Source organism: Ochotona princeps, chromosome 29, assembly GCF_030435755.1.
Source record: "Ochotona princeps isolate mOchPri1 chromosome 29, mOchPri1.hap1, whole genome shotgun sequence".
NCBI lineage: Eukaryota > Metazoa > Chordata > Mammalia > Lagomorpha > Ochotonidae > Ochotona > Ochotona princeps.
This window is the reverse complement of record NC_080860.1, coordinates 16,880,610-17,139,857: the sequence shown is the minus strand read 5'-3', so window position 1 is coordinate 17,139,857 and position 259,248 is coordinate 16,880,610. Positions and strand designations below refer to the sequence as shown.

The 259,248-nt window shown below is 50.9% G+C and overlaps 6 protein-coding genes and 3 long non-coding RNA genes across 20 annotated transcripts; 5 read left to right on the top strand and 4 right to left on the bottom strand.

Moving 5' to 3' along the window:
- The first annotated feature begins 16,939 nt into the window (after positions 1-16,939).
- On the top strand, positions 16,940-27,944 carry PIK3IP1 (phosphoinositide-3-kinase interacting protein 1). The gene is made up of 6 exons (XM_004591998.2): positions 16,940-17,188; positions 18,175-18,294; positions 18,404-18,526; positions 19,416-19,610; positions 19,725-19,803; positions 26,322-27,944. Exons 1-6 carry the CDS (start codon positions 17,101-17,103, stop codon positions 26,524-26,526), a joined length of 810 nt encoding a protein of 269 aa, XP_004592055.2. The 5' UTR covers positions 16,940-17,100; the 3' UTR covers positions 26,527-27,944.
- Positions 27,945-29,171: 1,227 nt separating this feature from the next.
- Positions 29,172-136,510, bottom strand: LOC101532959 (E3 ubiquitin-protein ligase RNF185). 5 transcript variants are annotated; one of them, XM_058656886.1, is made up of 21 exons: positions 136,393-136,510; positions 117,323-117,533; positions 114,181-114,199; positions 112,431-112,543; positions 111,212-111,266; positions 108,166-108,283; positions 84,363-84,462; positions 48,400-48,535; positions 47,441-47,550; positions 46,679-46,867; positions 45,078-45,183; positions 44,552-44,748; positions 41,126-41,312; positions 40,215-40,301; positions 39,546-39,677; positions 39,251-39,307; positions 38,237-38,302; positions 37,196-37,370; positions 36,516-36,571; positions 34,062-34,219; positions 29,172-30,857 (listed from the first exon to the last, which is right to left on the bottom strand). In XM_058656886.1, the coding sequence occupies exons 2-21, from the start codon at positions 117,496-117,498 to the stop codon at positions 30,713-30,715; spliced, it is 2,382 nt and encodes a 793-aa protein (XP_058512869.1). In that variant the 5' UTR covers positions 117,499-117,533; positions 136,393-136,510; the 3' UTR covers positions 29,172-30,712. The 5 variants fall into 5 exon arrangements, with proteins under 5 accessions (XP_058512869.1, XP_058512870.1, XP_058512871.1 ...); XM_058656887.1 differs by lacking the exon at positions 136,393-136,510 and adding an exon at positions 121,782-122,182; XM_058656888.1 differs by lacking the exons at positions 108,166-108,283; positions 111,212-111,266; positions 112,431-112,543; ... (1 more) ...; positions 117,323-117,533; positions 136,393-136,510 and adding an exon at positions 97,964-98,123.
- On the bottom strand, positions 61,849-78,934 carry LOC131478293 (uncharacterized). The gene is made up of 2 exons (XR_009244401.1): positions 78,136-78,934; positions 61,849-62,199 (listed from the first exon to the last, which is right to left on the bottom strand). It is a non-coding gene; the product is annotated as an uncharacterized LOC131478293 (long non-coding RNA).
- A 16,859-nt stretch (positions 136,511-153,369) lies between the features above and the next one.
- Positions 153,370-159,308, top strand: PLA2G3 (phospholipase A2 group III). The gene is made up of 7 exons (XM_004592118.4): positions 153,370-154,032; positions 154,855-154,987; positions 155,245-155,379; positions 155,664-155,980; positions 157,030-157,159; positions 157,246-157,362; positions 158,049-159,308. Exons 1-7 carry the CDS (start codon positions 153,522-153,524, stop codon positions 158,212-158,214), a joined length of 1,509 nt encoding a protein of 502 aa, XP_004592175.4. The 5' UTR covers positions 153,370-153,521; the 3' UTR covers positions 158,215-159,308.
- A 30-nt stretch (positions 159,309-159,338) lies between these two features.
- On the bottom strand, positions 159,339-167,759 carry INPP5J (inositol polyphosphate-5-phosphatase J). Its single transcript, XM_036496387.2, has 13 exons — positions 167,212-167,759; positions 164,628-165,748; positions 164,228-164,341; positions 163,978-164,086; positions 163,645-163,761; positions 163,105-163,280; positions 162,679-162,790; positions 162,380-162,489; positions 162,113-162,296; positions 160,657-160,794; positions 160,382-160,459; positions 160,136-160,240; positions 159,339-159,932 (listed from the first exon to the last, which is right to left on the bottom strand). The coding sequence occupies exons 1-13, from the start codon at positions 167,560-167,562 to the stop codon at positions 159,402-159,404; spliced, it is 3,246 nt and encodes a 1,081-aa protein (XP_036352280.2). The 5' UTR covers positions 167,563-167,759; the 3' UTR covers positions 159,339-159,401.
- A 7,915-nt stretch (positions 167,760-175,674) lies between these two features.
- Positions 175,675-178,721, top strand: SELENOM (selenoprotein M). Its single transcript, XM_004592116.2, has 5 exons — positions 175,675-176,590; positions 177,711-177,746; positions 177,933-177,967; positions 178,233-178,311; positions 178,395-178,721. Exons 1-5 carry the CDS (start codon positions 176,453-176,455, stop codon positions 178,563-178,565), a joined length of 459 nt encoding a protein of 152 aa, XP_004592173.3. The 5' UTR covers positions 175,675-176,452; the 3' UTR covers positions 178,566-178,721.
- A 119-nt stretch (positions 178,722-178,840) lies between these two features.
- On the bottom strand, positions 178,841-199,755 carry SMTN (smoothelin). Of its 6 annotated transcripts, none has more exons than XM_058656981.1 (21): positions 199,509-199,752; positions 197,768-197,897; positions 193,853-194,001; positions 192,953-193,046; positions 192,766-192,844; positions 192,570-192,667; positions 191,573-191,896; positions 191,402-191,474; positions 190,750-190,821; positions 190,144-190,650; positions 189,775-189,950; positions 187,801-187,893; positions 186,714-186,866; positions 186,531-186,606; positions 185,392-185,556; positions 185,219-185,281; positions 184,955-185,027; positions 183,845-184,018; positions 183,562-183,679; positions 183,064-183,215; positions 178,841-179,171 (listed from the first exon to the last, which is right to left on the bottom strand). In XM_058656981.1, exons 2-21 carry the CDS (start codon positions 197,816-197,818, stop codon positions 179,021-179,023), a joined length of 2,841 nt encoding a protein of 946 aa, XP_058512964.1. In that variant the 5' UTR covers positions 197,819-197,897; positions 199,509-199,752; the 3' UTR covers positions 178,841-179,020. The 6 variants fall into 6 exon arrangements, with proteins under 6 accessions (XP_058512964.1, XP_058512960.1, XP_058512959.1 ...); XM_058656978.1 differs by lacking the exon at positions 187,801-187,893 and adding an exon at positions 181,798-181,962 and having other exon boundaries at positions 179,033-179,171; positions 199,509-199,750; XM_058656977.1 differs by lacking the exon at positions 187,801-187,893 and having other exon boundaries at positions 183,562-183,676; positions 199,509-199,750.
- On the top strand, positions 190,511-192,719 carry LOC131478304 (uncharacterized). The gene is made up of 3 exons (XR_009244409.1): positions 190,511-190,634; positions 192,299-192,366; positions 192,585-192,719. It is a non-coding gene; the product is annotated as an uncharacterized LOC131478304 (long non-coding RNA).
- On the top strand, positions 199,528-250,267 carry LOC131478303 (uncharacterized). Of its 3 annotated transcripts, none has more exons than XR_009244407.1 (5): positions 199,528-199,553; positions 236,627-236,721; positions 239,469-239,703; positions 246,061-246,163; positions 250,089-250,267. It is a non-coding gene; the product is annotated as an uncharacterized LOC131478303 (long non-coding RNA). The 3 variants fall into 3 exon arrangements; XR_009244406.1 differs by lacking the exon at positions 250,089-250,267 and adding an exon at positions 246,382-246,419; XR_009244408.1 differs by lacking the exons at positions 246,061-246,163; positions 250,089-250,267 and adding an exon at positions 243,824-244,610.
- Positions 250,268-259,248: the final 8,981 nt, after the last annotated feature.

The window sequence follows — 259,248 nt, the reverse complement described above, 5'->3', positions numbered from 1 at the left end:
CTCGCTCCCCAAGTGGCCGCAACGGCCAGAGTTGAGCCAATCCAAAGCCAGGAGATTCTTGCAGGTCTCCCACACGGGTGCAGGGTCCCAAGACTTTGGGCTGTCCTCGATTGCTTTCCCAGGTCACAAGTAGGGAGTTGGATGGGAAGTGGGGCTGACAGTGTTAGAACCAGTGCCCATATGTGATCCTGGCGTGTTCAAGGAAAGGACTTTAACCGCTAGGCTATCATGCCAGGCCCACTAAATAAATCCTAAAAAAAAAAAAAAAAAAAGTAGAAACCAAGTAAAAACTTGATCACTGTACTGATTCTGCTTCAAAATAATCCATTAGGGGGACAGGTAGTGATTAGATTACAACTGGCTATACATTGATGGTTCCACAGGCTGGGTGATGGTGCTTGGAAGGGCATGACATTATTCTACTTTTGCATTTGTCCTAAATTCCCACAGGAAAAGCTAATACTTGTAACAACAACTTGGTAAATAAACACTACAGGCAAGTTTCACAGAGGATACATTTACTAGCCATGGGAGAGAACTAAAACATCTTCGCTCATCCAAAATTCCCAAAGAGTTCAGAACACATTCCAGTTGTGAGAATTTTCTCTCCTGTCCTCTTCTCGCTCACAACTCTTGCTAAGCCTGTGGTCCTGTGACATCAGCAGCAGTGAGGAAACCTTGCTATCTGCCAAGAGCCAAGAGCCATCTGGATACTTATAACATCATTAGGCAGTCCATCCACAGTTATTAACGATTAGACTGTTACGGATTTATTGAATTGTGAGTCCTGTTCTGTGGTTACTTTGGCAGAGTCAGACCAAATGATTTCATGGGCTTTTACGACCCATGGGTTAGATGTTCCCTGCCCTGCTAAAGTGTGGCACTATGTACAGCAGGTGATTTCACTGGGGGCTCCGTTGCTGTGTTGTTCTTGAGGGCATGGACTAACTCTTTCACCTTTGTGCAGGGACTGGGACACAGGCAGGATTCAATATGAGCTTGCTGAATGTGTAACAGATATGTTGAAATGTTTAAAAAGATGTGCATGTACAAAGCAAGACTTGTGGTGGGTTGTGATGTGTAATTGTTTAAAGACATACATTGCGGTAGTACATGCCCACTAGAGTGACTACCTCTGAGAGAAAGAAAATAGTAAATACTGGTGGGAACCCTGGCACTCTGCTGCTGCCAGTTTAAACTGGGGAAGGTGCTGCAGAAAATGATACAGCAGTGCCTCAAAAAAATATTAAACATAATTACTGGGCCCAGGGTGGTAGCCTAGTGACTAAATCCTCACCTTGTACACACTGGGACCCCATATGAGCACCAGTTCATATCCCGGGGGCCCCGCTTGCCATCCAGCTCCCTGCTTGTGGCCTAGGAAAGCAGTCATGGACGGCCCAAAGCCTTGGGACCCTGCACCCATGTGGAAAACCTGGAAGAAGCTCCTGGCTCCTGGCTTCAAAACAGCTGAGCTCCAGTTGTTGTGGCTAGTTGGGCAGTGAGCCAGCGGAATCAAGATCTTCCTCTCTGTCTCTCCTTCTCTCTGTATATCTGACTTTCCAATAAAAATAAATATTTTTTAAAAACATATATCTATATGGTCTAGTCATTCCACCTTGTTATTTATGCTCCCCAAAATGGAAAGCAGGGTCTGAAAGAGATTCACCCATGAACGCAGGATTGTTATTCACAAGGGTGAAAAGCTGGAAGCAATCTGAGCGTCCACTGACGGGTGACGAATGAGATTCCGGTGCAGGCGGGGCCACTGCCTGTGACATTGGCATCCCACATCCAAGGGCTGCTTCAAGTCCTATCTGCTCTGCTTCTGCTGTGGCTCTCTGCTAATACACCTGAGAAGCAGCAGATGACGGTCCATTTTAAGATGTTTTACAAAATTTTTAGTTTTTAGAAATTCTTTAGAACATAAATTTTATCATTTAAAAATAAGATGAAGAGGAAGACACTTTGACATAGCTACAACGTGAAAAAAAAATGAGGACATATGTGAATCAGGACAGACACTGTGATTTCCCGTACAGGAAGCACGTGGAGCAGTCATATTCAGAATTAGCAACTAGAATAGTCGTTGCATGGTAGGGGCAAATAGGAGTGGGAAATAACTGTTCAGTGGAAATTCAGTTTTGCAAAAGGAAAGAGTTCTGGAAAGAGGCTGAGGCTGTATAACACTACTAAACCACACAGCTACACGTGGCTAAGGGGCAGCAGGTTCAGCTACCGCCACACCAGCATCCCATGCGGGTGCCAGTTGGAGTCCTGGCTGCTCTGCTTCCAATCCACTTCCCTGATGATGTGCCTGGGAAAGCCAGAAGATGGGCCAAGTGCTTGGGCCCTTGCCATCCATACAGGAGTCCCAGATGCAGCTCTGGGCTCCTTGTTTTGGCCTTGCCCAGCTCTAGATTTAAATAAATCCTTTTTTTTAAAAAGATTTATTTATTTTTTTTATTACAAAGTCAGATATACAGAGAGGAAGATCTTCCATCCGATGTTTCACTCCCCAAGTGAGCTGCAACGGGCCGGTGCGCGCCGATCCAAAGCCGGGAACCAGGAAGCTCTTCCGGGTCTTCCATGGGGGTGCAGTGTCCCAGTCCATTGGGCCGTCCTCAACTGCTTTCCCAGGCCACAAGCAGGGAGCTGGATGGGAAGTGGAAGCCAGAACACAAACTGGAGCCCACATGGGATTTTGGCATACAAGGCTGAGGATTAGCATGCTGAGCCATTTTTAAAAGATTTACTTTATTTTTATTGGAAAATCACATATACAGAGAGAAACAGAGACTGAGAAGATCTTCTGTCCCTTGATTCACTCCCCAAATGGCAACAATGGTCAGAGCTGCACTGATTCTAAGCCAGGAGTCAGGAGCCTCTTCTGGGTCTCCCTTGTGGGTGCAGAGTCCCAAGTCTTTGGTCTGTCCTCGAATGCTTTCCCAGGCCACAGGCAGGGAGCTGGATGGGAAGTAGAGCAGTCAGGACATGAACCAGTGCCCATATGGGATCCTAGCATGTGCAAAGTGAGTACTTTAGCCACTAGGCTTTTGTCTCGGGTCCCCATCTTTTTTTTTTTTTTTTTTCTAAATAGTTAGTTTTTTGGGCCTGGCATGATGACTCTGGCTAAATCCTCACCTTGCAAATACCAGGCTCAGCTCTGACTGTGGTGACCACGTGGTGAGTGAACCAATTGATGGAATATCTTTCTCCTTCTCTCTGTAAATCTGCCTTTCCAGATTTAAAATAAATAAAAAATTTATTCCAAAGTAAAATACTTACAAAAAAATTTTTTTTAACTTGAAAGACAGAGTGACAGAGCAAGAGAGAAAGGGACAAGACAGAGAGGATATCTCTCTTCTATTGGTTCATTTCCCCAAACCTGCGACATGTAGTGATGGGCCAAGCTCAGACCAGGGAGGCAGGAACATCTGGGTCTCCCACAAAGTTAGCAGGAAGCCAATACCTGGGCCACTATCACATATCTGCCAGCCATACAGGCAGGAAGGTGGATGGACTGAACATGCAGAGTTACAGGAACTCAAACTAGCGTTCTGATAGGGGATGCCAGCATTGTGTGCGTCAGCTTAATTCTCTGTGCAGTGATACCTACCCCTGCCTCCCCCTTTTCTCAAAGCAACAGGTGAACTTTACTTAGTTGCCTATGACATGCTCATGACAAACCATGAACACTGGGATCCTCGGTGCAGGTTGATGGCATGGATCTGAAACCGTGCACTTTCAAGCCTTCATTCGTCATTTCATCAGTAGGATTTACTTTCCTTGTTGCAGTGTAAATCCTTACAGTAGGTAACTCTTTTCAATAGGCACAAAGACTAGAGAGCTTTGATGCAAGACAACATCAAGGACATTAGTGAAATGGGTACAAGAAGAAAATTAAGCTGATTTCCCAAAAGTGAAGGAGAAACTAAAAAAAATCAAAATAAAATAAAATAGAATAAAAAACCTCTCCTGGGAAAAATACAGAGAAGCCCATCTTCTTTCTGTGACCCAACAGGGAAGGAGTGATTGGTGATGATGATGAGAAAGGAATCCATGGAAGGGGTGCTCTCGGCAGCTCTGTGACCTCACTAGGCAACTCTGAACGAGGCCCGTGATCACGGGGACCACGGGGAGTCCCTCCTTTCTGAAGAGACAGGACCACAGGCTGGAAACAGCACTGATACTGCATGTGCTGATGGCATGAGAGACGTTCAAAAGACAGGTCCTTTCTCATGTGTCCCCTTATCAGCAGGACATCCAGGGGCCAGGGACTGACCAAAGTGTAGGCTAAGATCTTTAGACTGCAGCCACACCTGCCTGACCTCTGGAGAGCTCTGTTGCAAGGAAGAGATTTTCTTGGTAGGCCATCTGTTCCAGCAGTTTAATCCACAACTGGCAGAAAACACAGGCTGGGAGCTGAGGCAGACGGGAGTAGTCTGAGCTTGTCTGAGGACGAACTAAAAACGGCAGCCAGCACTTCCTGACACCCAGGGCTTGGCACCTGATCAGTAACAGGTCCGAGTCCAGAGAAAATAGCACAAACAAGGCTTTTTACACCAGTCGGGGGAAGAAAAACCAGCTCAGAAGAGAAGATGCAACAGAAGCCTGGCAAAACCAATCACAGCACAGCAAAGCAGATAAAACAAACACTTCTGAATGATTTTAAATGACAAGCATACTGATTAGGCAAATGATCCATAAAATAAAATTTCAAAAACAAAAAGAATATAAAATGCTGTTCATAACGCACACATATATACTCAAAATCAGAAGCACATTTGGAATAATAAAATGAAGACATTTACAAAGCTAATAAATCAGAATGTTCATAAAGCTAATGTAATAAAAACAGGATAATACTGGCATGGGATACACACATACACATACATACAAGTACTTATGTAAAATTTAAATGGAATGGAATTGAGAGTTCAGAAGCGAATTCACACATTTATTCTCAATTGATTTTCCAAAGGGGTATTATGATCACTCACTGGAGAAGGAACAGAATATCTAGTTGGGACAACTAGATATTCAAATACCAAACATGGCAATAAAAGCACAATCAAATTGAAAAGAAAAAATAAATAAATAAAACCGTAGGGTCCAGCATTGGTGGCATAATTGACTAATCCTCCCTCTGCAGCACCAGCATCCTGTGTGGATCTGGTTCGAGACCTGGCTGTTCCACTTCCTAACCAGCTCCATGCTAGTGGCTCAAGAAGGCAGCAGAGGTTGTCCCAAGGCTTTAGGCGCTGAACCCACATGGGAGACCAGGAGGAAGCTCCTGGATCCTGGCTGAGGGTCTGCCCAGCTCTAGTCATTGTGATGATTTGGGAAACGAACCAGCAAATAGAAAATATCTATGTCTGTCTCTCCCTTTCTGTCAATTCTTTCAAATAAAATAATCTTAAAAAAAAAAGTAAACTGGGGACCAGACTTGATGGCTCAGTTGGCTAATGCTCCCCTTGCAAATGCCGGGATCCCATATGGGCATTGTTCATGTCCCTGCTGTCCCACTTCCCATCCAGCTCTCTGCTTGTGGCGTAGGAAAGCAATCAATGATGGCCTAAATCCTTGGGACCCTGTATCCATGTGGTCCAGAAGAAGCTTCTGGCCCCTGGCTTCAGATCAGTTCAGCTCTGGCCATTGCAACCATTTAGGGAGTGGATCAGCAGATGAAAGATCTTTTTCTCTCTCCTCTGTAAATTTGTCTTCCCAATAAAAAATAAATATTTCTTTAAAACCATAAACTGGAATTAAACAAGATCTACAACTTCTGTGCACTATCAAGAAAGTGAGAGTTGGTGTTGTGGTAGAGTGAGTTAAGCTGCCACTTACATCCCATACGAACACTGGTTTGAGTTCTGGCTACTCCACTTCTAATACAGTTTGCTAATGTATCGCAGAAAGCAAAAGACGGCCCAAGTACTTGGACCCCTGTCATCCACCTGAGAGACCTGGATGGGGTTCTAGCCCCCTGGCTTTGGCCTGGCCCAGCTCCGACCACTGCAGCCAAATGGGGAGTGAATCAACAGATGAAGAATGCTTTGCCTCCTCCTATTTTTTTTTTTTACTTAAAAAGTTATAGAGGTATTTAACTTTTTTTAAAGATTTATTTATTCTTATCACAATGTCAGATATACAGAGAGGAGGAGAGACAGAGAGGAAGATCTTCCATCCGATGATTCACTCCCCAAGTGAGCGCAACGGCCGGTGCTGCGCTGATCTGAAGCCAGGAGCCCAGAGCCTCTTCCGGGTCTCCCACACGGGTGCAGGGTCCCAAAGCTTTGGGCCACTCAACTGCTTTCACAGGCCACAGGCAGGGAGCTGGATGGGAAGTGGGGCTGCTGGGATTAGAACCAGTGCTCATATGGGATCCTGGTATGTGCAAGGTGAGGACTTTAGCCGTTAGGCCACCACGCCGGGCTGAGGTATTTAACTTTTAAAAAATGATTTATTTTTATTTTTATATGACAGAGAGAGGAGAAACAGCGTGGTCTTCTGTTTGCTTGTTCACTCTCCAAATGGATGCAATGGCTGAAACTGAGCTGATCTGAAGCTGGGAGCCAGTAGCTTTTTCTTAGTCTCCTATGTGGGTGCAGGGTCCCAAGACTTTGGGCCATTCTCTGTTTTCCTAGGTCACAAGCAGGGAGCTGGATGGGAAGTGGAGCAGCAGGGACACGATCCGGCGCCCATATGGGATGCCAATGCTGCAGGCAAAGCTTCGCCTGCATGCCAGTCCTCCCCGCCTTGTGTAATTATGCCTTTCAAATAAATGAATATAGGGGAAAAGAAAGTGAAATGAGAACAGCTTAGGAGAAAATGTTTGCCAATCACCTGGATGATAAGGGGCCTAGTATCCAGAATATATAAAGAATTCTTCCAAGTCAACGACAAAAAGACAACCTGATTAAACAAACATTTCTCACTGAAAAGCACAGGAAAAAAAAGGCAGCATTTTTTTCATTAGCTATTATAAGACGCAAATCAAAGTCATAATGAGATACCACTTCAAAGTGGTATCAAGATGGCATTAAGAAAAGTGAAAAGGGAAAATAACAACTTTTGGCAAGGGTGTGGAAAACTTGACATTCTCACACACTGCCAGTTGGAATGCAAAAACCACCACACGGCGATACAGTTTGGGGGCTCCGCAAAAAGCTAAACACACCCTCAAGACCTCATCAAGGAATCTCCCGTGGACATCCAGCTGACTTTATTTCTTCTCAGAAAACCTCAGGATGAGGTACCACTCTTCCCAGGATTTTCTGGGATCAAGCCTTGAATTTCTTCCACAAGTGATGTGTGTATTGGCCTATAAGAGATGTCTGCCCTCCTGAACATTTTATTTTAAAGAATTTTGATAGTGCTTTTCCACGAGAGAGACTGACCAACGTTATCGGGAAGGAAGGGACAATTCATCTGCCAACTAGCACCAAACCAAGGCCGATCCAGCTGCTTTCAGACACTGATGCCTTTGACCCTAGGCAGGCTCCAGCTTACAGGAACACGTGTTGTGTACGGGGAATGACCATGTCCATCCGTGAGCAATCAGGTTGATCCCTAGTTGGCCAGTTCAGACACAAGAGGTGAGGGTTACAGCTGGCCTGGAGATGGAAATGACTACTTCAAGATGCAGGACACATTTTCACCTTCAACTCCCTACTTCCCATTCACCAAATGAATCGGGGAATAAAGAACATGTGAGAATTTAGGAAATAACTGCGCATTGACATGTTTCACAATGGGCATTCCAGAGTCGTGAGACATTTGAACAATTTAAATGGTTGCTTTGGCTCAATCTTGCCTTCATGCGACACCGTACATTCTCACAATTGTACGAGTTTGCCTTCTGTGTTTCAGTGACTAAAAATGCTATTGCAAATTTGTGAGCATTCCATATTGGAGTGCTGGTTTAAGTCCCCAACTACTCTTTCCCTGATCCAGCCCCCTGCTAGTGTACCTGAACAGTAGTAGATGTGGCAGCGGCTCAATCGTTGGAGTCTCTGCCATCTACCTGGGAGACCTGAAAAGAGTTCCTGGTTCCTGGCTTTATTAAGCCTGGACCAGCGCTGGTCTTGTGGCTCAATAGGCTAATATTTCACTTTCAAACACCAGCATTCCATATGGACCCCCGGTTCATGTCCTGGTTGCTCCACTTCCTATCCAGCTCCCTGCTTGTGACCTGGGAAAGCAGTGGAGGATGGCCCAAAGCCTGGGGACCCAGAAGAGGCTACTACTGGCTCTTGGCTTCTAACTAGCTCAGCTCCAGCTGATGCGGCAATTTGGGGGGTGAAGCCGAAGATGGCAGATCTTTCTTTTGGTCTTTTCTTCTTTCTATAAATCTGTCTTTCTAGTATAAAATAAATATATACATTTTTAAAGTTACCTATAATTCCATGTCTAAATATGTACCTGAAAGAACTGAGAACAGATGTCACGCAAAAACCTGTAATGAATGTTTATACCAGCATTATTTGTAATAGCCCAAAGATGAAAATAACATGACTACCAAATGATGGATGGATAAACAAAATGTGTCACACATACATATGGATTCTTCATCATAAAAAGGAATATATAATGACACAGAGTAAAAAAATAGTTGAATCCTTTTTTTCTAAGATTTATTTTTTATTTTTTATTGGAAAGACATATTTAGAAAGAGAAGGAAATACAGAAAGATCTGTCTGCTGGTTCACTCCCCAAGCGGCTGCAATGGCCCCAACTGAGCTGGTTGGAAGCTAGGAGCCCAGAGCCTCCCCCAGGTCTCCCTTGTGGTGAACAGTCCCAAGGCTTTGGACCATCCTTGACTGCTTTCCCAGGCCACTGACTGGCGCACATATGGGATCCCGTTGCGTGCAAGGTGAGGATTTTAGTCACTAGGCTACCATGCTGGGCCTGAGGCTGAATCTTGAAAACACGTCTAGCCAAAGAAGCCAAACATGAAAGGTTCTATACAGTATGAGACCACATGCAGAATGGGCAAATTCAGAGAGTTGGATTGTATGTCAGTGGCTCTCAGAGGATGGGGAAAAGAATTTGGGAATAACTGCTACGATACTAAGAAACCAGATGAAGATGTTCTGGAATTAGTGATGATGATTATGTCACTTGTGAATAAACTAAAAACTGCTTAATTACGCACTTTAAAATCATGGGTTTTGGGCCCGGCACAATAGCCTAGCAGCTAAAGTCCTCACCTTGCACGCATCGGGATCCCATGTGGGCGCTAGTTCGTGTCCCGGCTATTCCACTTCCCTTCTATCTCTCTGTTTGTGGCCTGGGAAAGCAGTCAAGGAAGGCACAAGGCCTTTGGACCCTGCACCCACATGGGAGACCCGGAAGAAGCTCCTGGCTTCGGATCAGCTCAGCTCCAGCTGTTGCAGCCGCTTTGGGGGTGGCCTAGTGGATAGAGGATCTTTCTGCCTCTCCTCTCTGTAAATCTGAGTTTCCAAAAAAAAAAAATCGTTTTAAAAATCATGGGTTTTATGGTATGAGAATTTTATCTTAAGGGAAAAAATACTTTTTTAGGCTTTAAAAATTTTACTTATATTTGGGCCCGGCGGCGTGGCCTAGCAGCTAAAGTCCTCGCCTTGAATGCACCAGGATCCCATATGGGCGCCGGTTCTAATCCCAGCAGCCCTGCTTCCCATCCAGCTCCCTGCTTGTGGTCTGGGAAAGCAGTTGAGGACGGCCCAAAGATTTGGGACCCTGCACCCGTGTGGGAGACCTGGAGGAAGTTCCTGGTTCCTGGCTTCGGACTGGTGCAGCACCGGCTGCTGCGCTCACTTGGGGAATGAATCATCGGATGGAAGATCTTCTCTGTCTATCCTCCTCTCTGTATATCTGACTTTGTAATAAAAATAAATAAATCTTTAAAAAAATTTTACTTAAATTTGCTGAATTCTAAGAAAGTCTGTGTCTTATTGATATACAGTCATACTGTCATTTACAGGTTTCCGTGGCCCTTGCTTCACAGACCCATTTGTGACTGCCTGGTTACCGTGTCATGCTCGGGCCTCCAGCTGTGTACCAAACCTCAGATCATCACCACCACACATCCTGCTGAGCTCCTCCAGGCTTCCGCAGCTCTATGGAAACTGTGCCTTTATCAAGGAAATTCTCTGTGTCCTCCACCTCATATAATTCTATACCTAATGTCTTTCAGTGCTTAACACAAACGTCACTGGTATGCTGAAGCTTCTTCAAACCCGTATCAGTAGCTGAGGTAATTAACTAGCACTGGCCCAGAGATCAGACTGTCTGGGCACACCTCCTGGTTTATCCGCTTATCTTTGTAGCTTTAGGCAAATTACTTTATGAGAGCTTCTTCATTTGTAGAAGGATGATACTGATGGTTCCTACACATGAGGTTTTTATGAAAAATAGATGAGATCATATATAGGAGTGTATTTCAAAATGTCATGAAAAATGGAATTAAAAGATAACATTTGGGTACAAAAATATTAAAAATGCATGCCTCAGAGGGTTTTCAAAAAGCTTATGAAAATGTGTAGGATCAAAAAACTAACTTCAAAAAGCTTTTACACTAAAACTTCCTTACATTTTAACTTCATTTTTTCCACTTTTTAAAACGTTCACTTATTTTTATTTGAAAGCCAGTTTTACAGAAAGAGAAGGAGAGAGAAAGAGATCAAGAGAGATATGGAGATCTTTCCCAGCAGGTTCACTCCCCAAATGGCCACAGTGGCTGGAGCTGGGCCAGTTGGAAACCAGGAGCTTAAAGCTTTTTCTGGGTCTCCCATGTGGGTGTGGGGAACCCAGGACCTTGACCATCCTCTGCTGCCTTCCCAGACACATTAACAGAGAGCTGATCAGAAGAGAAGCAGCTCTTCTCAGCACCTCAACCCAGCGCCCAAATGGGATGTTGGCATTGCAGGCGGAGGCATAACCTACTACGTTATGCCCCCCACTTTCATGCTATTTAAAGTACCCTCATATGGTATTTTAAACACATACTAAGCACTCAACAAATGTTAACTTGGACATTTATTATTGTCCTACATTGGACTACTTTTTGACTTGGCAAACACTGGCTGGCTGGATAACATGTACATTATTCTACAGAGAGATTGTTGGACCATGCATCGCATTGTTAGCACTGAGATGTTTAGGAATTCAGAGAGGTGTTACTATCATAACTGGTTAAAAAATTAAAAACAAACAAAAAACACTGAGATAATCACCTTAATCTGACAACTGTCACCAAATTGAGTGGGAACTAAATTTTTACAACACTATTTCCTGATTCTTAAGGCACTCAGTATAAACAAGGGCAAAACTGGAGGCGCTGTTAACTATTGGGTTTTGTTTCTAGCTATGGCAACAGCAGCAACAACAGTAATATTGATAATGACAGCAGAAGCACTCAGTAAATGTGAGGCTGTCTTGCAAAGGCTTTACTTGAATCAACAATGGATCCCTCCCTCTGCATCCAAGAAAATAGAACCTCACAGCAAACACCAATCAGTACAGGCTGACGGCACAGCTCTTCCAGGATTGGGGACTGAGGAGAGGCAGGGTTGGTGGTGGTGTGGGGGAAGCCTTCTCCGAAACACTATGACTGCTGAAGTTGACGAGAGGTTAGGCTGCTCAGTGTGGGACAGGATGAGATCCTAGACAGTGGAAGTGCTCAACTACTGCTGGCTTCATGGCAGCAGCCTGGCTACAGTGGGGGGCACAATCTCTATTTCTGATGTCAGGATAATAGGGAAGCCGCTGCCAGTACTGCAGAAAACTCAAGAACACTTAGCAGTGATGGCTGACTTCCAACTGAGCCATTAATGTAAGTGTAGAAGAAAACTCCAGGTGGAAATATCCTTGGGAACTGAAGAGAACACCCTGAGTGTTGGAAGCTGGTACTTACACTCCTATCATTGAACTCTGCCATTCAGAGGCCTGAGTCCACTTAGGATACTCAGCCCCGCCCCACAAGACACTCATTTCCTTTATTTGGGCCTTCACAGCAGGTTAAGCGGGCAACAGTCTGACCTCCGGATGGACTTTAGGAAGATGTTGAGTTTCCCCATCCTCCCATTTCTTTCCAGCCACAATCACTCTATAATTCCACTGGAGATTTTCTTTGTCTCCCTCTCTCTCCATTTTCCTCCTAGTACTGAAATAATGGCAGAAGCTCTTAATATGTGTAAGGCATACCTATGAAAATCCTGTATTGTTTATCTGCATTTCCTGACATACAAATTCTTTATGGGATTTCTCTTGAGAAGAACCAACTGCTAAGTAAAAAAAAATAAGTAATGGAACTTCAAAGAAGACAGTCCACAGGACTGTACAGAATGTTGAGATGGCCAGAAGGGACTTGACATGACACAAGGAAAAGCAGTTTCTGACACAGGAGGTGCTCAGCAGTGATTTGCTGAATGAAAGAATAAACACGGGGCCGGGCGTGGTAACCTATTCGCTAAAGTCCTCGCCTTGTATGCACTGGGATTCCGTATTGGCGCTGGTTCATGTCCTGGCTGCTCCACTTCCCATCCAGCTCCCTGCTTGTGCCCTGGAAAAGCATTCGAGGACAGACAAAAGCCTTGGGACTCTTCACCCATGTGGGAGATCCAGAGGAGGCTCCTGGCTCCTGGCTTTGGATTGCCTCAGCTCTCTGTCTTTCCTCTCTGTAAACTTGCCTTTTCAACGAAAGTGAATAAATCTAACAAAAAGAAGAAGAAGAAGAAGAAGAAGAAGAAGAAGAAGAAATGTGAAGGAGGATGAACAGTATCTTTCCAGCTACTTTTTGTACCCCACCAGCATGTACAAAGTGAGGACTTTAACCACTAGGCAACTGCGTGGGGCCCTAATTCTTCATTTCCAAGCACCAGGATCCCATATGGGTGCCACTTTGTGTCCTGGCTGCTCCCACTTCCCATCCAGCTCCCTGCCTGTGGCCTGGGAAAGCAGTAGATGACAGCCCAAAGCCTTGGGACCCTGTACCCGCATGGGAGACCTGGAAGCAGCTCTGGGCTTCTGGCTTCAGATAGGCTCAGCTCCAGATGTTACAGTCACTTGGGGAGTGAATCATAGGATGGAAGAGCTTCCTCTCTGTCTCTCCTCTCTGTGTATATGTCTGACTTTGCAATAAAATTAAATAAATCTTTAGGAAAAAAATAAAATAAGCAGTATTTCCAAGTTGGAAATCACTCAGATCCACAGTAAAAGCAGCTAATACTTATTTAGGGCTCAATGAGTCTCAAATTCAACGAATTGATATTTTTATCTCTCTCTACCTCCAAATGAGGAAATTGAGTTAGAGAGTTTAGTAGATTGCCTAAAATTACCTAAAATGGTAAATAAGTGTCTCTTCTTTTCTCGGTAAGACTGTCTTGCAAGTAAATAAATAAATAAATCAAATTGAAAGTGAAAAATTGTTTTTAAAAGTTACTTATTTGAAAGCCAGCAGTTAACTGGTGGTTAAAAGAAAACAAATCAGATGGATTAGAGTTGCCCATAGTTGGCAATTAGAACCGGCACCCATATGGGATCCCAGCAGTTGCATAGTGAGGATTTAGCCACTAGGCCATTGCACTGGCCCAAAGGTTTTTTGTTTTGTTTTGTTTATAACAATGCTTTGAACCCCCTTTAGCTGACAAAAAAGATCCTTTTAACAGTTTTATGACTTCCTTAGTAGAATTCTCCCACTAACATTTTCTAATATCAAAATGATCTGCCTATCTTTCTTGGAGAACTCTGGGCTATTTCCTGATTTAACAGCAAGGTTTTGTCTCTAGACTCACACTCATTTCATAGGAAACCAAGAGTCAAAACACTTATGCGGATTACATTTCACAATGTTGTCTTTAGGGATTTACACAATTTAAAGCACTTGAGTAGTACTGTACTATATTGCTACTGCAGTAATATTTTGGGGAGAAAATCTAAAGTTTGGAGTTCTGGCATATAAACCGTGACCATACTGTGCAAATATCTGAAGCAAAGTTCAAATCCGAATCACCAGAGAAAAGATCAAAACATCATGAATGAGGATGACAGGCACATCTCTGAACTAAATTTGATTTCTTTGATGAAGGAAGGTACTGAATCTATTATAATAGAATATGTCTTTGAAGGATCGAAAACCAAGTCCTTTATTCTTGATCAAAAAAAAAATCATGTTGATAAATGTCTTCGCTATACAGAAGAAAACAACAGAGATGACTAAGCTCAAAGAAATCTCATCCTGGCCTGTCATATCTTTTGTAGATAGTGCCATTCCTGATAAAATAAGGTCATAAAATAACATTTTCCTACACATCATGGTGTAAAAGTTAGAAAAAAGTTTTTTTTTTTTTTTTTTTAATAGAAAATATAACAGCAACAGGTAAGGAATCCTTGGGTTTCTTCAGTAAAATACTGGCATGTGCCAGGCCTGATTGCTCAACTGGCTAATCTTCCATTTCCAAGCACTGGCATCCCATATGGGTGCCAGTTCATGTCCCAGCTGCTCCACCTCCCTTCCAGCTCCCTTCCAGCTCCCTGCCTGTGGCCTGGGAAAGCCTTGGGACCCTGCACCTGTGTGGGAGACTTAGGAGAAGCTCCTGGCTTTGTTCGGGATCAGTGCCACTAGTTGGGGAGTGAATCAGCAGACGGAAGATCTGTTTCTCCTTTTCTCTGTGTATCTGTCTTCCCAATACATCTTTTTTTTTTTTTGAAGATTTATTTTTTATTACAAAGTCAGATGTACACAGAGGAGGAGAGACAGAGAGGAAGATCTTCCGTCCGATGATTCACTCCCCAAGTGAGCCGCAACGGCTGGTGCTGCGCGGATGGATCCAGGTCTCCCACATGGCTGCAGGGTCCCAAAGCTTTGAGCCCAAAGCTTTGAGCCATCCTCAACTGCTTTCCCAGGCCACAAGCAGGGAGCTGGATGGGAAGTGGAGCTGCCGGGATTAGAACTGGCACCCATATCCATATGGGATCCCGGCGCGTTCAAGGCGAGGACTTTAGCTGCTAGGCCATCACGCCGGGCCCCCAATAAATCTTTAAAAGAAAAAACACAAAACAAACAAACAAACAAAAAAAGCAAACTGTCATTCCTATGTGGGCACAGGCGATAACTTTAACATGTCACAACTGCTGGCCTGGTCTATCGTTACCACAATCGAGAGAGCAGGGTACTATAATCCTTTAGGGTAGGAAGATTACTCCACCGGATGTCATTCATGAACACACTGAACACAGGAAGGGGGAGACTAGGTGCAGCGGGATGAACCCCCAACGACCCCCTCCCTGCTGCTCTGAAAATTCAAACTTGTGGGCTCATTTTCCTTAAGCCTATTTATTGCATGTGATGAGCCACAATCACATGAAATAAGAGCAAGCATGGGCCTCCCAAGGTGAACTGTGCAAAGCGCTTCCCCCCTCAAAGGCCTTTCGCCTTGTATCGAGATGCCTTAATGAACCCTGGGAAAAAAAAAAGTAGTAACTTTCTTTCTTTAGCAAGTGAAATACCATCCTGTTGCTTTTGCCCTTATCCTGTTTCATGTTTTTTTTTTCTTTCTGAACACTTAAGGCTACTTGACATTTTTACCTATTTGTCATCTGTCCCTTCACGATGAGAGTTTTCAAATAGTTGCTTCACAGATGTATCCTCAGCATCTAAAACTGCACCTAGCAAGGTAGTAGGTTATCCAAAGAATGTTTATAAAGTTAATGCAAATGCTGACAGACACTAGAGTTGTCACAGTCTTAACATTTTTGTCAGCTCAGTATCTATGTTGTGTATATGTGGAATAAATTTGGATGATGCTGCAGGGATGGAGGTAAGAGGCTGTGTGAGAAGCTGGCAAAGGGGCTGTAACAAGGCAGTACACTTTTGTATGTGGACTGAAGGAATCAGTGTTCATTAACTGCTTTTGAGGCCACACCAAACACGCCTCCCTACCCCTTCTTGTCCCGGACTCTGCAGTGAACTACAACTCACTTTGGCTTGCTGGATTTGCATAAGCTTTCTTTCATGCTGACAATTTTAAAGCTTATTTAGTTATTTTCTTTTCCCCTCCCTAAATTTCCTCCTGCACGATTAAAAAAGACAGTCTCCCATTACTATTTTGAGATTTGTCCCGAGTCACAAGGTAGTCTTGGCCAACCACTCTGCTCTATCTCTCAGTTTACTGAGGCTGCCTTTGAACTTGAACTGTCAGCCAAACAACAACAGGGCTCTTCAGCTATCTCCAAAGGGCCAAAGTCATATGGTTGTGGATTTTATAGATCACTGCAAATGGATTTCCCATGGGGTGGGGGTTGGAGGAAAGCAAATATTTTACTTGACTTCCTCTCTAACAAGTCGGGGCCAGATGCATGTTACAACACAGCTGAGCAAATTTCCCAACATTTGTATAACATGTATTTTCAACTAAAATCCCCCACTTCTATATTCCTGCTATGTGTGGGCACCCAAAATCTCAAATGTAAACAGAAGAAAGTGTCTGATCTGACACCGGCAAAGATTTTTTAAAACTGTCACATAAACATGTGACCCACAAAGGCCCTTTTTCTTTATCCAGGATGGCTATGAAGAGTTCCTTCTACCCAGATATTCTTTGTGCCCTCTATGTGCTTTTCAATTCCTCCTGTTGTGGTGTCTGCAACTAGCATGTTGTCCCTAAACTGCTTTGGGTACTTCGGTGCTTATTAACTCCCCCCAAGGGTGCCTCTGGACCGAGTGATCTTTTCTTTACTCACATAAATGCAAACAGAAGAGATGAAAAGCCCCAGGGAAGCTGCCGTGCGTGTGCAGGTCTCCCGACTGTGGCTCAGCACAGCCGGAGTCTCTCTGCTTTCTCTCTTCCCTTGGCTGAGTTTCCCTCTCTTGGCTCAGGGTTAGTGATCTTGCATGGCATAGGAGGCTTAGGACCCAGGGGGCGCCTTCCAGCTCAAAAAAACACCTCGCGCTGCAGCAAGCTAGCTGGGGAAGCTCCCAGTTCTAAAGAGAGGCTGTTTACCAGAAGAGCATAACAAGGGCAGGTCTGACTGCAAGGGCTGAGTCCCGGAAGGCAGAGCCGCTGCCAAGGGGGGGACCCTGGTTGGACACTTAGGTGTTCAGGCACCTGCAGGATGGAGGAGGGGAGGAGGATGCAGTTGGCCTGGGTACAAACCTTGGTCCTCAGCAACATGCTCCTTGCAGAAGCTTACGGATCTGGAGGTGAGATGACACTCTTTCCTTTTTCTCCAACAACTCCGTGAAGCTCTCAGCTTCCTAAACGTGGCTGGGATGACCAGAAGTGAAGCTTTTAGTTTACCTTTTGTTGTGCTAGAAAGGCTTTTTTTTTTTTTCCTTTTCTCTTTTCTTTCCTTTCCTGGGCTTGTAGCTCCATCTTTGCCATTAAGAACAAAGGCAAGTAGCCACTTTCCCTTTTCCTTGCACAAGAGCCTATGGAGCTTGGTGTGTGTGTATTTGTGGGGTGGGGGCACATCTCCCCTACTCCCCAACTCCTGTTCTGTTCAAGTTCAAGCTCTTTGCATGGCTGTGGCTCCCCAGGGGGCACAGGCCCACCGCCCCAACCTCCTCCTGTGGCTCTCTCCTTGCAGCCCCAAGGGGAGTGGGAGTTTGGAGTCACATCCAGATGAGACAGGTTTCCTGGGAAGACGTCTACAAAAACCTTCTTAAACTGGCAGGAGGTGGCCGTAGCCGCCGAGCAGGGAACACCAGAGTTTATGTAACAGGGGCGTTACAACACAGGTTTTCAAGTCTGGCAGTCCACCAAAGTGCCCCACTGTCTCCGCTAAGGGACCCAAAATCGAATCTTCCTCCTTTTCTCCTCACCAAAGTGATCCCAAGTTCAAGAGTAGCAACAGCCCCCCTGTGCACTCCAGTGCTTCCTGACTTGGAAGGGGGAAAAAAAATCATTCTCATTTTTGGAGCGCTGCTGTCACAGTTCCCGGCTTGGGAGCTTTCACAGGCTGTTTCTCGGCCATCACTCGGGGCCTCACAGTCACCCCTGGAGGCAGGTGAAGTTTCCCCGCAGAGCTCAGTGTGACCACTCCCCAGCAGCAGCAGCAGCAGCCCCAGCAGAGGGCCATGGCTGGCCGCCGTGAGGGTCCCCTGCCCGCCAAGCTCGGCGTCTTCCACGAGCTGCTCCTTGTCACTCAGGGAATGGCGGTGTGTGTGGGGGGGTCTCTTCTTGACAGGCTGCTTCTGGGACCACGGTCACCTGTACCGAGAGGACCAGCCCTCCCCAGCGCCGGGTCTCCGCTGCCTCAACTGGCTGGACGTGCAGAGCAACCGCTTGGCGCCGGGCCCCGAGTCGGGTGAGTGTCCGCTGGGGCAACGGGCGGAGCTGGCCGTCAGGCGGGCCACCGTCCTGCCCCAGGGCCCCAGTTCCCCAGTCCATGGCGCCTTCTCTTCCATTCTCCTCAGGCACCGCGGACAACCACAACTACTGCCGGAACCCAGACCAGGACCCTCGCGGACCCTGGTGCTACGTTAGCGGCCAGACGGGTGCCCCTGAGAAGAGGTCTTGTGAGGACTTGCGCTGCCCAGGTATCCGCTCGTGGACACCGTCCCCTCAGGACCCCCTGAGGGAGGCGCTGCCTGGGGGAGCGGCCGGTTACTCCCGCCGCGCACGTGCGGCCGCGCGACGCCAGCCGGCTTCGCCCCGCCCCTGCGCCGCGCCGATTGGCCAGGGCTGTCTCCAGGCCGCGAGGCTCAAAGCCGATTGGCCTCCGCCGCGGCTCCGAGTGAGCTCATTCTGGGAGAGCGCTTGTAAACAACCGTGGGAGGCGAGCCTGGAGGGAGCGTCCGGCGCGCCGCGATCTGCGAGGGGTGTTCGGCGGTGGCGATTCTCGAAGAGAGCCATTCTGTTGTGTGCTAGGCATTTTTCCCCCGGAGGAGGAAGCCTAAGTCCAGATATTATTCAGCGTCCAGATATTATTCAGCGTCCAGATATTAATCCGCTTTTCTTTTGTATTAGATCTGTTGCTCCCGCTCGGGAGCGAGAATTTCCGGGATTAAATGAGATTAAAAAAAAAAAAAAAAAAACTCAAACTCAAGCATTTAACTCTGTGACTGACCCCAAAGCGTGAGCTCAGTAACCAATGTGAGCTGCTCAGAGGACTCAAGATGTCTCTTGATGGAGAGAGGTGGGGGGTGGGGGAGATCGCAAGGGTTTGAAGAGAAGCGTGGGAGGCAGAAAGGAGACCCTTGCTCAGGGCTTGGTTTTTGTCCCAGCGATAGTGCAGCTTTTAGGGGAAAGTTGTGTGTGTGTGTTTGTGTGTGTGTGTGCCCCCGGGTTGTGTGTGGTGGGGGTTGGGAGGAACCATTCTAAGGTGGACTCTCCTCATCTCCCTCAGCACTTCTGGGTCTAGGTTCAGCTGTTTGGAAATCCTTCAGGGCAGTCTTTGATGAGAGGTCTGTCTCACTTCACCACCAGAAACCACCTCCCAGGACCCTGGAGCCTCCAGCACAGAGACGGAGGAGGAAGCGCCCGGGGCAGAGCCGGCGCAGGTGTTCCCTCCTGCCAATGCCCTGCCTGCTCGGAGTGAGGCTGCAGCTGTGCAGCCCGCGGTTGGCATCAGCCAGCGGGTGCGGATGAACTCCAAGGAGAAAAAGGACTTAGGGACTCTAGGTATGAGGGTCCCAGTCCCCTCCTTTCCCTGCTTGCCATTCATCAAGAGATGTGGTTTGCTGACTGGCAGGGGAGGTGGTTTGTGGTTCATGGGTCTCCATGTGTCTCCCGCAGGCTATGTACTGGGCATTACCATGATGGTGATCATTATTGCTATAGGAGCTGGCATCATCTTGGGCTACACCTACAAAAGGTCAGTAACTTCTCTTCTGGACCCCTTTTGAGAGGAGTAAGGGAGCCAAATCTGTTTTTCTTTGTGACTTTCTTACTGAAAGGAGGTGAGGTGTTGAAAGAATGCAAAACCAGCTCCAAGATGTAGATACTTGGTTCCAGTCTTGACCCAGTGATCCTAAACAAATACTTTCTGCTGTGCTTTTGCTTCTCATTAGAAAAAGCCTTGTGAGGTCTGGATTCTTCTTGTCCTTCATGCTCACAAAAGTCAGGGTTGAGCTGGACCGGACAAAGATGGGAGCTAGTCCTGGTTTCCCACAGTGGGTGACAGGGCTCCAACTACTTGAACGGTCATCTGCTGCCTTGTAGGGTTGCTATCAGTGGAAGCTGGCATGTGGAAGCTGGAACTTGAACCCAGCAACTTGGCTATGAGAGTCAAGCATCACAAGCAGGCCACATGTTCAGCCCCTGATCTAACTCTTTGGATACCAGATTTGTTGCTGTCTCATGCTGTGTGTGTGGCATGGGGAAAAATCTGGCTGCAATCTCACTGCATTTCTGTACTTTATAAAATTCTGCTACTGGAAAAGTTTCCCAGACAGCTTTTTTTTTTTTTTTTGAATCATTGGAATTTTACATTTCCTAGTCCATAAGCAGTGAAATCTCCTCCAAAGGTAGGAAGCAAAAAAGTGAGCTGGAGATAATCTAATTGCCATTACTTCACACACACGAAACCCAGAGGGCAGTCCCTGGGGGATGATGCAGCACAGTAAGCGGCTGTCTGCAATTTTGACATCCCGGAGTGCCTGATTGAGTCCTGGCTACTGTGCTTCTAATCCAGCTCCTTGCTAATGTGCTTGGGAAAGTGGAAGATGATCTGAAGTAGCTGGGCTTCTGCCATCCCTGTGGGAGACCTGGATCGAGTTCCTTGTTCCTGACTTTCAACTTTTTCCTGGCTGTTGTGGCTCTTTGGGTAGCAAGCCAGCAGATGGGAAGGAGTGTGTGTGTGTGTGTGTGTCTTCTCCTCACTCCCTTTCTCTGTCACTCTGCCTTTCAAATAAGTAGCTCTTAAAAAATAAAAACAGAAGCAAACTTATGGCCATGCTTTGCGGCTGGGACAGCAGGAGGAGGAAGAATGCTTATTTTGGAAGGTCCCCTGAGATGCCATGCGGAAAAGATTCTCAAAGTCAGTGATGGGATTCACTCCTGCAGGAGCGGCTTGCCCTGGAAAGTTACTTGCTGCCTTCTGGCAACGTCTAGGGATTTGTCTTTCAGCCGAGGGCCTGTGGAATTTCTTCTCTATGGGCTATGTGTTCCTGTAGAGGAAGTGACAATAATCTGTGTGTTCTAGGGATGGGAGTCTGGACCCCAGCCTCCATATTATATAAACCTTGGGTTCCTGCAGCTGACCTTACAGATCAAGAGGGTAATTAGGTAGCAGCAGTACCAGCAATAGCAGACATTTACCATATATCCGCTTCAATCACTTTGTGTGCATGCATGCACTTCTTGCAATTAACCATGATGAGGTACATGCTATTATCATTTCCAATTGAGAAAACTCGAAGCCGGAGGGGATGGGTACCCTGTGTGAGGTTATTTACCTAGAAGTTGGTAGAGGAAAGTCCCAGAAGTCCCAGGCCTGCCACTAACTGGCTATTTGCTTGAGTCTGAGCAAATTGTCCCTATATTGTCCCTGTCCCCTGGAGTATTGCTGTGGGCGAAGGCATGCGGTTGCCTGGTTCAGTACAGATCACATAGTAAGTGACAGTAAACAAAAGGTTTTTTTTTTTCTGTAGTGTGCTGATGCTATGCATACTCCATTCCATCTCTGCTTTTCTTTCTCTCTTTTTTTTTTAAAGACTGGTTTATTACTTTGAAAGGCACAGTTACAGAGACAGTGAGGGAAAGAGATCGTCCATCTGCTGGTTCATTCCCCAAATGGTTTCAAGGGCTGGGATCCAGGCTGAAGCCAGGAACCAGGAGTTTTAACAGGGGTGCCAGGGATGCTGGCACTTAGGCCATCCTCTGCTGCCTTCCCCAATGTATTAGCAGGGAGCTGGATGGGAAGTGGAGCAGCCAGGACTCCCAGCTGGTGCCCTTAAAGGATGTTGGCATTGAAAGTGACGGCTTAACTTGCTGCACTATAATGCCAGCCTCTTTATTCTGTTTTTTTTTTTCCTTTTTTCTTCTGTGATTCAGGATGCAGAGGTTCACAGAGAAGTAGTATCCTAAGAGGTTGTTGTCCTAAGAGGTTGTGGGATGACATGACATTTCCAGGGACAACTGTGTGAAGAGTTAGAGGAAGTGATGTAGTCCCGAGCCCCAGAATACATTGGTTTGCTTTAGCCTTGAACAATTTTCTCCCTCCATATTCTCTAGACAGCATTTGGCTCTCCTCTCATCTGGTGACAGTTTCCAGGCCTTCCTGGTGCTTGAACTGACTTAAAAAAAAAAAAAAAAGAGTTCTTGATTCTGAGCCGGGGGCTGGTGCCCGGGGAGGAAGTCCAGTTGTCTTTTTCTTCTGGATTAGCTGTTCAGGAGCCTCCCTTTGCTTTTCCCATAAACTCAGGGCAAGGCCCCAAGTCACCTGACTCCCTGTCAGTGATTACCCGTCCACTCCTTTCCTCAGCACAACTGCTCTGAGAACAGACTGTACAACAGGAAACCACATGTGGGCTGGAGACCAGCTCTCAGCTGCCGCCTGCCCACACCCTCCCCTGCCCCACAAGTCAGAGAGAGCAGAGCCCTGGAAGGCACTGTAGGCTGTGTTGTCCCCTCAACCTCAGTACCTTATCTGTCCAGCAGGGACACGTAGTAGGACACCCCATGATAGTAACCACAGTGGTAGCCCACATTTGTGTGCACGTGCCTTTTGAATAACAAAGGCCTAAGCCTAACTGACACACTGGACACACTTTGACTTCATTTGCAGCCAATGTCCAAGCACCACAGCTAGCTCTCTGGATGTGTCTTTACCTCTACCAGCGCTCAGCAGCTTCAGGTCAAGTTGCTTAGAATTGCCAAGGAGAGCAGAGGGAAAAAGAACCAGGTTCTGTTTCTGGAACTGCCGTCCATTCAGGATGTGACACTGGCCTCTGTTTCATCATCTGAAAAACAGCATAGAGACAGGGCTACAAAGGATAACTCTCTGAGCTCAGGTAGAACCTAAAAAAGACAACACTGCCTGGCTGCAATACAGGGAGCGCTGGGTTCGAATCCCAGTTTCACTGCGTGCTCGCGCAGGCAGTTTCAACTGCTGCTGGTTGTCTCGGCCTCAGAGACCGCAGAGGTGTTACCACAGAGGTGGTGTTGTTAGAGTGAGGTCAGCTGATGTAGTGGGAGCGGTGAGAGGAGCTAAATGGGAACAGCAGTCATTGAGAAGCGTTGCGTCGCCTAAGCAAGTGGGCGGCGTTTCCATTAACCTGGAGGGGGACGCAGGAGGCAGGCAGCTGCTCCGGGTGCACCTGTCTCTGACCAGCCCCATTCTGGGTCCAGGCCCTAGAGCTCTCAGGGTCGTCACTGCAAGCCTTGGACTCTGCCAGAGGCCGTGAGCTGGACTAATGGGATGGAGCCTTTCCCTGGCTGGGGAAGAGTGGACAGGCACCAGGTTTCCTCCCAGGGGAGGACGGACAGCCAGTGGAGGGGGGGAGGGGCGGGGCCGGAGCAGGAGCTCAGCGCGGCTGGGTCTTTGTCCTTGGTTGTCTAGGCCGCAGGGTTCAGAGCAACTCCCCTTCCGTGCTCGTAAGTGTGCTGTCTGCACTAGGTCCAGAGGGAGCTGATTTTAAAAAAGCCGAGGGGGGGGGGAGGGAAGAGAAAAAAAAATAAGTCAGCTTCACCCCACCCCTTCTTAGGAGAGGAGCTGAGGCAGAGAATAAGCCTTTTGTTCCTTCTTGGTCACAGCCTGGCTGGGCCCCGCCCCTCCGGGCAGAGATGGGGGCTGGGCTGCCTGAGGCACAGCGGCAGGGGACTGGAAGGCTCTTTCTTGTCCTCCGAGGGAGCTGGGGCAGCCCCTGTATCTCCAGGACTCCGGTAGCAGCAGGCACGCACGTGAGGTTGGGTGTGCTTGGAGGCTGCTAGGCGGGTATAGCCCAGTCGAGAAGAGCCCGGCATCGGCTTCTGCTTTATCCCTGGCTGCTCTTTAGGCCTGCTGTGCCCTAGTAATGTGAATTGATCTCCCCCGCCACCCTCACTAAAGACTTAAGGAAGCCTGACTATTGTCAGTGGCTCAGCTGGCCTCAGCTCGGACATTTGCTAGTGTGAAGGAGGACAGAGGAAAGCTGGGCTTTTGGGGTGACTCCAAAGCCTGAGTTTCTGCATCGGTAAAGTGGGGATATCATCTAGCAAGGTCAGACATGAAAAAGATGAGGCAAATGCAGAATGTGTGTGTGTCGTTTGCAAGGGGCACGACCTAGATGGTGTGAAGGCCACTGCTTGGTATCTTGGCAGTGACCAAAGAAGTTACAAGTTCTCGGCTTTCCTTCTCCCTGCAGCCCTTTTTACAGTTGGGAATTCGGGCCTTGGCAAAAGACACTAACTTACCAGCATACCATTGTTTTCTTTTAATTTTTTTAAAAAGATTGATTTTGTTATTGGAAAGCCAGATATGCAGAGAGAAGGAGAGACAGAAAGATATTCAATCTGCTGATTCACTCCCCAATTGGCTGCAACAGCCCAAGCTTAGCCGACCCGAAGCCAGGAGCCAGGAATGTTTTCAGGGTCTCCCACATGGGTCTAGGGTCTCAAGGCTTTGGCCTATCCTCTGCTGCCTTCCAGGCCACAAGCATGGAGCTGGATGGGAAGTGGAACAGCTGGCTCATGAACCGGTGGCCATTTGGGATCTCAGCAGATGCAAAGTGAGAATTTAGCCACTAGGCTATCACGCTGTCTCTCCCTTTTGAAAAGTTTATTTTATTTTTATTTGAAAGGCAGAGTTACAGAGAGGAGGAGAGAGCTTCTGCCAGCTGGTTCACTCCCTAAAGGGCTACAATGGCCAATGCTGAGCCAATCCAAAGCCAGGAGCTTCCTCCAGGTCTCCCACATTGGCGCAGGGGCCCAAAGACTTGATTCATTATCCACTGCTTTCCCAGGCCATAAGCAGGGAGCTGGATTGAAAGCGGAGCAGTTGGAATACCAACTGGCACTCACGTGGGATGCCAGTGCTGCAGGCAGAGACTTAGCCTACTCTGCCACAGTGCCAGCCCTATACCACTGCCTTTGATCTTCCCCTGGGTGTTTAACCCAGACCTTCCAAGTTTCTCCTTACATTGAAAAATCTGGCTTTCCTGCTTTATGACAGGAGGGTATATTTTCAAAATTCTTTGCAGTGACGGATCAATAGTGCCCAGGGGCAGTGAATCCCAGCATGAGTGGGGGAATGCTTGATCCAGGTGCGTGACCCTAACCCCATGAGCAGGGTTCCGTCATCTGCCCTCTGAGTGTCATGGGAGTTGTGCTGTGTGGGCTGGCACTGTCCAGTAGTTAGGCTCACGAGGAAGATGCGGTCGACCGTCATCTCCCAGTCATGCACGGTGGCTTGGGTAATGAACTCACAACTTTGCCTCCTGGGAATCTCACAAAACTAGCAAATGCGAGCCAGACTTCATGAAGTGAGGGATCTTACAGAACTGCAGGAGCCCTTTAGTTGAAGTCCGACTTCTTGTTTTACAGATGATGGATTAAGACCCAGAGTTGGTGGGGAAAGGTTGCAGAGATCACGTAAACAACTTGCCCTGGCTGGTGGATAGGGGAGTTTGCTTGGGAAACCAAATTAAGATAGCCTTGTTTGGTGAATCATCCTAGTTAGGGCAAATCATGCTGCATCCCAGAAGATTTTTTTTTTTTAATTGCAAAGTCAGATATACAGAGAGGAGAGAGAGAGAGGAAGATCTTCCATCCGATGATTCACTCCCCAAGCAGCTGCAATGGATGGAGCTGAGCCAACCTGAAGCCAGGAGTTCAGAGCCTCTTCTGCATCTCCCACGCGGGTGCAGGGTCCCAAAGCTTTGGGCCATTCTCAACTGCTTTCCCAGGCCACAAGCAAGGAGCTCGATGGGAAGCAGGGCCACCAGGATTAGAACCGGTGCCCACATAGGATCCTAGTGTATGCAAGGTGAGGACTTTTAGCTGCCTTGCTACCGTGCTGGGCCCAAGGCTATCATCCTATTTTGAAATATTCGGAAGGCAGAGTTACAGAGGGAGAGAGATATCCATCTTCCATCCACTGGTTCACTCCACAAATGGCGGCCAACAATCAGGGCAGTGCCAGGCCAAAGGCTGGAGCCAGGAACTTCATCTGGGTTTCTCATGTGGGTCTGGGGGTTCCAGGCACTTGGGCATTCTTTTGCTGCATCACCAATGGTGCAGTTGGGACTCGAACCAGCACCAACACATGGGATGCTGCTGTCACCAGCTTTATCCTGCTACGCCACAGCGCTGGCCCTTAGGCCATCTTAAAGATCTTGGAATTGGGTGCTCCCAGGTCATCCACTGAGTGGCTCTAGTAAGGCCTGAAGCATAGTCTCCTTCTTTTCTCGCCAGGGGGAAGGATCTGAAAGCACAGCACGAGCAGAAAGCCTGTGAGAGGGAGATGCAGCGGATCACCCTGCCCCTGGCTGCCTTCACCAACCCCACCTGCGAGCTGGTGGACGAGAAGACCGTGGTGGTCCACGCCAGCCAGACCCCGGTGGGCCCCCAGGAGGGCAGCATTCCCCTCATGGGCCAAGCTGGCACTCCGGGGGCCTGAGCCCCTGCTGTGCAGGAGACCTTACAGAGACACTGGTGCAGGACGAACCCCACCTCCTACAGCAAGGAGGATCTACACTTTGTGTTGTGGTTCAAATCCTTTTTTTTTTTGAGTGGATCCTAATTGCCAGAAGCACGTGGCACGCTGTGGACTTTGAGGGCAAGGCTGGGTAGGGCCTTCCCATGCTCTTTCTCTAGCCCTTGGGAAAGGTAGTTTTGCCTGTGGAGGGAGGTGGTAGTGGCGTCTGCTGACAAGGGCTTCTGAACATTGCCTGCACCCCTGGAAGTGTTCCCCGGGGACAGAGGAGCTCCCCCAGGCTCCTCAGTGCTTGCCCAAGATGGTCTCCATCTCCGCCTTTCCATCTGTTTTCCACAGATTCAGTGGCGTACACTGTTATTCATAGCTACAAGGTCAAGCAGATCAAGAGGGGGAAAAAAGTATATTTTAGTTTGTAAACTATTCAGGATCAAATTCCCTGCTGACCTCTGAGAGCTGGAAATGAGTCTGTGGAGAAGTCAGAATTTGGGGCTGAGGACGGGATGTAGGCTGGGTGTGTGTGCTCCAGCTTGCTGGCATTGAGTGATGTGCCTTGACACCCGTGGGCCAGGCCCAGGCCCAGGAACCCTTCCTGCTTCATAAGGGAAGGGGGCTGAATTGCACTAAACATTCCACTTAGGAAGAAGGTTGAGAGAAGGCTCTGCTCTTGCTTTGGGCCACAGGGGCTGCAGAGGTGGGCCTGAGGTAGCCCCCACACAGTGTTTCTGCAGGCTAGGCAGTGACCTTATGTTGTTACGGGTAAGAGAGCAGCCAGCTAACCTGTGGAGAATTGCACTAAGAGAGCTGGTGATTTGCTTCTGGAAACGGAGCTCAGAAGAAAGGCAACCCAGCACTTCAGGGCATGTTCTGTGGTGGGGCCTCCAAGGCCAGCAGCGCCTCCTGATGGGACAGCAGAGTTAGGATCACGCCCTCGAACTTGTAACAATCATGGAACCATTGGAAAGGATCTTAGGGTTCTTCAAGCCTTTTAGGCTCAGGGAAGAAAAAGTGATTTTGCTCCTTCCCCTCCCCCAGGTCAGAGGGCAAGACACTGGCATGGCCAAAAAGAGGGCCCAGCTTTCTGACAGTGAGCAAGCGTTAATGTTTCTCCAATGCACTGTGCTGCCCTGTGCTGGGGGCTCAGTGGGGCTTCCAAGTCTTGAGGTCATACTTGGAAGTACTGGCTGGGCTCCCCAACCACAGAGCTTCCGTCCCAGACCCCTTCTACTGCCCCAAAGTGGAGTGGCGGATGGGGTCCCTCGGTGTTAATGACGCTGGACAAGAGAACATTACTGGTTTCTACTTTTCTATAACAGCATTTCTCTGTATACATGTTTTATATACCTCATACCTGCATATATAAAGTACGAGAAATTGCTCTGCATTTGACTTATATTAAAAAAAAAACATTTAAAAATCCAGTGTTTCTGTGAAGTGCCACGGACACATTGCCCGCAACTTAGGAAGCTTTGGAGTTACCTTGTCCAAGGCCTGCGTGGACCAGAAACTGGAAGGCGGCTCTCTCATGGAGGGTGGTAACCGTTGCACGGTTGGCAACTGCAGCTCTTCTATCCTGATCACCATCCCACTCAGCAAATCTTCTGGGTTGAGAACAGGTAGGATGAGAGTGGGCGGGCATCCCGAGGAGGTGAGTGGTCACTGTAATTTCTCTCTGGCAGAACCCTGAGGTGGGGTTAGTTCCCAGGCACATCCAGACAGCCCCTTGTGCTAGCAACTGCCCTGGAGGGGTGGTACTGTAGCAAAGGCAGGCTAGGGCTAAAGTGATTGAACAGCTGACCAGAGAATCATCCCCGTGAGGTGATGATTCCCAAGGGACAACCAGGGCCTCTAGCAGTTGGTTTGCAGGGTGACCATGGCCCATGCCCGGCTGTTGCATCACAGTTCTGACAGTAACTGGCCTCCCACCCCACATGATCAGGGATTTGCAAGAACCAGGTTCAGCTCTGGTGCCAGACTAATGAATTTTGGGGAGCGCTTGAGAGAACCTACCTTTAGGTTTATGGGTTCATAGTGTGCCCAAACTTCTATTAACCAGACAGCATTGTCCCATCCAGTGGTCACTCCATATCCCGCCCGCCCCCCCCAAGTGTGTAGAAGCCGGATGCAGAAGGTGAACTCCACTCCTGTACTTGTTGGGGACATAAGGGGCAGGCTGCCCTACGTTCCTTTCTACCCACTGAGAGGGCAACACTCAGCCCTGTGTGGGGAGAGCGTGAGCCAGGATGCCTGGCCTGGAGATGACCATGAGGTGGGGTGACTCTGTGGCCTGCGAGGAGGCCAGACCTGTGCTGAGCAAGGGGCTTCCTTGGGTGGGTCCTGTATTTTCTGCTGTCCCTGCAGTTGATGGTTGGGCATGAGGTGGATGAATTAAGTAGGGTGCAGAAGCACTGCCTGTGGGCCAACTGTGTGGCCTGGACCACCTCTGAGCCAAACCCAAAGTCACCTTTTCACTCTTGGTACAGTAACTTGACGTTCACCACTTTAATTTATTTAGTCTGCTCAATGGCCCAACTCGGGCCCATCATTTTCATGCTTGAGGAAACAGCTGCAATGGTGAAGAGTCACGGACCCAGGCCACTGCCGGAGTCCGGGGCTCATCCTTGCAGCAGCAAGCTTGCAGGACAGTCCAAGCTGTAAGTCCACACTGCCCAGAGGTGACATCTGACCCCGTAACTCTTCAGACCTATGTACAATATTTCATGTCTCACCCAACAGATGGAACAAGATAATATTTTAACAGCAACCACTCTCCAGGATCACACCCCTGTGCCCTGCCCCCTGCCCAATACAACCACCCCCAAAACCATCCCCGATTTGTTAAATACGGTGCAAGCTCGCAGCCACTTAGGAGGCCAACTTAGTTGTGCTGGAGAATCCCTGGAGCTCTGGGAACCACTGGCGGGGGGTGGGGAATGGGGTAGCATGTGGGGAGGGTGACCTAAGGTTGTCCAGTGCCCCTGGACCTGCTCAGGGGAGCTGTGACCAGGGGCTGAGTTGGGCTAGCCAACAAAGGAGGTAGAAGCCAGTTGGCCCTCAGCACCTCATTGCTGGGCTCTGCCACCCACATCTGCCTAGCTACGTGGATAGGGCATGTTGGAGGGCAAGCTGTGGCTGCTCCCCTATCCCACCTTGCCCAGACCCAAGTAACAAGCCACACAGTCCTCCGGAAACTATCCAGCTCTGGGCCAAGGGTCTTACTTAGGTATCTGTCCTCAGGAACCCACCGAGAACTGAGTGACAGCAACTGGCATGTGGGATTTCTAGCTGGCAGGGCCTCTTTCTTCCCAGCCCCCACTGTCTTCCTGTGCTTGTTGCAGTCTCAGGACATCACCCGGAGGTTCTCAGCTGGCTTCCAGCTGCAGTTTATGAACATGAGGTGGAGGCCACACACTACCCCTCTCCCTGTTGTCCTCCAACACACACACATACGTCTTGCCAACTTTGATGTGATGCACAAACTGGCCAGAGCCACAACCCCTGGCAGGAGAGCAGCAACTAGCCTTCTCCCTGCCTCCTGGCTAGCTTCCAGCATACCCTAACACCTACTCCCTTCCCTGCTGCTCCAGGGTAGGCAGCATCTGGAGGGCACATGGTGGGGAGCACCACTATCATTTCGTGCCCTTTGAGGGCCACCTGGGCCACCAGTTGTCCATCCATGCTCTCCCACTTGAAGTCCTCCTGTACCCAGCTGGTCTAGCAACTTCAGAATGCATAGGCAGGTTCCCCCCCTTCCCTGCCCCCAGGACCTCTAGCCAGCAGGTCCAGGTCATGCTGGTTAGTGTAAAGCAGGAGCCCCCCTGGAATCCCTGCCAGGGTCTTCCCAAGGGGTCCCAAGTAACAGATTTCCTCCTGGCCTGGAGTCCAGGCTCTTATTGGTTTTGTTCTGTTTTCTTCTTCACAGCTTTCAGGCGAGTGTTGGATCTATAGACAGTCACCAGGCTGCATTTCCTGGGTGTTGCACCCACTCGCCTCCTGGGGAGGTAGTAGGGATGGCGTGTTCTGCTTCTCTATGAGCCGCCAATCCACAGGAAGCCAGGACGGCCCTGCTTCCAGGCAGGGCTGGGGTGTGGAGTGGGCAGCGAACGGGGGCTGTGGGACACGCCCCTGCAGCGGGGCTGGGCCGCCAGGGCTAGGGAGGTGAGTCCCTGGTCAGGCCGTACTGCAGGCTCACGGTGTGGTCCAGCTCCTCCAGCTCGGCCGGCAGCGGAATGGCCAGCTCTCCCAGATAGAGCGAGAGGGCCTCGAAGGAGTCCTCCAGTTTGGAGAAGGCCGGTCTAGAAGAAAGGGAACAGGGTTGAGAGCCAGGTGGATATTTGAGCAGGGGCCATGTTGGTGTGGGAGGAGTACAAAGCTTGAGGATCCCTCACTTCCTGATTGTGTGACCTTAGGTATACCTTGTGACTTAGGCCCCGCAAATTAGCTTGGTGGCTTAAAATCCTCCCCCTGTACACGCTAGGATCCCATATGGACACTGGTTCATGTCCCGGCTGCTCCACTTCCCTCCCAGCTCCCTGCTTGTGGTCTGGGAAAGCAGTAGAGGACGGCCCAAAGCCTTGGGATCCGGCACCCATGTGGGAGACCCGGAAGAGGCTCCTAGCTCCTGGTTTTGGATTAGCTCATTTCCAGCTGTTGAGGCCACTTGGGGAGTGAACCAGCAGATGAAACATCTTTTCTCTGTCTCTCCTTCTCTGTAAATCTGCCTTTCCAATAAAAATAAATAAATCTTAAAACAAAAAAAGACCCTCAAAATCCTGTAACTTCCTTGTGCTTCCCTGGGAAATGGGAATGGCAGACTGTTCCTGCTGTCTCCAAAGTTGGCTGTGAACTTAGAGAGAAGGCAGTGAGCAGCCTAGGCTGGCTGGAGGTGAGAATGTAATGAAAAGCCAGGCCCTCCCAAGTCTTAGCAAATACAGTGATCAAAGGTGAGATGGGACCAAGCAATTCTTTCAACACTCCTTCCTGAGCCCGGCACAGTAGCCTAGTGGCTAAAGTCCTTGCCTTGCATGAGCCAGGATTCCATATAGGCACTGGTTCGTGTTTGGCTCCTCCACTTCCCTTTCAGATCCCTGTTTGTGGCCTGGAAAAGCAGTAGAAGATGGCCCAAAGCCTTGGGACCCTGAACCCACATGGGAGACCCAGAAGAAGCTCCTGGCTCCTGGTTTTGGATCTGTTCAGCTCTGGTGATTGTGGTTATTTGGGAAGTAAACCAGCAGATGAGATCTTTGTCTCTCCGTCTCACTGTAAATCTGACTTTACAATGACAATGTATAAATTTAGAAAAAAAAAAAAGGCAAGGCTTCCCTTTCCATTCTCAGACCTGCTGTTCCCACACACCAGTGGATCTGGGCCAGCAGCTCCCTCAAAGAGAAGTGCTGGGCTCCTCAGGCTGGAGCAATGGTGTGGCTGCCCTGGAGTCCCATTCTTCCATGTTGCTGCTTAAATGGCACATCATCTGGCTTGAGGCCCGCTCCGACCGCGGCACTTACGACCTGGACCCTGAACAGCACTCTTGACTTTTCCCCCCACCGTGTTGGTTGCCTTCTAATGCTCCACAGAGCTGGCGTACCTGCGGGGGCCTTCGTTTTGTTTGCCACTGTAACCCCAGCACTTGCAAAACTACCTGACACATGGGAGGCACTGCACATACTTCCAACGCATGAAATAAAGGCAGATGTTTTAGGACGCCTGATAAGGGATGTTAGCAAACAAATACTGTACAGTTTGAAATTTTTTGACTAGCATGTACCCTTGGTGTTAACCACAGGACCACAGTCCACTGACCTACAGACACAAGGTTCTCCTATTAGCAAACTTCAACTTTGGAGATTGTTTTCCAGTAAAATGATGTGCTGACTTAGTTATTCTGGGAGGGTGGAGTGGTAGCTGAGAAAGCTAAAGGGCATACCAGTTAGTGGAGATGATAAGAGACTTAGCTTTCTTAGGCTCTATGTTTTATTAATGCCAGAATTGTACCTGGGCCACCTTCTGCTACTTTCCCAAGCGCTTTAGCCAGGGACCAGTTCAGAAGTGGAGAAGTTGGGACTTGAATTGGCACGCTCGTATGGGATGCCAGTGTTGGAGAACGTGGTGGTTTAACCTACTGTGCCACAACACAGGCCATCAAATTTGCTTTGTAAAAGAACTATTACTTTTGATTGTAGAGAAAAACAAAAACAAATCAACCTCGAATGATTCTGTGGTTGTAATGTGCCAAGTTGAAAATACCAGAGGTAACTTTGATAAGAATGAAAAGTTGTCACCTGTGAAAAATAAAGGTGATTTTAAAAAAATAACTTGAGAAGGAGAATTAGCTAAGTGCTTCCAAGCTGTTTACTGTTGTTCACACAGTGAAACTGGAAAAACTTGAAGCTCCATATTATGGTTCTTATGTGCAGACAGTCTCCACAGACTTTCAGATTGTCAGCAAAAATGCTAACTGTCAAGACCAGGTAGGAAAAGGGAACATGGGGAACAACCACCAAGGTATCAACTGACTGATGTACGTGTGGGGATGGGGTCAGAGGAATATGGAAAGATGAAAAAAGGGCATTGTGAGAACGGCTTGAGTGTTGGATCTGGCTGCCAGCAGCGTCCCATATGGAGGGCGGGGGTTGGTACGCTGGTTTGCGCCCTGCCTCCTTTCCCCTGATTCCAGCTTCCTGCCCCCGCACATGCTGGAAGGCAGTAGGTAATGGCTCAGGTCTTCGGGTCCCTGCCACCCATGTGGGCTTCAGCCTAGCATACCCTGACCACTTGTGGGCATTTGAGGAGTGACTTGATGGATGGGAGTTCTGTCTCTGAAATAAAAAAATAGTTCTTTAAAACCAGCTCCCCCCCCCCCCAAAAAAAAGGTTGGGATGAATGCTCTTCTTTTAAAGCTTCTTCTTCTTTTTAAAATGTGTTTGAGAGGCAGAATGGAAGAGAGGGGGCGGTGGGGAGGGAGAAGGCACAGAGCTCCTCTGTACTGGCTCATTACCTGAAAGACCTGCAGGACTGGGCCAGGCGGAAGCTGAAAACCAGGCACTCAACTCAGGTCTCCCAGGTGGGACTTGAACCATCACTGCTCCCTCCCAGGGTCTGTGCCAGTGAAAAGCTGGAGTCAAGAGCTAGAGGCAGGGGCTGGACCCATTCACTCCGAAGTGGAGGGTGAGGGTGCGGATTTTAACTTCTAGGCCAAATGTAGCCCACCCCCCCTTCTTCTGAATGGCTGTCTCTCTGTGTCTTTTCTATCTACCCACCCAGCTCATCTGCGGCTATAACTCCACATCCCTTCCTTCATAACCTGGCCTGGCAGAGGTGGCTCGAGGGGTGGCATCAACATTCCTGAGCCCAGGGCTCTGTCACATTCCCTCCCACCTCTAACTGCGCCTCCTGCTACCCCGGCTCCCTGCTGTCTGAGAAGGGTCCAGGGAGGGCCTGAGGCTGGGACAAATAAAACAGATATTCCGAGAGGTGAAAGAAAGGGACAGGATACAGACCTGCTCTCGGGCTCCAGTTTGCAGCAGATGGCAGCCAGGGGGAAGAAGGCTGGGGGGCAGTCTGTAGGGACAAACTTCTCCCAGAAAAGCTTCACGTTGAGGCCAAAGTCCAGTGTGCGGGGCAGGCAGTCGGGATCTGCGTACACCTGCCCAATGATCTGCAGGGGGAGGAGACACTTTCAGGAGGGAACTTGGGGGATCCAGCACAGAAAGCCATGGATATAGGGTAGTGGAGCGGATGCTGGAGTGTGCACGGAAAAGGGTGGGCAGCAGAGAGAGTAAGAGCAAGAGTCATAGGCTAAGATGGCAGGTGAGATGCAGTGCCTGGCTTTAATTTCTCTGGCTCCTGAGCTTTCTTGAGCTTGAGCTTTCTGTGAATGCAGAATGTGGGGGATGCAATGGTGGTGATTCCAGTATTTGGGTTCCTGCCACCCACAGGAGAGAATGGGGTTGAGTTTCTGGCTTCTAACTTCAGCAGACATAGCCCTGGCCACTGCAAGCACATGGGAAGGAAAGAACCAGAGGATGGCAGCTCTCCAGATGTCTGTCTGTCTCCCTGCCTCCCCAAATCATTCAATTAATTAATTTAGGGGCCAATGTTGTGGTGCTGCAAGTTAAGCGGCCACCTGCGGTGCCAGCTTCCCGTGCATTCCGGCTGCTCCTCTCCTGATCTAGCTCCCTGCTAATGCACCTGGGAAGGCAGTGGAAGATGACCCAAGTGTTGGAGGGTCCCTGTGACTCATGTGGCTGGAGTTCCAAGTCCCTGTCTTCAGCCTGGCCCAATCCCGGGGCTGTTACAAAGCCATTTTGGGGGTGGGGGAAGGAGTGAAAAAACAGATGGAGGATCTCTTTGTTCCTCCAGTTGTGTCTCATGAAATAAATCTTTTTAAAAATTAATGAGAAAGGGCCCAGCGGCTAAAGTCCTCGCTTTGAACGCCCCAGGATCCCATATGGGCGCTGGTTCTAATCCCGGCAGCTCCACTTCCCATCCAGCTCCCTGCTTGTGGCCTGGGAAAGCAGTTGAGGACGGCCCAAAGCTTTGGGACCCTGCACCCGCGTGGGAGACCCGGAAGAGGTTCCAGGTTCCTGGCTTCAGATCGGTGCGCACCGGCCCGTTGCGGCTCACTTGGGGAGTGAATCATCAGATGGAAGATCTTCCTCTCTGTCTCTCCTCCTCTCTGTATATCTGACTTTGTAATAAAATAAATAAATCTTTAAAAAAAAATTAATGAGAAAAAGAAAGTTTCCAATTAGCACCTGAGGCTGGCACTCCCTGCCCTGCCTGGGTCCCCCTCTGGCTGCGTCCTCCAGAACAGTTAAGCTGACAAGGCAGGCACTAGGTCTGGTTCGTGGACAACACCCTTTGCACCAGTCTAGTGCTTTCTACATAGTAGCTGTTCAGTTAATAACTATTCCACAAACGACAATTTTCCTGGGACCAACACAATGGCTCAACTGGCCAATTCTCCACTTCCCATCCAGCTCCCTGCCTGTGGCCTAGGAAATACGTGGAGGATGGCCCAAAGCCTTGGGACCCTGCACCCAGGCAGGAGAACTGGGTTTGGATCGGTTCCGCGCCGGCCACTGTGGCAGTGAACCAGTGGATGGAAGGTCTGGCTTCCTCTCTGTGCCCCTTTCAAATAAAAAAAAATCTTAAATAAAACAAAACAAAACATGCCCCCTTCTTCTTAGCAGATACAAGAGAAGAAAGAAAGAAACTGAAACATTTGTCCCACCCACCTGCCTCCATACTCGACCTTCCCCACCCTAACCGGAGACCCAAATGGGCTTGCATCCTTCTCAACTGTTGAAACAATATTCAAAATAATATTTAAAAAAATTAAACGTAAAAATCCTTTCTTTCAATATTCTAACCACTCCTTTTCCTCTTCTTTCTCTTAGAGCATGTGTTTGGAGGAATTACTGAAGCCTCAGGGTGTGTGTGTGTGTGTTAGATGAATGCCTGGCTGACCAGTTGCTAATCTATTGATAGGAATCTTTCCACTCTACCCTGTGGTGTCCAACACTTCCTGTAATGGCTACTTCTACTTCCTGGGCTTCAGGTGGGGGGCATCAGCAGGGTCTGGGGAAAAGGGTACAGAGGGGACCAGGGAAGGTCCGCAGCTGGCCTAGGAGCTGGATGGACAGCCACGTGAACAGTCCCTTGCCTGTCTGTTGGCATTCCGAGGTTCATCCGCCTTTTACTCAGAGCAAGCCACCTTCCTTGCAGACTGTTTTCTCGTTGGAAATAAAAAAGATTTGCTCTGCTCTATCTTTCTCATGTGACCAATAAGACCCCACTGTGGTGAAGCCATAAAGACATGGCATGAAATGGCATTCTCTCTGCCCGTGCCACATTCATGGCAGTGGCAAGACGCCTGGTTCTCTGGTTCTGGGGTTGGACAGAGCTGCCAAGCCTGTCATCTGGGGCAGGGTCTTTGTGCTTGAGCTCACCTCGCAGAGAACGATTCCAAAAGAGAAGACGTCCACTGTTTCGTCGTAGCTCTTTCCTTGGGAAACCCAGAGAACAGGCAGTTATATTTATGTCCCTTAGCAATGCCCTGCACTAAAGGCTGCCTGGATCAGGTAGCTCTTCCCAAACCGCCTTTCCCCAACTGGCCTGCCTTGGAGAGACCTTGCAATTTGTAAGCCAAAACTACATGACAAGTGAATCCTTGGCCACAGTGGGGCTCTTCCACGCTTCTCTGTGCTGTGTGCAGTAAACCAATGAACATCTCTGGATTTCAGATCCGTCCTCCCCTCAAAAATGAATGAATGAACAAACAAACCACTAAATAAATTCAGGACACATACCCTGGGTCAGATCAGATCATTTCTGAGGCTTCTGCCCTAACCCTGTTTCCAGAACTCATTGTCATCACTTCTGACTGGCTTGAGCATTGTCCACCAGGGGGCAGCACATGTCAATTCTCAGCATGGAGACTAGCACAGAAGCGAACAGCAACAGCTTAGCCCTGCGGCACAGAAGCCACAGCCGGACTCACCCTAAGCCCTGGATGGGATCCTGACCAGTTCCCGGACTGCCTGAGCTTGGAGGAGTAGCACGTCTGAGGCCTGGTGTGGCAACATGTGACAAGCATCCGGCCCTGAGCTCTGGGCCTGCCAGGACTCACCATTGAGCATCTCGGGGGCCATCCAGTAGGGGTTTCCCACCACTGTGTAGCGCTTCTTGCGGTCATTCTTGCGCAGGGTCCGCTTCTTCGTGGCGGCCTTCTCCACTGTGGGCCTTTTCCTCTCTTCCACTATGAGCCGCGACAGCCCAAAGTCTGCCACCACCACGGTCTTGTCCTGGGTAGCACAGGCAGCTAGAGTCAGGACCTGGTGGGGACATTCTCAAACCTGATCCTGGGGGTGGGGGGTGGGGGAGACCCCGAGAAGGGGAGGACAAGGTCACAGGGAGCCTCGGTTGGGGGAGTGAAGTTGGGCATTTGAGGTTCTAACAGTCAAGTGTCTGCATACAGCAGGTGCCCAGCCCATTGGTGTGGAACTCCGAAGTGGGACTGGAGATCGTGTCAGTGTGTGTGTGTGTGTATTCTCTGTTTTGTCTTGTTCCTTAAAGATTTGAGTCATTGGCTAGAACGAAGATACAGAGGAAAAGTTAAGGTGGCCACACTCAGTCAGAGGGACCTGGGGGACAAAAACTCTTTGAAGAGCCATGGGGGCAGAGGCGAGGAGGTTGCCATGTGGAAAGGGGTTGTGATTTTATCTGGTATGTGTACAGAGGCAAGAGCCTGTGGGAAGCCACCCAGATGGTGAGTCAGCAGGAGAAAGAAAACTGTACAGCCATGTCTGAGAGGCAGTGGGAGAAGGCTGGCCTCCCATGAGTGCCTGAGAATTTACTCCTTCTGTGGCCTTGGGCTGTGTCTTCAGGTGAGGTCAGCAAACAGCTGCTTCTGGTTTGTGATGTGGAGTGTGATGGGGGCAAAACCAGAGGTTGGTACATAGTTAAGGAAACTTCTGAAGTGTTTCTGCCCACCTAGTGACAGGAGGTGTCTGTCTGGCTCTGAGAACTTACAGACTTAACGTGGGTATTGGAAGTAGCAGGAGGGGTAAGGGGAGAACTCCTGGGTTAACATCTCTGGCCTGGACGCTGCAGAGGACAGTCACCCTCCTTACGGGCAGGGTCAGATCAAGACCTGGAATGCTGGACATACCAACTTGATGAGGCAGTTGTGCGAGTTCAGATCCCGGTGGATGATGCACATGGAGTGCAGATAGGCCTGTAAGCAGAAATATGAGTCAAGGGCCCAGTAAGCCCACCAGACCTTGACCTTCCTCTTCCTCCTCTCCCTTGGTCCCCCTCATCACTGGACTTCCCTTCCCACCCTGCTGGAAGATCCTGCCCAATCTTTTGCTTAGCAACCATGGGCCCTGGTGGCTGGTGTGTAAGTTTTCACTGTTCTCTAAAAGTCTCCCGCTCCACTGGGCACTTGACTCAGATCTAGGCCTGCATGGGCAGTGGGTGCCCTCCCCACCAGTTTCCTACCCTGGGTGGGGATAGATGCCAAGAAGTGTTGCCAGCACGTCACTCAGCAAACACTCTACCTGCTCCTTTTCACTGTCACACCATTGGAATGCCTGGTAAGTGACACCACCATTCTCCCAGGCCCCTCCCTTTACTGCCTTTCCCTCCCCGATTGCCAGCTGCCCTGTTCTGACTCCCGCTGGTCATGCCCCGACTCATGTGCGAGCACATGCATGGCTCTGGTCACGCAAACTTTCTTGCTGAGAACTCTTCCACATTTGTCCTGGCTTTCTAAATATAGTCCAGACTCCTCGGCTGGGGACACAGGGACTAACCTTAACCCTGAGGCACTCTGTTCCAGCAGTGTGGCGGTCGGGTTGACCTGCACAGGATTCCAGCTCTATCCCTCTCTAGTCTGGGCTTCCTGCCTGGGAACCAGGGTTGTTGTGAGGAAGAAACTGGCTCAGTACAGAAAGCCCTTGGTCAGCTGTCTGGATGGGATCGGTTTGTTTCCTGGGTGACATAGCTCATCTCTTTCTTTCTCCTCCCAGGTCGCGGTTGCTGTCATCAGCTCAAGCCTGGGGCCTTTCTGCCCAGCATCTTAGATCTAATTGCTGCCCGTCCTCCAGGGCTAGGCTGGGAGTCACGTCCCCCACCCATCTCTGGCTCCCTAGGTGGAGGTGAGGTGATGAGTGGGACTCACCATTCCGGAGGCGATGCCTTTGGCAAATCTGACCTTCTGCTGCCAGGGGAACGGGTCCTGAAGGGAGGGGAATGCCTGTCACAGGCTGCTGGGTTTCGTTTTCCCCCTGCTTCACCATGTAGTCCAGACCGCATGGGAATTCAGTCCTTCCCAGCACAGTCCTTTTGGGACACCGCAGGGTCCCTCTGGCCTTCAAGGCTCTGGGGGCAGAGCAGTGGTACCCCCAGTATCTTCTCCCTCCCACCCCCACCAACAACCTACCAGGTCCTGGGTGACCACATGCTTGTGTACTTACCACACTGCGTAGGAAGTCCTTCAGTGTGCCCCCCTCGATGTACTCAGTCAGCAGGTTCAGCTTCTTGTCTTTGTACAACACACCAATGAACTTGAGCACATTGGGGTGGTCCAGGCTGCGCATCACTTTCACCTGTGGGTGGTGGAAGCCAAGCAGGGTTGGCGGGGGTTAACCCAGCACGTCTCCCTCAGGGAATGTGGCTTCACTGGTGTCAGCTGCCCTCCTGCCATCCTAGCCGTGGGATGTGGCCAGTACTAAGGTCACACAGAGCACAGATCACCCCCTACACACGGATGGCCTCGCAGTCCTCATCCTGGCAACCATGCTTATCTAGGATTAGAGCGGGGCCCAGTGTTCTGGTGGTTGGTGATGATGCTGAGTTGTGCTACCATAGCTACCACCTCCAAACCTGAACACTACATCTTATGATCTGGGGGTTCCTCGTGCCCAGTTTCGGTGATCTTTAGTATTTGTTCACTGAATATATAACTAGGCTGTGATCTAGAAGAAGGGTAGGGATGATGCTCCTCCAGTTCTCTCCTCTGCCTAGCTGCTCAGGGCGCTCAGTCCAAACCCGAGTCTCCTCCTGCCTGCCCACCCGAGACCTTGATTTCTGAGCACTGCCCTCTCTCTTCCCATGACCACCCTGCCCCCTCCTTGTCTCCCTACCTCGGTCAGAAAAGTCTTCTGTGTCTCCTCATCACATCGGATCAACTCCTTCATCACCATCACTTTGCCGGTGGCTTTGTGTGTGACCTACGGGGAGGGCAACCATGAGTGAAGCAGAGCCGGGGACATAGCCCTGGAGAACTGTGTGAGATGGCCTATGCCATCTCCGCCCTTGGAGGCCATGCTGAGCCAGAGGAGGCAGAGGAGGAGGAGGAGGAGGAGGGGGAAGACGGAGCTGGTGAGTATAAGATGCACAGCCCGGGGCAGCAGGGAACTCAGAGAAGCATATCCGTTCTTCCCGGAGAGCTGGGCATGCATGGGGGTGATGGCAGGGGGAGGAGGAAGAGTAGGAGGGCTGGTGAGAACCCATAGGAGGGACGTGGGGAGGGGACACTGCCAAGCCAAGCAGGGCTCTCTGGTCATCTGGTACAGGAGGTGAGTCCCTTGGGTGAACAGAAGTCTGGGGACAGGAGGGTCCATGCCGCAGGCATGCACCAGGGAGCTAGGTGAATTCTCCAGCTGCACAAGCTGAGAAACACTGCTTACCTGACCCCCCCTCCCAGGTCTCAGCACAGGAGGAGGAGAAAGAGGAGGAGGAAGAGGAGGAAGAGAGAAAGAGAGAGGTTAGTCCTGGAGAGGTCCTTCTCCAGGGGGGTGGGAGCCACTCCCCTGTGTGCTCAGGGCACCGAGGCCTGCACCTTACACTGACTGACTGGTGGCAGGAGGGCCATTGGCGTGCCTCACCCCCAACCTGGGTCTCAAAGGGCCACCAGCTTGGTGTAATAGCGGTGGCCTGGAGGTCCTACAGAGTATGGGGTGAGGCCACCCACAGGATGAGAGCGGGGGTGATGTAGGGGGAGGGGCAGAAAAGCAAAGCTACCGCCATCATGGCCGCAGCTGCCCATGCTCACCTTGATGGCCTGCCCAAAGAAGCCCTTGCCCAGGACTTCCCCGTGAATCAGGTCACACGGCCGGAAGATCTGCTGGGAGCAGCTGCTGGAACAGCGCAGGGACTCAGAGCGGCTGATGTCCCGGCTCAGCAGCAGGGGCTCCTTTGGTGAGCTGGGGCCGGGAGACTTGGAGATGCTGTTACTGCGCCTGAGGGTGAGGAGAGAGGGGTGTGAGAATTGGTGGTCTGCAGGCACCTGCCAGGGGTACCTGTCCCTTCTGACTTCTGGGATTTGGATGCTGTTGCTGGGGGATGAGGCAAGTTTGCTTAATGACTGACATGCTGTTTGGGGATGCTAGGCACCAGGGGTTTATTTAAGCCTCACAACATCTTCAAAACGGGAACTTGGCATATTTCCCATGTGGAGAACACGTTAGATGTTACCACCCACTCAGAATGCTTGTGGGTGGATGGTAAAACCATCATCTCCCGCATCTCTCTGAATCAGGTACAAACCGGGTTAAAGATGGGAAAGCAGCAGACATGGTCCAGGGCTTGGACCTCTGCACCCACATGGGAGACCCAAAGAAGCTCCTGGCTCCCGGCTGTGGACTGGCTCAGCTCTGGCCATTGAGGCAATTTGGGGAGTGAACCAGTAGACAGAAGATTTCTTTCTCTCCATCTCTTTCTCTTTCTCTCTGTAAATCTTTCAAATAAAATAAATAAATCTTTAAAAGAAAATTTAAAGATCCCTGACTTTGGCTCTAGCTTCCTGCTAACACAAACCCTGGGAGGCAGCGGTAATGGTGCAAGTTAAGAAGGGTTCCATCTCCCACGTGGAGGACCTGGCTTGAGTTCCTGGTTCCTGGCTTTGGTGCTGGCCCAGCCCTAGCTATTGTAGGCTTTCAGGGAGCGAACTGACACAGAGGAACATTATTTCTCTTTCTCTCAAATAAACAGATTGGAAACAAAATTTTTTCAAGGAGCAAATTGGATTTTGGATGCTAAGTTGCACATCTTGGTGCCTCCTCCTATTTCCTGAATTTTTTTAAAAAAAGATTTATTTTTATTGGAAAATCAGATATACAGAGAGGAAGACCTTCTGTCTGCTGATTCACTCCCCAGGTGGCCTCAATGGCCAGAGCTGAGCTGATCCGAAGTCAGGAGCCAGGAACCTCTTCCAGGTCTCCCACGTGGGTGCAGGGTCCCAAGGCTTTGGGTTGTCCTGGACTGTTTTCCCAGGCCACAGCAGGGAGCTGGATGGGAAGCAGAGCAGTTAGGATACGATGGAATCCGGGTGCATTTAAGGTGACAACTTTAGACACTAAGCTACTACACTGGGCCCTATTTCCTGAATTTTAAGATGTGCATTTATTATTGTTTTTTTTTAATAGCAAGAAGGCCACTATATTTTTCAAAAGTAGCCAGTAATAATAAATTGGCTGATCACTGCTACTTGGGCATGGTGAAGACAAGATAAGAAGGGTGTGAACCTATGACCCTGCTGGCTTCCGTCTGTGCTGGGCTCTTGTTCGACTTGGGCTCCCTGTGGAAGATGTAACTGGCTGGCTCTTGGTCTGTCCGGCCCTGCAGGCTTGCTCAGCCTCGCTCTGACTCCTGCCGCCTGTGCCACCAGAGCACACCCGTCAATCTCTCCCCTCCTCCTGAGAGATGGTCCTCCAGGTATCTGAGCAGTACTCTGGCCACTTCCACGGGGTCTCTTGTTGCAGGACTGACTCCACTGACTGACTCCACTGGCTGAGCGGTGGCCAGGAGTGACAACGGGAGTTTCTTGTGGAGAAGGCTGTTTCCGACCAACACCAGCTGAAGATGCCTGACGGCACATGGGTGCCAGTTCATGTCCCAGCTGCTTCACTCCCTCCTAGCTTCCTGCTTGTGTCCTGGAAAAGCAATCGAGGAAGGCCCAAAGCCTTGGGACATTGCACCTGCGTGGGAGACCCAGAAGTTGTTCCTGGCTCCTGGCTTCAGATCAGTGCAGCTCCAGCTGTTGCAGCCATTTGGGAAGTGAACCAGTGGTTCTGTCTTTCCTTCTCTCTGTAAATCTGATCTGCACTTCCAATTAAAATAAGTGAAGCTTTAAAAATAAATAAATAAATAAATAAATAAAGTGCCCGAACTTAAGTCTTAAAAAAAAGAGAGAGATGGCAGTCCGCAGAAACAGAAGAACAGTAAACTTCCTTCAGGACTAGGGAGGGGAGCTTTCTCTGGTCCTCCCTTGGTTCCAACTTTGGATCCCCACTCTCTCTGGCAATGACCATCAGGATTGCTCAAAACAAACAAACAAACCAACAAACAATCTAGAATAGATAGAGAACAACAAGGAAAGCTTAGAATCAGACAGGAAACGGTCAGCGTGGATTCACTTATACCTTACTAGGTGGGACACAAAGATTAGTTACTCCTCACTGGGGTATTGAAGATTTCTCTGCACACCCCTCCTAAAACTGTTCTGCACCTAAACTGTTGACATATGTCTCGTTAGAGTTATAAGCCAGTCTAAACTACCTGAAAAAAAAGCCAGGTTCAGCAAAATTATGCTTCAACACAATAAACTGTTAAATACTATAATGAAAATAGATACAAGACAGCTGAATAGTAATCTATAGTCATTTTAAGGTGTATAGAACCTGGTTGTATATAAACTAAAATTGAAATGTCAATGAAGAAGTCACAGGATGTGGTTAAGAACTTGCACTTTTTTTTTTTAACATATTGGTTACTCAATACTACGTCAATTAATTCCATAACGTTATAAATTGTTGCTGATGTTATATTGGGGCTTTTAATTGAATGGGATGATACTCTGCCGGCTCTACCATCAGACCAGAGATGGTCTTCCCAACAAGCCGTTGAACTTATCTGGACAATAAGACGCTGGACTCTATGCTTGGTATATGCTTGCAATGAAAGAATCTCAACTGAACTTGAACTGTGGTAATGCAACAAGGTGGAGGAATCCACCATGGGGGGAGGGGTTTGAGGAGGGGTGGGGGGAATCCCAGTACCTATAAAACTGTGTCACATAATGCAATGTAATTAATAATAAAAAAAAGAGAGAGAGAGAGAGAGATGAATGAAGCTGTCCAACTCCTCACACATGCATACTCTATTCTGCCTGGCGCTGACAGGCTCCATGCTGCCTCTACACGTCCTGCTGCCCTGCAGGCTCCGGCATCATTGCCTCCTGGCTAACTCAGGAGCTCGGTGGATGGAGCCGGATCCTCTGGTTTCTAAGGTAGCCTGCCACAGAGCTGGGCCTGCACAGACCCTGGCTACAAACTGGGATTCCCCATAGGGACAGCTGAGGCAGTCCAGCTCCCAACAGCCTGGCCAGCTTCTTCCCTCCCGACTCTGCTGGCCTCCAAAAGGCAGCAGCTTAGCTTCACTGGGGAACACATAGGGGGGCACCCCGGGGCTGAGGTGGTACCTCAGGGAGCGTCTCCTCAGCGTCCCCTCCAGGTTCTCCTTGGTGTCCAGGGTGCTAAGTGTGTGGGAGTGTCTGGCACTCTGCATGTGGGGAGAGAGCCGGGCGTCCAGACGCAGCTGGTCTAGGCGCTGAGAGACCGGGTCATGTTCAACCAGCAGCTGAAGTGTCTGGCTCGTCTGGCTGATCGCATCTTCCACCTTTTGGCCAAGAACACAGCTAAGGCCAGCTCCTCCAGCAGGCTGCCCTGGCCCAAGCCACCCACCGCCAATCTGGATGATCCAAGCACAACGTGGCCCATGGTGGCCTTCAGCGGCCACTGGCATCCTGTCACCTCCCCCATCTGTCAGGTCATTCCCTCCCTGGGAACCTGCTGTGCTGACACAGAGGGTCACCAGTGGTCACGGGCTCAGGGCCAAGATGAAGAGATGTGGGTGGAGTTGGGGTGGGAAGAGATGAAGGCCATAGACTGATCTCACTGTGGGTCTCACGTCCCATTCCCACCAGATAGGCTGGCCACACATCCTACCTCCTTGACGTGGAGAGTGCGGACCGGGGTCCCATTGATCTCCAGGATGCGGTCCCCAGGGTGGATGGCATTGCGGTTATTAGGACTGATGTTCATCCGGTTGACCCTAGAATAGAAAGGGCAAAGGCATTGTTCCCCCAAATCAGCCTGACTGGTTCTGCTTATGGAGTGTAGCTCACAAGGCTCCAAGCCCCTGCTGGCCACACAAGTGGTCACGCCACAGAACGGGGCAGTAACCTTCCCCAGGATGCTCTCAGGCAAAGGCTTCACTGCTTACCCTGTGGCCTAAATCACAAACTTGGGACCTCCACTTCCCCACTTGCAGTTCCCCTCATCCCTCTTCTCTCCCTTTCTCCCCCTGCCCCTACCCATCCCTGAGAATCCTGCTGGTTCTCCATCACCATGCTTACCAAGATCTCTAACTTGGATCACCACAATTGCCTTCTAACCCGCTTCTACATGTCTAGGCGTTCCCTTCTCCCATCCAACCTGCACTCCTGTGCTCCTTCTAAAACAGACTAACCTTCATGCATCCCCTCGCCACCTAAACTCCTCAATGGATTGTTTAAGATCTTCACATCCCAGGCTCTCCATGCCTAAGGGCCTTTTTCGGGTTACTTCTAACCACCCAACCTACACTAGACCCACCAGACTCCCACCACTGGAGGCATGCTTCTCCTTCTGCCCTGAACATAACCACCGCCCCTCTTACCTCCTCCCTGCTGTCCCCAACACTGGTACCTCTCACCTCGACTACAACCGCCAGCCTAGGATTTAGCACACAATGGGTGCACACTCAGTATTCACGGGGTAAGCACCTGCTGACAGGTGCCATCAAGACTGGCATAAGATGGACCCAGGCTTTTTGACGGTGGACTCCGATTTCTCCTCCTTTCTCCATTCATTAACTCAATCAACCAAATAGAAAAGCAACCAACAAAACCTGCTGATGCCAGTTGCTGTTCCAGATTCTTGGGCATGTTATGCCGAACAAGGCAAACTAGTCTACTTAATCAAGCCAGATCACTTTAAAGGGCAAACATGCTTTGAGGCCTGACTCTTAGAAGGTGAGCACCTCTGGCCTTCAGTGTCAGGTAGGAAGTAGACCAGGCAGAGAGGACAGTGATCACCAAGGCCCAGGTTGGGTTACAACACAGTGGGCTCTGGTAGGTAGAAAGATGTTAGAGGAGGCTACAGGTCACCATACATTAGACTTGGGGGGTTCTAAGTCCCCTAGGGCCCATCTGTGGACTCTGCTCAAGGACCTCTGTTTTGGGGCTGACACTGGAGTAGACGTTAATCCTCCCTCTGCCTGCAGCATCAGCATCCTATGTGGGTGCTGGTTCGAGTCCCGACTGTTCCACTTCCCAGCCAGTTCCCTGTTAATGTGCTAGGGAAGCAAGTGAGACTGGCTCAAAGCTTTGGGTCCCTGCACCCATGTAGGAGAACTGGAAGAAGCTCTTGGATTCTGGCTGTTGTAGCCATTGGGAGTGAACCAGCAGATGGAAGATCTCTCTCTACCTTTCCAATAAAAATAAATAAATCCTAAGGAAAAAAAAGAGAGAGAGCGAGCCCTGCTTCAGGGTTCTCAAAATACTCACTCTTTGACTTGCACGGTGGTGGCATAGTTGGAGCAGGCACTCTCCACAGACACGGAGAAACCCCGCTTGCCCTCGGTGGTGGCTGGCATGGAGATAAGTGTGACGGAGTAGGGCAGCTGGTCCTGCACGGATTCTGTGGATAGCTTCTCGAACATGGGTGCCAGGACCACCTCGTTGTGGCACTTCCCGCTGAGGAGGGGACACAGAGGGGGTTGAGATTTTGCAGCCTCAAATAAAAGCCTCCTCCAGTCCCAACCCCGCCCCCCACCACCACCGCGAGGCTGCTGACAACAGTTCTGTTGGTCTCATGAACCCCTTCCTGGTCATGTTCCTAGCCTCCTGAGAGTGTAGCAAGCGGTGGGCTGGGAAGAACTGGCCTTTCACTTGGCTTTGGACTAAGAGTGAGAACTGTGCTGCCCGAGCTCCTATGCTGTCCCTAGGACCCAGGCCGATTCCTGTTTAGACGGGGGGCAGTTGGATGGGGCAGCTGGGTGAACACTAGGGAGTCTCTGCCTTTCACGATCTAGACTTGTTCCCGAGTCTTCCCAACTATGCCTTCCCTCTGGGAGGCTTGCAGGGCGCAGGAGGGCATGGCAGGCAAAGAAGACAGAGAGAGTAACTCTTCTGCTCATGGGTTACAGGGCTGGCTAAGAGCACGTTTGTCACAAGGATTCAGAGCTCTGATGGCAGGTCTTTCTCTCTGGTTTATGGTACCTGCTGGCCACTCCCATGGGGAAGGACGCACACAGGATCCCCTTTTACCAGTAGAGGGTGGCATGCTGCACCAGGGCGTATGCGTCCCCATCCTCGATGATCACCTTGCAGCTCATACAGGCAAAGCACTCTGGGTGGTACTTGAATTCCCCAGCCACCTGTGAGTCAGAAGAGGGAAGGCAGTGAATTATTGCTGCTCCTGGAGTGAGAGTGGGTCGAGGGTGGACGACCTTTAACCAAGGATCTACTTCTGGGACCAGCAAGATGGCTCAACTTGCTAATCCTCCACCTGCAAGCGCTGGTATCCCACTTGGGTGCTGGTTTGAGTCCTGACTGCTCCATTTCCTATCCAGCTCCCTGCTTATGGCCTGGGAGAGCAGTAGGAGGGTGGATCAAAGCTTTGGAACTCCACGCCCATGTGGGAGACCCAAAGGAAGCTCCTGGCTCCTGGCTTTGGGTCAGCACATCTCCAGCTGTTGGCAGCCATTTAGCGAGTGAACCAGAGGATGGTAGATTTTTGTCTCTTTTTCTCTCTGTAAATCTGCCTTTCCAATAAAAACAAATCTATCTTCAGCTAAACCTACCCTCTCACACTATGCCCCTGAGCTTTCAAACAAATGTCAGACTGCAATGCATACATACAGACATACATTTATTCTGGTCTTAGCTACATGAAGGTTCACAGTCCCTCCTCAGCAGTTATGATTATGCTTAAAGCCCTTCGCCTGTCTACAGAACATACTAGGAGGAGGCAGAGTCACTCCGCAAGCCCACTCCACTGAACACATCAATGTGTCGTCCTCTTTTAGGGTCCTTCTATTCTGCTGTGCTGTCTACTGCCCGCCTGTGCGTCCACGCTCAGCATCAGACTGTCAGAATGGGTCAAAATACAGGGAGAGGTATTGTAAAGATCAAAATATGAATGACCACGAGGAACCCTAGGGACACCCACGAGAACCCCACTCTTGCAGGGGGCCAACAGGGGAGAGACAGAGGGACTTGCTCACCATGACAGGCCCTGTCATCAGCAGGGAGCACCCGTGGCAGAACTCCCCAAACTTGGCCCAGTAGTCCTTGTGGCAGTAGAGCTTCCCATCCTTCTCATAGTACCAGTTGGTGAGGGAATCTTGGCATTCGGAACACCTGTGAGGACAAGAACGGGATTCCTCCTGGGTGCCTGGAGCCGGGGGCCAGGGCACGCCCGACTCCTGCAAATGACACTGAAATAGAGCCCACTCTGAAGGACAGGACTCAGAGGAGAGTAGTTACAGCTTGGTGTCATTTTCTTTAAAGATGTCAGTGCAGGGCCTGGCATGGTGGCCTAGAGGCTAAAGTCCTTGCCTTGAACACCCCGGGATCCCACACAGGTGCCAGTTCTAATCCTGGTAACCCCACTTCCCATCCAGCTCCCTGCTTGTGGCCTGGGAAAGCAGTCAAGCATGTTCCAAAGTCTTGGGATCCTGCATCCGTGTAGGAGACCCAGAAGAGGTTCCAAGATTCTAACTTAGGATTGGCTCAGTTCCGGCTGTTGTGGTCACTTGGGGAGTGAATCATTGGATGGAAGACTTCCTCTCTTTTCCTCTCTGTATATCTGACTTTGCAATAAAGATAAAAAATAAATCTTAACAAAAAAAAAAAAAAAAAAAGATGTCAGTTCAGAATGAACAAGGCCCCCAGAAACCAGCTCTGTGATGTCTGCCTCATTGGATAGACTACTGTTTCTTTTTCTTTCTTTTTTTTTTTTTTTTAAATTGGAAAGCTGGATATACAGAGAGGAGGAGAGACAGAGAGGAAGATCTTCCATCCGATGATTCACTCCCCAAGTGAGCCGCAACGGGCCGATGCGCGCCGATCCGAAGCTGGGAACCAGGAACCTCTTCCAGGTCTCCCATGCGGGTGCAGGGTCCCAATGCATTGGGCCATCCTCAACTGCTTTCCCAGGCCACAAGCAGGGAGCTGGATGGGAAGTGGAGCTGCCGGGATTAGAACCGGCGCCCATATGGGATCCCGGGGCGTTCAAGGCGAGGACTTTAGCCGCTAGGCCATGCCACCGGGCCCGACTACTGTTTCTTAACCTCTTAGGGCCTTGAGGCCCTTTGAATATCTTTTATTATTATTATTATTATTATTATTATTATTATTATTATTATTAAATTTCAAAGTCAGACATACAGAGAGGAAGAGAAACAGAGAGGAAGATCTTCCATCCACTGATTCACTCCCCAATTGGCCGCAACAGCTGAAGCTGCTGTGCCAATCTGAAGCCAGGAGCCAGGATCCTCTTCCAGGTCTCCCAAGACGGTGCAAGATCCCAAGGCTTTGGGCTGTCCTTGAATGCCTTCCCAAGCCTCAAGTAGGGAGCTGGAAGGAAAGTGGAGCAGTGGGGATACAAACCAGTGCCTACATGGGAATTCCAGCATGTGCAAGGCGACTTCAGCCACTAGGCTACTGTGCTGGGCCTGTTCTATGAATATCATTACTCTCTTCCCCAAAAAATGCACACAATAGAGTCAGTGCATCTCATTTAGGTGTGCGGAGTGCAGGCATTATGGGTCCCCACAGACATATTTATGCCATCCCTTCTCCTACCCAATTAAGGACCTCCAGATCCTTTGAAATCTTCCCATCTGGGGCGGGGCTGTGGAGTAGTGGGTTAAATTGGCACCACTGCCACCGCTGCCAACACCGCTTCACATCCCAGCTGCCTCATTTCCGATCCAGCTCCCTGCTAATGCACCTGGGGAAAGCAGCGGAAGATGGCCCATGTGCTTGGGCTATGAACCCATGTGGGAGACCGGGCTTCCATGTGGCCTAGCCAACAGCATTACTGATGTGGTATTCCGGACAGAAACAGATTAAGCACAAAGAAACTCATCAGGCAAGCGCAGAATGTGGTCATTCCGTAAGATAACTCAGCCCACAGTCTTCCACAAAGTTAATGTCATAGGTGGGTGAGGGGAGCACAGATTCCCTCACCTCCAGATTTATTTGTTATTTTCTCATTTGAGGAAAGGCAGAGTGACAAAGAGAAGACAGACTTGAACTATGGTTATGCAACAAGGTGGAGGACTCCACCATGGTGGGAGGGTTTGGGGAGGAGTGGGGAGAATCCAAGCACCTGTGAAACTGTGTCACATAATACAATGTAATTAATGAATTAATAATAAAAAAAAAAGGGAAAAAAAAAAAAGAGAAGACAGACGGAGAAGTCTTGCTTCCTACTTGTGGCCTGGGAAAACAATTGAGGACAGCCAAAAATTTTGGGACTCTGCACCTGTGTGGGGGACCCGGAAGAAGCTCCTGACTTCAGATCGGCTCAGCTCCAGCCATTGCGGCTGCTTGGAGAGTGAACCATCAGACAGAAGATCTTCCTCTCTGTCTCTCTTCCTCTCTGTATATCTGCCTTTCCAATAAAAATAAATAAAATCTTTAAAAAAAGAAAGTACAGTAGGCAGGACTCGAATTGGTACTCTTATGCAATGCCTGTACCGCAGGCACAAGCTTAATAGACTATGCCATGGTGTCAGCCCCAGACCACAGTTTTAAAAAGCCTAGAGACAGTGGCTAAATATGATGCCTCAACCTTGAACTAAGCATTAGGGTAAAAAAAGGAAATAGCCATTAAGTGATATTTTTTCTTAGAACTGAGAAACTACATACATGTTAGATTATACTGTGAAATGATTGCTGATTTTCTTACAACTGATTTTGATGATCCTTTATTTACAATTCCTAGGAGAAACATAGTTAAAATACATAAAGATGGAAGTCAAGATGCATGTGACAGAATTCTAAAACAGTTCAGCAAAATAAATAAGCGGTGAGGGATGACATAAAGTTAGTAACATAATCAATCCAGGTGAAGGGTACATGGGTGTTGTTGGATCCACTCTTCTAACTTTTCTGCCTTTAAAATTTTTCAAAAGAAAACAACAAGCGAGAAAAACTCAAATTGCCACAGCACCCGGTGAGATGTCACTGTGAGATACACGGGTTCCTTCTCTCTCATTACTTGTCTGCAAAGGTCCACCAGCTTGCTGGGTCAAGTGTGTGCTCAGGCTGTCAGCACACACCCCTCCTCCTTCCTTCTGAGCTTTCCAGCAGGCCCGGAGCCCCGGCACCCTCTTTCCTTCTAGTTAATACCCCCTCTTCTTGTGGCCAAGGCCGTGCATCTCCCAGGCTGGCCACGTCCTTGCCTCCGAGAGGCACAGTTGGAGCTGCCTCTTGGCTTGAATCCTGCCACTTGGTGATTATGTCATCTTTGGCAAGATCCTGCACTTTTCTGACCCGGTTTCCTCACCTGTACAATGGTCTGTTGCGAGAAATGAAACAATATGTATTGACAGTATAGGCAGCTCATGTAGCAGGAACGTAATAAATGCTCATAATCATACAAATGCCACGAGCTGTGTAGCTTTACACGGTTCCTCTCAGTAACTGACAGCCCTGGACTACAAAGGATCACTGTGAGCACTGAATAAGTTCATGGATGAGAACGTCTTTTGCCGGGGCAGTATATTACTATAATAATAAATTGCTAGGCAGTGTAGATGTTAAGAGAGAGACACCAAGTTCTCTAGCCCATCTTCTCAGACAGTACAAAGAGCTGAAGAAGACACAAAACACGGCAAGCTGAGAGGCTAGAGTGAGCATGTCAATTCTGAGCATAGCAAGAGGCACAGGTGAGAGACAGGAACAGGCTGAAGTGGCTGAGGCATGAGGTCTAGAGAGGGCAGGACCCTGAGAATCCATCTATGCTTCCCGGAGAACTCAACAACTCATTCCTATTCGTCCGACGGATACTGAGTGATGGGGTCTTGAGGGCTGGGTAGGGTGAGAAGGGTACGGCTATGAAGCGTCAATCATGCACTGGGGATAATGAGACCAGTGCAGGTAAAGGTGCAGACACTGTTCTCGGCACCTAGTTCAAACCCCTGGAATACAAGTTGCACTCTGGATGAAACCTGCATTGAGAGATGGATCTGGGGTCAAGTTGTTGGGTGCTGTACACCCTTGCACAAGCCCCTTTCCGTTTCTACGCTAAGTCACCCCCACCATGCAAAATGAGAGGCTAGATGACACCCTAGATCCCACCGTTCTGTGCAGCTGAACAAGTACAAATCACAGCACCCCTACTCTTACTATCTGAAGGATGTGGGGCTGGCCCCCTCTTTGCCTGCCGTTTGCGAAATGGCAATGTCATTACCCACTTTCCTGCTGTGGCTCTGAGTGAGTGTAAGGCACCCAGCAGAGCGCCGGGGCCAGGAGGCTCGCTTCCTTCTAGCCTCCTACCTTCTGATGCGGTGTCTGAGTAAGCATGTTCACTACCCAGTGTGGTCCCAGAGGACAGAGGTGGTACCCCATGTACTGCTGGCTGACTTGGCCCGTGTCTCCAAATAGGAAAATCACAGAAACAGCAAGAACCGGCAAGCCTGGGTGAGAAGACAAGTGTTCTGTGGTTCCTGGTCACCACATCCCAGCTTCTGGAGAGCAGTAGTAAAGTTGGTGCAGACGTCGTTGTCTGCACCGACCACTGCAGGCCTGGGCTCCGTGACGCCTTCACAATGGTATGTACGCTGCAGGGCATGGGAGCACCAGAACACACCCTCCTTTCTATTGCCAATATCCTGCTTTTGTTCACTGCAAGTAGCCCTGGCCAGGCCCAAGAAGGGGAGCGGGGAGAGAAACGAGTACAGGCATGCAGGAGACAGCCGTGTCGAGACGGCCGTACCGGCCTGTTTGGGAAGAACACTCGGCCGGGGAGTGGCATTATCCACACACACGTGTATCTGAGTCAAGGGATGCCTTTGGGGGGCTTGGCCAGCCCTGTATGTGGCCAGAGCTGCAGCCGCAGATGCCTCTGAGGAACAAGAAGGACAAAACAAGAGGGATGGCTGTGTGTCCTCAGGTCACTGGAGAAGCTGTCAAGACAGGTTTTGGCATTCTAGCTGAGCCACTTAACAGTGACTGTTGCTTGGATACCAACTATATTCCAGGCACCGTGTCAGCTGTCTTATCTTTAATCTGACCATAAACACGTAAGGTAGTAAGTTTACTCTAGTTTTCAAGACCAGAAGATTGAAAAAGCAGAATCCTAGGTTAAGTTGCTTGCAAAGCTGCTCAAATCTAAATGATGGAAACTCTGGACGTAAGAATGGGTGGTGAGGAAGCCATCTCCACTGCCTACATCCCTGGAGGGACACAGCACCTCGGCTGTGAGGAGGCTTCTCATCTGTGAAATTCAGGAAGCCAGGACACCTGACGGCAGAAGGCAAAGTTCTTTCAGGTGCAACCGCTCAGCCATGTTTCTCCTTTAACTTCCAGACAGAGAATTACACAGCACAGTTCACTCTTCCCCTTCCCTGTCACTCGTTCTACAGCACTGTCCCCTGATGGTCTGTTCCTTTAATAATTCAGAACATGTTGTACAAATGGAAGGTACCACTCTACAACAACAACGCCTACGCCCCCCCCTCAAGATTCTCAGAGGCCATGGCTACTGAATGTTCTTCTCCAGGTCAAGGAGGGGGGTTCTTCCCCACTCCAAGCTTTAGATTTTTTCAGTTTCCAGTGAAAGCTAAAATCCATCTGCTCAGGCTGTTGGCCCGATGGCATGACTGCCTACTGGAGGGCACACCTGCTGGGAGGCAGTAGAGCTGGCCTCCCAAGAGGCTCAGCCCAGGTGTTCTGGGCTCATCCCCTGGAAGCCATGGAGACTGTGGCCTGCAGACAACCTCCCAGACTCCTCTTCCCTGAGCGCCTACATAGAGGCAAAGAGGACAGAACCCTGGTGATCCCCCTGAGCTCAGATCAAACGGGTCCGTTGGGGTTCACGGAGAGATTCTCACAGACAACCTCCATTGTTCACCTGTCACCTCAGCCAGGGACTTGGTGACTCTGAACCTGTACACAATTAATGGCAAAATCTGATGGGTTTGGAAGAATTAAATCATGCACTCATGATTCAAAGGATGGCTGGCTCCCAGGGGGGAAGACCAGCCCGAATTCCTTTTCTGTCCTCCCTGACTTGACTTTGCCTTCCAGGCCTGTGCAAAACTGCCCTGTTAGTTGGTACAGAACCCAAGTGAGTTAGTAGAGAAGGACTGTCCTAAACGGGTCCATTTATTTTATCAATTAGAAGTCAATACACTCTAGGGCCCAGCGCAGTAGCCTAGCGGCTAAAGTCCTTGCGTTGAACACGCCGGGATCCCATATGGGCACCAGTTCTAATCCTGGCAGCTCTGCTTCCCATCCAGCTCCCTGCTTGTGGCCTGGGAAAGCAATCGGGACCCTGCACCTGTGTGGGAGACCTGGAAGAGGCTCCTGGCTCCTGGCTTCAGATTGGTGCAGCAGCTCCAGCCTTTGTGGTCACTTGGGGAGTGAATCATTGGACAGAAGATTATCCTCTCTGTTTCTTTTCCTCTCTGTATATCTGACTTTGCAATAAAAATAAATAAATCTTTAAAAAAAATAATTCAATTCATTCTAGCAGATTTCTGTCCCTGGGGATGTAGACTGTGCAGTCATCATGGGTGAGAATAAGCAGGCAAGGCTTCCCGCTGGGACAAGCCAGATGAGGCCTGCCCCGACGCACACCTTAGTTCTTTTCAGATCAGATGTTTACAGGTGAATCTGCCACCTCACAGGCCTGAGGGAAGTGGCCATGGCCACAGTGGATTTATACCAGTTTTCCGGTGGCAGTGCGGGCTACATGTTCAACCTCAGCCTCGCCTGGTGTGAATGCCCAGATGTACCATAGCTTCTTCTACTTCTCACCCTCTTCCATAGCCTAGGCGCGCCAGGGCTGGGATGAACTGCCCCGCTCCAGGGCCCTAAAGGATGAATGTGAGAGGGACCTAGGGACTCCCTGGCTCACCACAGCCCCGCCTTTTAACCATCTAAGATCCCTTGATTATTACTGCACCTCCTTGTAGATCCTGCAGATTCAAACAGCTTGTCAATGAAGCTGTAATTATTACAGAATCTGTTGTTATCCTATTTAAAAAAAAAATCACCCAACAGATAATGAGCCTCCCTGATCAGCAAGAAATAAATGTTACCAGAGTGTGTTGACTCAGTTCCAACCCAAAGCCGGGAAGGCTGGAGTTTCAAGTCATTCGAGGCTAGTCATGCTGCAGTTAAAGATAGGGCTTCCGTTCTTGGGGGGGGGGGTGGCGGGGCTGGGGGAGGAGGGGAGAGCTTCAGTGCCCCCGAGGATGAGGACCAGATTGTTTAGGTTTCAGATGAGAAGAAAAGCATCCCAGAGGACCCAAGGTGGCTGCCAAGGGCCATCGCTAGAGCCGGGCAGGACTAAGAATATTTTTTTTCTCTCTTTAAACATGGGCTGTTTTAAAGTACAAAGATGCACTTGTTTCCCTTCTGAGATGATGCGTAAAAACCAAGCTCAGTCAATCAGGGCATGTGACGAAAGCCATTCCCTCATTTGCCTTTGTGTGTGTATGTGTGTGTTTGTAAATTTCAACTTGAGGTGTTTTCTTCCTTGGGAATGCATCTGTGATCTCGTGCCGCCCCCACATGTCAATGGCAGGGGCAGCGGAAAGGGGACAGTGCAGAGGGACTCTCCTGCAGAGGAGCATGGCTTGTTGGGCAGGGGTGTGTCGGGCACAGAAATTACATTCATTACTCCCTGGTCCCTCTTCCCTCCCTCACACGGTCACGCCTGATCATGTCCCCGTGGAATCTGGTTGCGTCACTTTTCCTTACAACCACAGCTCCAGAACTCCTGTGTGGACTTTCTACTCTCTCTCCCAAGGGCCTGGGGCTCAAAGACTTCATTTGTTTCACGGAATCTGGCGAGCGCCCCTCCACTCCACCCCATTCAGTAGCCCTGACAGTCTCCAGTGGGAGGCCACTGAGGCCCCAGAGATGGCACAGGCACCTGGTCAGGCAGGGGACAAGGCGCCAGCAGTGTAAGTGGCTCTTTTTTTTTTTTCTTTTTCCCTTGGGACTAGCCAGTGATTCAGACCAATGCCTGGGAGACTACAGGTCTGGGTGGTCCCTTCCCTGCGGCACGGAGCCCCTAGGGCCTACGGCTTAGGCTATCTCATCAGAAGGGCCTTTAGGAATGTGGCCTCATACTTGGGGGAGGGGAGAAGGGACTAAGACTAAGTCAACCAGTCAGTAGCCCCCAGACTCCAGCTGGGCAAACAGAGCTAATGGGGGGTGAGGGTGAGGAGGTCACCAGGTTCACCAGAGGGGCTGGGGCACAAAGAGAGGAAAGATGGCAGGATCAGGAGTGGCGATGCTGGTGGCCTGGCAAGATTGAGAGTTCAGTGGCTACCATACTCTACCCACCCCCGGCCCCATCCCCACCCAAAAAGGTTGTGTGCTGTCCTCAGAAGATTAAAAGGGGATACAGTGTGGCTGGATCCTTAAAGGAATAACCCTTTCCCACAAGCTGCCTGTCCCAGAAATAAGAGAAACAGGAATTGAGAACCTGAACCAGGGGGAGGCATGGTGATGGGGGCACACTGCTTCAACACCTGGCATCTTGACCCCACGTGGTTAAAACCTCCCTCCCTCCACTGGCTCTTCAGTCAACTGTCCCCATTTCTGCTCTCAGTTCAGAAATGAAAACCAAACCAGAGAAGAAACATTCTGGGGGAAGGGAAGGTGCAACCCCCTCCCTGTTCCCTGCCGAGTGATGAGAGAAAACTCAAAGAGTCAGGCCAGGGAGACCTCACGTGTTGGTTCTGTTGAAACCGGTTGCCTATCTGTAAAATGGGGATCTATAATCTCTCTAGGCTGTGGAGAGATTAAAGGATAAAATGCCTGGCCGAGTCAGCAGCATGGACGCCCGCTCCCTTCCCTGCTCTCAGTTCAGAGGCTTTCCCACCACTCATCAGGAGCCAGCCATTCCCAGAAACCACATGGTATTCTTTTTTTTTTTTTGCCCAGGGCTGGCCACCTGAGCAGGCATCCCAGTAGCAGCAATGGAGAGCTGTGCTGGGCGACCTCTGAGCTGGTGGAGGTGGCCCTTGGGACGACAGACTGCTCCCAAAGAATAACTATAAGCTCCACCCCAGAAGGGGACCCAGAGGGCCAGAAACCCCCTGGGGCAGGTGAGCAAAGAAAGCCAGGTCACAGGTGGGAAGTTCCAGTACTTCCCGCAGACAGACAACCCCACCCCCTCTCCCAGCACCTCAACCACACTCTGATAATGTCTTGGGACTCACAAGCGCTGCCCCCCTTAAACATCCCAAACATGCTCACCTGGGAGCCCAGAAACCCTTTAGGGTCAGAAGCTAAGGTGCCTGCCATTAAGAGAACATTGATAGGAGACCTACTGTGTACCAGGCGACCCACACCCAGGTCTTCCACGGTTTGGCAGAACCTGCCCGTCCTGCTTGTTGGGACAAATTCCTGGGCAGGCGGCATGGCCCGCAGGTAAGTAAGAGCTGGTAGGAGGGCGCCTTACTTGTGTTCTGCCGCCCCGCCCCCCAAAAGCAGTAACAGCAAGAACACACAACGTTGGGGTGCATCTTTTGGAGGGCCCTCCAGATGTGCCTGGGGAGGGGAGAAGAGTCACCCATACCCCTCACCTCACTGTTTTCCAGGACCTAGTTGGGGAGCCTGTCCCAGGCCTGATGTGCCTGGTAGAACTGCTTGGCTGAGGGGGAGAGGTGAAGGGTGAGAGGCAGATTCCAGGAGACGGGGAGAGAGAGCAGCAACTCACCGAAAGGGGTCCCTGGAGGTGAAGTACGCGGGGACAGACAAGTAACTCCCCATCTTCTTCCCGCACCAGACACACAGGCTCAGCTGCAAACCCGTCTGGGAGTGCCTCGGCCAGGCTGCAGGCGGCCACCATGACAGGCCCAGCAGGGCTCCTCGACACCTCTAGCTGTGGGTGGGCGGGCAGGCAGGCAGGCAGGCTGCCGGGAGCTCACCTCTCCCTCCGGAGCCAGAGGAGCGAGAGGACTCCAGGCCACTCGCTCCCCGGCAGATTCTTGCAGGGGCTCATGGCTGGCCCCGGCTCCTGCCCGTTTGTTTCTTGGCAGCTCCGGCCGGCTCCTCCGCCACCCAGGGACTGCGGGAGAACCACCTCTCTGCGGAGGCTACCCCCACACACAAACACACACAGAGGCGTTCTTAGGCTGAGGCTGGTGACTAGCTAAGAAAGAGGCACTGCTGTCAAGTTAGCCTTCTTCTCAGTCCCACCCCTGAATGAGGGAGGGAGGGAGGGAGGAAGAGGAGGGGCTCCTCGCGGAACCGAGGTGTGTGGTTGGAGCAGCTGTTAGGAAATAGACCTTGCAGGCAAAGGGGTGGAGCTGGGCCGGAGCAAGGCTGCAGGCAGGCGCCACAGACAATAACTGGGGCCCGGACTGCTGGCTTGTCCATCGCCCCCGCCCCAGGCTGGGCTCCGGAGCAGGGCAGGCAAGAGAGGCAGAGAGCACCTGATTCCCAACATCCCCAGCCTGAGGAGCCGCCTAGGGCAGTAACTGCTCAGATGTGCAGAAGCACAGATACCAGCTCCAGGCACAGCCACACACCCCCAACTCAAAGGCATGGGATGTCTGATAGGAGAGAGCCAGGTGCAGAGACCCGTCCCCAAAGATGCCACCTGGCATCTGCCGTGCCTAGGCGGCTCTGCTCGTCACCTCCCTCCGCTCCCAAGAGCTGGCCGTTTGTGGCTGCCACTAATGAGCTGCAGCTGAGGATACAAGGTTACATGGAAATGTGCTAGACTACTACTCCCATCTCCATGTGGGAAAGACTGCAGGCAGAGAGATCATGTAAGTCATGCCAGAGTCAAAAAGTTGCTCAGTGGCAGGGCCAGAACTGATTTATTATTAATTTATTTTCATTTTATTGCAAAGGATCTTCAACCTTCTGGTTCATAGATGATAGCTGTGGATCAGCTTGAAGCCAGGAGCCAGGAAGTCAGGCTGAGTCTCCCCCATGGGTAGCAAGGACTCAAGGTAACTTGACCATCACCTGCAGCCTCCCAGGATGCACATTAGCAGGAAGCTGGATTGGAAGTGAAGGTGCTAGGGCTGGAACCAGGCACTCCGATTGAGATGCTGGTGTGCCATGGGGACGACTAAACTGCTACACCAGATGCTTGCCTCCTAGGGCTGGAGTTTAAATGTAGGATCGCATGACTCCAGAGCTACAGCTTCAAAGTTTTCGTCTACAAACAGAATGGAGCCTAGGTTGCCCCCACCCCTTTTAAAAAAGATTTACTTATTTTTATTGGAAAGGCAGATCTACAGAGAGAGAGAGATTCACAGAGGAAGATTTTCCATCTGCTGATTCACTCCCCAAGCGGTCGCAATGGCCGGAGCTGAGCCAATCTGAGGCCAGGAGTTTCCTCCGGGTCTCCCACACGGGTGCAGGGTCCCATGGTTTTTGGGCTGTCCTCAACTGCTTTCCCAGGCCACAGGCAGGAAGCTGGATGGGAAGTGGAGCAGCAGGGATTAGAACCAGCACCCATATGGGCTCCTGACATGTGCAAGGTGAGGAATTCAGCCACTAGGCCACAGCGCCAGGCCCAGATGGAAGCCCGCTCAAGGAACCCTGGCTGTGAGGAAGGCCGAGTCGGCGCCTACCACGAAAAAGTGCCGCATCTCCTTGCCTGCAGGGAGCTGCTGCAGGAGACTGGGAGAAACACCACCGACTCTGGCTGCTGTTCATCATGCACACAGCCCTCCCCACTATGAAGAGTCAGAAGTCACCTTGTAGCTGCTCTCATGGCAAACCATGGCAGAAATGTCGGTGATGAGTGCCAAAGGGAGCCTTTTCCCATCCTCCAATTATGCACAGGGACGTCAATGCATGTGATGAGATCAGGTTTGTGTCTTGTTCATTCATAAGCTATCATTTTACTTAGCACTTAATATGTTCTGAGCCCTGTGTTAAGTGCTTGTTATCATCCTCTTGTTTTTGTTTTTCTTTCTACTTGATCTAGAAGGCAGAGACACAGGCAAGAACTCTTCCATCTGATGGGTCTCATTGTCCAAATGCCCACTGCGGCTTGGGCTGCGTCAAGCTAAAACCGAGAATCTAGAACTTAATTTGGGTCTCCCATGTGGGTGTGGGTGGTGGGAACCCAAGTGCTTGAGCCATCCTCTGCTGCCTCCCTGAGTGTGTTAGGAGGAAGGTGGTTCAGAAGTGGAGGAGCTGGGTCTGCCCCATGGGATGAGACTGTGAGAGTCTCAACCACCATGCGACATGCCTGCTCCTATCTAGCACATTTAAACTGCTACTATCTGGATTGGATGCTAGCATTCCCATTTTCCAGAGGAGGCAACTGAGGTTCCAAGTCCACTTGCCTAAAGACAGACGGCTGGTGAGTGGCAAGGTTGGGCTTCACAGCCACTAAGCCTGATTCTGGAGGAGGGGTTATGACCCCGTGCCTGTCAGGGACCACAAAACAAATTCCTTATTGCAGCGACCCCACTGTGCCCGAACGGTGCAAAAGCGTAAAATGCAAATGCTCACGACTGTGTTTCAATAAAACGAAATGTAAATTCCATTTCATTTCCACGTGGGAGCACACATGCTTTCGTGTCCCACGCCCACTGTCACAATCCTTTAAAAATGTAAAAAGAGAAAAAATAAAAAATCACAGGCTATATAAAGACAGGCAGAGGGCTACAGTTTGCCCACAACTTCTGTGCTTAACAGCCACAGAACTCAGCCTTTCTAACGATGAAGAACAAACATATCCAACCGTGGCCAACCCAGGCACCTCGCTCAAGCCCCAGAGGTGGCTGAGGGGGGAGCCAGCACCATGCGGGTGCTCACGCTGCGCCTGTGGCACTCCATGTAGGCCTGAATTTTGCCCACACTAACTCAGCAGCCCTGGGAGCAGGTGAAGTTAACAGAGGCCAATTGCTTGCCTGAGGTCGCCCTGTGAGTTGTGTAAGGAAGACGTGAACTTCAACTAGACAGTATGGCCTGAGCTCCACCATGCTCTACTGGAGCTTGGTCTGGGCCTGCAGCCAGACTGTCTGGGTTTGAATGCGACACTGCGCTGCTGCGCGTAAGCCCTTGGCACAGAGTCTGGAACACATTAGGGGTTGATAAATGTTAGCTGTTAATATCATTAAGACTATTGTTACAACTACCACGGGTTATGAGGAGGCCTTTGAGCATGTCCCTGCCTCTGTCTGGGCCTTGGTTAGGTGTCTAAAAGAACTTCCAGGTTCAACCCTGTCCAGCTCCATGAGGCTGCTACATGCAAAGGTGGCCTCAGTTTGCCTTGCATCTCAAAGCTGAGTTTTATTCTTGAGTCAGCTTTGAGGGGGGATCAGGATCCTGGCCTGGAAGCCACAGAGGGAGGTGGAATGGGTGGTGTGTGTGTGTGTGTGTGTGTGTGAGACAGAGGGGGAACCACCACCAGGGGATGGACAATATACAACGGGTTTGCCTGTTTGCAGATCAGAGAGAGCTCTTGTCTAGCCACAGAACTCTCTCTTACACACACACACAAGTTCGGGTTTTCTGCAATTTGATCAGGCAAGAAGGAGCGCCCATCCACGCCCCCCACCCCAAAATTAGTCCTGAATTGGTCTGGAACTAGCAAATAATCTTCTAATTGCATCCTCTGGTTTCCATCTGATGAACGCAGTTGCAGATGGGGAAGAAAAGGCAAGCCACAGAGTGACCGGGGGCTGGGGGACCTGTGAGCATAACTCCTCTTGACATTTCACACAGCTCTGCTGTTCCAGTGGCGGCGGGCACAGTGAGTCGGTGTCTAGGAATGCGAGCAGGAGGCTGGGGCGTTCTCTTCTCTGCACCCCCACCTCCAACTCCCCTCACAAAGGGACGTGGTGGGTGGCTGGCTGGAGGACTAAGGGAGAAGAGTTTGCAATGCCTTGAGAACTACAACCCAACCTCACCCAACCTCACCCCCTCACCACCCCCTCCCTGCTTCCCGGAAGAGGAGCAAACCTTCTCCCTGTGTCCCAAGCTGAAACGGAAGCTCCGCCCAGGTGGAATCCACTTGACCCCTATAAATCCAGACTCCAGGAGGAACCTCTGAAGGATTGATCGCCACATGTGATAAGCCGCTGGCTGCTTAGACCCAAGTGTGCGGTTCCTCCAGGTCAACTTCACCATCCAGAACTGAGAGGTGAAGTCACAAGCTGGAGGGTATATTTCCCAACCCACCTAATCCCCTACGCTAGTCCCTTCCTGCCCTTAGAAATGGATGCCCTGGATGGCAGACTGCTCTTCTGGGTTCCCCAAGCATATGGCAGAGGTCTCAAGCATTTACGGCTGCCAGAGGTGAACTGCGGGGATCCTTGAACTGGCAGCCCCGGTCAGGATAAAAATGGCAGGAGAGGTGCTAATCTCCTGCAGATTTCATAAGCTTTGGAAACCTGGCGGGCTCGGAACCAGCCGAGGCGTGGGGCCTTGGCGGCACGGTGGCCTCTGGGGTGGTGAGAAGTGGCCGGTTGATGAATCACCCTAGCCTCTGAAGGCAGCGGCTCTGGTTGCATTGCTGGTCAGTGTGGCTGTGTTCATGTGAGGCCCTCTGTTGGCAGGGAGGACTCAGTCAGGGAGGCAAGCTCCGTCTGAAAGGTGAGCTCGGCCACCCCTCATCTCACCACCCTCCCTTCCGCTTTTCAAGTGGTAGGGACAGCAGCAGTAGCCTGCTATGTTTAGTCTTTCTAAAAAGGACAGTCTCAGCCATTTCACTGTTGCAAATTTTTGCCCCGAGGAATATCTAACCATTGTACAGATGTGTGTTCAGTGTAGCATAGCTTCACACAGAAAGATCGGGAATAATCCATTGTCTCTAAAGGGAGGTGGGCCAAATACAACCACACAGCTATACAATAGGATGTGAATCTGCTGTTTAGGACAAAAAAAAAACCCATGAGGTAGATCCCAAGCACTGAAACAGAAACTGTCCAGGGGCAGATGCCAGCCTCGGAGACAGGTGCTGAGTGGACACTTAAGTTTCTATATAGAAGTGCCTAGGTTTGGCTCTGTTCCCAGTTCCAGCTTCCTGCTAATGCTGCACCCTATAAACAAGAACTTGGGTTCCTGCCACCCATGTAGATTGAGTTTCCAGGTACAAGCCTCGATCTGGCCCAGCCCTGGCTGTTGTAGGCATTTATTTATTTATTTATTTATTTATTTATTTATTTATTTATTTGAAAGGCAGCATGATGTTATATATGGAGAGTTCTTCCACCTGCTGGCTTACTCCCTGAATGGCCTCCATGTCTGGGGCTGGGCTAGGCAGGAGCCAGGAGCCGGGAACTCTGTCTAGTTCTCCAACAAGGATTCAGGGGTCCAAATGGCTGTTAATGATAGGCTGGACCAGGTGGAGCCAACTGTCAAAAAGCCCATCTGGGTCTCCCCATGGGATGACAGGGGGCCCAAGTATCTGAACCATCCTCCACTGCTTTCCTATGTACAACATGGAGCCAGATCAAAAGTGGAATAGCCAAGACTTGAACCAGCACTGATGGGATGCTGCAGTCAGTGGCTTACTCCACTGCACCAGAATGGGGACGCCTAAAACTTCAATTAAAAAAAAAAAGTTATTTATTTATTTGATTTGTTTGTTTGAAAGCCAGAGAGATTGACAGAGACTGACAGAAATCTACCATCTCTGCAGGTTCACTCTTCAACAGTCGACAACAGCTGAGCAGCCCAGGCAGGAGCTGAGGGCCAGGAACTTGATCTAGATCTCCCTGGTGGATGACAGGGAACCAACCACCTGGGTCCCTGTCATCTGGTGCTGCTAAGGGCGTGCACTGGCAGGAAGCTAGATTCAATAGTGGAGCTGGGAATTGAACCTGAGGTCTGTTTACTATGGAATGCAAGTGTCCCAAAAGCAGTGTTTTTAACTGTCTATGTCCATCCCTGAGATGCTGCTTTTTCAAGTGATAAATGTAGAAGAAAAAGAAGTCCCATGTGGTATAGTGAGTGAAGCCTCTGCCTGTGATGCCAGCATTCCATATATGGTTTTTGAGACCCAGCTGCTTTTCTTTCTATCTAGCTCCTAATGTAGAAGCAGTTCTGCACTCTTGGCTCAGCCCTGGCCACTGTGACCAACTAGCGGTGAACTAGTGAATGACAGATGGGTTTGTCTCTCCTCCTCTCTAACTGCCTTTCAGATAAATACATACATCTTTTAAAAAGAAGTCCCTTAGAGTAAACACCACCTCACACTTTTTCCAACAGCAAGAACTTCAAGTGGAAACACTCAGGACCCCGGGGCTCTGGCTTCAGCTTCCCAGGCGAGTGCTCTGGCCACCTCCTGCCCCGCTCCACTTCCTGACTTTGCCATGTAAAGCTGTCCCCAGGAACAATCCTACCCTCTGCTCTCTTAGGTTACTTCCCAGCCTCCCAGCTCTCCAGCCAGTGGTTCTCTGGTCATTCCGACTCCAGGCTCATCCTCAACAGGGCATTCACTCTCCTCTGAGAGGGACCCCTTGGTTGTGACCCCCAGTGCAACTCACACAGGAAAGGCTCTGTGCCCGTATCCTATCTACTGTCCGATCACACTATGAGTGGGCAGGTATGCACAGATGCTTGATCAAAGAAGTAAAGACGTGATTCAGGACGTCCATCATGCATGTCTATCATCCCAGGAAACAACAAATGTTTATAAAACACTGTCACGTTACCCAGGGCTTTTCTAGTTGTTATCTAACTTTAGTCCCTGTAACAACTTCTCAAGAATACCCATGGCGCAGGCAGTGGGAGGGGAGCCTGGAGATGCTAGGTAATTAATCCAAGCTGACGCTGCTGAGAAGTACAGGAGCTGAGGTCAAGAGCAGGGTTTGCTGACCTCCAATTGCATGCCTTCACCTCCACACAATCCTTCATCAAGGCATTTAGGAATCTTACTGGGAATGTTGAGAGCTTGCGTCTGATTTTTTTTTTTCAGGATTTCCCCTCCTACGATTTAATGTCAAATGCCCTGTAGAGACACAAGTAGAGTCTGGTGACGAGTGAGCCAGAGAGAACAAGGAGTCCAGTCTAATTAGCCACTCATTCACCAAGACTGGAGCCTAGAGAGAAGCTCAGCTGTGTCGTCATTTGCGCAGAACTTTGCAAAGAAGTCAAATCAGAAAGGTCATTCAATGTACTTTTTTCCAGGATCTCTTTTTCTTCCTTTTTGAAAACATGACTATTTCCCATTCTTTGTTTTACTGATAAGATTTCCAGCGCCTGGTACGTGACACACTTGGCACTGAGCAGCGTGAGTAGTTTCATTCTCCATAGCTTCTCCTAAGTTACTAATGGCGAATTTAACAAATGTACTAACACATTTTTTTCCCTCTTTTCAGTATACTGGGAAATAATCCGAAAATCTGAACACCCTCATAGTCTTGGGCTTTTGGCTCTTCATACACACTTCAAAAGTTCACGAGCAGGGCCTGGTGCAACAGCCTAATGGCTCAAGTACCCACTTTGGATACACCAGGATCCAATATGGGCACCGGTTCTAATCCTGATGGCCCCACTTCCCTTCTCATCCAGCTCCCTGCTTGTGGCCTGGGAAAGCAGTGGAGGACAGCCCAAAGCCTTGGGACCCTGCACCTGTGTGGCAGACCCGGCAGAAGCTCCTGGCTTCTTCAGGAAGCCAACATTGGCTCAATCAGCTCAGCACCAGCTGTTGTGGCTACTTGGGGAGTGAACCAGCGGATGAATGATCTTCTTTGTCTCTCCTCTTCTCTGTAAATCTTACTTTACAAATTCTAATCTTTTCTCTTTCCATGATATCTAAGGGGGCTAACACTGCAGCCATTGCACATGGACGGATGTTGGGTCATGTCCCAGCTGCTCCACTTGCATTCCAGCACCCTGCTACCTGGCCTGGGAAAAGCAGAGGAAGACAGCACAAGTATGTGGGCCCCTGTCACCAATGTGGGAGGACTGGGTAATGCTCCTGGCTCCTGACTGCAGCCTGGCCCAGTGCCAGCTGTTGTGGCATCTAGAGAGTTAACCAGCAGATGAAAAATCTCTGTCTCTCCCTCTCTGTAACTCTGACTTTCAAAATAAATAAATAAATCTTGAGGGGAACCAAAAAAAAAATTATGGGTGCCAAACATTATCTCTTGCCTGGGACCTGTTATTGTGACCTCATGTTTTAGAAGCAGTGGATGTTTAACTCCGAGTTCCGTGCATGAAGGACCAAAGTAGGAATGCTTATTATGCGGTCTCACTCAACTTCCATAATCCTGTGAGGCTGGGGCTGTCAACTCCTTGGAACATGAAGGAACCAGGGGTTAACTGAGGAGGTTACTTATTGTTCAAGGTCACAGGTCTAGAAATTGGCAGAGCTGGGATTTCACTGAAGCCTTTGGACTCCGGGCCCAACACACTAAACCTGCCTCCAATAACCATTTTATACTTGGTGGTTTGATTTATCACAGTATTTCTGAAAGTGTGGCCGAAAACCAGAAGCGTTAGATCCTCTTGTCCGCCAGCTGAAAAGGCAGCTTCTGGGACCCTGTTTGCTGCAGGGACAGCAGAATCAGAGAACAGGGCTGGGCATGTGTATGTCACGGGACAGGCGTCTGGTGTGGTGGTTAAGGTGCATGGAGGGATATATGGTGTCCCGTATCTGAGTTCTTGGGTTCGAGTCTTGGCTCTGCTTCTGAATCCAGCTTCCTGCTGGTCTGCATCTGGAGGAGGAGAGGGAGTAGTTCAAGTGGTTGGGTCACTACCACCCAAGGTGGGAGACCTGGAAGGAGTTCCCAGTTCCCACAGAAGCAATAAGCCAGTGGTTAGGAAACATGTCTCTCAAACAAAACACATTTTAAAGCATTTTAAAGTATATATATATATATATATATTCACAAAAGAGTGTTTACAACCAGTGTGATAGCTCAACAGGCTATCCCTCTACCTGCACTGTTAGCATTCCACATGGGCACCAATGTGTGACTGGCTGTTATACTTGACATCCATGCTTAGAGCCTGGGAAAGCAGGCCCAAAGCCTTGGGGCCCTGTACCTGTGTGGCAAACCTGGAAAAGGCTGCTGGCTTTGAGTCAGCTTAGCTCTAGCCACTGTAGTCATTTGGGGAGTGAACCAACAGATAGATGTCTCTGTCTCTCCTTGTCTCTGTAAATCTGCCTTTCCCATGAAAAAAAATCTTTTTCTTTAATATTTATTTATTTTTTATTGGAAAGATATACAAAAAGGAGAAGAGACAAACAGGATCATCTTCCGTCTGCTGACTCACTCCCCAAGTGGCTGCAATAGCCAGAGCTGAGCCAATTCAAAGCCAGGAGCCAGGAGCCAGGAGCCTCCTCCATGTCTCCCACGTGGATACAGGGTCCCAAGACTTTGAACTGTCCTCCACTGCTTTCCCAGGCCACAAGCAGGGAGCTGGATGGGAAGTCGGTCCGCTGGGACACAAGCTGGCGCCCATATGGGATCCTGGCACGTTCAAGGTGAGGATTTTAGCCGCTAGGCCATCACGCCGGGCCCAAAGAAATAAATCTTTAAAAAAAAAAAAAGTTTGCAATTTTATCAAGCTCCAAGTGTTTCTGATGCTCACTGAAACTGCTAACCACTGCTTTTTTCCTTCTTAAGTGCCTTATCATTTGATTTCATTGCATTTTCCTAGTAACCCTGAGAAGCAGGCAGGAGAGATTACTATTATTCCCCGCTATAAAACGAGGAAATGAATGCAAAGGTAGGCTGTTCACCTTTTTTATTCTGGAAGCGGTTTCATTAAAAAAAAAAAGTGTTTGGTGACCAGCATTTTGTTACTACTGGAGACCTTCACCCTCCTGGCATCACAGCACCTGCCTCTCTTTACTCAGTGACACTGGAGCCGGGTTCGAGGTGTGAGACAAAAGGGTGATTCTAGAAGACAAAAGTCATTCTATTAAGCCACTCCCTCTGGAATGAAAACCAAGTCTAAAACAAACAAACACAAAGGGATGGCATCAGCCGATTTCAGAAACAGCTGGTGTTTCTCTGAGAGTGCTACCCATGAGAGCAGCACAGCTGATGAAAAACCACTACCGGGCATCGTCAGGAAGGTCTGAACAGAACACGACTGCCAACACAGAAGAAAACCACCTTCGTTCCCGTCTGGCACGACATGCTCAGGGTTATTTTGGTCGTGGTGGGTGGCATGGAGAAAGATCATTTGTTAGTGTGCCCGTCTTAAGTGGGGAGAAGGCATCCTAGTGTTTGCAGGGGGAGGAAGCCACAAGACAAGCTACGGCACGGCGGGCTCCTGCAGCTGCCGAGGGCCGTCCGCCGAGGTGCTGGGATTTGACGATCCAAGGCTCGAGGTGTGACCCTTACAGACAGAGATTTTGATTCCATCCCTCAACTCAGAAGGAAAGTTTTTGCCCAGGAGAAGACTGCAGAGCACGGAGATGGATACGGAAGGACTCTGTTCAGTTGTCCAGAGGGTCATCATTGCCCCCACTCCGAAGCAGACACTATGTGCACTCTGCTAAGCTCTAGGGGAACAAAGACCAACTAGATGACGCTCTGTGATACCTTGCCCCAACAGTGCTGCTACATGTGTACACACTGGCAGGTTATGACCAAGGCATGTGGAGAACACCAACAGGGAAGACGTCTGGGGAAAGAGGGGCTGAGGGAGATCGTAGGGGACTCTTCCACGGGAGTGGGAGTGTCGGCTGACTCTTCACAGGCTGTGTGCCAGGAAGATGAGAGACATTTCACCCTGAGGGAACAACAGGTGCAAACGCAGTGGGGCATTACAGAGCCTGGCATGCCCACGGAACACTGAGCAGCTCGGTTAGCTACAAGCAGGGCACATGGTGGGTAGCGAACAGAGGAGCCTGGGATGGTGGGAACAAGCAGGTACAACTCACAAAAGACTGAGCCTGCTAGGCTCAAAGTTGCCCCATGGGCAGCAAGGAGTTATCAGTGATATTTAAGCAGAGGTGTCCCTTCCCCTTGCACTAATCCCCCCAAAGAATAGTACACAAAGTCTCACAAAGTCAGAAACACCAAAGAAGATACCGGTCCTTAGCTGCCGCTAGGTCAGCTCCTGATGGACACCTGTGCCACAAGTCTACAGCTGGCTGTGTCTATTTTTCTGTGATGTTTATTGGCCAACTAATGTTGACAAACAGCAGCTACGCTATGCCTTTGTCTTAGGGCCATGTCTCTACTGACCTTCTCATTTTACTTTATTATTTTTTAAATTTCTTTATTTTTTATTGGAAATGTAGATTTATAGAGAGAAGGGGAAACAGAGAGAAAGATCTTCCATCTGCTGGTTCACTCCCCAAGTGACTGCAACAGCTAGAGCTGCACCAATCTTAACCTAGGAGCCAGGAGTTTTCTTCTGGGTCTCCCATGTGGATGCAGGGTCCCAAGGCTTTGGGCCATTCTCCACTGCCTTTCCAGCCCACATGCAGGGAGCTGGAAGGGAAGTGGAGTAGCTGGGACACGAACTGGCACCCATATGGTATCCCAGCGCATGCAAGGCAAGGATTTAGCTACTGAATCATTGCACTGGGCCCTCATTTTACTTTATTTTTATTTATTTGAAAGGCAGAACAACAGAGGAATAAAGAGAGAGAGGAACATGAGGAAAATGAGAGAATTTCCCATCTGCTGGTTTATTCCTCAAAGGAGTACCACAATAGCAGGTGTAGGCCAGGCTAAAGCCAGGTTGAACCCAGAAGCTAGCCTGGGCTCTACCATGGGTAGCAGGGGTCCAGGACTTGGGTCACTTTCTGCTGCCTTCCCAGGTGCGTCAACAGCAAGTTGAACCAAAAGCAAGGCAGCCAGGGTACGAACTGACACTCCAATATGGGATGCAGGCATGGCAAGCAGCGGCTTAGCCCACTGTTCTGCAGTGCCTACCCTGACTTCTTCATTTTAACAGCTAAGTGGTCTTGTCTGTATGGGCTTGAGGCACATACCGATGTGACTAACGACCTCTAGGGGACAGTCACACACTATTGCTCCATGGCACTACTATTAGAAAACTGAACATCTGACATTGGGCATCATATGCTGCAGCCACATGGACATTTTTCTGGCTGTACTGGGGGGGAAACTGCTAGAAGGAAAGACACCCCCCCCCCGTTGACATGAAGGAGTAGGAGGTGGCAAATCCTGGTTGAGAAAATAACAGCTGCACAGAACTTCCATCCCAGAAGGGCCTGACTCATCATCGAACACAGCCCAGGGCTGGCCACGGTTGCAGCTGCAAGTGCCTCCATCCTCCCCAGACTCAAAAGCTCACTCAGGTCTTATACCACCAGCTATTCAACTGCTTTCAGTTGGCCCCATAAGAACACAGCAGAGAGAAGCAGCAGAGCTGGTTGGCTGGGAAGAAAGCTGCTGTACCTCACCTGTTTTTTGAGGGGTCGACACCATCACATTGTTCAAGGAGGCTTAGCTGGTCTCGATTGCATACAACATGAATCCCAGCTTCCTCCCTGGCCTGTGTTGTAATTTGGGGGTTCCCTACTGCATTATCAAAGGGAAGGGCCAGCCTGGGAAATATTGGTTTACGGGAAGACCTGTGCCAATGTGGCCTTCATGTGGGTTAACTCAGAAGACAAAAGGGGGCTGTGGCCAAACTGGTGGGAGCTTCCAGGACCAAGAACAATGATGGACACGATGAGTTTATTGTCACGAAGGAACGATGTTTTGGATCCCAACTCTGACACTCACTGTCAAGCTGGAAAAAGAAAAAGCCTAACGAACTTGCTACTGAACTGGGTGGGGTTTAAATGTACATCAGTGAGTGTTCTGTACATAGAATAATAATTCTTCGCCAGCCAGTGTCTGTTGGGGGAAAACAATAAAATAAAACAAACTAAAAACACTAGGTCTTGCCTGGCAGAGACCTGAAAACTTGCCCAGGTCAACAATTAATTTGCTGTGTGATCTTGGGCAAGCCACTACACTTCTGCGGGCTTCAATTTCATCCTTGTTAAAAACAAACAAACAAAAACCATCCATCAGGTCAATGTGGCAAGAAACCATGAGGAAAGAGGGTGTGGACAGAGAAAGAGTGGGGGCGCTGGCCACATGGGAGGTCTCCTGGGCTGGCCTCCTGGTGTCTGCCCCATCTCTGGGTCCTGCTTTTGATCTGTTGCTCCAGAAACAAGTCTTCATAATATCTAGAGAAGGGCAGGCATGCTGTGACGATTCCGGCCTAAGGATTTAATCAGCCCCATGTCTAGTGACAAGCTGGTGACAGACATTGTGTATGCAGCCAAGTGTTACTCTTCCAGATCCTTCCTGCTGTCTAAAATCCCAGGAAGCTGCATTTGGCATCAGCAAGTTTCTCAGGGAGCCTGGAGCTGAAGGAGAGGCAAAGGAGCAGTCATGGAGAGAAACCTCATGGTGAGTCCGCCCAGTTAGCCCTGCCCACAACAAAGAGCTCCCTTCTGTGAACAGGGCCAATGGGCCCTTCCATCCAGACACGACACGCCTCCAGTTCTGTCCCACTTTTCACTCTGAATTTTGCTGGTGATGACTTACTATCTGCTATCTTGGATTTCAAACTAAATTTTAACTGAAAAAAAAAATTATTATTCTAGGTAAGTGGGACAATTGGCCATCCCTATTTAATAACAATTCAGGGCCTGGTGTGGTAGCGTAGTAGTGACTAAAGTCCTCGCCTTGTATTTGCTGGGATCCCATATGGGTGCAAGTTCATGTCCCAGCTGCTCCACTTCCCTTTCAGCTATCTGCTTGTGGCCTGGGAAAGCAGTAAACGATGACCCAAGTCCTTGGGACTCTGCACCCACGTGGGAGACCTAGAAGAAGTTCCTGATTCCTGGCTTTGGATCAGCTCAGCTCCAGCTGTTGCAGTCACTTGGGGAGTGAACCAGTGGATGGAAGTTCTTTCTCTCTTTCCAATAAAATCAATATATCTTTGAAAAAAAAAATCAGCTCTGGGAGACATGTGCATCCTTGGCAGCTAATAACAAATGGCTGACACCTGCAAGTGTGCACTCTCTGCAGGGTCCTCGTTCCCGGGACCACACACGACTTTGCCCATCACCCCTCGCACAACACCAGCAAGTAAGTGGTACATTAGTGTCTCCATTGTACAGATGAGGAAACCAGGCACGGAAAGGATATGTGACTCGCCTAGGTGCTCAGTTAACAAATGACGGGACTGGGATTTCAATGGTTCTAACTCATGCTCTGAGCTACTATACGGGTCCACTTTCACTACAGGTAACCCAAGTTACTTAAACCCACAGAAGACAGAAGACAGGTCCCGCCTCCAACAAACTACCCACTTAGACCTATGAATCTAAGACACTGGGCAATGATTCTACACTCAACTCTATTCATCAGTGGACATCTTCAGCTCCTGCTATCTGTCAAAGACCAAACCCAAACAAAACCAAAACACTAATGATTGGGATTGAACCTTTTCAATTTGCAGAACAACGGCTCGTCAGTTTGGGCTGGAGGGAAATGAGCGATCATGGAGAGGACTGCACAACCTGGAGGCAGTGAAGTTGGTGCTGGAGCAGCTGAGCTCACCCGCATCCCTCCAGAGGTCTCCAGGCCTCAGGATGTGTTCCTGCTAGGACTGTGCCTACAGAAAAGTACATCACCTGGTGTGGACAGGACTCCCGCCCACCTCTCAGGATTCTCCTCAGTGTGCTGAGGTTCCTCTGGGGATAGAAGACAAAAGAGCTGTGACTTCTTATCGTCACACTTGCAGGCAATGTTCTCCAAACAACCTAATCAATGTCTGTAGCCGATTCCTCTCTGCCATTTCCAGTAACTTTAGCCACAGGAATTGCTAAGGGAAGGATGTGGGGGTGGGAGTGCAGGAGGGCAGGGAAAGCCCCCTACCAACTTACATCATAGTTCTCGGCTATTTCTGGTAATTCATTTGACCTCCAACGGTGATGATGTGTTTAGCGGTGACGTAAGAGGCAGCAAGCCCCATGGACTCTGACCGTGTTGTGCTGACTGGCAGAGGTCTCCAGATGTCATCTCAGGTGATTACAAGAACAGATGTGAGATTAAAACTACAGAAAGGGTTCCAAAGGAAACATCTATGAACACAAAAAATAGGGAGGCCCCGACTTATTCTTGAGAAGTGAGGAGGCACCGTTTCCCCGAGCAGGAAGTGATGGGGCAAAAAGAGAGTGGTGGGCATTCTTGATAGAGGGCGCAGCATGAACAAAGTCCTTCACTTTGTGTTTTAAGCCCTAGGGGAAATGAGGGGGGTGGGAAGCAGAAGGCTCTGCAGACAGGGCTGCAGGCCAGACGTTGCGGGGAGCCACGTTAAAGATCTTGGTCTGTATCCAAGAACACCGGAAAGCTGTGTTTAAGGAAGGAGACGACAGAGTGTGATGTGGTCAGATCTTGTGTTTTAAAGATCACTCCCTCCAGCTGCTCTGCAGATAATGGATTGAGAGCTGCATTGCGTCTGTGCAGGGAGAGATGATGGTAGCTTGGAACAGGACAGAGGGGCAGCGAGGGGGGGACAAAAGAAAAGGAAGAAATGCATTCAAAATATAATGTAGGGCCTGGCGCAGTAGCCTAGCAGCTAAAGTCCTCACCTTGCAAGCGTTGGGATCCCAAATGGCCGCTGGTTTTATCCTGGCAGCACTCGCTTCCCATCCAGCTCCCTGCTTATGGCCTGGGAAAGCAGTTGCGGACAGCCCAAGGCCTTGGGACTCTGCGCCCATTTGGGAGACCCGGAAGAAGCTCTGGGCTCCTGGCTTCAGGCTGATACAGTTCCAGCCATTGCAGCCGCTTGAGGAATGAAGCAGCAGATGGAAGATCTTCCTGTCTCTCCTCCTCTCTGCATGTCTGACTTTCCAATAAAAATAAATCTTTGGGAATCCATCTTTAGTCTCGAAGCAGGGATGCAAAACTGTTGGACATGTATAGACAATGGGATGCTGGACCGTCTGACATTGTACCAACAATGTCAGGGTACACTTTAATAAGAGACTGACAGAATTATGATTACTTATAAAGGACTACACCATTGTAGTAAAATGGGGATCTTTCGGGGGTGGGAGTTTGCGGGGGAATCCCAGTCTATACAAAATTGTACCACATAATTCAAACTTCAAAATAAAAAATATATCAAAAAAATAAATCTTTTATATATATATATATATATATACACACACACACACACAAAATGTAGAGAGCAAAACTGATCAGCTTGGCTACTGAGGATGAGGAAGAAGTGGTACCAAAGACTCCTGGGGTTTAGGGTGGCAGGGATGGATGTTTATTCAACATTAGGTTGCGATGGGAGCATAGCTGGCGTGGGGATGGAGGGATGGAGACAAAGTTCTGCTGAGCCGCAGGTGTCCAGAAGACATTCAAATGCACATGCTAAACTGAATATAAGGGTTTAGGTGCCAGTGCAATGGCTCAACGTGCTAATTCTCCACTTTTAAGTGTCAGCATCCTAAATGGGTGCCGGCTCATGTCCACAATGCCACACTTCCCATCTGTAGCCTGCTTGTAGCCCTGCTTGTAGCCTGGGAAAGCAGTGGTTGTAGCCTGGGAAAGCAGTGGAAGATGGCTCAAAGCCTTGGGGCCCTGCACCGACATGGAAGACCCAGAAAAAACTCCCAGCTTTAGACTGGATCTGCTCAGCTCTGCCCATTGTAGGCATTTGGGGAGTGAAAGAGTGGATGGAATCTCTTTCTGTTTCTCCTTCTCTCCATATACCGGATCTGCCTTTCTAATAAAAATACATAAAGAGAGAGAGAGAGAGAATAGAGAATAAATAGGTCTAGAGGGAAAGGTCAGGGCTAGAGGGACTGACTCCAGGGTTATCTGCGAGTAGAAGACAATGGAAGTTGGGGTGCACCTGACATGGCCTGGGGTGAAAACAGATGATGCACCTGGAGGAAAGACAACATCTCAGAGGAGGGGGGAGGAGGGAATGAACAAACTGGAAAGACCAGAGAGGTGCGGACGGTGGAATGTCACAGAAACCAAGGGGTGCCAGACACTCATCACAAATGCTAACATCTGAAGGGCCTGAGCCACTGTGACCACTGGAGCAGCTTTGATCTGCATCAAGGCCTTGGAGGTGGGAGCCATTGCACTTTCTCTAAGATGAGGAAACTGAGGCAAAGCAGCTGGGACGTGAGCCCAAGCAGCCTGCTTCCAAACTCTGATGCACTTTACATTTCTAAGTTGAATACCTCTTATCGAATATGGATGTGACCAGAAGGGTTTTCAGGTTTCAGATGGATCTTTGGATTCCAGAATATTCACATTATCAAATATATTAAGGGACACAATGCGATGGCTCATTGGCTGAATCATTACTTTGTAAGCACCGGGATCCCATTGTAGGTGCTCCACTTCCCATCCAGCTCCCTGTTTGTGGCCTGGGAAAGCACCGGAGGATGACCCAAAGCCTTGGGACCCTGCACCTGCATGGGAGACCCGGAGGGAATTCCTGTCCCCTGGTTCCAGATTGGCTTAGCTTCGGCTGTTGTGGCCATTTGGGGAGTAAATCAACAGATGCCAGATCTTCCTCTCTCTCTCCACAAATCTGATCTGCTTTTTCAATAAAAATAAATCCATTTTTTAAGAAAAAGATTTACTTTTCTTGAAAAGTCAGATTTACAGAGAGAAGAAGAGACAGAGAAAGATTATCCATCCACTGGTTCACTCCCCAGATGACTGCAACGGCTGGAGCTGAGCCGAACTGAAGCCAGGAGCCAAACAAGTGCAGGGGCTGTCCTCTGCTGCTCTCCTAGGCACAGCAACAGACAGCTGGATTGGGAGTAGAACAGCTGAGATCTGAATCAGCACCCATGTGGGATGCTGGCACTGCAGGCTGGGGCTTAACTAGCTATGCCACTGCACCAATGCCTGCCTTCCTGGGCCAGGCCAAAACCAGGGGTCAGAGGGCCCGGCGGCGTGGCCTAGCGGCTAGAGTCCTCGCCTTGAACGCCCCGGGATCCCATATGGGCGCCGTTTCTGATCCCGGCAGCTCCACTTCCCACCCAGCTCCCTGCTTGTGGCCTGGGAAAGCGGTCGAGGACGGCCCAATGCATTGGGACACTGCGCCCGCATGGGAGACCTGGAGGTGGTTCCTGGTTCCCGGCATTGGATCGGCGCGCATCGGCCCATTGCGGCTCACTTGGGGAGTGAATCATCGGACGGAGGATCTTCCTCTCTGTCTCTCCTCCTCTCTCTGTATATCTGACTTTGTAATAAAAAAAATAAATCTTAAAAAACAAAACAAACAAAAAAAAAACCAGGGGTCAGAAACTTACCCTGGGTTTCCCACAGGCACGCAGGCCTTCGGCACGGCCTTCCACCACGCATGCACAGTAGTTAACTGCAACTTCTCTCATGAGCTCGAGTGTAAAATCGTCCACTGTGGCATCACATTGACGCATAAAAAATTCCAGATTTTGGAGCATTTTAGTTTTGAGATTTTTGGGGGGTTATGGATGGTCAACCTGTATTTCTAGTGCTGCTGTGGGGGGGGGGGGTGTGAGGTGTCATATAAGATGAAGACTGAAGAGCAGCTGGTGGACAAAACTGACAACATTTGGAACATTACTAAGGGGAGGTGGTTTCCGAGAGCCAGAACTCAAGAGTGGAGGCCACTGTTACAAATGCTCCAAGTCACTCCCTGTTTCCAGCTGTCTCAAGCAGCCAGGGCTTGTGGGACAGGCTGGCATGTCAATGCTGTATCCCCAATAGTGCTGGGGGTCAGAACGGAGCCAAAGATGCTTGTAATGATATGTGGATGGTTAATGTAAGCAGCGTAATGCCAAGATTTGCTGCTACATTAACCCTTCACATGATACCAATCTTGTGCCTTCAGAGTGCTCTGCCACCCACCACTTGCAGCAGCCTCACAACTTCTTCATGAAGTGAATGATGTCTGCCCCACTTTCCAGATAAAAAAAACAGAGGCTCACAGGAGCCAAGGAACTCGTCCACTGTTCCAGCTTGCCTGGCTCTGTGAAGACTTAGATCTGGGTTCCTGAGTCCAATTCTACCGTTCGTTCCTGGGATAAAGAGGGGCTTTTTAGAAGCTGGAGAGATCTCAGCTGAGATGTCAATTTTATGCCCCTAGACTGATTGCTCTAATTTTCTGGAACTTGTTTTGTAGTAAAACGGGAGCTATGGTGGCCAGCACTATGGCACAGTGGATTAAGCCACACCTTGCAATATGATATCCCAGTTCAAGTCCTAGCTTCCTACTGATGTGCCTGGGAAGGCAGCAGAAAATACTTCAAGTACTTGAGCCCCTGTCATCCACGTGGGAGACCAGGATGGAGTTTCTGGCTCCCAGCTTCAGCTTGGCTCAGGCCTGACTGTTGCAATCTTTTGAGGAGTGAATCAGCAGATTGAAATTTCTCTTTCCCTCGCTTCCTCTCTGTGTCTCCCCACTCTGTTGTTCTGCCTCTCAAATAAACAAGTAGAGCTTACAGAATCCTTACAGTGAGGACTGAAATAGATAATCTAAGAGAATCTCCTAATACAACGCTTAATAAACACCAACTGCCTACCCCTGGGCCTCAACCCTCTCCATCTTTCTACCGCAGCTCTGGATGCAGATGTAGAGTTGTGTGGCTCTAGGTCTCTCTTCCCAAAAAGCAGGAATAATACACACTGGAGGCCACCCACTGTTGCCACTTCCTAGTGTTAGAGTCTTGGAGTCTCTTGGCACAAGCAGAGGAAGGTCCAGGGGTCTGTCCTTCCTTCCTCTGTCAGGCAGATCCCAGCCCCATGTCCAACAGCCAGCCTCAGTGAACTGCTGGCAGACTGCTTCCTTAGAGATCAACTAGACAAACAAGTAAACACCTCCCGGACAGGGCCAAGGCCAGCGTCACGGGCTTGGGGCCAACCCACGCAGCAGCAACACTGACAGCAGATGGCAGGGTTGCTCTTCTGACTGCTGCATCAGGAGCCGGAGACCAAAGAGAAAGTTCCACAGCATTCGGCTGACATTTCAGGGTCCCAAGAGCCTTGGAAGTCAGGATCTTTCAATGTTCTCTGATGCTGCCAGTGTGTTAGAAGCGGTAGGAGAGCTTAGAACCCCATGACAGAAGAGATGGCCTTCTGAGTCAAAAGAATGTGGCACATTTGAGAATGTCAAGAAACTTGTAAAGAAGCAGTCAGAATGCCTGGGTCCAAAACCCAGCTATGTCATCTAGGTTAGCAGAGGATGTCAGCAGTTGGAGGGCAGAACAGGTGGGACAACTCTGCTGGTCAGGCTAAGCAGTAAGTGTTTGGGTCTGTCTGTGGATGTATTGAGGTGGACTTGGTCAACCAACAGACCTTGGAAAGATTTTCTCAACCCTGGTGCAAAGAAGCTGACAACATCTCTGAACTTCAAAACTACTCAAGTAACACCCGTGGAACATTCTTCCCCATACTGGGGGTCTTTTAAAGCATCATCAAATGACTGCCTCCCATCTCTGGGTGCTGATATAGTTTGACAGCTAAGTGCAGTCCCTGCCCCATTCCCATAACCAGACACAGGAGGAAAAAAAATTATTTGAAACATTTATCCCACCCACCTTCCACCATACTTCGATCCTTCCCACCTAAACAGAGGCCCAGAAGGGCACACATTCCTCTCAACTATGTAAATAATATTAAAAAAAAAAAACAGCTATGTTACCAATTATCTCTGTGACATTGAGCAAGTAACCCCCCACTTCCCTATTTTTAAAAAAGTTGGTAAGACAAGTACTAAAGTTATCAGGTTGCTATAAGGATGCAATGTGATAAGGTATGTGAAAACTTGGGACAGCCTGGCTCAGGGCACTCAATAAATGGTTCCTCTTACTGTAATTCTGATTCTACCGCACTTGTTTACATGGGAGTGAGGGTAGAATAAAAAAAAACCTTTCAGCACTACAGAAAGTACCCATCTTCAGCCAGCCCATTACACCACTGTCTCCGGTTGCTACGTGTGTCATTTCTTCACCGGCCTTCCTGGAGTCACAGAGGTAACGGCAATTTCTGTTGCCTGGAGAAGTGACCACAGTTCTCTGTCTGCATCTGCCGTTTTCTCCCCCTAAGTACAGGTAACAGAAGTCTTGAGAAGGCTCAATAACCTGGGCTCCCAATCCCGAGAGGAGGTTCCACCCGTGCCGGGAGCCTTAAGAGCAGCCAGGTTTCCCCCTCAGACAATGCTGTTGTGAACCAGTTCTATCAATGGAAGTCCAGGTGGGGGAACAAAAAATATAATAAGGGCTAAGGCAGGTGCTGTGGCTCAGGGAGTTAAGCTGCTGCTCGTGACGCCTGGATCCCATTTCGGAGGGTATGGGTTCAAGTCCTGGCAACTCTGCTTCCTATCCAATTTCCTGTTAATGCATTCTGGGAAGAAGCACATGAAGGGTCAAGTACTTGGGCCCCAGCCACCCATGTGGGAGACCTGGATGGATTCAGAGCTCCTGGCTTCAGCCTGACTCAGTCTTGTGATTAGAGGCATTTGGGGGAGCGAATTAACAAATTAATAATCTCTTTCTCTCTAGATGTAACGAAACAAGTTCACATTTTTGTAAAAAGCACCGTTGAGGTGTAAGGCGTTTCGAAGTTAATAGGGGCAACATGTCTCCTCCCCCTGGGATCCCTCCTCCTTGGCCAAACATCTGTGACAAGGGTCAAAGGACAATTGTAGGAAAATTTGTCAAGGTTCTTCGGCTCTTGGAAATGACATACCAAGAGGCCAGGTCACCAGGCAGAGGTCCGCACCTTTAACCTCAGCTACCAAGGACGTGGACTCAGGCTGCTCTCCTGGCCTCCCTGAAGCAGAAGGGACCAGCTATGGAGAGCCTGGGAGAGAACAGCCCCACATCCAGATTCAACGTCACTGCTCAAGGAAAAGGGGAAATCAGAGAGAATCGGAGTTGACTCAGGCCTGCCGGGAGGCTGGAAGGAGGAAGCGAGAGGTCTGGAGAGCAGAAGGACCCTGGCCAAGTGCCCAACTGCACCAGCACAATTACAGACTGAGCTACATCCAGGAGGCTGGTCAAATGCCCTCCACTGCCCCCCACTGCAGATTCCAGCCGTAAGGCTTCCTATGGTCTGGGGCATCTGAGGATCTGGCGGAAGGCTATCAGAGGCAGCACTGTGATTGTGGCTGCAGAGTGGGGGAGGGGGAAGAAGGGGGGATGGGAAGGGATGGGTTGAGGTGGTGTCAGGATGTAAGAGGAGTTCGCATCCTGCCCCCCCCCCCCACCCGGCCCTGCGTGCAGTGTCTCCATACAATATTTGACTACACCCTGTGACTAGGAAAACAAAGGTGTTGCTGAGAGGGTAGGGTGGAGGGGGAGGGAAGGGGAAGGGGAGAAGAAAAGTCATTTCCTTTATTCTAACAGCAGCCCAGCTGGGTAAGAGCACACTGGAAGAGAGCCAGGAAGAAAGAACTCTTAGCACCAACATTCAACCTAGCGGTCAGGACACCCCTTGGTACAATCACATCCCGTATTGCCTAGGGTTTGAGCCTCCCAGTAATCACCCATTCCAGTTTCTTGCTGATGCGCACCCTGGGAGGCAGGGGTTCCTGCCACCTACATAGGTGACCTAGAAGAATGTATTTATCTGAGCAACACAGAGCGAGATCCTGTTTCCAGGGAAAACTGGTAACAGGTAAACTGGGGTGGGGAAGATTTTGGAAGACCATTCAGGCTGATGCCCCAGGTTCCTAATAACCCACAGATACCTCTAGGGTCAGATAAACACAGGCCTTCCTAACTCTGAAGCTCTTCCTCCAATCTGGGCCAAAGTCCAACTAGCTCCAAGAGACAGCTACTCTCCCTAGGGTGGTGACCGGGATCCATCCCGGGTCACCACGTCATCTAATCTGAATTTACCCTGGGAAAGCACAGGAGTCGGGAGACATGCTCCTTCAATCAAGCTGCCCCAGAGTTTCCATCCCAGGAATGAAGCTATGAACCAGGAGACACTGACCTCCCGCCACAGGCACCATCCTTGGCTCAGTGATGCCAGAGCAGATCAAAGCTGTCCTTAATCCCCACGGCCAACTCAGATGACCAATAAATGACCACAAGGGAAATCAATGACATCTGAAGTTATGCACGAATACACAGCCATACACGGCATAAGGTGACAGCTGCTAGTTACGCAGTTTTTTATGCATTAGGTGCCATGCTGGCACTTTTTATAGGTTATCAGACTTAATCGCAGCTAACTACCACGTAGGATGAAAAAGACTCTTTGCCCTGTTTTACACATGAGTGTTCAACACCGAGGAAAGTCACCTAAGGCTAGTGTAAAAGTACTGAATTTAAGACCAGTCTCGCTAAGCAGCCTGTTATTTTGACTGATTTTATTTTTAAATTTTTTATTTGAAAGACAGATTTACAGAGAGAAAGAAAGACAGAAAAAGAGCTTTCATTCACTGGCTCACTTCCCAAATGGCTGGGACGGATGGAGCTAAGCCGATCCGAAGCCGGAAGCCAGGAGCTTCTTCTGGGTCTCCCACATGGGTGCAGACGTATGTATGTATCTCTTTCGCACACCCAACTCTAACAAGTGAGCACCTGAGCAGGCCTACAACTGACCTGCTGCTGCAGTTCGAAGGCCGGCTCTTGTCACCTGTGGCCAGTCTGAGCAGCCGAGCAGGCCCTTTGGGCTTCAAGCCTCTTCCCTGGTATGTGTAGGACTATGCTCTACACTAGTTCTTTAGCTCCAGGAAAGTCCAGAAATTCCAAACAGTGGCTCGTTTGACCCTGACCTGCTTATTTAGGATAGAAAATATTTGCAGAGAAGCAGGAACAAATCCGATCATGTGGGTCAGACGCCAAGAGGGGATCTGGTCTGCGATTGCTGCTTCTGGACGTCAGCAAGCAAAAGGGCCGGTCTATAAAAGTCTCGTCTGCTCTGACACTCTCCGGTGCTGTCATACTAAGCAGCACACAAAAGATACAACTGGGGGCTGCTGTGGCAGTATAGCAACATAAACCAATCTTAAAAAAAAAAGATATGAGTCTGGTGTGAATAGCCTCGTGGCTAAATCCTTGTACATGCAGGGATCTCATATAGGCATTGCTTTGTGTCCTGGCTGCTCCATTTTCCATCCAGCTCCCTGCTTGTGGCCTGGGAAAGCAGTAGAGGATGGCCCAAAGCCTTGGGACCCTGCACCCACGTGGGAAACCCAGAAGTTCCTGGATCCCGGCTTTGGATCAGCTCATCTTCGGCTGTTGAAGCCACTTGGGGAGTAAAGATCTTTCTGTCTCTCCTTTTCTCTGCGAATCTGCCTTTCAATTAAAAAAAAAAAAAAAAAAGAAAGAAAAAAAATATAATAAATTTCCCAAGGAGTAAAAGGGAAGAGAAACAGAGGCCATTAGGATGATACAGGATCACAGAGAGGACCTGAGCTCTGAATAAAGAGTTGAAAGGGAAGAAAAATGTTGCATGTTCTCCAACTCCCGCCACATCTCTTCAAGCCAATCCCCCATGTAGTTCCTGCCCAGGGCTTAAAGTCCAAGTAATTCATCTGATACCAGTACGGGACTTCCTTCACAGTGAGAACTGTGTGTGGGAGCTGGAATTGACAGCACATGGTGGCTGGCTGGCTGCCGTCTGTCTCTTCCGTGGAATATGAACATAGCCATAACCACTTCAGACCAGGGGGACCGGATGGACCCACCCAACCTCCAGAGTGGATAGCTACTTGTACTGTCCATGTGCAAGGAATACGGGCTGAGCATTGTTGAGGTTCTGGAGAATACAGAAATGAGTTCCCATCCTTGAAGTTGCCAATGTCCCCGGGGGAAAAGGAATAACCATTCGGTGGCTACCAACCCCATGCTGAGTGCTTTGCAAATATTATATTTCGTTCGGTTTCAACAAGTCTGTGAGGTAGATTTTTAATACCCCTGCTTCCCAAATGAGGAAGAATGGAGTCTCACAGGGCACAAATCTGACATACAAGGCTGGGCAATTTTCCAGGGACGAGCTGCCTCCAAACAACAATGTGCAAGCTGTAACAACAGCAAAAAGCAGGGAGCTAGCGAGGCATCCTATGGGGACCTAGAGCAGGCTCTGCCAAGTGCACTGACGGGAACCCTTGTGGCACCTCCAACATTGGAAGTAGCCGGGCCCGGCGGCGTGGCCTAGCGGCTTAAGTCCTCACCTTGAAAGCCCCGGGATCCCATATGGGCGCCGGTTCTAATCCTGGCAGCTCCACTTCCCATCCAGCTCCCTGCTTGTGGCCTGGGAAAGCAGTTGAGGACGGCCCAATGCATTGGGTCACTGCACCCGCGTGGGAGACCCAGAAGAGGTTCCTGGTTCCCGGCATCGGATCGGTCCAGCACCGGCCCATTGCAGCTCACTTGGGGAGTGAATCATCGGACGGAGGATCTTCCTCTCTGTCTCTCCTCCTCTCTGTATATCTGACTTTGTAATAAAATGAATCTTTAAAAAAAAAAAACACATTGGAAGTAGCCAAGAAGGGACTTTACCACTTCCTCTCTCTGTTTCCTTAGCCATCCACTGACATGCTGGGAGATCCGAGGAAGGCCTCCTCTGGCACTCCCTAATCCATCTGCACTTGGCTCCTTTGTGGCTCCTCCATTTTAATCTGGCTTCAGGCAGGCCTCCTTTGAGATCTGGTCATGTGCCTTGGCTTGGCACATTCCTCCCCTCACCCCTCCACTCCTACTTGGAGACTGAAAATCTCAAGTCAGAGGTTTGTTTCTGTTTTGTTGTTGTTTTTTCCAAGAACATGAAAAAGGGGCTTGGTCTTTAGTACACTGATTAAAAATAGGAGGACAGAGATAGGCGTTTGGTTATAGCAATTAAGCTGTAGGGATCCTCATACAGGGTTTGATTGATTCTGGGTTCTAGCTTTCAGCTAATATACACTCCAGGGTGGGGAGCAACAGTTGACAGCCCAAGCAGTTGAGTCCATCATGGGAAACCCACAGTGAGTTCCAGAATGTGGGCATTTGGGAAGTCAAGCAGTGGACAGGAGCTCTCTCTGTCCACCTATCTTTGTCCTTCCAGACAGCAAGCAAGAGAGACAGAAATGACAGGAAGGTAAACCCACTTACCGGAAGCAGGAGCTGTGCCAGGCTTCATTGACGGTCCTGTACAACCTCTGGCTTGGAGCGACGTGGTCACCACAGCCTCGACATTTCCAGGTCTCGTCACCTGCATACAGAACCAAGAGAATGAGAAACCTGAAGAAGCAGGGAGCCGGGAGAGAGGGTGATTCCCATCATGTAAGTTCTGTGTTCCAAGGGTAGGCCAGGGCCCTGCTAGATGCACAGCTTCCTGTGCGCAAGCGCTTATCTGAGGATGTACTGAAGCCTCCACTCCCTCTGACAAGCACAGCTTACTTCTGTCCTACAAAGTCATCTCCTTCCATATGACGAAACAGACAAACATACAAACAAGCTAGAAGGCTCTGCCTGTTCCTTTTTCTACTCAAACAAAACTTGCTTTTTCCTACAACTTTTAAGTCTTGAGTAGAATAATTGAACAGGGTCTCCCTCTTTTCAGTGTCAACCTTTCCTGCGGCTATCTCCAGCTAGTGCCTGGAAACTTCTCTCTGGGTCAAATATATTCCTGCCTTTTCCCATCCAGTTCAAAAGCTCTGTTTTTATTTTTCAGGACTTTCCATCACCTAGTTCAGGAGCTCAATCATTTAACAGCCATTGCCAGTGGTCTCCACACACAGCTCTCTGCTGCAAGCTGTTGGACAGAATCTGTCACAGAGCAAATAGCTGGGGAAGAATGGGGAGGAAGAATACTTCCTTGTCGCTTTTCACTTGGGTGTTAATTCACATGTAGATGTAAAGTGCTGTTTTAGTTCAGAGAAACAAGAGTTACGGGCATAAAAGGGGAAGCGATGAACATTTAATGATTTTTTTTTTTTCTTTTTTCTGCACCAACATTTAATGAATGCCTCCTACATGCCTACGTGCCAAAAAGAAGTACGCCAAGAAGAAGTACGCTAGGTGCTCTCACGGAACTTAATCTCATTTAATTCTCCAAGCAATCCTGTTAGACAGGTAGGACCTACTCATTTAATGGGTGACAGGACTACAGCTCAGGGCTGGGGGCAGGAACAACAAGTCAAGTGGCAGAGGCGGTGTTTATACTTGGGTCTAGCTCATGCTAAAGCCTAGTTTTCTCCTACTCCATCATGTCAACTTTTTTTTTTTAAGCTTTACTTATTTATTTGAAAGGCAAAGAGAGGGACAAAGAGAGAAAGCTTCTCATTTGCTAGTTTATGCCCCAAATAGCTGCAGTGATGGGGACTCGATCAGGTCAAAGTCAGGAGGCTGTAACTCCATCTGCGTCTCCCAAGTACTTGAGTCTGGACCAAAAATGGAGCGGCTGAGACTGAAACTATCATAGTAGACGGTAGCATTACAGGTTGTGACAACCTGCTGGGCAGTGTTAATTCTTTATTTATTCCAATGGAGGAGTCAGGAACATTTGCAAAGGAAACTGATGCTTGAGCTGAGCCTTGAAAGATGGGACTGGTTGGCCAAAGGCTGAGAAAGGATTGGGGGACAGGCTGTGTGAGCTCAAAGATGGGTATGGACAATGGTGCATGGTCGGCCCATGTCCCTCTAACAGTAAGGTGCCCCACATGACGCACAACGCTCCTGGCTTGGTTCAGCTGCTGCCTTCTTGAAATAAGGAGGGCAGCTGAGATGAAGCCGGGGTAACCGATTGAGCCCTGGAACACGAAACAAGGTTGTTCCAAGATGCTCTTGTGTGCTCCCTGGCATGCCACTTTGTTCTCCCTGGGTAACTCCAGACTGCCACAGGCACAGTGATGGTCACCAAACCCTGTCTCGCAGGCGCCGGGGCCATGAATAGACAAAGCATGGCTCCGGGCACTTCATGATTGCTCAGCAACATTCTGGAGCAGCCAGAGCATAGCCAGCCAGCTTTGTTCTTCACACTCCAGTGCACAGTTAAAACAAGCTGGCAGAAGACACCACGAGACCCACCCAGTCCTCTCCCCCACTTCCTTATTGGCAGGAGATCCACCACTCTTTCTTCCTAGATTTAAAAATCTCGGACTCTCAGGCTGGTGCCATGGTGTAGCATTGTAAGGCTCTGCCTTGTGGTGCCAGCATCCCATATGAGTATCAGTTCATGTTTTGGCTACCCCATTTCCAGTCCAATTCCCTGCTAATATGCCTGGGAAAGGACCTGAAGGATGGTCCAAGTGCTTGGGCCCCTGCATCAACATGGAAGACCCAGATGAAGCTCCCGGTTCCTGGCTTTGGACCAGCCCAACTCTGGTTATTGCAACCATCTGGGGAGCGAATTGGTGGATAAAAAACATTTTCTGTCTCTGCACTGGGATCCCATATGTGTGCTGGTTTGTATCCTGGCTGTTCCACTTCCCACCCAACTCCATGCTTGTGGCCTAGGAAAGCAGTGGGGAACAGCCCAAAGCCTTGGGTTCCTGTACCCATATGCAAGACCTGGAAAATCTCCTGGCTTCTGGCTTCAGATCGGCACAGCTCCAGCTGCTGTAGTCACCTGGGGAGTGAAGCAGCGGATGGAAGATCTTTTTCTCTATATCTCTTTCCCTATGTAAATTTGACTTTCCAATTAAAAAAAAAACTTTAAAAAAATTTATATATATATATATATATATATATATATATATAAAAAACCCTCATCCTTCTCTCAACAGAAGCTATTTTGCTTTTTGGATGGCAGTGGACACAGAATGCAAAAACGTGTTCACCATCTCCAAGGCAGACGCCCTGACAAACTCATACAAATCAGGCCTCCCTTAGGTTACTGTCACGGCGCAAGACAATGAGTGTGTGACAGGGTTTTAATAAAAACACAGACATCCATCTTCTAAAGCCTGAAATACCTGTGTGAACCATTTCTGGAATTCTTATACACCAAGGCCTTTCAGGGTCAGAACCTGGCTCTTGTGTCCTGGCGCCAACAAATCTCATTACTTTTGAGCCACACCTTGTTTCTTGTTTTTACTTTTGAATCCAAGAGGAACAGTCTCTAATCTGACCACCCACTAACTCAACAATGACTCTACCATGATATTTGGGGGTTTCCAAAAGACAAAAAGAGGCCCAAAAATTTCCCCTGGGAGGATATCTAGAGCAACCTATTACAGCCTCCCTCTCCAGGGCCTGTCCTACTTTCTCCAGTCTTGAGACACTCCAAGCCATTCAACCAACACTTCCTTTTGCACCTGTTCCAAGTAATGGAGGAGAAGACTCCCTCCTCCATTCCTTTCTTAGATACACTTGGTCCCACCTTCCAAATCTCTCTGTAGTTCTTCTTTGTCCCTTCTGGTCCAGACCTCCAGCTTCCAGTCCGCCTCACAATCCTGGCTTGTTTTCCTCGATCCCTAGCTGTCTCCGCTCTGGGTCAGACTCCATAAGGCAGACTGTCTAACACAGTGCACCTGTTCTAGATCCCATGCTAGGTCACCTCTAAGAGGGGCAGCTACTTCTAGCCCCTACCCACCTCCCTTCTGGTCCTTCTTATTGCTATGTCAGTCAAGTTCAAACCTCTGCCCCACCGAAAATCTCTGGATCCCGTTTTCTCCTCCCATACCTCCTGCTGCTTTTCCACACAGCCTCACAAGCACAAACTGTCTACACGCCACTGCTCTCATTTCCTCACCTCCCACTTACTGCATAAACCCAAGGCAATCTGGCTTCCACCCCCGCCCTTTTCTCTGAAACCATCTCATCACGGTCAACAGTGACTGCTTATTGCTAAATTCAATGGGCACGCTTCAGTCATTCTTTCAAAAAATATTTACTGCATGCCAACTATGCACCCAACGCTGTGTTCGACAAATAGCATCAGACAAGACAGAGGTTAAACATGAAGTATTGAAACAATAACACAGTTCTAACTGGGGCAGGCAGAATGAAGGAGACCTGAAGTTCATAACCGTGAAAGCAAGAACGGAGCAAAGGGCTATTTTTTCAAGGAAGTAATTTCAAAGCTGCATTCTGAGCAACAACAACAAAAAAAGTAAATTAATTAGGCAAAAAAAGTGCTTGGGTGGTAGGGCAGCAGTGGGAGGGCGAACGGTGGAGGAAGAATAACATAAGAATCAAAGTGGGGGAAACATGTGCAAAGGCCCTGAAGCAGGAATTTGCACACATCACTGAAGTTAGCTAGGGAAGGTAAGGCTGGCCTCCGGCGTCCTACAGTTCTTCACTAAATGTTTACTGAAACAGTAAATGTCACAGAAGGTGGACCCAAAGACTTTCTTATCATCTTGTGCAAGGGGATGCTCTAATGACATTAAAAAAAGAGAAAAAAGACTTATTTTTATTTGAAAGGCAGATTTACAACCAAGAGAGTAGGAGAGATAGCGAAAGAATGATAGATCATCCATCTGCTGCTGGTTTGTTCCCCAAAGGGCCACCATGGCCAGTAGGGTGGCCAGTCCAGAGCTAGAATCCAGGAGTTTCTTACGGGCCTCCCATGTGGCCACGGGGATACAAGCACTTGGGCCACCCTCTGCTGCTTCCTCAGACCATTAGCAGGAAGTTGGACTGAAAGTGGGGTACCTGGGACTCAGAACCAGCACCCATACGGGATGCTGACACCTTAGTGCCGTTCCGTGATGCTGGTCCTTCTAGCTTGTATTCCAACTGTGTACATCCGTGTTTTTGCATCCTGACATTCACATCTCAAGCTGTTCTCTATGCCTGGTATACTTTCTACTTAATCAAGTTCCCCTGCTGCCCCCTTTAAGTCTGGCAGTGTTTGTCTCGCTCTGTTTGCACCTGTTTTGTTATCATCTGTTCCTTAATTCACTGTGCATGTTTCTGTTGCCTTCAGTCCTCGTTTCTCTGTTCTGCTGCCCTTCTCTCCCAGCTCTGAGGGTCAAAAAACTGTATCTGGCTCATCTTCCTTTCTTTAAGACCTAGCTCAGGGCAGAACAGGTGCTACTCGACTGACAGCTATAAAGGTAATTGCCAGAGATGAGCTCTGAAGGATGAAGGACGGCAGGGATGATTCCGATGGAGGAAATGTTCAGGTTCCCAGAGAAATTATCTACAGGTAGAGTCTCCTGTGGATTCGGCTGGCCTCAGCTTATCTGATACGCATTCACACTGGCTTTTCTGTTAGCGAGCACCTGGATATGCAAAGGCACCCTGAGCCCACTGCCTCTCAAACCCAGGTCCTCTTCAAGAACATACTCATGGCCTCCTTAGCATCCATACATTGATCTTGTGTGGTTTTTTTTTTTCCTTAAACAACCTTTATCCTAGGAAATGAAACAGAAATGTAACAGTGTAAAGTAGGCAATTTCTGAGAGCCTGGGTTCAGCCTACTCAGAAGTTCTTCCTCTAAGAAATCGCCTCCTTGTACCAGGTTGTTCACCTTCTCCCTCTATACTGTTTGCCTCTTTTATCTGCAGACTTATCAACTGTAGCTACCGATTATCAGAGCCCAGAAAGGGAGCTTAACAAATGTCCACAGCAGTTTCAAACAATAAGGAAGCCTTATTAAGTGTTTAATAAAAAACCAGGCCTTCAGTTCTTACAATTTTTTGTTTGAAAAAGTGGTAAAACTAGGTGAAAATGGCAACAAATGGCTCTTTATAAATGTTCTCACCCTAAAAATTCAAAATCCTTCTGAATTGTTACAAATTATATGTGCTTTGTTTACTTATATATTTACCTTCTAACTTAGTAACCTTCCAGGTGACTCTCACTTTGCTGAGTCCCCTGGGGAACACACCAGACTAACAGGATGGTAGAGCTATAAGATTCTTTAAACCATTTAATCCAGGAGCTGGTGTAGTGGCTCCACAGGTTAATTCTCAACCTGCAAGCACCTACATCCCACATGGGCGCCGGTTTGTGTCCTGGTTGCTTCACTTCTGATCCAATTTTCTGCTTAAGAAGTGAGAGAGCAGCAGAGGATGGTTCAAATCCTTGGACTCTTATACTCATTTGGGAGACCCAGAGGAAGCTTCCGACTGCTGGTTTCAGATCAGTTCAGCTCCAGCCACTGTGATCATTTGGGGAATTAACCAGTGGATGAAGAACCTATCTCTGTCTCTCCTTCTCTATGTAAATCTGCCGTTCAAACAAAAACTATTTAAAGAGAATTCACTGGACCCAATGCAGTGGCTCAGTGGCTAAATCATTGCCTTGTTGAATTTCAAATGGACACCAGTTCATGTCCAGGCTGCTCCAATTACCATCCAGCTCCCTGCTTGTGGCCTTGGAAAGCAGTAGAAGATAGTCCAAAACCCTGAGACCCTGCACCCATATAGGAGACCTGGAAGAAGTTCCTGGCCTCAGATTGGCACAGCCTGGCTACTACCAGGCACTTGGGAAGTGAACCAGTGGACAGAAGATCTTTCTTTTCCTCTCCTCTCTGTAAATCAACCTTTCCAATAAGAATAAATCTTTAAGGGCCCGGCGGCATGGCCTAGCGGCTAAAGTCCTCACCTTGAACGTGCCGGGATCCCATATGGGCACCGGTTCTAATCCCGGCAGCTCCACTTCCCATCCAGCTCCCTGCTTATGGTCTGGGAAAGCAGTTGAGGACGGCCCAAGGCTTTGGGTTCCTGCACCCATGTGGGAGACCTGAAGGAGGTTCCAGGTTCCTGGCTTCAGATCGGCGCAGCACCGGCCGTTGTACTCACTTGGGGAGTGAATCATCAAATGGAGGATCTTCCTCTCTGTCTCTCCTCCTCTATGTACATCCGCCTTTCCAATAAAAATAAATAAATCTTAAAAAAAAAATAAATCTTTAAAAAGACAACTCATTGAAATTGTACTCATTGTATTATGAAAAATTATACATGGAATTTAAAATGTATTTGCATCCAAAAAACATCTTCTTAAAAACAAATCTAATGTGATCTGATCATTTTTGAACGAAAAACCGGTTTGGAAAAGAACAGAGTTACCCAACCATCACAAAGCTAGCGAAAGATGATCCTGAGTGGGCTTAAACCCTCGCCCCAAGAGTACCAGGACAGGGACAGTGGTGTTTCTATTACTCTCTGCATCCTAGACACATTGAGACTTGTTCAAGACCACATAGCTATTCAGTGCAAGGGCTCAGCCTGCGATGCCCCAGCCCGGAGCCAGTGCATTTCCCACGACACTCACCTTAAACTTAGTCTAAGAGCTGGGTTTCTTTCTTTTGTTTTTGCAAACTGAAGCCCTTTTTCAGGCTTCAAAGCCATGAGAAATCCCCAAACACTGAGAGCTCACAGGACCCTAATGCTGAGCTTGAACCAACAAGACACAGATCCTATTCTCTCATTTGAGAAAAATCTTTGCGATGTCTCATGTTCCAACCAGACAATGGCGAACCAGGAACAACCCCCCCTCCCCTCCACTCCCCAGCCAATTCAGTGTAGCATAAAACAAGTCTGGTCACCCCTGGGCCCCCTGGGAGCTGGCAGGTCAGGCCATGTCAACTGCGACAGAGCAAGAAGGTACAGGGCAGAGCAGGAGCTAGTGGGGAACAGTCAAGCGAAAACCAAACCAAACCAAAAGAAAAATCACATTTTAATGGGGTGACTGCCTACAGTGATTAATGTTCCTTCAGATACACCCTACTGGACCCCAAAGGCCTTTCTTCCTCACTGGCTCACCAAATATTACCAAAGGGAGTGTCTCAGGGGAAAAAAAAAAGATTAGATGGCTTTTAAAGGCACTTATGAACTTTCACTAGATCTTACATGAGTCTTTGGTCAAAGAAGAGACTAAATGATTCCCAGTGGCTCAAAGCAGCTGTGACACCAAAGCAGGGGCCTTTTTTCTGGTGAATGCATGCGGGGGGTGGGGGGGTATCTCAGAAAGCTCCAGTCTCGCTGTCTTCCACCTTGATTTTCTTATTCGTGAAGGAAGAATTTGCAAGGTCAAGGAGTTAGGCTAGAGTTTGAAATCTGGCTCAGGGCGCGTGTATAACTCCTCTGTGTCCTTGGGCCAATTATTGAACTTCTCTGAGCTTGGCTCCTAATCTTTCCAAAGAGGCCAACAACCACCTACCTTGCAGGATTATCAAGCAGATTAAAAGCAATAACATTGCAGATGTGGGGCAAAAAACATCTTCTGGGGTGTCTGGCATTTAGCTGGCCTGTGAGGAACTTCTTTCTCCCCTGTGTGGGCCAGAAAAGGTTGAGCTGAAAAGGGTTTATTTCTAAAAAAGAATCTGCAGGGAGCGTTTTTCAAAACACATTCAATAAACTTTTTCTCTGTGCCTGTGTGTGAGCCATGGACTGGGCTGGTAACTACTGAGATTCAAGGGGTGTGAGGAAAAGATAGCAATGGGTTAGTCAGGGATACAGCAGGTGCTGATGCTGGGCCCAGGGTAAGCTCAGTGCAGTAAGCGGAGACGTCCTGGAGAGAAAAATGAGCCGATTCCTGTGGCTTTGAGGCTGCTACACAGGTAAGCTTACTTCCCCCAGAGAATGAGTAGACATTTTCTTATCTGAGGAGAGAAACCAGCAATGGGCTAACTGATTCACACAGTCCAAAATACCAAATAAACAAACAAAAAACGATTTTGCCTTTATTTTATGCCAGGCAGTGTCTTCTACAAGAATCCAAACATTCTAGGGATAATAGAGGCTATCATATCCAGATGTGAAGATACAATGCAGTATGCATTTCTACTTCCAAATCAAAGATGGACTCCCAATGAAACTATTGGAAATGAAACCGTATCTTGACAGTAGGATGCTGGACTGTCTGCCATTGTCTGTACCAGCAATGTCAGGATAGACTAAAATAGCAGACTGATGGACTTATGACTGCTTATGAAGGACTATACCGTTGTAATAATACGAGGAAAATCAGTCGGGGGGTGGAAATTGGGGAGGGGGTAGGGAAATCCCAAACCCTACAGAATTGTACCATTAAAAAAAAAGTTACTGATTCACTTAAAAAAAACAACAAAACAAACAAATCCAAAGATTTTGTAAGAACTTATAACAGGCGGGAATGTAAGTATTCAGCTAATGTTAAGTCCTGATGCTGAGCCTGGCCCATGGGCCTGCTCTTAGTCCTGGTTCCTGTGTCTTTCACTACACTTGTAAATGTCTTTCTTGGACAAACACATGACAGGCAGAACAGACCTGACTCAACACGGGCAGGCCTTTGGTCTAGCGATTAAGACATCTGCATCACATTCCATCCAGAGTGCCTGGGTTCAAGCCCAGCTCCAGCTCCTGGCTGATGTAGACCTTGAAAGTCAAGTAGTTGAGTCTCTTGCCATTCATAGGGAAGACCTGGCTTGAGTGCCCTGCCCTTGACCTCAGCCTGGCCCAGTCCTGTCCATTGGTGGGTATTTCTGAATCCAGTAGGTGATAGGTCTCTCTTAAACACAAACACAATCCTAGAATGAACTCTCTTCCTGTTATTAGCTGCTACTGGATAGAAATTAACAGGTAAGAGTCCAATTTTTGCTACTGTAGAAAGAAAAGGTCAAGCAAAGGTAAGAAAGAAAATAGACTTGTGAGAGATGGCTACAGCTTTTGGTCCATCTCATGGAAATGCTAAAGTGATGCTTGCAGGTGGGCCCACCCCTCGCTACTACGCCCCTGAACCTTAGGACCCTTTAGGTTGCCTCTAGAAGATGCAGAAAAACCATCATGAACACAGAATGGCTAATGTGGATGGCTCCCTTGAACAGCATGTTTTTTTTAAATTCAGGTTTTAAAACCTGTGGGGGACCAGCGCGGTAGCTCAACAGACTAATCCTCTACCTGCTAGCTCTGGCATCCTATATGATGCTGGTCCATGGCTCATCTCCTAGCTGCTCCAGTTCTGATCTAGCTCTTTGCTTATGGCCTGGGAAAGCAGTGGAGAATGGCCCAAGTCCTTGGAACCCCACACCCACGTGGGAGACCTGGAAGAAGCTCCCTACCCCCCAGCTTCAGATCAGCTCAGCTCTGGCCACAGTGGCCACATGGGGAGTGAACCAGCAGATGGAAGATCTTTCTCTCTTTCTCTCTGTAAATCTGCTTCCCAGATACAAATCAATCAATCTTAAGAAAACAAAACAAAAACTAAAACACCCATTGACCTCTTGGCTCTCTCCATTCCACATACAGGCTGCCCAAGCCATCCTGGCCCTGCCCATGCAAGGAGGCACCGCCTAGCAGTCAGTGCCATTCTCACAGCATGCACAGCTCATCTCAGGGCCACTGTGTACCCACCTCTGCACTGGTGTCCTGTGACGCATCATGGCCCTGCCAGTCTTTAAACTGGATTTACTACAGACTGGGTAAACTCCACGTTCCTCAGCCTGGCATGTAACCCTTCCTAGTCTGCCCTCACAGACCCTCTCAGCCTCACCTGTTGCTTCCTGCGCCTCCTCAGTACTTTAGTTCTTGTCTCCCCAGCACACTTAACAGTTTACCATCCTTCATGGGAGACGTTGATAGTTGCCTAACTTTGCATTCTAATTCTCGAAGTTTCTTCCCTACTAAGATGCCACCCCCCCAAAACTACACACACATTCTTAAACCTGATCTAAGATTTCTAAAATCTTACCCTATTTAAGAACTATCCCCTCCTGCCAAGTAACACAAAAGTAGCCCGGGACCAAATGGGGTGGGGGGCAGGCTACATGGATACCCTGATATTTCTCAAAGAAGCCACACCCATTCATTCCCTGCCTTCCCGTGTATGTGTACTGGATTACAACATTCATACGTTTGCTTATGGTCTATTTCTCCTCACATAATCTACATCCCTGAAGGGAAAAGATTTCTTGCTGTACCCATAGGGCTGAAAGCTCTTGGCACACAGTTTGAAGTCAATATACATTTAGTAATTGCATCTATGAATTCCTGCATGGCTTTGAGATCCTATAGCATTCTTACATAGAAGCCTTACAATACTTTATCTATTTTAAAAAATTAGAGAATAAATCCAAAACACACACCATGCATTATTTATTTTCATGCAGGTTTTTTCCACAATGCTTGAGGGTCTAGGTACGTGACAGTCTAGGGAGTACAGGAGTAACCCTGACAACCCTGTTTTTTTCCCTCGCGCCTCAGTTTCTTCATCTGTGACACAAGGAAATGGCACATTATCTCCAAGAGTATCTCTTGATTCTGGCACCTGTTACAGTTTTATTGTAAGAAGTAAAACATGGCCCAGCCCAGTGCTTCAGACATTACAGGCACTCAGTAAATATTTGATCTCTTTGCTGTCGATTCTCCGGTTACACAGTGGAATCTGAGGCGTCTTGGAACACAGCTGAACAGAAAACAAGGAAAAGTCTTAATCCTATTTCCTTCTCTGACTCTCCGGCAACTTGTCTGTGACACTGCAAGGCTGAAGCACTGGACTTGACCTTGGAAAACGAGAATTCTGAGTCCACCAGTTACGAGGTGATAGAAGCCTCCACAAGCTGAGTCTTTGTCTACACACACACAGGCACACACACCCATGTTGACCGTCTCCCAGCTCAAAACTTCCACATTCCTTTCCACCTCAAGGCCTTTATTGGCTGTTCCCTCTGCCTGCAGCGTTCTTTGACCTTCCTTTGCGTTTCCTTATCCTCAAGAAGCCGGCATAAACTTAATTGTTTTTTTCATTTGAAAGGCAAATTTTACAAATAGAAAATGAGAGACAGAAGGAGAAAGTCTTCCATCCACCGGTTCACTCCCTAAATAGCCACGATGGCCAGAGCTGAGCTGACTCAAACCTGAGAGTCTGAATTTTCTTCCAGGTCTATCACATGTGTGTAGGGTTCCAATGCATTGGGCCATCCTCTGCTGCTTTCCCAGGCCATAAGCACGGAGCTGGATAGGAAGTGGAGCAGCAGTGACATGTAACACAAACTAGCATCATATGGGAAGCTGGCACTGGAGAGGATTAGCTTGCTGTGCCACAGCACCAGCTCTACAAACTTCATTCCTAATGGAAAGTATTTCCTGTGGACACCAGGTCTAGCACTGTAAGCATCACCCACCAAAGCAAAGACTGGCACTTGTTTGTTCTACTGCACTAAACAACACGCACAACACAGAAACAACCAGACAGCCAACGTTCCTTGATGGAATGACACAGCCAGAAGCTTTATGCATCCATTCTAAGAAGATGTGTCAGCAAAGGAAAGCACTAGGCCCGGCACAGTAGCTAGCGGATAAATCCTTGCCTTGCATCCACCGGGATCCCAAATGGGCACTAGTTTGTATTCCGGCTGCTCCACTTCCTATCCAGCTCCCTGCCTGTGGACTGGGAAAGCAGTCAAGGATGGCCCAAAGTCTTGGGACCCTGCACCCACATGGGAGACCCGGAAGAGGCTCTGGGTTCCTGGCTTTGGATCAGCTTAGTTCTGGCCATCACAGCCACTTGGGGAGTGAACCAGTGGGCAGATGATCTTTCTTTCTGTATATCTGCCTTTCTAATAAATAATAATAATATAACAGATAAATTTTGTAAAAGGGCTGCAAGTTTCTAAGAACCAGGGTTTCAAAACAGAGAATCCACATCCCACTGCAGTTAGAAAGCAACATGCAGAAGCATCTCAGTTGAAATCGGGATGCTCAAGGAAGACTTAGAGGAAGCAACAGGAGACAGCCCCACGCCCGGGGCACTCATTCATATTCTCTCTCTCTCTCTCCAAAAACAGAGTATCAGTAGCCAGGAGAAAAATCCCATGTTCCTATGGGGAGGAAGTGACCCTCGGGTGGCCCAGGCCTTGTATTCAGGATGGAGGAAGTGACCGTCCACAGGCGAGGAGCCAGGAAGCGGGGGCCGACATCCAGCCTTTCCCCTGCCTCCATCTCTCCCACTGCCACCTTCACAAAGCTGCTGGTGGTTGGGGCCCTGGCTGGTGGGTCCACAGACTGGTGTCCACCCACACCAGTGCCTGGAAACAGGGGCAACAGAAGGTTCTTGGTTTGGGGGTGCAGAAGTCTGGGAGCCAACCCCAGGCCTGAACTTTACCCTCTTCTTTGTTAGAGGGCACTTCCTTCCAGCAGATGTTGGGCCACTTTCCTGGGGTCGCCCCCATTCACTGGGTTGGGGGGTACTCAGACCCTGGTAGGCTGCTCTGTGCCCCTGGGCAAAGTGACCCAATCTCTTCTCACCCCCTTGTCTAGTCAGCGCCCTGACCTCCAAGGAGTGGGGGGAATCCACACTGTCCCCCCATTTCCGGTAGAATCTGAAGACCCCAAGCGTCATATCTTCCCGTATGTTGCATACCAAATGCAGACCTCGTGGGTAACTGCCCTGCACCCTGGAACATGATCCTGAGTCCCCATGCTCAAGAGAACCGCAGGCCCTTTTACTTCCTTGGACAGGGTTTTAATGGCGGTGGGGGAGTGGGCTGATCTGAGCTCACCAAGGTCCTTACACCCACTCAATAAATAAATAATAAAGCTGAACTCTTGGCAGAGCCAGGATCCCTTCCTTCCGGGGCTCTCAACTGGAAGGAAGCCGCGCCGGCCGCCTCTACCGCTCGGAGCCCAGGCTCCCGGATGCCAGGCCCCCCCCAATTCCCGGACGCCCACGACCTCCCAGTCTGCACACACATACCCCCTCCAAGATCCCCCTTGAACAGCTCAGACTCACGTGGACCCACTCAGCCCAAAACCCTCAGGAGCCTGCCGCTGTCCCCTCAGGCGCCACGGGTTCGGATTTCAGGGATAACTGGGGGACCGGGTGCTGCAGCCCTGCCTTACCCGCCAGCGCGGCCATGCTTCCCCGGCACGCGGAAACGTGAAGAGGCAAAGACCGGGCAGCAGGTGCCCTTGGTCCCCGCGGCTGCCGCCTCAGGCGCGAGAGGACCTTAGCCCCAGGGAGCCAGGAGGATGCGCCGCCTACGGGGCCCGCGCAGGACCAAACCGCACCTGGCACTAGGGGCCCGCCCGCCGAAGCCCCGCCCCTGCAGCCCGACCCCGCCCCCAGGGCCCGGCCCAGCCCTCGGGACGCGGACTCTGAGGCAGCTCGCGCGCCCCCTAGCGGGAGTGGCGAGCTCTGGGGCGCTGGTGCGGATACAGGGGGAGATGGGCTTCAGGTGGACCCTCAGGGCTCATCCAGTTGGGAGAAACTGAGGGTAAGTTCGACTACCTTAAGATGGTTCCCTTGGGAGAGACTGCATCGTGATTGGAGTGGCGGGTTCGTTAGCAGTTCAGGACTGTTGAACTATCAAAACCTCTTGAGAAATTCATAGTGTTGAAAATTCCTATTTTTCGGGCCCGGCGGCGTGGCCTAGAGGCTAAAGTCCTCACCTCGAACGCACCGGGATCCCATATGGGCGCCGGTTCTAATCCCGGCAGCTCCACTTCCCATCCAGCTCCCTGCTTGTGGCCTGGGAAAGCAGTCGAGGACGGCCCAATGCATTGGGACCCTGCACCCGCGTGAGAGACCCGGAAGAGGTTCCAGGTTCCCGGCATCGGATCGTCGCGCACTGGCCCGTTGCGGCTCACTTGGGGAGTGAAACATCGGATGGAAGATCTTCCTCTCTGTCTCTCCTCCTCTCTGTATATCCGGCTTTCCAATTATAATAAATCTTTAAAAAAAAAAAAAGAAAATTTCTATTTTTCTTCCTGTTGTTGGTTTTGTATTGTGGTTTTTCATTGAAGAGGGGTGTGAGGTGACTGAAATGCTGAAATGGGGACTGTCATGTCCAGATGTGAGGATGCAGTGCAGTGAGCATCTCTACCTCCAGAAACTATTAGCTGTATCTTGACAATGGGAGGCTGGACTCTCTGTCATTGTCCACGCCCGCAATGATGAACATGTGACTGTTTATGAAGAGCTATGCTATAGTAATGATATAGGAGAATTCGGTTGGGAGGGAGGGGATTTGGGAAGGGGACAGGGGCAATAAAAAAATAAGTTAAAAAAATGGCTCCCTTGGGAGGATGGGATGTGATAACATGATGTTCCTAGAATTGTATCTTACAATGTTAAAAATTCATTAACAACTTTCGGAGCAGGTACGGTTATATAGTACAGTAAGTCAGCCTGCCGCACTGGCATCTCATATGGACACTGGTTCCAGCCCTGGCTGCTCAACGTTTGATCCAGCTCCCTGCAGCGGAGGATTGTCCAACTGCTTGGGACTCTGTACTCAGGTGGCAGACTTGAATAAAGCTCCCGGCTCTGGGCTTTGGACCAGCTCAGGTCCGGCTTGCACGAACGACCATTTGGGGAGTGAACCAGCAGATGCAAGATCTGTTTCTCCAAGAAAAATTCAGGTAAAATTAAAAAAAAATTGGCAATAGAAGATGTCTAGGTCAAATCTAGGCCAAAGTGTTCAGTGATCCAATGAACATTCTGCTACATGGCAATGACAGACCCTCAGCAATGCCTGTCATCCTCCAGGACTCCCACGAATAACTCATGTAGCTTCCTTAAAATAATGGAGTCTTTCTCCAGGTAACCTATGCGAACACCCTGCTGTGTCATTTAAATGGTTTGTAGAATCCTTAGGATAACTGTAAGAATGTAAATAAAAAGTTGCATTGTTTAGGGGGGCTAATGATTTTAAAAAGTGAAGATGCAGGGCCTGGTGAGGTAGCCTAGTGGCTAAAGTCTTCACCTTGCACTGGCCAGGATCCCATATGGGCACTAGTATGTGTCCGGTCATTTGGGAAGTGAATTAACAGACGGAAGTTCTGCCTGTCTCCTCCTCTCTGTATATCTGACTTTCCAATAAAAATAAATTTTTTTTTAAGTGAAGATACAAAGGCAGAAGCTGGTCAATAGACTCAGTGATTTCTCCAATATTTGTATGAAACCCAGGAATACTGAGGGTCCCCACTGTGTGAATGAACCCAACCCACTGGAACCCGCACACACACCCCATTGGAGGAAGAGCATTCTCTGGTGGTACACACTTGGTAACATTCAAGAAAAAAAAAATTGTAAGTGCTATGAAAAACCATGCAGACTAGATCTGCCCTGTAGGGGGCCCCTTTAACAATGTCTGCTTAGACAAGAAAGCTCCAGGCACAGAACTAGAATGGCAGACCGGGTTTTGGTAGCTGCCGGCTGGCTTCCAGGGGCCCTGAGAACCACTTCCTCTCACTGGGTTTGGGAAGAGATTGGGGTCCTCTGTGTGACCACAGGCCAGCCAGTCAGTCCCGTTCGATCGTCTCACACTGGAACTTCTGCCATCTCCCTTGGACAGATTTAGGTCATGGGCAAAGTTGCCGGTTGACTATGAGGGGCAGGGCTGGGGCCCAGGGAGGGAACTGGATTCAGCCTCTCCTTCTGCCTCTGGTGCTGGCCCTCCAGCAAGCAGAAGCAAGCAGAAGTTTTCTTCCTGCCCTTCCTGTTCGAACTGGATGCCACGCATATTTTTCTCCTCTGGTGTGTAGCAGGCAGTTCTGACTCTCTCAAAGTGCTGGGGAGGAGAGGGACTGAGCCATACTTCAATCGGCTCCTGGGGATTTTTTAATAAGATTTATTTTTATTGCAAAGTCAGACATACAGAGAGATCTTACGTCCATTGATTCACTTTCCAAGCAGCCACAACAGCTGGAGTTGTGCCAATCTGAAGCCAGAGGCCTTTTCCAGGTCTTCCACATGGATACAGGATCCCCAGGCTTTGGCCCATTCTCGACTGCTTTCCCAGGCCACAAGCAGGGAGCTAGATGGGAAGTGGGGTAGCCAGATTTAGAACCTGCGCCTATATGGGATCCCAGTACGTTCAAGGCGAGGACTAACATGATGGACCAGGCTAACATGCTGGGCGATTCCTGGGGACTTTTGTAACTTCTGAGGAAATCAACCTGTGATTTTGTGTGGAATTCAGTGGCAGGAGTCCAGGGGACTCTAATGACAAAAGCTACCAGATGGCTTGCAAAGAAAAAAAGGGGGTGGGTGGGTGGGACAGGAATTTTAATCATCCTTTGAAAACAGATGACATTGCATTTTCCCAAATGCTAGGTAAGGATGGCAGCCTTGGAATTAAGACTTCCTGGGTGTCTTCCCCTCCTGCAACCCCCCAGTCCCCAAGCACCAGGCTTGTCTCTTCTGCTTTTTTCCTCAGGCCTTATGATCTTCACTAAGGAGGGAATAGCTGGGATGAGGGGAGGGGGAAGAGAGGAGAACAGGGACAATTTCTCCCAGGGAAATTCCAGTGAGAAATGCAAGTTGAAATAGAAAAGAATTTGTAGAGATGATGTAACTGGGCCGGGCATAATGGCTCAATGGCTAAATCTTACCTTACAAGCACCAGGATCTCATAGAGGTGCCAGTTCGTGTCCTGGGCGCTCCATTTCCCATCCAGCTCCGTGTTTGTGACCTGGAAAAGCAGTCGAGGATGGCCCAAAGCCTTGGGACCCCGCACCCTGCATCCACGTGGGAGACCTGAAGAAGCTCCTGGCTCCTAGCTTTGGATCACCTCAGCTCTAGCCATTGTGGCCACTTGGAGAGTGAACCAGTGGATGGACGATCTCTCTTATTCTCTCCATAAGTCTGATCTGCCTTTCCAGTAAAGATAAATATAAATAAATAAATGATATAACCAAGACATGTCTTCCCAAGGTGGATCCAAAAAAATATTGCTAAAATCACCTGTGACCTCCAGAGGTCACTTTTGCCAGGCAGAAAAGTGACCAGAAGTGGACGTATCAGGCTTCTATAAAGCACCCAAGCCACCTGCCCAGTTTGTTCAGCTGTCGCAGTTTAGATCTTATCAGCAATTGCAGAATTACCTAACTCCCTGAGCCTTTGACTCTCAAAACCTTGACCTTGAAGAGCACCTCAAGGTTTTTGCCATGCTGGAGATAATGACCTCCTGGTACCTAGCCAGACAGTCTTGGTGTCACCTGCCTCAAGCTGAGCCAGCCTCTGGTCTCGTCCGTCTCCTCCGTTGTCTCAAATAAGACTGATCTTCCAAAACGATGTTTCTGAACGATCCTGTCACTTCCTTCCTCAAAAACCTTAAACAGCAAACCAGTACCTACCACATAAAGGCCCAGCTAAGCCCTCTTGAGCTAATGTCATACTCTGCGGGATTCCAGCCCCCTCTCCCCCTTTTTTCCTAAGCACCTTGGCCATCTTTCCAGTGCTTACATTAGCAGGAAGGTAGGATTAGAAATGGAGCAGCTGGGAATCAAACTGCTGTTTCTGGGGGAAATGGGGAGGGAGGATATGGAAGAGGAGTGGGAGGAAGTAATCTCTATACCTGCATCATGGAAAATAATAAACTACTGTTTATATGAGATGTGAAGAGGCAGTGGCTTAATCCGACCATGCCACAACACTTGTCCCACACAGCATTCCTGCCATTCCTACAATCACCTCCTGCTCACACTCTCTCTGCAATGCTGTTGCTCCACTCCGTTGCCCGGAAGTATAGTCTTGTCTCTTAACGAGGATCTTCAGTTTACCAAGCACACTTGGCCACACCAAGGCCAGCGGCTGCTGTGTCAGACGGGGTCCACACCCAACATCTCCAGTTGCACAGGAAAGGATCTTGTTAGACAGTGCTGTTCTTGTGGGTGGTAATATCATCAGCATGGCCTATCAGATGTTACATGTCTCAGGTATATACTATCACTTGTTACTTTCTTACCACCCACCCACTCTCACACACAAAATCAAGCTTCTAGATAAGCCTCTAGACCTAGCAAGTCAGGAAATGCAGGAGTAAGAAGCATCCATTTACACTAAGTGATGCAGACAGAAAAATGGAAGCCATGAGAAACTCAACAGATAACTTGATTTTTTTTTGTCTATATGGCACTGAGGGTTTTTTCTCCCCCAAAGGTACATTAAAGGCCCTGCTTTAAAATTATTAAAAAACAAAAGCAAAACAGAACTTGATGGGGCTGGCATAGCAGCTCAACTAGCTAATCCTCTAGCTCTAAGTGTTGGTATCCTATATGAGCACTAGTTCGTATAGTGGCTGTCCCACCCAGCTCCATTGCCTGTGGCCAGGGAAAGCAGTTAAGGACGGCCCAAAGCCTTGGGACCCTGCACCCGCATAGGAGACTTGGAAGAAGCTGCTGGCTCCTACCTGACTTCAGATTGGCTCAGCTCCGGCTGTTATTACCACTTGTAGAGTGAATCAGCAGCTGGCAGACCTTTCTCTTTGTATCTCCTTCTCTCTATATAGTTGCCTTTCCAATAAAAGTAAGTCTAGAAAAAAATTTTTGTCTCTTCTTTATGTAAATCTGCATTTAAAATAAAAATGTTAAAAAAAAAACTAGGTTAGAGATGTTTAGTAAACCAATCCTTCTATAACTTGGTGACAATGATCAAGATTAAAACAAAACAAAACAAAACAAAAAATCCTCACCTCCCATGGGTGGTGGACATTTGACTTAGAGATTAAGACACTGCTTGGGATGGCTCTATCTGCTATCACAATGCCTAGTTGGCATCCTGATTCTGCTCCCAATTCCAGCTCCCTGCTAATGCGCATCCCAGCAAGCGATCAAGTTCAAGCAGATGGGTCTCTGCTTCTCCTCTGGGAGACAGACTGAGTGCCCATGTCCTGACTTCAGCCTGGCCCACAGTCCAGCTCCTGTGGGTATCTGAGCAGCGACCACAGAAATCCATGATCTCCTTGCATTTTCAAATAAAACATCCTCACACTCCAGACGCATAGTGCTAGTGAAATACTTAACAGATGACACACAAGGACTGGCTGTTGAGTCCAAGCAGAGGGAGAGGGAGCTATGTGCGGACGCCATGAGGACTGGGACCCAGCTGATGGCTGAATTGGGGCTGCATGATTGTTACAGAGGCTTTGCTGTCCTTTTCCACTGCTACATGTGTTTCCTGTTCTTTATGGAAAGCAAGAGCCCTGCTCTTCTTTTTAACTGGGATTGTTGAGTTCCTGAAGTTCTCTTATCTTTACATTCCCCACAGTGTCTTGGCACTAGTTGACTTGATGACTCTGAGATCACAGTGTAAGAGGAAGAAAAGTGCTTTCTGCAGAGACAGGACCTGTACTGTAGCTCTGGAATACTGGGGAGCCTGGCACTGGGTCGGGTCCACAAGGCCATCAGGGAGGGAGGCTAACATTAAATAACCTGGGATCGTCCTAAAGGTTGTGCTTGTCCACAAGCAAAGCTTCACTGTGGCAGCTGATTTGCAAGCTCAGGAATCCTGCGCACTGGCTGGGCGTGGGGCTGCCTGTCGGACAGGTTACACCCAGGGCAGGGCTGGGTACGAAGCCCTACGCGTCACATGGCTACCAGCAGCTGTTGAGAACACTTTCACCTGCAGGGTGACATGACCCAGGACAGGTGCTTCCCAGAGGCCACACCAGTGTGACAACTCTCCACCCATCAGCCTCCTCGAGACACAGACAAGCAGTCTAGGCTCACGGTAATGTAAAACCATTTGTTTAATTCTAAATCAAATCACTTCCACAACAGTGAAAATTAGTGACTGGTCAAGGTGTGCCACTGTGCAGTTCATCGTTTTCTGCCTGTGGTCAGGACTTGGGCTGGTCCTAGTCCCACAAAGGGTAGAAGGAAGGGGAGAGGCTGAGAATACGGAAAACACACAGAAAACAAAGGGGAGCTGCCCTGGCAGAGGGGAAGTGGGAAGGGGCTCCCTGTCTGGAGGGGCTGGGCCAGCAGTCCCAAGTTGGCTCATCAGCCCCAGCTCCTGGCAGAGGCGGAATGGGGACCTAACAAGGTTCAAAATCACAGGGTGCAGGGGCATCCTGGCCTGGCTGACAGGCTCCCAGGATGCCCGTGCTGATACAGCTTGCCTGGGCTCACCTAAGAATCAGGATGATTCACCTTTCTATCTACAACTCTTCTTCAATCTTCCTTCTGGAAACTCATTTTTGTTGAGGCCAACTATCTCAAGTCTGCTCTCTCTCCCTCTAGCTGGGGCCACACTCCATTTAGGGATTCTCCTTCTCAATTCTCTCTTGAGTAGAAAAATCTCAGGGGGCCCTCCTAACTGACAGGCCTACAGAAGGTGATAAAAACAGCACATCTGAGTGGGTGCCCAAGGATATTCGCAATCTGTTCGCCGTGCTGTAAAGCTGGTGGCATCTGCAACTGCATCACCTGCTCAACACTTTTTGTCTTTTTAAACACTGAACTATGGCACTGACAGGTGCAAAGGGGAAGGTATGGGAGGTATGGGGGTGGGGAGGGGGTACTTCCTAGAGGGGAAGGGGGCTCCTCTTGTCATCTTGAAGGTCTTGTTTTCCACAAATTAGAAATACAGAGTCCTATTTGGAAAAAAGCACTAAGTGTGGCTTTCTACTATTTTTTGGCTCTGGCTGGGGTTAGCTAGGGGCAGTGTGGCCTGATGATGTGAGCAAGCGGCCCCCAGGGCAATTCTGTCTCCCGTGACTTTTGGGGTCTTCAGGAGGGGACTGATTTCCAGTCCGAGGCCTGGCAGGCAGGTGGAACAGAACGGCTCTACCACATGAACTGCCCTACCTGCCTGGTACCACACTCCATCAGTAAGACTGGGAAGCAGCTTGTGAACCTGAGAAACAAATCAAGGGCTTGGGTTACAGGATAGCCCCAGGATTCCACAGGAAGGAAGAGAACATCATGCCGCTGTGCAGATATTCCCCAGGCCCAGCGGCCTGGCTGCTGGCTGGATCAATCAGCAAGGTCGCCTGCTCAGTTTTCAGGAAAATCCATTCAGCCACACTAAGGTCAGGACACTCGTGGTCCTCCTTCTTGTGTCTTCACAATGGACAACCTGGCCTCCGGGGATGGCAGACTTGAACATGTAGCTGGGCTCAGCAGCCCCAGCCCCCAGTTTTCTCCAGCTGGGTCCAGACGAGGATGTACTCTGAGCTCCTGCAGCCTGGAGATTGGCCTGCTTGTTTGCTTGTTCCTGCAGAGCTCTGAAGCCTTGACTCCAGCCTTCCCACGTACACAGCAGTCAGTCCTGGCTTCAGCAGTGGTCTAGGCTATGTGCACACAGTTTTGGGGGGATGGCTGGTGGGAAATGTGGGAGTGAAGCCACATGTTCCACCAGGGCTGATCTATGCCAGCCAACCAGGAAGTCATCCGGGCTGGGGACCCCGAGCACAGTCCAGGGCCAGTCTCCAGAGAATCGGTGACATGATGCCAGCTTCAGTGGCTGCAATTAGGATCTTCCTGGGACAGCAATGTCTTGCGTCACTGCTGAGGAGGAGGAGGAGGGAGAGGGAGCAGGAAGGAGAACACAGCAGCACAGGAAAGGAGAAGCCCCACGGGCTTCTGAGGCCTCTTGTAAAGGAGTGAAGGGAAGCAAGTTGCCATAAATACCATTTGGTTCATCCCTTTGTTTTGTAATAGTAAACAGGTGAAACGGCATGCTGAGTTCCTCGATGCCCACCTCGTCCCTGTGCAGTCAGGACCTGCTGAGCCGGCTGGAACAGGACCTCGCGGAGTCATTGGTGAGAGAAGACGCAAGGCCAAGGCCTGAGCTTACAGTCAGGTGTTTACAGCAGCGGTGACACCTTGACAACTCGTCTCGGGCTCCAAAGTTTGGAGGGAGAAGCAGGACTCGGTGATGCATTACCAACCCCACTGATTCCAGGGGTCTGGATGAGCCAAGAAGCCGAATGCCAGGAGTGAGACAGCACGTCCCCAGCCCAGGGGCTCTGAATGGCTGGATGGGGGCAGAGCCCAGCTTTAGGCTATAAGGAGCCAGAACATGATCACCAGGGCCACAAACAGGAAGAGGCGTGACAAGAACTGCTCATCCACATACTGGGGCGTCCCGGGGACAGCTGGGGAGATAGGAGGGAGAAGACAGGCTGTTGGAACACTGCAGCTGTGCACACTGACCAATAGGAAACCCAGAGCCTCATCTCCATCTCTTTATAACAACAGCATCCTGTACTCTACACAGACTTCTGAACCCCCAAAACAGCAGACAAGACAAAAATGAGTGGGACAATGAGAAAAAGGTCTCCAACTCAACCTTTGAGGGTTTGAACTATATGTGGCAAAAACCAGATGACTAGCAGGGAAGCTCTTGGCAGAAACAGTACAAGAACAGCTCCTGTATGGGGCATGCTGTGGCTGCTCAGTGCTGTATATTATCACTCCCGTTGCACTGAAGCAGCTCTTGAAACACAGGTATGAACTGGCCTGCCTGAGCCTGAGAGGCTTCTCAGGCAGAGGCAGAACTATCCAGCCCCTACACGTGCTTCCCCTTTCCAGAAGAGAATGAGGGCTGCCTCATCTCCCCTACAGCGTGGCAAAGCCGGGGCACAATTGGAGAGAGGACCTCAGCCTCCACTCCTCTGAGCCTCCTCCTTTGAGCCTGTTCAGAGCTCCCGGTCCTGACTTGGGAGAAGGAGGGTTTGGAGGATTTACATCCCAAATGGACAGACTGCACCAAACATGACACGGGGAGCTGCAGTGGTGGCAGAGAACCAGCTCTGGAGTCTGGCCTGGCTGTGGGTGCAGGCAGGTCCCTACTCTACTGCAGAGTGTGACCTTCCTTCAAGGCTGAGCACAGTCTGGCCTGGGGTCAGGGGGAGGGAAGCTCCCTCCCTTCTGAGAATACCACATGTGAACAGGTAAGAAGCTTTGCAGGTAGAGAAAGGAAGGGAGGATGTTTGCAAATACCAGTTGGGTGCACTGATGGATTTGTGCAGACAGGCAGTCATTAAGGACTTTATCTATTACCTTCTACGTGTCAAGGACCGGGAATGGGGCAGGGAACCCTTGGGATGGCCCAGAAGTGGGTTTAGTGTTTTTGGAGAAGTCGCTTCTGTAGCCTCTGCTGTGCCCAGGGCACACAAGGCACCGATGGAAGCAGGCAGAGCTCAGCTGGCTGTGGCCCTTCCCCTGGCTCCGCACTGAGGATCCGGAGGCTGATGACCCCTGTAGTGACAGCTCTCTATCTGTACCCTATACACTGTCAAACAGCAGGAAGTCTTGGAGCAGAACCAGAAGGACAGGTTCCTGATTTCTTGAGAAAATTCTCAGGGACTTACCTGGAGGGGGCCGCCCATCGTTTATGTTAAAGGCTGTGGCAAATATCCCAAAGGGAAATGCTCCGATTCCGAAAGACATCTGAAAGCCACCATCTCCAAAACCGAATCCTTGAAATCCCTGTGGAAGAAATGCAGTTAAGTGGAGGAGAAAAAGGCAGGCTGCTGCTGTGCCTCCCCAAATGATGCTCCCTCACATGTCACCTTCCCAGCGTCCCTCCCCTCTGCCACAGCACTCCCTTTCTCCTGGACCCTGAGGCAGAGCTCTGAATTGGTAGTTATATCGAACTTTGGCATCACAGATGGTAGCATAACCTGATGTGCCACATACTGGCCCTTTTCTTTCAAGATTTATTTTTATTGGGATGTCAGATTTACAGAGAGGAGAGAGACAGAGAAGATCTTCCATCCACTGATTCACTCTCCAAGTGGCTGCAATGGCCAGAGCTGTGTTGATTCAAAGCCAGGAGCCTAGGGCCTCTTCCAGGTCTCCCACACGGATGCAGGGTCCCAAGACTTTGGGTCATCCTCGACTGCTTTCCCAGGCCACAAGCAGCGAGCTGGATGGGAAGCAGGGTGGTCAGGATTAGAACCAGTGCCCATATGGGATCCTGGTGCAAGTAAAGCAAGAACTTTAGCTGCTAGGCTATCACACAGGGCCCAACAGTGCCCCTTTTTTATACCATTATTTGAACAGCAAAATCTGGGAGCAACTAAAAGGTCCTTCAGTAAGGAAAAAATTTATATTATAAGGCAGCACAATTCAATGCAATCAAAAGCCGCCTCTGAATGTAACAGAGAGGGTGAGCAATGGACTAAGTGGACTTAGCGCAGTGGACTAAGCTACTGCTTAGGACACCTGCACCCATACTGGATTTCCTGCTTTCAGTCCTGGCTACGATGTACTTCTGATCCAGCTTCCTGCTATGCGCCTGGGTGGTGGCAGATGACAGCCCAAGGACCTGGCCCACACCACCCTTGCAGGAGATCCAGATGGAGTTTCTTGCTCCTGGCTTTGGCCTGGGCCAGGTCCAGATGTCACAAGCATTTGGGGATTGAAAAAGCAGACGGAAAATTGGTTTGTCATGCTGCCTTTCAAACAAAAATCTCTTGAAACATGAAAAGTAACAACGAAGAAGATATTTTAGAACATCATGGAAAATACTGCCAAAGTTCAATTTTAAATCAGGAAACAGATATGTGGCTTCATAAAATACAGGGACTTAAAAGAGTTTTTTTTTTTTTAAAGTTTTCAGAAAAGGGAAGAAAAAGTTTATTTTGGTACCAAAAATAAAAACCCTTTGCAATCCATGCGAAAATTTTTTCACAGTATGCATTTCCCAAGAACGTTCTGAAGACATCTTTGTATACAAATGAGAAGCAGGGAAATGAGCAGATACTTGCTCTGAGATTCTGGCCATTCAAGTAAATATTCTGCTTTTCAAAAGTACATATTTTGAGGCCTGGCATGGTAGCTTAAGGGCTAAAGTCCTCGCCTTGCATGCATCAGGATCCCATATGGGTGTTGGTTTGCATTCCCGGCAGCTCCACTTCCCATCCAGCTCCCTGTTTGTGGCCTGGGAAGGCAGTAGAGGACGGCTCAAAGCCTTGGGACCCTGCATCCGTGTGGGAGACCCGGGAGAGGCTCCTGGCTTCAGCGGTTGCAGTCACTTGAGGAGTGAACCAGCAGATGGAAGATCTTTCTCTCTGTCTCTGCGTCTCTCCATAAATCTGACTTTCCAATAAAAATACATAAATCTTTCAAAAATAAATCAAAGTACTTATTTTGGAGCAATTCATTCTAAGATTTCATCCTAAAATAATAGTGAATCTGCTAAAAAAATTAAATTCATCAGGTTTATTTTTTTAATAGAAAAAGGAAGTGGCTAAATAGTTAGCAAAAGACTAGTTACATTTATTAAGTACATCCAACTTGAACACTGAAGAGCTAGGAAGTCAGTATTCCTGGCTGATAAAGTCTCCACGTGCAGGAGTACTGCCAAGAGTCTCCCACTCAAGAATATAAATGCCACCAGAGGCAGGCATCTTCGCCACGCCCACCAAGACACGACCACTGCATGCAAAAATTCTCAGCATGCAGAAGGTATTTAATATCCGTAAAATGAATCGAAAATTTTAAGAAGGCTTATGAAGCAGGAACCACACATCATAAAAAATAAAAAATGGGAAGCAGTGGTAGAGGTGCAACAGGCTAAGCCTCACCTGCAAGTGCCGGGATCCCATATGGGTACCACGTCGTGTCCCAGCTGCTCCACTTCCCATCCAGCTCCCTACTTGTGGCCTGAGAAAGCAGTAGAGAATGGCTCCAAGCCTTGGGACCCTGCTCCCATACGGAAGACTCAGAAGAAGCTCCTAGTTCCTGGCTTCGGATTGGCTCAGCTCTGACTGTTCTGGCCATTTTTGGGGAAGTGACCCAGCAGATGAAGAATCATGTTTCTCCTCTCTGTAAATCTTTCTTTCAAATAAAAATAAATCTTCCAAAAAAATTAAATTAGAAGCTTGAGACACCCATATGCCATATCAGAGTGCCTGTTCTGAGTCCTGGTTCCTCTGTGTTTCAACCAGCTCCCCAATAATGCATTCTGTGCGGGCAGCAGATGCTGGCTTAAGTGTCTGGGTCCTTGCCACCTACGTGGGAGACCCAGGCGTAGTTACTGGCTACATCATGACCCAGCTCTGGTTATTGTGGGCATTTGGGGAACAAACCAGCAGAAAGAACTTTCTGCCTCTCTCTGTTGTCCTTCCCAGATGAAAACAAGTGATATTTTACAAAGTTAAAAAGAAAAGGTAGATGTATAAATACACAAAACCACAAACATAAATAGACCCATAACATTTGTATTTATAATTATAAAAAAATATATAAAAGAAAATAGACCAAAATGTTCCTAGTGGTTATCTATGAATGGCGCAATTTTAATTTCTCCCCCTCCCCCCCACTTACATATTTACATAGTTTGTTTTAATGAATAATAAGGAAAAAAATCATCAGGCTGGGAGGGGGAATTCCTGCTAGCAGGCTTCTTACCCCTCTGTTCTCTGGCTCTGGTCTCTGCCCCTGAGGACGAGGAGGAGTCTTCTCTCTGAAACGGAAGCATCGCAAAAGAAGAGTTATCACCAAATGCTCTGTGGTCCTACGGCAACTGGGAGCTCTTTACCAACAAGGTCAGGGCCGGGGCACCATTCCTTGCCCCAGTACACATCTTATACCAAATTAAATCAACTATCACCTCTTGAGTTCCACCTGTAATTTTTCTTCCCAACTCTTCAGAAAACCAGGGATCATGTCAGTTTGTCACAGGACAGTTTGCAGTGTGACCTACACCTCTCACCGAGCCTCTGACCTAGACTGGCAGGCCAAGAAAGGGTAGCTTGTCTGCCGACAGTTTCCAGCCTAAGCTGTTGCGGTTAACTCCAGTACATCTCTCACAACTCTTAGGCAAGCCCCTGTAAGCTACTCCTTCTGCCTCAGGGGTTTCAGTTTTTCTGCTCATTCAGCCCACGAAGGCAGGATGCTCCCAATACTAAGACTGACGTCATTCACTGATCTTGAGGTATTTATTCTTGCTTCAAGAAGGAGCAGTAGCATTCACAACAAGGAGTCGGGGGGACTTCTGTAATTCAGTGTGCGGGGTCATGTGTGACAGCAACTCATGGGGGGCAAGGAGGGCAAGAAGACAGCTTCCAGGAGGAGGTGAGTTCAGGGCTACTCACACAGAGGAGGGGAGGGGGTCTGAGCAGGACTGCGGAGGGCAGAGGAGAGAGCAAATCCAAAGCCTTAAGGGAAGGAAAAAGGAAGAGTCCCTCCAAGGGGAGTCTAGCAGGTCTGGCGCACGTGCTGGGGTGGGGAAGGAGACAGTGAGACTCTGCTGGAGAGCCGAAGGGTATCACACCACGAAGGGCCTGTGCTTGTACAATGCTGGATCCACACACACATTTATTTCTACCAAAAAACAGAAAAATCATCCAGACCCCCTGTTCCGTCTCCCTCCATAGAATACATCAGAGCTGCAGGAACCCCAATCCCTGGGGACTCTGTTGCTACTGCCATACACCAGGCTTCCCAGGCAGCAGGGGGCGCTATCACACTTGTAGCTGGCCGACAACAATCAGCAGGCATCTGTATCACCGTCCAGCCAAGTGGCAACCTGTTTCCACCTGGACTGGACTGTTGCAGAACTGGAGAATCACCAAGCGCCAAAAAAGGGTGGGGAGAAATGGGTGTGAGAGGAACCCCGAATCCTCACCTGGGGTCCTGCTGTCCAGTGCTGCCTCTGCCGTAAAGCGGGATGACTTTGTCGCGGCTGATGCCAGCTTTGCAAACAGGACACACCTGTCGGTTAGGTCTGGTCTCCAACCACTGCAAGCGGGAGGGAAGTAGGCAGTGAGTGGCCCGAGGGCCGCCGTAGAAAGGCTGGGTCACAGCCCGCAGGAAAACAACATGGCTCACACTGAGAAACACCAGAGGCTGCGACCAAGGCATACCTAGAGGAACCTGAGAGCTGTCCTCCTAGCACTCTGTAAATACTTACTAGCGGTAAACTCAAAATCGCCTTTAAATGCCACTGTAATTAAACAGGCTGATTCATGCTTTGTCGCCTTCTGGGGACTCCCAGCAACAGAGCAGAAGGAACGAGAAGCCGGGGCAGTTGGGAGTGGACAGATCCGGCTTCCAGATGAGGCTGCCAGGGTGGACATAACAAATTTTATATCTCCATAGGCTCCAAAGGATCAACTGTATGATCCTTTCTGTGGTTTCTCATTGTGGCAGCATTGCTCAACAACTGTGTGTCCTGGATACCAACATCTGGACATTAACAGATCCTCTTCCGGTGATTTCTCATGTGCTAAAGGACAGATAATTTTTTTGGCACATTCTCAAGACTTATTTTTGTTTTTTAATCCACTTCCATCTATCTTCCTATTTAAGATTTAAAAGGCTGGCACCATAGCTCAATGGGCTAATCCTTCACCCTGTGGTGTCAGCACCCCATATGGGCGCTACTTCTTGCCCCAGCTGTTTCACTTGCCATCCAGTTTCCAGCTCATGGTCTGAGAGAGCAGCGGAGAATGGTTCAAAGCCATGGGTCCCTGCACCCATATGAGAGACTCAGAAGAAGCTCCAAGATCCTGAGTGAGCTCAGCTCTGGCCATTGTAGCCATCTGGGGAGTGAACTAGCTGATACAAAACCTTCTATCTCTTCTCTCTGAAAATTTGCCTCTCAAATAAAAAAATATTAAAAAAAAATATTTAAAAGGTTTTAAAAGACCACAAAAAAAAGTGTATATATATAGTGTGTGTGTATATATATATATATATATACTATTTTTTTAACTTCTCACTGGTCACATTAAAAACATTTTGTTTAACTTTCTTAAAAATACAAATGATGGGGCCTGACGGCCCAGTGTGATAGCCTAGTGATGTTTCATGGCCAATTGTGAGCACCAGGCCCGAGCCTCGCTCACCAAGCAGGTGTCTGAATCCTGCTGAAGGTGAGGTCTAAAGCTGGGAAAACAGACTCCCTGCCTCGCTCTGCCTTTCACCAAAGCTCTACTGATACTAAAAAAAGTGTTCCCCTTGCTAACATTTAAGACCTTTAAGGACCAGGGTGGGGGTGCTGATTTGATAGGAGGAGGGCTTCTTCTAGAGACAGAATTTCAAAAGAAAAAATGAACATTAACACACTGAAAAATTCAACCCGATTTACAAACGACTGAGTTCCAAACAAATGGCTGCCTCTGAAAGCCACCGAGTGCAATGGTGGGAGAGTCGGGACTGCCCTAGCTACCATGCTAACCCTTTATTTCTTCACGTCCCTGTCGGTGGGCAGGTGTATACAGAGGATTGGCGGGGTTGGGGGGACAGTGCTGGTGAGCAAGTAATGAGCCCCCAAGTGGGGGAGATTGCAGCTTCTGACAGCAATCTCCAGGGATGAGGGCCGCCTGGTGCAACCACAGCTGATGAAAGACAAAGTAAAATGAAATGCATCTTACCTGATGTAAACATGGCCAACTGCCGGATCCCCAGGGTGAGCAGTCATTAAGGTGGCGGTGGAGGAGAGGGGGAGAGGAAGAAAAATGCTTTCATTAGCAGAAACACTTGACAGGTGGGAGCAACAGAACCAGAGGGGAGACCCCCAAAAAACTGGGCTACTGAAATGCCATGGAGGTTCTATCGGGGATTACTGGTATCAGGGGTTAGAAAAGGCTGGTGAGACAATCCACTTTCCACATTTGGGGCTCCAGTGCGACTGAAGACACCCAGAGTCTGCACCAACCAGATCCAACTTCCCTGCAAGCCAGCCTTCAGAGGCTATTACAGCCTCTCAAAGAATCCAACAGAAGCTCAAGACCCTCTCTGAACAGAGACTCACGGGGGCTGTCTCACGAGCATGCCAAGTGCACAAACACGGTCAGGGTCAGTTGGGCTCCAAGGGGTGGGTGGAGGCCTAGGTAAGTTAACAGAAATCTTCAGGCTGTCCTCAGCCTTGAGGTCACACACTTGGGACAAACTGGACTGAATTCCTCGGTATACCGGCTTCAACTTCTAGTCTGGTATTCCAGGCATTAGAAGTTTACTCTGCTTTTCTACCTCCGAAGTAAAAATAATAAGGATTGGCACCATGGCGCAGTGGGTTTAAACCTCTGCCTGTGGGCCCGGCGGCGTGGCCTAGTGGCTAAAGTCCTAGCCCTGAATGTGCCGGGATCCCATATGGGCGCCGGTTCTAATCCCGGCTGCTCCACTTCCCATCCAGCTCCCTGCTTGTGGCCTGGGAAAGCAGTCGAGGACGGCCCAATGCATTGGGACCCTGCACCCGCGTGGGAGACCTGGAGGAGGTTCCAGGTTCCTGGCTTCGGATCGGCGCAGCACTAGCCGTTGCGGCTCACTTGGGGAGTGAAATCATCGGATGGAAGATCTTCCTCTCTGTCTCTCCTCCTCTATGTATATCTGCCTTTCCAATAAAAATAAATAAATCTTAAAAAAAAAGTTAAAAAAGAAAAAAGAAAAAAAAATAAACCTCTGCCTGTAGCGCCAGCATCCCATTTGGGCACTGGTTCATGTCCTAGCTGCCCCACTTCTGATCTAGCCATTTGCTTATGGCCTGGGAAAGCAGCAGAGGATGGCCCAAGGCCTTGGGACCCTGCACCCACGTGGGAGACCAGGAAGGAGCTCCTGGCTTTGGATCGATTCAGTTCTGGCACTTGTGACCTTTTCGGGAGTAAACCAGCAGATGGAAGATCCCTTCTTTTCTCTGTAACTCTTGCAAATAAAAATGAAACAAATCTTTTTTAATCCTGTATATAAAATACATGAAGTTTGTCTTATAAAAGGATTGACATTATGGCACAGTGGGTTAAAGCTGGTGCTTGCAATGCCAGCATCCCATTGGAGTACTGATCTGATTCTCGGCTACTCCACTTCCAATGTAGCTCCTCACTGACGCACCTGGAAAAGCAGATGGTCCAAGTCCTTGGGCCCCTGCACCCAAACAGGAGACCCAGCAAAAACTCCTGGCTTCAGTCTGGCCCAGCCCCAACCATCATGGTCACCGTAGAGTAAACCAGTAGATGGAAGGACTCTCTCTCTGTGTGACTGTATCTTTCAAATAAATCAACTATTGCTTAAACAATCCTTTATTTAGACTACTTCCCTGATCAAACTTATCTAGATTTGGTAATCTGGTGTCCAACCCTAGCAAAACCATTCCTCACCTCCTACTCAGAGTGCTGTGAGAGGTATACAGTAGGCTCAGCGTCTCAGATGACTCAATAGTTCACAAGCCTGTCCTTGAAACTTGCTTGTTTTGGGGTCGGTGTTGTGGTGTAGCGCACTAAGCCTCCACCTGTGTTGCCAACATCTCATATAAGTGTCAATTTGAGTCCTAGTGGCTCCACTTTTTTCTTAAAAAGACTTATTTATTTTTACTTGAAAGACCAATTTTACAGAGAAAGACAGACAGACAGGTCTTCCGTTGCTGCTTCATTCCCCAAATGGCCACAACAGCTGGAACCCAGCTGACCTGAAGCCAGAAGCCAGGAGCTTCCTCCAGGTTTCCCACGAGGTTATAGGGGCCCAAAAACTTGATCCATCCTCCACTGCTTTCCTGGGTAATAAGCATGGAACTGGATCAGAAGTAGAGCAGCTAGGACATGAACTAGCACCCATACGGGATGCCAGCACTTGCAGATAGTTTGCTAAGCCACTGTACTGACCTTGTGGCTCTATTTCCATGTTTACCCCCCCACCTGTATTCACCCAGGATCTCCAAGCCCAGAAGCACTTCTGTAACCACTGGGGTTGTAATGGGATATGGGCTCTACCACTCCATTTTGTGATACTCATAGGCATGATACAGTAACAGCTCCCTTGGCCACTGCAGATACACAGTGTTTTCTCCATGTTACGTGCTCTTCACATCTCTAACATAGTTCAAGCCTTTTAATACTCAAAACAGTTCTGTAAAATAAGGATCAATATGTGCAAAAAAGCCCCCTGTGCAGGTCCATCCAGAGGAAAGTGGCAGAGGCCCGATTCAGAAGGAGGAGTTTTCTGAGGTATGGCTATGCATCCTTGCTCCTACAGGCTTAGCAAGCAACAAGGTGCCACAGGTAACAGGTGCTCAGTAAACCCTGAGTGTCATGGCCAGCACTGTGGCATAACGGTTCAAGCCACTGCCTGGAACGCCGCCGCCACCCATATGGGTGCCAGTTCACATCCCAGCTGCTCCACTTCTGACCCAGCTCTCTGTGTTCATGTGTCTGGGAAGGCAGCAGAAGATGGACTTAGTGCTTGGGCCCTGGCACCCATGTGGGAGACCTGGATGTAGTTCCTACTCGTGGCTTCGGCCTATCCCGGCACTGGCTGTTGAGGCTATTTGAGGAGTAAACCAGCACATGGGCGGGCGATCTGTGTCTCCCTTTCGCTCTGTAACTCTGCCTTTCAAATCAGTGAATAAATCTTTTCTAAAAAGTGGGGCATGTCATTTCCTTAGAGAGGAGGAGAAGGAACCCAAGGGTGGAGACATCCAGCCTCAGGACTCCACGTGGGGGGAGGTCTTCTGCTCCAAGGCTGCCCATGGCTTCAGGCTTCCCTAACACAGCAGCGTGTCGGCTGGGGCATCGGCGGGGAACTGACCAGAACAGGTGGCCACACAGGCTGATGACGGCATCCTTGGCTGTGTCCAGGCAGATGTTACACTCGAAGGTGCTGTCCTGCCCTCCACTTTCACCAGCACCGTTGCTGCTTCCGCTGGGCCCCCCTGCACTGGAGTTCTCGGGGGACGCTGAGGCTGAGGGTCCCTTGCTCGCCATTCTTGGCCGTCAGTGAAGATTCTCCCGGGGAATTCCTGAAAGGTAGAGAAAGAGCCCTTGAATGCTCACTTCTGCAACCTGCTCCCTCCAGCTTCCACACCAAACCCCTCGGCTTCTCCCAACCGCCGACTCTGGTGATGACGGAAGACGGATTCCCAGAGAGGCTGGCAGAGGACAACAGTTGTGGGGCACAACCCAAAGCGCAGTGACTCAGACAGGGCCCGTGAATGTGCCCCCCAGAATATTGCACACAAACATACCAATGGCTCAGTTATGCGGGTACTTCAGGAAGTTACTGGAAAAATTAAAGTTTATTTTGGTTGCTAAAGAAGTTTTTGAGATACATGCAGTCTACTCATAGTATGAGCTGTCAGGGACCTTTTGAAGAGCCTGTAGGAAGAGCCTCCAGCTGGTTTTCTAGAGTAATCAGGACCCTGTCTCGATTACCTTCACATTCTCCTTGAGAACCAACCCACACGATATGCACGTGCTCCATCGAACGGAGCTCAGGCTGTCCTCTAACTGCGGACGGCCTCCATCTAGCAAGCGACTCCGCTCAGGCCAAAAGGCTATGACCAGTATGTGCCAGAATATAAAAACATTCCTGTGACTGTTAAGGGGGGAGGAGGTTTTCAGGAAGGACCACAAAAGTCATTTGGCCCAGTGGTTTCCACACTATTATCTTTTTCATTCTCTTTTGCCACGTTAGACTATCACCTACCTTATTTCATCTGAATCAATCAAGGTTGGTTTTTAGCTTCATTACATTTAGAGCCATATATCACTGACGTAGAGGGAAAACCAGTATTGCCCACCCTAAGTGAAAAATACAGGTAAATGCAAAGGAAGAAGAGTTGTTTATCCTCACAGGACCTGAGGTAGTTGGCACACTCGTACTCTGTTTTGGGAAATCCTGCTCTGATCCCACCTCTTCTGGAACCTGGAGCCTGAGGTACCTGGCTGGCAGATACCTGAGCACCACATTTGTATTCAAACCACTGTGCCACCACAGACAGACCAAGTGGCTGCTAGAGAAAGACCACGGTCCACCGCCACCTCCAACTCAAAGGATGCAGTCAGGGCTGACAAAGGCCAAAACTCGAAGGGACGCTCACAAATTCTGGGTGATCGGGTCCCTTCAACATCTCAGAAATTCCAAGGAAGAAATGTTGGCCACCACAGTCAGAGAACTGGAGGCCTGAATGCTGACCTCAGCCCAGCCTCCGGTTCATCCCTCTCCTCGCGACATTTTTCTAATCTGTAAAATGAGGCATTAGACCACGTGGCCTCTGGGTGCCCCCTTCCAAGCCTTTCAGACTGTCCTTCCACTTCTGCTCACCCCCAAGCAACTCCTCCGTAAGATCAGGACTCACCGCCGGAGCCCCTGAGGACCACCTTGATGTCAGCTCCCAAAGTACCAGGAGATGAGAACGGAAACTTCACCGCCTTTGCAGACCCCACAGCTGCCTCGCCTTCTCGCGGCAGATGCAGAGCTCTGGACTCGGGAGTGAGCTTCTCTCACCACCACGGCAGCTCAGTGACTGGGGCAGGCACAGGCGGCCGGCTCAGCGCCACGTTTTCACTCAGTTACATCATTTTTCATGATGTCCCAGGAGGGCAGCTGGTTGCTGGTGGCACCAGTGCCTTGCTGGCCTTGGCTCTGAGAACTTCTGCCAGACCCTCTGCACCCCCTTTCCATACACATCTTTTCTCTGCATCTTAGGGTACAGTGCATTTTGGGGGGGGGAGAACTTGATGGTCTTTCCTCACTATACAAGCTCAGGTGTCCTAGGAATTCAATCTGTGTGTCTTTGTTCAAGAAGATCTTCTAAAATTCAGAACTATGTACACAGGTTCACTGATCAATCTTAACTAGCCTCCTGATGTGATGTAATAAGTACCCAACATCACCACTCAAACATTTTTGCCTTAGAATGTGGAGGCAGCATTACCTGTTTACAGAAAATACATGCATGTATTAACCCCAGCGGTGGCTGTAGCGGCCCAGCAGCTGAAGCCACTGTTTGTGAAGCAGGAATCCCTTATCAGAGTGCTGGTTCGAATCCCGGATGCTCCATTTCTGATCCCTCCATGCTGATGCTCCAAGGAAGGCAGCAAATGACAGCCCAAGTGCTTGGGCCCCTGCCACCCAGGTGGAGCACCCAGATGAGTTCCTGGCTCCTGGCTTCGTCCCAGCTTCGTCCTGGCACTGTGGTCACCTGCACACTAAACCAGGTGAACCAGCAGATGGAAGATCTCTTTCTGTCCCTCTTTTTCCTCTTCCTCTCTTTCCAAATCATCTGCCTTTCAAATAAATGAATAAATCTCATAATATACACACAAATTCCATGAAGACACCATCAGTCAAATCCAGTATGTAAGATTTTCTAAGGGACATAAAGATTGTCAACAATACAATAAAATAGATTAAAAAAAAAAAAAAAGATTTTCTAAGGGACAAATTACCAAATTTGTCCAAAAACTAGCAAGGGTGGGGCTTAGAGCTACAGGCTGAGAACAAAGACATTTTCAGTGCATGGCTCTCAACGGAACCAGACTCAAACAGATCAACTCGGAAGGACATTCAGTCTAGGTGTTAGTATCACAGGATTGTTAGCTTTTCTTTTTAAGGTTTATTTATTTTTATTGAAAAGGCAGATTTACAGAGATGAGAGGAGAGGAGAAGGAGGGAGGGAAGGAGAGAGAGAGAGAGAGAACGATCTTCCACATATTTACTCCCCAAGCAGCTGCAACAGCCGGAGTAGAGCCTACCCAAAGCCAGGAACCTCTTCTGGGTCTTACACGCAGACGCAGAGTCCCAAGGCCTTGGGTCATCCATGACTGCTTTCCCAGACCACAAGCAGGAAGTGGAACAGCCAGAACTGGTGCCCATATGGGATCCTGGCACTTGCAAGGTGAAGATTTAGTCACTACGACATCACACCGGGCCCTAGCTTTGTTGAGTATGATAATGGTATTGTATAATTTTTGTAAAAAAAAAAAAAAAGTTCTCATTTGCTAGAGATACACACATATTTGTGAAGGAATAATAAGACACTGAGCATCTGCTTTAAAACATTGTAGGAAGGCCTGGCACGATAGTGTAGTGGTTAAAGTTCTCACCTTGAATGCACAGAGATCCCATAAGGGTGCTGGTTCTAATCCCGGTGACCCCACTTCCCATCCAGCTCCCTGCTTGTGGCTTGGGAAAGCAGTCGAGGACAACCCCAAAGCCTTGGGACCCTGCACCCACGTAGGAGGCCTAGAAGAGGCTCCGGACTCCTGGCTTTAGATTGATTCCCCAAGTGCCTGCAACGGCTGGAGCTGAACCAATCATCGGACGGAAGATCTTCCTGTCTCTCCTCCTCTCTATATATCTGACTTTGCAATAAAAAAATGAATAAGAAAAAAAATGAGTAAGACTGCAACGTCAATCCCATTTAAGGTCTGACATCACCAACTGCAGAGTCCTAAACAGGAGCAAGTCTGGGGTCAGCGCGATGGCAACTGGCAACCTCCCCACTTCAAGAGCCCCCAGGATTCCATATGAGCACTGCCTTGTGCCCCGGCTGCTCCACTTCTGATCCAGCACCCTGCTTAGGGTCTAGGCAGCAGCAAAGGATGGCTCAAGCACTTAGGCCCTGCACCCAAGTGGGAGGGCCAACAGAAGCTCCTGGCTCCAGATCAGCCCAGCTCCAGTCATTGTGGCCATTTGTGGAGCAAACCAAAGTAAAGATTTGTTTTTCCTTCTCTCTGTAACTCTTTCAAATAAATTAAAAAAAAAAAAAAATTAGTCTTAAAAAAATGTTTTCACACCCAGTTTGGAAAACACTTCTCAGCAATGTTCAGGGCAACCTAAGTGGTGTTGGGACCAAGGCAGATGTGCAATATCTAATTGATCCCATAGAAATGCACAGCTGGGCTGGCACAATAGCCTAGTGGCTAAAGTCCTCATGCTGGGATCCCATATGGGCGCCGGTTCTAATCCCAGCAGCCCCGCTTCCCATCCAGCTCCCTCCTTGTGGCCTGGAAAAGCAGTCAAGGACGGCCCAAAGCCTTGAGACCCTGCACCCACATGGGAGACTCAGAAGAGGCTCCTGGCTCCTGGCTCCTGATTGGCTCAGCTCCAGCCGTTGTGGCCGCTTGGTGAGTGAATCAATGGGCGGAAGATCTTCCTCTCTGTATATCTGACTTTCCAATAAAATCTCAAAAAAAAAAAAGAGAGAAGACATGCAGAGCCAGGCAGGTGAGGGGGACTAACCAAACGCTCTCATTCTTGTTACCTTTCCAGAGCTGCCCTCTGGTCCTCTTGCTCAGGCTTACTCCACAGGAGCTCTGCGAGTCAGAGAACACAAAACAAGGCACTTGACTGCATGAGGAAATCTCTTCATAACATTCTTGTGTTTGGTCTGTTTCTGGAGAACTGGAGGTATTCCTAATCTGCCTTCTCCATCTCTTTGATGCTAATTCCTGGACCCCAGAGGCACCTAGAAATGTTTATCTTCGTGATGAATATTACAAATTTGTGTGATACATAACTGGGACAGTCTTGGCAGAAGTCTGGTTCTTGCGGGCACATGCTTGTTCCTATGGGACCTTGGCACCAGAAGTCTTGGCATGTCTGGGCCCATCTATGTGGATCACCATCCGCCTCCTGCGCCACAGGGAGGCTCACTAGGCAGAGAAGAGACCTACATTCCGAGAATGTCTGCATCATATGCATCATACTCATGGAAGGCTGGAGTGGGAAGAAATCTGAGTAAGCTGAGTGGAACTTGGAACACACAAAAACAAGTTCTAAAAGTTTAGAATTCATTGTTTAGGTCCCTAGGGCAGCCCACACAGACTTGGTCCTCAAAGCCAGGGCCAAGGACATAAACGACCTTTCAGATCCCAAAAGACAAGAAAGTCCGTGAGGACTGGCTTCTTAGTGGGTTGCCCAAGTGCATTTCTCTAGCACTCTCAAATCTCCCCATTCCCTTGAACAATCCTAGCCTTACTTGGATTTATTCAAGATTCAGGCATTCAGGATATAGACAGCCAGCTTCCTGCCAGAGCAGACCCTGGAAGGTGCCAGCAACAGCCCAATTATTTGGATCCTGGCCACCTACGTGAGAGACGTGGGCTGGGTTCCCAGCTTCCGGCTTCAGCCTGGCCCATGGGTCAGGTCACAGCAGGCATTGCGGTTAGGAGCTCCTTGACTCTCAAATAAATGAAATGCTCTTTAAAAGGTTGCAGATATTTAAAAAGTTTCGGTAGAAGGAGGAAACAGAAAAATAAACTAACGAGGCAACCCAGTTACTGGGCACCTGGGATGGAAAGGAAGCGAGGGCAGAACGGAGGCAAGAAGAAAAGCCTTGGGCGCTCACTGCCCTCAGCTCTGGCTCCTACGGCAGGGCATGACCCAGATCCACCAAACCTTCCAGAGGATTCCGGGATTTTCATGGCCCTGTCTGTCTGTCTGTCTCTCCTTTCCCTGGCTAAGTAAACGGCTACATCCACATGACAGGTTATATGTTGTAATCCTCACTGTCTCTTACTCTATCATAGGTTATTAAACAGGTTACATAAAGCCCTCATAGGTATTTACTTACAAAGGAATTTTAATTCCAAGGCAGAATGATAAATGAAAAAGGCAGGATGCAAAATTGTATATAAACTGGGCATGTTATATAGTAACAGTTGCTATTACATAGCAGCTATGACAAACACATAGGAAAAAGAAGCCAAAAATACGAGCTAGAATGGTCTCTAGATAGTGGAATTACATACCTATTAAGTTTTTTTTTTTCCACAATTTTTTTTCTTCTTTTTTCCATCTCTCTCTTTTTTTTTTAAAGATTTATTTTATTATTTTTTTTTATTGGAAAGTTAGATCTACAGAGAACGAGAGAGACAAAGATCTTCTGTCCGCTGGTTTACTCTCCAAGTGGCCACAACAGCCAGAGCTGAGCTATCTGAAGCCAGGAGCCAGGAGCCTCCTCCAGGTCTCCCATGTGGGTGCAGGGTCCCAAGGCTCTGGGCTGTCCTCGACTGCTTTCCCAGGCCACAAGCAGGGAGCTGGGTGGAAAGAGGAGTAGCTGAAACATAAACTGGCACCCATATGGGATCCCAGTGGTCGCAAGGTGAGGATTCAGCCACTAGGCTATCACACTGGGCCCTCTCTCTGACTTTCAAATAAATAAAAGTACCTATCTGGGCCCAGCATGACAGCCTAACGGCTAAATCCTCACCTTGCAACTGACAGGATCCCATAGAGGTGCTGGTTTGTATCTTGGCTACTCGACTTCCCATCTAGCTCGCTGCTTGTGATCTTGGAAAGCAAAGAATGGACCAAAGTCTTAGGACCCTGTACCCACATGGGAGACATGGAAGAAGCGCCTGGCTTCAGATCAGCTCAGCTCTGGCTGCTGTAGCCACTTGTGGAGTAAACCAGTGGATAAAAGATCTGTCTCTCCTCTCTGTAGATCTGACCTTCCAATAAAAATAAAAAGCATCTTAAAAAAAAAAAAAAAGTATCTATCTTTGTAACTCTGATAGTGCCAAGAACCTTCCCAAGCGGATATACCAATTCTTACTCCCACGAGAAACACTTAAGTGTGCCTATTTCCTCATATCCTTGCCAATGACACGTGTTTAAGAGGATGGATGTTAGGTCAATGAGGAATACAGCGTAAGTGTGGAAGCATGGAAAGACATTTTAAATTTGCTGATTACTTTAAGGCCCATTATGTTCCATGCACTACGCTAAGCCCTGGAGATGCAAGAATTTTCAAATAAAACACATCTGAGCAGCATGTTCTTTCTTACATTTTCTTCTGTTTCTGAACTCACAGGGAGTTTTGTACATTCATTCAGTTTTGAGTGTCCATGATTTTTTAAAGTTTTATCATTATTTAGAAGGCAGACTTTTACAGAGAGGGGAGATAAAAAAGAAGGTCTTACATCTGCTGGTTCATTTCTCAAATAGCTACAATGGCTAGAGCTGAGCTGATCCGAAGCAGAGAGCTTCTTCCAGGTCTCCCACGTGGGTGTGGGATCCCAAGCACTGAGATTCCCCTTTGCTTATCCCAGGCTGCAATCGACAGTGGGATGGGATGAATTGGGACATCAACCAGTGCCCATATGGGATGCCAGCACCAAAGGGAATGGGATTAACCTGCTGTATCCTCAATGATTTTCTTAAAGATTACCAAATAAAAGATTACAAGTTTTCGGGCTGGTGTTCAGCGTAACGGTTGACACTCTACTTGCAATGCCCACATCCTTTATTGGAATGTCTAGGTTAAAGTCCTTGCTCCACTCTTGGCTCCAGCCTTTTGTCAGTGTGCACCCAGGAAGGCAGCAGTGAAGGCAAGTGGTTGACATGGAAGACCCAGATTGAGATCTCAATTCCCAACTTTAGCCTGGCGTGATGGCCCAGTGGATAAATCCTTGTCTTGCAAGTGTTGAGAACACATATGGGTGCCAGTTCATGTCCCTACTGCTCCACTTCCCATCCAGCTCCTTGCTTGTGGCCTTGAAAGGCAGAGGACAGCCCAAAGCCTTGGGACCCTGCACCCACCCGCATGGGAGACCTGGAGGAAGCTCACCTGCGGCCATTGTGGCCACGTGGGGAGCGAACCAGCAGATGGAAGATCTTTCTGCATCTCCTTCTCCCTGTAAATCTGTCTTTCTAATCAAACAAATAAACAATTCTTTTTTTTTTTTTTTTAAGAATTCAGTTCCTGGCTTTAGCGTGGCCCAGCCCCAGCTACTACAGGTATTTTGGGAATTACCCAGAGGATGGAAAATCTCTCTTTTTGCCTTTTGGGGGCTTGGGGTGGGGAGTGGGATTTGAACTACCTAGTAATGGCACAAAATCTTAAGGGATATCCAACAGACTCCCTTTTCCAATCCCTTTGATCAGTGTCTTACAATGCTTCTTGACTTTCTAAGAACTTTTGTTTCTACAAGTTACCCTGGCAGAGGCTCTTGAGTTCTTATCTCAGCTCCACCACTTAGGGACTTTTCCTCGCACCTTTGCTTTACTCATCAGTGGGGGAAAAGGAGCTGTGAGAATTAAAGAGATAAACGGAAAGGAGCTGGCACAGTGCTCCAGCAATGTGAGTCCTCTCCCCTTGTAGGTGTGCCCACCACGTGCACAGAAGGCACAACTGCCTCTCTATGCTCCTCCCCGCCCCTACACAATCAGCAGATACTTGGTTAATTTGCTCCGTGAGTCATAAATTCTTCTTAATGAAGAATGCCTTCAAGTGTTCCTTGAAGGCAGAGCAGGTGAATCAGAACTACATACCCTGATGTGCCGAAGGAGACCTAAAGTGTGACAGGCTTAGTGACCCAGACAAAACCCAGATACTGCTCAGGAGTGCTTAAATGTTATCACAACTCTTATCCCTTTCTACATAAATGACCCCATTTTTCTGTACTGCCCACTTAAAGGTCATTATTCCATCATTAACATCCAATGGGAAGCGAGGTCAAGGTTCAGAGTGGTTAGGTCACTTGCCCATGGTCAAAGAGCCAGTCAGAGGCAAAGCCTTCTGACCCCAAGCCTACATGCTTAACCGATGGTACCTCTGTGATCTGTCCTTGTGTGTTCAGACCCAGCTTCCAGGTCCCTTACTCAACACAAGGCCAGGTCGCTCCAGAGCAACTCAAAGGTCTGATGTTTAGGGACACTCAGAACTTCATAACTCAAGACCAATCAACCTAAGTAACTGAAGTTACGTCAAATCAGTAATCTCACAAGAACAAAACATTTTCAAGTGATTACGTTTTTTTCTTTTTCCAAAACTGGAAATGTTACATAATTGTTCTATAGTCCTAACTGTCTTACTTTTTAAAAAGCAAGCATAGCCCCAAGCCCTTAAATGGGAGTAGGGTGGGAATCAGGGATCAGTAACCAGAAATTAAGTGGCTCAAGGCTCTCTTAAATTGGTACTCACTTCCTCAGAGATGCTCTTACTCATTCAGAGGACAGTCTACTGTCCACACTAGACAATTATCTTCCGGGGCCAACAGCATAGTGTCCGACAGGCACTAGATGCCTGACATACATGTACACGATTGAATGGTGAGAAAACGCCAATTTCAATTCACATCAGCATGGCTGGGGAACCTACTGTATCAAAGAAAAGCTCTTCAGAATGGCCAGATCCCAGCTAAGCACTCTGGATTTCTAGAACACTGTGGAAGGAACCTTGGAGCCTGAGGACTTTGTCTCCTGTGAGGCCAAGTGTCTTCACTGGCAAGAGGAGATCCCTGTCCCTCCCTTGGCTCATGGCAGCTCTTGTTTTCATTTTTCATGCATTCCAGAAAAATCTATGCAAATTCTAGGACATCTCGCTAATTCCAACTGCACCTGAGGATGAACTAAAAACCTCTAAAATACTCTGAAAGGCGGCTACTACAAAAAAACAAAGAGTTAGGTTGACAAGTTTCAACCAATGAAGAAGAAAACATTCCAAAACAGCCTTTACTTGACAAAGCCCAGGTCTTACTTCTTTTTCAAAAAGAGATCCAAAGAGGTGGGTCTTTAGTGTAGCAAGTAAATCACCACTTGGAAATGCCCACATCCTATGCTGGAGTGCCTGGTGTTCAAGTCCTGGCTCTTCTTCCAATTCCAGCTTCTTCCTGCTGCAGTATACCCTGGAGGCAGCAGGTGATGGCTCAGGCGGACAGGTCCTTGCCTAATATGAGACGGGGAATGAATTCCAGCTGTGAGCGTCTGCCTGGCCCAGTCACTGTGGCCATGTGGGAAGTAAACCAGAAGATGGGACCTCTCTCTCTCCACCCCTCTCCTCTGCCACTGAAACAAAGAAAATGAAAGTCTTCAATGTTTATTAGGAAAAGAGAAAAACAAGAAATCTGCCTTGGACTTTGCCCAGGACCTACTCACTGTTCAGAGAGCTATTTGCTTTGCCAATCCCAGCCTTGCCGGTATCACACAGCATTTCTAGAGAGTTACTGGGAGAGAGCCTGGTATAGTCAGGTGCGGTAAGTGACTACTGTGGGAATCCATCTGGTGACTGGCCCTAGGATGGAATGGCGAGCCAGTCCCCTGGGCCACTTCCACAGAAGCAGGTGTGGTCTGCCTCAAGGGCAATCCAAATGCTGCCTCTTATCTCTGTTTCCCTTGTCCCTAGCTGGAGACAAGGACCCACCACTGAGGTGCTCCCACTGACCAGTGAAATGATAACCAGTCCATAAAAAGGACCACTACTGAGAATCTTAATCCGGAAGTCACCTGGTTCCTACTTGAAACACCACGCTTCTGAGGCTGTTGCTGTGGTGCAGCACATTAAGCTAGGTATCTCACACTGCAGTGCCAGCTGAAGTGCCAGCTACTCAACTTCCAATTCAACAATTATTATGTCTAGGAAGACATCCTCTGGGAGACCCAAAAGAAGTTCTAGGTTCCTGGCTTCAGCCTGGCCCAGACCTGGCTGTTGTGGCCATTTGGAGAGTAAACCAGCAGATGGAAGATTTCACTCCATCTCTCCCCTGTCATTCTTTCAACCAAATAAATAAATCCTTAAAAGACTATATTTCAGGCAATAGTTTCTTGAATATGACACAAAAGGTAGAAGTAACAGCAAGAAAAATAGATTTCATGAAATCTTTTTAAGTTATGTGGTAACAGTGTTACAGACACCATTAGCAGAATAAAATAGCAACATAAAAAGCAGAAAGGGGAAAATTTGTAAATCAGGTACCCAATACCAGCTTAATATCTAAAATGTAATAAAAATCCTAAGTCTTGCCAAAAGAAATTCAATCCAAAAGTGGGAAAAGGATTTGAGTTATTTCTCTGAAGAAGACATTCAAGTAACTAATCATAAGGGAAATGCAAGTGAAAATTATAATGAAGTACTACCTCATCCCATTAGGATGGCTCCTATGACAAAAGCAGAAAAGACAGGTTAGTGAGCATTTGGAGAAATGGGACCCTGGTGCTCTCATGGGGGGAATGTAAGATGGGGTAGCTGCTGGAGAAAATGCTATAGAGATTCCCTTGGATGGAGTGCTCTCGTGATCCCTGATGAGAAGAGAGAACTGGCCAGGTGTTTAAGCTGGGGCCCCCTTTGCCTATGAAGATGCTCTCTCCACCACTGGAAGCCGATGTACTGCCACCTCCTTCAAGCGTTTGTTTGGCTCTGTGATGTCCAGCTGCCACATGTGTGTTAACAACGTGGTGATTTAAATGTCTTACCTCTTTGTGGATTGTGTGTGTTTGTGTTAATATAGCCTTTCCTTAATGGGGAAAAAAAAAATACATGAGGGTTGCTATGGCTGCCGCATTACCCAGCATTCTACTTTTGAGTATGTACCCAAAGGATTGAAAGGTCTCAAAGACATACATGCATACATGCACGTGTTTCTAACTGCATTATTCAAAACAGCTAAATACGGAAGCAATGCAAGTGTTATCAACAGAAGAACAGATGCGCAAAATGTGGCATATTTAGACAATAGGATGCTACTCAGCCTTAACAAGGAAGGAAATCTGATGTGTGCTAGACCTAGAGGAGCCCTGAAACGGCTGGCTCAGGTAAGTCCGTGTGCCGCCTCCCAACACACACGATTCTACTTATTTGAGCTACTGAGAGTGGCCAAGTCACAAAATCAAGCAGCGGGATGGTAACTGCGGGGCTGGACAGCACATGGGACTGGGAGTTGCAGCTCCCTGAGTGTAGAGATCCAGTCCTGCAGAATGAAGAGAGTTCTGGAGACACACAGCAAAGTACATACAAATGCACTTGGTATCTCTGAACTTTAAACGGATAAGTGGTCAATTTAAGTTGCTATTTTTTAAAATTATTTTTTGTTGGAAAGGAAGGTTTACAGAGAAAAGGACAGACAGAAAGATTTGGCTCATTCCCCAACCTCACCAGGAGCTGAGTTGATCCACAGCCAGGAGCCAATTTGAGATCTCTCAGGTGGCTGCAGGGTCCCAAGGATCTGAGCCATCTTCCACTGCCTTCCTGGGACACAAGCAGGGAGCTGGATTGGAAGTGGAGCAGAAGGGACACAAACTGGCACTTATATGGGATGCTGGCACTTGCAGGTGAAAGATTAGCCAACTGAGCCATTGTTCCCAATGTTATATGTATTTCACCACACACACACACACACACACACACACACACAATCTGCATTTCTACAAAGGGTCATACATTGTGTTACTCCCTTATATATTCCAATACCTAGAATTGACATAATCAGAGACAGCAATTGGATTGGAGATTATTAAATGTTGAAGGGAGAAAATGGAGAATCGCTGCCTAATGGGTACAGAGTTTCTGTCTGAAGTCATGAAAAGTTTCCTTTTTTTTTTTTTAAGATTTATTTTTATCACAAATCAGATATACAGAAAGGAGGAGAGACAGAGAAGATCTTCTGTCTGATGATTCACTAAGTGGCCGCAACGGCCGGTGCTGCGCTGATCTGAAGTCAGGAGTCAGGAGCTTCTTCTGGGTCTCCCACACGGGTGCAGGGTCCCAAGGCTTTGGGCTGTCCTCGACTGCTTTCCCCGGCTACAAGTAGAGAGCTGGAAGGGAAGTGGAGCTGCCAGGATTAGAACCGGTGCCCATATGGGATCCCAGTGCTTTCAAGGCGAGGACTTCAGCTGCTAGGCCACCACACTGGGCCCAGAAGTCATAAAAAGTTTTCAAAACAGTGGTGATGGTTACACAACACTGTGAGGGCCCCTAATGTCACTGAATTCCACATTCAACAACGCTCAAAATAGCAAATCTTAGGTTATATGTTAACACAATAAAGCTTTAAAGTAATTTGTGCTCCTTAGAAAAGTGTATCAAAACTACATTTCTGCCCTATTAAGAATATGTGGAGTGCTCATTGTATACATTGTGTCTATACCGCCAGGTTCACTGACTTATTGAATAATGAAGAGAATGGTTACAGAAGGGAAATCCGCAGGCGCTGGAAGTAATGCCTGCAGAAGAGGCTGGGGGAAACATGCAAACATCATGTTACAATGTTAGCAGGAAAAAGCAAGGTGTACAGTTGTGGATGGTGAGTGATTCCAGGCATTAAAAATGTTGGTGAGAAGCATGGAGGACATAAGGCAACTGCAACAAAGGTTCTCTTTAGATAGTGGAATTAGAGATTGGGGCCAGAGAGGAGGCGGCATTTCTATTTTTCAACATGTCTACAATGAGCATATATTACTTTCATAATTAGAATTACTGGGGTGGAGCTGGCATTGTGGAGTGAGTTAACACACCACTTGCCATGTCAGCTTCCGATATGGGTACCAGTTCAAGTCCCTCCTGCTCCACTTCTGATTCAGCTCCCTGCTCATGTGCCTGAGAAAAGAGCAAAGATTGGCACGAGTACTTGGGACCCTGCACCCATGTTGAGACCCTGAGGGAGCTCCTAGCTTTGACCTTGCGCAGCGCTAGCTGTTAAGGCCATATGGGAAGTGAATGCACAAATAAAAGCTTGTTCACTCTCTTTGCAATCATTTCAAATACATAATTTAACAAACAAACAAAAAAAACCTACTGGGATCAGAATGGTGGCATAGCAAGCTAATCCTCCACTTATGGCACCCACATCCCACATGGATATCGGTTAAAGTGCCAGCTGCTCTACTTCCAATCCAGCTCTTTGTGAATGGCCTGGAAAAAGCAGCAGAGGGTGGTACAATGCCTGGGGTCTCTGCACCCCGGGTAGGAGACCAGGAAGAAGCCCCTGGCTCCAGGTTTCAGGTCAGCCCAGCTCTGGATGTTGTAGCCATTTGGACAGCAAACCATGGATGGAAGATCTAACTCTTTTTTTTTTTTTTAAGATTTATTTATTTTTATTACGAAGTCAGATATACAGAGAGGAGGAGAAACAGAGAGGAAGATCTTCCGTCCGATGATTCACTCCCCAAGTGACTGCAACGGCCAGTGCTGCGCTGATCTGAAGTCAGGAACCTAGAACCTCTTCTGGGTCTCCCACACAGGTGCAGGGTCCCAAGGCATTGGGCCGTCCTCGAATGCTTTCCCAGGCCACAAGCAGGGAGCTGGGATGGGAAGTGGAGCTGCCGGGATTAGAACCAGTGCCCATATGGGATCCCTGCCCGTTCAAGGTGAGGACTTTAGTTGCTAGGCCATGAGGCCGGGCCCAAGAAGATCTAATTCTTTCAAGCAAAAATAAAGTCCTCGCTTTGAGTGTGCTGGGATCCCATATGGCCGCTGGTTCTAATCCCAGTGGCCCCGCTTCTCATACAGCTCCCTGCTTGTGGCCTGGGAAAGCAGTCGAGGATGGCCCAAAGCCTTGGGACCCTGCACCTGTGTGGGAGACCCAGAAGAGGCTCCTGGCTCCTGGCTTCAGATTGGCTCAGCTCTGGCCATTGCAGCCACTTCGGGAGTGAACCATCAGAGCAAGATCTTCCTCTCTGTCTCTCCTCCTCTCTGTATATCCGCCTTTCCAATAAAAATAAATAAGTTTTTAAAAATAAATAAATAAATAAAAATGGAAAATCCAAGGGTGTGTGTTGTGCAGGTTACACTGCTGCTTGTGATGCCCACATCCCACGGCCGAGTGCCAGTTTGTATCCTGGCTACATAGCTACTGAGCAAGTTCCCTAATGTACCTGGGAAAGCAGATGATGGCTCAAGTCCTTGGGTCCCTGCCACCTATGTGGGAGACCCAGATGGAGTTTCAGTCTCCTACCTTCAGCCTGACCCAAATCTGGTTGTTGCAGGCATTAAGGGAGAAAACATCTACCACTCTACTTTTCAAATATATAAAACTTCAGAAAAAAAATGAAAAGACCATTTGCTAGCCCATTGGCTGTTTCGCAGACCTCAATTTTAGCTTAGAACATAAATGTTAATGTTTTTGAAAACAGTTTCCATTGGCCAAGTTTGGCAACACTACATTAAACACATGAAGCAAGTTATTATCTTGGCTTATAAAGTCCATCTCTTTACAGCAGGACTTCTTAAGCAGTGGTAGAACTCCAAGCAGAGACAATGATGCCATGATTTGAACAACACTGTGGGAAGAGGGCAGAGTCAGGGAATAGCAGGTATGGGCACAAGTTGGAGTCCCAGCTATTTCCCTTCCGATCCACCTCCCTGCGAATGTTTCTGGAAAGGCTGGAGAGGATGGCTCAAGTGCTTGGGCTCCTGCACCTTCCAGAAGACCCTGAAGAAGTTTCTGACTCCTGGCTTTGGCCTGGCCTAGTGTTCATTTGAGGAGTGAACCAGATACAGGAGATTTTTCTTTCTCTTTTTCTCTCTCTTAACTTTGCCAAATAAACTAAAAAAGAGGGAGAGCCACTGTAGCACAGCAGGTAAAGCAGGTGTCCGCAATGCTGTTATCCCACATAGACTGCAGTTCAAGTCCCAGTTGCTCCACTTCTGATCTAGCGCCCTGTTAACAAGCCTGGGAAAGCAGTGGAATACGTCACAAGTATCTAGGCCTCTGCGCCCATATGGGAGCCCCGGAAAAAGCTGTTGACTCTTGGCTTCAACCTGGCCCAGCCTCAGCCACTGCAGCCATTTGTGGGGGTGAGCCAGGGGTTAGATCTGTCTATTCTCTCTAGAACTATTTCAAACAAATAAATAATATTTTTAGAATATTTTTAAAACGTTAAAAATGAGCAGAATTAGGCTCTCAAAACTCCTGCAGCTGTTTAAACCCTAACTCATAAGACAATGGTATGGCGAAGACAGAAACAGAATCCAACGCTAGTAATCGGAGTTGAGGACTAGTAGGAGGTCTTAGACCTCTGGAGCCAGCCTAGAAGGCAACTTAAAAAAAAAAAAAAAACTTGAAAAAGAGAGAGAGAGAGATATCTTCCATCCTCTAGTTCACTCCCCAAATAACGGCAACTGGCCAGAGCCAGGAGCATGGAACTCCATCCGGGTCTCTCAAATGGGTGGCAGGGACCCAAGTACTTGGACCATCTTCTTCTCCCATCCCAGGCACATTAGCAGGGAGCTGGATCAGAAGTGAAGCAGTCAGGACTTGAACCAGTGCTCCTACTGGACGCTGGTGTTGCAGTAAGCAGCTTAACCCACTGCACTACAATGCTGGTCCTCGGAAGCTAATTGTTGAGAGGGCTGGTTCTAAGGCCTGAGCGGGGCAGGGTCTCTCTCTCTCTCCTCCTTCCCTCCCCCCTTCCTGGCTAGCACAGATCCTCTCTCCACAAGTGCTCTACCACGGCCAGGTGCCCAGATCAGAGGCCAAACCAACAAGGCCTCCCAGTCTTGGCCTGTGAGCCTCTAGCACTGCGAGCCAAAACAAACTCCTCCCCTGCTGAAGGAGTTTGATCTCAAGGCTTGTACAGTAGTGACTAATTAATACAAATGTTACAGAGCCTTCCCCAAACGTATTTTTTGCCAGTGAACCCCCTTTTCCAGATGTATCTCTTCAGACCAGTGACTGGAAGAGCACACTTAACAATAAACACCAATCCATGGGCTTCTTAAAGAGGAAACATCTTTTCTTTTTCAGTCTTGAGAAACACAAACATAAACACAGGTTTAATTTCAGCCTTGTTTGTTGCGGGGCAGGGGGAGCGACCCAAGAATTCGGTCATAATTGGGAAATCTCTGTTCTGTAAGACAAGGGGAGCATTTTGAAACATTCCAACAGGTAGTGAAAAAGGAATCTACTTGTAAAGCACCAGATAAGGAAATTCCACATTTGGTTAGAAAAATAAAGGTAAACGAGAACCATCACCTGCACATTACATGTAAATCAAACGGCCTGGCAAATCCCTAACAGGGTGGTTTTAGACACTGGGTAGAAAGCCAGTCTACAATAAAGGCCAGCTTTGACGTGCAGGCTACGTTGCTGCGTGAGACGCCGGAATCCCACATCAGAATGATCATGTTTTGGCTATGCCACTGCCCATCAAACTCCTGCTAGTGCACCTGGAAAGGCCACAGATGCCAGCCTATGTGCCCGGGGCCTCTGCCACCCACACACAGCTCCTAGCTTCTGCTTCCTCCTGGCTGAGCCCTGGCATTTGTGACCACTTGGGGAAAGAAACCAGCAGATGGAAGATCTCTGTGACTCTACCTTTCAAATAAATAAATCTTAAAAACAAACAAACTCATCTATAAGACCACAAGCATTGTCACACATTTACACAGACAATGCTGAAGAGAGATACAAAGGAGGATTTATGTTCCATGGAGAAGGATGGCCTAGGGGTCGGCATGGTGGCTTGTCATGTTAATCTTACGCCTCCACTGTTTGCATCCCAGATGGCTACTGGTTCTAGTCCCAGTTGCTCCATTTCCAATTCAGCTCCCTGCTTAGGGCCTGGGAAATCAGTGGAGGTTGGCCCAAAGCCTTGGGTTCCTGCACCCATCTGGGAAATCCAGAAGAAGCTCCTGGCTTTGGATTGGCTTAGCTCTGGCTGCTGCAGCCCTTGGGGGAGTAAACCAGAAGATGGAAATCTTTCTCCTTCTCTCTTCATAAATCTGCCTCTGAGATAAAAATAAAGAAATCTTAAAAACAAAACAAAAAGGCTGACATAAACAACCTCTAGAGGCCCTTCCAATTCAGTTCTTCGAGGCAAAATACTCAGCAGTTTCTCCCGCTCAACCCCAAAGTCTTCCGATTCCAAACTGTTCTTAGCACATAAGCTACTACAAACAACCTTGTTTATAACAAACCTAACACTTCGTAACAAACACTCATAAAGCCCTTCTGTCAGATGTAAGCTCACTCCAAAGTCCTCGAAGGAGGAGCATGGCGCATGGGACAACCTGGAGGCGATTATGTCAGGCCAGCTGGCACCCGCCTTGCTGTCAGCAGATGTGGGCTGGAGGGCAGAAGTGTCAAGAAAAAAAAAACTCAAGTTGACTTGAGGGCTGAGTGTACCCCAGAAAGACTCAAACGACTTTGAGACTTTTCCTTTGGGAAGGATTTCTGCCTAACACCTGTGTGTCTCCTTCAACTCCCTGCCAGCCCTACTAGAGCTGGCCACCTCTAAGCATGCCTCCAGAGTTCTCCAGGAAGTAACCATCTTCTTGAAAGATTATCCTGCATCCGCCTCCTTCTCAGAGCAGAAGCCCACTAGGTTGTAACAGGTGTTTGTCCCCCAGCCAAGTTTTTAAAGTCACCAGTTCTCTTCCAGGATTTTCTTTAAACACTCCAGTCCTTTCCAAGTTTCCCACCAGCAGCAGCACCCCCACTGGCTCTAGCTGCCTCAAAGCCAGGAATGACCAGAACGGGTGAACTTAAAACTCCACCGCGTTCAAACAAGCTATGAGTAAAGAGGCGGATTCAAAGCACAGAGTCCAAGTTCCTGCCCAGACTTTAAACCAGACCTGCAAAGCCGGCCTCCCAGGGAGTTCCAAAGGGCCTCAAGGACCCAATTGGGGGGGGGGGGGGGAGGACAAAAACATGGCTCCATTTCACAAATGAGGGAACTGCGCCCCCCACAACCCAGCTCGGGGTGGTTAGGGACCTGACACCTCCTTCCAGAACGCACACTTGTATCGGCAGGTGAAGCCTTCAACACCAGTCTCAGCCCAGTGCTTCTCGTGCTAAGCTCGTTCATGCACCCCTCCTCCGACATGAGAGAGAGACGGGGACAACCCAGGAGGCGCAGAAAGGGGGATAAGGGGTCAGAACGAGACTCCCCACCACCACTTCCCTGCCCGGAAGGAACTCGCCAAAACAGTCCCCCCTCCCCCGCCACCTCTCTCTCTCTCTCTCTCTGGAAGCCTGTTTCCCCCACGAGACGAGAAGCCCACCTTCCTTCTGGAGCCGAGAGCAGCACCCCACTTCCACCCCGGGCTTCCCTTGGGGTTCTCGAGGGGTCGGGCAGCCCGGGGGTCCCCCGTGTCCGTCCTCCACTCTCGCCTCCAGTCCTCACGGCCCGGCCGCTTCCCCGAGCCGCTCTCGTACCTGCCTCAGCGCAGCGAACACTTCCAGGGCTGTCGTCCCTCGGTGTTCCGGTCAGCCAGTCACTTGGCCTGTCCGTCCGTCCGTCCGAGCGGACCTCCGAACCTCCCACACCAGCTCGGATCATCTGACACGGAACCGCCCCCTGCTCGCCAGGACTTCCGCCCTGACCGGAACAGGTTTGTCCGCGGCCTTTGTTCTCCCGCCCAGGTCGTGGGGGTGGGGCATGAAGGTTCCGCTTTGCCGGCAGGAGGCGGAGGAACCTGGAGGTTGAATTATAGGTTTTTCAGGAAGGGTGGAGGTCGGGGGCTGTTTGAAGGAAAAGCTGATTTGTGGAAAGTATCAGATGAGTCTGGAATTTCTTATGGTCCCAGCATGTAAGAATGATGGGAATGCATCAGAGGACACGGAACTATTTGAAGTAAAACGGGGACAATTTCAGCATCAAAATACACGGTGACTTTAGTAGAGTCTAATTGAATAGTAATCCAGGAGTCTTTACCAACATCAAGGAAGGAATAAATAGTTGGAGAAAAACTGTTCATTAGTAGAATGCTAATTAATAACCGTAGTGGATTTAGAATGTCAATGATGAATGAACTAGAAAAGCAGGATTATCTAACCAGTAAATGTGGTGTCCACCCTGTGGATGCTTGGCTCTGTAGGTAAGACGCCTCTTGGAACACCTGCCTCCCGATTCAGAGAACTTAAGTTTGAGTACCAACTCTACTCCCAAGTCCGATTCCTACTAATGTCAACCAGGAGGCAGCAGATGAAATGGTTGGGTCCCTAAAAGCCTTTACCTCGTTTCTGAATTATCACAGCGAAGTTTTTAAATATGCACTTTTCACAGAGCATTTGCTGTCCTTCTGAGTATGTTAAAATGGTTAGATAGACTTAACCTATGCAAGAGGAGCTGAAGGAAATAGGGAAAAAATTTAAAGATTTATTTTTTAAAAAAAGATAGATTTAGCAGAGAGAGAAAAGACTAGATGAGAGAGAAAGAGATCTTCCATCCACTGTTTCATATCCCAGATGGTCTCAACAGCCAGAACTGAGCCAATCTGAAGCCAGGAGCCAGGAGCCTCTTTCAGATGTCTCATATGGCTAATCCCAGTGGCCCCACTTCCCATCCAGCTCCCTTCTTGTGGCCTGGAAAGTAGTCAAGGATGGCCCAAAAGCCTTGGAGTCCTGCACCCGCATGGGAGACCTGGAAAAACTCCTGGCTCCTGGCTTTGGATCAGCTTATTTCCAGTTGTTGAGGACACTTGGGGAGTGAACCAACAGATGGAAGATCTTCCTCTCTGTCTCTCCTCTCTGTGTATCTGACTTTCCAATAAAAATAAAATAATCTTTAAAAAAAAGAAAAACTTAGACTTTCTCATTGGGGTAGATCCCAGTGTTCTCTTGTTGAACATAAAGATTTCACAGATGGAGGCAGTAAGGCTGAGTAGTGGTACAGCACAGGTGTCTGGGGCTCCCAGCCACATGGCTGTGGCTGTGGCTGGGGGTACCCACTTGGCCCAGACTTCCTGCTGGGGATCCTAGCTCCCCATGCAGTGCTGCTAGGTCAGGGGAGGGTCCTGGGCTTGTGGGCGGCCGGAGCGACAACTGACACCAGGCTCTGCCCACTGGCTGCCTGGCAGTGAGCTCTAGGGCCTTGGGAGTATGGAATTACTGCCTAGGGACATCCATAGATAAGGCCACAGTACATGTAGGTGAAGAATGAATCCTGAGGGACACCCAACAGCAGGGCCACTGAACTTGCAGGTAAGTGAAGCGACTGAGACCTGAAGGTTTGGAGGGGAGAGACCTGGATATATTTTTAGGTCAGACTGATGCACCAGCCTACGTGGAAGTCCCAGCTTGGGCTTGTTAGCATGAAACACGGCTGACCAACACACACCAGCGCACACACAAACTATGGCTGGGGGCCTGTCTGGCAGGGCTAGATCCCATTACCTGACATGAGTGTTAGGTCAGGGGATGGGTCACATTAGATTGGGCCATGACACCAACCAGCACGCAAGAGAACCAGGTCCAGGGGTGGATTCTGTGGGGGATATGTGGGCCTAGCCCTATGGAACTATAGGTCCCACTGATTAGCTTGAGAGTTGGGATGGTGATGGGCTGAGCTAGGCATGACCATGGAACTCACCAATGCTCACCAGTACTGGGGCTAGGAACAAGCAGGCAGGTCCAGGCTGCAGCACCCACCTGAGCACCCTAAAACAGGGTGTGGAGTAGGCTGGGCCGTACCAGCTCATACAAAGGCTGGGACGGATGGGGCAGGCCATGTTGAGCAAGGGCCAAGCACCCACTGGCATGTGTGAAATCCGGGTCTGGCAGTGGCCCCGGTGGAGGAACCTGGGAAACTCCTCTAGTGGGTCATAGCTCCTACTAATTAGCACATGGTCCAGGCCTGGGTGTTGGGCAGGCTGGGCAGGGTAGCTCCATCTGTCAGCAAGTGTGTGAATTGGTTTTGGAAGGCAGCGGAGGGTGGGGCTGAGCAAACCATAGCCAACTGCTAACTGCAGAAAACAGGATGGAATGCAGGTCAGACTGGGCTAGGCTGCCACACCTACTGGTTTGCATGAGTCAAGGATGAGAGCAGACAGAGCAGTAGGTTCCAGCACCCACCAGTGAGAATTTGGACTCGGGGATGGCTGGGCTAGGCCAGGCTGCAGCATCCAAAGGCAAAGGCCAAGACAGGGGAGGGACTATGTCAAGCTGGGTCAGAGCAACCACTGGCATGTGTGAGATCAGTTACTGGGATCAGACCTGGTTGGGAAGCTAAGGGGATGCCCTGGCTGGGTTGTGGGTCCCACTGGTAAGCACGGGGATCAGAGTGGGGCATGCAGCCTGGTCACGGGATATGGATGCAGTCTCCCTTGGCATGGGTGTGGACTGGGTCTGAGGCATGCAAGACTGGGCTAGACTCTAGCACCCTTTGGAGCTCATGAGAACCAGGATAGATGTAGGATGGGCTGGGCTTGGTCTCTGTCCTTGCTGAACCATGCATGAGCTGTGTCTAGGTTTGGACCAGGCTAGGCTGGGCTGTAACACCTAACAATAAGAACCAGAATGGGTGAGGGCCGGTCAGGAAAGGCCGCCTTTCCTGCTAGACAGGAAGTGGACTAAGTAGGGCTGGTCCATGGACCCACTGGTGTGCGTGATCTCTGGTATTGGGCCAGGTTCTGATGGAGGAGCTTGAGAAACTCCTCTGTTGGGACACAGTCCTTGCAGGTGAGCACAAGAACCAAGAAAGGGAGCAGTCTAGAGAGGGCCAGGTTATGGCACCCGTGGGCTTAGCTTTGACTCAGGCCTGGGGTGAGCCTGACTGGACCAGTTCCTATAACCCCCTGGCAAATCCAAGAGTCAGAATGGTGTGTGGGTCATTCCGGGTCAGGTCACAATACCAGCCGGTTCACACTAGGGCCAGGACTGGGGCCTGGCTGGGCTGGCTAGGCTGTAGTTCATACCAGCTGAGCTGGAACTGGGGGCGGGCCAGGCTGGACCAGACTAAAGCACCCACTGGCAAGTGCCGAGGTGAGGCACGTCATCCATACCAGACTGGGACACAGCACCCAACCAGCACACATGCGACCTGGGGGAGAGTGGGCAAACCCAGGAGGAGGGCTGCAGGGAGCTCCCCTGCTGGGCCTCTCTTCCCACTGGTGAGCATAAGAGCTGGAATCAAGGGCAGACCAGGCCAGGTAGGGCTACAGTACCTGTTGACCTGCATGTGATCTGGATCAGGGAGAAGCCAGACTGGGCGGACTGTATCTACTGGAATATGCATAAACCAGAGAGGGTGAGGGTTGGTTGGGCTTTGCTGCAGCATCAGCTAGCAGATGCTGGCATGAGGAGAAAACTCCATAGAGCTAAACTGCAGTACCACCTGGAGAGTGCAAGATCCAGGAATGGACCTAGTAGGGAAACAGTGGGCACCTCCCTCTTGGGTAGCCACTCTGACTGATGAGAATGAGAACCAGGACTGGGACAGGCATGGTGAGACAGTGGCACCAGCCAGCACATATGTGGGCTGGATAATGGAGCTGTTTGGGTTGAAGTAGGCTTCAAAGCCCACTTATACGTATGAGAACTGGATGGGATGTGGGATAGAAAGGACCAGTCTGCTGTACATACTGGCAAGTATTGGAATCAGGGCAGGGAGCGGGCCTGGTGGGGGTTATTGTGGGTTGCTCCAACTAGGCTACAACTCCCACTGGTTTGTGTGGGAGATGAGTGTGTGTATGGGCTGGACTGCAACACCCATTAGTTTGTGTAGAAGACAGGGCTGGAGGCAACTGACCCAGCAATTGCAACTAACAGTGTGCGTGTAGGCCAGTTTGGGTGATGGACTGTGCCAGACACTGCATTGGCATGTACACACAGAATCAGATCTGGGATCACCTCAGATGAAGTTTCTTTGGGAATCCCCCCAAATGAACTGCTGGACTCAAAACTCCAACCATGAAGGAAATTTGCAGGTTCCATGGTCTGACTGTGGAATGCATGTGTCAGAGCTGGGCCTCCTCAGTGGCTTAGATGGAGCAGTGGACAGCACATCCAGATGCAAATGGAGGATTTGGCAGTACACTGGAGCCTGCAGAGGACACCTGGTACCATAGCAGAGGACGGAGGACAGAGCAAATTGACCAACTACCCCAACCAAGAGTTGGCAATGAATATATGGGTAAATGGAGACTCTAAGTTGGACTATGTCAGCTGGTGGATTCTGGAGAGATTTCATGGTGATTGGAATGGCAGGATTGGCAGCAATACAGAACTGTTGAACTATCAAAATCACTTGAGGTGGACCCTGAGAGCATGCCCCACATCGGAGACCCTGTGATGGTTGGGAGGCTGGGTGTGGCTTCTCCCCTTATATCTCCCCTCCTCCCAGATACAGGAAGGGATAAAACAGAATGTCAAGGGCCTGGTGTGGTATCCTAGCGGCTACAGTCCTCACCTTGAACGTGCCAGGATCCCATATGGGCACAGACTCTAATCCTGGCGGCCCTGTTTCCCATCCAGCTCCCTGCTTGTGGCTCAGAAAAGGAGTTGGAGACATTCCAAAGCCTTGGGACCCTGCACTCGCCTGGGAGACCCAGAAGAGACTCTGGGCTTCGGATTGGTTCTGCTCCAGCCATTGCAGCCACTTGGGGAGTGAATCTTCGGTTGCAGGATCTTCCTCTCTGTCTCTCCTCCTTTGTATATCTGACTTTGCAATAAAAATAAATAAATCTTTTTTTTTAAAGAATGTCAAAACAATGCTCACACCCACTCCCCTCTAGCTCTGACCCTGCGCATCCTAATCAAACATGTAAAAAGTATCAAAAACAAAATCTATGCAATAAAAAAAACTGGAAAAAAAAAGATTTCACAGAATGTCAGTCTCTATGGATTCAACTTCACAACCCTAATGGATGAAGATGGTGATAAGACTCCTCTGTGAGCATCTGAACTGGGGCCAGTGTTGTGGCTCATGGGTTAAGCTGCCACCTGTAAGTCAGCATCCTGTATGGGGGCTGGCTGGGATCCCAATTGCCCAACTTCTGATCCAGTTCCCTGGTAATATAATAGGACACCTGGATGGAAACCAGGAACCTGGAATTCCTGGTTTCTGTTGTAACCATTTGGGGTGTGAACCAACTGTTGCCAAATCTCTTTCTCTTTAATTCTCTAACTTTAACTTTATATTTCAAAGAAATAGTAAATCAATCTTCCATTTTAGAAAACTGGCCGATCTCAGACAAAATACCTCCGTATCCTGACACGTACAGAGATTGCAAGTTCAGCCTTAGTTGTCTCCTGCCTCCTTCTCGATAAGATCTATTAAGCTCTCCATTCATTGTGTGTCCAATCCAGATCAAAGCCTCGCTTCTTCACACCTTCCTGGAAACTCTTTGTCACAAGCTCAAGTTCTACCTGTCCTTTCCACCTGTCCTGCTTAAATGCCCTATTGTTCCTCACCGTTCACATCCTGCCACCACCTCCCTACCTCCTCTGATCAAATGACAAACCCAACTTGTTAAACCACAGCTGCATTCTGATGTCTTCCCAGCTCTGAAGGTTGTGAGGATCCTTAGAGCAGGCTAAGGAGGCAGTGAGCTTCCAGCAGACTTTTTCCATTTTCTTTTAAAAACATTTACTCATTCCTGATCTGAAAGGCAAAGAGATACAGATGTATATAGAAAGAACTAAAGCTAGAGAGAGAGAGAGAGAGAGAGAGAGAGCAGTTGTTGATTCATTCTCCAGATATGCAGAGCTGCAGGAGCTGGGATTGGGCCAGTTGGCATCAGCTGCCAGGAACTCTGTCAAGACCTCTCCTGCAGGAGGTATGGACCCAACTGCTTCAGCCATGTTTGTGACAGAGATGTGAGTGACAGGAGACCCAAGTTCTCGAGTCATCATCCCCGGCTACCTCCCAGGGTTTGCAAGGGTGAGAAGATGAAGTCGGAACCCGAAGCCGGGAATTGAGCCCAGGCATTCCAGGATGGAGCATGTGACCAAACAACCTGCCTCCAGGCATCTTGTAAGACCTGCCAAGGATCTGCTTCAGCTAAGATAATCTCACTTTCTACTTTTCTCCTTGCTCTTTTTGCCGTGTCCTTAAGGCAGAATATAGGAGGCAGTGACACTTCTTGAAGGAATTCTTACAATAGCCACCTGAACTTTAATATTAGGGAACTTGATATTTAAACAACTCCCCCCCACCCCTGAAAATAACAATGGAAAGTATACGTTCTTGTTTGGGTCTCTTGGGCCTTGAAGTGGCTGAAGCAGCAGCACCAAGCCACCAGGTGGCAGCCAAGGTCTACGCAGCGCTCATTTAGATAACGACAGGCTGGCAGGCTGGCTGGCTGGCTGGTGAAGCAAGCAAAGCTTCTGCTTGCTGTACTTGCATCCTGGTTGAAGTCCTAGCTGCTCCACTTCCAATTCAACTTCCTGCTAATGGCCTGGGGAATCAGCAGGTGGCCTAAGTACTTGAAGTACCGTATCTACACAGGAGACCAGGAAGAAGCTCCTGGCGTGTCTCTGTTGTAACTCTGTCTTTCAAATAAAAATAAATAAGTATTGGGAAAAATATTTATTTTATTTGAAGGACAGAGCTATAAAGACAGCAGGAAAGACAGAGAAAGAGATTGTATCCAAAGAGTGCAAAGCCCAGAGCTGTACCAGGAATTTCATACAGGTCTCCCACATGGCCCACAAGGGACCAAGCAGTTGAGGATGGCCCAAAGCCTTGGGACCCTGCACCTGCATGGAAGACCAGGAAGAAGCTCCGGGGTCCTAGCTTTGGATCAGTTCAGCTCCGGCTGCTGTGGCTGCTTGGGGAGTGAATCATTGGGCGGAAAACTTTTTTGTCTCTGTCTCTCCTCCTCTCTGTATATCTGACTTTCCAATGAAAAAAGAAATCTTTTTTTAAACAATTACTTTATTTACTTGAAAGGCAGGGAGAAAGGGAGAGATAGAGAGAAAGAGATCTTCCTTCCACTGGTTCACTCCAAAGCCAGGAGCCAGGAATTTCATCCCTGTCCCCCTGTGGCAGCAGGGGCCCAAACACTTGGGCCATCCCTGGCTGCTTTTCCAGGCGCCTGAGTAGGGAGCTGGATCAGAAGCAGAAGAACAGGAAATTGAACTGGAGCTCCAATACTGAGATGGGCATTGAAAGGGGCAGTTTAATCCACTGTGCCACAATGCTGGCCCCTGGCTCTGAATGAGTGATTCTGCACAGTACTCCCCTCAACCTCCTGTCAAGGTCATATCCTTCCCTGAAACCTCACCCAATCCTCAGTGGAGACCTAAAGTACACTTAGTATGGGGACACAGAGGGAAGTTTCCGGGAAGTGGACAGCTAAACCAACACCTGTGGGATGAGCAGGCAGAAGCCAGGCGAGGGAGGGCAAAAGCAACAGCATGTGCAAAGGCCCTGGGAGAGCCTGGCGGGGATGGGGATATGCATGTGGTTTCATGTGGCTGGCACGGGGAAGTGGGGAGTGGGTGAAGTCAGCTGGGATTAGATCCTGCAGGTGTCCACCAGGGTTCAACAGGCATGGGACAGATTTTGGGCAGGGGAAGGACCTGGCCTGCTGCCATTTGGAAAATCCTTGTTGTAAGAGAAAAGACTGGGAGCCAGAGAAGAATGCAGAGTGGGGAGCTTGTGCAGATTCATTTTGCAACGTCAGAGGGTACAGCCCAGAACAAGCAGGTCGAGGAAGGCACCAGTGACCCAGAAGTTGCAAGACGAGGGTCTCGGGGAGGCACTGGCACCAGGCTTCCTCTAGATGGCAGCAGAGGCCGGTGTAAACATAAGGAGCTGCCTAGGGGTGTGAGGTTACCCGCGGCGGCGGCGTCCACAAAGCTTCCCTTCCCATCTCTGGTCGGGGCTGGCCAGAGCTGCACGCGCAGGCGGCTCCTCCAAACTCCAGGGCAGCAAGAAGAGCCCTGAGTGGCAGGAGAACCGGCCCCGAGCTTTAGCTGCTGTTGACCTTGGGTCAGTACACAGATAAAACTGCTTCAAGTACTTGAGAAACGGGAGATTTATGAGCTAGTCCACCAGGGGCCAGATTCTGAAGCCAAATCAGGTCAGCCGCAAGGGAGAAGGAGGAGATGTGGGCTCAGATCTCTCGAGTTGGAGCCAACACATACAACCCAGGCTTTAAGCCCCAGTCCCAGAGTGTGCTTTGTAGCTTGATGGGTAGATACATGGCAGCTCCAGCTCCTCCCCGGGTCTCCATTGTAGAAATGACCCTGCGAGTCCCTGCCCTCCTCATCCCCCCCTGTTGGATACAGGTGCTGGATGGAGCAAAAGAAAACACGAGGTGGGGGCAGGCATTTGCATCTCAAAGAACCAGAGAATAATAACTTCCTTTAGACCTTGCTTAGCTTCTAGTGATTCATTGTTTTATGGGAGTTCAAGTTGAAGGTGGCACCTATGTTTTCATTTTATTTGGCAGTCAGTGAGATATCTTCCACCTGCTGGTTCACTCCTGCAAAACATACACACACAGTGCCAGGCCTGGACTGGGCCCACGTCAGGAGGCAGGCGTTCCATTTGGGTTTCCTGTGTGGGTGGCAGGGTCCCAAGGGACACGAGCCATCTTTTGCCGCCTCCTGAAATGTAGATTAGCAGAGAGCAAAATAACACGCACCTGTGTGATGACCATGTCGTATTCTCATGTGAGAAGCGGGTGTCCCATGAGGCAACCTCACCCCTGAGCCAGGTGCCCATCCTCAGACACCTCTATGGGATACGAAACCTGACCACTGGACATGGCAATACTGTCACTGCCCCATGCCACTGGAATGAAAGGAGTGTTTTCAGTATCATGCTGTCCCATGCCCGCAAAGCTCTAAACAGCCCCACTGTCTCGCTGGACAGAGTTCACTCTGCCCCTTGTGCTCCCTGGGTCTCCCTACAATCCCTCGTTTCCTGGGAGATTCAGGCCTCTCAGGTGAACTCCTTTCTCCTTCCCTGGTCTTTATCACAGCCTGGCAAGTAAGGAAAGTAGGGTTTCCTTGGGGTCGGCGCTGTAGCATAGCGAGTAAAGCTACTACCTGCAGTGTTGACATTCAATATGGGCACTGCTTCAAGTCCGCGCTGCTCCACTTCCAATCCAGTTCTTTTGCTAATACAGCTGGGAACGTAGTGGAAGTAGTGGAAGATGGCCCAAGTGCTTAGACCCCCCCCCACAAATACTACGTGGGAGACCTGGATAAGGCTCCTGGCTCCTGACTTTGGATTGGCCCTGTTGCAGTCATTGCGGCCATGTGGGGACTGAACCAGCAGATGGAAGATCTCTCTCCCTCTCTCTCTGTAACTCTGGCTTTCAAAGAAATCAACACATCTTTAAAAAGGAAGAAAGGGAGGGCACAATCATCCCAATCTATCTTTGCATTGGATGGAACACACCCTGAGGATTCAGACACAGTGAGCGACTTGCCCAAGCGTGGCCCCAACAGGGGGTGTGGAGTCACACGTGGAACCCAGGCTGTGGGTACAGATCTCCTGCCTGCCTGCCGCTCACGGGCTGGGGTCTCCTGGGGGAAATGGAAGAAGCCTCCCCTCTGCCACCTGGGAAACTGGGCATCAAATGCGTCATGCTGGCCCCTGTCCCAAAGCCTCTTTCTTCCACGAACATCCCATTTGTCACTGAAGTGTTTTACTTACACTTAGGTCAGTTCTCATGATATCATCTCTGCTTTACCAAGAAGGCCCCTCTCTTTTTTCTTTTAGTTTTCTTTCTTTTTATTATTTTAGATTTCTGGGGTGAGGGGAGAGATAAGGGGATAGGCCATACCCAGCCTCCCAACCATCCCAACCTGAGGATGGGGAAAGGTTACCCGATATTAACCCAGGGTCACAATGTGGAGCATGCTCCGAAGGTTCTGCTCAGGTGGGTGCGATAGTTCTGAAATGCTGTTGATTTCGCCGGTCTATGGATGAGGAATCCCTTCTAATGTCTATTGGCTGACACCATCAACTTTATAGTCTCCAATCGCCCAGATATTTGCTGTCATTGTTTGGCTGGGGTAGTTATCTCTATGTTCTATTCTCCATTCTCTGCCATGGTACCAGATGTCCTCTGTAGGCCCCAGTGAGCTACCATGTCCTCCATGTATACTGTGGTCTGCCATCCACCACTCCATCCTCTATACTGAGAAGGACCAATTCTCTTATGTGGGCTCATGGACCTGAGCCAGGTGACCTGAGCTAAGCTGGGACCCCGACTCTTGGGGCTTACGGATCCAGTGCCCACCGTGTAAGCAGCCAAGGACCTGGGTCTCCTAGCTGGACCCTCTACCCTGGGGGCTCATAGACCCAACACCCACTACATAGGTGGGCCCAAGGCCCAGGATGTGCTAGACCCCACACCCCTGGGGCTCACAGATCTAGCCCACACTGTACAGGTGGGCATGGTGACCTGGGCCAGGAGATCCAGGCCCTTCCAACGAGGTCCCTTTCACACACAAGGGAGGGACGAAGTCCAGTATTCCACTGCAGATCTGTCTTGGGCTTGTCTCCTACCGTCTGGTTTCCCCTGCCCTCAAGCTGTTACATACTCCTGTGAGTCCAGCTAGGAAATCAATCTACAGAGGCTGAAGCTGTGGCGTAGTTGTGGGTTAAGCTGCTACATGCAATGCCAGCTTCCCTTGGTTGTGGGGGGTGGATGGGGGTGAGGTGCCAGTTTGAATCCCAGCTACTCCATTTCTGATCCAGCTCCCTGCTGATGTACCTGAGAAAGCAGAGGAAGACGGCTCAAATATGGGCCCCTGCCAGCCACGTGGGAGACCCAGATGAAGCTGGTGGCTCCTGAGTCAGCCTACTGCTGTTGCTGCCATCCAGGGAGTCAACCAAGATGGGAAGTCTCTCCTCTCTCTCTCTCTCTCTTTTTCCTCTCTGTAACTCTCCCTTCCCCATCAAAAAAAAACCAAATACATAAAGCTATAATACAATATATAAAATCTCACATCATTTGTGAAGGTTAGGAATTCAAGAGCAGCTTGATGGAATGGTTCTGGTCATGACTGCTGACGTCACAGGAATGACTCAGGCACGTTGCTCTGAAGAAGACAGATAAATGGCCAAAAGGCGCTCGAAGCGTTGCTCAACACCATCCGCCAAGAGGGCCAGGGAAATCAAACCTACAACAAGAAGAGTTCCTTGAGGACAGTCGCAAAAACAGACAGTGACTAATGCTGGCGCGGATATGGGGAGACCAGAGCTGTCTCACGCTGCTGGGGAGCACGTGAAAGGCTGTGGCTTCTCAGGAATGTCAGACTGGCGGTTTTTCAGTATGTTGCACAGAGAGTCACCATAGGATCCTGCAATTTAATTTCCTGGACTAGAATGAAGAGGAGAAAAAAGAAGAAGAAGAAAAGAAAACATCTTTCATCCACGCACAACTGTGCATGGAGATGTTCATAGGAGAGCTCCTTGTAACAGCCAGTTACAAGGGCCCACCAGTTGCTGAATGGATAAACCAGGAGTGTGTGTTTGTTTTTATTGGAAAGGCAGGTTTACAGAGAGAAGGAGACATGGAATAAAACATCTCCTGGTTCACTCCCGAAATGGCCACAACAGCTGGAGCTGAGCCAATCCAAAGCCAGGAGCTTCTTCTGGGTCTCTCACATGGGTACAGGGTCCCAAGGCTTTGGGCCGTCCTCTACTGCTTTCATACTATGTTCTGTTGTCATGAGAAGGCATGGAGGAGGGAGGAATGCATGCTACCGTCTTAATGGACCTTGGAAAACTTATGCCAAGTAGAAGAAGCCAATCACAAAAGACCACCTATTCTAGGCATCTTTATGTATGCAAGTCTAGAACAGGAAGGCCTGTGGGACATGACATAGACTAGTGATTACTAGGGACTGAAGGAAGGCAACAAGGGCTATTCATTGGGTAAAAGTTTTCTTTGACATATTTCTATGATATTGCACACCTGTGCATCCTAAAAAGCACTGAATTGTATACTTTAAGTGAGCAGATGACAAGGCGAGTGAATTATCTCTTGAAAAGCTGTTACAAAAAGAAAAAAAGACGCACAGAGACCAACATCTGACATCGTAGCACATTGTGTTAAACTGCAGCTTGAAACTCCAGCATGCCATATGAGTGCCAGGTTTGAGTCCTTAGCTACCCCATTTGTGATTCAGCAGCGAAAGATGGTCCAAGTGCTTGGGCCCTGCCACCCATGCGGGAGACCAGGATGCAATTCCTGGCTCATGGCTCCAGCTTGGTCCCAGCCAGGGCTGTTGATGTCACTTTGGTGAGCGAGCCAATGAGTGGAAGTTAGCTTTCTCATTTTTTCTCCGCCTCTTTGTGGCTCTGCCTTTTAAGTAAATAAATATTTTATTAAAAAAAAAAAAAGAAAAAGAAAATAATCAGGGCCTGGTGCAGTAGCATATTGTCTAAAGTCTTCGCCTTGCATGCCCGGATCCCTTTCAAGAAAGGCAGATATACAGAGAGGAGACAGAGTGAAAGATCTTCCATCTGCTGACTCACTCCCCAAGTGGCCATATCGGCTGGAGCTGAGCTGATCTGAAGCCAGGAACCAGGAGCTTCTTCTGGGCCTCCCATGCAGGTGCAGGGTCCCAAGGCTTGGGGCTGTCCTTGACCACAAGCAGGGAGTTGGAAGGGAAGTGGAGCAGTTGGGACATGAGCCGGTGCCCATAGGGATCCCAAGCGTGCAAGGTGAGGACTTTAGTTGCTAGTTCACCACGCCAGGTCCATAAAAATAAATCTTAAAAAAAAAATCAAGGACCCAGTGCCCTGGGATCCTGCACCCACGTGGAAGACCTGGATGAAGTTCCTGGCTCCTGGCTTCAGATCGGTGCAGCTCTGGCTGTTATGGTCACTTGGGGAATGAATCATCAGATAGAAGATCTTCCTCTCTGTCTTTCCTCCTCTCTGTATATCTGACCTTGCAATAAAAATAAATAAATCTTTTTAAAAAATCCAATGGGACAGGACTCATCTGAAGGCTTGATTGAGGGCTAAGAATTTGCTTCTCAGGGACTCACCCCCTTCTCTCCAAAGGGCCTCACCTTTGGGACATGGTGACCAACCCCCTTGGAACAAGAGAGCATGGGGCTTTTCCAGTCTGGAGTCTCAGATGTAACATTTGCGGCATATTTTATTTGCTAGAAGCAAGTCACTTAATGAAGCCAATCTCACGGAGGAGGAAATGAGTAACTGCCCAGAAGTGCTACAAGAAGCATAGCCCTGCAGCCCATAGCCTGGAATTATCTCCAGGGCTCTCCCTGGGTGCCAGCCTCCCCCTCCCTCACCTCCAGGTCTACCGGAAGCCCTGTGCCAGCCAAGAGAACTCTTGGCTGTGAGAGAGTGTTTAATGGACAGCCTCCCCCCGCCCCACCACAGAACCTTCTAGATCTGTCTGCAGCAGCCCAGAAGCAGAGAGCTCTGGCCTCCCTCCCTCCCTCCTAACCCCGGAGGTGCCCCACCCCAGGCATTTCTTCCAATAAATCCACTGTACTCTGACTCCTGTCTTGGCACTGGCTTGCTGGAGGACCCAACCGACACTGGGCCATCTCTGGCTTGCCAGACCCTGTGCCCCCAGAGGACGAGCTCCCAGTCCGCCCTCTCTGCACCACCAGCGCCCCTCCCGCATCCCTGTTCTGGGCACACCCTGGCTTGCCCCCCTCCCCCACTTTCTCAGGAGCTGGCTTTGTCCAGGGTCTTGATCTGTGCCTGGCACCCAGTAGACTCGATCACTTTTTTTTTTTTTTTGAATGAACACACAGAATTCTGGAGCTAGGCACCGCCTGGACCCATTCTCCTGGCACAGGGAGCTGCAGGCAGCCCTCCGCCTAAGCCCAGGAGTACCAGCTCCCAGTGGTCGCGAGCAGGCACCCCCTTTGGGAAAGAGGGTTGGGTGCTGCAGGGGCATGGCCCTGGAAGACTCTTGCATGTCCTGGGGGAGGCTGTCTCTGTCTGCCTTGCTAGAGGGACCTGTAAGTCACTCCCCTTCCTGAGGTCCCCCCCACCCGCCGATAGTAAGTGAGAAGCCCCACCTAGTCTGTCTGTCCAGGGAGCGGCAGGGGTTGAGGTCATGGCTGGGAAGAAGGGGTTGACTGGGAAAGTGTGAAAAGCATGCGGGGAATTCTGGGGCGGGGTCTGGGGCTGTAAATGGGAGTTGTTGTATGGGAGGAAAAGAGGGGACAGCCAGAGGAAGAGAGGAGAATTAGGGCAGAAGCAGGAGAGGCACACCTGCACCCAGAAGCAAAGGGCATATCTCTAAATGAGAGACGGTGAGGGGATGGCAAGGAGAGGGAGGAGAAAAAAACGGAATCGCAGATAAATTCAGGGTTGGAGGATAAGGGAGTAGGACAGAGAAAGAAAGAGAAAGGGGGAAGGTGGAGAAGTGAAGAGATGATATCATGGGAACAGGAGGGTAGAAAAGAGAAAGGTTAGTGCCCCCTAAGAATTTACCCTTTGTGGGACTGGTGTGGTGGCATAGCATGCTAATCTTTCACCTGTGGCGCCAGCACCCCGTATGGGCATCGGTTCATGTCCCAACTGTTTCTCTTCCAATCCCGATTCAGCTTCTTGCGAATGTGCCTGAGAAAGCAGAGGAGGATGTTTCAACTGGTTGTGCCCCTGCACCTGTGTGGGAGACCCAGATGAAGCTCTTGGCTCCTGGCTTCAGATGGGCTCGGCTCTGGCCATTACGACCAGCAGATGGAAGATCTTTCTTTCTCTGTCTCTCCTTCTCTCTCTGTAACTCTGCCTTTCCAATATAAAAAGGCGGGGAGAGGGAAACTGGAAATGGGGGAGACGGAGGAGAAAGAAAGGAAAGAAGGATTAGCATGAGGCAAAGAAAAAGACCAAGAAACAGTGTGTGTGTTGGGGGGCGGCTAGAGGAGAGGAGCACAGAGCCAAAAGGAAGTGGAGGGTTGGGGGCTGTTGGAGAGAGCCGGGGGTGGGTGATCAGTGCCTAACCCCATGGGCACCCACCCCACTCTGTGTGGGGCAGGGCCTGAGTCCTGCTGGATGAGCCCCCTGCCTGTCCTCTGATGAGAGGCCTCCTGGGGTCACCCCAGCAGGAAAGCAGGACCTGAGTGACAGGCTTGGGGTGGGGGTGTATGGTGACACCCTCCCTGGAGACTGAGCAGGCCTCTGTCTCCCTTTGGAGTCCAGGTGTGGAAAGACCTCAATTGTCAGCCTCTCTCTGTTTTGGGAAAGAGACTGAACCTGCAGTCGAGGAAGGGAACTAAGCCCAGAGATGCATGGTCAGGCAATGGCTTCGCCAATAATCCCATGGTACCTCCGGGAAGCAGCACACAGCACTGACCCTGCGGCCTGAAAACCCTGGTTTTGTCCTGAGAAAGCTCCCTCCTAGCCAGGTATACCCTGAGCCCTTAGAGACCATGTCTTAGAAACCAGGTCCTGTGTCTGCCAAAGGTCTCACCCAACTTCCTGACACACACAGAGAGAAACCCAAATGGCTGCAATGGCCAGAACTGGGCTGGCCCAAACCTCTTCCAGGGTGCTGAAGGGGCCCAAGGACTTGGGTTGTTAGCTGCTGTCTTCCCACTCCATTAGCAGGGAGTTGGATCAGAAGTGGAGCAGTTGAAACTAGAAGCAACACCCATATGGGGTGCCTGTACTGCAGGTGGATAATTATCTTGCTATGCCAATCGTGCCATACCAGCTTCTATTTTATTTACTTAAGAGGCATGGAGAGAGAGTGCGTGTGTACTCCTATTTGCTGGTTCATTTCCCAAACGCCTGCAAGAGTCAGGTCCTTAATCCAGATCTCTGGGCAGGGACCCAAGTACTTGAAGGCATCACCTGCTGCCTCCCAGGGTGCTCATTTAGCAGGTGGGTGGAATTAGCAGTGGAACTGGGGCTCTTGCTAAGGGCTACAGGCAACCCAAGTGTCCTTGTCAACTGCTGTGCCAACTCCCCCACCCCTGCCAAGAGCATTTCTAAGTATCAGGACTTATGGGTGGGAGGTAGCAGAGCAGGAGGGCATGGGCCTGGGGCTAGGCATTTCCAGTCCCAGAGCTCTTGAGAACTCCCAGGGTGGTCATTCCCCTGCCCCATCCCTGCCCCAGCACCCGCTGCTTTTACCGCTTTCCCCTGCTTTCACCCAGTTCCCCAAACAGGTCCTTTGGCCTCCTGCCAGCCTGAATGTGGGCGTGGCAGTCAGTCTCGGAGTGGGAAGGCAGGAGACCGGTTTGGGGAGCCTCCTCCAAGCTCTGAACCCTCTTGCCTTCCCAAGGAGACGCAGAACCCCGCCCAGCACCTGTTCTTCTCTCCCTACTGCCCAGCCTGGAAAATCTTGGCTCCCCGCAGTCTCTATCCAGGCAGGGCTGGCAGCAGGTGACTGGATGGCGCGGGAGAAGGGCTGGGTGAGTGGAGGCGTGAGCCCCGCAAATGCGCTCCTCAGCCAATCGGAGACCCAGTTGGCCGGTGGATTCGGTTACAAGCCCAAGATCACCCCATACTCCATCCTCCTCCCGCAGCAGCTCCATTCATTGGCCCCGCTGCATGGAGCCTGCCCGGCCTTGCTTCCGCAGCTCCACTACCACCGCGTGGGCAGGCAGGCATCCCAGGGGCTTTGTCTAGCCCTTAGCCCGGCTGGGCTGAGGGCAGTATGAGGGCTCCGGCGGTGCTGCTGGGAATACTGAGCTTCCTCGGGGTGGCTCCGGGGGGCTGCCCGGCTCTCCGCTGGGACAGCACCTCCTGCCACTTGGCGGGGCTCGTCCCTGGCAGCCCCTTGAGCTCTCTGAGCTTCCTGGGCAAAGATGCCCAGGGCTTGGCGCTGTTCCAAGCCCGCTGGGACGCGCGCAGGAGACTGCAGGTGTGCAGCCGGCAGGATGAGCCGGAGCTCACCGCAGCCTACCGCACCCTCTGTACTCATGAGGCCACGCGGGACTCCTTCATCCACATCCCAGGACCCGAGCTGCAGAGAGCGCTGGCCACGCTTCAACAGGAGGCTTGTCCAGGACCGGAGGACACGTCCCTGGCTAAAGCCAGGGAGAGGCGAGCGATCCTGCAGGCTGGGGCTCAGGCCAGCAGGTACCCGCGAGTGAAAAGGGGCTGGACCGTGCCCGGCACGCTGTGGTGTGGGGTCGGGGACTCCGCCGGCAACTCTTCGAAGCTGGGTAAGTCATGGGGACCCAAGGACGGACCGACACGTGGGCTGAGGGTCTGTGTGCTAGCGTTAAGCGCCTCCGGCGTCACTTCCCCTCTGCTGGGTGTCCTCGGTGGAGTGTCTTACCCACTCTGAAACCCCATTTCCCCATCGGCCAAAAGAGGGGTGTGACCGTGGGTCTCTTAGCCGGGTCAGGTCATCACCACTCTGAGGGAGTGGGGAGACTGGGTGGAGAGGAGAATTGTTGACTGAGCCAGTAAAGCCACTGCCCGAGCCTAGGTCTTGGTGGAGCACGCGCCAGGAAGCAGAGGCTCCACCCAGTGCACCCAAGCTTTGACCCGTGGTTTCCACACCTGTAAAAATAAGGCGGTTCTTCCCTCCCTCACCAGGTGGCCGAGAACTTGGGTGTGGGAAGGGCTGGGTCAGGAAGAGATGCTGGGGTAAAGGGTATAAGTGCTTCTACAGTGAGCGACCTGGGTCACATTTTTGCTTGCATGCTTGCTTGCACTTTCTGTGAGAACATGGAGGGGGAGGGGAGCAGGGGTGGGTAGAGAACTTCGCACCTGCCTCTGGACAGGCTGGCATTCTGGAAGCCAACTGGTTTGTGCTGGAGAGAAAGTTCATGCCTGCTGTTGGCCAGGTCAAGTGACACACTCACTTGTTCACTCTGAATCCCCGGGAGAAAAAGTGCCCATGGTTCAACTACCCAGAAGTGACACCAACAGGTGCTCCCTCGCTGCCAGCTTTGAGGGGGAGAGTGTTAGCACGAAGGGGACACAAGGTGTCAGGTGCACACAGTGGCTGAGCAGGTGCCCTCCCTATTCTGTAACAGGCATCTTCCAGGGCCCCGATCTCTGCTGTCAGGAACACGACCGCTGCCCACTGAACATCACTCCTCTGCAGTACCAGTATGGCATCCGCAACTTTCGGTTCCACACCATCTCCCACTGCGACTGTGACACCAGGTTAGGGTTTTCGCAGGCAGGGAGGGGCTCCACCCACTTCCAGAGAACCCTCAAGATCAGATGTGCCAACTGGAACCCTCATGGTACAGGTGGGAAAGCAGAGGCTGCAAGGGACAGGAGTTTAGATACCAAAACAAAACAAAGCAAACAAAAAAAAAAACTAGCAGCTTGCAGACGGAAGGAAAGTGGGGGGTTTGGGGAGAGCCAGGTGGGCCTGCCGTGTGGTCCAGGAGCCTGAGTAGCTTGCTGTGGGGCAGGTTCCAGCAATGCCTGAGGAACCAGGGTGACTCCATCTCCGACCTTGTGGGTGTTGCCTTCTTCAACGTGCTGGAGATCCCCTGCTTCGTGCTGGAGGAGCGGGAGGCGTGTGTGGAGTGGTACTGGTGGGGCGGGTACGTACGTGGCTGCCCACCCCCACTCCTTTCCCAACAAGTGTGGGAGCCTGGGCTGCAGGCCTGTTGATGGATGCTATCTGTCTTCCAGGGCTGTCTGCTTGGCAGGAAAAGGCAGGACCCAGCATGCATCCCCTTTTTGGGTGCTCCCCCCAACCCCACCACCAACCCGGGCAATCCAATGGGATGGGGCACAGGACTGGCAGTCTTGGTCTCCCTAGTGCCCCCTGAGAGCAGGAATTCTGAGTCACTAATGGGTTCCAACCTGCCCTCCCCCACTCCAGGTGTAGGACGTATGGCCTGGTGCCCCACGCCCGTCTCCAGCCCAGAACCCACTACAATGCCTCCTGGAGCTCCACAGCCACCTCCCTGCCTCCCTATCCCCAGAGCCCAGCCCCCACCAAACCCGCCCTCAAGCAGCAGCGCCTTCGGAAGTGGTGGTGGCGGCACAAAGCATCCAGGCGGCTGAGCACAGCCAATGTCACGGCCCTCCAGACATCCATGGCCTCCCCCGTACCAGGGCTGGACCCCACAGCAGCCCAGTCTGGGATGCCTCCTCAACCAGGCCTCCAGAGCTCACGGGGTGAACTCAAACGTCAGGGTGAGCTCAGACCCTGACCTTGGTGGGAAGAGGAAGTTTCCTGAGGGGAAGGGGTGCGTGCTTGGGCAGGGGAGGGGCAGGCAGGCCTGTGCTGCATGTTTTCCGGCTCCAAAGTCCTCATTCTGGCACAGCAATAACAACCCTACACTAAGGACACCTGCTTCCTGTATCCCAATGCCGGGGTTCTAATCCCAGCTGCGCTTCCAATTCTAGCTTCCTGCTAAAGTGCATGCTGAGATGGGCAGCAAGTGGGAGTGGCTCCAGGTGCTGAGTCCCTGCTGCCGGCCTGGGAGCCTGAGGTTGAATTTCTGTCTCCCAGCTTTGGCCTGACTGAGCGCTGTTGAAAGTGTTTGGGGAGCGGACCTGTGGATAGACAATCTCTGTTTCTCTCTCTTGTTCTTGGGCTCTCTGTCCTTCAACTAAAATGAAAATAAAGGGCTGAACACAAAAACGAGTGCCTTCCAGGGTCTCCCAAGCTTGTCGCATCCAATCACATGGCCATGTGAGATCCCAATCACCCACACACGTGGCCACAGCACCTGCTGCTGAGCCTTCCTCCACTCTCTGCCGCCCAGAGCCCTTCTTTGCCTTGGCTGATGATGTCCCAGTGTTTGAGACCTTTGGGCCCTGAGCCAGCAGCCCCAGCTCTCTTAGGTACAATCCCAGTTTCACATGCTTTGTGTGGTTGGTTCCTCTTGAAGGTCTTCTACCTTTGGGTCTTTGTACAGGCTGTCCCTGCTGCCCGTGGCCATCTCTTTCCTTCTCCTCTTCTTCTCCAAGCCTTTGCCTCCAGGAAGCCTTCCCTGACTACCCCTCAGCCCCCATGGCTTCCCCCTGCCAGTGGCATTTCCTTTGTGTGTATGTCAGTGTGCACTCCTCAACAGGGAGCTCTTGAGGAATACAAACAGCTTGCGACACAGGGAGACTGTGCCCATCGGTAAAGCCTGAGTGTCGGTATTTCTTCCAGGTGGTGGTGGGCACCAGCAGGGCTCCCCGGGAAGGCAGGCATGCTCCTGACCACCACCACCACATTGTCACCTGCACCCCAGGTGCCCACCAGGCCTGCCGCGGCTTCCGCCACTTGGACCAGTGTGAGTTCCAGATTGGGTCACAAGAGACCAAGTTCCGGCTGCTCAACACTGCCCGTAGGCCCCTCTTCCACTGTGACTGCACACGTCGGTGAGGCTGACTAGGACCCTGGTAGGGGTGGGCAGCCCGCCCTGCTGCTGCAAGACCCACCTGGCTGAGCCTGCCTCTGCCCTCAGTCTAGCACGCTTTCTGAGGCTCCACGGCCCCCCTGCGGGCACTGACATGCTGTGGGAACAGCTGGGCACCACCTGCTTCAAGCTGGCACTTCCTCTGGACTGTACTGTGAGTGAAGGGTAAGTGGCTATAGAACTTACCCATAGGATGGATGGGACTAGATGGAGGTTCTGGGGTTGGCGAGTGCCTGGAGCCAAGGGGGTGGGAGGAGGGATGAGGGGGTGCCTCTGAGCTCCTTAGCCTTCCTCCTCCTCCTCCTCTCTCCTGCTGCTGCCCTAGGCCCAGCTGGGCAGTTGGCCTATGTGAGGATTGCATCCTGGTTCTGTCCTATCATTTCTGGCTGGGTATTCTTGACAAGTCGATTCACCTCTGGGAGCCTTTATTTTCTTCTCTGTAGAATGGGTCTAGGAAGTGGCTGAAGCAGTGCCTTACTGCCAGCCTGAATCCCCACCCCATGAGATATCTCCCGAGGTGCTGCCTGACGCACAGCTGAAACGTTCATTTCACACTCACTTACTCCCTCTCTGCCATCCCAGTTTGGATTCTGGTTTGCTGAGCCACAGTGTCCTGTGACCTTGACCTCTGCTGTTTCCCATGGGACATTGCTGGAGGCCCAGACAGGGCTCATGGCAGAGCGCTGGGCTCTGGGTGCCAGCCCAGGTGCATTGCTTTGCTCCTAGGCACCCCCTGCCTTGTACCTTGCAGGTGGTTCTGGCCCCAGCCCTGTTGCTCGCCGGGCCAGCTCTGTCACTTGTCTGATCCCTGTAGCCCTGACCCCCAGTCCCTTCCCTGCTCTGTCCCACAGCTGTTCTAAGGACCCCAGGGCCATTGAGGTGTCAGCTCGGCATCTGTGGCGACTTTTTCGGCAGAGGCGACGGGAGCTCCAGGATCAGGACACGGATGAGGGGCAGCACCCAGGGCCTTCCATGCCCTTCTATGACCAGTGCCTCCGGCTAAGCCAGGCAGCCTAACAGCCCCAACAGGCAGAACACGTTCCAAGCCAGGATCACCTTGACCTCAGCTCTCCTGGGCATTGAAGTGGATGTTGCCCTTGGCTTTGATGGACCTTGGCAGTCCTGGCCTCCTCTGTATGAATTAGACCAAAGCACAACTGAGGGACAAGTGGATGGCCAGATATGGTGGATGCTGGGGACCAAATGCTGACTCCTCTGAGTGACATTGAGTTGGTCACACAACCCCTCTTTTGCCTGCAGGGCACGATGCCCTAGGCTTAGATCTGGCCCAGGAATTTCACATACAGTGGGAGAGGGGATAACTTACAGCAATCACCCCATGAAGTACCAGGGGTCCATGCATACTCATGGAGCAAGGAGCTGCCTGAGGGGGTCCCAGCATGTGACTGCTGAGGTCTGGAGCCACATGTGAGGAATTAGGGGTGTCCCAGAACACATCTGAAATCCAAGAATGAAGCCCCAGCTCTAGGAGGGACCCAATCCTGCCCTATTCTCTTTGCTTTAAACCTAAATTCAAAATCTCACCCCCTTCTTCACTGCTCCCTGCCATGCCTTTGGGCACGGGTCCTCTACCATTTGTCTGAAAAGGATGTGGCACAAAACAGGAGCTACCTCAGAGTTGTTGAGCAACACACAAGCAATGTTGAGCACCAAGTAAATATTTCTCCTCTTCAACACGGAGTCAGTCTGTGCTTTTGCTGTCTGATCTGGAGAATTTTTTTGGAGGCCTCAGTTTGCTCACCTGTGAAATGGGTCTGAGAAGGGCACCAAACCCACAAGGCCATGGCACAGATGAAAGGGTATGAATAGCCTAGACAGCCATTCCTTTTTTGTCATTCCCTTGCCTCTGCCTGACCCCCTTGCCTGGACTTGTAACAAGTTAGGCAGGAGACAGGAGTGAATGGAAGAATTTAATTCCTAAATGAGTTGACCTCCGAGGGTGGGGGACATCTGCCAGAAATGTCCTATCACCCCAGACGGGGGCCCAGGCGAGGCTCTTCTGACTGTCACAGTTGAGAGGGCCAGCACTGAGTTTTTAGGGGACCCCGGTGAGGGCTAGTACCCCTGACCAGGACTGACAAACAACTGCAGGTGCACTGGAGCAATAGCAGGAGAATAGGTGGGAATGCAGAGAATTGCGGCAGAGTAGGGGGCTACCTGAGCCCCCCCTGCCCAGTCCATCTTCAGGGTGCCAGGCCTCCTTCCTCTAGCCTCTGTTGGCCATGGGGGCTGGGAGACAGGCTGGCAGGGGTTGGAGCATCCCGCTCATTTTCCCAGGAGCCGCTGCTGCTGCCACGGCCGCCACCAGGGTCTGCGGTCTCCAGGCGCAAGGCTGGAAGCAGGCCCAGGCTGCGAGGCACAGCTGGTGGGAAAGCCCAGGGACCAGGCAACCCAGGAGGCCCCTCCTCACTGCTGCCCCGGCTGCTACCACTATTGCCCCTGTCGGGGGCTCCCCAAGGCAGCCGGCGGCTCTGGGGTGAGGGGCTCCTGCTGGCACCACGGCGCTCACGGGATGAGGGCCGGAGAGCAAGGCCAGGGAAGCGTGCCAGGCCGGGGCTGCGGCTCCGATGTCGCTTGGATTTGCCGGGACTGGGGCTGCGGGACTTGGGGCCAAGAAGTTCCAGGGTGCTGTCATCCTCGCCTTCTGAGCTGGTACCTGAACTGTTGCTACTGCTGCTGCTACTGCTGGCCAACTCCGAGGTAGGCAGCGAGATCTGAGGGAGTGGGGTTTGGGGTAGGGGCATGCTGGATCAGGGTACCTTGGCTGCTGGCCACCACTCCCACCCTACCCAGCTGTGGCAGGCTGGGCTATCTGAGGTCACAGAGGTTGTGGCATTAGAACAATAGACAGGGTCTTTTGGCCCCTTCCCCCTCCCCCTGGACCCTGGCATCTCTGAGTTTTTTTTTTCTTTTTTACCTGGAAGGGTTCGGTGACACCAATCAGGATGCTATGGTTGTGGCTGTAATAGCCCAGGATGAAGTCCCCATGGCCCTTGGGCAGTGATTCCTCGCTGAATGTCACCTGGCAGGTGCCCAGGGAGGACAGAGCCCAGTTGGAGTTAGGTGGGCAGCCTCGGGACCTCTTCTAGGGACCTCTTCTGAAGTCCCTAGAGCAAAGGGACTTGCTGCACCGCTACCCTGCTCTCCCACTCCTTCTAAGTACCTGGTAGACACTGCCATTGACGTCTTCATGCTTGGCCCATACATAAGCCACATAGTCCTTGCAGTGGCGGAAACCCACCTAGAACATGAGGCATAAGGGGGCAAGGCATGACCCTCAACCCCTGCCCATTGCCCATCCGAGCATTTTCCCAGTGTGGCATCTAACCAATCCTGGACCAGCCAGTGACCTCTGCTGGCTGCCTTGGATGCCACCTGCTCCTCCAGGCCCACGTCTCCCGTAGAAGTCCCAGATCCCCTCACTACCACCCTGCTCACCCGGTACAAGCCGATCCAGTCCCAGGAGCTACGGGCGAACACTGTCTCCATGCGATAGCGCACCACAGCCTGTTCTGGCCGCAGCCACTCGTCTGCCACCTCCAGCCGCACCAGTGGCATGTCGTCCCTGTAGGCAAACTGCCGCAGGACAAGGCAAGGGGGAGACACTGAGGCCTCCTTCGGAGGAAGCTTCAGAGCTCACATCCCTGGGATTTGGCCCTAGATGTGCAACCCTGAGATTCCAAATCCTGGGGTTTCAGAACACCAGCCCAGAGGCCCTTGCCTGCCTACTCAGAAACTCTGGCTGAACTTTCCAGGCTGCTCTGCAGGTTCAGAGAGGTTCCATTTGTGTGGCAAACGTCCTCCTGTAACAGTAGGAGCTCAGAACACTGCCTTGCTTAGATGCAAGCTAGCCAGGGAGTCAGGACAGAGCCTAAGATGTGCTCAGCATTTGCAGGGGGTCGGCTAGGCACCCTCCTGAGTGGGAGAGACAGGAGGCTTCAATGCATTTCTGGGCTGTGTGACCTCAGACTAGGCCCTGACTGACTCAAGTCTCAGTTTTCCTCCCTGGACAGGCCTGTTCTCAGACCATAGAAACCAAGTTGTTCCTCCAGGGGTTGGCCTGGGTAGCCCAGGGGTCACCTGCATGGGTGGAGAGCTACAGGTCACCAGCAACAAAGGGCCAGGGTACTGGCTTCACCTGTGTCCCTCAGGGGAGTGCTCAGGGGTTGGCAGCCTCAGGCCTTTGTTTCCCTGTTTATCTGGCTTCAGGTTTCTCTCCCTAAGTTTCTAAGCTCAGGTGCTCTAGAACAAACTAGGCCTCTCTCTCTGTGTCTCTTTGTTTCTCTCTTGGTTTCTACCAGCAGGGTCTGGCTTGGCCAGGGATGCTTAGAAATGCCCTCCAAGGAGCTGGCACGGAAGCTCAACAGACTAAATTTCCATCTGCAGCACTGGCATCTGTATGGGTACTGGTTTGAGTCCTAGCTGCTCCACTTCTGATCCAGCTCTGTGCTTGTGGCCTGGAAAAGCAGTGGAGGAAGGCTCAAGTCCTTGGGCCCCTGCACCTATATGGGAGACCCAGAAGCCTGGCTCCTGGCTTTTGCCTGGCTCAGCTCCAGCTATTGTGGCCATTTGGGAAGTGAGCCCAGATGGATGACACCTCTCACTCTCTCTTTTTTCTTTGTAGCTCTGCCTTTCAAATAAAAAAAAATTTTTAGTTAAAAAAAATTGGGTAAGGAGATAGAGCTTAGTGCTCAGTGAAAAAGGCTTTGAGATCAGACTGACTTGAATTCAAGTCCTAACTTTCCTTTTAGCAGCTGTGTGACCCTGGGCAAGAGCTGCTGTGTCTGAGCTCAACCCCCTGAGCCTCAATCTGTCATGACAGGCAACAGGGCAGGATTCGTGGGCTGCTGGACTGGGCTTAGGGATGCCGTGAGAAGACGAGGCCAAGACTCACGTGCAGGACGAACTGGGCTGCCACGGGCTTGTGGTCGCTAACAGTGTACTCCATGTGGCTGCGGTAGCTGTGCTGGGTTACCTGCAGCCGGTGGCTCTCCCGTCCCGAGGGGCTGGGACCCCCACCTGGAGCTTTCACCTTCCACAAGATTCGATCCGTCCAGGCCGGCTTCCGCTTCTTGGCACTGCAGTTGGTGTGGTAGCTTAGGTTTCAGGGATGGAAGGCCAGGGAACCATCTTGCAGCAACCTCATCCCTGCCCTGCTCACCTGGTATCATACTTATTCGTGCCCACATCGAACTTGAAGGTGGGGGCGAAGTTGAGGGGTCCCTCCTGGAAGCCCTTCAGGATGGGCCAGGTGTTCTTGGCCATGTTGAGCTGTAGGCCATGGAAGGGTAGAGGGGGGATAGGAGAGAGTGGGGTCCAGAAAGGTGGAATTGGACAATGGTCTGGGTCCCCAAGTTCCCGGGTGAGGGCAAAGACCATAATACAAGGGTTGTGGGTGAGTCCTGGGGGATGCCCTGGGTGCCTGAGGGTCTACTGGGGTGCAGGCTGGGGATTCTCCACCTGGTCCTTTTCCCAGAGCTGATGGAGTTGATCACTGTCAATGGCAAACTTGACAAAATGCAGGTCGTAGCTCTCGATGCGGAAGTTCAGGTCCCCGAACCAGAAAACAAGGCTGGTTGGGGCCGGGAGTAAAGGGTTAATAAGTGGGTCCTGGTGTGGAAGGGCTTCAACCCAGAGCCATCCACCCCAACAGCCCTGGTACCCTTAAAAATGCCAGTGGGTAGACAGGGCAATGGAGGGGTGTGAGAGAGGCAGGTTCAGCCTCCACAAAGCTCTGCCCTTCAGGTTCCGCCCCTCTTCATCAACCTGCTCCTGCATTGGTGCTGCCTATCACCTGTAGCCAGGGTGTGGGGAGGTGCTATCATTCACCCCCAGAGGCCCCACTCCTCTGCCCACCCCCTCTAACGGGCCCCACCAAGCCCGTACTCATGGTCCAAAATGCCATGGGCTCCGGGGCCCTGAAACTGCTGGAGACTGAGGATGGTTTGGAAGTTGTCCTTGCGCTGCTCAGCTTTGTCCATGTGCGCAGGCAGGTGGCAGTTGAGGAAGCAGAGCATGTGGCCGAAGGCTGCCAGGCGCACACTCACACCACCCTTGTTACCCTGCAGAGGTGAGGTGAGGTGAGGTGAGGTGAGGTGAGGTGAGGTGAGGTGAGATGAGGTGAGGTGAGATGAGGTGAGGAGGTGAGGTGAGGTGAGGTTAGGTAAGGTGAGGTGAGGTGAGGTGAGGTGAGGTGAGGTGAGGTGGGGTGGGTGAGTCAGGGGGGCAGGTGAGATGCTGGAAGGGATGAAGATGGCTAGGGGTTGAGAACCAGTGAGGTCCCCAGCAAAAAAGGGTGCAGCTTGGGGAGGAGCATATCTCAGGGTCACATGTGGAATACAGGGAGCAGACCTTGCAGGATTAGTGGGAGCTGGGGGTCCCCATTGAGGGCTGCCTCCCTGGGCTGGGGCCCATCCGCAGTCTCACCCAGTAACCTCCCAGGCCGGTGCGTGTGCAGTCGGTCTGCACATCCCGCAGGAAGGGCAGGTGGTAGTACTTAGCGAACAGCAGCAGGATGACGCCCTGCATCCTCACAGTGCTCACCTGCGGCGGGTGGGAGGCGAGCACTGGGAGACACATCCCGCTGGGATGGGGCACCACTCCCCTCCCTCCCAACCCCTGCCCTGGCCAACCCTGGCAGTGTCTGGGTCTGCTCCCTCCCACCTCAGTTTTCCACTAGCCATGGGGTACAGGGATGGGCGGGATCCAGCAGAGTATGGATGGAGTCCCCATTTCCCAAAGAGGTGAGAGCAGCCGCACCAGCACGAAGTTGAAGGGTGCCAGTGCGTCCATGAAGAGCTCGCTCCACTGGTCAGTGAAGAGAGCGTCCTTGAGCCTCTTGTTGATCATGGAGTTCACCTCCTGCAACCTGCCGAGGCGAAGGGGTGAGGGGTGGAGGCGCTGCCATCAGACTGGACTGCAGGGACCCTGCCAGGGCTGGGAGGGGAATCTGGAAGGCTCCAGGGAGGCTAGGAAGTGGGGGAGGTTTTCACGTGCCCTGAACCCTCACCCTATGGCGATCATGTCCGCACCGTCACTGTCATCACCACCGCCCAGGTGAAGGAGGGACGTGACATCATCGGGGGGCATGGCGGTGCCCACGTTCCACGTGACCACAGTGATCCTGGAGGCAGGAACATGGCCAACTTACTTTTTGGGCACCATTCCTTACCCCCCTCAGCCTCCCTCCTCCCAGCTCTCTCTGGGAAGAATGAAGTAGGTGTCACACTGTGACAGGGGCAGGGGTGGGGTGTCCCAAAGTGACCCTCCCTCAGGGAGGTAAATTGAGTCATAAGAGGTCAGCCTGATGCCCTCCCATCCCAGAATAAGGACTAGGCTCAGAACGCAAGATCTGATCCCCTTTCTCAGGAAGCTGGGTGTGTTGCAGAGGGGAGAGTGCGGGCCTTTACCGGAATCCAGGGTCACTCTTGCAGGTTGGCTGAGCTGACCAAGAGGAGGGCGATGACGATGGGATAGATGTAGAAGAGGAGTTGGTGACCGGAGCTGAGGTCTGCTCTTGGGTCTGAAGGTTGGGGTTCAGGCACCTGCCAGGTGCTGCCCCCTGGGTGCTAGGCCTGGGGAGGGCTGTGTCAGGGGCTGGGGAGACACAGGTAGAGCGGTTAGGGGAGCGGCTAGGGGAACGGCTGGGAGACCGAGGTGGCTTAGGTAGAGGTGGGGGCACAGTCTGGCCCGACAGGCTCCCTGGGCGGAAGGTGGGGGACAGAAGTCCAGGAGAGCGGCTGGTAGGCTCCGGAGGGCCCTGGCCCACCTCCAAGGGCAAAGTCTGGGGTGGCTGTGACAGGGTAGGCTCCTCGGGGCTGCTGTGGAAGGCTTCAGGCCGGGCTCGGAAGGAGGATGAGAAGCGGGGGTCTGGAGAGGCCTGAGCTGGAGGCTGGAGACGCCCCTCCAAAGACGGAGCTGGCCTCGGGGCTGGGGCATCTCTCGGCCTAGTGGCAGTCCACCCCATGGAAGCAGGAGCTGCAGCTGGGACCTGCTCCTGGGGAGGGGACAGCACTGGGCTGGCCACTGCAGGAGTTTTGGAAGGGACTTGTCGGGGCTGCTCTCGAGAGGCCACGGCCAGGCTCAGGCCTGAGGCTGCCAGCGCCGGCTTGGGTGCCATGGAGGTGGGTGATACCTGCTTCCGTTCTCTGGAAGTTGGAGCTAGGCTGGGCCCCAGGGTGGCTTGGGGAGGCCTGGACCCACCTGAGGCAGACATCACTAGCTGCCCCAGGGATGTCACTTCCCCCAAGGTCACAGGGGGAAGCTTTGGCCCTGAGGTGGAGGCAGGCATCACCAGCTGAGCAACAGATGTTGGGGCTAAGCTGGAGCTGTGGGGAGCAGGAGCCATTTTCTGTCCTCCTGGGGTAGACGGTGGGGCAAGGGGGGGTCGGGGAGAATCCAGAGCCAGCCGTGGTGTCTCTGAGGAAGGTGACATGGCTGCTCGTGGTCCCACAGGTGTCAGGGCCGTCCTGGGTTCCGAGGATACTGAGGCCACTGTCTGCTTGGCTGAGAGCTGGAAATTCGAGTCCACCTTGCAGAGGGACAAGTAAAAGACTCAGGAGGACCTGATACCCTAACATCTATGTAGATTCCCATCTAGCTGAAAGACTTTCCAAGGAAAGTTCTTCCCATAATCTCACCCCAGTCTGTTGAGGAGTTAGGACACAAAGCCCTGCCTGCCTCCTATAAGCCTAACACCTCTTTCTCAGATGGGCAAACTGAGACCCCAACTGAGGATGCAGCAGAGTTCAAGTCTGCCCTGGAAGTTGTGGCGGAAGCCACTCCTAGCCACCCTGGACAGTTTTGCTGGGCAATCCTGCAACTCCAGTCCCTGCACCTTCTCCCGTTCCCCACTTCCTAGCTCTAGCCCGGTACAGTCCTGCTGCCATCCCAGGTCTGCCCACACTGGGGACACCCAGCCTGCAAAAAACACCACACAGCGCCCACCCTCCCTCTAAGCCTCCTAGCTCCCCCCAGTTGGTCCTCTGGGACTGTCCCAGAGCTGGTGGGAGCTGAGTGGGGGGCTGAGAAGGGGCTGTGGGCACTCCTAGCCCAGCATTCATACACATACTCTCTCTCTAAAACAAAGGGTCTAGGGGAAGGGTCCCTAGTCACACCACACACAGGGGCATCTCTAGCTCATGGCACTCCATCAGGCTCCAAGTGTGAGTCTAATACTGATGCCAAGTTCAAGATTCAAAGTTGATTCTGCTGTTGCACCTCCCTCTCTATAACCCCCACCCTCTGCCCACCAACTGTTTGGACATTCCAGCAGCTAGGACTTACAAGCAGGTGGGAGCCCCTGCAGGGGGCCACCTCTTCTCTCTTCCCCATTCATCCTGTTTCAAATGTTGCCCCCACCTCAGTCTCCAAAGGCAGGCTGAAACGTGAGGGCAGAGGAAGGTCTAGCCTCGCCCCAGGGTGGCCCCAGCCCTGCCTCCAGAGACGCAGAACGGACTCTGTTCCATGTCCTTCTCGCTTCAGAGGACCTGCCTGCCCCTGAAATTCAGCCTCTCTCTCTCTGCTTCTTCTAGCCTCCAAGTGTCCCGCTGTTTGCCCCCTCCCCTCCTCCCACCACCACCACACCGCCCCCAGCACCAACAACTTCTGCATCCCAGATGTCACAGTGCTAGTCTGCAGAGACAAGCCAACCTCGTTTTTTTTTTTTTTTTTTTTTTTCCCCTAAAGGCTCAGAGATGATAAGCAACTTGCCCAAGGTCACACAGCAAGGCTGGAGCACAACTGGGTCCTGTGACACCCAGGTCCAGGGCTGTCCTGCTGGGGGCGCTCCTGGAAATGGGGAGCTCCCCCTCTCCTATGCATCCTGGTACTTACCCCCTCAGCCCCCACAGGTGTTCTGGACTAGCCCCTGCCTGCTGGGCAGGATTCAGAGAGCCAACCCCTTAGCCCCAGGGACACCTGAGAACCTGCAGTGTGCGTGGGGGTGTGGGACCAGGGAGCAGGATTGTGGGGGGCTGGGTTTAGGAGTCTTACCTTGGAGGGTGCCCCAGTTTGGGGAATCTCATGGGGCACAGGCAGGGAGCCCAAGCCAGCCCGAGTGCCCGGCCTCCCTCCAACGCCCTGGCCCTCCATGTCTGCAGCCCACGGCAGGCAGCCCGACTCCCTCGGGCTCTGGCCCCAGCTCCTCCGCTCCCGGGAACCAGTGATGTCATCAACCATTTCAACCTGCTGAGAATTTAAAGGCACAGGCACCCACTTCTCAGCCTGTAGGTGGCCAGGGGAAGGTGGCCATCCTCTGGAAACTTTAGCTGACTGCTGTGGCTGGTATGGGCATGGGAGGTAGACTATGCCCACTGGTTGCAGCCAGGTTCTGACTGGGAGCATAAGGGTAGCTGTCTGATTGTCCCCCTCCTTCCTGCTAGTATGCCTGGACAGTTGTGGCTCCAGGGAGAGGCCTGGTCACACCTGCAGGTAAGGTGGAAACAGGTGGTTCAGAGATCAGCACCCTCTTTAGGGCCTCAAAGACACCAGAGTCCCCCATCGGGTCCTGTGACCCTGCTGACTTCCTGCCGGCTCAGGCTATGCCTTGCTACTCCTCCTCCCCTGCTTTGCTCCATTTTCAGGCCTTGGACCACCCTCTCCCCTTCCGTCCATGGCTCTTATCTTTCCCTTCCCAGAACCTGACGCCCAGGATCCAGCCCAACCTCCACGGACCCCCGCCTCCTCTGCAGACACCCCCAGTGCTCTTGAATGTCTCTTGCAGCCAGTCACCAGGCTCAGTTCCTCTCGCCAGTCTTCAAGGGCTGTGGCTTGGGAGGGGCCTTGTTCAAGGTCACCCGGGGAACTGGCCAGGTCTCCTGAGTGGCAGTGAGCAGAAACCAGTGGGAGCACACTGAAGCAGCTGGGTGAAGAGAACAGGCTGTGGTCTGGGGGTAGGGTAGGGCAGAAAATGACAGTGGCAGGACAGGAGAGAATGGGGCTGGAAGCAGGTGTGTGAACATCGCTGGTTAAGCCATTGCATCCCGTATCCGAGTGCCAGTGCCGGCTCTTCCACATCCGATCCAGCTCCCTGCTAATGTGCTTAGGCAAGCAGCAGAGGATGGCCCGGGGACTTGGGCTCCTGCCACCCATATGGGAGACCTGGATGGGATTCCTGGCTCCTGACTTCAGCCAGCCCTGGCTGTTGGGGCTATTTAGAGAATGAACCAGGAGAAGAAGAATTAATACTTGCTTCTCTTTCTCTCTCCCCCTGCCTTCCAAATGTATAACTACATAAATCTTCTAATAAAAAGAAAATCATCCAGGGAATATCCATGATCAAGCCCTGGTCCCCATCACTTTGAGGAGAATGGTGGTTGAGTGAACGAAAGAATGAATGAATTGAAAGAAGAACTGAGTGATGATTTGGCTAGGAATGATTCTGAGCTCTCTGTTCCTGCCTCCTTTTCATTCCATTCCTATCTGCCAGAACCTTCTCTCCTGCCATCCTGCTTTTCCAGGGTGATTCCACCCTGTGTAAACAAGAAAGGGTCCAGAGCTCCATGTGGGTCCATAGCCCGGCACCTGCTGGCACTGGTCCCCTAGGTCAAGGTCATATGCACAGATGCATTATTCTCTCCTGAAGGAAGTCCTACCTTCCTCCACAATCTCTGGGTCTAGCCCATGCCTTGGTGAGGCTGGGGTTGCATTAGGGTGCTAGAGTAGTAAGGGTTTCAGACAGTGGCATTGGAGAGGGTGGCAGTGGTATTGGATATGACAAGGCCCTGGATTATGATGATGGAAAGACTGTACTGAGTGTGCTGGGTGGAAGTGGTCATGATGATAAAGATGAGGGTGGTGGTGGATGGTACAGGTGATGAAAGTTGTGGGGGAGAGAAGGGTGGGAGGCCCAACTGATACTGTGGGGATACTGTGGTGGTGGAGTTGGAGGTGACGCTAAGAGAGGACATGAGAGTAAACAGGTACCCATGCCCACAGCACCAGAAAGGGATTTTTTTTAAAGATTTACTTGTTTTTATTGGAAAGGCAGATATATATATATATATAATATATATATATATATATATAGTGAGGAGGAGAGACAGAATTTTTTTTTAAAGATTTTTTTTTATTTTTATTACAAAGTCAGATATACAGAGAGGAGGAGAAACAGAGAGGAGGAGAAACAGAGAGGAAGATCTTCCGTCCAATGATTCACTCCCCAAGTGACCGCAACGGCCGGTGCTGTGCCGATCTGGAGCCAGGAGCCAGGAACTTCCTCCAGGTCTCCCACACGGGTGCAGGGTCCCAAGGCATTGGGTCATCTTCGACTGCTTTTCCAGGCCACAAGCAGGGAGCTGGATGGGAAGTGGAGCTGCCGGGATTAGAACCAGTGCCCATATGGGATCCCGGCCTGTTCACGCCACGCCACGCCACGCCACCGAGCCGGAGAATTATCTTCCATCCGATGATTCACTCCCCAAGTGACTGCAACGGTCGGTACTGCTGAAGCCAGGAGCCAGGAGCTTTTCTGGGTCTCCCACGCAAGTACAGGGTCGCAAGGCTTTGGACCATCCTCAACTGCTTTCCCAAGCCACAAGCAGGGAGCTGGGTGGGAAGCTGGGATACTAGGATATGAACTGGTGCCCATATGGGATCCCAGTGCGTTCAAGGCGAGAGCTTCAGCCGCTAGGTCATAGCGCCGGGCCCAGAGAGGGATATTGAAACTCACCCTGCCCAGACCTCTGGCTCCTATTTTACAAATGAGAAAACAACCTGCTTCTGATGCAATCCTAGGATGAATGAGACAGAGCCAGGCCCCTGGGAGCAGTCTTGGGCTCAGCAGTCCAGGTGGCTGGGACAGGGACAGCAAGTGCTCTATTGGAAGCCAGACAAATGTCATGCAAATGAGTGCCTGGGTCCCAGGAGAGCAACCCGGGATTTCCCATCATTCCCCTTGCCCCTTTTCCATCCTTCCCATTCCCCTTACTGGGTGGGGGGAAGTTACTTAAGGCTCCTGCTTTGCATGAAAGAGAAAACAAACAACCCGGTAGCTACCTGCTACATTTGCTGGGAAGATCAAGCCACACAGAGCCAAGCATAACTCCTCCTCATCTCCAGCCTGCCCATTTGGCAGATGCTACAACTGAGGCCCAGAGTGATTAAACTCCTGGGAGGAGAGGGAAAAAAGGGAAGGGGGCAGGGGTGGGGGGCGGACCCTGGCTGGCTGAGAGGGGAACAGTGGGAGCTATATTTGGGTTCCTGGTGTGATGACTAACTATGTTGATAACAGGCTCTGGGGTTCAGAGCGGTAGGCAGGCAGGCAGGCGGGAGGATGGGGTGGGGGAGCATGGTAGGAGGGTGGGGATAGCTGGCAGGGAGAACAGTACCTTCCCTCACTTCCCTCACTCTGCGGTGTGTGTGTGTGTGTGTGTGTGTGTGTGTGTTGGGAGGGAGGTGTTTTGGGGAGCTCATCCAGCCCTTTGGTGGAAATTCAGCTGTTTAGGCCAAGGGTGAGAAGTGACAATGCTAGATGCTAGTGTGTCAACAGCTTCATGTTCCAGCTTCTTGCTCTGGCAGTCCTGTGAGGCTGTTCATAAGGCTCCCCAATTCCACAGAGGAAGGGACCTGAGGGCCCAAAGAGGACACAATCTCCAAGCAGCAGAAGGAAGAGCAGATGCAAACACTGGGCGTGTGGAAGGCCCTGGCTGTGAGAAGATGCGGCACTGAGACCTGTGCCCTTGAGAGCGCACACTCTGCCTCTTCCCTCTTCCTCTTGCCTCTTTTCTTGCCTCCCTGCTTCCAGGGACATCTGAGGCCGGCAGTAGAGTGCAGAAGGATCTGGGAGCTCTGCCTGGAAAAGTTGTGGAGGGACCCAGGGGACCCTGTGGGAAAGTGAAAGAGGCAAGCACCAGACGAGGCTCCCCTGGGGAGGTCACAAAAGATTATTTCTTCTCTCCCAGACTTGGCTTCAAGTTTCCTGATAGGGTGGAATAGAGTGGAGTGGAGCTGTGGACCTAGTTCCCACCTGCTAGTGTCAGGTGTCACCCGCAGCCCCAATTCTGCCTGTTAGGGAACCGTCTTGAGGGGGAGGGACTCTGCCAAGGTCACCTAGCTGGGCCGGAGCTCAGGCATCTGTCCTGCATTTCCTCGCCTCCCCCTCCTCCCAGGCAGCCCGGCACCCGCTGTCAGCTGCTCTGAAGTGAGTGGCTATTTTTATTCTGGTGCGAGGGGATCTCGGGCAGCGGAAGCATGTAGGTTAGAAGGCTCTAGGACACCCGTGTTCAGCCGGCAAGGGGAAGCGTCCTGCAGAGACCACACCCTGCTAAGTAAGCTTGCACTGGGACCAGGGGGGGTGGGAATTTCAGCAGAGGGTAAGATGGATGGGGGTAAGAATGGGAGGGTATCTCTTTTCTTACAGACTGACCTGCCCCGAGTGCCCATGTCTCCTGAAACTTCTCAGAACAGGAGCACAGAGTCAGAAGGAACCCTCCCAGGGAATTCAGCTTGTTGACAGGATGATGACCGCTCTGGGTGGGTGACCACTTTCTTGTCCTTGAGGTAGTGGTGATGGTCATTTTCAACCTGATGGGATAAAAGTCGTCACTGAAGAACTGCCTGCGGGGTCAGATTCTGGAATGTTCCTCAGAGAATGCCTGTACTGTTAATTTTCATTGACCAAGTCCAGGTACAAACCCCTTTTTCTCCTGCCTGGTGGCACAGGGAGCCATTGTGGTTGCGTGTGACCCAGTTTCTGTCTGGTCCTGGTTTGTTCTGCTTCAGTACCCAGGCCACTGCAGCGCTCAGGAGCCATTTTTCTGATGCATGGTTTTTGAAGCACAGCCCCGGTCATGTCTCTGATCCCAGATTCCCAGCTTGAGCCCCAGCTTTGGTGTTGACAGATTCCTAATCTCATGCCAGCCCTGGACTGAGTGCCAACCACTGCCCGTGAATGAGTTCTCATTCAAATCAGGCTGAGTCGAAGCTCCCTGTCAGACCTAGACTGAGCCCGGATCCTTGCCTCAGCTTGGGTCCTAGTCACAGTCTCAACTCTGACCCCAGTGTCCTGAGCTTGGTCATAAACGGAACATTGACTACAGATTGAATTTTCCATTTTATAGATGTGCTTATTGGGCCCGGCGCATTGGTTCAGTGGTTAAATCCATGCCTTGTATGCACCGGGAATCCATATGAGGTGCTGGTTTGTGTCCCAGCTGCTTGGCTTCCCATCCAGTTCCCTGCTTGTGGTCTGGGAAGGCAGATGAGAATGGCCCAAAACCTTGACACCCTGCACCCACATGGGAGACACAGAAGAAACTCCTGGTTTCATATCAACTCAGCTTCAGATGTTATGGCCATTTGGGGAGTGAACCAGTGGACAGAAGATCTTTCTGTCTCTCCTCCTCTCTGCAAATCTGCTTTTCAAGAAAAAAAAAGACAGCAACAAATGTTTGTTTAAAAAGCTGCATTTATTTATTAGAAAGGTAAAGTGACAGAGTGAGAGAGAGAGAGAGAGACTGAGAAAGAGAGAGAGGTCTTTCATTTGGCCAGATCAATCATGTGCAGAGACCAGCCCTGAGTCAACAGCCAGGAGCTTCACCTGGGTCTCCCTCTAAGGGCCATCCACCCCTGCTTTCCCAGATGCATTAACAAGGAGCTGAGTCAGAATTGGAACAGCTGGGACTTGAACCAGCATCCATGTAGGATGCTGGCATTACAGGCAGTGACGTAACCCACTACATCACAATGCTGGACCTCCCCTCAGATTAAATTCTGAGCCTGGGTTGTGCAAACTCTGGCCACACACTGACCCCTGACCATGTATTGTGCCCCCAGTCTTGTCAAAGGCTGAGTCTTGAGCTTAGTCATTGAGTTGATTTCTTAGTCACCTACTGAGCCTTGATCCTGGTCACTTACTGAGCCCTAATTTGGCTATAGACTCAGTTCCAAACCTGTCCTTCATCTAAGAGCTGACCTTGAACCTGTTCTTAGCCTGACCCCCACCCCCAGCTATCACAGACTAAACTTGCACTTCCATCCTCACCCCAAAAAGTCTGTTGGCCTAGATTACCTGCTGCCAGATAAGGGGCAGGCTTTACGAGCACAGACCTGTCCTGGGACAGGCCAGAATGTTCCTGGCACCATTGTGACTGCTGTCTGCACTCCTGGTTGCCCTGGCTGGCTGGTCAACCCAGTACAGCCCAAGCTGTGGGCCCTACCAGGCCGCAGTGCCCAGGTTAATGCAATGAGAGTGCTTTGGTGGCATTTGTCCAACCAACCCTACTGGCCCACGGGAGCACTGGGTTTGGCTCTTGTCGGCAAGAAAACCACAGATGTTTTGCTACTTTTGGCTGCCGTCATTCCAGGATCCTTGCTGGGATGAGGAAGGGGCACAAGGAACCAGTGGGATATGTTCCATTCATTTTTTTTTTTTAGAAGCAAGCATCACTATTTATATTTAAGCAAAACATGCTTCTTATAGAAAATACAGAAAGAAAGTGTCAAGGAGAAAGAAAAAAAATCCATCTGTAGTTGAATCTACCAAAAAGGTGAGCATTTTGACTTTTTGGATTGCTTCCTTCTGGATGATGATGATGATGGCTTGGTATAAAGCTTGTATTTTATACAGTAGGCTGACAGTTGCCATTGCTTCATCCAGGGGAGCCCATGGCATTTTGAGCAGGAGGTGGAAGGAGTCAGTGAAATCTACCCATTGGTTAAACCAATTGGTTAAGCCCCACCCTCTGCACATGATTGACAGATGACTGGAGGGTGGATGGACCAATGAAATAAAAGGAGACACTTTGCAGGGGGCTTTGCTCCAGAGGGTGTTACCCATAAAAGCACCACTCTCTCTTTTTTCCTGGGCTAGTGTGATGGCTAAATCCTTGCCTTGCATGTGCTGGAATCTCATATGGGCACCAGTTTGGGTCCCAGTTGCTCCACTTCCCATCCAGCTCCCTGCTTGTGGCCTGGGAAAGCAGTTGAGGACGGACCAAGGCCTTGGAACACTGCACCCGTGTGGAAGACCCAGAAGAAGTGCCTGGCTCCTGGCTTCGGATATGCTCAACTCCAACCCTTGAGCATAAGCTGACACCATGGAAAGCAGAATGGAGGGAAATTTGATCTTCTCTGAGGGAGATCAGGACTTTATCACTCCTGCAACTGCTTCAAACATCACTTGAAACTCTCTCTGTTCCTGAATATTATTATTATTATTATTATTATTATTATTATTATTTGAGCCAATCAGTTACTTTCAATAAGATGGTTTAAGCTGGAGTTCTGTGACTGGCAGCTCAAACCCCCCCATTGATATCGTACTGTTTTAGAGCCATTGTTTTATGGTTATTTTAAAAAATATATTTATTGTTAAATACATTTATATTATTTTAAACACATTTATATTCTTTTTAAAATACATTTTAAAAATGTTTTATTTGGCAGATTTGCAGAAAAGAAGGAGAGATAGAAAGCTCTTCCATCCACTAGTTCACTCCCCAAATGGCTGCAACAGCTGGAGCTGAGCCCATCCAAATTAATTTATTTTTATTTGAAAGTCAGAGTTTATAACAGAGAAAAGGAGAATGAGATCTTCTATTTTCTGGTTCACTGCCTAAATAGCTGTAGTGGTTGAAGCTGAGTCGAGCTGAAGCCAGGAGCCAGGAGCTTCTTCTGTTCTCCCAATGTGGTTTTGCAGGGTCTCAAGACTTTGGCCCATCCTCCGCTGCTTTCCCAGGCCACAAGCAGGGAGCTGGATGGGAAGTGGAGCAGCCGGGACATGAACACGCACCCATATGGGATCCCGGAGTGTGCAAGCCTATACCTAGTATTTCTAAAATCATTTCTTTCTCTGGAAGACAGAGGAACAGCAGAGAACACACCCATCTACTGGCTCTGCTTTTCCAGATCACAAGCAGAGATCTAGATGGGAAGTGTAGCAGCCAGGACTCCCATATGGGTGTCTATATGAAATGCAATACAACAAGGTGGAGGATTAGCCTGTTGAGCCACAGTGCTGACCCTCACATCCAATGTTTAATATCTATTTGCTTGTTTGTTTTTTAATAGAGGAGTAAGCCCAAGAAGACAAAATGCTGGGACCCATGAAAGTCATTAAGGCAGCTCTGGCCCAGGGTTGAGGAAAAACTTCTTTGTTTTGAGGCCAGTGCAGTAGCTTAGCGGCTAAAGTCCTTGCCTTGCACACGCTGGGATCCCATGTGGATGCCAGTTCTAATCCCTGCATACCTGCTTCCCATCCAGCTCCCTGCTTGTGGCCTGGGAAAGCAGTCGAGGACAACCCCAAAGCGTTGGGACACTGCACCCACGTGGGAGACCCGGAAGAAGCTCCTGGCTCCTGGCTTTGGATCAGCCCAGCTCCAGCCATTGTGGCCCCTTGGGGAGTGAATTAACGGGTGGGAGATCTTCCTCTCTGTCTCTCCTCCTCTGTGAATATCTGACTGTCCAATAAAAATAATTTAAAAAAAAACTTTTCGATTTTGTGAGGAAGAGCTCATTGATTGCATCTTTCTTGGGTGCAGGTGAGGAATGAACTCCAGAATACTCCACCCCCACCATGCTTGAGTCCCTTCATATAAAGCAGCATCATATTTGCACAGAACATGTGCCCATCCTCCTGTACACTTTAAACGATCTCTGGCGGCTTCACCCGGCGCATCACAAGGCCTGCGCCTTTCTGAATATTTTGCATCCAAGGTTGGTGGAATTGACAGATGGTGTCTGCTGATGAAGTGACATCCTGCTGTGGTCATCTCTGGTCTGGAGAAATGGGATGGCTCAGGGTCCGAGTCCTCCCTTTTGCATGTCTGAGTCTGCACAGTGGAGTCCACCGAGGCCTTGATGAGCAAGTGGCTGCCCAGGAGGGCACCAGGTACTGTTCTTCGGAGCGTTAACCCAGTCCTCACGGTGTGCGTAAAGCGTCCATCCCCGAGTAGGCGCGCGTCCCGCCAGCACCCCCTGGCGGCCTGACGTCCGGCTGCATCCTGCGGGAGCGTCCCCCCTTTCTCGCTGGGCAGAAGGAAGTGTGGACACTCTGCGCCCAGGGGGGCATCCAAGGCCCGAGGACCACACAGCAGCCAGGAGGACCCCTTCAAGGGTGATCGCGCCAGGCCCGAGGCTGTGACCCGGTGCCCGGCTGAGGGGGCGAACGGGGGCGTGGCCTCCGGCCGGGCGGGGTCCCCAGTGGAGGCGGGGCCAGCCCGCGGGTCCAGACGTGGCGCAGCGCCTGGGTGGTGGTGCGCTTCCCGCTTGCGGAGCAGCTTCCGCCGGGTACCCGATGCACCCTCTGCCTTCTCTGCCGCCGCCGCCGCTGCTGCTGCTGCTGTTTGCAGCGCTGGTGGCCCCGGCCACCGCCACCAGGACCTACTGGCCGAATTGGGACCGTTTGCGCGGCCTGGCCCGGGGGCGGGTAGAGGTGAGTGCGCCGACGCCAGCTCCAAGCATCACGACCGCGTGGCCTCCGGGAGAGCCACCCGCCCCGCTGCCGCCCCAAGATCACCCACCCAGCCCTTCGCCCCCCAGGCTCGGCCCCTCCCTCCTCTCCCTGTGGCATTGGGATTGACTCTCCAGGTCCCCAGCCCCAGGAGCCCCTAATGCAAAGCCTGGATACCCGGCCCTGCGGCCTGGAACTCCCGTAGCCTGCTCTAGCTCCCTATCCAGCCCAGACACGTCAGCCCCTTTTCCGGGCCTAGGACGCTCCGCTATCGCTCCCACTTTCGCTAGGGAATTTCTACCCTTGCCCTCACCCCAGCCCCAGGCCCACTCCAGGACTTGGGGATCCCGACAGGTTCTCTTTCTTTACCCTAAGAGAGAAAAGAATTCCTGGGAGCCCCCTACCAGCACCCCACACAGGAGCCATGGAGGAAAGCTGAGTACTGGGGGTACCAACGCTCCACCCCCAAAACCATCGCATCTCAGGAAATTCACTTATAGAGTGCCTTGATGGCTTTAAGCCATCACTGCCTTCCTGAGAGCTTGAGGTTTTTTTTGGGGGGGGCGACTAAAGTGGGTAGGTTAGCCAAGGAGGTCTGGACTGGGCATTTCCGGGGTCTGGCCTTCTCGGAGGGAGTATGCGGGGGAGGGGTGGGGCCTTCCATTCTCCCATGTCAAGGAAGTAACCATCTGGTCGGTGGAGCTGGGCTGCAGGTGGCTGGCAGGGCCAGCAATGCATGGAGTGGGGTGGGGTGGGGTGGGGCAGGGACCAGATGGCCTCGGGTGGAGGCCCCAGGGCTGTTCAGAGCTACTTCTGTCTGCCTTCAGCCAGAGGTTCCACAGGCCAAAGGTCAGGCCCAGGACTGGACAGCATGGCAGAAGTTGGGTGACCCCATCTCCCGTGCATGGGGGGGTGGGGGTCTGCAGGCAAGACCCCAGCCACTTCCCTCTGGCCTGAATCCTCTCAACCTGCCCTGAGTTCACCCTTCTGCACACGAGGACCCTTCATCCCCCCCCTTGAGACCATTCACACGGCTGGCCCCTATATGTGACTGGGCAGGGGGGAGGGAGACACACAGCCTTTCTCATGTTTCACTCTGCAGACCTGTGGAGGATGACAGCTGAACCGCCTCAAGGAGGTGAGTTTGAAGGAAGGCGCCCCTTCCTCCTACCCCCTTTGTCCCTCCCAGTCCCTTGGGGGAGCAGGCACCACTCCTGCAAGGACTTGGGGGTTGGGTGGGAGGGACAAGCCCTGGGCTTCAGCTTTCCCACCTGTCCCTGGAGGTGAGGGGCTTGTCCCCTGACGCCCTGGCTTCCTCCTGCAGGTGAAGGCTTTCGTCTACCAGGACATTCCATACTAGTATCCTTGTCCATTTTCGGGGATGGGCAAGTGGGTTGGGGGCTCCTGGGAGACCCTCTCCTTCCCCTCCGTATCACAGGGAGGCTGATGGGTAGGATTCTGAGGTTTCCAACCTGGGTTGGAAGCAGAAACCTTAATTTCCACGCCCCAAACCGAGGGTCCCCTTCCTGCTGAGCAAGCGCCCAGCAAAGGAGGCAGCCAGACCCTGGGAGCCCCCTCCCCACTGCTATGCCCCCCTGTTCTTCTGCCTGAACACGCTGTGCAGTCACAACCTGGTGATGAAGCACCTCCCCGGGGCCGATCCTGAGCTCGTGCTGCTGAGCCATCGCTACCGAGAACTGGAGGTGAGGCCTTGGCGGGGAGGGAGGGGGCTGGGGGACAGGAGGCGTGGCCAGGCGCGCTGACCCCGTCGACCGCCCCCTCCCAGCGCATCCCACTCAGTGAGATGACCCGCGAGGAGATCAACACACTGCTGCAGGAGCTCGGCTTCTACCGCAAGGAAGAGCCCAACGCACAGGTGCCCGACGAGTACCTGTGGGCACCTGCTAAGGCCCCCGAGGCACCGCCAAGGGCCCCAAGAGACCGCGCTGACCTCTAGAGGGCCGCCCTGCCTGGACCCCGGTGACACAATGAAGCGCTCAGCATCCCGGGAGCCCCCCTCCCTTGCTGAGGGCCGACCACCCTGTCCCCGGACCAGCAGGAATGGAGTTAGGGGATTCCTCCCTCTGTTCCACTAAACCTTCCTTCTTGACCGTGTTTCGACTCTTTCTTTGCAGCGGGCGGGTGAGGTGGGGAGTTGGTTCTCGCTGAGCTGCCCGGTGTTCAAACCCTGCCCGACTCCTCCCCCCATGAGAGACGAGAGAAACGTTGGGCTCGTTGAAAACCAATAATTTATCAAAACGCTGCTGCGTGTGTTTGCGGAGGAGGGTGTCGCGACAGACAGGGCAGCGGTGGGCGAAGCTGGCGGAGGGCGGGGACGGTGCCAGGAGGGTGGGGACGGCAGCTGGCCCCGATCGCGCGTCAGGGGGTGAGGGGGAACCCAACCGGGCCGGCCTAGACATTCTTGCCGCGCATGCGCAGCTCGTGGCGCCGCAGGTGGTTGTAGAGCGACTGCACGTAGGTGAAGACGCACTTGGGGTCGGGCTTCTTGCCCATGATCATCATGTCCTCCACCTCCACCAGGGGCACGCAGTCCACCAGCATCCTGCGGGAGGGGCGCGGGCACGCGGTTATCAGCGCCCACGCGGTCGCTCACAGCGCCCCTCTGCCCCGGGATCTTTTTTTTTAAAGATGTTGCAGCCTCTCTCTTCAGTCAGTGGGAGAAAAGCCTTGGGTGGGTGGGGGGAGGCCAGAAACCCTAGTCCTCACCCCACCCCCACCAAGCCCGCCCGGTGGTGGGGAGGCAGCTTTGTAGGGAGCCAGGCTAGGCAGGTTGGCCTTGCAGCCAGCTATGCCCCATGCCTGGCAGGCTGACAGGCGAGCAGCTTCCAAATCTGTCTCTCCTTTGCGGAGACCTTGGCTCCAAACCCACGGTTTCCCTAGAGGGCCTCCTGCCCAGCGACACCCCGGCATGTTGCAGGGTAGGGCAACTCGGCTGGGGGCTTCACCATTGCCAAATCTTTTCTCCCCTGATGCTATCTGCCAGTTCCGGGCCCCAGAGAACACCCCCTACTGCTGGGGATGGAAGCCAGAGTGTGTGTGTGTGTGGGGGGGGGTGAATTCTTTAGCCCTTTCCGGTACCTGGCTGGGGCAGACAGCATAGTGGGAGGCAGATGAGGGTCCCGGTGTACTAGACTAGCTCCTCTATGCCATGCTCAGTTTCCAGATAGGGAAACTGAGTCAAACAGAACAGTCAGTTGTTTTAGGAGGTGTAGGGCTGGGCCTTGGAACCCCCCTCTGCATGTTGGGGTAAGTGGGAGGTGGCTAACAAACTGTTGCCAACCCCAGTGCGGGCTCCATCTCCCCTTCTCCCCTGGAACCAGACCTCTCTTGGGGCTCTCTCCCACCTGCTGTGCCGGGCACAGAGGGTGCACACCTTCCCCTCCTCAGCATTGCCAAATGTTTCCTTTGGCAGGAAACTGCTCCTGTCCCAACCTGCCCGGCTCCCCCGCCCCCCACCCTGGGAGACCACATCCCATCTTGCACCTGTGCCATCAGACCTGCACCTGTGCCATCAGGACCTCTCCCAGATCCCGGGGGCGGGGAGGCTGGTTGCCTTTAAGGAAGAAGCCTGGGCCTCCGTGAAGCTGTTGTAGTTTGGGCTGTAAGCCCTGAACAGCTGTGGATGGGAAGCCCTCAGCCTGTGCTATGTGACTCAGTTTGTTTTTCTTTACAACAGTGGTATCATCCTGTGCTTTATGAACCTGGAATCACTCAGGAGGAGTGAGAGGTTCCTGGCTCTGTTGCTGCTGGGTCCCCTCAGGGTCACCCCTACCCTGGAATGGGCCTGTTGCCCCGGCTGACCACAGAGCAGAGGCATCTCTCTCTGAAGCCTCTTCCTGCTGTGGCTATCTTCCCGGGAATCCCGGCCTCCCTCCCCTCCCCCGGACCTGGTACTCCCTCCCCATTCCAGCTGCGTACCTTCCCTGGAGACCTTATAAAGCCATTGTTTACACTGGGGCTCACGGCTCAGGGCTTAGGGCTCAGGCTGCCCCAGTGACAGGCCAAACACCAGGCAACTCAAGGGTTGAGTCACACTTTCCAGAGAGATGGGAGCTAGGCTTGGGCCCCCTCTTCCCACAGGCCAGCCTGCTCAGGGAAGCAGCTCCTAAGTCCATATATGACCTGCAGAGAGTACCCAGCCCATTCTACTCTCACCTGCACTTTTCTGGGTCTATGGGTATACATGATGGATGTTACCTGCCTTGCAATGGCTCTGGGCCCCAAGGGACATCTACGTTATACCCCTCCTTACTAGTTCTGTCACCCCACTACCTTGACTCTCTGTGCTCCCCTCTGGACCTTCATTTTTAATGCCTTTGGTGATAAGGGAGGGGAAAGAGATGAAGCAAGGAAAAGAGCCACCTCGTGGGGGCACGTACAGCCCCAGGCTCTGGCTCCAGCTCTGACCCAACCCTCCCACATTGCTGTGTGTACAGAAGCAGCTCAGGGTCTAGATGCTCCACCCTGGTCCTGAGATGAGGGGATCACAGAGGAGCTGCCATAGGCAGCTGGGGATCCAGGACCACTCCCTCTTCCCCGCAGCCAGAAGAAATGTCTTCCAGTTGCAGTGACTCCACTCCTGAGCTCCCCATTTGGGACAGTGGGCATCAACAACTCCCAGTACCTGAGCTGGAAACCCGGGGTGGCGTCTTCAGCCTCCCCCTCTCTTTGTCCAAAATCACGTTTGTCAGGAAGCCTGTCGTTGAACCTCTTAAACTGCTGCAACAGCCCATCTTGTCTTAGGTCTCATCCAAGGAATATTCTAGAAGGTTCACCTGACCCATCCCTCCCATTAGGATAATAGAAGAAGGAACTGAAATTCCTGACAGGGGCCCCTTCTTGTACATTCAACATCCAGACGGCAGTCCTTCCCTGCCTGGTTGGCCACAGACTCCATCTCATGTGCTCAATTTGGTCTTGCACTTTTTCTTTTTTCCCAGGTAGCCTGGTTCCCACAGCTTCTAACATGTCCCTCCATGGTGGTCCTGCTCACCTGGGTCATCCCTGCCTGTCTGGGGGAAGGGGACCTCACCTGCCTGGCACCACTGGCTTCTCTAAGGCTCCCCACCTTCTGTTCCCAACTGCCACCCAGGCCCCCTGTCTAAACCCTGCTCAGCAGATTCTGGGTGAAATGGGGTGGGGGGAAGGCGAGCGGGGGCATTCCTCACCGTGGGGTCCCAGCAGGGGGTTAGGACTTTTTGGTTTTTACCAGCCCTTTCTGGACCAAACAGCGGTAGAACTCCTGGATGTACGTGTACACGCACTTCCAGTCGGGCTCTCGCAGCCGCACCATGTCCTCCGTGTCCAGGAGCTGCGGGCAGTCCGCATGGGTCCTGGGGAGGGGTGGGGGGACCGGGAGGGAAGGGGCAAGAGGGGGGGCAGGTCCCAGTTGGGGTAGGGGGAAAAGGGGGAAAAGGCAGAGAAGAGAGTGGGGAAGAGGAGGAGGAGGAGAGAGAGAGAGAGAGACATACACACACACATACACACGCACACACACACACACACACAGACATAAGTTCAGTTACATTCCAGTGCTGCAGTCTGCCAGTCCCCCGCATGCCCCGCCCCACCCCCAACCCACCCTCCCACAGACGTGCCGCTCACTACCCATCACTAATGGTGTGCAATGCAGACAGGGTGGGGGCCAAACCAGTCGCAGGTGCAGAGAACTCTTGGGGCAAGCGGGGTCGCGGGGTGGGGGCGGCCATGGCGTTGGCGCCAAGGTTGGAGGGAAGGGCTGTGCCCCGGGGAGGAGGGGGTAGGGATGGGTGAGGGAGGCGTGAGAGGAGGTGGGGGAGGAAGGGAAGGAGGAAGAGGAGGAGGAGAGAGCTGGTAGAGTGGTAGGGGGAGGAAAATGAGAGAAAGGCAGTAGAGACAGATGGAGAAGGGTGCTAAGGGTGAGGTGAGCAGACGGGGCAACGATTCCAAAGTGGAGGGCTTGCGGATGTCCTATATAAGCCTCTAGTGGTGCCTATATAGGCTGGGCGGGCCCGGGGCCCGGGCCAGGAGCCTCCTTTTGGAATCTCCAGCCGGGATCCCGTGGGAGCAGGAAGCTCTGGTGGTGATAATGGTGGTGGGAGAAGAGTAGAACAGGAAGAGAGAGAGAGAGATGGGGGTGGGACTAGGAAGATGGCGGGGATATGGACAGGGCCACCTGGTGGGCCTCGGCTGGTAGGCAGGCCCGCGGCTCCTTGGTTCCGGCGGGCACCTGGCGCACTCCGCGGCGAGTGGGCAGGGGCGGAAGAGGACTCAGGGGCTCACTGGGGGGTAGGGGGGCCTCTCAGCTGCTGACTGACAGTGCGGCTGGCCAGTTCCAGGGTTGGGTCTTGGGGCAGCAAGAGGTGCCTGGCCCACGCGCCCAGCCAACACCCACCCCATCACCAGCACCATCCCACTCCCCTGCCGACAGCAGGCCTGGGGTGGACGGCACTTACTCAGCGGACGAAAAGGCCACCTCGAAGTTCTGGCGTCGGTTCTGGGGGCTGAGCTGAGCATAGTCGAAGGCTTCGGGAAAGAAGTTGTGCACCAAGGCACAGAAGGCCATGCCGTCGCTCCAGCTCGAGGAGAAATTCTGGATGTCCACGTGCTGCGGGGGAGGCAGGAGAAGGGCTGGTAGGGGCCCTGGAGGGCAGCAGGGTTCCGAGGGGGCCTTGGCGCAGGGGTGGGGGCAGCGTGGCACAGCGCAGGTGTACCATGGGAACGTGCCGCCTGCAACTCCACTGCCGTGATCCAAGCCCAGGACTACCCGAGCCCGAGGTCTAGAAATATATGCATCACCTCCTCCTCCCCTACCCCCACATAGCAACTGGCCTGGGGCTGCATCCACCACCCAATGCCACGTGACCTCTTGAGCATTCCAGATACAAGCTTTCCACAGTCCCAGCCGGGAGCTCAGCTGAAAGGGAGGCACCGGGTTGGGGCTCAGGACTCACCTCGTAGCCGCGGGTTTTGGCTCTGCACCAGTCCAGCAACATCTGCTTGATGCTGTTGGCGTTGGGGACTCCGAAGCTCGTGGAGCGCTGCACGGCTGCGCGGGGTGTACCAGGGCTGCTGTGTGGGGCACGGGGGACGGGACTGGTCACAGGACCGCAACAGTGGGTGTCCACCCAGCCGAAGCCTGTGGGACCCCTGTTTCCGCCAGGGCTCTGGGGGAAGGGGCGCTCCTCCCCACCCTACCCAACCCCACCTCTGGCCCCGCCTCCACGCGCCGCTCACCCGGTGCCGCCCTCCTTCTCCAGCTTCTCAATCATGGCCTTGCGCGCCTGGGATGCCGAGGTCTTGGGCAGACTCTGCGCCTTCATCAGCTCTTTTTTCTTCTCCGCCTGGCGTTTCTCCAGCGCTGCAAGGCTGCCAGGCCGTGGGCTGGCTTGGTCCTCGCGATCGAAGATGCTGAAGGACGGGGGCGATCTGTGAGGCTGATGGTGGTGATGGGGAAGGGGCTGCTCTCTGGCCTGGGCCACCACTCAGTCGGGAAGGGGCCACGTAGTGCGCCAGACTCCTCCTCCCCTACCCTTCAGGGTCTCCACGACCCAGTCACTCAAGGCATCGAAGAAGGAGGCAGTCTTCATTATACCCATTTTATACAAGGGTACATGGAGGCTCAAACGCTAGGAGGCTAAGAGCCAAACTTGGCTTCCCCCGCCCCCAGAGTTGTTTCTTTGTATTGTCAAGTCACAGGTGAGCTCATTTCATGCTTTATCACCAAGAAAATGACAACCAGCATAACAACTAAGGGGAATAATAATAATGACAGCTCCTGTCTGCTGAGCCTGGGTCTTATTTTAAACTCCATAAGAGGAGGCAGAGACTATTATCCTATCCAGTAAAACTGCGCAAACGGAAGCCCTCCCCCCGGGCAGTGACTTGTCTAAGCTCTCGAGGACCGTGGCAGGAAGAGACAGGCCTCTGGCTCGGGGGCCCAGGACTCTCTGCTTCCTACTCTGCATCCCGGTTTCATCCCGACCCTCTGCCACTCCTGGCATCCTTTGTAACATGAGCCTGTCCCTCATGGGTGTGAAGATGCTGTGGGACCAGGCCCATGATTTGCTGACTCTGACGTGGCGGCAATGCCACCAGCAGTCACAGCCACCTCTGAGAGCCACGAGACCCTGAGCAGGTAAGTCTCTAACCTCCCTGTGCAGCCACCTTCCCGTGGTTTGGCTGAGGATTGGGTGAAGTCACAGAGCCAGCACAGTGGCCTGAATTGCCCCGCACCCCTCCCTGGCCCTCAGTTAACCCCTCTGCAGAATGGGTATGCATGCAGTGAAGGTCCCCTGTGGCGCAGACACAGGTGTGCCGTCTGGCAGCAGCTGTCTGCGTGCTCACCTGCCCATCTTTTTGGAGGAGGAGGAGGAGGAAGAGAAGGTCTTGGTTTGCACCATAGTGCTGCCGCTGCCATCTGCGTGAGAGGGGAAAGGCAATAGGGTGAGGGTCCCACCTGGGCATCAGAAGATGGAGGTATGGTGATAGCCACAGGGAGAGAAGAGAAAGTGACACTGGTGCAGCTGCAGACACCCAGAGCGAGAGCTTGAAGAAGACCCGAGGAGGTGGGTGAGTGGGCACAGAAAGGGCCATGCCAGGCAGCCTTACTCTCCGAGCGCCGTACGAAACTTGACTCCACCGTGGTGGTGCGGGCCGTCCGGGTGCCATCGTCTGCAGGGGTCAGGGTGGTGGGGGGGAGAAGGGGGTAGGAGGGGGAGTGTAAGAGGCACAGAGCTCTGGGGTGGGGAGCACACAGCCCCACCCTTTGTCCCATGCCTTACTGGAGTGGACGAGCCGCTCGGTCTTGGTCACGGTGCTTACGGCTGAGCCATCGGCTGCCTGCTGGCTGTGCCGCATGGTGGTCTCAGTGGCTGTGTTGCCTCGGCCTTCCCCTGGCCGGGCCCGGGCCTCCTGCAGCCGCTGTTCCCGCTCCTTGTCCCTCTGGTCTGGGCCAGGGTGGTGGTGGTGCCCCATGCATGCCCAGGAGGGCCGCCCAATGCCCCACACAGCACACACGCACAGACACACGGGCACACAGGACAGGGTGAGACAGCTTGTTAGAAACGACATCAGTGACAAGGCCCCCTTTTCCTAGGACCTGTTAGGGGGCCAGAGGATCTGCCCCACTCCAACCCTGAGAACTTGGTGAGGCATGGCAAGGACGTGAGGGTCTTAGGCAAAAACTTGGGAACATGAATGGCTGACATGATGGGGGTAACTGGGATCTAAGAAGGCAGCATCTGTGGGAATGGGCAGCTGGGTCATGAGGGAGTATCTAGGACTAAGGCAGGAGCAGCTGTGTGTAGGGGAGAAGCTGGGTCAAGTGGGCCATCCAGCGGGCCTTAGGTAAAAGAAAGGAAAAATCTAGATCCAAAGGCAGAAGCAAGTGGAGGGAATTTGATCCAGAGAAAGCGGTTGGGAGAGAAGCTGGGGGGCAGGATTAAGTAAAGCAGAAGTGGGTGGGTAGGGACAGGAAGGGGCGTGGTGTGCTAGGCAGCTACATTCAGAGAGGGAGCAAAGGAGAATATCTAGCAAAGCAAATGAAACTACAGTCTTAGAGAAAAGAATCCCCATGTGCAGGGCAGGGCAGCTTGGTGGGGAGACCACTGCTGGCCTTGGGGCGGGGCGGGGGACAGAGAGAGAGAGAGAGAAGGAGGGAAGGGGGAAGGAGGGAGTGGGTCCAGCAAGCAAAAGAGAAGCTGGCTGGGGACAGTAACCTCAGGTGGTCAGCGTGGGGAGAAGCAGCAAGGAAGGGAATCGCTGGATGCAAGAGGGGAAGGAGGCCGGGGAGTAGCTGCGGGTAGGGGAGAAGCTGGATGGGGCAGCCACTGAGCTGGGGTGTCCACACAGGGTCCCTGGAGTGAGGGAGGCACAGGGGGGACAGCAGCGCCGGCTCTGGGTAGGGCCCATGGCTCTCTACCTCTTTTTCTCTGTCGGAGCTCCCGCAGCGCCGCCCGGATGAGCTTCCGTTCCTCATAGTCCATGGTCTGATCCAGCTGTAGACAGAACCATGGTCACTTGTCCACCCCAGGGGGCTGAGGGAGAGTGGGGGTGGGCTGCTGGTCCCCGCCCGCTGGCCCTCCCCCATCCCTGGGGGTCACACCATCTTGTCCAGGACGGCTTCATCCTCGATAGCCGACAGCTCCTTGGCGCTCAGGGGGGTCCGCCCCTCCGCTGCTTTATCCACGCGGGTCTGCTCTGCGCCATTGGCTGCTTCCACGGCCACCGAGGGGGGCTCAGCCGGCGCCGGCTCCATCTGGGGGATGGGACAGGAGAGGGTCCACACTTTAAAGCTGGGGTGGTGGGACAGATCCCCGGGGACCAAGGATGGTGTTGCTGGCATGCGGTCAGGTTGTCAAGTGCCCAGCATCGCATGAACACAATTGTCAGGAGCAGGAAGTTGGACCTGGGTTCCACGGGAGGCACCGCGTGCATACTAGGGCTGGTTTCCAGCTATCCCCATGGAACAGAAGGACAAATGGAGGCTCATGGCAGCTCAGTTTCCGCTCTGTGTGATGCAACCTTTGGTGGATGGGTGGGTGGGGGGTTTGCCGGCAACTCAGTCCTGCCAGTTCACTAGGCCTGGGTTCCTTCTGGACCAGTGCCCGGTCAGGATACACTCCACCCTCTCTTGCCAAACAGGCTGGACCAGAGCCTGTAGGCTCCTGACCAGGTGTCTGCCTAGGGCAACCCTAAGCCAAGACCTCTTCCAAGCTCTAGCTTTGCCCAGCTGGGAACCAGCCTGAGGACGGGGTTGGGGCTCTAGCCCCAAGCTAGCATCCACCCCACAAAACCCCCTCATCATTGCAGACTAGAGCCCAAGACAGCTAGCACAGCCCCTCCCCTCCCAGCAGGGCCTCCGTGTTGGCCCGGAGGATAAGGAGAGTCAAAGTTGCAGCTGTCTTAGGGAGGCACTTCCGGGGCTGGGGTGGGACAGGGGTGAGGAGGTGGGGCTGGGGGCTGGGTCACGCCAGGGGCTGCCAGGGACAGCTGCCACGCGTGCCTTGGAGCTGGGACCTGGTACTCTTCTCATCCCAGCCTTGGAGCATTAGTGCTGCAGTCCTGTGTACACAGACACTAAACAGAGGCCCAGAGAAGGTAACGGAACATCTGAGGTCACACAGCAAAGGCAAAAAAGAAAGCCCCAAACACCTCCCCACACTCTTCCACTGGCTCTCCGAGTGACTTACGAGGCTGCTGCTGCGGGAGGGGCCGCTGGAGGAGCGGCGGCGGGTGCTGAAGGCAGGTGGGTGGGCCACGGGGGTCCCGGCATCCTCAGCCGCCTGGAAGAGGGCCTCCGGGTCGGCTGCAGCCAGGAACAGCTCGCTGGGTTCCAGGTCCGGCTCCAGATCAGCCACCAGCGGGACCCCCAGGTGCAGGCTCAGCACCTCCACCTGCCTGCCCAGCGCGTCCAGCCGCCAGCTCAGCGCCGCAGTCTCCGCCCGCAGCTCTTCGGCAGCCCGGGCCACTGGCTCCACGGTGGTCACAGCCACCTGGGCGGCCTGGGTCACTGCTGCCCGCCCAGCCTCGGCCACTGCCTGCAGCTCCTCCAACGCCCGGCTCAACCGCTCTTCCAGGGCTGTGGCCAGCTCAGGCCCAGGCCCTGGGACCCCTGGCATGTTGCTAGTAGGGGGTTCTAACTGGAGCGGGACAGTGGCAGGGGCTACTGTGCCTCTAGCTGGCAGTGACAGGAGCCTCCTCTGCAGCTGGTCCGAGGGCGAAAGCAAGGGCAGCAGGCCTGCCCCGCCCCTGCAGGCCGCCCAGCCCACCACCCAGCCAGCTGGAACTGCAGCCCAAATAGAAATCTATTCTGGGCTCCTCTGTGGAGGGAGCAGCAGCAGTGGGGAGGGGTGGCCCGTCCAGGAGGCAGGCGGACCGCCAAAGGCCTAGCCCTGGCCCTGCATGGATCACAGACCTGCTGCAGAACAAAGCTGCTTGGATTCTGCAGGATTCCACGCCTCACAGGCGGGCAGGCTGAGGCAGGGAGCAGGGAGCGAGCCTAGTCTGGGCTACCCCGAGGAGACTAGCTGTGAAGATGCAGTGTGCCAGGCTCCCCTGGCTTCATGCTATCCACAGATAGGGGACTTGGCGGCTCGGAGCCAGTGGCTGTGATGCTGCCGTAACCAGCATCTTGGTCCCAAGGGAAATGTGCTCTAGCCTGCCATTCCCCCATCACCACCACTCCCCGGGGGGCTCGGATCTAACCAGAGACTTGGAGTGAGTGCAGTACAGGCAACTCACCTCGTTTAAGGCCAAGGGGAGGTGTCAGACCAGGTCTCACTTACCACCCTTAGGGTCTCTGCTGCTCTCTCACCCCACACCCTTCCCAAGCCCCACACCCACCCAGCAGAGAACAGCAGGGCCCTACTCTGTGCCAGCTATGGTGCTTTCTGAACCCCCCCCACCACCTTTTGCCAGACACCCCGAGAAGGCCCAAAGCTGGCTCCAGCCTTCTCACCTCTGCCACAATTCCCTCCATTCCCCAGGAGCACCGCACAGGCATCATTATCGGAGCAGCCAGGGGCAGGTCAGCCCACAGGGGGCTTCTCTGTCCCTAGCCAAGCTCCCAGCCAGTCGATCCCGGGCTTGGGAATGAATAATGGAAGGGTGCGAGGTATTCAATTCCCCGCCTGGCACCTGCTAGCCTGCAGCCTCCTCTGATCGGCACCCCCACCCCATCAGGGCTGTGGCCCAGCCCCCCTGCTCGGAGGTTGACGCAGATGCTATACTGCTAATCCACAATCCTCTAAGGGCCGGGCTGATCAGGGATTGAGGGGATTACCTCTGATACACCTCAGGGCTGGTGTTCTGGGGTCAAACCCGCCTGGGGCCAAATGCCTACCACCCCCCTGGGCACCTCAGTTTTCCCCATCTGCTCATTCGGGATGCATCAGATAGGATGAGCTTCTCACAGGAAGGTCAAGGTTCTGGCAGGCCTGGTTGGCTGACACATTAGAGCCCACCCCACCTCTGGGCTGTGGGCCAGGGGCAGCCCCCTTCCTCTCCCCTGAGCCTCCATTTCTCTGCAGGTACAGCAGAAAAACTCCTGGTCCCTCCCCTCCGCACCCCAAGCTGCTAAGTGGTCTCCGTGAGGTTGACAGATGGTGAGGCTGATGCTGGGGGGACAAGGATGGAGGGTTGTGGCGTGGGACAGGGGCTCTCACCTTGATGCTGCAGCCTCCCCGGTTACCAGGGGAGGCATGACTGAGGCTGGTGACATGAGTGACACTGCCCAGCCGAGTCAGGGTGGCCGCAGGGCCGCTGATGTGGGTGATGGTGTTCTTGCCTCCACTGCTGGTGCTGAGCAGGGTGGGGGGCGCCCGCAGCCCCAGTGTCAGTTCTGGGTGGGCAGAAGAACTGCTGTGAGGATCGGGCAGGGCCAGAGTGGTACCAGGCAAGGTCGGTTAATCAAGGGCACCTCTCCCTGCCTTCTGCTCCCAGCACACCCTTGGGAGAGACAGCCTTGCAGCACCTTGTCCTACATGCCCAGCTGGGTGGTTGCGACCAGTGAAAAGCAACAAGGGAAGGCCTACCTGCCCTCTGATTGCCTGTGGGCAGCAGGACCCGGCCCGTGGAAGCCTGGCCACGGCCATCCTTGATCTCGATGGTGAACGTGGTCTTCATGCTGCCCCCAGGCTCAGCGGTGCCGACAGCCACGGGCGGCGGGGCACTGGGCTCTTCTGGGCAGGCCACGGGCCCCCCTGCTCTGTTTTCAAGGGACCTGGCAGCCAAGCCCCGCCCCTGAGGGCCCTCCTCTCGGGGGCAGCTTTGAAGCTGGGCCAGGGGCTGGGCTATTCCTCCTTGCTCCTTGCTGAACCGGGAGGTGGAAGAGGAGGAGCGGCTGGAGGAGGAGGCAGGGGTGGTGCTGATGAGGGAGGGGCCCAGGAGTTTTGCAGGGGTCTGGGGCCCAAGGGCAGCCCGGGGTGGGCCGTCCTGGAGCCTGGCAGCTGTAGGAGAATCGGAGGTGAACTTGCGGACGCGGTCCCGCACCGAGCCAGCCCGCTGGAACGGAGAAGTTCCAGGGGTGAGGAGGGTGGGCTCTGGAAGGGACAAGAGGACTGTCAGTGGCTGGATAGGTGGGACAAGGACTGCCCCAAGCCTGGAGGGTGATGGGGGGGCGGGTGAGGACAGGCGGTTACCTCGGTTCTGGGTTGGCTGGCGGGGGCTGAGTACGGACAGCGAGCGTTGGCAGGGTCGGGGTGCAGCCAGATCTGGTGTGGGGAAGGGAAGAGATGAAGTAGAGTGGGTATGGGTAGGAGGGGGGGTCTAGCCTTCCCACTTCTGTAGCTCCCATGGTTCTGGCCTTTCATTCGGCTGCATCTGTGCTCACAGCCCCGCCTACCTCTCTGGCACTGACCCGAACATGACTTGGACGCTTCTGGGGGCGAGGGCTAGGTTTGAACTAGAGAAGGGGTGCAGGATGCTTCCCGCCGATGAGGATGGGGGCCAACTCTCCCCAACCCCCCAACCCTGGTCAGTGCTGCCCACAGCTCTGGCAGGGAGATGGATGCACTCCCTTATTGGGGAGAAGAATGTATCTGCGGCCCGTTGCCTTGAAAGGCTGCGGGGAGGCCTCTGGCCACAGTGGCAGCGGGGGGTAGGCCTGGTCAGGGGCGGGGACACCCCAGAAGCAGTGTGTGTATGTATATGGGGGGTGGGTGTGGGGGGGCATTAGGGACGGCCCATGGCAGGCTGGACCTGCCAAGCATAAGAGCCCACTGTGCAGGGAGGGCAGGGAGGCTGGGGGCAGAGGGAGGCAGGTACCTGTGCTGTCCCCGCTGGGACCCTCACCTGCTCTCTTGGTGTTGGAGGGGCCTCTGGGGGAGTCCTGAGCTGCAGGGGGTTCTGCAAGGCCTCGCAGGAGCTACAGGCAAGAGGGGGGAAGACACAGCATGATTGGGGCCTGATGCCTACACCAAGGACCTCATTTATGGGGCTTCCCTGCCCCTCAGCCAGACTCACCTGGTTGACCACCTGCCTCTCTGTGCTGGGAGGGACTGATGACTCCCGGGGTTCAGGGCTGGCGGTGGTCCTAGGGGGACTGGCAGGTGGCTTGGGGCTGCTGGGAGCCTCAGCAGGGGAACCCTGGGCTCCAGCAGGCTCCGGTGGAGGCTCAGGAGAGACAGGGGTGGGGGAGCTATCCGGTGAGGCCGGTGAGCTGGGGCTGCCCCCACCAGGGGCCCTCAGCAGGAGTGTTACTGTGGTCACATCCTGGTTGCTGACCTCCGGGGTTGGGGTGGGCTCTAGGACCTCCGCTGGCTGCTCCTGTTCCTCTTGCTCTGGCACCTGCGGAGGACCCATGAAGGTCTGATCAAGTCTCCCCAGACTGCCAAGGCTACCCTTACCTTTTGTGGAGTAGGCAGGCAGGTGCCCAGGGCAGGGCATGCAAAACACAAGGGCTGGGCACGGCTTCCTGGGGACACACCTGCACGGGCACCAGTACCCTAGGGGCAGCCTCTAAGCTACCCCCCAGCCCAAGGTGGTTTACATGGGACCCAGTGCTGGGGGTTGTGGTGAGGGAAGTAGCAGGAGACCTTCCCCAGGGATTTAATGGATCCCTGGACGTCCTGCTTCAGCCCCATTAGTCAGGGAGTCAAGGGTGAGGGCCTCCAAAGACTAGGGAGGCAGCGGCCTCTGCTGGCCACTTAGGGAACCTGCATGGCCTGACAGCACACCCAATCTCCTCAGAGTGCACCCAGGGAAGGGTGCCCCACGAATCAGCTTGGGCCCTGATATACAGGCCTTGGTAAGTCAAGGTAAGGATGGAGAGGGTGGTGCCTGGAGGGTGAGGGGCAAGGGGTTAAGGTGGGAGTTCCTGGGGGATGGGAGCAGGAAGGTAGGTGGGAGGTGTCTACAAGGCTAAGGGGACCAGTCAGAGACCAGCTTGGCAAGGACATCACAGATGCTCTGTGCTGGTGGTATCCAAGAGAGAACCTGGGCCAGCCGCCATGCTCCCTACCTCCCGCCGCTCCAGCCTGCGTGCCGCCCGGCCCTCGCTGTCTTCTCGTGCACCCTTGTTGAGACGCCCGCTGCACAACCTCCCAGCCACGGTGGCAGCTGGAAGTCAAGGAGCAAATAGCAGGTGAACGGCCTCCAGGAGGTAAGGTGGGGGGGGTGCTAAGGGGAAAGGCTGGGCCACGGCACGCCATACACACCCTCTATCTCCTGAGCCCGGACGCGGCGGATGGCGGCTCGGATCAGCTTGCGTTCTTCGTATTCGGCAGCACTGCGCAGCTATTGGGGGAGACAAGGGGGGATGTGGGGCTGTGGCATCCCAGACCTCTCCCCTACTCTCACACACATCCCTCCCTCCCCGGCTGCTGCCCCTGCCCGCGGCCTCACCAATGTGGTCAGCTCCTCCACGTCATTCATGGACTCCAGCTGTCCTGCCAGCCGCGCCAGGGCAGCCCGCTGCTCAGCTTCCCGCTGTTGAGAGCTGCAGAGACATCACGACTGTGACCCCCACCCTGGGACCAGGGCGCAGAGGATGTGGGCTCAGGGTAAGGGCCAAGATGTAGTACCCAGGCCCCACAGCCGGGGCGTGGGGGGTAGGGGGCAGAGCAGTGCACATATGCCCATGAACGTGGGCACGGATGCCACCTGCACTGGCATGGCCGGGGTAATTATGATCGGCCCAACGTCTTTACCCAGAAATACCCCTGTGGATTCCAAAAGTATGCACATAGGAGGGTAATTTTTTTCAGATTTGTGGAAAATGGAATTGAAAGAGAAGTTTGGGTGCCAAAATTTTTGAAATCCACGGATCTTAGGCTCTTTAAAAAATTCAGAGAAAGATATCTCTTATGGAAAAAGAAAAAACTATGCAGGAATTTTCTTTCTCTTTTTTTTTGCACCAAAGTAAATTTGAATTCCATGTTTCCATGAGCTCTTAAAAAAATACTTTTTTTTTTTTTCATTTAATTTGACACAGAAATAGAGAGGGAGATCTGCCGGTTCACTCTCCAAAGGGCTGTGAATAGTGAAGAGCCAAGAATTCAAGCTGGGTGTCTCATCACCTGCTGCCTCCCAGAGTGCGTATCAGCAAGCTGGACAGGAAGTGGAGGAAGAGCCAGACACTTCCAGACAACACAGGTGTCCCAAGCGACCGCAGTGTCCATTGCTACCCCTCCCTTGTCTTTCTGAAGTCCGCTCTTCCAGCCAGCACAGGTACCCACACCTGCTGAGCCCAGGCACACACGCTCCCCCTTCCCTCCTCTGCACGCCCAGCTCTCCACCACTCACTGCAGCCAGTTCTCCTTGTTGTCCTGCCGCTCGGCCCGGAAGCGCTTGGATGCCAGGGCCTCCTCCTCGCGCTCCAGCTCCTGCCGCTGCAGCTCTCGGATAGCTGATCGAATCCGCCGCCGCTCGGCCAGATCTGCTGTGACCTCCAGCTAAAGGGTGGCGGGCAGGCGGGGGCGAGGGGCAGGTCATTTTTGGCTGCCAGGGGCAGAGGGCTGGGACCAGCCACCCACGGCTCTCCCTGGGGCACAATGAATGGCCTGTCTCAATTCCCTTCAGCCCCCACAAGCCCTTCACGTGCCTGCTCGCCTACTCTGGGGTCTCCGGGGGGTGCGAGGGGGGATACAACTCAATGTAGCAGGGTTTCTGGGGTGTCCACTGTGCACGGGAGTTCACAGAGCACTTGCTGTCAACAGGCAGCCAGCAAATGGACTCACAGCCTGTCTTTAATTCCCAGGAAGCCACATGGGACATGTGGGGAAACTGAGTCAGGAGCCTAGGCGTTCTAGCTCCATGTTTGGCTGGAGCTATTGTCTTCCTCTCTGGGCACCAGTAAAGGAGCCGGGGCTCAGACTGGGAGGCCAATCCCTTGGATAACTGGTACCAGGGGCTTATCCAAAGTCCTAGAGAGGGTGTCCCCAGCAGGGAGGTTCCCAGTGGCTGTTGGTCCAACCACACACAGCTCAGGGTACCACTTACCCTGGGGTGAGTCAGCCCATCCCCGTGCTGTGCACACCTCTCCCTGGTACAGCCCTGCTCCCCAGCCCTGCCCACCCCTCCTGGAGCCTCTGTCCTCTAGAAAGTGGACGGGCCCAGGGACGCTGAGGTTGGGGGCAGACATAACCCTGTAGTGTGGGGTGGCTACCCAGATAGGACCTATCTGCTTTTTCCCTCCAAAAGCCGCCAGGTGGAAGAGCCAAGGAACCTTCTATTCCTTTCTGGTTGGCCTTCCCTCCCCCCAACATTCTTTCCTGCTTAGCAGGACAGCCAGGTGGCAGGGGTGGGGGGATTCAGAGACAGAGCTTTCACAGAACCTGAACCCCACCCTGTCCTAGCGTGGGAGAGTTGCGTGGAGGTGGGGGGAAGGGGGGTAGACCTGGGTGGGGAGAACAGAGTCCTCTCCCAAGCTCCACATTCCTCAGGACCTAAGGGAGGACCCTCCCACCCCCACAGCTCAGGCTAGAACCCCCAGCTGCTGGCTGAACCTGAGCCTGTCTGGTCTTGGTTTTCTCACGGCAGGTGCGACAATGGCGTCTGCCTCAGGGTAGTGAATAGGGACAGCAGTAGGGACTTTAGGGGGGTTCCTGCAGTGACATCATCCTGCACTGACATCATCAATCTACCCCTGCACCCAAACAAGCCCCTATTTCCTGCTTGCTGCTAACCCAGGAGGGGGCATCAGTCAGATTTGTGGAGACTGTGTGTGTATCAGACCTGGATCTGACCTGGGAGGATGTGGTTGCTCCTGAACCGGGTCTCTCTAAGAACCCGCCTTAGACTGAAGACAGATCCGCACTGGGATCTATGTGTATGGACGGCTGGTCCAGCCCATGCAGAGGGCAGAGGCCCTGGGGGTCCCTAATTCCAATGCTCTGGGCTCCTGACCATCCTGTTTGGAAAATGGGAGACTCCCTCTGATGCCTGCCCCTCTCCCAAAGTCGGGGGGGGGCGGGGGAGAGCGGTCAGAAAGCGGGCTGGGGGACACCGCCCACGTCATTCCACTCATCCCTCCCCTGCTAAGACCCTCCCCTTTTGGGCACCCCCTGTGTCCTGCTGTTCCCCACTGGCTCAAGCGCTGCCAATCTGTATGTGCGTGTGTGTGCGTGTGTGCACGTGTGTGTACGAGTGCGTGTATGTGTAGGTGGAGGGGAATGCTGTGGAGGGAGGGAAGGAAGTACAAAGGGCCATTGTCCACCAGGGTGGAAGGGGAAGGGGATGGGGCCCGTTTCCGAAACGGCCCAGAGAAACACTCCCGGGAGGAAAGAGTGTGCTTCCTCATCCCTAGGGGGTGGGTCTCCGGGCCTTTCTGCCCCATCAGCAGCACATCAGAGGGTCTCTAGGTCCCAGTTTCCATGTCCCCATCCCCAAATCTCCTCTGGGGGAGCCCCCGGCAGTGCAACGAAGTCTCGCTAGGGGGCACTGAAGGTCCGCAGGCTCCGGAACCGCCCGCACCCGGTCGGCCCGGCTCTAGGCGCCGAGGAGGGAGGCGACAGGAAGCACCTCCGCCTGCTCCGTGTGCCGAGAGGAAGCCGCGGTTCATAGGGCTGCAGCTTCTTTCTCCGGCCAGCAAGGGTCGGAGCCCGATCTTGCACCCGGACCCAGGCGGAGGGGGCCTGCCTGCACCTGGCGCAGAGGCCTTCCCGGGGCGCGCACGTCCCCAGATACCCTCGGGAGCCGTGGCCGGGGTCCCCGAGAACCAGCCCGACGCTGGGATGCAGGACGGCCGCCGCCGCGGGTCCAGCTTTGCCTTATAAGGCCCGGCCCCGCGGGGGAGGAGCCCGGTTTACGACGTTCCCCGTTCCTGCCACGAGGCCGGCGGGGCGGGACCCTCAGCTGCGCTCAGGCGCAGTCACGGCTGCGGGCTGCTGGCTGCGGGCGGTGGGAGCTGCGGGGCCGCGGGGTGGGAAGGGCCTGGGGTGGCCCCGCAGTCCCGAGGCAGAGAGGAGGCGGGCTCTCGCGTGCGTCCTTTCCCAGGGAAGAGTTTGAGATATTGGAGAGTTGGGGGGGGGGGACGGGGAACGCTCTGCAGCTTCTTCGCTGAAACCCCCACCTCAGGGCCCAGACTGGCATGAGAGGGAAGGAGGCAGAGGCTGGAGAACCCCGAGCCCAAGTGTGGACAGCCCTCCTACACATCGCGGAGGGACAGCCTGGCTTTGAGAGTTGTGGAAGATTTACAGCGAGCCCTTTGCAGTAGTTAGGAAATAGGGTGCAGGGCGGAGAGGCAGGTCACTTGCCCTCTGCTAAGGAAAGTAAATCTTTAATTCAATCCCTCCCCTCTTCCTTTCCAAGGAACAAGGGTCAGGGGCTGGGAGGCAGCCCGGAGCTCTTCCCCCAAGTCAGCGGCTGCTTGGCCTGGCAGGGTACCTCTCTGTGTGTGCATGGGTGTGTGTGTGGGTATATCATGAGTGTGGTTAACAGACAGGAACCTCGGGAAGAAGCTGATGCGAAAGGATCGAGTTCAGGGCCTACCCACCGACTGCAGGACCTGGTGACTGTTTTTGCATCCCCCATGTCCCCATGTCACAGATAACGACCCAAGGTGACCCTGTGTCACCAAGACCCAGGGTGAGAGAACAGACAGGACTCCGAGTCACAGAACCCACAAGGACCTTATGAAGTCTGTCTCTCGTGCCTACTCCCAGCCTGGCCTTGTCAGGCTTCTTGGTGCCCCCTCCAGCCCCTCCTTGCACTATCCCTCCCCACTTGGTCCTCCATAGAGCCCTGGGGCAGCTGATCCCACCTCTCTGGGTTGTGGTTTCCCAGCTCTCAGAGCCGCCGTGAGCACGAGCTGGTGCGTCCAGCCTGCCTGTGCCACCCACTGGCGTGATTAATCACCCCGCCACCATTACCGTCTGGCCAGCTGCCAGGCCTGAGCTCGCTGCCCAATCTGCTGCTTGGGAGAAACACAGCCAGCCTCCCCACACCTGTGGCTGCACATGGGCGTGTCCCCAGCAGCAGTTACTGTTTAAACAGGTGGTGCCAGTGTCAGGGGGATGGGGGGAGCCACTGGGCATCGGCACCTGACCTGGACAGCACGTCACGGGGGCCTGGGCATCCGCCAACGGAATAGGCCTGGCCCTGTTCCCCGTTCTCCTTCCCCAATCACCCGCTCTCTGCCAGTGGAGAGTTAGCCTGGATGGGCCTGGCCCCCGTAATGGGATAGCCCTTACCCGCAAACCTGCCAACGGGGGTGCTTACCAGCTTCCGGAGGGCTCCCTCATCCAATCCGGCTAAGGATTCGTCCGCCATCTCACTGGCCCCTTTGCTCTGTCTGTCTCCTCCTGAGAAGATCCTGTGGCACCTGACCCCAGCTCCGGGGGAGTGGACCCTGCAGGAGACAGACATTTAGTGGGCCTCCCGGAGCTAGGCAACCGGACTTCCTTCTCCAACCCATCAACATGTATCACTGTCCCAACTTAGCTCTCCTAGCCTGCTGGGAGGTGGCCTCTAGCTCGGGATGGTTGGCTGCAAAGCTGAATTGAGTTCCTGATGCCTAGCTTGCCAGCTGGAGTCTGCTATGTGGTCTAGACCTTCATCCTGTTCAAGGGCTGGGACCTGGAATGACAACCTCCAGGGGTCCAGCCAGGGCCACCCACCGTGCTCACCACCAGGGGGTGCACACCAGTCTCCAGAGTTTCCTGCCCCACCCACCCATCCATCCCAGGGCCTGCCCAGCCCCCACCCACTGCGCAAACTGAAAAGTCTCTGGCTGCCAGCTGAGCTCCTACCCGAGTCCTTACTGCCACTTTTACCACTCAGCTATTGGAGGGACATGGCATCTTCCAGGTTTTAGTGTCAGCCCTTGTTTCTGGCCTTCCTCCCCCAACTCGCCCCCCTCAAGCTTCCCTTCCTTGCCTGTCCCCGGATACCAACTGTCCTGACCCCAGGAAGCCAGGTGTCCCAGACACCCAGCGTCTCCTGTCATCCCAACAGCCATTCAGTGACTCCACAGCCGGAAGGCACAGTGGAAGTTGACCCCGGACTTGAAGACAACTGAGAGGACCAGGGCTTTGTTCCTAGGTGGTGCTCCCAGAGACTCAGAGGACGGGAACTGACTTAAAATCTAACACTCGGTCACCTCCAATTTCTGAAGCTGACCCCACCTGCCAAGTTCCAGGACAGCCTGGGACACTTCCCCTGCTCCCCTCAAACTGGAGCCCTAACTGTTGACTGAGCCTCCCAGCACTGCTGTCACCTTCCTTCCTTCTTCCTTTCTCCACTGGGCGTTGAGGGCACATGCTAATCGCCTCCTGGATGTGTGGTGACTGAGGTAGCTCCAGGGTTTCCCCCCTTCTGTCTTCCTCCTCTCCCGTTGATTCATTCTTCAGGCATCCCTTACCCCTTACAGTCACCTGGCGGGTTACCCCATCCAGAGAATGGATCCTTGGAGTTGAGAATGGGTTCCTAGCCACATAATTGGGGTTTGTCTGACCTTACCTGGTCAAGTCATTACTTGCTTGTCCCATCCTGGTAGGATCAGTCAGGTGCCCACCTACCCAATGACCCTGTGTGGTCAGGGTCCTTGTCCCCATTCCTACCTAACCTGCCTGGAATGGTCCCCTTCTCTCCAGGAGTGTCACTCAGTGGGCACCCAGTCCTGTTCCCTCTGAGCTAGGGTCTCTTTTGAGAAGCAGGGCACCTGTGTACCCAGTCTCTTCTCGGAGATTCCACCACACCCCCCTCCAGCCCCAAGGCTCCCTGTCAACTGGGTCTGACGTCGCTGGAGGTTACGGGTGGTCTCAGGAGTCTCCTCTTGGGATACCTGTCCTCCATCACCCCCCACACCGGCGGCCTCCGAGGAGGCCGGTAGGCGTTCTCGCACACGGCCCTTCTCGGCTAAGAGCTGCCGGGAGCTTCCAGCGGTAAGCGTTCTAGAACCCGGGATAGAGATATCGGAGTTCCACCCACGGGACCAGCGCCCTGGGGTCCGCACACTCACCTCTCCGTCCGTCCCGCCCGTCCCGCCCGTCCCGCGCGGCCTCGGGTGAGTTCCCTCCGGACAAGCCAGATGTGGGTTAACGAGACACGGTCGGGCAGGAGGCGGGCGCCACGACCCGGAGTCCAGCCCCGCTCAGCAACCGTCCCCTTGGGCTGTGCGAGGACTGACCGTCCAGCCTCGCCAGCCAGGCCCGTGAGCTCCGCCCCGCTCCGCCGCCGCCGCCAATTCTCGCCCGGGTCCCGCCCATCCTCGGGCCTCATTGGGGAAATTCAATTTAAAGACCACTCCCCCTCAAGAGGGGAAGGACCCGCCCCTCGTAGGGCCCAGGGACCGTATAGGGGCTTGGGGGTCTGTCGGGGGGGTTGCAGCGGCGGTGTGGGGAGGGTCGTGTGGACGCTGACCCTGAGGTAAAGTCCAAGGGGGCGTCCCGAGCCGAGGTAAGTGGCCTGGGGTCGCACGACACCCGGAGCCTCGGGATGGCCCCTCCCCGCCCTCCTCTTTGTTCCTCAGACCACGTCCCCTCCCTCGGCTCCACCTCCTCTCGTCAGTCGCCGCCTCCAGGCTGCTCTCGGGGTACCTGGTCTGAGTCACCTCAGAGCCGGAGCTGAGTGACCCGCAGCACCTGCGTCGGCGCCGGACAGTGTCAGGTGGAGCTGGGCGAGGGGTGGACACGGAGGCCTGAAGACGGTCGATGCGACCCCAGACTAAATGGAGAGTCCACTAGGGGACCCCTTGGGGAAAGCCACCCTCCTCCCGCCTCCATCTCCCATACTGAGGGTCCTGGACCCTCCCTTGGGTCTCCATGGAGACCAGAAGGGAGGAGGATGGGTCTGGAGTCCCCTGTCTTGTCAGATAAAAACAATGTGAGTTTATTTTATACAGGCATCCATGAGGGGACTTAAAACGGTTTGTGGGAAGTGAAATTAGAAGTTTATTTTGTTATAAAAAAGACCCGTGAGGGCCCAGCTCGGTAGTCAAGCGGCTAAAGTCCTTGCCTTGCACACGCCGGAATCCCATATGGGCACAGGTTCTAAATCCAGCGGCCCCACTTCCCATCCAGCTCCCTGCCTGTGGCCTGGGAAAGCAATCGAACGGCCCCGCGCCTTGGGACCCTGCACCACACAAGAAACCCGGAAGAAGCTCTGGCGTTGTGGCCACTTTGGGAGTGAACCAGCAGACGGAAGATCTTTCTGTCTCTCCTCTCTGTAAAACCTGCCTTTCCAATAAAAAATATATAAATCTTTTTAAAAAATAATGAATTAAATAAAAAGACCCTTGAAATCCAGGGCTGGCGCTGCAAGTGCAACGCTGGAGTTCCTACCAGTTAGAGCCCTGGCTGTTCTATTCCCTGCTGGGAAAGCAGCAGAGTATGACCCAAGCCCTTGGACCCTGTAGCCATGTGGGAGACCTGGAAAGAAGCTCGTATTTTCAGAATAGCCGAGTTCTGGCTGCTGTGGCCATCTGGAGAGTAAACCAGCAGATGGAAGATCTCTCTCTAACTCTGCTTTTTCTGTAAATAAATACGTCATGGAATATGTGTATGATTAAAAAAAAAACCCTGCCTGTGGATTAAAAAAAAGTGTGGATCCCAATGCACTTACTGTTTTTAAAAATTCATTTATTTTTATTGGAGAGTCAGATATACAGAGAGGAGGAGAGAAAGAGGAAGATCTGTCCCTCTGATGATTCCACAAGTGAACGCAACGGCCAGAGCTGCATCGATCCGAAGCCAGGAGCTAGGAACTCTTCTGGGTCTCCCACGTGATTATGGTCCCAAGACTTTGGGCCGTCCCCGACTGCTTTCCCAGGCCACAAGCAGGGAGCTGGATGGGAAGCAGAGCTGCTGGGATTAGAACTGGTGCCCATACAGGATCCTGGCTTCTTCAAGGTGAGGACTTTAGCTGCTAGGCCACTGCGTGGGGCCCCCAAGACACTTATTTTAAAATTTCATTTTCCAAGATCTTGTTGAAGCCCTCTCCATATTCCCATAGCATCCCTATTAACAGGTTGGCTCATCAGTCGCGTTTTGGCCACTATCATGTGGGATTGTGGGTAGGTGCTGTCAGCTTCTTGCCCCTCACCCCTGCCCCAGAACCCCTTTTGGCCAGACCCTCTGTGTACCCTTCACCTCACCCCCAACCTAGGGAGAGACCTGGGGTCTCCTCCGAGACATTTCCCCTTACCTCATTTCTTTTCATGTCCATTTCCCATGTTTGCACGGGGAAAACCCCAGCAGGTTGCCAAAGTCACGTGGGAGGAAGAAAGCAGTTTGGAGGATATGATTCCCCTCTACCTGGCCCGGGTACCTGGCCCCCTGTTCTGGGCATGAATGCCCTCCAGTGCCCCAGTGTGTCCGGCTCCCCATTTCCCGCGGTTTTTTGGGGGCACGCCCCCTTTGGGCAGGAAGGCAAGTAGGCCTTCTGGGATTCGCAGAGCCTGCCTGAGTGACAGACACAGTTACCAATGAATGCTCTGCTCCGCGCTGGCACACCTCTGTAGCATACCCCCCTGACTTTTCCCTCAGACTAGGCTCTGGGCCTACCTTTCTGCCTTTTTCTCTTCCTCCTTAGGAGAAGTGATTGCTGGGAATCAAAGGGCAACCCAGAACCCTGCTGGGGGGACTTTTACAGCCACAGAGATGAGTAACATCCCGGTGAGTGTTGACTAAGTGCGCCTGCTGCATTGCAGACCTGTTGCCCGTTGATGAGTAGGCAAGGTAGATTGAAACTCTGTGACTCTAGGACACCCCATCGGGTCTGATCATGGCATCCCTAGGCCAGCGGGCACCTCTGTCCTCCCCCTGGCTGCTTGAGACAGAAGAAGCCTCCTCTGGGCAGGTGTTGTATCAACTGCTCCTTGAAGGTGAATGCTAAGAAAATGAGCCCCCAGGGAAGAGGAGGAAGGATAGAAGAGTCCCTTGTGACAGAAGAGTGTGAGAAAAAGCTGGAAGTCTTGTGATTGGGGAAAGGAGGAGCTGGAGCTGTGGGTAGAGCAAGAAATGGGAGTGGTTCCATCTGTGAAGAAGAGTGGGATGAATGTATGTTGTGGGAGAGAGTTTGGCCCATAAGAACTGGACTAGGAAGGGTCTAGATTCTTCCAGAACCATCTCTGGATTGGCAGGGTAGAGAGGGCCTGGAGTAGCTATCTAGGAGCAAGGCTAATGGTTTACTTTGAAACCCAAGTCCCAGAATGTATATTTGACCAAACTGGTGGCTTTGTCCCTGAATTACCTGCCCATCCTTGCCTGCATTCCCCTGCGAGTCCAGGTCCCAGTATTCAGAAGTGAGGAGGGTGATGGGGTAGCCTGGGCTCCCTGCCCACCCCAGGAAAAACCACTAGTTCTGGCAACCTTAGTTTTTCTTACCTGTGCTATGGGGGGCATTATGTATTGAGCTCTCTAAGTGCCCCCTCACTCCCCAGCAAGGACAACAAAATTCCAAAATTCTATACTGAGACACCCCCTAACTCATCCAATGCCCCAATTTTTTGGAGCTGTGCCCACTGTAGTCATGAAGTTAGGGTCTTGGGGTCATGCGAGGAATTCAGGGGCTGCTGGACCATGGCGGGATGGGGGAGCTGGAGGGACTTGGAGGAGGGTGGGCCGAGGGGGATGGCGACGTGGGAGAGGACCACACCAGCCAGGGGCCGGAAGTATGGCTGTGAGGAAAGACCTCATCCTGGAGAGTCAGATGGGTGAAGCCAGAGTTCAGGGTACCGGGAGGAGAAGAACCAGTTCCTGATCCAGACCCTGTGACTCTCTTCCTCTGTGGGCAGAATTAGAGGGCCCCCAAGGTCACAGCCAGCAGCCCTGGGAGTGGGACTCCCCAGAAACTGCTTGGCAAACCAGTTTGGCAAGGCCATCACCTCTGTGATGTCATCCAACGGCTGTGTGCTCTTGTGGGCAGCCATGCCAGGAAAACTTCCGGGCTTGAAGGAGGAGGATCCTGGCGCCTGAGACATCCCCTCCTGGGCAGTGATGCATTCTAGCAGGAGACAAGGGGGAAGGTTCTGGATGGGTCAATGCTGACTTCCCCCTGGAGCCTGGGGGTGCTCAGACTAAGGGTGGTGGGTGGTGAGTAATGGTCATCTAATGGGCAGGACCCTGGTTCCTGATAACACCTGTGGCAACTTTGTCATCACTGTGACCCTCACAGCTTGTCTTAGCTTGTAGCCACAAACCCAAGAATCCAGACACAATAAGTGAGCCACATGAGAGACCTTTATTTCGGTGCGGGGGGGTAGCCATGGGTCAGGGAGAAAGCAGGAGCTGAGAGAGGAAGAGAAGACAGAAGAGCAGAGAGACAAAGAGCATGAGAAGAGAACCAAGGGCAGAGGTGTTAGTTATTTAAAAAGATGATAGAGTTCTAGTTCATAGGATATTACGGTATTATTACGCGCAGCTAATTCCCACAACCTGGTTCTTTACCGTGAGCTGAAACACAAGACGCAACGAGGTATCTTAGGAGGTTTATTCCAACGGGGCAGGAACAGGGTAGGGGTGGTGAAGATCAGGAAAGAAGAAGAGAGAGAGTAAGAGAGAGGGAGAGAGGAGAGACCAGAGAGGGAGGGATAAGAGAGACCAGAGAGCGAGCTGCACCTGGCGGGGGGGCTTTTGTCTGCCAGGTGTAGGGGGCAGGGATTGGGAGGGATTGGGGGCAGGCCCCAGGGGATTAGTGCCTGGGGATGATTGGTGAGTGGGCGGGGTTGGGGAAGGGGCTGGAAGATTGGGGTGGGATTCTCAGGTGGAATGCCAGGTTACATCTGATTGGTGGATAGCTAGGCCGGTGGGAATTTTGTGAGCTGTGAGGAAGAAGGAGTGGCGCCGGGTCCAGGGAGGGATATTGGAATGACTCCTTACAAGAGGCATCTTTACAGCCCCGAGGTGGGTATGTGGAGTGTGGGGTCAGGGACTGGCAGATGAAGCTGTAGGTGGACACACCAGGGATAAGTACTCAGGGGATTGGTGAGCGCACGGTTTGAACCTGAAGGTCACTGAGCTTACTTAGGCAAGTGGGCCTTAAGGCGGCCGAGACCTAGGAGATTTACGGCAGTGCTGGGTAAACAGGTATTCAAGGGGACCGAGACCTAGGGGATTTACGGTAGTCCTGGGTAAGCAGGTATTCAAGGTGGCCAATGGGTCCAGGATGGCTGGGTCAGCCTTGGAGTCTCTGTTTTGAGTCGCTCCTTACAGCTTGAGTCCGGTGATGTGGGGATACCATTATGCGGATGAGGAGACAGTCTCCATGAGGAAAAATCTCAACAGCACTCAACCACTCACCTAAATCAAGCACAGACCCCCAGTGTTGTGGTTGTGTGTGTGTGTGTGTGTGTGTGTGTGTGTGTGTGAGTCCAGTCAGAGCTGGACACAGCAAAAATAGGAAATCAGGAACTTCATCGGGGTCTCTCATATGAGTGGCATTAGTTATTTAAAGATCTATTTTAATTAAAAAGTCATATATGCAAAGAGGAGGAGAGACAGAGAGGAAGATCTTCCATCTGCTGATTCACTCCCCAAGTGGCCACAACAGGTGGAGCTGAGCCAATCCAAAGCCAGGAGCCAGGAGCTTCTTCTGGGTCTCCCACATAGATGTAGGGCCCCAAGGCTCTGGGCCGTCCTCAACTGCTTTCCCAGGCCACAAGCAGGGAGCTGGATGGGAAGTGGGGCTGCTGGATTTAGAACCAATGCCCATATGGGATCCCGGCATGTGCAAGGCAAGGACTTTAGCCATTAGGCTACTAAGCCGGGCCCAGGGACACAATTTCTTGAGGCAATACCACTGCCTCCCTAGGGTGTGGTGGAGCTCGAACCCAGGCACCCTCCAACATGGGATGTGAGCGTTTCCAGTGGTGGCCTCACTGCCAGGTCAAAGGCCCATCTGGAAGCCTTGTTCTGTTGGGCTGTCCTCGACTGCTTTTCCAGGCCACAAGCAGGGAGCTGGAAGGGAACTGGGGCTACCAGGACATTAACCAGCGCCCATATGGGATCCCGGCGCTTTCAAGGCAAGGACTTTAGCCACTAGGCTATTGTACCGGACCCAGACCCAGTTTTTAAACGAAACTTTTCTCTCCTTGTGAGTCCAGCAGTTGAATGTGGACATCATAGAGACCTAGAGCCCGCTTCATGGTCCAAGGGGTAAAATTCTCTGAGTCCCAGAGAGGACAAGACAAAGGTCATAGGTCACAGCAACTGGCACACACCCGAGGACCTAATGTTAGTTATTTAAAAAGGTGAGAGTTCTAGTTCTAGTTCATATGATATTACGATATTATTACGCACAGCTAATTCCCCCAACCTGGTTCTTTACCGTGAGCTGAGAACACCAGACGCAACGAGGTATCTTAGGAGGTTTATTCTAGTGGGGCAGGAACAGGGTGGAGGTGGTGGAGAGAAGAAGGGGAAGGGGAAGGGAAGCCGGAAGGAGAAGAGAGAGAAAAGAGAGAGAGCCACACCTGGGGGCCTTTTGTCTGCAAGGTGTGGGGGCGGGGATTGAGTGCAGGCCCCAGGGGCTTGGTGCCTGCCAGTGAATGCCTGGGGATGATTGGTGAGTGGGCAGGGTTTGGGAAGGGCTGGGGCCCGAATTTTGTGAGCTGTGAGGAAGAAGAAATGGCCGGGTCCAGGGTGGGATATTCGAATAACTCCTTACATCTACTCTGCACCGTTCACTGATGTCACCACCAGCCACCTGTAAAGCAGGTGCCAAGCTTTTGTCCATTTCCCAGAGAAAGCAACTGAGGCTCAGAGAGGGGAAGCTACTTGTCCAAGCTGACACAGCGCAGGGGTGGCAGGGCTGGAACAGAAACCTGGGAGTGTGAATTCTTCAGGAGGGGGGTCCTTCATGGGAGGCATGATGACCTCATGGATGGCAGGGCAGGTGGTCAGTCCCTTGGCAATCCCGTTCAGTGTCCCTGCACGCCTGGCTGCTCTGGCAGGGCGGGCAGAGAAGCGCTGAGGCTGCAGGATCGTTTTGAACCTTCTCAGAGGAGGCGGCCACGGCGGGAGCGAGAGCGCAGCACCAAGTGCAGAGCCAAGTGTAGACGTGGCTGCTGGACCCGCTGCAGGCGAGGGAGGGCAGGCGGGGTGGAGCCGGAGCTCAAACCTAAAGCCGGCCTCCCAGCCCAGTTCCCAGGCACCCGGCTCGCCGGTCCTTCTTGCTCCCCATATGGATTTGTGATGAGGATGCGGGTCCTAACAATAGCTAAATGGTAGCAGAGGCTTTGCTTGGAGCCCCAGTGTTGGGGCGGAGAGGAGAAGTGAGGGGGAGAACCTGTCAGGCACCCCCAGCTTCTCACAATGGCCTAAAACAGCCTTTGGGATTTAAAAAATAATAGCGAGTGCTTGCTCAAGTTCATGGGCCGCACCAGGCACTTTGCCAGAGCTTTGCCACAGTAAGTCATTTATTCCTCAGTACCAGTCCCGTGGGAGAAAACCATCATCAGCTCCTTTGGTGAACGGAGGCATAGGAAGTTAAATTCCCCTTGATAATGGGAATTTGTCAGCCTCCAATCCTGAGCAGGCACATTTGTCCTGACTCAGCTCTGGGCAAAGCACTTTCCCTGTTGTTTCTTTTCCCGTTGATTTTCCAACATTATTGTGAGGCAGATCCTAATTGATTTAAATAAGGGAAACAGTGAGGCTTGAGACAGCAGGGACTAACCCAGGGCCACACAGGCATAAAGGACAGAATTGAGGCTCAAACCCGGGACTCTGTAAGTTTAGAGGGATTAAGATTTTAGCGTTTGGAAGGTACAGTGGTGAAGTTAAGGCTTGGGGCACCCAATTGTCTTACTGGGGTGCCAGATTTGAGTTCCTCTGCTTTGGATCCAGCGCATCCTAAGAGGCAGCAGTTTCTTAGCTGAAGTACTTGGGTCCTTGCCACCCATGGGGAGACCTCCTTGTTGGAGTTTTGGCCGTGGCTCAGCTCTGGCTATTGTGGAAATTGGGAGGATGTAACAGTGGGGTGGAAGATTACTCTTCTGCCCTCTCTGACTTTAAAATAAACAATAGCAGCAACAACAATAGCAACAAAAACACCTTTAGCTCCTGAAATCAGACAAACCAGGGCGGTGGTATCACTGCTCCTTAGAACATCGTGTCCTTGGCAACTTGTGCTGTTTGCTCGAGCCTGTTTGCTATAGATAATGGCGCTTTGGTTGAGATGATATGAATACCACCTGCCAGGTATGAAGCCCACTGGAGTGCAGTAGGTAATTTAGATGGTGCATTCCCTCGTTCATTTGTCATAACCATTCCCAAGGTGAGTGAGGACTCCTCACTTCTTTGTAAAAATGTGAGAGGGAGGCACTGTGGTGTAGTGTGTCAAGTCAGCACGTGCGGTGCTGGCATCCCATATGGGTGCTGATTCAAGTCCTGGCTGCTCCACTTCCCATCCAGCTCCCTGCTTGATGGCCTGGGAAAGCAGTCAAGGACGACCCAAGTACTTGGGCCCCTGGATCTATGTGGGAGCTCCAGAAGCTCCTGGCAATCAGCCTTGCATCAGCCTAGCTCTGAATGTTGTGGCCACTTGAGGAGTGAACCGGTGGTTGGAAACTTGCTCTCTAAATCTCTCCCTCTCTGCCTTTCAAATACATACATACATACATACATAAAATTTTAAAAATGTGAGGCTTAGAGAAAGAAAAGAAATTGGCTAGAAGGGTCTGCCAGGGAGTCAGGATAAATTCTTATCTCTGTGGATTTTGCATCTGATACTGTAGCCCAGAGGGGATTTGAGGGGTAGGTCCCTGGGGAGAACAGACGTTCCCTAAAGGCTCACGTGCCATTGGCTTGATCCCAAGATCTCTTGTTAATGAGATGAAGGTTGCATCCAAAGATGGGACCTTGGGAGCTGCGTCCGTTAGGTTAGGCTGCTGAGATGGAGTCCCAGGACTGTGTCCCCATGGCTTGGCCAGGGCACAGCACACAGATGAGCACACCTCTGTGTCTCCCTTCTTCCTGGTTGCCATGAGAGTGCCGCTTGGCATGTGTTCCACTGTTGCTAGACTCCAAGATCCTCAGTCCCCAGGTGCATGCCACCACTGGATCCTGGACAGAGAACATCTAAAACCAAGGGCTGGAATAAGTCCTTCTTCCTTCTTGTGGGTTATTTCAGGCGTAGTGACACAAAGCTGTTTGATATAGTCTCAGCAGCCTTTGTCACACAGACACCAGAAGGGAAGGAGGACTAGGCCTCCCCCTGCCCACCCACGCCACCATGCCCCAGCTCGCTTTGGTCATGTCAAGGCCTACCCTGGCCTCACACATGAATGAGTAAGCCCAACTAATACCAGAAGAATCTTCAGCTGAGCCCAGCACAATGTACCAAATCTGCAAGATTATTTAAAATGGTTTAGAGGGGCCTGGTGCAATAGCTCAGTGGCTAAATCCTTGCCTTGCATGCACCGGGATCCCATATAGGCGTCGATTTGTGTCCCAGCTGCTCCACTTCCCATTCAGTTCCCTGCTTGTGGCCTGGGAAGGCAGTCGAGGAAGGCCCAAAGCTTTGGTACCCTGCCTGCGCCCGCGTGGAAGACCTGGAAGAAGTTTCTGGATCCTGACTTCAGATCAGCTCAGCCATGGTGGCCACTTGGGGAGTGAACCAGTAGATGAAAGATCTTTCTGCATCTCCTTCTCTCTGTAAATCTGCCTAACAATAATAATAAATACATTGAAAAATAAAAATAAAATGGTTTAGGGGTGGTTTGGTAGACAGTGTTAGTGTAGCTGTGGAGAATTGATACATACTTTTTAAATGTGATTTTTTAAAAAAAATTATTTTTATTTCAAAGTCAGATATATATATATAGAGAGGAGAAGAGATAGAAAGGAAGATCTTCTATCTGATGATTCACTCCCCAAGCAGCCACAATTGCTGGAGCTGCGCCAATCTAAAGCCAGGAGCCCGGAGCCTTTTCTGGGTCTCCCACATGGGTGCAGGGTCCCAAGGCTTTGGAACATCCTCAACTGCTTTCGCAGGCTGCAAGCAGGGAGCTGGATGGGAAGTGGGTTGCTGGGTTTAGAACTGGCACTCCTATGGGATCCCTGCGCATGCAAGGCGAGGACTTTAGCTGCTAGGCTACCGAGCCAGGCCCTTTAATGTGATTTCATGTGATTAATGTAAATGGCTGTAGCGGGACTGACCTTTCTCCTTTCTCACTCCTGCAAAGTCTTATGTAGGTTGGGACACTCCCAGGAATAACTCTCCTAGATCCCTTTCTTTTTTACTTCATCTTTTGTTTTTAAATATCTATTTAATGTATTTGAACGGCAGAGTTACAGAGGGCGGTGGGGGGAGTGCCCACAATGGCTAGGGTTGTGCCAGACCAAAGCCAAGAGCCAAGGGCTTCTTCTGGGTCTCCCACATGGGTACAGGGACCTAAGTCCTTTAAGCCCTTTCCTGTTGCTTTCCTAGGCACCTTAGCAGGGAGCATCTGGGACTTCAGTCAGTGCCCCTATGGGACACCAGTGTTGCAGGTGGTGGCTTTACCCACCATGTCACATGCCTGGTTCACAGCTCTAGCAGTTAGCAAAAGACTCCCACATGGCTGTGTCACAACACCGGCATCTAGAATTCCTCTCTGCATTGATTGCATGTGGACAGAGTCTGAAAATCAAAGGAGGCACACTCATTCCTTAACAGTGTTGGCCCAGAGGTGTCAAGTGCATTGTCAGGAAGGTAGTCGCACAGCTGTTAGCTGCAGGGAGCAGGGAAACGTGTCTTTGCTTTGACCCCAGGAGGTTGCTCTCCTCCTGGGGCCGTTTTGTAAGCAGGTGTCTAGCAAAGAATTAGCATCTCTGTGGACTCAACTCCAGCATCCAGCATGAAGTCGATTGCAGAAGAGGCATTTTACAAAGGAAGTACTTGAAGTTCAGAGAGATTGGGGATCTTTTCCTACATAGTAAAGCAATCAGGTTGCTCTTTGCAAGTAGTGAAGGGCTTCGATGGACCTGGAGTTGGAAACCTTTGACTAAAAAATTCAACACTGGCCCCTCCTTGTTGTGTGCCATGTGGCAAGTTATTCAGTATCCTTGGGCCTTGGTCTTCATCCGTCATGGAATTGGGAGAGGAATATTTCCAACCATGTTGGGCTTAAAAAATATTTTATTTGAAAGTCAAGGGTAGGGTCGAATCTCCCATCTGTTGATTCATTCCCTAAGTGCCTGCAACTGGCCAAAGCCAGGAACTCTCATCCAGTATGACCAGAGTTGGGAGACTAAGGGAGGAGTGGGACTTGACTGAGAAGGGAGAGGAAAGCAGGGGCCAGTCAAATGGTCCCTGTGAGCCGGAGTGGTGACAAAATTTGTGGGACTTGATGAAACTAAAACCTGGATGGAGTCCACTGCATTGACACAGGTCCAACACCCGTGCCTGTGGAGCCGGCTTTGCCCACAGGCTGAAAGAGCAAGGATGGCTCAATGAGCTACTCTTCCCCTTGCAAGTGCCAGGTTCCCCTATGGGCACTGGGTTGTGTCCCAGCTGCTCCACTTCCCATCCAGCTCACTGCTTGTTGCCTGGGAAAGCAGCAGAGAATGGCCCTAGTCTTCGGGACTGTGCATCCACGTGGAAGACTGAGGAAGTTCCCGGTTTCAGGTTGGCTCAGCTGCAGCCATTACGGCCATTTGGGGAGTGAACCAGTGGATGGAGGATGTTTGTCTCTTTTCTCTGTAAATCTGCCTTTCCAATGAAAATAGAAATAAAACCTAAACAAATGAAGTGCAAAGAAGAAGGATACCTTCAGCAGGTGGGTAGGGCTGGGCCAAGCTGTAACCAGGAGCCCTAGGACTTCATCTGCATTTCCCGTGAGGGTGTCAGGGACTCAGATACGTGAGCCATCACCTGTTGCCTCCCAGGATGTATTAACAGGGTCGGAAGTAATGAGAACTCCAACCAGCCCTTTGATACGAGATGTGACTATGCCAAAATGCTTGCTCCCGTGGAAGGTTTTGCAGGTAGAAATAGCTAGATCTAATCTGCAGTAGCCCTGGTCGCTGTGCCTACTGGCTCACATCAGGATGGCATGTGGCACCATGGCTTGATGGAGTGTGCCTCTCCACACAGGTGGCCTGTTTTACTTTCCAAGTCAGCTGTCAGTCCTCTGCTCTTGCATCTACACTGGCTCCTAGAACCCATCAGACCCATCCCACACTCCAAAGCCTGATATTCCCAAGCCCTTCTTCATTGTCTCTCACTACAGCCAGTTAACTTAATGTCAACATAGGCTGAATCCCGGCGAGATGATAACCAACCCAGGACACAAAGCAATTCCAGCAGGGCAAGTCAGGGCTAGAACCATGGCTCCCGAGGCTGACCCACCCAGTCCTGAAGGAGCCAAGGTATTGTCTCACAGTGCGCTTTTGCATGCTCCAACCCAGCCCGGAGTTGTGCATCCAGTAGGTGTTCCATGTGTGCCGGTGAGATCCTCCCGCCACACCCCACCTCCAAAGGGTGCCCATTCTCTGCCAAGGCAGAATCTAGGATGCAGTTAGCATCCTTCCTGACGCCTCCTCTTCACCCCCACCTGTAGGCGTCCACTGCACCCAGGCCGACGGGCCAGGTCCTGCTCTTAGACATGTTGTGTTTGGCCTGGGCCGTGTCTCCAAGTTGGCTGAAGCCCTTCGTTAACATTTACAAGTCCGGATATTTCACATAGCAATCTGCATTTTTGTCTTCCTGCAATAGCAAGCCAGAGGAAGTTTTCTCCCAGGGCAGCAATTCCCGCCTCCTGCTTCCCCCAGGGCAGCAGTTAGGTCCTTCCATCACTGGCTCCGCCCTAGTCCCCAAGCCTGGCGATTGAATTTGGCAGGCAAAAATAACAGCGCCCTGGTTACCACCGAGGACCAATCAGAATTCTGGAAGCTGACTAGTCGTATTCTAACTCCTCCTTCTGAGCTGGGCCGGAGTAAGCCCACCTCTAGCCTCTGCCCCTGCTAGTCCCTTTAGGGGTTTTATAGCCTGGCTGAGCTGCTTCCTTCCACTTTATTATTATTATTATTATTATTATTATTATTATTTTTGGTGGCCTCTTTTCCTCCCCATCTGCACTCTGGCTGACTCCAGGTTTTCAGGTTTTCCAAGGTCAGCTCCAAGTAAAAGACCTTTCCAGGGCGCTTGTCTTGCGCCTTTCCAGGGTGGTTCCTCCGTATATTCAGGTTCTACATCTGTGGATCCAATTAACAGCACTATTTTCGGGAGGAAAAAAAATGCAACTGCAGTGAATACACACAGACTTTTTTTTCTTGTCATTATTCCCTAAATAATAATAATAGTATCACAACTAGTTACATAGTATTTGCATTGGATTTGGTATTGTAAGTAACAGAGGCAATTTAAAGTATTATGGAAGGTGCAGGTAGATTAACATGCAAATGTTATAGACTGTTTCTCTATTGGATTTGAAAGTCTGTAGATTTTGATACCTGCAGGGGTTTCTGGAAACAATACTCCAAGCACCCCAAGTCTACCGTAGGTGTCACATTTCTCCCATGATAGCAGTCTCTATCAAGCAGCCAGGTCAGCACAATGTCCCCAGGGTCTAGGACAGGACCTGGCTTCAAAAAGGGACTCAACACACATTTGTGAAACAAAGAAACTATTGGATTCATAAAAAGAGTTTCCTCCAGGGGGTTGGCCTGCATGGGGTGGGGCGGGGCCCAGCTCCAGACCCGACTGCTCTGCTTCCTACCCAGCTCCCTGCTAAAGCACCTGGGAAAACGGCAGAAGATGGCCTCAAGGACGTGTGCCCCTGTCACCCACTTGGGAGACTCTGATGGTCCTAGGTTCCTGGCTTTGGCTTGGTTCAGCTCTAGCCATGGTGGTCCTTTGGGGAGTGAAAAAGTGGGTGAAAGATCTCTCTCTCTCCCCAGTATCTTAAAACAAAACAAAACCAACTTTCCCCTGGAGGATCCACCTGACCCAGAGTTAGAAAAGGTGTGGGCAGGAGCCAGTAATAGGGCGGCTTATTTGCAATTAGGGAGCAATTAGTCACTGGCTAATTGTGATGCCAAAGACAGCTAAGGGGTGAGAAAAACGAGGCACCTCAGAAAGGAGCCTTGGGTCTCTTTTGGGGGAAATATTGAGGGTCTCTGAAACCTCTTAAGTGACCTCATGGCATGTGGGGCCAGGGTGGAGTCAAGTCAGGGAGGACAGACAGACAGAGAGGGTGGAAATGGAGGTCCGAGCTAGGCCAGAGATGAGGGCAGCAGCAGGAGAAAGGAGGAACTCAGGACATCGTCCTGAGCTTGAGTGCCCTTTGGCCTCAGCAGCTCTAAGTGGTAAGCTATCATTATGCCAATTTTACAGCCAAGGATCCCAAGGCCTGGCAAGAATCATGGAACTGAGTCACACATTAGAAACCAGTGTTCTTTCTGCTGTATCCCTCAGGGCTTGGTGCAGACTGGATGAATTGTTGACAGTAATTGAGTGAAAGTAGAAGGCATGCATTTGATAGTCCTTGAAAAAAAAATATTTATTTCCAGGGTCAGCACCATGGTATAGTGGGCTAAGCCTATGGTACCAGCATGCCCTGTGAGCATCAGTTCAGGTCCCAGCTGCTCAACTTCTGATCCACCTCCCTGCTTATGGCCTGGGACAGCAGTGGAGGCTCACTCAAGTCCTTGGGGCCCTACCACCCATGTGGGAGATCCAGAAGAAGCTCCAAGCTTCTGGCTTCAGCTCAGCTCAGCTCTGGTTGTTGTGGCCATTTCGTGAATCAACCAGCAGATGGGAGATATCTCTTTCTTTTTCTCATTCTCTCTGTAACTCTACCTTTCAAATAAAAAATAAAATAAATATTTAAAAAATACTCAGGGCTGAGTCCAGCGTGGTAGTCTAGTAGCTAAAGTCCTCGCCTTGCACACACTGGGATCCCATATGGAGCCTGGCAGCTCCGCTTCCCATCCAGCTCCCTGTTTGTGGCCTGGGCAAGCAATGGAGGACAGCCCAAAGCCTTGGGACCCTGCACCTGGTGGGAGACCTGGAAGAGGCTCCAGGATCATGGCTTCAGATCGGCTCAGCTTCTGTCATTGTAGCCACTTGGGGAATGAATCAATGAACAGAAGATCTTCCTCTCTGTATATCTGCCTTTCCAATAGAAATAAATAAATCTTAAAAAAAAATATGTACTCAGGGCTGACCTCTATACAAGACTCCTAAAAGGGTGGCAGGGGCACAAGTACTTGAGCCATCAGCTGCTGTCATCCCAGGGTGCACACTGGCAGGAAGCTGGTTTGGAAGTGGAGCCAAGACCTGTACAAGGCAGGTACTCTAACATAGGTGTTAGGTGTCTCAAGTAGCATCCTAACTACTGCATTGAATACCCACTGCTAATAACACTAAAACAAAATTGACGAACCCTGTAATTGCTGAGAAATGTACGCGTCACATGGTCTTAAATATTTCCCAGTAAGATACTTACGAGCTACTAAGAAAGAACCCAGCAGATTCCGTTTAAGCACACGATCAATGTTAGCATGGTCAGTGCTAAATCATGTTGACAGAACGCAGCTCGTAATACGAGGCACTTGGAAGGGCCTAGCATCACTTGTGCGATGTGCATGCCAGAAAAGCACATAACCTCAGCTTAATCATGAGAGAAAGCCTCAGATGTTCAAGTTGAGAGATGTTCTGTAAAGCACCCAAGCAGTTCTCTTCAGAATCAAGGTCATAAGGAAGGGGGCAGAGGAACTGGACCAGCCTGGAGAAGGCTGAGAGGACTTGAGAACTAAATACAATGTGGGATTCAGGCTTAGCTCACAAGGGGAAGGGAGCAAAAAGTCAACTAACATTGGTTTCTGGTCATGCTGGTGTTGATTTCCTAGTTCCCATCACTTACTAAAGTTAGATAGCATGTTGCTATTAGGGGAAGCCAGGTCAAAGGATACAAAGTGAAGAGTTTAAGTGAATTCTCTGAACTTTTTTTTTTTTTGGACAACTTTTCTGTTAGATTAAAATTATTTCAGAGTTGTGGTGCCACAGCCTGCAATGCTGTGAGTGCAGGTTGAGACCTGGGTGCCCCATTTCCCATCCAGCACTTTGATAATGTCCCTGGGGGAAGCAGTGGAAGATGGTGCTTGGGCTCCTGCTACCCATGTGGGAGACCCAGATGGAGTTTCAGGCTCCTGGCCTTTTGGCCTGGCCCAGTCCTGACATAGCAATTATTTGGGGGAGTGAACTAGCAGATGGAAGATTTCACTGTGTGGGATTCTTTCTCTGTAACTCTGCCTTCTAAATAAATAAATTTTTTTTTTTAAAAAAAACACCTTTATTTGCTTTAAAAACATAAGATTTCTTGTGCAATAAAGTGTAAGCATGGCTTATTGTTATATGGCTTTTGTTATTGTTATACTTTTGTTTTCAAAAGATTAATTTTTCTGGCCGAAAGTCTTAATTATTTTAGAGGTAATCTGTGACTACTTTGCCATGTGTGTGTTTTTCCTTTCTTCCTGCGTGTTCCATGAGGAAGATATTCTGACTTTGTAGATAAATAAATCTTAATAATAAAAATAATGATTTTTAAAAATGTCTTCTTCTGAAGTATTTTTTTTTTTTAATTGGAAAGTCAGATATACAAAGAGAAGAGACAGAGAGGACGATCTTCCTCCTTCCGATGATTCATTCCCCAAGTGGCTGCAACCGCTGGTACTGAGCCAATCTGAAGCCGGGAGCCTCCTCCGGGTCTCCCACGTGGGTGCAGGGTCCCAAGGCTTTGGGCTGTCCTCGACTGCTTTCCCAGGCCACAAACAGGGGTTGGATGGGAAGCGGGGCCACTGGGACATGAACTGGCACCCGTATGGGATCCCGACACATTCAAGGCGAGGACTTTAGCCGCTAGACTACAGTGCCGGTCCCGTTCATTAAAAACTTCTATTATTGTTTGTTTTTTCTCCTCACACCGTAACGGAGAATGGCTGAATGGCTTGATCCATCTCGGGTGTCTGAGATACCAGACTGTCAGATATGAATAGCTGGTTGGTTGGATCTTGTGTCTAACGCATCACCCAGCATCCCACCTAGGGGCTGGTTTGAGTCCCTGTTTCCCCACTTCTGATCCAGGGGAGGATGGCCGGAGTCTTGGGCTCCTGTGCCCACGTGAGAGGCCTGGAAGAAGCTCCTGGTTTTGGATCGGTTCAGCTTTGGGGAGTGAACCAGTGAATGAAAGACTTCTGTCTACATCTCTCCTTCTCTCTATAAATTTACCTCTCACATAAAAATAAATCTTAGGGGAAAGAAAGCTTCCTTCCAATAAATCTTTAAAAAAAAAAAAATTATCTTGTTAAAGTAGCCCAAAGAGTTTTATGTGGCTCTCAACCCTGAGACATTTAATGAATAGCACTACCTGGAATTGTTTACATAAAATGTCTTATAAAATGTCTAAGACTTGCCAAGCACCCATCTCAGGCCTAATTCTCCCCAGCCCCCAGAGGCTATTAAGACAATTAGAACAATGTAGTAATTTTCTAAGACAAGTAGCTGTTGTATTTTTTTTTTAATTGTTAAATCTTGCAATGAGTCCTGGTTATTGAATTTTATGAAACTGGTGGTAGTTCTGGAAAGCGATGGGTTGTTTTCCCTTCTCTTTCCTGCGCCCCATTTAAGGAGGAAACTTCTGGGCCTGGAGATCTCAGTCTGGGCTGTGCTGGCCAGCCTGTTGATTCCCCTGGGGTAGGGCTCCTGCAGGCACCCAGGGCTCAGGCTGCCCGGCACATGGCGGACAGGAGGTGCCTTTGCCAGGGGCGAGATGAGCTAATGGGGCCTGAGAACTGCCTGGGCTCCTGCCTGGCATGCAGAGTTGATCAGAGTTGGAATAATCTGCTCGCTCATTCACCTGACATGGTTATGGTTTTTGGAGGAGGTCCAATTCCTTTGCTTGTCAACAAAAGTGACTTCCCAGGTTGGCCTGCCCTTCCCTTTCAAGGAGGTCTCAGCCCTGCTCCTGTGAGGGAGACCCGGCAGAAGCTCCTGGCTCCTGGCTTCAGATTGGCTCAGCTCCAGCCATTGTGGCCACCTGGGGAGTGAACCAGCACATGGAAGATCTTTCTCTCTTGTAAATTTACCTTTCCAATAAAAATAAATAAACCTTTAAAAAAACCCACGAGGTCCCAGATGAATGTTTTTGATTCTTTTCATCTGCTGGGGAGAGGGGAAGAAGAGGAGGGGTGGGAGCTTGCCTCTGAGAATATGGACCTCAGCTGATGGCGGCCAGATAGGAGCCAGACAGCATCGCAGCTCCATCTGTGGTTTCTCCAAGGTCTCAGGCCATCCACAGCATTGCTCCAAGCCTCAGTTTTCCCACCTGTGAATTGGGAATGATTCCAATTTGGAACCTGCAAGGGGGAGGTAACAAATACTGGATGTTGTTTTCCAGAAACGGATAAGGAAAATATAAGCTGAGGCTGAGGGTGGTGGAGTGGTGGCTGGTGGCGCTTAACAACAAAAGTGGGAATGTAAGTGAAAGTAAGGAAGACGTAACTACCCCTGGCTGTTTTCAGCTTAAAATTTTTTTTTTTGTTGGGCCTGGCGGTGTGGCCTAGTGGCTAAAGTCCTCACCTTGAATGCCCCGGGATCCCATATGGGAGCCGGTTCTAATCCCGGCAGCTCCACTTCCCATCCAGCTCCCTGCTTGTGGCCTGGGAAAGCAGTAGAGGACAGCCCAATGCTTTGGGACCCTGCACCCACGTAGGAGACCTGGAAGAGGTTCCTGGTTCCCAGCTTCAGATCGGCACAGCACCGGCCTTTGCGGTCATTTGGGGAGTGAATCATCGGACGGAAGATCTTCCTTTCTGTCTCTCCTCTCTGTATATCTGACTTTGTAATAAAATAAATAAACCTTAAAAAATTTTTTGTTTGTTTAAAGATTTATTTATTTTTGTTTAAGAGGCAGTATTTACAGAGAAGGGGAGACAGAAAGAGAGAGATCTTCTATTCAATGGTTCATTTTCCAAATGACTGTAACAGCCAGAGCCGTGCCCATCTGAAGCCAAGAGTATCTCCTGTGCTCCTGTGTGGGTGCAGGTGCTAAGGCTTTCAGACCATAAGCCAAGAGCTGGATGGGGAGTGGAGAAGTGCAATAACAAATCGGCATCCATATGGGATGCTGGTGCATCAAGTTGAAGAATTAGCCTGTTGAGCCACTGTGCTGGCCTCAGCTTTAGAAACTTTAAAAAATATATGTATTTATTTATTAGAAAGGTAGAGTTAGTTACAAGGAGAGAGGAAGAAAGATCTTCCATCTGCTTGCTCATTCCTCAAACGACCAGGGCTGGATCAGACCAAAGGCAGCAGCCTGGAACTCCATCTGAGTCTCTCACATGGATAGCAGGAGCCCAAGCACTTCTGCTGCTTTCCTAGGTACATTAGCAGGGTGCTGAGTTGGAAGTGGAGCAGCTGGGACTTGATCCAGTGCCCATGTTGGATACCAGGGTTACAGGTAGTAGCTTAACTTGCTGTATGGTAATGCCAGCCCCAGCCTTTCCAGCTCTGTCTCTTATTTGCTTATGACTTCAACACTCAGTGCCTCTATTTTCTCATGTAGAAGTAACTCTCTGGGCACCTCATGCTGGGAGATGCAGAGGCACTCCTGGTGGACATGAGAACTGGGATTTACTGTGGCATAGATGAGAGATGCTGAGATGCTATTGTCTACATCTTGTTTCATGTAGACAACAGTACTTCCTCTTGATGGTGTGAAACTAGCCAGGGAATTCAAGTAGGGTGCCTAGCACAAGTTGACATATGGCAGTCCTTAATAGTCTGTCTTTGCTGCTCTTGTTTTGTTTCATAAACAAAAGAAGAACATCTTTTGTTTTTAAAAGATTTATTTATTTTTATTGGAAAGGCAGACATGATTTATGGAGAGTAGGAGAGACAGAGAGAAAGATCTTCCATCCACTGGTTCACTCCCCAAGTGGCTTCAATGGCCGGAGCTGAGCTGATTCGAAGCCAGGAGTTAGGACCCTCTTCTGGGTCTCCCACGCAAGTGCAAGGTCCTAAGGCTTTGAGCTGTCCTCTACTGCTTTCCCAGGCCACAAGCATAGCAGGGAGCTGAGTGGAAATAGAGCAGCAGGGACATGAACCAGAGCCCACATGAGATCCTGGTACTTGCAAGGCAAGGATTTAGCCACTGAACCATTGCACTGGGCTCCCTAAAATAGAGCTTCTAAGGGGTGATATGCTGTCATAGGAGTTGGCAAGATTTGAACTTGACCCCAAAGGGGGGGTTCTGTGTTCTCATCACTCCATTGTGCGGCCTCTGCTCCTGACCCTAGCTGCCTCCCTGACTCAGCGACTGTGGGTGGCCTTGGTTCTGGATGTGTGTGTGGGCAGCACAGCAGGCCGGAGGCTTCCCAGTTCCTTGCAGACCAAATATGGCCAGGCCAGGCCTAGCCCTCGGAGGCCCGACCCTTTGGCTGGGCCTGCTCCTGCCTGTTCCTCTGGATCAGGAGGCCTTGGTCCACACGCGGCCTCCTGGCACTGCTCCAGTGGACTCTAGGAGAACTTTCTTCAAGTTGCTCTCCTCAGGATCTTGCAGAGTGAGTCACTGAAAGAACACAAGACCAGTGTCTCCATCCATGCTGTGGTAATTATAAGGCCAAGCCTTTGCCTATGCTGTTCCATCTACCCGGAATCCTCCCCGACCCCTACCCATACTTACACAACCTTCAATGTCAGGAGGAGATTCTTTATGACTATGTGATGAGGGGTAAGTCATTCATCCCATTCATTCCATCCCATCCATCTACCCATCCATGTATCTATCCATCTATCCATCCATCTATTCACACAACCATATTTACACCTATCCACCATCGCCCCATCACTCCATTCCATCTATTCACCCATTTTTCCATTCATCTGTCTGTCCATCCATCCATCCATCCACCCATCCACCCACCCATCCATCCAGTGGGTACCTATACCTGGGCCAGGCACTTTACATTCAGACTTTTTGAGGACTGATGTCCAGGTGGCAAAAGAAATTGCTCAACCAATATCCATGGGTGCTCTAAACTGTATGCGTTCCCCTCAGATTCTTGTGTTGTGACAAAAGTAAGAGGTGGAGCTTTGGGGTAGGGAGAGGCCTTGAGCACTGCACCCTCAGGAGGGGGATCAGTGGATTTAACCCTTCCACCAGGGGAAGGCACCTGGAGGGACCATCACTGGGCACCAGGCCCTTGTCAGACACCACATCTGATGGCGCCGTGGTCTTGGGGTTTCCAGTCTCTGGAACCAGAAGCGATTCATTTTGGTTGTTCAGGAATTCTTCAGGCTAAGGCATTCTGTGATCTCACCTCCTCCCCATTCTACTGTTGGGAAGCCTGATACTGGGGTAGGGAACTCTGCAAGACACACAGTCAGAGATGAATGGAGCTGAGAACTGAGGCCAAATTCTTAATGTCCAGAGCAGGAAGGAACCACGCTGAGGGCTGGACGTTGTGGGCAGTTCAGGGAAGGCTTCTGACTGGTACCTTGAACCCAGAACCTTTCCAGGTTTCTTCGAAAAATTGTTTTCTTCTGTTTTATTTGAAAAACTGAGATGGACCTTCCAACCCACTGGGTTACTCCTCCAAATGATCCCAACAGCTAGGACTGGGCTGGGCCAGGCTGAAGCCAAATTTCTTTTCTTTTTTTAAAGATTTATTTATTTTATTACAAAGTCAGATATACAGAGAGGAGGAGAGATAGAGAGGAAGATCTTCCGTCCGATGATTCACTCCCCAAGTGAACCGCAAAGGCCGTTGCGCGCCAATCCGATGCCGGGAACCAGGAACCTCTTCCAGGTCTCCCACGTGGGTGCAGGGTCCCTTTGCCTTGGGCCATCCTCAACTGCCTTCCCAGGCCACAAGCAGGGAGCTGGATGGGAAGTGGAGCTACCGGGATTAGAACCGGCGCCCATATGGGATCCCGGGGCATTCAAGGCGAGGACTTTAGCCGCTAGGCCACGCCACCGGGCCCCTGAAGCCAAATTTCCAACCAGGTCTCCCGCATGGGTGGCAAGGACTCAAATCCTTTATTTATTTATTTTAAACTTTTAATTAATTAAAATTTTTTTGTTTTAATTTGAGAGCAGAGTTATATATAGAGAGAGTGGGGGTGGGGAGAGACAGATTTTCCATCTATTGGTTCACTCCCCAGATGGCCACAATGGTCAGCACTGGACCAGGCCAGAGCTAGCAACCAAGAGCTTCATCTGGGTCCCCTATGTTGTTGGCAGGAACCCAAGCATTTGAACTATCTTTCACTGTATTTCCCAGGCACATCAGCAGGGAGCTGGATCAGAAGTGGAGTAGCCACGATTGGAACTGGTGCCCATTTGGGATGCTAGCATTCCAGGAGGCGCTCCATGATGCTGGCCCTGGATTCAAGTACTTTAGTTATCACTGCGGTTTCCTAGGATGCCCATGAGAAGGGTGTTGGAAGTGGAGCTGGCATTCCGATATGGGATGCGGGGGCCTTAAGTGGTGTCCTAGCCACTGTGCCAAGTGGCCATCCTCTTCCCCCCTCACTCACTTGTCACTTTGTCACCAGAACTGATCCTATACTGGCCCAGAGTATAGGGAGGATCAATTCTCTTATTTTCCCTTGACCAAGACTTTGAGGTTGCCTGTCCCAGCACAGAGTGTATGGAAGTCCTTTTCCCACAGTTCAGGTCAGAGGGGGAATTGAGACCTTGGTCTTGCCCAAAGACGTCCAGGTAGGCCTGGAATCTCTTGTTTCCAGGAATTGAACGAGGACCTGGCCACTAAAGCTCTTCTAAAGTGCTCAGAGTGTGGCCCATCTCAGCTCTGCCTCTGACTGGCTGTGTAGCCTTGGGGAAGTCACTTCACCACTCCAATTCCACCTCTGACAAACAGGGCCAACACTGACGTGCACTTAGGAGAAACAGGGGGCAGGGGAGGTCATGAAGTTGGAAACAAAAGGTCCTGTGATTACCCCTCAGTGCTGGGCAAAGAACATGAGCTCTGGGGGCACCCCCCCCCCCCCCACCTGCCAGGCCCAGGACACTGTGCCGTAACGTGTCTATCCCCGCAGAGTCCCAGACACATGCATTCATGGACAGCTTTATACCTTCGTCCCATTTTACAGCTGTGGTCATTGATGGCTCAGAGAGAGAAAGGGATTTAACGTAGTTTCCCTGCTCAGCAAGGGCAAGAATTTGGGACTTGAACTTGAGTCAGTACCTGTGACCTCAGCTCCGCTCCTCTGGGCTGGGTTCTCCAACGTTATCACGCACACTGAGGCCTAGAGTGGGAAAAAGGGTTTTTTGGAGACCCCACAGCAGTAAGGGGTAGGTCAGACCACATCGGGAAGGCCTTTTTTTTCCTAACAGTTCCACATGACTCTGGATAATTCTCTTGCTTTAGACTGAAGGCAGGCCCTAATGGACATATTCAAGTTCACAGAAGTGTCTGGGTCTCCTGCTCAGGCTAACCAGCAGGTCCTGTCTGCTCCGTACACCCCTAGCCCCTACCCTACCCAGCATGATCAGTTCCCTACCCCCAGCTTCAAGGCCCGGGCCCCCTCTTCTCTCCCCCTCTTTTTAAATACATCAACTTAGTCTCCTGCCAAAGAAAACTCATCGGTGCCCGCAAACCAGCCAGCCAGGGAGGAGGCCTCCCTGGAATGTTGCAGGGGGGTCACCGTGCTGTTTGTGAGCAGCCAGCAGAGAAATGTGAGTGGCCACCTTTTTTGGGGAAAAGTCAGAATTGCTGTCAGTGGGAAAAGGCAGGCCAACTCGGTGACTAGACCTCAGTTTCCCATACTCACCAGCCTACGGTATTTATGGGGTGGGTGTACCTTCAGCTGCTCCCATGGCACTCAGCTGGCTGCTGGGGACACAGCAGGGATGGACTGAAACCCTGTCCCTCGGGGCCCATGTTCTAGAAGAAGGCTTAGCCCCATAGGATAGAGGCAGGTGCTTCCACGTTCGCAAGCCTTGGCCAACAGTGCTGGATGAGTTTCATGATTCTTTTCTTTCTGTTTCTTTTCTTTTCCTTTTTTCTTTCTTTCTTTCTTTCTTTCTTTCTTTCTTTCTTTCTTTCTTTCTTTCTTCCTTCCTTCCTTCCTTCCTTCCTTCCTTCCTTCCTTCCTTCCTTCCTTTCTTTCTTTCTTTCTTTCTTTCTTTCTTTCTTTCTTTCTTTCTTTCTTTCTTTCTTTCTTTCTTTCTTTCTTTCTTTCTTTCTTTCCTGAGACATTTATTTGCAAGGCAGAGTCATAGAGAGAAAGAGCAAGAGAGGGAGAGAGGGCTCGGCAGCGTGGCCTAGTGGCTAAGGTCCTCGCCTTGATCCCATATGGCTGCTGGTTCTAATCCCGGCAGCTCCACTTCCTCTCTGTCTCTCCTCCTCTTGGTATATCTGACTTTGTAATAAAAATAAAATAAAATAAAATAAAAAGAGAGGGAGAGAAATCTTGTATCCACTGACACACTCCACACATGCATGTGAAGGCTGGGACTGGGCCAGGCTGAAACTAGGAGCTCCAAATACCATCTAGAGTCTCCTATGTGGTGGCAGGAGCCCATGCACTTCAGCTTTTGCTGCTTTTCCAGGTGCATTATCAGGGAGCCGGATTGGAAGTGGGAGAGCTGGGATTCAAACCAGTTGCCATATGGGATTGCTGACATCATAGTTGGCTGCTCAGCCTATTGGCCATGACCCTATCCCTCTTATATGGAGGGGTTAAAGATGTGCTTGTATACTCAAAATGCAGTTGCAAGGAGAGAGAGAGGTGCATTATCAGGGAGCCGGATTGGAAGTGGGAGAGCTGGGATTCAAACCAGTTGCCATATGGGATTGCTGACATCATAGTTGGCTGCTCAGCCTATTGGCCATGACCCTATCCCTCTTATATGGAGGGGTTAAAGATGTGCTTGTATACTCAAAATGCAGTTGCAAGGAGAGAGAGAGGGAGAGGAAGAGATCTTCCACTTGCTGTTCACTCCCCAGATGGCTGCAACAACAGAGACAGGGCCACACCAAAGTCAGGGGCCCGGAGTTTGCTCTGGGTCTTCCACATGGTTGGCAAGGACCCAAGCACTTAGAGTATCTTCTGCTGCCTTCCTAGGCACATTAGCAGGGATCTGGTTGGAAGTGGAGGAGCTGGGACTTGAACTCATACCCATATGGGATGCAGGTGTTGCAAGTGGTGGCTTTACTTGTTATGCCATGACACCAGCCCCTTGGGGTAGGCTGAGGGAGACTTTTGAAAATGATTAGATGAGGTGTTTCTGATCAGACATTTTTGTAGCTGGAATTGGGAGTCTTGTGCCTACATGGGATAAAATAAAGACTTAAGCCTGTGACAAGCTTAAGCCCAGGTTGACAAATTTTGAACCAAATAAGTTTTTTCTGTGGGTGTCTAGATTTTCTTTTTTAAAAAGATTTGTTTATTTTTACTGGAAAGTCAGATGTACAGAGAATAGGAGGAACAGAGAGGAAGATCCATTGATTCACTCCCCAGGTAGCCACAATGACGGGAGCTGAGCTGATCTGAAGCCAGGAGTCAGGAGCTTCTTCTGGGTCTCCCACATGGGTGCAGGGTCCCAAGGTTTGGGCTGTCCTTGACTGCCTCTCCAGGCCACAATCAGGGAGCTGGACAGGAAGCAGGGCTACTGGGACATGAACTGGCACCCATATGGGATCCCGGTGCGTGCAAGACAAGGACTTAAGTTACTAGGCCACTGGCTCACATGTCTAGATTTTCATGATTGTGCAGCTGCAGGTAAAGGGTCAAACACTGCACTCTGCCCATTGTATAGATGAGAAAACCGATGCCCTGGGCCAGAAGTCAAGTTGCAGTGTGGAGTGGGAAATATACCTTTTGTGGGACTTCCAATGGAGGGCTTGTCACTCCGAGGGAGCATGCCTGGCAGAGAGAACCAAGCATGGAGACTCCTCTCCAGCAACCTCCGAGGTCCTTCAGGCAGTCTGGCCAGGAAGGAGTTAAGCGGGAGCTGGGCCCCTGGCCAGGCCTCTGCACTGAGCTAGCCCGGCTCCTCCACAGGGCCTGCCTGTCTCGGGCCTGTTTACCAGGCTGTGCTTGCATCACCGGGCTCTGATGCGCACAGTGAAAACACACTCACATTCTTGGGTCATGAGAAATGCACAGTCGTGGTGACATCATGCCCAGCCAGAGGCTCTCGCCGGCTCCCTCCTGGCCCCAGGTCCAACTTGTTTAATTAGGGGGCCCTTCACTGGAACTCTGGCTTCTTATAAAAACCCAGTGGAGAAACTTACGCCATGAGGGCAAAAGAGTGTGTGTGTGTGCGTGCTTTAAGGGATAAAAATAGCACATCTGAGACTCCTTTTGGGGTCTTTGTGAGTATTAATGCACCACTGTTTATATGAAACCGATGTCACAGAGGACATTTTTGGCTGTTAGGTTTGGAGATGGGATGAGTGAAATCAGTCGTGTCTGTGTTCCCTCCGGGCTTTCTCTTTCTTTCTCTTTGGGAGGAAGACATGTAAACCAACGACCAGGGCTGCAGGAGCCCTCTGAGACAATTTAGAATAAGATCTCCCTAGATCCAGGGAAGGCAGGCTGCGGGGGTGGGGTGGGGCTTGCCTGAGGTCATACAGCCAGTCTCTGCACCCTGCGCCAGGCCTTCTGCAGTGCTACCCTCAGCAGGTCTCCCCACCCCCAATTCCTGCTTCAGCTTGGTGAGTTTGTTTTCAGGGAATTGGTCAGAGGGGGCTCTGGCTAAGAACTTCCTGGTTCTGCGTGTGTGTGTGTGTGTGTGTGTGTGTGTATTTGTGTTTTAAAATTTAATTACTTATTTTTATTGGAAAGGCAGACTTACAGAGAGAAAGAGAGACACAGAGAGAAAGATGTCCCATGTTCTGGTTTACTCCCCAAATGGCCTCAATGGCTGGACTGAGTCAATCGCAAGTCAGGAGCTAGGAGCCTCCTCCAGGTCTCTTAGGCAGAGTGTAGCATCCTCGGGCTTTGGGCCATCCTCTACCGCTTTCCCAGGCCACAGCAGGGAGCTGGATGGGAAGTGGAGCAACCGAGACACGAACCAGCACCCATGTGGGATGCTGACACTGGCAGGTGGAGGATTAAACAATTGAGTCATTGCACTCCCCTTTTCTTTCATCCCTGGCTGTGTTTTGAGATTCAGGTGGCCATGACGGTGCAGGGATGCCGGTGGCGATGGTGGCAGTGGGTGTGGAGTCTGGCTGGCAGCAGGGACCATAGGGGAATAACCCTGTCCTAGCTCCATACACACACAAATACACACTTTGCTGCCCTGTGATCCAAGGTTCATCCCCTGGCTTCGAAACATAAGCCTTGCCCCTAGATCCCTCCGGGCTGCCGTTTGTTTCCCCATCCCGTCCCTGACTTCCAACTATGGTCATTGCAGGCTGGTCTCCCACCCACTCAGCCAAAGAAATGTGACTTCAGGTAAGCAACAAATTTCGTGTCGGCACATCCCACAGGATGTTGGAGCATGGCCAGCTGGCAACCCTGTTCCCTTTTGCCTTTGCCTCCTCACCATCTTCTTCACCTCTCCTTCTTTGCTTGCAAAGTCCTGATTTTGTCTTGGTCGGCACTGTGTTTCAGAGGATGAGTTCTTGTCGCTGCAAGCTGCTTGGGACAGGTGTGTTTAATCCATGATAGAAAGACACCAGTTGGATGGCATCATCCCCTACCAGAGGGCCTGGGTTCAGTTCCCATCCCTGCTTCTGATTCTAGCTTCCTGCGAATGCACACCCCAGGACACCGCAGGTGATGGTGTCTGCCAGCACAGGGCAGACCTGGAGTGAGTTTGCTGCTCCTGTTGTGTTCATTTAGGGGAGTGAACTTGCCTAAGGGTGCTGTCTCTCTTTTGTATTTATTTATTTTAAAAGAAAGATTGATTCATTTAAAAGGCAGAGTTACAGAGCAAGAGACCTTCCACGTCTCAAATGGCTGTCATAGTTTGGGATTGGGCTAGGCTGCAGCCAGGAGCCTGGGAATCCAGGTCTCCCATGTGGGTGGCAGGGATCTAAGCACTTGAATCATTCTCTGCTGCTTTGCTGGGCCACGTTAACAGGTGGCTGGATTGGAAATACAGCAGCGGGGACTCGAACTGATGCTTGTATGGAACGCTGGTATTGTAGGTGGTGGCTTAACGTGCTATGCCACAATGTTGGCTTTTTCTTCACTCTCTTACAGAAAAAAATATATATATTCTTAAAAAAAAAAAAAGACGTTCATCTTCACAGTCTTGTTCTCTTTTGCTTTCCCAGACGCCCCGGAACCAGAGATGAGCTTGGTGGTTTCAAAATATATCTGTAAGTTCTGTGACATCTTTTCTTCCAAGAACGACTTCCAAGCTTAGGTCATAAAATCCACTGTTGCACGGGCCAACACTGTGGTGTAGTGGGTTAAGCCACAGCCTGCAATGCCGGCATCCCATCTGGGCACGGGTTCAAGTCTTGGATGCTCCACTTCTAATCCAGCTCCACTGAGAATATCAGCAGAAGCTGCAGTAGAAGATGGTCCCAGTCCTCGGACTCTCACATGGAAGACCTGGATGAAGCTCCTGCTCCTGGTTTTAGTGTTACTGAACCTTGGCCACTGCAGCTCTTTGGTCAGTGAACCAGCAGATTCACGATCTTACTTTTTCTCTTTCTCTGTAACTCTGCCTTTCAAATAAACAACTTGAAAAAAAAAGGTACCTTATTTCAGAGAGGAAGATCTTCCATCTGCTGATTCACTCTCCAAGTGGCCGCAATGGCTGAAACTGAGCCAATCTGAAACCAGGAGCCCAGAGCCTCTTTCCAGGTCTCCCACATGGGTGGCAGGGTCCCAAAGCTTTGGATCATGCTCGACTGCCTTCCCAGGTCACAAGCAGGGAGCTGAATGGGAAGCAGGACCATTGGGATAAGAACTGGCACCTATATGGGATCCTGGCACATGTGAGTTGAGGACTTTAGCCGCTAGGCTACCGCACTGGGCCCGTGCCTTACTCTCTTAAATCCCTCATTCTGGAAAGATGTGTTCTAAGGGTGCCCAATCGCCCTGAGGGTAGGCCCAGGTGGAGAGTGACTAAACCCACCCACCCACAGCTAGCCCCAGCCTACTTGGCTGTGTATGGGCTCCTTGGAGGCGGTCCCGGCCCCAGGCCAAGCCTGTCTGTGCCTGTAGTGTGGGCCATGCAGTACGAGACAGCCATATGCTTATAGTTATTATATATATATTATATGTATTCCATAGTTTTGGATGTTTTTGACATTTTTTGGAGGGAAGAGGAGGCTTATTAGCTAGGGAGAGATTGTCCCTCTTGGTTTACCTCATTTATCTTAGAAGAATTGTTAATTAATTTATGTATTTGGGAGGTAACCCCCCAACAAAACAAACAAATAAGCAAGCAAAAAACCTGGAGAAACAGCCGCAGAGGGATTTGCTCATTTGCTGGCTCATTCTCAGCCCACAAAGCTAGCACTGGGCTAGCCAGAAGCCCAGGATCTGGGAACGCCCTGTGGGCAGGCCATGTACTTGGGCTGTCACCTGCTGCCTCCTAGGGTGCACCTTAGCAACCAATGGAGCCGATACTGGACCAAGGCACTCTGATACGGCTGCTGCTTCAAGTCCCGGCTGCTCTGCATTCGATTCAGCTTCCTGCTAAGGCACCTTGGGAAAGCAGCAGTGGGTGGCTCAAGTCCTCGCACCCTGCACGCCACTGGAAGACCTGGAAGACGCTCCCTGCTCCTGGCTTCAGGGTGGCCCAGCTTTGGCTCTTGCAGCCACTTGGGGAGTGATTCAGCAGACGGAAGATCTCGTTCCCTCTCTGTCTCTCTCTAACTCTGCTGCTCAAATTTATTTTATTGGAAAGGCAGATTTACAGAGGAGGACCCCTGAGTATTTCTCTCTTCTCTGACCCTCTTTTCAGAAAAATTTCTTAGAGGTATATAGCTAATTTTTCCTTATGTCTCATCAGCTACAACTAAGTCACCTGACCGTCCATCCTAGTTACCTATGGCTGCAAAACACATTCCCTCAAATCAAATGGCGGATGACAATGAGATCATTTACTCTCTCTCAAACTTTCATTCAATGTTTTATTTTTACGTGAAAGATGGCTTTACAGAGAGGAGAGACAGAATCTTCTATCTGCTGGTTCATTCCCCACATGGCCACAATAGCCAAAATTGAGCTGATCCAAAGCCAGGAGCCAGGAGCTGCTTCTGGGTCTCCCAGGTGGGTGCAGTGTCTCATGGACTTGGGCCACACTTCACTACCTTCCCAGACAGGGAAGCTGGATCTGAAGAGGAATAGCTAGGACTCAAAGCAGTGAACTTAGGATGCTGGCCTGCAGATGAAGGCTTAGCCGAATGCGCCATGGTGCCAATCTCTCAAAGTTTCATTCTTTCAGATATCCAGGAAGGTTTAGTCAGGGAGCCTTGGCTCAGGATCTTAAAGGAGATTTGAGCTCTTTCAGGTCTCCCTTGTGGGCAACAGGAATCCAAAGACTTGGGTCATCTTCCATTGAAGTGGAGCAGCTGGGACTCGAACCAGTGTGCTCCACAATAGGCTGCTAGCTAGCATCATTAGCACTACACAACAATGCCAGCCCCTCTCTGGCTTCTTACTAGTTGTTAATATAGTTGTGTTTATTTTGGCTTCCTGGACCCTTTCAAAGTGCTCACATGTGACAAGGTGGGCCAGGCATGGATGTGGGTCCAGATAAGAACCCACATTTCTCTCCCCCGCTGCCCGAATCACTCCACTTGTTTGATGTGGGAGTCAGAAGCCAGAGGGTAGAAGGAATAGCCCTGTATGAGGCAGTCAAGCAGTCAACCAGCAGGCAGAGCTGAGACGAGATTCTAGACTTTCTCTTTCTGCTGGTTGTGAGGAAGGCACACTCCCCCTGCCCCCAACATCCTCACACTTGCTTGCAGGAGAGGGTGATTTCTGACCCAGAGCTGCTGTGACCCCCGCCTCCTCTTCCACCCTAGGAAGTTTCGCCGCCTGCCCGGGATTTCCTGTGTGTGGGAAAGAAACCGGATGAACAGATAAATCCTCCATAGTTTTTTTTGTTTTGTTTTGTTTTCCTTTCCCAAGTGGAAGAGGCCCTCTCCTTCGGAAGCCTGCAGCTGTCATGGCCAAGATGAGCAACCTCAGGACATATGTCATGTGGGTTTCCAAACAGTTATCTCTTGACACACACACAGTACACCAAGAACCGGATCAGTGTCTCTGTCCCTGGAGTGCTATCTCAACTGGAGTGCTCCCAGGAAGAAAGCCCAAGACAAATGTTTAAATGCAAATAATCTATCTGGGAGGTTATACTCAGGGAATCCCTGCTGGGGGGTGAGAAGGTGAGATGGGGAGGGAAAACAAGGCAATAGAGTAAGGGTTGTCTCGCTGGTTACCCTGATGAGCGACATCAGAGATCACTCCCACCAGGAAAGCCTTCCCTACCCCCAAAGATTCATTTACTTATCTGAAAGACAGTTACAGAGAGGGAGGGGGGAAGACACAGGGTCTGTCCACAGTTTTACTTCAATGGTTGGGGCTGGGCCAGGCTCAAGCTTGGAACCAGGAGCCAGGAGCTTCATCTGGGTCGCCCGTGTGGGTGGCAGGGGCCTACGGACTTGAGCCATCTTCTGTTGCTCTCCCAGGTGCATTCACAGGCAGTTGGACTGGAAGTGGAACAGCTAGGATTCGAACTGGTGGCACTCTTATGGGATGCCAGTGCCACAGACAGAGGCTTAGCCTACTGCACTGCAGCACCAGTTCTAGAAAAGTCTTACAGAGCAAAGCACAACTCAGTCATTTCAATGACAGAGCTAGGGAGTTGGGGATATGTAGTTCCCAATTCCTCCTGAAACTTCTCTGTACTGCCTGCTTATCAGAGGACATGCCCACGGGTGCTCCTGAGGACAGAACATCATGGTTTGTAGCAGGCAGCCTTTGTGGGGACAGAGGTGATTGTTAGGGGGGATGTGGGCGCTGTCTGTTTCAGGGGCTGACCACTAATTGATTCTACAGCACAGGAAAAGACAGACACCAATCAGGACATACCCTCCTCCACCCTGGTGGGGATGTGGCAGCCAGAGGCAGTGCACAGACTTTTTTTTTTTTTTTTTTCTTTTGCCTCTCCAGGCCCTCATCACTCTTGTCTTACCATCAGTTTCTTCCCACTTCATCCCTGGAGTACATTTCCCAGGCTCCCTTGTTGGTAGGAAGGGGCATGTGACTGCCTACAACAAATAAGGCATGAGCAGAGTGCAGCTATATAAGCTGCTTCCCATGAGACCTGACCACACCCATTCTTTCCTTCCTTCCTTCCTTGCTTCCCCTTTCCAAGCTGTACCCTGGAAGCCACATTTTCACCAGTCAGGGGTAGGTACTGTGCAGGGAGACGACATGGGTCACCCCATAAATCACGAGTTGAATGAGTGCTGGAAGGAACTGGTTAGGGCTCCCTGGGCTGAGCCAGGCAAAATGATGATGATGACAGAGAGGCCCTAACGTATGAAAGAGGACTCCAGAACAAGCCCATGAGAGTGGAGGGGGTTCAGAAGGGGGACTGATGTGAGAGGAAGGGGCCCCCGTGAGCCTGAGCCCAGAGTTGTGGGTTCACGTGAAGAGTTGGTGGGAGTGGGCTCATCAGTGCCCTGGTGCCTTCTTTCTTAGCTCTGGTCTGCAGTTGGCACACCTGCACCTCATTCTTAGCTCATATGTTTTAAATTTTAAAAAAAGATTTATTTTATTTTTTATTGGAAGGTCAGATATACAGAGAGGAAGATCTTCCATCCATCGTTGATTCATTGCCTAAGTGGCCTCAATAGCCGGAGCTGTGCCGATCTGAAGCTAGGAGCCCGGAGCCTCTTCCAGATCTCTCACACAGGGTCCCAAGGTTTTGGGCCGTCCATGACTGCTTTCCCAGGCCACAAGCAGGGAGCTGATGAGAAGCGGGGATGCTGGGATTAGAATTGGAACCCATGTGGGATTCCGGCATACGCAAGGCGAGGACTTTTAGCCACTAGGCTACAGTGCTGGACCCAGGGCTAATTTTGAAATCATGTGGTGCAAACCCTCTGGTGGGCCTGCAGGTGCCTCTGTCCTGGATCAGGGTTATTCTATATTGAGCGCAGTAGGCTCTCATGGGCTAGCCCGTGAACCCTGCCCCTCTGTGGTGTTAAAACTTGGAGTAACTGAACTGTGAGCTGGGGAGGGTTAGAGGGCTGCATCTCTCCTGCCCCTCCTTCCTCTCCCAAGAGTGACTGACCGGCTGGCTGTGTCTTCTAGGGAAATGCAGCCGAGCCAGCTGCATCCGTGGGAAGTCCTGTCAACCCCTCTCCAACCTCCCCCTCCCGGCCCTGCAGGGCCACAGGAAATGCTCCCCCCCAGCAGCCATGAGCTGTTGTGAGCCAGAGGACAATGACAGAGGGACGGAAGCTCGCTTGTCCCAGCTCCCTTGGGTGTACGCCAACTGCTGGAGCCACAAAAGTGAAGATTCAGTGGGAAAACAGTTTTTTTTTTTAAAGTAAACAATCCCGTGGGCTTTAGCCAACTTCTGAGACTCCAAGGGGCTTTATTTTCTTTCTTTCTGTGTCTGTGTGTTTAAAACATAGATAAGGTGCAGAGGATCAAAGAGCTGAGGGTTGAGCAGGTCACGAGTCCCACGCAAGCAGCAGGCCTGGCTGTGGCGTCTCTTCTGCACTTCACAGCTGCGTCTCGTGGGGTGGGTAGTCGGTCACATGTGACTTTGGCCCCAGGGGTTGCCCCTAGCACACTCACTGCCCAGGGGAGCTCTTCTGAAATGCCAGTCCTCATCCCTTGGAGGGCCCCCATGGGCGGGCTGTGCTCTATGTGTGCTTGGATGTAGCCTGCTTCTGCAGTCCTCTCTGCCCCTGGAACAATCTGATTCCTTTCCACATGCCAAGTCCAGAGTGGGCAGTTGTAGTTAGTGGCACCATAGGTTAAACAGCTGTTTGTCACATCCACATCGTCTATGGGAGTGCCAGTTCAAGGGTCCTGGCTTCTCTGCTTCCTAACCAGCTCCCTACTAATGCACCTGGGATGGCAGTGGAAAATGGCTCAGGTGCTTGGGGCCCCTGACACCCATGTGGGAGACCCAGGTGGAGTTCCTGGATCCTGCGTTCAGCTTGACCCAGCCTTAGCTGTTGTGGCCATCTGGGGAGTGAATCAACAGCAGGAAGATCTGTGTCTGTCCACCTTGTGTTCCACTGCCTGTCAAATCAAACAAAGAAATACTGCCAATGGATTCAGATGTAAATTGACTCAGAAAATCCTGATTTTATTGTAGTTGGGCAGACATTCTTGACAACACACGGGAGTGCCAGAGCCAGGAGATCATTCATTCATATTCATCCATCCTTTGATTCATTCATTCAGAGACTAGAGCTCGGAGTAAAAACCACGATGATGGGCCGGGAACGGTGGCCTAGTGGCTAAAGTCCTTGCCTTGAACGTGCCAGGATCCCATATGGGCGCAGCTTCTAATTCAGGCAGCTCCACTTCCCATCCAGCTCCCTGCTTGTGGACTAGGAAAGCAGTCAAGCACAACCCAAAGCCTTGGGACCCTGCACCTGCGTGGGAGATCCGGGGGAAGCTCCAGATTCCTGGCTTTGGATTGGTTCAGCTCCAGCTGTTGAGATTACTTGGGGAGTCAATCAGTGGATGGAGGATCATCTTCTCTCTCTTTCCTCTTCTTTGTATATCTAACTTTACAATAAAAATAAATAAATCTTAAAACAAAACAAAAATCATGATGACGTCTGGGAGCGCAGAGACCTAGCAGAGCTTCGTGGAGGAGGAGCTGGGTGGTGATTCCAGCCCCAGGAAAGCCAGGTGTGCCTGTGTGGATGCATTGTGTCTGGACCGGGAAGAAGCCACTTGGGGTCTAGAATTGAGCTGATTGCCACTCGGAGGAAGGGCAGAGACCCGATTCTGTCTGGGACTCCCAGAGTCCTCCTCTCACCTGTGTTGTCCAAAATGCTGTGTGTGTACGTGTGTATGTGGGTGGGGGTGACGGGCTGGGAATGAGGAGCAAGTTGCCCAAGAGATTGCTGTGGAGGCCGTGAGTGCCTCGCTGCACACACCGCAGGGAATCCCACCTGCAGACAATAGTCTGGTAGCAATAACAAATCAAGCAGGAAAGCCTGTTTGAGGGCATGGATGCTACTGGCTCTCAAACTTCAGTTTCTCTCTGGTTGCATGGAATTAATCCTGGATGCTTCCAGAAAATTCTAGAAGCGTCGGGTTCACTGCACAGCAGAAGTGCCTGGAGATCTGCATTTCCACAAGCTTCCCACATGTTCTCATCACTGGCTAGACTGGATGATTGCCGAGCCTCAAAGTTCTTTGGTTTCAGAGCGGTCCCTGGAACCTCGTTGGTCTGAGCTTCCACATCTCCGCACCCTTGGGCTTGCTGCTCTCTCTGGTTTTATTTTATTTATTTATTTATTTATTTGTGTTGTTGGGATGTAGGAATCTGGGCCATGTCTCGGTCCTGCCCACTCTGTTCTCCCTTCCCCTCCCCAGCCTCAAAGGTCAGGTACGTCCCAGCCTCTCTCGGTCATGTCCATTTATGGCTCTGTTGTTCCAAAATGTGGCCAAATTTATAAACTCCCCTTTCCTGGAGACGGAGAGCAGTTTGTACAGCGTGCAGTGTGGGGGCAGAGCTGGGAGCTGAGGCCGCCTGGACCTCAGCCCGGGGCCCTGTCCCAAGGAGCTTTGGCATGGGCGGGGGAGGGGAAGTGGGGGGGTGGAAGTGGGGAACAGCCTTCCCCACCCCCCTCCCATCCCAGTCTCAGTTTCCCTCCACACAAAGCTAAGGAACTGGACATGAAATCATTCCTGAAGTTCTGCTTGATTCTAGACATACCCAGTTTACTGCTTGCAAATGCCAAGCCCTAAATTCCTGGGGCCAATAATTTATAAAAGAAGGTGCTGGAATGGCTTGTAGGCTTCAGTCACGATCTTCTGCTTCTTTTTCTTTCCTGGCTTGAGTTTTGTTCTTGTTTTTCAACAAGATTTATTTGTTTGAAAAGCAGAGTGACGAAGAGAGACAGAGACAACAAGACTGCTGCTTCACTCCACGAATGCCTGCAGCAGCTGAGGCTGGGCAGGTTGAAAGTAGGAACCAGGAACTGCATCTGCGTCTGCCACACATGACAGGAGCCCAAGCACTGGGGCCTTCTCTGGCCGGCACAAGAGCAGGAGCTGGGCTGAAGCAGAATAGCCAAACCTCAAACGAGGCGCTCTGACGAGATGTAGGTGTCGTAGCAGTGGTTTAATTTGTTGCATCAGTGCCCTTCTCCTCCTTTTTTAAAAAAAAAATTTTTTTTTTTTTATTTATTTGAAAGGTAGAGTGAGAGAGAGAGAGATCTTCATCTACTGATTTATTCCCCACATGGCCACAGTAACTAGGCCAGGAGCCAGGAGTTTCCTCTGAGTCTCCTGCATGGGTGCTGGAGCCCGAGCACTTAGGCCATCTTTCCCTGCTTCCCCAGATGGTACATCAGCAGGAAGCTGGATTGGAAGTGGAGCATCTGGGCCTGGAACTAATGCCCATGTGTGATGCTGGCATCGCTGGCTCCATCCTTCTTTTTAGTTAAAAAAAAAAATTTTACTCAGGGAATTAACTTTCCTTGCCAAGTGAAAGTTCTCTCTCTAAGCAGTCATTCTTCCTCCCCTTTACAAAGGTGTTGTCGAAGTGTACGTGGAGATTTTTCTTTCTTTCTTTCTTTTTTGTAAAAGTTTATATATTTATTTGAAAGGCAAAGTTTGAGAGAGAGATCTTTCATTTGTTGTTTCTCTCCTCGAATGGCTGCAACAGCTGGAGTTGTGTCAGGCTGAAGCTAGGAGCCTGGAGCTCCATCAGCGCCTCCCTTGTGGGTGGCAGGGAGCCAAGCAAGTGGGCTATCCTCTACTACCTTTCCCAGAAGCATTAGCAAGAAGCTGGAGTGGATGTTGAGCTGGTATGCATATGGGAGTCTGATGTGGCCTGTAGAGGCTTCACCCACTATGCCATAATGCCAACCCTGGAGTGGAGTTTCCAAAACATGCATCTTGCATGGAATTGTATATATGTTTGTATGCCTATAGGGGTTTGTATTCCATTTATTTTATTTTTAAAGATTTGTTTTATTTATTTTTTTTTTGAAGGGCAGAGTTATAGAGAGAAGGTGACAGAGAGAGATCCTCTATCCGGGGTCCATACCCCAAATGACCACAACAGCTGGAACTGAACCAATCTGAAGGTAGGTGCCAGGGGCCTCCTCCGGGTCTCCTACACGGGTGCAGGGTCCCAAAGCTTTGGGCCGTCCTCGACTGTCCACCCAGGCCACAAGCAGGGAGCTGGATGGGAAGTGGAGCTGCCGGGATTAGAACCGGCGCCCATATGGAATGCCGGGGTGTACAAGGCGAGGACTTTAGCCACTAGGCCACGCCGCCAGGCCCCAACAGTACATTCTTTCGTAAAGAGGTACAATTCCATCAGTCTGCTATTTAAGTGTTCCCTGACATTGCTGGTACAGACAATGTCAGACAGTCCATCATCCCATTGTCTAGATATGTCCAACAATTTCATTAAAAGCCCATCTTTAATTTGGAAGTAGGGATACATGTTGCATTGTATCTTTATATCTGGATATGGTAGTCTCCATTACTCCATCACTATACATTCTAATTTGCATGATGGTTTCCTTATATTAGACAGAACATAGTTATTTGTCTTTTTGGGATTGACTTATTTCACTGAGCATAATGGTCTCTAGTTGGGTCCATCTAGTTATAAATGGTATAATTTCATTAGTTTTATTGGCTGAGTAATATTCCATGGAGTAGATCTGTACCACAGTTTCTTTAATCACTCCTCTTTGGATGGGCATCTGAGTTGTTTCCATGTCTTTGCTATTGTAGATTGTGCTGCTATAAATATAGGAGTACAGATCCTCTTTGCATACGTAGTTTTCATTTCCTTTGGGTATATTCCTAGCAGCGGGATATCTGGGTCATATGGCAGGTTTATTTGCAATTCTCCAAGCACTCTCCATACTGATTTCCATAGTGGTTGTACTAACCTGCACTCCCACGAGCAGCTCCATCTAGGTCTCCCACGTGGGTGGCAGGAACTCAAGGATTTGAGCCACCCTCTGCTGCTTCCCAGGCACATTAGCAGGGAGCTGGATCAGAAGTGGAACAGCCACCACTAAAACCAGCACTCTGATATGGCATGTGGACAATCCATGCAGAACCTTCTGGCTGTGCCACCATGCCCACCTCTTTTTTTGGATGATACTGAGGTAAGCATTGACACGCAAGCCGTTTGCAACTCCGACCTTTGAAGGTACCACTTTCTCGGAGTGGGCATTTGCTGCAGAGGTTCGGATGTCACTTTGGGATGCCTGTATCCCATGTTGGAGGGTCTGGGTAGGAGTCCCAGTTCCAGCTGCCTGCTAATGCGCCCCTTGGGAGGCAGGGGTGATAACCTAAGTGCTTGAGATCCTGCCATGCACAGGGAAGGCCTGGGATGGAGTTTTTACTTCTGGTTTCTGCCTGGCTCAGCTCTGAGTTGTGACAGGCCTTTTGAGAGTGAACCAGCCAATTGCAGATTTTGCTCTCTGTATTTCAAATAATTTTTTTAAAAAGATGTCACTTTCGCAGAGAGTTGGAGGGATTGCACCAGAGGAAATGCTGCTTCTGGGAACAGTCCCTGGGGTGGAGGGCAATCACAGGCTGGCCAAAGTCAGGGAAAGGAAGAAAGAGGCTGGGCTAAGGGGCTAGCATATTTCCTCATCTGCTTGGCAGGCCTGACAGGTAACGAGCTCTCCATTGCTAAGGGTATGCAAGCTATTTGGCTAGCTATTTTTAGCAGGGGCTTGAGACTGAGGGGAGACTGGGCCCGTGGCTTCTGAGACAGGACTGTGGTCGGGATGGGAGGTAGGTGAGTGAGCTCAGTCGGTGGGGACTTCTGGGGCTAATCCCAGCTGTACTATTTTCTAACTTGGTTCCTTCTCTCTGGGTGTCGGCAATGATGTCATGAGGGCCGAGGAGGCAGGAGGGGCTCAAGTGCCCTGTGCCTGTGACCATGACTCCCTTCATTCTGGGGTCCTGGGATGTGCTGTTTTGGGACTCCAGGGAAGTGGGCCTGGGGAGTTTGCTCTGTAACCCTGCATGGCAGGAATGCCTTCTGTACCCCTCGTGATCTGGGATTCATGTCCAGGCTGTCCCTGTTTCAGGCACCTCTTCCATACACCAGTGATAGTACCAGGGTGGTCATTCAGCCTAGTGGTTAAGGACATCTATGTTTACCCTCAGAGCAGCTGGCTTTGGGTCTTGCTGCCAGCTCCCTGCCGATCCAGTATGGTGGTCAGAGACCCAGCCATCACATCTATATCCAAAGAAGAGTGTGAAGGCAGAGGAGATAAGGAAGCAAAGAATAGGAACCAGGCATCATTGGAGGGTTCCCCCCAGCCACCACTGACAAGTGCCCCTTCTATCTCATTGGCTTGAATTCCATGAAGTAGTGAAGTCCACTGTGAAGGAAGGAAGGAAGAAGAAACACAACGTTGGCGAAGAACAATGGTCAGTTCCTTCTGACCCCTCGGTTGACCACTCACGTGACTCTTGTCAACCTAGATGTGTCTTCCCAGTTCTAGAAGTTGATGCAAATGCCATCACACAGAACATTCTCTTGTATCGGGCTTCTTTCCCCCATCATCATCATTATCCTAGGGTTAGTTCAAGAGGACAAAAGACAGCCAAGATGGGGCTGGGCTGAAGCCGGGAGATGGGACCCCATTCAGGTCTCCCATATGGGTGGCAGAAACCCAGGTACTTCAGCCACCACCCTTCCTGACCCCCAGGATCTACAATGCTGGGAAGTTGGCATTGGGAGATGAGACTCAAGCCCAGGCAGTCCAACACATGAGCATCTTCTTGGACATCAAACACCTGCCCCCACTTAACCATTATTATTATTTTTTTTTATCTCTTACCAATCTAGATAGAATGAGACCTCGATCACCAGGGGACACATCCATGTTTGGCCTTTACATGCATTGCTTCCATCACTGAGTCACTCGTATGGCCTGAGTCCCTGCCGTATGCTGGGAGCCGGCAGAACACAACCATCCATGTCCAAGACTGAGTCTCTTCAAAGATGTCCTCTGACCAAATCTCTGTCATCTCCAAAAAATGACCAGGAGGAGAGCTCCACTCGGAATAGCCCACGGCATCGGGTAGAATACTGGGAGAGGTTGTGTGTCTGGAGCTGGGGCTCTGGTATGCTCAGTGAGGAGTGGCTGCAGCTATTTCCTGGGCCTGTAAGGCAGGGACCATTTGAATCTCCATTTGAGTCGACAGGAAGGATTCTCAGAGAGGTAAGACAGATTGCCTGAGGCTGCACAGCTTGGGAAAGTTGTGGAAGTCTGGGTTTTCCCACCTGTGCTCCCAAGAACAAGCTCATACCTCCTGGTCCTTCCTTGACACCTTGACTACCCCCAGGATGTTCACAGACCGAAGAATGTACACTTGGCCACTTGGCTTTGCTGGGCCTTTTTTTTTTCCTTCCCATTTTGTGTCAGCTGAAAATCAGACCATAGGAAAAAGAGCTGAAAAATCACCAGCTGCCTTTGGCCATGTGCAGCCTGGACCTCCTGGGCTCCGCAGTGTCTCATCTCCCTTGGCCCTCACTCCCTGGGGAACATCCATCCTGGGGGTACCCTCCTGGACCCCCACTTCCATAGAGTTTCTCTCCAGAGACCCTAAGTGGCAGTGTGTTTTATACAGTGAAGTTTGTCAGCCTGAGATGACACATCTGGGCCAGCGGTTTAGGGCTGTCCTGAGTCACTTTGCGAGTGAATGGGTCTTTCAGTCTAATTGCTGGTTTTAAAGGGCCCACGTCTTGGTTTTTTCCAAACTTGTCAGCGTCTATCCAAGAAGGGGGGGAAATGTGGTTCGAAGAAAAAATGAAGTTTGTTCCTTGGAAGAAAAAAAATCTTTCCAGGGAAGCAAATATGTAAATTCTATGATATAAGTGAGTGGCTTTCAAAAAATAGTTTTCGACAGAAGGAGTCTTTCACCAGAGGCAGTTACTTCAGTTGAAGTTCAAGGCAGAAAATGGCCAACTGTAGAGCTTGTGGGCGGGAAGGAGGAGGGGTGTCCCGCCGCCCCATGTTGCAGCTTCTTGCATTCCCTAACTATCTGTCCGTGTCTCTGTGAAACCCGCCACAGGTCTGGGGTCCGGTGAGAGGAACCCTAACAGAATTCTGAGCGTGGTCCTCGACTTGCAAACCCTGGGTCTGAGTCCCAGAACCGTTCTTTCACTTAGGGTGTGTCACTTCAAAAAGATAGCCTTCTCTGGGCTTCAGATATCCCATCTGGGAAATGGCATGCTGGAACAAAATATGAGGATATGTCCACATTTTGTGGAGAAATGAAATTTCAGGATAATTTTAGGGGCTGGCGCAGTAGCTCAACAGGCTAATCCTCTATCTGGCATTTCACATGGGTGCGTGCCGGTTTGTGTCCCAGCTACTCCACTTCCCATCCAGCTCCCTGCTTATGGCCTGGGAAAGCAGTGGAGAATGACCCAAAGCCTTGGGACCCTATACCCATGTGGGAGACCTGGAAGAAGCTCCTGGCTTCAGACTGGCTCAGCTCTAGCTGTTGTGACCATTTAGGGAGTGAACCAGTGAATGGAAAATCTTTCTCTCTGTCTTGTCTTTTCTCTGCAAATTTGCATTACAATTAAAAAAATCTTTAAAAAAGGATACGTTTAGGAGACAGTGTTGTGGTATAGTGAGTTAAGCTGCTAGATGCAACATTGGCATCCCATATGGATGCTGGTTCTTGTTCCGGCTGCTCCACTTCTGATCCAGCCCCCTGCTAATGCACCTGGAAAAAACAGCAGAGGATGACCCAAGTGTTTCGGCCCCTGTCACCCACATGGGAGACTTGGATGAAACTCTTGGCTTTAGCATGGCCCAGCCCTGGCCATTGAAGCCATTTGTGAGGTGTATGAGGGGATGGAAGATCTCTCTCTCTCTCTCTAACTTCAGTTTTCAAATCTTTACAAAGAGATAAGTTTTGAGGTGCATGTCGTAGTGCAGTTGTTTAGCCTCTACCTGTGGCACTAGCACGGGTGCTGGTTTGCATCCCCGTTGCTCCAGCTGCAATTCAACTCCTGGTAACACACCTGGGAAAGCTGCAGAGCATGGCCCAGGTGCTTGGGACTCTTCTTCGACCTCCCTCAGCCTTGGTTGTTGCTGCTGTTTGGGAGTAAATCAGCAGATGGAATAGCACCCTCCCCTCTTCCTCTTTCTGTTAACTCTAGCATTCAAATAAATCAATCAAATTTTTAAAATCTTCAATAAAAAATGATAAGGTTGGTGCAAAAAAAAAAAGGAAATTTGATTTGGTTTGATACTTCCTATATTTCCTTGGGCTAAGATTCTGTCTTCGTAGGGGAAATTCATTCTGAAGTGGGGAACTGTTTGAAAGATGTTTTTCAAAAACCAGAAAGAAAGTTCTCTGGTTTGAGGCAATCAAGTACCAAACAACTGCTCTAAAAGCAGTTTCCAAACAGCGGTGCTGTGTCTCCTTGCATGAATGCGTGGAAGACAGCCAGCATTGGACTTCATTCTTAGGCAGGAGGCTGGGAGCCAGCATTGAGCCCAGCTGGCAAGATGTCTGGGTTCTGTAAGGGAGTGTCTGCAGTCATTCCTGCAAATGCTCACCCTGCGGGGCAGAGCTAAGGGTTCAAGCACTGGGTCCCTGCCCGCCCACATGACAGACCTGGGTTGAGTTCCTAGTACATAGCCCTGGCCCAGCCCTGGCCATTATGGACATTTGGCGGGGTGAACCAGTAGATGGCAGCTCACTTGCCCTAACCCCACCATCTGTCTGTCTCTATCTCTTCATCTATCTGTCTCCCAAATCAACTAACAACAACAACAACAACAACAAAAAGCAGATTAAAGATAATTCCTACTAGCTCATGTTTGTGATGAACTTTTCAGTTATCCTTCTTCCATGAAGAGTACTAATTAGTGAAAGGTCAAACTGGACATTAACAGACAGTTACCTGTAACACAAGATTAACAAAAGGATTTTTTTCTTTAAAAAATTTATTGAGTTTTATTTGAAAGGCAACTTTACAGAGAGAAGGAGAAACAGAGAAAGTATTCTACCTGGTGGTTCACTCCTGTAATGGCCACAATGACTGGAGCTGAGCCAATCTGAAGCCAGGCGCAGGAATCTCCTTCAGGGCCCCAAAGACTTTCCCAGGCCATAAGCAGGAAACTGGATAGGAAGTGGAACAGCCAGAACATGAACCAATACTCATACAGGATGCTGGTGCAGCAGGCTGAAGATTAGTTTGCTGAGCTATTGCATTGATTCTTTTATTTTGAATGGAAAGGCAGATTTTACACAGAGAAGGAAAGATGGAGAGAGAGTTCCTTTACCCACTGGGTTCAGGTCCCGCCTCTGTTTCCCACTGAATTCCCTGCTGACACACTCTGGGAGGCAGTGATGATGCAGGCTCAAGGACTCACAACCTGACTACCCACTTGGGGAGACCTGAATTGAGTTCTGGACTCCCGGTTTGAGCCGACCTGGCCCAGCCCTAGCTGTGGTGGACACTTAGGGAGCGTTTCATTGCTCTTGTTACCTTTTAAATAAATGCAAATAAATCAATAAGCATGAAAAGCCATTCGGGCACAAGCAGTTAAAGCTAGGATGACCTTCTTTCCTGTCTTGCTGATCTTGAGAAGTCTCATGGGATGCGAGACTTTGACTGCGAAAGCCAGAAAAGTCCCAGGAATAATGGGATGGCAGGGTCTCCCTGTGCATAGCAGGCACATGACCCGCTTACAGGCAGTCTTCACATATCAGTTCTTTCTTTCAAGCTGCATCACAGCCTGATGAGGTAGCAGCTGTTATTATCCCCATTTTGCACATTCTTAGGGGGACCTCAGGCTCAGAGAGGTGCAGTGGCCTCCTGAGACCACATGGCTGCTAGCAGGCAGAGCCAGAAGGAGCTCCCACCCGCCTGGGGTGTGGGAGCTGGGTTAATAACTGTTGCAGCAAGTGGTTTTAGGTTGTGAGGGTGCATCCTGGTGGGTTTTGACCAAGGCCAGCCAGGCACACGGGAAACCTGAGCCTCTTTGGGGTACTGAGGCACCTCCACCTTTCTCGAACACTTGGCGTCTGCTCCAGAGAGAGGGCGCTCGCTAGTCTGACCCTGTAGTTTCCCAGTTTTATTTCTTTATTTTAACTTTTTCTTTCCTTCCTTCCCTCCCTCCTCCTCCTCTCTCTCTCTCCCTTCCTTGCTTCCTCCCTCCGCCCCTCTGTCAGAACCTGTCCTCTGGGACCTCACTGTATAAACAATCTGTAAAATAGACCCCAGGCACAAAGTTTACACGTGCAACCTTCAGCTGATCTTCTCTTCCGGCGCCAGCGTGATTATTCCTCCCAAGAAATTGCCAAAACGTGGCTCCCAAGGCCCCGAGAAGCTTCCAGAAGCAAAGTGTGGGTTTCAGGCTCGCCAAGGGTCTGTGGGAGCGTTGTTAGCGTGAAATCCAGCGTTTGAGGCCAACGTTCCATGTGTCCGCGTTGGCAAAAAACGTTTGCGCTTGGGCTGCGTGCACTCGGCTAGGCGGACAAGGCTGCCCGTGGTGTCGCTGTGACCGTTGCTCAGGGCTGGGTCGTTTTTTGTGTGTGGTGGCTCACGCCTCTGTGCAAGCTGTTTAACAGCATTCCTGCCCTTCCCTTCTTTGACGCCAGCAACATCTCCAGTTCAAAATGTCTCCAGATAGTCCTAAGTGTCTCATGGGGTTAAAAAAATAAATCAGGAGTTGCTGACTTGTACCCAGAAAGTTTATGAGTTTAGGTTCCTGGGGCGAAAAACACACAACAGTTGTAGTTTATCATACATGGATGATAAAATGGATGTCTAGTAGGGTACTCTTGTGGAGGGGGCACCTTCCGGTTGCTGTGAGGCGAAGTGAAGCTTTGGTTGCTTAGCAACAGAGGCGCAGGAAGCTGGGAGGAAGAACCAAGGAGGGAGACAGGGAGGAGGGAGATGAGGAGGGCGGAAGGTGGCTGCAAGTGGGTGGGTCAGATCCCACAGGGCCTCAAGCACAGGGGATGCTGCTTGGATTTTGGAGTTGTAATTTGTTATTTTTGAGAAAACAAACTAGATAATTCCCATCCCTTGGTTCACTTCCTCAAATGCCCACCATGGCTGGTAACACTGTGAGGATGTGTGGCCATATTAACTGCAAGGTCAAATGCTGGCTCTTGGGTTTCATTTTTAAAGATTTGATGGGTTTATTTGAAATATAGTATGACAAAGAAGGGGGAGGGAGAGAGGAGGAGAGAGGGAGGAAGGGAGGGAGAGAGAGAATGAATGAATATGTTTCATCTACTAGCTCACTTTCCAAATGACTGCAGCAGCCAGGACTGGGCCAGGCCAAAGGCAGGAGTTTGGGATTCAATCCAGGTCTGTCATGGGACTTGTAGGGGCACAAGCACTTGGGCCATCTTCTACTACTTTCCAAGGTGTGTTAACAGAAAGCTGGATAGCAAGTAGAGCAGCTGGAACTCAAACGGATGCCTCTATGAGATGCCAGTGTTGTAGCTGATGGCTTAACCCACCACTGTGCCACATGCTGACCCCTGAACAGGGGTTATTCTAAGAACAGGCTGGCATGAGGCAGGTGCCAAGGATGTGCATGGGGCTGACTGCTGGGCAGTGACCAAGAAAGAGCCTTCCTTTTGGGAAACCCCAACTCCTTTCTCTCTCCATTGGGTGTTCTGCTAAGAAGAGCTTCCTTTACTCCACTTCCCACGCTGGAGCTGGCACTGTGTGAGTATGCGAACCTATCCTTACATCAACCTGTGCTCATACGTTGCCACTTGCTAAGCGCATAATTGTGTAAGGAACTAAGCAGTTACAGGAGTGAACCTGTGTAACAGGAAAGGCAGATAAACAAGTATCTGTGTAATTATGTTTGCCTGGGTTAGTGGAAGCATTTAAGAAACACATGTAAAGAGTAAAGATGTTAACATTAAATGCTTTAGGCCCAGTGCAATAGCCTAGCGTTTAAGTCCTTGCCTTGCACATCCAAGATCCCCTCTGGGCACTGGTTTGTGTCCCGGCTGTTCCACTTCCCATCCAGCTCCCTGGATGTGGAGGAGGCCCAAAGCCTTGGGACCTTGCACCCACATGGGAGACCTGGAAGAAGCTCCTGGCTTTGGATCAGCTCAGCTCCAGCCATTGTTGCTACTTGATGAGTGAACCAGTGGATGGAAGATCATTCTTGCTGTCTCTCCTCTCTGTAAATCTGCCTTTCCATTGAAAATAAATAAATAAATCTTTTAAAAAACACAAAACCACACATTAAGTGTTTTAAAAGTTTAGAGGCAGAGAGAGAGAGAGATTCCATTCAGTAGTTCACACTTCAGTTGCCTGAAAAGGCTGGGATGTGCCGAAACTGGACTGCACTTGAAGTCAGAAAATGGGAATGCAACTGAGGGCTGTCACGTGGGGGTCAGAAAGCCAATTCCTTGTGCATCCTTCTGCTTCCCAGAATCTGCCCTGGCAGGAAACTGGATTCAAACCCAAGCACAGCATGCAGGACGTGGGCATCTGAACTGCATAGGCCAGCATTTAAGCAGGGAGCCAGTCCACAGGTAAGTGAGCTGGCACACGACTGAGTAACCATGTCAGATGTAGAATTGTGGGGGTGGCACATCTGTCAGTAAGTATACCTGTAAACAGATGACCACATAGAGCAGGACAAGTATCTAGGAGGTAGGCATGTGAGCACCTTGAGGAAGATGGACAACTCTCACATGCTCTTCTGATGTGTACCTATGGGTACTTTCAGAACCACCATTCTGGCTTGCAGGATGGTGAGGTGACAACACTGGAGACTCATGCTAGAGTGTTCTCAGCAAAGCGTGATCCTCAGATGATCAGGGCATTTATTTCTACCCAGCACCCTGTCAGGCAGGGCGCACGTTTCCTCGTGTGCGCATGCTGTGTAGCTGCTTCGCCAAAGTGGCCCAGCGCTGCCTGAGGGATTGGGGTGGTTTGGAGGCAGAGTGATTTTCCCCTCTCAGTTATTCTATGTGTCTTGGAGGAAGATTTAAAATCGGCCTTCTGTAGTGGCCTGTGTTTCTTTCCTATCATTAAATACCAGAGGCAGGCTGCTTTCTAAAAAACAGGGATTTGATTCCTAGCTGGGGAGGTACAAGGTCTGGGCCTTATGTGTTGCCTCTATGTTGGACGAGTCCTGCAGTGATGCCGAACCACACATAACAAGCAGGGGGTATGGGAATATCCTAGCCTCTCTCTCCCCCTCACCCCTGTTCTGTTTATCTATTTTTTTGAAAAGAATTTTTTTTTTTGTTTTTATTGCAAAATCAAATATACAGAGAGAAAAGACAGAGCAAAATCTTTCAGCCGTTGATGTACTCCCCAAGCGACCGTAATGGCTAGAGTTGAGTCAATCCAAAGGCAGGAGCCAGGAGCCTCTTCTGGGTCTCCCATGTGAGGGAAGGGTCCCAAGGCTTTGGGTCGTCCTCGACTGCTTTCCCAGGCCACAAGCAGGGAGCTGGATGGGAAGTGGAGCTGCTGAGATTAGAACCGGTGCCCACATGGGATCCTGGCATGTTCAAGGCGAGAACTTTAGCCTCTGGGCTACCATGCAAAGCCCACCCGTTTTTTGTTTTGTTTTGTTTTTAAGATTTATTTGAAATGCATAGTGACACACAGAGAGAAACAGGGAAAGAGACAGACATAGAGGGAAATAGATCTGTTTTCCATCACACTCCCCTCAACACACACCCTAAACCCCCTGCAAATGGCTGCAACAGCAGGGTTTGCGTCAGACCAAAGCCAGGAGCCAGGAAACGCCTTCTGGGTCTCCGTCCTAGGTAGCAGGAGTCCAAGCCGGGGGGCCATCCTCTATTGCTTTCCCAGGTTCAGCAACAGGGAGCTGGATTGGAAGCAGAGCAGCCAGGACTTGAACCTTATCCGAAGGCCAGTTTTATTAAGCAGTGGCTTAGCCCAGTATAGCCCACATTAGCCCCTCACTGTTTTTATAAAGCCAACCGGTATTCAGCTATCACAAATACCTTATTAGGAGCTCCAAGATGCTCCCTCTAATCAAAATGCTGTAGTCAGAGTTGTTTCCCGGCCCCCGAGTGCCTCACAGTGGGGATTATATGTCAGCAGGAGTTTAGGGAGACACATCACAACCGAACCGGAACAGCCTGCCAGCTGCTGGTTTCAATGCCTTGTTGCTTGGAGAGGAGTGGAGGTTGGTAATGTACACATTTGTTTGGGTTTTCAGAAAGTGAGTTGATGCCATTTCCTAACTGCGGCCCCTAATGGGCGGTTTGGTTTGCTGACAGCTGCAGCAGCCGCGAAGCCTGGGTCATCACAGCCTCTTTCCACTGCCAGGCACAGTGGTAGCAGAAGCAGATCCCAGTGTTTTCCCTGTTCTTTTCCCCGCTAGCCGAATGAGCTCCACAGCCAATGTGTTCTGCCACGCAACACTCCTGGCCAGAGATCTTCAGGGGATAGTACCAACCTGCCACCCCCTTTCGTGGCATCTGCCACCAGAGGGAACTGAGGAAGAGCCTCTGTCTCATGGGGCGAATGAAGAAAATTGGAAGAGCATTGCAGGTGTTGGAAACTTGAACTATGGTTAGAGACAAGACTCCAGTGGTTGGCCAGGACTTTGCCTGGACAGGGTGACTGCCTGCTAAAATACAAGACTTTTAATAGCATCAGGAATTTCTTAGAGCCCGACACTATAACCGAGTTGCTAATCTGCCTTGTAAACATTGGGATCCCATATGAACACTGGTACATGTCTTGGCTGCTCAATTTCCCTTCCATCTTCCTGCTTATGGCCTGGGAAAGCAGTAGAGGATGGCCCAAAGCCTTTGGGCTCCTGCACCCACGTGGGAGACGCCGAAGAAGCTTTTGGCTCCCAGCTTTGCATCTGTTTAGCTTTGGCCATTTGGGGAGTGAACCAGGGGATGGAAGATCTTGTTCTCTTTCCCTCCCTCCTTCTCTATAACTCTGACTTTCAAGTAAAAATAAATGCAATTAAAATTTTTAGGGCCCGGCGGCATGGCCTAGCGGCTAAAGTCCTCGCCTTGAAAGCCCCGGGATCCCATATGGGCGCCGGTTCTAATCCCGGCAGCTCCACTTCCCATCCAGCTCCCTGCTTGTGGCCTGGGAAAGCAGTCGAGGACGGCCCAATGCATTGGGACCCTGCACCCGCGTGGGAGACCCGGAAGAGGTTTCAGGTTCCCGGCTTCGGATCGGCGCGTACCGGCCATTGCGGCTCACTTGGGGAGTGAAACATCGGATGGAAGATCTTCCTCTCTGTCTCTCCTCCTCTCTGTATATCCGGCTTTCCAATAACAATAAAATCTTTAAAAAAAAAAATAAAACAAATGCAATTAAAATTTTTAAAATGAGAGATATAATTAGCAGATGCCAACATCACAATGAATTAGATATTGAAATGATCTGATGAGGGTTTCAAAGTAGCCATCACAATATGCTTCATAGATGGTCCTGAAATAAAGGTTGAAATAGAAATTCTCAACAAAGAAATAGAACTTTAAAATTTAAAAATAGAACTTTAAAATGGAACCAAGGGGTCGGTGTTGTGGCATAGTGAGTGAAACCTCTGACTGTGATGCTGGCACCTCATATGGGAGCTGGTTTGCGTCCTGGCTACTTTATTTCTGATCTAGCTCCTTCCAAGTGGCCTAAGAAAAGCAGTGGAGGATGGCCCTGGGAGACCTGGATGAAGCTCCTGGCTCCTGGTTCCAAAACCTAGTTCAGGCTGGGGCCTTGTGTCAATTTGGAGGGTGTAAGATCTCGGCTTCTCCTTTTTCTCCAGCGTTGCCTTTCAAATAAATAAATCTTCGAAAATGAAATAAAATAGAATTTACAGAACTGAAAGAACACAACTAAAATAAATACCTCGGTGATGGACTCAGTATTGGAGTGGAGATGACAAAGAATAGAGTTAATATATTTCAGGGCAGATCAATAGAAATGTACTCAACAGCAAAAGGGAGAAACACTGAAATACTTAAAAAAAAAAAAGAATGAACCCAGCCTTGTAGATCAGTAAAACAGTAACAAATGATATAACATTCATATCGTTGGATATCCAGAAATGGAATTGTGGGAATAAAAGAAATATTTCAGGCAATAATGCTGAAATGTCTCCAATTTGGTGAAAAAAAAAAGATATGAACATACAGATACAAGAAATCCACATCAAATACATCACAAGCTTCTAAAAGTAAAGGATAAAGAAACACTGAAGGACCCAGTACAGTAGCCTAGAGGGCTGTTTTTGGAGAACTTGTGTCCCATGCATTCTTGACTCTTCCCCTCTTCAAGAAATGAAGCTTGATTCCCCTTCCCTTGAGTGTGAGTTAAACTTAGTGGCCTACTCGTAATGAGCAGAGTAAAGCAGAAGTAATGGTGTATAATTTTGGAGGTCGTATCTGCACATCATGGGCTTCTACCTTGGTGTCCTAAGAGGTCTAGCAGCTTGTACTTCCTCTTTCTTAGAATATTTGCTTTAGGGGAATCCAGCTGCCTTGTGAATGTGTGACACTCTGAGACTTCTATGCTGAGAGGAAGCCCAAGCTAGCCATGTGGAAAAACCACCCCACCTGCTGTTTGTTCAGCAATTGTTCCCAGAGAACACATCAGACTTGGAAGTCAAAGATCTATCTCGGACACATGGTGGAGAGACATTTGAATCCCAGATATATAATTTCAGCTGGAGTTTTTCCAGCCACCTGTAACCATCCTATGCTTTCTTTCAAGCATAGAGATGAACCATGCATACTCTGTCCTGCCCAATGCTTGAGCCACAGAATTATGAGCGTACAAAATAGTTGCCGTTTCATGACATTGAGTTTTGTGGTTGTATGCTATGCATCCATAAACAACCAGAACAATCTTGCCATTTATAAATGTGAGACAGAGACATTCTTTAAGGAAATCTTCACTAAGCATGGTTTCGTCATTATAAAACGTAACAGCTGGTGGTGTCCCACTCACAGGTAGCAAACTTGGTGGAAGTTTACAGATGAATGGTTTCTGCCTCCTTTGTTCCTTTTCTTTCCTTATCAACTTCTTGTTCCTATTTACAAGAAGGCCAAAGCCTAACAGTCCTGGGATGAAGCTGCAGGATCCAGGTGCTGTTGCCTCAGGGACCAGGAGAGAGTTGAACCTTCTGGGTGGTGGGCTGGGCCAGTCTCAGGCAAGCTGGGATTGGGAGCCTGAGCTGGGACTTGGACCCAAGCACCCTGGTAAGGACTGTGAGCATCTGAACCAGCATCTTTTTTTTTTTTTAATTGTATTTTTGTTGACAATATTTACATAGTTAATTACGGTAAAAAAAAAAAGGTTCAGGGGGTATAGGGAAGTGGGTAATAGTATTATGTCCATATTGTTTCCATCATGTATCTGAGGTAAAGGGGGGTATTGACGGAGAAGCCTCACCCAGTTTCCCACCCACCCCAAGTCCCGGATGTGGGGTATGCTCTGAGATCCTTGTTCAAATGGTTTTAATAGTTCTCCAGTTATGAATCGCTGCCAGTTTCACTCGGTGAGGTCGTCCAGTGATTGACACAGTCCATCATAGAGTCTTCATTTGCCCAGTATTTCACTGCCAACATATAGCTGAGATGGTTGATTGACTTGCTCTGTCCTCTGTCTTTTCTTGGCTAGGGTTCTGAGTCCAGCAGTTCAATTGGGGAGATCTCCAAAGAAACTTTGAGGTATTCCCAGACCAGATTCTTGTATGTTCTAGCAAGCACAGGGCCCGGCACAGTCGAACCAGCATCTTAAACATCACTCTTGATTGGAGGCAAGGTGTGAGTTACGTGAATGGCACCCGGACAGTCATTCCAAGGGTAATAGCTTCAGGGTACTGTGTGGGCTTTGGGAATATAGCAGCCAAGCTATATGATGAGGAATTTGGAGGGGAGAAATCTCTGAGGTGTCTACAGCCAATCTGGCCTCGGGCATGTCCTCCCATCTGTGGCCTCAGTTTACTCTCTGTGAGTCTGCTTTGCCATAGCACAACTTGAGGGGGAAAAAAACCTGAGGCCATTAAGAGTGGGGTTTTGCCAACCTCAAAATATCAGGAACACATACCTCCTTCTGGTGTATTACATTATTTTAAAAATGTGGGTTGACATTGAGGAAACAGCAAGTTGCAAAATGGTTGGTACAGAGTGTTCCCAGTCTGTTCCTTCATCCAGGCTCGCTGCATAGAATGAAATTGGGGAAGGCTGTCTGCCAGTGTGTTATCTGTGGTTATCTGAGGGGGCAGGAAGAAAATTCTACTGAGTAATTTTGATTTGCTTTTCTGGTGTGCTTCCAAGCTTTCTACAATGAACATCTATTACTTTTCATAGTCAAGAAATATTTTAAAAAGTCAGAAAGCAGGCATTTTGGCACATACTCTCTTTGTGTTGCTCACACAAGTTGCTTCTATTAGAAGTTAAATGGGGGGAATGATCTAGGCAGCCTTGCAGGTGGTGGATATGATGAAATCTTCAAATTTATTAGTTTTCCATTGCTGGGAAACAAATTCCCATAAGCTCATTGGCTTAAGACAGCACGTATTTATTTTATTTTTGTTATTTGAGAGACAGAGAAAAACACACAAGAGAGAACTACCATTTGCTGGTTCAGATCCCAGATACTCACAATAGCTTGGGCTGGACCAAGGAACAAAATAGGGAACTTAACCCAGGCCTTTCATGTTGATGGTAAGGACTCAATTATTTGAGCCATCAGTCATCAGTCTCCCAGAGTCTGCATTAGCAGAAAGCTTGAATTGGGAACCCAAGCTGGGACTTGAACCCAAACACTCTGATAGGGGCTGTAAGCATCTCAACTAACATCTTAATTGCTGTGCCACACATCTGCACCCATGCACTCATTTATCATTGTAGACATTCTGGGGGTGGGAGTGGTATGGGAAAACAGGCATGGTATGGCTGAGTCCTCTGGTTAGGGCCCCAGAAGACTATAGTCATGGTGTTGGCCATCAAACAGGAGTAGGAGAAAATGGTGACTTCAGGAATAAAGAAACAAGAAGAAACCAGAGGGGCTCCTGATACCCAGATATGTGTAAAAGGAAGTGGCTTCCTGTAAAAGGCCATGTGGTAGGTACATGGACATTTGACTTAGATTTTATAGGTGGAAGAAAAGAAAATGGTGACAAGCAGCTTCTGCTACTCCTCACTAGGCTGTTAGGTTCTGATGGCAAGCATAGAAGGTGAATCAAAAGTATCTAGTTACCATAAAACCTATCCACACTGCTGAGAACAAATTCTAGGAGGCTGTCAGGACAGAACACTATTAGAGCAGGTCTCTGCCTTTGGAGAGGTATCCATGGAAAGAATCATAAACATAGCCAGAATCCTTGTTCTTTTTTTGGGCACCCCAGGCATGAAGAAACAGCAATCCATTTGGCGAAGTGCTAAGAACAACTTGGTATCAACTTGTTTCTTGGCTGAAGCCAAGGATGACTGCTATTATAGACTTGAGGTTTCTTGAAACTTCTCCACATTCACTTTTGAGTTTTTCTCTGGTTAGATGTTACCTGTGCAAGTGGTTGGGGGGTGGGCTTTGCACCACAAATGGATGCAAAAAGCTGAGTGACTCTTTTGTTTCTCTACATAGCTTATAGAAGGGCTATTCTACTACAGGCTGGTTTTTATTGAGATCCCACATTGGCCCAGTCTTCCTGGGCTGAGATTAGAAGCAGCAGTGACTCTGTGTGTGTGTGTGTTTATGCATTGCTTTGCATGCTGATTTTATGCTTGATTTGTCATACACTTTCCAAAAGTATGGTATAACCCAAAAGATCACATTGGAAAATAAACATTGCCAAATCCATGCTGCATAGACAGCAGTGCGGGTCCCAGGTAATCAGATTTATTTTTAAGTGTTAATTCATAGTGCATTCCAGACACGTATTATGAGGATGTGATGCAAATTGAATGCGGTTTTGAGGACCATTGTCATTATCTTCTGATCATGTCAGCAAATACTCATAGCTTAAGTCTATGCTTCATGATCTTCCTGTCTCCCACTCCCATGCTCTGTATATGTCTCCTGAGTCCTGGACCACCAGAATGGCTTCTAGGCTTGAGTTCTTCCACTGATCAAACTAACTTTTCCTTAACACCAAAGTGTCCTGAGTATCTTCAGAACTGGAGAAATTCAGGGCCATGTGTTGAATCAGGCAAACCTGACTCCAATGTTCCTGTTCTACTTCTGTTAACACAGGATAGCAAAGATGAGCCCAACATTCTCAAGGGCCTTCAGTGTCTGTCACTGGATGAGATCACTGATCTGTTTTCCCTGACCTTAACAAATAGGTCTGATGTCAACTACTTTGTTCAAGACTCTTGCCAGTTCAAGATGACAGTCTGGGATGAAACTGTGAAGTCCTCTGTGCACTGTAATAATTCAGAATTACACTTAAAAAGTACTTTATTCTCCTGGATGTCAAAGACCAGGACCCCAACTCTGTGATTTAAACAGGTCTGCAGCTTATATAACAAGCAACAGTTGATGTTGCTGATATTCAGTCTGATGTAGTCAGGAACACAAGGCACCATTCATCCATTTGGAATGTCCAGACTCCTAGGCCTGGCCACCTGCTCTGATACACAGGAGGAAGGACAGGTTTCAATCAATGAGAATTGCACTCCATTTTCTGACAGTCCAGTTTAAAGGGTGTTGCTGAAAGACTTCAGTCTGTGACAGATATGGAAGGCAGTGTGTTTTCCTGTCACCAGCATTTGTGAAGGTCCTCGTGGTCAATAAGGAGTTGATTTTCCTTATTACTAAATGTAATAGTGTGTCATGTCATTGACACCAGCGATTATGGCTGAGAGGAAAAATATGACAAAGAAATGGCTGCCTGCCCTGAGAATCTTTTGGGGGAGTATTTCTAAGTAACATTACTAACGGCTCCCATTTACAAAGGAATTATTACATGTTGGACACTGTGACCAGTGCTGTGTTCATCTCAATTTCTAACCCTCACAGAAATTGAGGTAGGAACTCTTCTACTATTTTTGTAACTACATAAGGCTGCTTGGAGTGGTTAAGAAGCTTGCCAGTCTCAGTTCTGTTAGTGCAGAAACTTGTTTGGCTAAATCTACTAGAATTAACAGGTTCTAAGTTTTAGGTGTCAGGTGCTGGTAGCAAGTCGAAATGGGATGGCTGGAGATTGGTATGTTTCAGGAAAGAAGACAAAACAAGCAAAAAGTAGATCTATTGGGTTGCAAAAATGCCTAGACATGGTTGGATCCAGCAGACAAGAACAGCTTTAGGATTCTGTTAATATGTACAGGCTGCTTTTTGAAGATGGGCAAACTCCTTCTGGTGGTTAAGATGGCTGCATTAAGTCGCAGGCTTGCAACCATGGCAATTGTCAATGCAATGCAATAAAAAATAAAAGGAAATATCCCCCTTCCCCTATATTGGCTTGGTTTAGATTACACACTCACTCCTTATCTAACTATGATGACCAAAGGACTTCAGTGTTCTGTTAAGTTAGTCTGAGTTACAGCTTCGCTTATTGAGCCAGGGATTAGTTAATAAATTAATAGTAGATATGCCCATATCACAAAGTAGGGATGAGTGCTGGGAGACAAAAGGACATGTGTTCATAGCAGAACAGTTCTAGGAGCATTAAGGAGGACCATTCAGCTAACAAAAGATCCACTGTATTAACTTATGAAAGGAGATACATGCCGTGCCTTATTTATGACCCACCCAGTCCATCAAGGGTATCTAGGTAGGCTCATCCCTGTTAAGAGTCCAATTGTTTCTGTGTGGGGGTTGGGGGGGGCAGGTTAAGATATATAAAATTGGGTCAAGCACAGTGGCCTAGTGATTAAAGTCCTCACCTTAAACGTGCCAGGATCCCATATGAGTACCAGTTCTAATCCCAGCAGCCCCACTTCCCATCCAGCTCCCTGCCTGTGGCCTGGGAAAGCACTCAAGGATGGCCCAAAACCTTGGGACCCTGACCCGCTTGGGAGACCAGGAGTAAGCTCCTGCCTCCTGGCTTCGGATTGGCACAGGTCTGGCCATTGCGGTCACTTGGGGAGTGAATCATTGGATGGAAGATCTTCCTCTCTGTTTCTCCTCCTCTGTATATCTGACTTTGCAACAAAAATAAATAAATTTTAAAAAAAGAAATATAAAATTAAGTGTAATTAATATTCCTATGAAATATTTCCATCAAACTATTTGTGAGAAAGAGAAAGTTCAGTTGTGAGGAGGTACCTCAAATACCAATGGTGTGAAAATGATAGAAATTTATCTCCTAAACAAAGTCCAAAAGTAAACAGTTTAGTCTTGTTATTATAATGTCATATTCATCCAGAACCTAGGCTCCTTTTGACTTCTTGTTTCATCATCATCCACACATGGCTTTCTTTTTTTTTTTTTTTTTCGATTTTTGTTTATTTATTTATTTATTTATCTTATACAGTTGATTAGAGTACAAAGGGTCAAGGGCTACAGGAAAGTGGGTAAGACCATTGTTTCCATATTAATATCATCATTTCCCCCCTCCCCCCATATCTGGGGTCGGGGAGAAACAAATGGAGAAGCCCCACCAACCTCCCAACCATCCCAGGTCCCCAATGTGGGGCATGTTCCCAGGGTTCTGCTCATGCAGTTTTGAATTGCTGCCAGTCTTACTGTTCCAAGCACAATGAAATCTCTTCAGAATCCACTCGCTGATATAGTCTCTTTATGGTTGGGGTTCTGAGATCAGCAGTTCAGTTGGAGATACTTCATCTGAGGTGATCCCAGACCTGATTCTTGTGTGTGCTTGCCAGTTCAGGGTCCAGCACAGTCTGTTGCCCCAATCAGCTTATGCATATCTTGGTGGTTGCAATTGCTGGGTCAGTTCTGTTTCCAGCCCTGTCTTCCATGCAAACTAATGGTTATTGCAGTCCAGCCTGATCCTGCCCACTTCATACTCAGTCCTCACGCAAACCAGTGGGAGCTGCAGCCTAGTCTGGGCGACTCCCTGTAACCCCCATCAGGCCTGCCCCCTACCCTGGTTCCCATGTTTACTAGTATGTACTGCAGACTTGTTCAGTCTGTCCCACATTCCATTTAGCTCTCATACATGTAGGTGGGCATTGAAGCCTAGTTCAATCCAACCAGCCCTACTATCCAGCCCACACACATACTGGCAGGTGCCGTTCTGTCTAGCCACCCCTGCCCCTGTCCTGGTTTTCATGCTCTCCAGTGGGAGTGGCAACCCAAGTGGGAGGCGCCCACTATTTCCCTTCTAGGCCACTCCCACTCCCGGATTATGCACTCTCCAGGTGGTTCTGCGGTTTAACTTGACAGCATTATCCCCCAGTGCCAGCCTCTGCCAGCTAATGCTGCGGCAGAGCGTGACCAACCCTTACCCACTCTGATTTATGCTTACACCAGTAGGAACAGTCAGTCCAAACTGACTTTTCTCTGATCTAGCTCACATGAGACCCACAGGTGTTGTAGCCTTGCCTGGTCTGGTCTGCCCCCATCCCAGCTCTCCAGTGGGAGTGGCTATCCAGCAAGGGAGCCCTCTACATTTCCCCTACTGGCTTTGCCCCCTCCTTCCCTGGTTCTCACGTGTGCTGGTTGGGTGCTGCAGCCCAGTCTGGTATTGCCCACCTCACCTTGGTATTTGCCAGTGGATGTTGTAGTCTGGCCCAGCCCAGCCCGGCCCACCCCCAATTCCAGCTGATGCTGGTGAGGGTTACAGCCTAGCCTAGCCCAGCTGGCACCCAATCCAAGCCATAATGTGCACTGGTATGATCATCCACACATGGCTTTCTTTTTCATGTTTTGTAACTTGTTCAACCTCCAGCCATTGAAGCCACATTCTGCTAAGCAAAATGGGTGCAGAAGCAGGGTGGAGGAAACAGACAGGCATACTCCTTTTGAAAGACAAGTCTCAAAATTGTCTCAAGAACTGCTGGGTAAAATTCAGTCTGTGAGTGTGATGGTTAGTCAATCTGACTGCATTACTTAGAAACCTGGTATTGATTTTGGGAATGCCTGTTGAGGTTGTATTCAGGGGAGATTAGCATGTGAAATCTGAGTGGACTGAGGGGAGAAAATCAATCTTTAACATGGACAGGCACCATACAATGAGCTTGGAGGGAAAAAAACAAAACAAAAACCAGAAAACGCAAATTCGTCCATGTGGTTCCTAAGCAGAGACACTTTCTCTTCTGTCACTGAATAGCAAAATTCCAGACTTCCTGTATTTAGACTCCAGAATTTCCAACAGCTCTTTCTCCTCCAGGGTTTTCTTCCAACTGACAGTTCTGTCATTGGCTCCCCTGCATTGGAGGTCTGTAGATTTGGACTGTTGTACTACTGGTGTGGAGGGCTTCCAGCTGGTAGATGGTGAGACTCACAGTCTCCACATTTGTGTGAACCAATTCCCTTAACAAATGCCACCCATACATTTCTTTTTTTTAAAGATTTATTCATTTTATTACAGCCAGATATAGAGAGAGGAGGAGAGACAGAGAGGAAGATCTTCCGTCCAATGATTCACTCCCCAAGTGAGCCTCAACGGGCCGGTAAGCGCCGATCCGAAGCCGGGAACCTCTTCCGGGTCTCCCACACGGGTGCAGTGTCCCAATGCATTGGGCCGTCCTCGACTGCTTTCCCAGGCCACAAGCAGGGAGCTGGATGGGAAGTGGAGCTGCCGGGATTAGAACCGGCGCCCATATGGGATCCCGGGGCATTGAAGGCGAGGACTTTAGCCGCTAGGCCATGCCACCGGGCCCCACCCATACATTTCTACATAGCCCAGGTAGTTGTGTCTCTCTGGGGAACCCTGTTGCAATGGGTTACATCTATCTGTCAGGGAATGAGGTAGGGCTGGGGAATGGGGAGAATGTATTTATTTGAACACATAACAGAAGATCCTTGTCAGAATCTGGCATCTGAACTTCCCTGTTTCAGTGTCATATGGAAACCAAGATTTTTATTTAAAGGTTCATTTATTTGAAAGGTAGAGTAACAGAGGGAGTGGGAGAGACAGAAATCTTCCAACCAGGGCTCCTCCAGGCTAAAGCCAAGAACCTGGAAACTCTATCCAAGTCTCCCTCCTGGGTGCTAGAGGCCCAAGCATTCAGGCCATCATCCACTGCCTTACCAGTCACAATAGCAGAGAACTGGATCAAAGGTAGAACAGCTAGAATTTGAACTAGTATTTAGAAGGAATGCCTGTGTTGCAGGTGGTGGCTTATCCCAATGTGCCATGCCAGTCCCAGAAGCCAAGCATTTTCAAAGGCAATTCTGACTATACAAGAGTTAACCAGCTCCTTGTTGTGGGTCTCCTATGTGGGTGCAGGATTCCAAGGACTTGAGCCATCCTTGGATGCTTTTCTATGCCATGAACAGAAAGCTGGATGGGAAGTGAAGTAGGCAGTACATGAATGTGGTAATGCTTGTACTGCATGTAAGAAGCTTAAGCTGCTACAATGCAGCACCAGCCCCACTGTTTCAATAGAAACCTTTCCCTTAAAATTTCCAGAACCTCAATACAGAACATTAAACTGCTTCTGCTTGAATTGGTGAAATACCGTGTTTGAGTAATAAAGAACCTTATAAGCCAAGACAGTTTGGGTTTTATTCTGAAATAAAGCAGATGGCAAAA

Bases quoted from the DNA above. Each gene is read 5' to 3' on its own strand.
- PIK3IP1 (XM_004591998.2), top strand. From the start codon at position 17,101: ATGGAGGAGGGGAGGAGGATGCAGTTGGCCTGGGTACAAACCTTGGTC. The intron at 17,189-18,174 runs GTGAGATGACAC...TCTTCTTGACAG, and splicing joins AGAAGCTTACGGATCTGGAG to GCTGCTTCTGGGACCACGGT. The intron at 19,804-26,321 runs GTCAGTAACTTC...TTTTCTCGCCAG, and splicing joins TTGGGCTACACCTACAAAAG to GGGGAAGGATCTGAAAGCAC.
- LOC101532959 (XM_058656886.1), bottom strand. From the start codon at position 117,498: ATGGCGAGCAAGGGACCCTCAGCCTCAGCGTCCCCCGAGAACTCCAGT. The intron at 47,551-48,399 runs GTGAGCAAGTCC...TCTGACTCACAG, and splicing joins TGATGACAGGGCCTGTCATG to GTGGCTGGGGAATTCAAGTA. The intron at 39,678-40,214 runs GTAGGGAGACAA...CACCACCCACAG, and splicing joins AGAAGACTTTTCTGACCGAG to GTGAAAGTGATGCGCAGCCT.
- PLA2G3 (XM_004592118.4), top strand. From the start codon at position 153,522: ATGAGGGCTCCGGCGGTGCTGCTGGGAATACTGAGCTTCCTCGGGGTG. The intron at 154,033-154,854 runs GTAAGTCATGGG...ATTCTGTAACAG, and splicing joins CGGCAACTCTTCGAAGCTGG to GCATCTTCCAGGGCCCCGAT. The intron at 155,380-155,663 runs GTACGTACGTGG...CCCCCACTCCAG, and splicing joins GAGTGGTACTGGTGGGGCGG to GTGTAGGACGTATGGCCTGG.
- INPP5J (XM_036496387.2), bottom strand. From the start codon at position 167,562: ATGCTCCCAGTCAGAACCTGGCTGCAACCAGTGGGCATAGTCTACCTC. The intron at 160,795-162,112 runs GTGAGTCTTGGC...GTCCTGCGGCAG, and splicing joins CAGCCCAGTTCGTCCTGCAC to TTTGCCTACAGGGACGACAT. The intron at 160,460-160,656 runs GTGAGCAGGGTG...CTCATGTTCTAG, and splicing joins ACTGGATCGGCTTGTACCGG to GTGGGTTTCCGCCACTGCAA.
- SMTN (XM_058656981.1), bottom strand. From the start codon at position 197,818: ATGGCGGACGAATCCTTAGCCGGATTGGATGAGGGAGCCCTCCGGAAG. The intron at 190,651-190,749 runs GTAACCGCCTGT...TGTCCCTTCCAG, and splicing joins CCAGCCAACCCAGAACCGAG to AGCCCACCCTCCTCACCCCT. The intron at 187,894-189,774 runs GTGAGAGCCCCT...GCCCTCTTCCAG, and splicing joins GGGGAGGCTGCAGCATCAAG to GCGGCTGAGGATGCCGGGAC.